At 40.7% G+C, this 265,402-nt stretch overlaps 1 protein-coding gene across 2 annotated transcripts; it reads left to right on the plus strand.

Annotated features, from left to right (window-relative positions):
• Nucleotides 1-63,494: 63,494 nt before the first annotated feature.
• RARG (retinoic acid receptor gamma) lies at nucleotides 63,495-238,330 on the plus strand. Of its 2 annotated transcripts, XM_063428479.1 has the most exons (9): nucleotides 63,495-63,634; nucleotides 120,975-121,341; nucleotides 225,467-225,615; nucleotides 228,165-228,306; nucleotides 233,203-233,366; nucleotides 233,677-233,853; nucleotides 235,279-235,483; nucleotides 235,727-235,885; nucleotides 237,226-238,330. In XM_063428479.1, the coding sequence occupies exons 2-9, from the start codon at nucleotides 121,149-121,151 to the stop codon at nucleotides 237,414-237,416; spliced, it is 1,380 nt and encodes a 459-aa protein (XP_063284549.1). In that variant the 5' UTR covers nucleotides 63,495-63,634; nucleotides 120,975-121,148; the 3' UTR covers nucleotides 237,417-238,330. The 2 variants fall into 2 exon arrangements, with proteins under 2 accessions (XP_063284549.1, XP_063284550.1); XM_063428480.1 differs by lacking the exons at nucleotides 63,495-63,634; nucleotides 120,975-121,341 and adding an exon at nucleotides 199,555-199,888.
• Nucleotides 238,331-265,402: the final 27,072 nt, after the last annotated feature.

The following is a 265,402-nucleotide window of genomic DNA, read 5'->3' on the forward strand; positions in this document are numbered from 1 at the left end:
CATATCCCCTCTCAGGCGACGTTTTTCTAAACTAAATAGGTTTAAATGTGTTAACCTTTCTTCATAGCTGATATGTTCCATTCCTTTTATTAATTTTGTAGCCCGCCTCTGCACTTTTTCTAGTGCCATAATATCCTTCTTTAGAACAGGTGCCCAAAATTGCACAGCATATTCAATATGTGGTCTTACCAGTGATTTATAAAGAGGCAAAATGATATTCTCGTCCCGAGAATGAATGACCTTTTTCATGCATGACAATACCTTACTGGCCTTGGCCACTGCTGATTGACATGTGTGAATGGGCACTTATACACCTCTATGTTGTGTGTCTTCTATGTTGTGTATCCTGAAATACTATGTGTGTCTTCTATGTTGTGTATCCTGAAATACTACACTATTGGTACTCCTTTCTATTTCTTTTATGTAGCCACGGAAATATCTCCCAGTTCATTGAAGTGGTCTGGGTGCAGTGGCACAGGTCACTTAGCCCTGCAGTGGTAAATATTACAGTTTTTAAGATTGGTGCAGCGCATGCGCAATAGGATTCCAATCCTTTGGGAAAGCATTGGATTGACTGAGCTCATCAATGCTGAAGATTTCCACCTTGGAGGTGGAGACAGCATTGTCGAGACCGGCGCTGTTTGGGAAAAAAGGTAAGTAGTTAGTTTACATGTTTGTATTGTAATATACGTTTGTATTCTTGACATTATAGTGTTCCTTTAATTACTATTTTCCAAAATTTCTAAGGCTCATATAAAAGAAGTAAAATTTAAAGGGACAGTTTAAAATAAAGAGTAAATAAGTAGAGTGAATTGAATCCCTGAATTCAGAATGTTCACCACCACCATAGCTTTAAATTCCTTTAACCCCTTAAGGACCAAACTTCTGGAATAAAAGGGAATAATGACATGTCACACACGTCATGTGTCCTTAAGGGGTTAAAAACCAAAAACAAAAAAAACCCCATAAAAAACTAGAAGTAGTGGAAACATATAAAAAAAACAAACTTGAGGAAATGATTTGTAAATAATTGGTTAAAACACATACCAATAATTGGAGCGTGTTGATTCAATGCAAAGTAAACGTATAGTTGCACTGGACCAAGAATCGTATTCGTTACTGAAATACAAAAGTAACCATATCCTAGTCAGTGCAACACTGTAAGATTTGTTTATAACAATGGGTAAATCTTTGGTCAATGTACTCACAAGTAAAGAACCAATCAGTTTTAGGCTCAATGTTTCTTGAGACCTTTTATTGATATTTATATATCAATAAATATATATTGTATTTACATATGTTGTAATTTATATGTATATAAATCTGTTCCCTTTATGTCTTCCCCGGTTTAAAACGAACTTTGGACATTTGGAGAGTATATTGAATTAATCATGCATAAAGTGAGATGACTCAAGGGTGGAACCAGGGCCGGCCTTAGGGGTGTGCGAACAGTCTTGGACCAGGGGGCGCCATGTGGCTGACACAGCTCGCAAATGGCTGGTGACAGGGGAGCAAAAACGACGCACCTGGGTGGAGGATTTTATTATTCTCCATCCGGGTCTATAAAAAAAAATTTAAAAAAAAATCGAGGCAGTGGGTGCAGGGCTAGTACCTTCCGAAAGCCCCTGGTAACTGCTGCACAGGAACTGCATCCACTCCCCCTTCCAGCCATAATGGAAAGAGGTAAGTCTCTCTCTGTGTGTGTGTGTGTGTGTGTGACTGCCTGCCTGTGTGTGACTGGCTGTCTGCCTGTGTGTGTGACTGCCTGCCTGTGTAACTATCTGTCTATGTGACTGCCTGCCTGTGTGTGTGGGACTGTCTGCCTGCCTGTGCGTGACTGTCTATCTGTGTAACTGCCTCCCTGTGTGTATGACTGCCTCCCTGTGTGTGTGTTACTGTCTGCCTGCATTTGTGTGACTTTCTGCCTGTGAGTGACAGTCTGCCTGTGTGTGTGACTGACTGACTGTGTGTGACTCCAATTGTGTGTGTCGCTGTAGCTGTGCCATTGTGTGTGTCTGTATGTGTGACTGTCTGCCTGTAACTGAGTGTGTCTGACTGTCTGCTTGCAACTGAGCGTGTCTGACTGTCTGCTTGTAACTGTTTGTGTAACTCTCTGCCTGTGCCTGTGTGTGTGACCGTATATAGACAACATGGGGGGGAGGAGGCGCCGTGAAGACTTTTCGCACAGGTCACCTAATGGCTTAAGACCGGCAATGGGAGGAACGCAGAGATGCGTTCTAACCCGAAACTGAAATACAGGAAATTCACGCGAAGATGCGTTCCAGTGAGGACACAGTGCGTCTCAACATCTACGCAACATATTTACGTCATCACAAGGAGACGGAAGACATCAAAAGCCAGCTGAATACTATTAAGGATACAAATAAAAAACGGGAAACATAAAAGATTGGATACATAGCAACCGAGGAAGCTTTAGAAGGAGTTGAAATGCGTATTGCATGACCTAATTGTAAGGACATTTAACTTAAATTTGTTTTGTTTTCTCAACTTTTTTTTAAAGATAAAGTGATACTTTGACTATACCTGGCATCCGGTGGATTCATATGGAGAAGCAAAGAAACGATCACCAGCATACAGAGAAGGGGATGGGATCCCTGTAAATATCCCAAAACGTCTAGAATTAAGCCTAAAAATCATTGGCTCTTTACTTGTGAGTACATTGACCAGAGATTTACCCATTGTTATAAACAAAACTTACAGTGTTGTACTAGGATATGGTTACGTTTGTATTTCAGTAACGAATACGATTATCTTGGTCCAGTGCAACTATACGTTGTGAGAGGAAATGTGGTTTGGTAGTTGATGGCATATATATTAGGCCTGATTTACTGAACAGCAGCCTGAGGTTTGAGAGTTAAATGTCCCAGGGAGAGATGTTAGGTTTGCAAGATGCATTACTGGTACTCTGCAAACCACGGTATGGGTCCCTGGGGCGGAGCACTTGGAGAGCAGGGTGGGCCAGTGCTCCAATAGCACCAGCTGCTATGTAACAGTCGAACCAGAACTTTTATTTTGCTTAATATTATCACTTATGTCTAATTGCACCTCACCTGTATCTGATCAATTAGCTAGCAGGCTTTTAAAAAGAAGTGATCAGCATGCTGCAGAGTGAGGAGGAAAAGCCAGAGGAATGGTGTATTGCAGATACTTTTTGTAAATTGGCAAGTGGGAAAGCCACCCAATTCCAGATAGGGATTTGCTGTGTATAGTAAGTGCTCAAGCAGGAGCAAGGAATTTTGTTTTGTTTATTTTTTCATTTTGAAACACCTGTATATATATTTCACCAAATAAATCTGAAAACAGGGCTGGATGTGTCCTGGACTTTCATTACCCTAGAAGGCTGTGGTTACAAGATCTGTGACAAAATCCTACCTGGAAGAGAGGTGGTGTGTTACGTTTACTTTACATTGAATCAACACGCTCTACCTACTGTATGTATTTTGTGTTTTATTTTCTGGTGTGGGTTTAGAGGATACCACACAGGTGTTAGAGTGTCATACCTGACACCGGGATTTTGTATATATTTTTCATTTAAAAATACCAATAATTATATATGCATTTATTCCATGAATATTTTCACAATAAATACGTCCGAAAGACGTCTTTCATAAGTGTTCAATTTTTTAAATTACTTTAAAGTTTGAAGCAAAGTAAAGTGACACTAGAGCTCACTAGTTAAGTTGCCTAGAGTGCCCCTGTTGCAATCCCTCAGTTTAAGGTCAAACCATTTACAAACAGAGTGACATATCAATGCAGTCAAGATGTCAGGGGTCCCTTGACACTGAGAATATCCTTGGTTTAAAGAAAACCATTATTTAAGGGACACGCTAAAGGCCAAAACAACTTTAGCTTAATGAAGCATTTTTTAATGTATAGATCATGACCCTCCTGTCTCACTGCTCAATTCTCTTCCATTTAGGAGTTACATCACTTGGTTTATACAGCCCAATTCACACCTCCCCTGGCTGTAATGCACACAGTCTCCATACATACTTATTGAAAAAGAGGTGCCATTTTTCTTTCTGTTCTTTTTGCACATATGTTTAATTAAAGCCTGAAATTGCCACCTGTTTGTGATTATAGTTCAATTACTACTGTTGGACAAGGATAGGCAACCTTCGGCACTCCAGATGTTGTTGACTACATCCCCCATAATGCTCTTATACCTATAATGCTGGCAAAGCATCATAGGAGGTGTAGTGCAAAACATCTGGAGTGCCGAAGGTTGCCTATGCCTGCTGTAGGAGATGATAATATTCTAAAGTAAACACACTCAGGTCATTTAGTAAAGTAATAATTTGGGGGGAATCCAAAGTGGCCCACTTCTTTTAGTGTAAATGCAGGGGCAAAAACTACTATACACTAAACTGCTTCATTGAGTAACACTTTAAACAGTTTGCTACTAACAGGAATGATGAACCAGGGCATTAGAAGCAGCATAACCACTTAATCACTATAGCAATCTGTATTTCTTGTTCTTGTTTATTATTAACACTTAAAAAAGTTTGCTTTTACTTACAAGCATTTCCCACAAACGAATTGGAAAGCACTGAATTATATGATGTTGTTATATAAATCCAAATAATAGTAATATTTCATGGAGTACACAAATATGTTTTCTATGTTGAAAGCATAGATGGCATGTCCCAAAACTGCTTGCCCTACATTGCACAGTATAATCCTGTCCCTCTATCTCTCTTGTGAAGAAAATTGACTTTATTTCGACATTTTCTTCTGTATTCGTGTTTTTTTCTCCATTTGCTGTATAAATATTGGTTATTAGTTCGGCAGTTTGAAACTACCGAACACCGACCACCCTCCTGGCTTGTTCAAAAGCACCGTCGATTAAGTGTTCCCTGGGTGGCCGCTGTTCGTATAGCCGAACGCCACGTGGAAAAGAAAACGGCGGCCATCTTGTTCGCACGAGGGGTCAGCAGGACTTGGTCGTCGAGTGTCTGGAACTAAAATCGGACACTCGACCTCACGAACCACCGCTGAAACTACCGAACACCAGCTTCTCCCACTAACCGAACAGCCAGAAGAGCGGCATTCGGTAGTTATGTTCGTGCAGACAAGGAGAACAATACGCTGCTATGAGCCAGGAGGATCTATTCGGTATTTTACTCGCTTTTCACCTTTTTCCTAATTGACCGACCACACACGCTGAATTCGTGGAACTGTTTTGGGCAGGAGCCTCGTGTGTGGTCGGTAAAACATGACTTCCATACTTTTCAAGAACCCCTGAACCGATCTGGGTAAAATTTGGATATGTTTGTCCCCAAGATCGGGGCTATCAGGGGATATGTATTTGTGGGGATACCTTGTGGGGAAAGGGGTGTTCTAACTTTTGGGGAAAATGTGTGCCCTTTGCCTGGAGATAATTGATTTATTCCTTAACTTATCTCAATATCTCCCAGGCAGAGGGAAGGCGTGTATTAGTGAAATACTGTATAATGATTGGTTAATGTATTTGTTTGCTGTGGGAGGTCCTCTTGCAGGAGGATTTCTCATAAAAGCCAGCCTGTTTTCAATAAAGATCATTCCTGTTACACCATTCATGAAGTCTAGGCTCATGTTTGGGGAATATTCTTTTTGCTGGGAAGAATCGTCTTGGAAGCTGTATTCATCTCTACTATTCCTCTACTCCCTGCTGTAGCTATAATCACTTAGGCTCAGCTGTTGGGAAAGGAATAGAAGACCGCAGTTCCATAACCACTGCAGGTCTTAACATCTCTCTACAGGATTATTCACTAAAAAGATAGGTAAATGTTTGGCCTAAATAGCTGAATTTGAAAATTCAGCTATTTTTGCGGTTTAGTTAAAGGGACACTGTAGTACACCAGTACAACTACAGCTTAATGTAGTTGTTCTGGTGAGTATAATCATTCCCAGCAGGAATTTTCACGTGATCACTGCCTTTTCACGTAAAAGGCATTGTTTACATTGCTCGTAGAGACACCTCCAGTGGCAATCACTGAGATGGCCACTAGAGGTGATTCCTGGGTCAGTGCTGCACAACGTGCAACACTAATGTTCAGCATCTCCACTGTTTGTATGGAGACGCTGAACTTTCCTCATAGGGATGCAAGGAGGTGGAAGGTGGACGGAGCCAGCACTGGCGACACGCGCAGTGCTAGAAAAAAAAGGTACGTTCTAACACTATTTAAGAGGTGTAAGGGGGCGGGGGGAGGAAACCTAAAACGTGTTCATATGAATGACACCCTTCTACCCTAGGAGAGTAGAGAGTAGGAGAGTAGAAAACCGAGGGGCACCAACCTAAACTGAGAACCTGACCAGGGTCGGCCTTAGGGGTGTGTGAGCTGTGCGGCCGCACAGGGCGCCAGGGAGCAGGGGCAGCTCACACATGGCCATCCGAGATAAAAAAAAATTGCGGCGCGGGCGGGTCTTACCGTGCGGTGGGGGAGGAGCTAAAATGCCATCTAACTGCTGCAGGGGAAGCAGGAAGGAGTCCCTGCTTCCCCCAACAACCAGAATCCTGGAGCTGCCTGCCTGTCTGCCTTCAGAAGGAACAGAGGTAACTATGTGACTGTCTCTGTGTGTGTGTGACTGTCTGTATGTGTGTGCGTTACTGCCTGTGTGTGTGACTGACTGCGTGTGTCACTGTCTGCCTGTGTGTGTGACTGTCTGCCTGTGTGTGTGACTCTGTGTGGCTGTATGCCTCTGTGTGTGACTCTGTGTGGCTGTCTGCCTCTGTGTGTGTGACTGCCTGTGTGTGTGTGACTGTCTGCCTGTGTATGTGACTGCCTGTGTGTGTGTGACTGCCTGTGTGTGTGTGAGACTGTCTGCCTCTGTGTGTGACTCTGTGTGGCTGTCTGCCAGTGTGTGTGTCACTGTCTGTGTGTTTGACTGTGTGTGTGTGACTGTCTGCCTCTGTGTGTTTGGCTGTCTGCCTCTGTGTGTGTGTGTGTGACTGCCTATGTGTGACTGACTGGGCAGACTAGATGGGCCGAATGGTTCTTATCTGCCGTCACATTCTATGTCTGTGTGTGTTTGTGTGTGGCTGCCTGCGTGTGTGTATGGCTGTCTGTGTGTGTGTGTGTGACAGGGTGTGTGGGAAGGGGGAAGGAGAAAACATCTCAGGGGGGACGGGAAACGGGGGGCAATGTGACATTTTTTTCGCACAGGGCACCCAAAGGCCTAAGGCCGGCCCTGAACCTGACACAAGCATTCTATTTTGTTTAATTGTTTCTATTTAGTTCAACTGTTCTCTATGTCTTTCCCTATATTGTATACTATACATTTATTATACAAAAAGAGGTACGACAAAAAGAGTATGTATATACACTGCTCAAAAAAATAATGGAAACACAAAAATAACACATCCTAGATCTGGATGAATTAAATATTCTTCTGAAATACTTTGTTCTTTACCTAGTTGAATGTGCCAACAACAAAATCACACAAAAATGAAAAAATGGAAATCTAATTTTTCAACCCATGGAGGTCTGGATTTTGAGTCACACTCAAAATGAAAGTGGAAAAACACACTACAGGCTGATCCAACTTTGATGTAATGTCCTTAAAACAAGTCAAAATGAGGCTCAGTAGTGTGTGTGGCCTCCACGTGGCTGTATGACCTCCCTAAAATGCCTGTGCATGCTTCTAATGAGGTGGCGGATGGTCTCCTAAGGGATCTCCTCCCAGACCTGGACTAAAGCATCTGCCAACTGCTGGACAGTCTGTGGTGCAACGTGACATTGGTGGATGGAGCGAGACATGATGTGCTCAATTGGATTCAGGTCTGGGTAACGGGCGGGCCAGTCCATAGCATCAATGCCTTCGTCTTGCAGGAACTGCTAACACACTCCAGCAACATGAGGTCTAGCATTGTCTTGCATTAGGAGGAACCCAGGGCCAACCGCACCAGCATATGGTCTCAGTGGCGGCTCTAGACTTGGCGAGGCCTTAGGCGAAATTCATACATGAGGCCCCCACTAACACCATTATTGGAAAAAATTGCAGTTGACTTGTGTGTGTATAAGAAGCTGTAGATATATTGAAGGGGAAGCTTGCAGTACTGGATATAGAGAACTAGTCTTTGTATACATTGTTGCATTGTCTACCTGTGTGTGCCTGAGAGTGTGTGTCTGGCAGTGAGTATCTTTGTATATGTATGTATGTTTCCCTGAGCATGTGTATGTTTGTGTACTGCCTGTGGCCTTTGGCATTAAGTTCATGGCAACGCTATGTTTTATGACAGTGTGTAGAATGATTGCCTTTAGGGGTTACAGGGTGAGTAAAGGAGTAACTGTGGCAGGGTGAGTGTAAAAGAGCAGGAGGGTGCCAGAGTGCGCAGAGTGGTGCCCGTGTGTTTAGAGGGAGCGATAGTGTGTATGGAGGTAGGTGACAGTGTGTATGGAGGTAGGTGACAGTGTGTATGGAGGTAGGTGACAGAGTGTGTGGAGAGAGGTGACAGTGTGTGGAGAGAGGTGACAGAGTGTGTGGGGAAAATGGCATAGTGTGAGGGGGTGACAGAGTAAGAAGGGGGTGGCATTAGTGTGAGAGTGTTACATTAGTGTAAGGGGTGTGACAGAGTAAGAGGGGGTGACATTAGTGTAAGGGGATGACATTAGTGTGAGAGGGTTACATTCGTGTAAGGGGTGTAACAGAGTAAGATGGGAGAGACAGAGGGGGGTGACAGAGTGAGAGGGAGGGTGACAGCATGAGAGGGAGGGTGACAGAGAGAGAGGGAGGGCGACAGGGTAAGAGGGGGCGACAGGGTAAGAGGGGGCGACAGGGTAAGAGGATGCGACAGGGTAAGAGGGGGCGACAGGGTAAGAGGGGGCGACCTAATGTGTGAGGGGGGGGAGACCTAGTGTGAGGGGGGAGACCTAGTGTGAGGGGGAAACCTAGGGTGAGGGGGAAACCTAGTGGGAGGGGGGGTGACAGTGTTAGAGGGGGTGACAGTGAGAGGGGGGTGACAGGGTGACTGACAGAGTGAGAGAGGGTGACAGAGTGAGAGAGGGTGACGGTGTGAGGTGGGGTGACGGTGTGTGGGGAGTGACAGGGTAAGGTGACAGAGTAAGGTGGGTGACAGTGTGGGGGTCACAGGGTGGGTGACAGAGTAAGAGGTGGGGTGACAGGTGAGGTGGCAGAGTGAGAGGGGGTGACAGGTGAGGTGGCAGGGTGAGAGGGGGTGACAGGTGGGGTGGCAGGGTGAGTGACAGGGTCAGATGTGGGGTGAGAGAGGGTAACAGTGTGAGGTGGGGTGACGGTGTGTGGGGAGTGACAGGGTAAGGTGACAGAGTAAGGTGGGTGACATAGTGTGGGGGGTCACAGGGTGGGTGACAGAGTAAGAGGTGGGGTGACAGGTGAGGTGGCAGAGTGAGAGGGGGTGACAGGTGAGGTGGCAGGGTGAGAGGGGGTGACAGGTGGGGTGGCAGGGTGAGTGACAGGGTCAGATGTGGGGTGAGAGGGGGAGGCAGGGTGAGGGGGGTGACAGGTTGAGAGGGGGCGACAGTATTAGGGGGTGACAGGTGGGGTGGCAGGGTCAGATGTGGGGTGAGAGGGGAGGAAGGGTGAGGGGGGTGACAGGTGGGGTGGCAGGGTGAGAGAGGGTGACCGGGTGAGGGGGGTGACAGTATGAGGTGGGGTGACTGTGTGGGGAGTAACAGGGTGGGGGTCACAGGGTGGGTGACAGAGTAAGAGGTGGGGTGACAGGGTGAGAGGGGGTGGCAGGGTGAGAGGTGGGGTGGCAGGGTGAGATATGGGGTGAGAGGGGGATGACAGGTGGGGTGGCAGGGACTGACAGGTGGGGTGGCAGCGTGAGAGGGGGGTGACATGGTGAAAGGGGGTGACAGGTGGGGTGGCAGGGTGAAAAGGGGTGACAGGTGGGGTGGCAGGGTGACAGGTGGGGTGGCAGCGTGAGAGGGGGTGACAGGGTGAAAGGGGGTGACAGGTGGGGTGGCAGGGTGAGATGGGGTGAGAGGTGGGGTGGCAGGGTGACGGGTGGGGTAGCAGTGTGAGAGAGGGGTGACAGGGTGAAGTGGCAGGGTGAGGGGGGTGACAGGGTGAAGTGGCAGGGTGAGGGGGTGACAGGTGGGGTGGCAGGGTGAGGGGGTGACAGGTGGGGTGGCAGGGTGAGATGGTGGTGAGAAGTGGGGTGGCAGCGTGAGATGGGGTGACAGGGTGAGATGGGGTGTGACAGGGTGAGATGGGGTGAGGGGGGACAGGGTGAGATGGGGGCGACAGGGTGAGATGGGGCGACAGGGTGAGATGGGGTGAGGGGGCGACAGGGTGAGATGGGGGGGCGACAGGGTGAGATGGGGGCGATAGGGTGAGATGGGGGGCGACAGGGTGAGATGGGGGGGCAACAGGGTGAGATGGGTGGGCGACAGGGTGAGATGGGGGGGCGACAGGGTGAGATGGGGGCGACAGGGTGAGATGGGGTGACAGGGTGAGATGGGGGCGACAAGGTGAGATGGGGGGCGACAGGGTGAGATGGGGGGCGACAGGGTGAGATGGGGCAACAGGGTGAGATGGGTGGGCGACAGGGTGAGATGGGGGGGCGACAGGGTGAGATGGGGGCGACAGGGTGAGATGGGGTGAGGGGGGGTGACAGGGTGAGATGGGGGCGACAAGGTGAGATGGGGGCGACAGGGTGAGATGGGGTGACAGGGTGAGATGGGGTGACAGGGTGAGATGGGGTGACAGGGTGAGATGGGGTGAGGGGGGTGACAGGGTGAGAGGGGGGTGACAGGGTGAGATGGGGTGAGGGTGGGTGACAGGGTGAGATGGGGTGAGGGGGTGACAGGGTGAGATGGGGTGGGGGGGTGACAGGGTGAGATGGGGTGGGGGGGTGACAGGGTGAGATGGGGTGACAGGGTGAGGGCGGGTGACAGTGTGAGATGGGGTGAGGGGGTGTGAGATGGGGTGAGGGGGGGTGACAGGGTGAGATGGGGGTGACAGGGTGAGATGGGTGAGGGGGGTGTCAAAATGTACCTTTTTCCCTGGTGGTCCGGTGGGGGTCAATCTGTCCTGGATGGCTCCCTGGTGGTCCAGTGGGCTTTCCGGTCTGCAGCTCCGCCGGATGCAGAGCTGCAGACCACATGGGCAAAATCTCGCAATCTCCATTCAGAGCGTTGCCATGGTAACCCGCGGCAACGCTCTGATTGGCTGGAGATCGCGAGACCTCAGTCTGCAGCTCACACCCGGCGGAGCCGCAGACTGAAACCTCTACATATTTCCACATATTGTAATGGACAGCTTAATTTGATTTAAGTGATTTGCTTGATTTTACTTCAATATCACGAATGATTTGTACAAATGTTTGAGCACCATGTCAGTACTTAAAAGGACACTCCAGGCACCCAGACCACTTCAGCTAATTGAAGTAGTCTGGGTGCTGTGTCCCTTTTGCACTTAGTGCTGCAATGTAAAACATTGCACTTCCAGAGAACTGCAATGTTTACATTGCAGCTCTAAGCCGGCCCTCTGTGGCTGTCTAACAGAGAGTCCTCAAAAGTGGGACACCCCAGCCGAGCAAATGCCACTGGAAAGGGGATGGCTCTGACCCTAAGAACAGCAAGGGTAAAGCTCCGGCTAGACGCCTTAAACAACTAGAGCCTAAGGTAAAGTTTATTAACCATCCTACATTGTCGGAAGAAGAGGAGGAAGCCTTTCCAGCTCCTTCTTTGGAGGTATTAGATGAATGGCAGGCGGATTACTCAGATTCTGATCAAGAGACCGGTTGGTCAAAAACAGCCTTGGGGGACACCCACTTTACTATTGACAACCCCCCATAACCTACGCAACATCAGACATCCACGATCCTCCGAATGGTCCCTACCAGATCACTTGGCTCAATATATTAATTTTTAGTTGGAGACCTCTGGACCGGGAGGTCTAAAAAAGATTATGGGCGGAATGTCTCAAACTGTTCCTTCTGAATTGGGTCGCTATGACCCCAGAATTAGATGTGACGGTGTATACGTACCTGGCCAGGACTGGCCGCGATCCCTGTAAGGGAGTTGAACGCAGTTTGTGACTTACGCAAGACAAACTATTGGATTTCTTGGGACCCCTGGCCAGAATATTAATATTAGTTCTCTCTCAGGAACTAACTTTAGACCTGTGCATGATTAGAGACTGGGCGCTACGCTCCATTTGCCTGCTGGGCAACACAAATGCGTCTTTATGTACGGAGCGAAGGAAAGCAGTGCTACTCCACATTGACAGCAAACTGTCTGATCTGGGGTCAAAAGAGCTTGGTCCTTTGGCCAAACGGCCTGTTATTTGGAGGGCCTTTTATAAAAGAGTTACACAAACATGTTAATCTCTACACTATGCTTAATACAGACCACACTTCTATGAAGAGAGTATTTAACCAACACCCTTCCAGGGTTTTTACCAGATAAAATAGAAAGGTGAACAGCGCTAAAGATCAGAAATTGTACATACGTTTAGTAGAAATACTGGCCAGCGGAGTAACTTAAAAAAAAGGAGAAACAAAGATAGAAATAATGGTACAGTATGTATGAACGATATAATTCCACAAGAACAAAGGTGGTGGGGTCCTTGCCTTCTTTGGGCAGTACCACGATGTGCGCTCTCAGGGTGTGGTGGTCGAGGGTCCCCCCTTGTCTGAGTGCATTGAGCATGTTTAGTAGATGCGGGATCAAGGAGTCGTGGTATGTTCTGTAGTATTTGATCGTGAAGCCGTCTGGGCCTGGGCTTTTCCCATTCTTGGCCATTTTTAGGGCCCGTGATATTTCTTCCGCTGTGATCGGCTCCTCCATGGCGTCGGCCGTGTCTGTGTCCAATGTGCTGGTAAGGTATTTGGTAAGGTACTCGTTTCGTATGTGGGTTTTGGTGGCGTCAGACCCCTCCCCGGTGCCTTCCTGATTGCGGAGATTGTAAAGCGCTTCGTAGTAGGTGTGGAATCCTTCCGCTATTGTTATTCGCTTCGGCGAAACGCGTCAAGTGAGGAAGAATTTTGGACTTTTATACAGGACTGGTTTTATAGCGTATTATTCACTTTTTACTTATTGTATTAAAGTATATATAATTTTTAAACCATCCAGTCATTTTTTTTGTCCTCCTTCCTATTTAATACTGCTTTGCTGCTATACCTGGGTCCACTATATCCCGAGGTAGGGATTATTCCACCTGAAATTCTCCAAACTAGAGCAGGTCGTTGCTCTAGTATATGTAAGTAGGATCATCTACTCTTACTACAATATTTTATATTTACGTACTAGACCATGTGGCGTATTTTACTCTTGTTTTTCATATAATGAATACTTACACCTATAAACTCACCAACGATCTGGAACCTCAAGAAATCCATAGACGGGGATTATTCCGTCCAAGCTCTTAACACCGAGCTGATATAGCACCTCAAAGTGTGAGTGTGAATATAACACCTTTGTTCTTGTGGAATTATATCGTTCATACATACTGTACCATTATTTGTATCTTTGTTTCTCCATTTTTTTTAAGTTACTCCGCTGGCCAGTATTTCTACTAAACGTATGTACAATTTCTGATCTTTAGCGCTGTTCACCTTTCTATTTTATCTGTCCATTTATCACAAGGTAGAGGGAATACCTTGTTGGTGAACTGCTGCTCACCCTTGAGAAGAGAGCGCTTATTACCCTTTTGCAGGGTTTTTACCAGGGCTGGCCGTCAAAGGGGTCGAACTGCCAGCCGCTTCTGGCCTACCAGCCACAGAAGATCCCACTCTCCTTCATTCTTCCCAAGTTACCACCCACGTGGCTCCTTCAGTCATATATCAGATCGTGGCAGAGGAAGTAGGGCCCGAGGGCGCATCAGTCTACCTACAGGTGAGAAATATTCCTCGGCACCTTTCTTATCTTTGTCATGCAGGCATATTGTCAAAACCCTACATCCACTTTAAAGGAACATTAGCTCCGATTGGACAAGGAGCTTCAATCCCTGCTAGCCAAAGGGGAGATACAACCTTCGGAAGACAACGGGGGATTTTTCAGTTCCCTTTTTCTGGTCCACAAGAAATCAGGGGAATTTCGCCCTGTCATAAATTTACGATGGCTGAACTTCTTCGTTGTCTACAGACAATTGAAAATGGAAGGTACCCACCTCCTTCGAGATGTCCTCCACCTTGGGGACTGGTTTACCCGCCTCAACCTAAAGGACGCATACCTGTCAATTCCTGTGGACGTGGCAAGCAGGTGCTTCCTTCATTTCCTCTGGAAAGGCTGATCTTTCTAATTCACATGCATTATTTATCTAGATGATCTTTTACTTTTCTGCAACAATGTCTCTAGACTACGTTCTCAGACACATTTTACGATCTCCTTACTAAAGTCCTTGGGTTTCATGGTCATAGAATAGAAATCTGCACTTACTCTTTCCCACGTGGTTCAGTTTCTGGGTTTCGGGATCGACGCTTCCAAGTGCATTCTCTGCCTCCCTCAATCAAAATTTTGGCAATCCGGAAGGAACTCCGCAGAACGTTACATCTAGATCAGGTTCCCCTCCGAACGCTGGCACAGATTGTAGGTCTACTCTCAGCCTCAATACAGCCCATCTACCCAGGACCTTTGCATTATCGAGCCATACAGCGCTAAAAAGTGCAGTTTCTTCAGCTTCAACCCTCATACAACCAACCAGGTTCCCTCAACAGCAGAAGTCCAAGAAGAACTTCGATGGTGGCATCTCCACATCTAAGGTTATGCTTTCCCTTCTTTTGCGATGATCTTCAGAGTCCTACTGCAGTTCCGCAGACAGCAGGTCACACTGATATTACTGACTCCATTGTGGCAGGGCCAAGCTTGGTTCCTGGATCTCCTAGACCTCTACTGCCATGACCCACTCCTTCTTCCAGAGTTCTCAGATCTTCTCTTGGACTCACAGGGTCACCCTCACCCCATGGTATTAGAAGGCCATCTTCCCTTGGTGGCTTGGACTCTTTCAAGGGTACCTGGAATGTCGGAGAACTATTGCAGACAACTAAGAACCTCCTCTGGGTCTCATGGGCCTCTGGAACTCAAGGATGCTATCTCGCTGCCTTGAAATCTTGGTGTACTTGGTGTATGGAACGGGACTCCGAACACCTTGCGGCCCCTTTTCCCTTTATACTAAATTACCTTTCTCACCTTTTTGATTAGGGACGATCTTACCGCTCTATCAACCTGGTACGTTCAGTCGATCGGGCAGGACCCCCTGGTATGCAGACTACTTAAAGGCATCAAACTGGCTCGACCTCCTGAACCTAAACATACTCACCTCTGGGATGTGATTATACTCCTCAGATTTCTACTGGATTGGCCCGAGAATGAAAATATTTTCCTTCGCCGAGTATCGGATGTTAGAACTTTCGACTGCGATAGATTCACCTTCTCCCTGGAAGGAATTTCATTCTCCATCTCCAGACGCACGAAATCGGATTCGTCCATGGTCTTTTACCCGTATTTCAGGGACTTTCCCAAAACTCTGTGTAGCTTCTGCCCTCCCAAGATACGCTGATGTTACCTCGTCTCAACGTTCCGCCCGCGGAGGTCCACTCCTCATTTCTTATGTCCGCCCTCACAGCCCCGTCTCTTCTACCACATTGGCTCGTATGCTTACTCTCCCTGGCAGTTATCGATCCCTGATGCGGAGCCCATTCGGTCAGAGGGGCTGCGGCTTTGGGAGCCTTCAGTGCAGGTGCGTCCCTTAAGACCTCCTTCATTCCGCAGATTGGTTTGGAGAACGGACCTTTCATCATTTCTATTTCTGGCTATCGTCCCATGCATCTCTCGCTTTATTGTCTGAGCATTAAAACAGCAAAATAAGAAGCCTCCTGTCATGTAATAAAATTGTGTATAATGTTAGCTTTAGTGTACCTATAATCTTAATTTTATTGATGACAGGAGGCGAATATTTTCCCACCTGGGTTCTTTTTCCCAGGCCCAGTCGTTTTCTACTCTACACGTCAGTAGACACACTTATGGATGTTCTCAATTGGTTCTTCTCCACTTGATCTTGCATTGATTTATGATCCAACTGTTTTCTTTATCTGGGGATTTTAAATTGATAATAGCATGTTAGCTTACATTTGCTTAGGAGCCACAGTCTACTATGAATTCTGGAGCAGCTCGAAAGAGGGGGAGTGGCTTGGAGAGCAGAGTCTTATACTGTATTACTCTTTTTTTTGTTTTGTTGTGGTGCATAGTGATCAATACAGACAGGCTCTGGGTGCCCCAAAGGCAGTCCCTGAGTTAGGTTCAGGCTTAACAACAGGAGCATGAGGAAAAACTGCACTTTTTTTTTAGTGTTATAGACATGTGTTGTGTGATAGAGAACATGCTGGTAAGTAACTGATCAACGATATCAACAATTTGTCAGCAGTAGGGAGATCAATAGTTAACTCGGCTGCTTGTTATGTATACTGACAACATGAGTAGTTAGGTTAATAGGGTAAAGGGAAGGGGTGAAAAAGCATAAAGTATAAACAAGTAATTACTAGACTTCCCTTTTGACCACTAAGATTAAGATTAACATAAGTTTGATCAAGATTGATGAAACCTGCTGGGTCAACTAATGAAACTTGTAAAGCTTGTCTCCACTGGGTCCTATTGAGACAAGTTTGGCATAAAACAGGGCATATGACATATGAAAGGTTGAGTATGGCAAATGGCTTCCACTATACTCAGATGGAGTACAGAGTGTGGGCCTACATACGGTGAGGAAGGCGCGATCAGCCTACTCCTCTAGTCGGCAAGCTCTGGGTGTTCACATAAAGTTCGCAAAGGCTACTTATCCCCTGCGCAATCTTGATTGGCGGTCCGATCGGTGTATGGGTAGGGATGTGCGGGCTCAAGACGACGGCTCCAGGCTTGGGTGAGGGCTTCTTCCGACCCCAGGCTTGTATAAGGGCCTGTTTTGTAGGCCCGCAGCTTCGGGCGCTCCTGGGGGTCGAGATCTTTCCCCCTCCAGGAAAGGCATGGGCTCTGAGTGATCCACCATCGGTGCTTAATCTTTTGCGCTTGTGGTTGCTTTAACGGGGCAGCGCCGCGTGAGGTTTGCTGCTCACGGAGGAAGGGAGCCATGGTGTAGGGCACTTGTGAGTCTGGTGCGCCTTGGACGGGTCCCAGTTGCTTTGACTTTGGAGCCTGAGGAGTATTCTGCCGCGGTCTCATGCTGAGGCGATGCCAGAACTCCTGGCAGAGTGCCTCGAACCTGGCATCAAATGATTCCCTCCATTGCTGTACGTCAAGGCTCGGTCTGCTGTGCAGAGTTGTCACTGCTGCGGCCACCTTGGCTTTGCCACGCAGCGTTAAAGCTCTGTTAGTGCTCATCGGATGTTAGGTCTGTATTCCCAGTGGGGACCGGGATAACCCCCACCGGTCCAAAGGGGGGGGAAACGGGGCTCCTGAGGTGAGGCACTATGTGGTAGGCACCGCCCGAGGAGATCGGCCGCCTCTCGTCCTGGTCAGCGCCCGCTCAGGTAGGCCTCAGATTAGATTGCGGGCGTTGCTCATCCCAGAGTGCAGTCCAGTTCAGACAGCTTGCTCTTGGCTTAGTAGGTAGTGAGCTTGGAGCCTATAAGCCCTATTAGCAGTAAGTGTAGCTTGAAATTGCTTGAGTTTAGCTCAATTTAGCAGCAGCTAGGGAGAAACATGTCCAGCAGGCTTGGACATCAGGCCCCGCCCCCTTTATTACTCATTTTTGATTGGTTCTCACTGTTTCTATGTTAAACTGTGCTGCTGTGGAGCTTAAGTAAAGAGAGACTCCAGTCATTAATAAAATTAAGATTATAGGTACACTAAAGATAACATAATCTACAATTTCTTTTTAATACATCCAGGGATATTTTTATATTGTTGTAATGGATAATTCTGCTCTTTGAAGAATGCTAGGCCTTGTTGCATGTTTGCCTCAGCCTGCTACCCACACCTATTATTTTATATATTTTTTGTTTAATTGAACAAACTTTGCTCATACCTAAAGTCTAAAGCCAATAGCTTATTTATCATCATAGAGATACGTACTTCACAAATTTTGGAAACTAAACTTGATTGGAGCACAAAAAGGTTCCTCCCCCCCCCCCCACCCACTAAAGTACTGCAGATTAGTAGCTTTTGAGAGGTAGGAAGTGGGGAGGTGTCATCACATTTGGTAAAATCAAAACAAGTTAAAATAGTTGTTTAATGAAAGTTTGAAAATATTCAGATATTTGGATAAAATGTAAGTGCACTGTCTTGGGATGCTCATGGAAGTCATGAGATTCACGGGAGTAAGTCCCCCCCAAACTGCAGTTTTTATAGTACAATAGTACTAGCATAGTGCGTAGTCATACAAGTGGACAGCAGTCACAGGGCTTAAAGGGACACTATAGGCACCCGGACCACTTCAGCTCATTGAAGTGGTCTGGTTGCACTGTCCCAGGTCCCTTAACCCTGTAAAGTTAATTTCTGTAGTTTTTAAAAAATAATTGCAATAATCAGTTTGGTACGTTAACCAAGCTTTGCCTTAAGCGGCACTTTCCAGGGGGTGGCAAAAACGCAGCCCCCCAAATGCCTTGTTAGTCTAGCTTTAAGGGAGCCCAAGAGATGGCCGGCTGGCCGCCTTTGCCCCTCCCCCCGGGCAGGCGGCTAGTTGATCTCCAGGTGGGCGGAGAGGGAGCCCTGATTTGTGAGCTCTTCCTGCTCAGCTCCCTCACGCACCGCAGAGTGATGTCAGGAGCCGGAGTGAAGTCATAATCCGGCTCCTGGCATTACTCTGCGGCATGCAAGGAAGATGAGCAGGGAATGCTCAGAAATCAGCGCTCCCTCGCCGCTCGCCTGGAGTCCGGTCACCAACCCCACTGGACCCCGGGTAAAAAATCCATCCATCTTTTCAAAAGGTATGGAGGCTGGGTGGAGTTAAATTAAAAAAAAATTACAATCTATGTTGGGAGTGTGTTTTTGTGTCTGAGTGATTGTGTAGGTCTGTCATTGTGTGTCTGTGAGGGAGCCTGCTTTTCTGAGTACTTGTGTATGTCTGTCAGTGTGTATGTGAGTGAGTGAGTGTGTGTGTCTGTCAGTGTGTGTCTGTGAGGGACCCTGCGTGTCTAAGTGATTGTGTGTGTCTTGTCAGTGAATGTGTTTTTTCTGAGTGATTGTGTGTCTGTGAGTGAGTCAGTGATTGTGTGTGTCTGTCATATTGTGTCAAATCAGAGAGTGTTTGTGAGTCTATCACTTTACAATATTGTAAAGAAAGCGCTTTACAATATTGTAAAGAAAGTAATGTAACGATAAATTAGACAATTACAGAAAGTTACATGAATAATAGCTTGATGAGGACGCTGCTCAAATGATCACCTAGAGATGCTTTACACTGCACGGTTAAAACTAACAGACAGAATCACAAAATATACCAACTGATTTGTTAGTAATAGGGAGTACACCACCACATCACTGTTTTCAGTCAAATGTACAGTTTTGGTTGAGAGAACCATTGGTTTTCTCTGCAGCCTTCCCTTCCCTCTAAGAGGGCCAATATCTTTAAACATCAACACAACAATTGATACACAATTAATTAGTCAGACACCCATCTACCGTAGAGTATGCCCATGCTATGACAACATGTTCATGAGACATTTTTTTTTTTTTTTTTACTAATTAAACATTCTACATTATGTCATACAAGATTATATACACTTAAAGGGACACTATAGTCACCAGTGCAACTACATGTATTCCTAAACCTATAGTGTTAACACGACCATCTAGCCCCCCTGGGGCCCTCATGCCTCCATAAATATAGTAAAAATCTTACTGTATTCAAGCCAGAAGCTGTAAATCTGCATGCTGAGACTCAGGAAAAACAAGCAGTCTGCTGACATGTGATAGCCTGATCCAATCACAGTGCTTCCCCATTGGATTGGCTGAGACTGACAAGGAGGCAGAGCCAGCATGATTGAAACACAGCCCTGGCCAATCAGCATCTCCTCATAGAGATGTTTTTTTTTTTTTATTCTTTATTTTTGTAGTGCATATGAGAGAACAACATGCATGGGGTACCCCGACAGCAATCCACATGCTTTTTCAAACATTTATAACAATCAGGAGTATGTTAGTTCTTGCACAATTTTATAGTTAGTATGCAGTTAATCAAGAGTGTTCACGAGTTAGCTACTTTTAAATGCGAAGTAACGGCTAAATGTGTGATTCATAGAAAATAGACAAAACATTAATCGTAGTAAGACTATTTAAGTGTTGTTTAAAGTTGAGTAATAAGCTAGGCAGGACACGGCTACAGTCGCTTGTGTCGTGACTAATTGGTTACAGGCTAGGTACAGCGCGGTTGGCGTTGTTTAACTATTAGTGTGTGGAGTGCATGCTGGTGAAGCAGGATTAGTGTGTTGACCTCTGGGGTTGCGCCAGCTGTAATGCTCGTAGGAGGCATGTAACATCAAGTAAGATGCAGTGTAGAATAAGACAGTAGGCAACAGCTGTGGGAAAGGACCTATGAACAAGTTGTACGTTATATATCTAAACTGACTGGACTAGGCTAGTGGCACGACACACATAGTGATACCTACGATATATCCTGCGCGCTTGAGTAAGTGTGTCCCTGTGGTATTGTGTATGCAGTAAGACTGAGAGGCTAGTATAGAAAGCTTCATGCAATGCAGTTCCAACTAGGGCTGTAGGGTAAATGCCTATCTTGCACCTGAAGCAAAAATTAATTAGTCGACTAAACATAACAAAACATAACAAAATTAGTATGGTGTATGCTGTGTCCAGAAGCTCAGGGTAGAAGGATGTCTCTTGTAACGGATCGCCTGGCACCCCGACTGGGTACCTCCGTTAAAGGATGCTCCTAGCGTTTCCTGAGGACTCCAAGCACTCTGGCAGACACCACAATCACCGAATCAGAGAAGCATATGAATCCTCTCAAGCCTCTGAATGCTGTAGACAGTTGAATAGGAACCATACGAATAGGTTTGCACTCCTAGCAGTCAAACTGGAACAGCATGCAATAAATCCTCCCCCAATAATGAGACGACACTTCACTTTGAGGGTTAAACAGGAACTCACTGTACTGGCACATACAGTCTCTTTTATTCCCAAACCACAAACATAGTACAGCCCACAGGGTTTTACAAAACAACCAATCAATCCGTACAATACACACAGGCACTCCCACGCAAAATCCTCCCCTCTGCCTGTAATATGATTACTGAACACAATGGGTAATCTCATTATCACAGGCAGAGGAATACAGTTTTATAAAACACATCACAGAGACCCCAAAACATGCAATAACCCCATATAAAGTATATCCTCAGAAACGGGGGATCTGGGTGAACCACATATCCAAAATTCACCCAGATCCGTTCAGTAGTTTGGAAGATACAGTTTAATGCAGATTCCACAGAACATATACAGATTATATAAAAAATAATTACTGTATAATGTGTCCCCTGTTGTATAGTTTAAAACTACTGCATGATGTCTTTGTGCACCAAATACCGGCGAGATGGCACCGTGTAGAAAAGTCACAACAGTGTCTGTGAGTTAAAATGGCTGCCATCCATTATTCTCACCATGTGCTTCATCCATTGTTCTCACCATGTGACTCTGATACATGAAATTGTGGCCACCCAGTAACTCCACAGTATGTCCCCAGATGGTTCTTAAAGGGCCAGAAGCAGCATAATACAATACAACATGCCCAACTATTGCATTCCAAAAGTACAAGTTTACTAGGGGCCATAGTCAGCAGGTAGGAGGCGAGCAAGCAGTCCCCTCCAGGAGACTGGGGCAGACTCTGGTGCAGGGTCCAGTCCGCTACAACTCCTTTTAAATTCCTACACCCAGTCTATGAGGAAAGTTCAGTGTCTGCATGCAGTGGGAGGAGATACTGAATCACAGGATGCTCGTGCACAGCAGATCTGAGTGGATGGATGCCTACATCGACTTAGAAGTCCCCCTGGTTCACTCTGAGGGACTGCAACTGGAGGTGTTCCTAGCTTTCAATGTAAACACTGTATTTTCTCAGAAAATACAGTGTTTACATGAGAAAGGCTGCAGGGAGCTATAGTTCTTACCTGAACAACCTCATTAAGCTGAAGTTGTCCAGGTGACTCTAGTGTCCCTTTAATAAAGGGATGTATTGATTCATGTGAAGCTTTTTTAGATGAGAGGTCCACTTGTAATTCTCTAACAAAAGGATGATTCTGATTTCCCCAGTCAATTATTTTTTCTTTATCTCCAACATCTGCATACATGCCGAGATTGCATGGCTTAATAGAAAAGAAATCTAATCTGGTTCTCTACATTACAAAAAAAATCCAGCTTACCTGAAACCAAAATATTCTTGGACATCTTTATAGCACTTCAAAAAATAATTACCCACATCATTGCGGTAACCAGGATATGTCAAGGAAGTTATGGTAAGAGGAAAATTAGCAAAGATGTTTACCTTTAGAAAACGTGGATGAGGATTGACACAATCTAAGATGGGAATAAAATGTGCCAGCACCCTCACAATCTTGGAACCCAACAATTATACAGAGAAAGCATCAAATGCCCCCTGGGTTGCTCTGCTCAGGGATACCTACTGCCAACTTGGCTTTGGCATGTTTCCCTGGCTTTAGTTGAGTTCCTGAGTTTAGTTCTTATTGAAATTAAAGGGGAATCAAATCAACACGACTTTGAAAAGCACAGAACTCCTCAGAAAATAATACGTTTTTTTGAGAACTCCTGCTCACAGGCATCCTAAATTACGAGTAGTTTTTATGAATTTTATTAATCCTGTATGAAGGAGAGGGATAGTAACCATTGTACCTTTGTATTTCCCTACTGTGTGCTATTTCTTCTCTGTCCGTGTCTTATGTTGTGACTCTGTGTGTGTGATTGACAATGTCTCTGTTTTGTGTATCCGTGCCTGTGCTTCTCTCTGATAGTATGTCTCTAGGCTTAGAGGGGAGGCTGTATGAAGAGCAATTCTTGGGCTAAGTTATAAAAATGGAGCAATTACTGTGGAAACCAATGGAATGTGCCTCCAGATTTCTCCAGTTTGAGAACTTTGGGATTTATCTTTATTCATAACTCGCATGTGTCGCTTTCTCAAAGGAGAGGGGGGAGACAGCTTAGTGTGTTTACAATATGTTCCCTATGAATTCAGAGCAGCCTTTGCCAGAATTCCTAATGGCAGTTTCTCACACCTGGGAACAATTTGCCATGATGTCATCAAAATATAGTTACTTAGACAGGATACACTGCCATGCTGTGCATAAATGGCTCATTTTCGTTCATCAACATTTTCTATGTGTAATGTGTTTTACTCTTATAGGTCCTTTGTTAGAGCAGTATTTTACCCTTTCAAACCCAGGCTAGTATTTAAGATGCCATTACTCGTATAAGGATCCCTCTATACAATCACTTGGCTTGAGAGTTTTTAAATTTCTGTACGAAATGGATCTGATGCGAGTATTTTCTATTAACCTTGAGCACCAGAAACTCTTAAATATAGAACTAGCACTGATTACACAGTAACTAATCAATTACCAGTGCAGTGCAGTGCTTACGGTGCTTGGTGTGTTCATTCAAAGAGGCTTGATTTTTGCACACATTACCGGTGTTATTCACAGAAGTGTAAATTGCTGGGTGTTGGAGCCTTTGTTGATTTGAAGAATGTTTCCTCTGGTTATTTTGGTCGTAAAATTTAAATCTACTTTAAATTCCCCCAAATTCACACTTTAGATTATGGTAATTATTACGGATTAAACTAAAAACAAATAACTCCTGTAACCCCATTTTCAGAACCCCCCCCCCAGCAATTTATGAGAGTTCAGCCTGGTTACTGCTCACTGTCCTGTAGCCCATGGAACAGCACAGCCAGGAGATGGGCATAGCAACCAGTTTTCAATTTGATTGGCATTTGGTTAGTTGGGGACGGGGCTTGCTACGGATATATATCGGCCATTTTATGTAGTGGCCATTTTAACTAACCTAAACTAACGTGTTAGATGTCCCTCCCATTTGTTTAATTGTTTGTTCTTTCCTGTTTCTTCACAGCGGCGGGGAATGGCCAGGTTCAGTTGGGGGGTAGATGGACTAGGAAGGGGGCATGGCTAGGTTTTTGTGTAGATTAGTCAGTGTTACACTTGGTTTGCAGGTTCGAGCTCGTCGGTGGCTCCGTACCAGGGGATGTAGGGGTGTTTACCTGCAATACATATTACTTTAAGAGCACTGCCACCTGTTCCAGCTGCAACTTAAACCTACACAAACATTCTATATCAGAGCAACCATACTTCACTCTGCGTGTATGTAAAACATCTGACATTCATCCTTAAAAATCACACACACATGTCCAGGTGTATCAAGAAGCTGATATTATAAAGAAAAAATGCAGGGGCAATTGTGGGTCTTAAAAACGGATAATGCATGTTTACTTTTTCTTCAAAGCACGAGGGTCTTCAATTAAATTGAATCTGTCAGCCACAAAAGGTGTGAATGACAAGGCCCCATTTGGTAGGTTTTGCAAGCAATCTACACATTGTCCTGGAGATAAAATCAGCAAAGATATAGATAACATTATATGCTTACTTGAAAAACACTTCGATCTCCTTCCAGCCATGAGGAAACTGTAGAATATCACAATTCCAAGTCGTTGGTACACTAAGGATTCTGGGTTGGCTCACTTTATTTGTGGAAGATATTTTGAACAGTGAGTTTGTGCACACAATTATAGAAAGCTCTCAAATTAGAGAGCAAAATATTGGTAAAACTTATTGTCATTCACCATAAAGTTCATGCAATTGAAAAAAATGTCCTATTTTCCTGGCTAATCATGGCAGCATTTAACATATGGGTTTAGCTCCTCCCTCTAACCCTCAGGACAGGAAACACAAACAATCAAACAATTAAGCCTACCTTCCCCTAGTATATAAGGTACCCCAGTATCCTCCACACCTCAGTCTTTTCCTGTCCTCCTAGCCCTAGGACAGTTTATTTATTTATTTATTTTCAGTTTTGTCTGGATATTTTTTTTTTGCTCACCTGACCATGTTTGATATGGTCTTGTCCCTGGGGAGGTCAGCCTCCCTCCTCAGGAAGCCCAGGCACATGTAGCCATTCTCTACGGAGTTGGGAACCCCTGGGAGCCTGGGTGGTTAGTTCCACAGGCTGTGGGAATCCTCTGGCGTCCTGTGTGTGATGCAGACCTCGATCAGACGATCAGCATGAAGGTAAGACGCTCGCGCATGCGCAATGCGTCCGACCGGACTCAGAGTGAATTTTGCCCATATCCAAAATGGCGGTTTCGCGATCTCGCGACCAAGTGCGCATGTGCGATCCTTTAAAGGGGCAGAGCGGGAAATTTGAAATGGCGGTATTTAGACTAAAAAACGCTCGTTTTCGTTCAGTGCTCTAGTAGGCTGTTATTAAAGCTCTGCAGGTAAGTGAATTATTTTTTTTTACAAAGCTTCATAATTTTGGGCAGAGAATACATTATTATTTTTTTTTTTTATGTTCTTAGCCCTACAGTCAGTATGGATCCATCATCCCCTTCTGCAAAATCAACGAGATCTGCAATAGGTCATAGGTGAGCAACATTTTTTTATTTTCTTCACGTTACTAAAAAGAGTGCATAGAGGGTACAGTCTTATGACTTCTGTATCTTACAGCCCTCGTGACCGGTCCTGTCCCAGATCCCCATCGAGGAGAAGGGAGAAACCGGCAGCCTGCCCTGGATGTGGAGCAAGGCCTATGGATAACTGCAGGCTCTGCAGAAGATGCTTAGCCATGGTCGCAGGAGAATCTGATCGCCAGAAGTCACCGCAAGCCTCTACCTCCTCAGCCAAAGATATGGCTTACTGGATTAAACAAGCGGTGGTGGAGGGAATTGCTGAATCTCACAAGAATAAGAGATCAAGAGGTGAGACCTTCGGCATTGATTCAGATCAGTCTGAAGATGAATACAGACAGCCTTCAGCTTACCTGGATTTAGAGCAAATCTCTTCCAGTGAAGAGGAGTATATGGAACAACCTTGCTCCTTGGACTCCAAAACTATGGAGCATTTGATTATGGCTGTTAGAAGAACATTGGATTTGCCGGAAGAGGCCAAAGAATGTTCAGCTTCTGACAGACACTTTGGTGATTTGCATAAGAAAAGACCTTCCTTCCCAGTTCACAGCTCTATTAAAGAACTGATGAAGAACGAGTGGAAAATTCCCAGCAAGAGGATTAATAGTCCAGGAAGGCTTTCGAAGTTATATCCGATCAAAGAGGAGGATTCTAGAATGTGGACTACGGTCCCTAAAGTTGATGCTCCTATCATTAAGGTTGCTAAAAGATCTACGCTTCCGATTGATAGCAATGCTTCCCTTAAGGAGCCCATGGATAAAAGGATTGACGCTGATTTATCTAAAGCATTTAGGACAGCAGGTTTAGGTTGCCATCCAGCTGTATCCATTTCTGCTTTGTCTAGAGCCATGCGTTCCTGGTTGCTTGACTTGGAGGATGACATCGATAAAGGTGTTAGTCGACGTCAGATGGCTGAATCCTTAAGAGATATCAAACTCGCCAGTGACTGGCTTTTGGAATCCTCCACTGACCTCATTAGAATTCTTTCTAACGTTATGGCTCATTCAGTCACCGCTAGAAGGGCGCTTTGGCTGAGGTCCTGGGGGGCAGACCTTTCCTCTAAGAATAATTTATGCTCACTTCCCTTTATGGGAGAAGTGCTTTTTGGAAAACCGCTGGATGAAGCTATTAAAAAAGCGTCCGAGGTTAAACAGGTTATGCTGCCACAAGATAGACGTCCTAAGAGACCTCATTTGGACCGCAGACCTTTTAGGGATCAAGGCTACTTTAGGGAAAGTAAGACCTACAGACCGGGCAGAGAATTCTCGAGGCATTCCAATTGGAAGAGCGGCCAGAATGTAAAATCCTCTAGGGGCAAGACGCAGACTTCTTCCTTTCGCCCCAACAAGCAGTTCTGAAGGTGGCTTACTCCAGGCTCCTCGAGTGGGAGCACGTCTTTCATTCTTTCAGAGGGCCTGGGAAATCATTCCAGATGCTTGGGTGAGATCCATTATCAGCGGAGGTTATCATCTGGAATTCGAAGAATATCCGCCTCCACCAAGGTTTATTCGCACAAGGCTTCCGGCCAACATCCAAAAAAGAGAGATTCTGAATCTTTATGTCTACAATCTGCTTATGGAAAAAGCCATCGTGCCTGTACCCATAAGAGAAAGATTCCAGGGTTATTATTCTCCCCTGTTTTTGGTCAAGAAGCCGGAAGGAAAATGGAGACCTATTCTAGACCTCCACCAGCTCAACCTTTATCTAAGAGTCAGAAGATTTCGCATGGAATCCATTCGCTCCATCATTCCTGTTGTTCATCACCAAGATTGGATGATATCTATAGATCTCAGGGATGCCTATTTTCATGTCCCAATCACGATCGCCCATCAAAAGTTTCTCAGATTTTGTGTCCGGAAAGAACACTTTCAATTTCAGGCCCTTCCGTTTGGTATAAGTACGGCCCCAAGGACCTTCTCGAAGGTTCTGGTCACCATCATTGCCTTGCTCAGAAAAGAAGGTGTAGCGGTGTTCCACTACCTGGACGACATCCTGGTAGTGGCCCCGGACCGAGGATTAATATTTCAACACAGACGACTAGTCCTCGACACTCTCTCTCATTTCGGCTGGCTCATCAATTACGAGAAGAATCACTTGCATCCTTCAAGAGAACTGATATTCCTGGGAGCAAATTTCAATACAGACACGGCGATTGTATCCCTCGCACACGACAGAAAGATCATACTGCAAGATCGGATAAGGGACTTCAGACTGAAGACTTCAGCCTCGGCAAGAGAGTTTATGAGGCTCCTGGGGACTCTTTCCTCCACAATAGAGCTTGTCAGGTGGGCTCGGTGGAACCTTCGCCCTCTTCAGCAATTTTTTCTGGAAAATTTCAGGACCAGCTCAAGAGATTGGGAGATGCTGATTCGCATTCCTTTGGTTCTGAAACAGAAGCTCCTTTGGTGGATGTCGTGGGAAAATATCTCCCGAGGGTTCCCCTTGCGGGAAATAGATTGGGTGGTCATTACGACGGATGCCAGTCTGACAGGTTGGGGGGCGCATTTAGGCAATCTATTTTTTTCAAGCAAAATGGCCTCCGAAAACTCAATGCTTACCTTCCAACATCAGAGAACTAAGAGCTACTTTCCTGGCCCTTCTTCATTTTCAACATGTCATCAGGCATTGCTGGGTCAAGTTGAGAGTGGACAACAAAGCAGCTGCTGCCTACATAAACCATCAAGGCGGAACAAGGAGTGTAGCCCTGATGAGAGAAATCGTTCCCATTATGACCTGGGCTCAGAATCATGTGGAGGGCCTGTGTGCCACCTATCTTCCAGGGAAGGAGAATGTATTAGCGGATTTCCTCAGCAGACACCTGATAGAAGCTTCAGAATGGCAACTTTCCAGGAGGATCTTCACCCAGGTGGTCCAGAAGTGGGGTCTTCCCCAAGTGGACCTCATGGCGACCATTCGGAATGCGCAGGTACCATGCTTTGTGTCGAGGAGATACCATCCAAAGGCGGTTGCTCAAGATGCTCTATCCATCAATTGGGTGTTCAATCTGGCTTATGTCTTTCCTCCGATTCCCCTCATACACGCTGTTCTGAGAAAGATCTCCAAGGAACATTGCAAGGTGATAGCTGTCCTTCCCTTCTGGCCTCGTCGCCCTTGGTTTCCCCTGTTACAGAGGTTATCGATGGACCTGCCTTGGGAACTTCCAGCCTCAGAAGACCTGCTGTTTCAGGGATCAGTGTTTCATCCGGAGCCTCACAAATTCAGGCTCCATGCATGGCTATTGAGAGGAAGTCTCTATCTCAACCCTGTTACGTTCCAGGAATCCTTCTACTTCTTCTACGTACCATAAAGTATGGGAAGCCTTTGCACTATGGGGTAATTCCACGGTTCAAGATTTAAGTTCCCCTTCCGTATCTCAGGTGTTGGGTTTCCTACAAACAGGCCTGGAGAGAGGCCTTCAACTTAACACGCTTAAAGTGCACTGCTCGGCTCTTTCAGGTGTTCGTTGGGCATTAAATCCTATGGTGATTCGATTCTTCAAAGCAGTCATTAGGATTAGACCTCCTATCAAGGGATTCTCGGCTCCTTGGAATCTGCCTCTGGTTCTGCAGGCCTTGACGGAACATCCCTTCGAACCTATTGATGAGGTCCCTATGCAGGTTCTTTCTCTGAAGACCCTGTTGTTGCTGGCCTTGGTATCTGCTAGGAGAATGTCAGATATTAGAGCTCTGTCATCTGAGGAACCGTTCACTACCTTCTTCGATGATAGAGTTGTGCTACGGCCTAGACCTGAGTTCCTTCCTAAGGTTGTTACATCCTTCCACCTGAATCAAGAGATTGTCCTGCCGGGGTATTTTCAGGAGCCATCTTCTCCTGAAGAAGAAAGATGCCATACGCTAGACCTGAGGAGATGTCTTTCCACATATATTGGTCGCTCAGCTAATTGGAGGAAGTCTCCCCAATTGTTTGTGATACCTTGGGGTTCTCGTAAAGGTGAAGCAGCCTCTGTAGCTACCCTTCGTTCCTGGACGGTTCAGGCTATTTCTAGAGCTTACAGAGCGAAACAGGTTCCAGTTCCCAAGGACATCAAGGCACATTCCACAAGGTCCATTGCTACTTCATGGGCTGCAGAGTCAGGAGTTCCTGCAGAGAGCATCTGTAAAGCTGCCAATTGGTCATCGTTGAGGACCTTTGTACGTCACTACAGAGTGGATGTCTCTTCTCATTCAGATTCAGAGTTTGGCCTGTCGGTCTTGAACTCTTTTAAGCCTTAAGTGGATATTAAACAATTTTTGTAGCATGACTTACCCTCCCTGAGTGGTTATTGCTTTGGGAATCCCATATGTTAAATGCTGCCATGATTAGCCAGGAATAGAGAAAATTTATTGATACTTACCGTAATTTTCTTTTCCTGGCTATTATTCATGGCAGCATTTGGTCTCCCACCCTATCTTGGTTTATTTGTCTTGTTACTGGACTGAGGTGTGGAGGATACTGGGGTACCTTATATACTAGGGGAAGGTAGGCTTAATTGTTTGATTGTTTGTGTTTCCTGTCCTGAGGGTTAGAGGGAGGAGCTAAACCCATATGTTAAATGCTGCCATGAATAATAGCCAGGAAAAGAAAATTACGGTAAGTATCAATAAATTTTCTCTAATATGTACAGTACTTTTTAAAAAATCCCAAGATTGCACAGTCCACACCATAAATATAGTGGCCCCCTTTGAATCATCCAGCGCTCTGGGGGTTACAATTCAAATAATGATCTAGGGATATGAGAACTAAAATGGGGTAATAACGTTAGGTGAGAAGCCTCCACCATAAACACCCTATGTGGAGCTCTCACCTTGTTAGAATGGACTTGTACTTGATCTGTGTTTGGTCCAGTGCTGTGGAGATAGATATATGTCGGTAGATATATGTTCCGACTCCGACTCCTCAGCTTTTTGTACTTCCGACTCCGACTTTCCAACTCCTCTGTATTAATACGCAAATGTATTTTATACATTCCTTGAAGGAAAGAAAGGCAACATACATGTCATTACCACAGGACTACTGGTTGGGAAGCTAACAGTCTACTGTATTGAACAGTTTAAGCAAAAGAAAAACACAATGAAAACAACAAAGTTTTATAAAAATGTTTTTATTAATCAATCAAGTGGCTTGATAGTAGCAGCAGGCATAAACATCAGGAACAGGAACTTTACCAGTTCAAAAATACAAACCACGTTATTTGGTTGTTTTAGAACAAAAACAAAGCTTATCTATATGAACCAAAAACTAAATCTGTAAAACCTAGAAATGGTTTATATTAATCTTGAAATGTAGTCATAGGCTTAGCAAATGCAAATTAATTCAATGTAGAGTTCTAAGGAAGAGAATTGCCTCTGCACGATCCTCTTTCATAGAGGCTCTTAAGTCAGACTTTATTATTTTTAGGGCTGAAAATAATCTTTCGACACTGACTTGGGTGGGTGGCATTGCAGTAACTATTCTGGCCTTAGCCTTAGCTGAATGACAGCGGTTTTTCAAATGGTTTACAGCTTCAGTCTAGAACTATTGATCCTCCATTCCCTTCACTTATACAAGTGTCTCTAGTCCTGCAAAAAACATATTTACTTAGCACATGAAAAGCATGCTTCTTCACGGTCACTAACGTGTTCGTTTTGCGGTTACGTGAGGCACTGCATGCGTTGGTCTTTATTCTTACAGTAGAGAAGTCATTAATTATAACTTTTTGTGAATTGGGACATTTAAACTTGCTTTTTTTAAATTCCAATCTAAATTTAGAATGAGTAGGAGTCGGAGAACAATGCACCGACTCCGACTCCAGGTACCCAAAATTTCCTCCGACTCCTCGACTACGACTCCAACTCCACAGCCCTGGTTTGGTCCCAATTAATATCTGAGAGACAGAATATATAATAGTGTAACACTGTATATGTGTGTGTTAGCAGTACTCTCCCTATATATCCTGCTCACCTGATTCACGGACTTGTACTGGCCTGACAGTGCATCTCGGGGTTTAAGCAGTAAGTGGATTTTCAATATTATTAATTTCAAACTTCATTTCTTTACAAGATTACAATAAACAGTAAAATCTATATAGCTATATCTACCTGGCTCACAGTTCTTGGGGTAGTTGTGATTGCTTTTACAGGTCCACCGTCCACCGATGTTGCTACTCGATCTTTCTCTCCCCTGGACAACAGGTATGTAATGTCTGCACCACGTGACTTATGCGTTTCGCCCTGGGTGGGCTTTCTCAAAGACATTCCCTCCATTACAGCCCCTGTCACATTCCCCCATTACAGCTCCAGTCACATTCCCCCCATTACAGCCCCAGTCACATTCCCCCCATTACAGCCCCAGTCACATGCCCTCCATTACAGCCCCACTCACATGCCCTCCATTACAGCCCCAGTCAAATGCCCTCCATTACAGCCCCAGTCACATTCCCATCATTACAGCCCCAGTCACATTCCCATCATTACAGCCCCAGTCACATTCCCCCCATTACAGCCCCAGTCACATTCCCTCCATTACAGCCCCAGTCACATTCCCATCATTACAGCCCCAGTCACATTCCCTCCATTACAGCCCCAGTCACACTCCCCTCCATTACAGCCCCAGTCACATTCCCCCCATTACAGCCCCAGTCACATTCCCTCCATTACAGCCCCAGTCACATTCCCCCCATTACAGCCCCAGTCACATTCCCCCCATTACAGCCCCATTCACATCCCCTCCATTACAGCCCGTCACATTCCCTCCATTACAGCCCCAGTCACATCATTACAGCCCCAGTCACATTCCCTCCATTACAGCCCCAGTCACATTCCCCCCATTACAGCCCCAGTCACACTCCCCTCCATTACAGCCCCAGTCACATTCCCTCCATTACAGCCCCAGTCACATTCCCTCCATTACAGCCCCAGTCACACTCCCCTCATTACAGCCCCAGTCACATCCCCTCCATTACAGCCCCAGTCACACTCCCCTCCATTACAGCCCCAGTCACATTCCCTCCATTACAGCCTCAGTCACATTCCCTCCATTAAACCCGCAGTAACACACCCTTCCCCTCTCCCCCCATTACAGCCCCGGTCGCATTCCCTCCATTATAGCCCCAGTCACATTCCCATCCATGTCCACTATAGTCACATTCTCTCAATTACAGCCCCAGTCACATTCCCTCCATTACAGCCCCAGTCACACTCCCCTCATTACAGCCCCAGTCACATCCCCTCCATTACAGCCCCAGTCACATTCCCTCCATTACAGCCCCAGTCACATTCCCTCCATTACAGCCCCAGTCACATCCCCTCCATTACAGCCCAGTCACATCCCCTCCATTACAGCCCCAGTCACATTCCCCCCATTACAGCCCCAGTCGCATTCCCTCCATTAAACCCGCAGTAACACACCCTTCCCCTCTCCCCCCATTACAGCCCCGGTCGCATTCCCTCCATTATAGCCCCAGTCACATTCCCATCCATGTCCACTATAGTCACATTCTCTCAAATACAGCCCCAGTTACATTCCCTCCATTACACTATTCACTTATGCTTCATATAGCTCAATTCACACTTCTCTACCCATGAGCCCATGTCATATTACCCTCTCTTACACTCAAGTTCCATTTCCCTCCATTACAGCACAGTCACACTGCCCTCCACGTGCTCACTTTGCAAGATGTGTATCTGTAACTGGTGGAATTCTAGCATCCTGGAGAAAATGGCGATCTGGAGGTTCTAAGAGCTTCTGTAATGTGCTCCAATGACTGGGGTAGGTCTCTTTAGAATCCACCTACTTTTTATTGTTCTAACTCGTTATATGACATTTACTAACTAAACTAAATGAAGATTTTTTTTTTCTTCTCGTATCTCTTACAATATGTATGGAGAAAGCATCCTACTGGGTTATTTCAAAATATTTTAAAGTTATCTCTGCATGCTGTATGAAGGGTCAGTTCAAATCACATTGAAAAAAAAAAAGCATTAAAACTATTAAGAACAGATAATATTATAAAAACACACATAGTTGCATGACTGACACTATAACAAATAACAGTATGTTAATTAGAATAATTTAATTATTTTAGATTACTGTGTGCATCACTTTCAGTCATTAATATACTGTAAATGGCTTGTGCAAGGATGTTTTATAGCCAGGATACATCCCAGTATATAAACATAGGGAAACAGTCATTAGTGGATAATATAGCTTGTAAATAACTTGAATAAAATCAGATTGAGAAAAATGCTGTAGTGGCATAGAAAGGCTTGAACTGGCTGAAAAGAAGCAGGAGATTTACATGGTACAACCTAGGTCTATGCCAGGGGTAGGCAAACTTCGGCTCTACAGATGTTTTGGACTACATCTCCCATAATGCTTTTACAGCCATATTGCTGGCAAAGCATCAAGGGAGATGTAGTCCACAACATCTGTAGAGCCGAAGGTTGCCTACCCCTGGTCTAGGCTCTATGCAGCCCTATGGCTTAGCATTGTACATTGAATGCAGTATGGAGTGAAAATTTACCAGCTTGGCCTTGTTTTCTAATGTCAGGCTAGGTGGAGTTAGCTATGAAATAGCCGTCTGTGCCCATATTAATACAACTTGGTGGTAACGACAGGTTTATATCATTTGAAAAAAATTGTATTATTAATTTTGTTTAGGATAATCAGTTATATATCATTGTTTATTAATTTATGGTGTCTTGCAATTCTCTGTCTCTTTTTTATCTCTTGCTCTTAAATGAGTGTAATAACATCTAACAGCAATCTTAACACACCTCTTTGCCATGATTGAGAATTCCTGTTCCATTCGAACTGACGTATCGCCGTGTTTAGCGTTTGGAAGAATGTTCTGGGGATAGTTATGGGGATCGTTTGGAACAGGTACAGAAGGCGCGGGAGCACATTCATCTTTACGGCATTAATACGGCCGAACCAGGAGACGTAGAGGCCCTTCCAACGTTGTAGGTCCGACTGCAAGACTGAGAGTAGGGAGAGGAAATTGAGCTGGAATAGGAGTGACAGGTCATTGGGCAGCCAGACGCCAAGATATTTGATTTTGGAGTCGCACCATGTGAAGTGGAATTGTGATTTTAGATGTGTGACTCTCTCTGTTGTGAGTGAGATCGGTAAGGCTTCCAACTTGCTCATATTCAGCTTAAGGTTGGAGACGTCGCCAAAGCTCCTGAAGGCTCGGAGGAGATTGGGGAATGAGATCGCGGGGTTGTCCAGGAAAAATAACATGTCGTCCGCGTATGCGGCAACTTTATGTACCGTGTGGTGGAGCTTATACCCCGTGATACCCCCGTCCCGTCTGACCGCCTCAAGGAAGGGCTCTAGAGTGAGGGCAAACAGGAGGGGGGACAGGGGGCAGCCTTGCCTGGTTCCGTTGCGGATGGGAAAGGGTGCGGAGAGAGCGCCGTTGATCCGAATGCGAGCAGTCATGGTAGTGTATAGGGCGAGGATCCAGGAACGAATGTGGGGTCCGAATTGCCACCCGAATTGCCACCCGGTCGAAAGCCTTTTCCGCATCTGTGGAAACCAGGACTAGGTTCCTGTTCGTCGACCGGGCGGAATGGATCATGTGCAGGGCTCGAATGGTGTTGTCTCGAGCCTCTCTTCCTGGGATGAATCCAACCTGGTCCGGGTGGACAAGGGTGGGGAGTACGCGGGAGAGTCTCATGGCTTGGGTTTTGGCGAAAAGCTTGAGGTCAGCGTTCAGGAGCGAGATCGGCCTGTAACTCCCGCAGTCCGTGGGGTCCACTGTGGCGCGTAGGGAATCCGTTGGGAACCGACCCCCCTCTAGCAGGGAGTTGAAGCCCTGCAGCAAGTGCGGGAACAATACGTCCCTGAACCTGCGCAGGTATGAGATCGGTAGACCGTTGGGGCCTGGGGCCTTGTTGGATTTAGACCTTTTGAGTGCGGCGGACAGTTCTTCCTCTGTGATCGGTTGCTCCAGTTCCTCGGCTAGATCCTCTGGGAGCGTGCGGCCTATGTGTTCCGAAAGGAAGGCGTCTATTCTACGCAGGTGTTGAGGCGTATCCGCTTGTCGCGTGGCAGTATCTAGGTTGTATAGCTCCGAATAGAAGAGCCTGAAGGCCTGGAGGATATCCGTCGGTGTCCTTTTCATTGTCCCGTCCCGCCCCATGATCTGATGGATGTGGTGTTGCCTCTGCCTCTGTTTCAGGGTGCGAGCCAGTGTCCTACCGCATTTGTTGGAGAACTCATAAAAGTGTCTATTGGACTTGCGAATGGTGTGTAGAAGATTCTGGGATAGCAGGTCCCTGAGCTGTCTACGTGTGTCTGTGAGGTGGCGGTAGGTGTCGTCTGTTTTTTTTGTGTCGTGTCTCTAGGTCGGCTATCTCATGCGTCAGTGCCTGGATCTTGGCGGTGTGTTCCTTTTTCCGTTGGGTACTAAGTTTAATCAGTTATCCCTGTATCACGCATTTATCACGAATTTATGCGCTTCCCAGATTGTAAGGGGGTCGGTGTCTGGTCTGACATTGTCCTCGAAGTATTGGGTCAGTGTTTGGGCTATTTGTGTGGTAAACTCGTTGTCTGTCAGTATGTTTTCATTGAGTCTCCAATGGAATTCACAGGGTTTGAAGAGTGGTGATTTAAGTGTGACTTGGACCGGGGCATGGTCTGAGTCGTGCTGTATCCCAATGGTGGAAGCCATCAGAAAGGGGAGGTATTCTTGGGCCAGGAAGATATAGTCTATCCTACTGTACCGAGTGTGGGCTGCGGATGCGCCACTCTCCAGCAGTCGATCAGGCCTGACCTTGCCAGAGCTTGTTTAGCCTGGCGTATACAGTGTGGGGGGATGGTACTGGTGCCCGCGGATGAGTCCATCCGGGGGTCCAGGGGGATGTTGAGATCACCGACAAGGATCAAAGTTCCTTCGCGGAATCTCTCTAGGAGCGCGAGGGTCTTTGTGAGGAAACGGTGCTGTCCCTTATTGGGGCAGTATATTGTGGCGAAAGTGTACTTGTTATCAGCGATTGTGCCTTTAACAAATAGATATCTGCCCATGGGGTCTGCCAGAGCTAAGGAATGGGACATTGTGGGAGAAGATGATGGCAACCCCCGTTCGTTTAGCTTCGGGGTTATTGGCGTAAAAACCTAAGGGGAATCGTCTGTCTTTTATCTGGGGGGCGTCCTTCCCTTTTAGGTGTGTTTCCTGAATGAATGCTACAGAGGTCCTTTGGGACCAGAGGGTGCGAAGCAGGTGTCGCCTCTTTTCGGGGGAATTAAGGCCTCGTACATTGTGTGTCTTTAGAAGTAGAGGCGAGGGCTGGAAGCTCGACGCCATGGCTGCTCAGTGGTACGGAATGAGGGGGGGGAGACGGGTCCCCGGGGCTCTGGTAAGGGGGGGGGGTAGGGGAAGGGGAGGTTAGAAGGGGAGTAGCAAGAATGGGGTGTGGATAGGATAGGGTATTTGCCTGATGAGGGGCCTAGGAGAACAGGCAACTGTGGCCCTAGGTCGTGTGAGGGTGACCTAATATACAGGTGGGTCAGTTGCTGGGGGACAAGGAAGTCAAGTGAGTGTGGTCCGTCATGGGAGACCGGGTTCCGCTCTCCCTCGGCCCACGACTTGGGTTGACTGGTACGTCTACTATGGTTTTTGAGCATGGGGCAGTGCGATGAGGATGGTCAGGACACTTGGTTTTGGCGGTCACGTTTGGGATCCACTGTGATGGCGATCATTAGGCTGTCTGTTTAGTCTGGTACGTATCAGGCAGATTGTTGGGATTGCGGGGCAGCGGGATTTGGGGGGGGGGAGCTTCGGTCCCGTCTGGTATGCCTCCAGGGGATGAGGCGTGTCCAGGGGCATCTTGGTCATGGTTAGGAGGGTGTGGCGCTATCAGTGGTCTCGCCGTTGGGGTAATGGGTTGTCTACAGGTGGGGGGTGGAGGGGGGACCACCGGGTGGTCCAGGTGTGTGGAGGCAACAAAACAGCGGCAGTACGGTGAACGTGGAGACTGGATAAACAAAGAAATGCATACAATGCGGTCAAGGGAGACGTGCCACAATATCTTACCTCACTCCCGGGCAACCACGTGGTGATGTCTGACACTACAATCACACGCCCTTTTTATGACGTGACGCATGCACATCAACGGCATAATGCAGATGATGCGGTTTTGCGCTATTTTTAACACTTCAACACATTTTGGGGTGTGGCCTTAAAGCAAAAGACACTCCCATATAAATATACATCTTTTGCCTTGTACAGTACCCTTTTGTGGTTCAAGTCTTGTTCCCTATAGTGCTTCCTTTGTCTGTATCGCTTATCTGTTTTTTTACTCTGCTTGTACTTTGACTTTCCTGCTCTCTGGTATTCTGACTCGCCTATTCCTTAATCACTCTCCCGATTTCTGGCATACTCAGATTTTTGGCCATCATCTGACTACTCTATTTCTCTACCATGTTAAGCCCGACCATTCTATGGTTTGGTAATACGTACTCTTTATTTTTGTTTTATTCGTTATCAAAAGAAGGTATTACATGCTTCGAAGATAGTACATTTGACATAATACAGCACTGTAAGTTAGAGATGCAAATGGGCCTCTTATTTTGGCCGAAAATTGTTCTGATCTGCAGAAAATTACACATGTTGTCCTGCAGTCTTTCTTGGTGCACGTGGAGACTGATGTAATGAGTGATCTAGTCCGCGGCTGCTTTCATCAGAATCAAAACAACGAGACACGCTTTCTACCCTGGCAGGGACCCGCGGGCCGCCCTGTGTGTGCTGAGCTCGTGTGTGAGGCCACTGAACCGAGCACCTGATTGCACCAAGTGAGGATCCCGCGCGCAGCAAGGATCCCGCCCGCCATGCCAAACATGAAGAACAGCAAGGGGAGGAATCACAGCAACAGGGATGAGCAGGAGAACGGGGCCGTGACGGCAGCTGCAGGAGGGACGGTGGCCGCACCGATCTGTGCAGGAGCCGCAGCCGCAAGTTCTGTAAACGGACGGTGTGCAGACACCAAGAACGGTAAGATCCGCCTCTGGGCTAGACAGGGTTAACCTGGCATGCATTGACTGAGAGCCACTGACAGCCCCGGGCAAAGCTGGATGGGGAGCACAGTCCTATGGGGGGGGGGCACATGTCTATGGGGGGCACATCTCTCTGGCTGAATGGGGAGCACAGTCCTATGGGGGCACATGTGGATGGGGGGAACAGCTCTCTGGCTGGATGGGGGGCACAGTCCGATGGCGGGCACAGCTCTCTGGCTGGATGGGGAGAACCGTCCTATGGGGGCACCTGTCTATGGGTGGATGGGGGAAACAGTCCTATGGGGGGCATAGCTCTCTGGCTGTGTGGATGGATTGGCTAACATCAGCTCAAGCAGGACTCACTGAGCTGTCAATTAATCTTGTTAGAATACTTAGTATTTTAAAATCATTTGGATAAAATAAGTCATTTTCGGTTTCAGTTTTCGGCTAAGGGCATCCTGAATTTTCGGTTGATTCTGTGGTGTTAGGCGTCTAAGTAACCATTACAGTTTACAAAGATATCCTGGCCTAAGAACATGTGTTCCCCACCCTGGTAGGCTAGTTGGGGCACTTTGACTTCGTCTGAGTGAACTTTTCCTCTATACTAAGTTTATTCTAGTGGAACATGGTGTTGTTAAGGGTAATTTTGGATGGTTGAGCGGAGAGTTATATTGTGTTATTTTTAAGGTACCTGCACCAAGGGCCCCACGTGGAGGTGTATTGGTGGTATTATTTAGACATGGAGTAACATGTTTCCTCTAAGTTTATTGTGGGTTCTACTTTCTGGATCCAGTCTCTTATTGATGGGGGGTTTGGCTTTTTCCTGAACATTGGGATTAGTTGGTTTGCTACTGTTATTAGATGTAGGAGTAAAGACACCTTTGCTTTTTGTAGGGTGCTCAGGAGAAGAAGGAATATATAAGTTTCTGGTGTGAGGGGGGTGTGCACCGCAAGGACAGTTTGGGCTATCCCAGCTATACGTAGCCAGTACTTTTCTGCGGGCATGTCCACCAGATGTGTGCTGAGTTGCCGTTCGGTTGTTGGCATCTCCAGCATTTGTTGGATGAGTGTGGGGACACTATGTTTCGGGTGTTGTGAATGAGCTTGAATATTTTAGGCCATTGTTCTGGTGTTAGGGAAATGTTCAGTTGTTTTTCCCAGCTTATAGTATAGACCAGGAGGTGTTTGGGTTGGGTGAATAAGAGCAGGGTGTACATTAGGGAAATCAATTTGCCAAGGGTCCTGTCCTTATGAAGTGCAGTAGTTGGTTGTATTGGAATTTCTGTAGGGTGGAGTGTGTACTTGTGGGGCGGAGGGAGTGCAATGGTTTTACCCCAGAGTCGTCCATCAGAGTTCCTAGAGTCAGGTAGGGGGCTGTGTGGTAATCCTTGTACGTCTTTCCGTCTTCTGGTTTGAATAAAGGATTGTGTGTAATAGGGTAGAGAGGTGACGGGTATGGTAATATCTGTTGGTGGTTTCTGACATGGGCCCACATTCTCAGGGTTATGGTTGGGTGTGCCTGATGGTTTAGGAGAGCTTGCCCAGATTCATGCCATGGAATGGTGTATATTGGGATCCTGAAGAATGAGTCTTCCAGGTGTACCCACTGTTTGGTTGAGCTGTGCTCCGACAAGTCATATACTCTGGTCAGTAGAGTGGTTTTGTGGTAGGTTTCTACGTCGAAGAGGCCCAGTCTGCCTTCCTCTTTTGGTCTTGTGAGTAAAGAATTGGATAGTCTGGGGTGTTTATGGTCCCATATTAAGGTTGTAAATGTTTTGCGTATGGTAGTGAATAGGAGTTTAGGTAGTGAAATGGGCAACACTTGTAACATGTAAAGGAGTCGAGGTAAGATATTCATATTCAGGATGTTCAATCGGCAGAACAATCCGAAGTGTGGCATATTCCATGAGGATAAATCTTTCAAAAATGGATAAGATTAATTAGGGAAAATTACTGTCATACACTTGTGTCAGTACTTTGGGGATTTGGATCCCCAGGTACTTTATAGATGCATCTGCCCATGTAAAAGTATAGGTTCTTTGAAGTAATCATTCTGTTTCCCGAGGTATGGTGAGTGGGAGAATTTCACACTTTCTAAGGTTTGCCTGGAAGTTTGAGATTCTACTGTATAGTGTAATTTATTGTATGAGATGGGGTAGGTGTGGATGGGATCTGAGACTGTGAACAACATATCGTCCGCAAAGGTGGATATTTTGTGTTCTGTGCCTCCTGCTCGGACTCCTTGAATTCCTTGGGGGTTGTCTCTTATGCCCTGGAGGAAGGGTTCCAGGACCAGGACAAATAGGAGGGGGGGGAAAGAGGGCATCCCTGCCTTGTACCATTTCAGATAGCCACTGTATCTGACAGTTGGCCATTAATTCGTAGTCTCGCCGTAGGTGTGGAGTATAATGCCCCTATCCACCGTAGCCAATTTAGGCCGAACCCTATGTGTTGCAGGGTTGCCATTATCAGGGTCCAGTCTACCCTGTCAAACGCCTTTTCAGTGTCTATTGACAGGAGTAGACGTGAAACCTCGGTGAGTTTTGAGAAGTGGATCAGGTTTAATATTTTTGTTTAATAGTTTGAGGTCTATGTTAAGAGATATGGGCCTGTAGCTTCCACAGAGGGTCGGGTCTTTTCCTGGTTTTAGAGAGTAGTAGAGTTATTGTGGCGTTTAGTGCTTGTGGCTGGAGGGCCGGTATTTTGAGGAGGGAATTAAATGAGTTAAGAAAGTGTGTGGACAGTGAAGAGGTGAATACCGTATATATTCGAGTATAAGACGAGTTTTTCGAGTCACTGTCTGTATTATGTCAACTTACATTGCCATAATACAGACCAGGGCCGCTGGGCTCATTCCTGTCAGCTCCCTTCTCCTCCGGTCCGGTCAGCTCCCTTCTCCTTCACTGTAACCGTGGCAACGCTCTGTGCGGCACTCAGACCGCGAGACTTACAGTGGAGGGGAAGGGAGCTGACAGGAGCTGCAGGAAAGGTAAGTTACAGCCAGCCCCCCTCCTGCACAGCCCATGTCACTAGACCACCAGGGAAGGAGAGCCCATCTCGCTGGCCATGTATCAAGCAGGGAGGGGGGACAAAAAAATATAAATACAAATTTCAATAATAATATAATAAAATAAATGTTTTTATAATATAAAAAAAAAAAAATGTAATATTAAAATAATAATAATAATTAAAAATAATAATAAAAATGCCCACCCCCGGCCAAGGTTACACACTCTGCATCACATACACAAACACACTCTGCATCACATACACACACTGCACTCATACACACACACACTGCATTCATACACACACACACACTGCATTTATACACACACTACACACACTGCATTCATACACATACACACACTGCATTCATACACACACACTCTGCATTATATACACACACACACACACACACTGCATTCATTATATACACAAAATAATTATTAAATTAATGTAATTTTTTGGGGATCTAATTTTATTTAGAAATGTACCAGTAGCTGCTGCATTTCCCACTCTAGTCTTATACTCGAGTCAATACGTTTTCCCAGTTATTTGGGGTAAAATTAGGGGTCTCGACTTATATTCAGGTCGACTTATACTCGAGTATATACGGTAATTTATAGTATTTGGCTGTGAGGTCATCTGGGCCTGGGCTTTTTTTCCTAGGGGTAGGTTTTTTTGTTACCGCGTGGAATTCCTAGCTTGTTATGGGATGTTCTAGGGAGTGTTGTATGTTTCTTGGTATTGTGGACTTAATTCTTTGCGTGAGGAAGTCTTGTTCCTCTGTGTGACGGGGGTTGGGGGGCAGTTCTTAAATTGTAAAGTGCTGAGTAAAAGTTGTGAAAGTCTGATATCTGTCATTAATTGGGATTTGGTGCCTTCCTTATTTTTTATGGAGGAACAAAAGGTGCTAGTAAGTGGCCTCTTTCCCCCCCTTGGGTGTAGTATAGGCTTTTTGGTGAGAGCAAGTTTGCGTTTGGTTTGCATATTCAGGAGTACGTTTAGTTAAGTCCTCTTTTCTACCAATGTTTTGTAGGTTGCTAAGTTCAAGTCCAATTTGTCTCTTATGTGTTGATGCTAGCCACTTATCGTACTCTTGTGGGCTTCCCATATGATCGGGTTTGATGAGTCTGGGTATGTGTTAAGGGAGAAATATTGGTCTAGTTCTGATCTAATTTGTGCCTGTATCTCTGTGTAGTTCAGTAGAGTATCGTTCAATTTCCACTGGGGTGGAGGGGTGTAGGGATGGAATTGTGATGGTCATGGACAGAGGTGCATGGCCTGACCATGTGATTGGCTCATATGTGCATGATGTGATTAAATTTAGGAATTTGTAGGGGAGGAAGAACATGTCAATCCTTGAGTAAGAGCCTGATGGGTGGGAATAAAAGGAGTAGTCTCTCCTCGTTGGGTGGCAAGTCCACAAACAATCGTACAGTTGGTCTGTGTCTAGAAGCTTTTATATATGATTCCTTACGGAGGAGTGGTATGATTTTGCTTGTGAAGTCGTGTCTAGGGCGCTATATAGTGAGATGTTAAAATCTCCTTCGAGGATTAGGAGTCCTTCAGTGAATTGTTCCAGGTTATTTAAGATTTTTCGGAGCATGTGAAATTGTTTCCTATTGGGTAGGTAGATGTTGGCAAATGTGGTCATGGTGTGCCCTATAAGACCCTTTACAAATAGGAATCTCATCAGCACTGTGGTCCTGGTATACAAAGGGGAGGTTCGATTTAAAAAAAAAATTGCCACGCCTTGTGATTTGGACAAGGAGTAGATGCTAAAGTACACCTTGGGGAAGTTTTTGTTTCTGAGGGAGGGTGCAGAGTCTTTGCGAAAGTGCGTTTCTTGTATAAAGACAACCTCTGCCTTAAGTTTGTGGTAGTCGGTTAGGGCCATATTTATTTTATTCCGGGGTATTTAATCCCCTCGCATTGTGTGTAATCAGGGACATAGAGGCTATTTTGTGTACCTGTAGGGGTAAGGGTGGAAGTTTACTTGTGTCTCTTGACTGTGTTCCGGGTCTACAGGGGGTACAACGTGCATACAAAAACAGTACTATAAAATTTACAATGCAATCAAAATGAAAACATAAACATAAAGTGACAATAGAGATGTCTTATCAACAATATTACAACTATATACAATGTTGCGGTTCTTAGGTTTTGAGTGTTTTAGTTTTGATGAAGGAACCGGGGCGAATAGTGTATGCTGGTGTTGGTCCTGAAGATATTCAGAATCTACAAGTAGCACTTGTTGCACCGCTTAAAGTGAAATGGGGTACGTTCTGTAGGGAGTATTTTCTGTCAGTCTGTGTAGCTTATGTGAGATGTGTGAATTGAAAGTGTCTCTTAGGCTGACTCTCAAATGTGAGTGTTCGTAGGAGATTTGTGTTGTTTTCTGAGTGTGGTTGGTAATACATGCTTTCAGGTCAAAATCAAACGTATGTGATAAAAACATATTGGAGGTATGTAGGTGTTGCCGGTGAGTATTCGCTCAAACCATCCGCCCTGAGATCCTAGATTATGTGATTGTTTTTTTGTTGTTTGTTTTTTAGTGTTTCCCTTCATGTTCATTGCTAAGGTACATATTGTTTGTATATTTTTCCTGTCTGGTATTTCTCTCAGCTGAGCTTCAGATGATGGGTGGGAGACATGCCTAATGGTGTGAGTGTTTATTTGTGTGTTCTGGTTGTCGTGAAATATTTAGAGAATGGTAGGATGTGAGAGGAGATGCATACATACATGTGTAACTAGTTTACGAGTAACAGTTTCAGAGACATGCAACCTGGCTGATATCAGTGCACCGTCGTTACTAGAACAGGTCTTCTGCAGTCCGTGAATATAGAGTCCTAGTCACGTGTCTTTGTACGCCAGGGTGGTACACGCTGCGTTGGCCTTTAGGTGATAAGCAGTCCTTTAGATGTGGATTGTCAGTCAGTCTCTCCCATTTGGAAGGTCCATTTGCAATGGTTTTATGTGCCATTAATTAAGCGTAGTATGCATCCTTGAATGGGTGTGTGCGGTGTGGGTTTCGGTTCCGAGAGGAGTGGAGGGAAAACAAGAGTAGTACATCTAGGGATCCAGTGCACGAATGTGCTGCCGACTCACTTCATGTTCATGCTTGGCGATCGTCTTTCGTCGCGACCTGAGGCATCAATGGGGTCTGTTCTTCTTTTCTTCATGGGAGTGCGCCATCTTTGTGTTTGTGGGTGATGGTTGTTTAGTTGTGACGGGTTTGGAGGGTACCAGTCCATTATGCGAGTGTCTGATACTTAGTTCCAAAGCTAAGACAGTTAGGGCGAAAGGGAAACCCCAGCGATACTTGATATTTCATGCCCTTAGTTGATCCGTTATGGGCCTGATGGCCCTTCTGGCTTGCAAAGTCAGCCGTGGGTAGACTTGAATTTTGTGCCGTGGAACAGTAGTGGGGAGTCTGTGTCCCATAGTGCTCTCAGCACTTTTTCTTTAGTCGAGAAGTAGTGCAGGCGGCATAGTATATCTCGGGGAACTTCTCCCGCTGCATTCTTAGGCCTTAGTGAGCAGTGTGCCCTGTCAAACAGTAAGGGAGCATCCGAGGAGCGACCTAGTATGAGGTTGCATAGTTCCTTAAGGGTGTTTGGTAGGTCTTCATTTGCTTCTTCAGGTATTCTTCTTATTCTAATGTTGTCTGCATCCCCGATTGTCCACATCATCTAGGGATCGTTGGAGTTGGGACAGGTACATTCCGTGGGACTCTACTTTGGAGGTAAGTAAGTACATTTCGGCCTGTATGGTCTCCCTTTCATCTTCCAAATCCTGGACACGGAGGTCTGCCTGGCGTATGTCGGAGCCGAGCCTGTCCAGTTGTGTTGGAAGGAGGTCTCCAGTTTCCCCAGCATCATGGCTAAATAAGATCTCGATGCTAGGTACTGGAGAATATCTTTTATGTCCAGGTCAGTTGAGCCCATAGAGCCATCCGATATGGCTGGGATAGGCAGGTTGAAATCAGTGTTTGTTTCCGCTGGCGCCATGTTGGAATCAGTGAGGTCCGGCATGCGTTCCTCATACTCTTTGAAGAGTTTAGTGAGAGAGCTCGTTTTCTCTGCCGGGGTCTTCTCTGAGCCTGTGTGGGAGCTTTGGGATGTTTTGGGGTTCCCCATGTTAGCGATTTACCTCCAATAATTTAGATTATTTGCCTGTATTGCCCGTAGCTGATTCAGCAAGCGGCTATTCAGCTCGGTGGTTAGCCACACCCCCAATAGTCCTCTTTTAGGTATGGAGTTACACACTGCACGTTGGGGTGTTCTTTACCGTGACATTCAGTCAGCTGTCAGGCCGCACCACTGATGCCGACGATCATAAGGCCTTCTCCAATCTGATGGACATGCCTCTTTTGGAATGGCTAGATGGTAAAATCAGTCTCCTACATAGGACTGCATTGGTGAATACTCCTTTCCTGGGCAGTAAGATCAAATGGATGTATCTTTGAAATTTTTAATGTAATTGACACCAGGTTTTAATTTTTTTCCCTCTTGGAGTTTAATAGTATCATGAAGGCGGAAAGAAATTATTTTCCTTTAGCAGTCAAAGAAACATCTACTAGGTCTGCTAGATTGCGGTTCTTCGGCTGTACAGCGCTTCACGCTGAAGGATCCCTTTGCTGCTGGTATCAAATGATCCATTTTAATAGATCCCATGGGTTCTCTCAGGGATTAACACTTCATTCTCTCAGGGCAAACCAAACTTCTGATCCTTGAAGAAATCGTTGTTCTCTTCAGACCTGGAATATTGAGCCCAATAAAAACAAAAATGAGAACAGTCATTCTAAAGCAGAAAAAAGGCCTGTTTAAATTACTTTCATACCTTGAGTCCAACGATGTTCAAAATCCCAGGGAGGCTGGAGAGAAGTCTTCTCCTCTATAGTATAATCAGTTGAACACACTGGTATTTTTCACGGTTCATTCAGTGCTGTTAGCCAGTTTTTGGCATATATGAGTGTCATCTATAATCCACGTAGCAGCAGACTGTTGAATGTAATCCAGGGAATTTGGAAAAGGCTAATGGGAACAAGCCGCTTTAATACAGGGTATACATTGTTTCCTGCCTTGAAATGCCCATTTATTGCAAGCTTTTCAGAAAGTATGCTTCTCATTTGGATGTCACACAACCCAAAAGGATCTGGAGCCACTTTTGTTAGTAAAACCATAACTATTTATTCTTGAAACTAAAAAATCCACTCTGGGCAGGCTAAACAACACAAATGGGAACAATGAGAACAAACGCGACAGACAAAACAAAAAAGTAAATTTTGAACAAATGCACACTTACTTGTCTTGGGGGGAGGGTGCAATTTATAATGTAATTTAATTTTCTGTCCAATTAGGTTAGGGAGTAAATCCACGGAGTAAATGCAGCCATGGATATTGCCGAAATAATCACAATATAATTGCCCTATTCATCATTACAGGATAGAATGATGTCTAGGAATTACTGTATATGACACTTTGTTTAGTATGTTAATTGATAGGTCATGAACTTTTTTTTATAGTTTTTTTGCAGTCAGTGGGGTCTGAAGAGTAAAGCCTCACTAGATTAGGGGTTTAGTGTGTGACAGGATAGATAATGCTCTGGCAGGATGGACAGACATTCTTTCCCCACTTGAGATGTGACTATACCTATAAGAATTTGGAGCTAGAATTAAGGTGCTAGGTGGGGCGCCCTGTGGTCTTATAAAGGCTGAACATGGGCTGTACCCCGAGGGTACACAGATGCATGTGGATAATAAATAGCAATGATTCACTTACATGTGTTCTGAAATGGGAATCCTGTGTCTCTAGAGCTGTCTGTCTCTAGGTGTGCCTGGGCTTGTCTGATCCATGTCAGAAAAGCAGACAGCTACCATTTAAAGACCTGACGATCAGAAAAAGTGTTGAAAGACGCACTGAGATATGCCTTTCCTACTGCTACCAGCACCACCCTTCTACCTCAGTGTGAGATTCCCTCTGCTACTGTGAAAGGAGACTCCTAATGCTGACCTTCATTTTGCCTTTTGAATTTAGATTTTTGCTTTCCCTTGCTGATCTTTAAATACTTTCTCTAGTACATGGCTTATATAGCTATGGTCTCTCCAGCCACTATTAGAGTGTCTTAAGATGATAGGAGTTGCAGTTAGTTTGTTTCCACTGTCACAGCAACAGAGACGTTTTATTCAAGAAAGCCTTTTGCTTGTTCAGAATTAGTGAGAAGAGGTTTATTTGAATAAAAAGCCTCGACTGTGCCAGACAAGGATGGAACAAGTGTAGCAAAGACAGGTCAATTTATATTTGTAATTCTATGTTATTCCAAGTTCCACATTGGTCCTTTTTTAATGTTGTGTACACAACCTATAACTCTTCAGATGCACTGTCTATATATGTTATCATTATCAGTTGCTGACTGAGGAAAGTATATGTAGTTTTTGTATACTTGAAATGTCTAAGGCTGCCTATTCATACGTAATTTCCATGCATTTCTATGATTTTATCTTCCTTTTACTGTTACTAATCTTCATTTACTTCCTTCCCCACCCCACAAGATTGCATCTTCCTTATATATCTCTCATGATACATATGCCATACCTTTTCTATAAACAACCATGCAGCTGGCTGAGCCTCATGGGAATCATTCACATCAGCTGCAGTGCCTCAATTTAACCACTTCTGTACTGTGCTGATGGTCTATCGGCAATAGTAAAGCTACTGATATATACTGGTGGATTATCAGTATGCAGTGTTACTAATTGCTGATCTATGAGTTTTTCTTTGTTTTTTTTTCTAAACAGTAATTGTTTTCATGCCTAAAGCATTCGTGCTCCTGACGTCAAACACTTGTGCCTCGAATCCAGATGTGCAGTGCTTGCTGTCTCTCGCTAACATGTACACATGCACATGCATGTCATGCAAGCACACTGGTAATGCTTTGCCTCGCCCTCTCTTCGTTCCTCAGCTACGCTCACCGGTTAAACCTGTTTATTGACCCGGGGCTGTTTACCTGTCTTTCTCAAGTGTTCCTGCAGCAGCTACTTCTTTTGCCCGACTTCTTCTCTGTATCTTAATGTTCTGTAAAGTCAGTCTGTCTGCTGTCTGTCTATTGAGCAATTGATCCGTCTGTCCATTAGTCTATCTATCTATCTATCTCAAATGCAGTCTTATGCTTTCAGAGCCAGGTAGCATGTGCCATGGTCCCATAGTTATATAGGAGTATCCATATCATGTATAGCTCTCGTCTGCCCGGTGGGCCGCAATGGCCATTGGCCGAGGCCGGCAGGGGAGATCACAGGATCTCCCCCGTCAGCCTATGCAGAGCCGGCGCAATCCGAGCACCGGCCCTGCTGTGTGCCTGCACGGGCTGGTGCAGAGATTAACGTTCCCCTTCATCGGCCCACAGGCACTGGCATGCGGCCGATGGCATGGGAGGGAGAGGAGGACCTGGGGGAGCTCTAGCCAGTAGCTCCGCCGGGTTCCTCTCGCGAGGTCGGAGCGTTGCCGCGCTTAACACGGCAACGCTGAGCTCTTGCAAAAGTGAACTCTAGCACCGCAGGCTAGAGGTCACTCACCACTAGGACCACCAGGGATGGCAGCACAGCCCCCCCTCCCAGTCAAAAGGTAAGAAGGGAGGTGGGATATAAAGTTTGTTTTTATTAATACATATTTATTTATAAAATACAGATTTAATATATTTAAATTAATCTGCATTCTCCCCCCCCACATACACAATCCCTCCAAACATATTCAGACACAGCATCCTCACACTCACAGCACCCTCACACACACAGCACTCACACACTCACAGCATCCTCACACACATAGCACGCTCACACACACACAGCACCCTCACACACAGGACTCTCACAGCACCCTCACCTACACAGCACCCACACACTCACAGCACACACACCTCACACTCACACACACACAGTCCCCTTTACACTCACATAAATCACACACAAACAGCATCCTCACATACACAGCACCCTCACTCACACACACACACTGCACCCTTACACTCGCAGCACCCTCAGACACACTCACAACACACACACACACACACACTCATAGCACCCTCACACTCACAGCACCCTCACACACACACAGGACATTCACAGCACCCTAACACATGCAGCATCCTCACACACACAGCCTTTACAGTCACAGAACTACACACACATACACACACACACACACACAGCACACTCACAGCACCCTCACACACACACACACACACACACTTCACACACTAGATCCCCCTACACACTCACACTGCACCACCTACACACACTACATTCCTGACATACAAACCTTGGATCCCCTATGCACACATTACATTCCTTGTTGGCCAATACATACAACATTCTCTAAACACACACTCTCTACAACCACTACACACACTACATCACTTATACACACACACACACACACACTACAGCCCGTATGCACACACTTGCTACATCCCCTATACACACTATTCCCCCTATACACACACTTATAGATATACCACAGACAAGTTACAAGCAAACACACCGCAAGCATGTTTTTAAATTTGCTTGTGCTGCGCAGAACAAATACAGGGCCTTTTTCTCATGCTAGAGCTCTTCATCAGGGCTCTGCGCATTGAACCAAAATGCTCACTTAGAGAGGGGACGTGCTTGTCATTAGTGATGACAAAACACACCCTCTCTGGCCCCGCACCATTTTCGGATGGGCACTGTGATTGAAAAATGCCCGGGCCAATTTTTTTTCCCAGTCCAACAGTCATATCCCACCCTAAAGCACCCTCATGACAGTAATGTCAATTACAGCAAACTCATGAATGCCATATCACATACTGTATGCCAGCAACGTTCTGTGCATATCCCGTATAGTAACCGGCATGCCACAGATATGACCTACTACCACCTACAAGAAGACATCGATTCTAGAGATTCTAGATAAAACACCTACACTCCAACCATAATACAGAAACACATTATTATTAAAACATGCAGAACTGCATTTACAACTGTCACACATACAGTGCCTGCATAATGCACACACCACATACAATGCCAACATTATATTAAACTATATATTAAAATAGATAAGGTCCAAGCACCCTGGATTGCTGCAGGAAGGCAGGTTTATTTGAACAAAAATTGCCCACAAAAAGTGCCCACAAAAATAAACCTGCCCTCCTGCAGCAATCCTGAGTGCCTGGACCCAATTTATTTTATCTACTAAACTGGGTTTTGCCAAACTTGCCCTGATAAGCACCTGGATTCCTAAATGTGAGTGCGGTATCACGGATTCCTCAGTTTGTGAATTACTAACATTATATTATATATCCACCTTACTTTGTGCTGGGCCTATCAACTTTTTATGACTTTAATGGTCCTCTATACCAAGTATACACTATGACTGGCACTTTTAGTAGCAATGTGTTAGACTATCAAGTGTGAAAACAAATCCACGCATGACTTTCAATACATGCCAAAACCCAGTGCACTTACACTATACCACTTTAAGAGTTCCAGGTTTTTTGTTTTATTTTGGTATTATTTAGAAAATTTTGCGAAATTAAAATGGGTCGTACATCCAAAACAACATGAGGGGGGAACTAATCATTCGCAGCAGGAGTCCAAGTAGTGAGGTTAATTAAGAAGCTAATTAGCTCCTCTCCAACGTATTTATTTGCAGTGATAAAAGGAGCAGAAAACAGCATACATAAAAGTTACACAATGCAAATAATTAGAAGATCTAAAAAAAACACTCCCCCATTGACACTATATGCACTATTAACTACTACAGCTGTCAGGATAGTCTAACACCCACCATGCAGAACTTAAAGGGCCATTCCAGACCCCTAAGCAACTTTAGCTTGCTGAAAAGCTTTGTGTGAGAAGAGTGTGTACTATTTTTTTCATTTTGCAAAAAGTGCAGATTTCAGTAGAAATTGACACTTTTATAAATTAACCTGGTTAAACCCCCTTGGCTTTCAAGCAGACAACAGGTCATGTTGGCAGCTATTGCCCAGAGTGTTTGACTTACAAAAACGTATCTTTGAGCTGTATTGAGAAGTCTGTGATTGGACAGCCGCAGAAAGTCTGGGCGGAGTGTGAAGGGGAGACCTTGCAAAGGCAGCAGACATGTGAACTGCAGGTTTTGAAAGCTGGTTTTAAATATATTCCCAATTAAAAAATACATAATTAAATTCTTGCAAGTTTTCATTTGGGGTATATCTATTAAACAGTGATTTTATTTATTTTGTATTTGGGCAGTGGAGTGTCCCTTTAAGTTAATAAATATAAATAAATAAAGAAATCCTAAAACATATTACCAGACTTTAGAATGACCGGATTTAATGTAATATAGAAAAGTGCAGGACAAGCCGAGGTCAGGGAAATAGAATGTAGGTAAACAGTAGACAAGCCAAAAGTCAAGCGGTACAGAAGTCAGAAGAGCCAAAGACCTAGCCAATGTCAAAATACACAATAATCAATAGAAATAATGCGCTTTCGGATAACCGAATTGAAAAACCATGACGGCATTGAAAATGAGCTATTTTGGGTTTATATAGCTCTGATTGGCCCACAGAGATCATGTGACATTGGAAGACCTAAGGAGCCTTAAAAGAACTTAGCTGCTGAGGTAGGAGGTAGGTACCAGGTACGAGATTGCGCTTGTCGTTGTCGCTTGTCGTTGAGGTTATGGTGTTCTTACCTTGACACCAGCAAATTGTAGTGGTTATGTTGGTGTGACTATTTGGGTGCACTGCATCTTATGTATTGATAAAACCTTTTAAAAAAAAAAACAAGGCTCTCTCAACACCCAAACCCATGGTCACTCTGCTGCTACCACAATACAAATGTATGTTTTTGATGCCATGGTGTATACACGCCTTCCAAACCTTAGCTAAGATTTATCTCTCATTATGTGAGTCAATGTCTCAATGTATCACTGGATGGGTGACTTGGTGTTCTATGGACTCATACAAACTGGGTGGGGGCTGTTTTATTGTAACTGATTGATTGATTGATTGATGGGTGATGCATATCTCTTTTGAAATATTAGACAGATGGAGGTTTTTTTTTTAAATATACTGGATGGGATTTTTGTTACTCCAGATACGAAATAATGTAATTGTGTAAACACAAGACAGTTTGACAGGTCTATACATCTGTACGTAAGTGAAGATGAAATATAAAGTACTTTATAGATCATTGTAAATAATCAGATAATGATACATTGCAATTTCATAATGATATATTACACCTACAGCAAAAGTATACCTGTGTGTGTATTTATCCTCTAATAGCCTGTATGTCTGGGGAGAAATCAATAAATATTTAATTCAAATGCACATATGCTTGTGTTTATCATCAAGGCACCATGATAATTGCATAGTATCTGCTTATAATGGGGCTTCAGATAGACCAATGACATTCCTTTGATGATTATTTTTTTGATTATTCCACAGAGAATTGAATGAATATATTTCTTCCACATCTTCTACAAAATGATTAGACTCTGAAAATATGTCTATACAAATCTTACAATGACTAGGTGAACTGTGGCAATCTGTTTTTTCTTTTCTTTTTTTGGTGACTATGACATCCACAAAGACACACTGCTGCTTCATGTAGGACACACTTTAGTGGGTATAGTGCCAGGAGTCATACTTTAGGAGAGGACCACCCACCGATATGAAGCGCAGCTGAGTAGCATTGTATTCCTTCTGTTAGAAGGGGAAAGGTTTAAAAATAATTTCAGAAAGTATTACTTTACAGAGAGGGTAGTGAACGCATGGAATAGCATTCCAGCTGAAATGGTAGAGGTTAACACAGTGAGGGAGTTTAAGCATGCGTGGGATAGGCATAAGGCTATCCTAGACTTAAGATAATGTTAGGGACTAATTAAAAGTATTTCGAAAATTGGGCAGATTAGATGGGCTGAATGGTTCTTATCTGCCGTCACATTCTATGTTTCTATGTTAAAGATCACAGAAAAGCTCTAAGCAGCTCATGCTGCAGTGAAGCAGGACACTAAGATTTGACGTCACTATGCTTTGATCGGTAATGGAAGATGAATATAAAAAAAAAGCAAACAGTAGGTACCCCCTTACCCCCCCAAAAAAAACTAAAACCAAACAGGCATTTGGGTACTAGGCATATCAGTAATTGAGAGGCCTCAAAAAGATGGGTGAAGCTGAAAAGGGCAACTTGAAGGTTGTACTATGGAGAAATTTAATTGGACTACTCCTAGGAGGTAGGGTGCACCTGTTAAAGCAGACAAGATGAATAGGCCTTAAGATTTCATTTTGACTCTTTGCAGGAAACACAACACTTTTTTTCGTACATGATCACATCATGCCCTGCTCAGCTCATCCACTGCAGATGTTGAGATGGAAAGTATGAAGACAGAAGCCTCCTGTGTGCAGGAAAACTGGTTATGAAAAGGATGAGGTAAGATACTAGGTCCACCTCATTGGAAGAACCTCTCTATTCCTTATATTTTCCCCTTTTCCTTCCACTGTAGGGAGGCTGTTGTTGTGACATCGATGAATATGCAGTGAATGCAGACTTCATACAGGTGTACTTGTATGTGGGTGTGAGGGAATGTTTTTTGACTATGTGTGCGTATCTTTGAATGTCTATGTAACTGAATTATTTCAAGGACCAAGGTGGGCATCCACATTTATATGTACATTTCCCTCCAGTTCATCTATTTTGGCCTTAAATGTAAAATTCACTATTCCTGACAATTCTCACATAAATAAGCCAGTGAATGTATTGAATGTCGGGACAATGCACACATAAAAAGGCAAAAGGGATGAGGTGTGCGAAAAGAAGGATACAAAATGGAAAAGCGTGGTAGTATATCAATAAAGGAAAGTGGGCAGATGAAACCAACTATTTTTATTTTTTTCCCTTTGGTATTAATGGTGAAATACGGATAAAGGAACAGGTCTTGCAAAGATCTGGTGAAGTACGGGCAGGGGAAAAGGTATGAGTTGAACATGGTAAAGGGCGTAATTAATTATGGTGAGTAACATTTAGTCACAGGTTACTAACTTAGAACTTGATTTCTGCCAGAATTTGTATTTGGAATGTTTCCAAATATTTTTTTTTAACACACATTATATATTCACTGTGAATTCATTGAGGTGAATCTTTCAGTCAAGTGACATTTCCTTGTTAAGACATTGTCATGTTCCTGAGTAGGTCAGAGAGGAGACGATTGCCAGGGTTATTGGTTGAAACGTTATTTGTCTTTTTCGACATAACAATTCATTTGAAAGAAATAATTAAGGCAATATGCCACAAAAAGGATACTTTGAGAGTTAAAACAGAATAAAGGCAATATGCCACAAACAGGATATCTTGAAAGCAAATGAATAAAGTCTTTTATATACAAGTAGGTTTTACGTTATTTCCAAGTAGATTAGTAATCTGTGGAATGTCACACTGCAGCCAGGTTCAGGATGATACAGGGTTGAAATGGTTAAAGCTGGTAAGTACTTTCAGTATTATATAGTACAGGTTGCTTAAAGGATTATGCAGAGTTGCAGCAGTTGAGACAGGTAAGTACTTTCAGAATAATGTAATACAGGTTGCTTACAGGACCTTGCAGATTTGCAGTAGTTGAAGATAAGAGTTTCAGGTGGATTCCGGGGACTGGACACACAGAGTCTCAATAGAGGATCAGGATGTTTTCAGGAGCCAGGATCAGAAGTTCTATGTCAGAACACTGACTTCAAAGTAAAGGCCATGAGAAGTTGGGTGTAGCCTTTTATTGCAGACTTGGAAGATCAGATGAGGCAGGTGAGAGCAACTGAGGATTGACTAGTGGTTAGATAGGCCACTAGAGGAGAGAAACAGGAATTGCAGCAATAAAATAAAACATTTCTTGGTTGTCAGGATAGGATCCTGACAGACATTCAGACATTATATCAGCCTTTTCTGGGGTAAATATAGCAGCAAAAAGAAAAACCTACTTCTGCTACGTTCCATGTTGTGGTGACTGCGTGTCTCCGGGCATCTTTTGGAGAATTGCTGTACTTGTGCATGCGCACTGGGCACTTTCTCCAGCAGTGGGATATGCAGACAGGTGCTGTTAGTACGGCATTGCAAACGTTAATCAGCTTACATATTTTGATGTAAATTAAACTAAAATAAACTATGAGCAATTTTAAAATAATTTTAGCACAACCTATGTGCCTGTAGTCTGCCGAGGCCCTCCCACAGTAAGCAGTCAAACCACTTTGAACTGGGTACTTTAGCTGACCGTGGTCCTTATGGAGATTGCTTTATAGCTAGTTATGACATACTCAGCCATAGAATTCCAACCAAACATAGACAAGTGATATGATCTATGTATCGATGTAGACCTGTGCCAAATTGTGCAGAATTAGTGGCATTGCGGCACATACCTCTGCAGAAAAGAAAATTCTGTATAATAAAATTAGAAACAAACAACAACAAAAAAAACTTCCTATAACTTCCCCACCCCCCCAATTATTTTAACAATACTTAAAACCTGAATTACTAGCAATTTCCTTTAACCCCTTAAGGACACATGACATGTGTGACATGTCATGATTCCCTTTTATTCTAGAAGTTTGGTCCTTAAGGGGTTAAAGAACTCCCTAAACAAAATAAACAAATATAATTCTAATTCTAGCCTTAATTGATTCTAATGATTCTGAATTTATATATAATCCTAACCATGCCCAGAATTGCCCAACTGCCCTGTATGTTCAATGAGATATTAACATTAAAAGGAGGCACATGGTGTTTTTATTCTCAGGAGTCAATAGCCCATTTTATACATGATAGTACTAGTATTTTAGCATTTTACACTGTAAAAATATTTACAAAAGATCAGCGCTAATATACTAGACAAGGAGGCATAGGCAACCTTCGGCACTCCAGATGTTTTGGACTACACCTCCCATGATGCTTTGCCAGCATTATGGGTGTAAGAGCATTATGGGGGCATGTACATCTGGAGTGCAGAAGGTTGCCTACCCCTGTACTAGACCTTACAGAGATAAATATAAGGCAGCACACCGGAAAAATAGGGCTCCCTCACAGGCCTTATAGTGTAGACAAAGCAAAAAAAGGTAGAGGGGGAGGCGGCGCCACAGATGGAAAAAAAAATGATTATAAACTATACAAGCACATATACAAGACACTACATAAGAGAAAATACATACAAGATAAAAAAACAAAAATAGTTTGAAATATAGATAATGAATAATAATCAGGAGTCCAAAAAGTAAGTCCAAAAGAGTCTATGCCTGATAAATACAGCAAAAAGTCCAAATAAAACCTTGTATAAGAAGTCAATCACAATCTTGTCAGGGGAAGTATTCCTCAGTAAGGTATGGGAATGGGATATTCGTGAGATCCATATGAAAAAAAAAAGGACAGCAAATAATTGTGTATATCCCAACAGGTACTAAGTACTATTTTGTAAGAGGTCTATATGGTCCTACTCACGTTTTCCAGAGCTGTAAGAATAGCTCTAGCGTGGATGGCATACAGTGGTATAATCCCCATTTATGGGATATGTGAAGTTTTGTAGTAGATGGATATCTTGTTGGGACCATATGAAATAAAAGAAACAATAATAGTGCTTATTGTATAAAAGCCAGAGGTGAAATAATAAAATACCAAGTGGTTACTCACATTTTATTGAGCAGGCAGACTGCTCAATTGATAAAGCTTTAGTGGTATAATCCCCACCAAGGATTCTTTGGAGTAAAATTCTCACTGTAACAATAAAAACTTTGATGCCAAATAAAGGCAAAAATAAATAAAAGAGTAAAATGGCTGTCTCACAAGTTAAAAGTGGGCAAAATACCTTTAATAAAATACAGCAATTAAAATACCACAACGCGTTTCTCCCCTTAGGGCTTTCTGAATGGATAAAAACATGTACCTGACAACACTGGCTTTTTATAGGCCTCAGATTAAGTGATTTTGGACCCAAAAATCACGTCATGGTCACGTGACCACTTCTTAATATTTTTTAATATTTTTTTTAAAATAACTTTATTATAGAACATGTTTCAGCCATATTAGGGAGGGCAATGAAAGAGTGGAAGTAGGGAATGAATGAATAAAACATATATGTGACAAGTAGCAAGTGCAAATATGGCTACTCAGACCAGGGTTTTTTTTAGCATACATTTTAAAATATGATAGTAGTAAATTATAATGAATATAGATATAAAAAGGTCACAGTAAATTGCAAATGTCACTGAAAAATCTATATGAAGATTTAAAAGAGCATATGTAAATATAGGGTAAGAATAAAATAAAATAACATTAGTATACTTGTATCACATTATAAACAAAACAGAATATGCAAATTTATAAAAAGTTTTAAAAAATCAACGTTTAAACCTTCATGGGCAAGCGTTTTTAACAGGAACACTCAATACATTTATTTCTGACCCAAAAGTTTTTTTAAATTACCTCCCTTCCTGTCACGATTCCAGGAACCAAACACGCTAACACACACACAGAAAAGGTGCAGTACCGGACCTTAGAGTGGCCGGGCTAAGCACACAAAGAATAGTCAGGAGACAAGCCGAGTAAGGGGAACCAGAAGACAGAATAACGAGAAACAAGCCGAGGTCAAAGGGTAGGAGAAAGTCACAAAGTCAGATAAACAAGACAGAGAGTACGTAACCAGAAACACAAGTTCAGTAGCAGTACTAGCAAGCAAAGACCACAACAGGGCAGAGAGGAACAGGAAAGGTAAGTATATAAATCATTAGGTTAATTCTGATTGGATAATTTCCAATCAGAATTAACAATCACACGTGGGAGATATCTAGACCTCCCACTGTGATTGAGGCACTGTGCCTTTAACGCCGGGTCAGGTGGCTGACCCCGGCGTTTAGTAAAATGGGCGGTCTCCCAGCGTGCAGCGTCATGCATGCTGCCGCTGGGGGACGTAGAGGAAGACGCGGGCGGCATCCGTGGCTGGGAGGATGCCGCCCGCCGAGCGCACGCCAGGGAGGGGACCGCGGACGGCTGGAGGGCCTCGAGTGCCTCGAGCGGACTGCAGCCTCCCCTCGCAGCTGCCCGCGGGATCCTGACACTTCTACAGTATTTTACATTTTTGAATTCCAATACATTTTAGATGTTTGGGGTTTTTATCATGTTTGATAAAGTGCTTTGAGACTGAGTGGTTAGGGTAACCTTTGATGATGTTCTGACAGTGCTCTGCCAGTCTAATTTTTAGGCATCTAGTGGTCATTCCTACATACTGGAGAACACAAGAGCACTCCTGTAAGTATATGACATTTTTTGTGTTACAACATATTAGGTCTTTTATGAGATATGATGTGTTAGTATTATTAGAAGTAAAGTGTGTGGTTTTTGACTTGATTTGTGGGTCCGTGGTTTTGCAAAATATGCATCTGTTACATTTAAAAAAAACCTTTAGAATTAGTTAAAAACTGCAAATTAGTGGAAGTGAGATCTTTTGTATATTTTTTGGTAAGAATAGTTCTAAAATTAGGAGCTTCTCTAAAAATCACACTGGGTTTGTCTGGGATGAGCGGTTTAAGTGTTTTCATCCTGTTTTAAGATCTGCCAGTGTTTTGTGATGATTTTTTTTTTTCACTATCTGGCCGTTGTTGTTAAAGTTACAAATGATTGGCAAAAAGGGTGGATCTTTTTTATTCTTTGTTTTATATTCTAAAAGATTCTTCCTGTTTTTCAGTATTTAGCATTTTATTCAGGTTTTCTGGTGAATAATTGTTGCTGGTGAATTGTTCTTTGAGGGTTTTAGACTGTTCTTCGAAATCTTTATTGCGGGAGCAGTTCCTGCGAAGACGCAGGAACTGACTCTTGGGGACCCCATCTAGCCAAGACTGGTAATGGCAACTAGATTTTTTAATAACTGTGTTGGTACATACTTTTTTTTAAATACGTTTTTGTGTTAATAGTACCATCATGGATAAAAATCTGAATGTCTAAAAAGTTAATCAGTTCTTTGCTGTACTCTGAAGATAAAATTATGCCACTATTATTGTTGTTAAAATAATTAAGAAATATTTTAAGAGAATCTTCAGGCCCCTTCCAAATAAATAAAACAGATCATCTATGTATCTAAAATAGGTAACTAGGTTTGCTTTCATGGGGTGGTAACCCCAAATAGCCTTTGACTCCCAACCATCCATAAAAAGATTTGCATAGCTGGGGGCAAACCTAGTTCCCATAGCAGTCTTTGTATATAAAAAGAGTCTAAAAACCAAAAATAGTTGTTGGTTAAAATGATGTTAATACCTTCTATGATAAAATTGATTTGTTTCTCTGGGATATTATTATCTACTGTTAGTCGATTGAAAACTGCTTCTCACCCTTTATCATGGGGAATAATCGTGTAATCTATAATCTATCTTTTCAAAACTGCTCCCAGTACTTCTTGCTTAATAATATTCCTAAATCATTCCTATCTAGAGAAAATTTGCAAATGTATTTCTTTTGCCAAGATTAATTACTTACTTTGAATTTGCATACATTAAATTTAAGTGTCCTCTTTCCGGCAGTTTCCCCCCGTAGACAAGTCAAATTTGCTTCACAGTGTATTCATTTGACATTATTTTATGTAATCTGCAAACATTGACACATAGCCTTTAATACCGTTTTAAAATCATTCATAATTTAACAGTGAATTGAAGCCATGTGATATGTGTTCACCTTATCACCTTTGTCGTGTTACAAACTTTTCCATTAACAACAAATCACTGCACTGGTTTTTTTTTTGTTTGTTTTTTTTAATACAAATGCAAATATTTCCCCAAATGTATCTCTCATTTGAAATAGTAGCCTTCTCTGTAGAACTATCATATGCCTTAGCAACATCTTAGCAGATCATATCTCATAACTATGGTACTTCATCACGGTTAAGCCATTTTTACATAATCTGCCCTTCATAAAACCTTATTGACTTCTACTAATGATATTTGTATTCAAGTCTATTCCCGAATATTATCCCTTTACAGCCTTTCAAATATTTTCTCAACCACATATGTCAAACTCATAGGTTTATGTCTTCACATTTGACATCTTAATCCCTTTTTAAATATGGCGGCCACTCCGTCTGATTTATGCTACCAATTCTTTGACAAAATGCCAGAAAGGAATTATTGACAATTAAATCTAACAGTCTGCTGTTAGTACAATAAGCTCCTTAAGTACTTCATGGGTGTATACCATCCAGGGCTGGAGCTTTATCTAGCAGAATTGTGTTCAATTGCTTTAACACTCTTCTGGGTATCAGCTAATAACACCTTTTCTGTGACTTTTGTTATCTTACTTTCCTTCTTTTAAATTTTTTTTGTATGGATGGGCCAGTGAGTATCTAATCTTCTGACACAATCAAATTCTCCTGATCTTAATACTGCACCCTACCCAAGAAATAAAACTACAAGGAAAATACTTGGTCTTCTGATGGACATGTCAAGTCTTAATAGATTTCCGAATCTCCACATGAATATTTTATTACAATAAATATGTGTTTACACTCATACCTCCAAATATACATGTATCCGACAATGTCCTACTTATTCATTACCTAAAATTAGAAGTATTTTAACAATACCTACCAGTGTCATCTGAGAGTTTTCCTGACATGGCATTGATTAAAATTAAAACTATTAAATGGACGCTCCAGGCATTTATAGAGTGAGATGAGATAAATAATCCTAACATGTTGGTTTCTGTAGAAGCAGTATAGTTTTTACAGAAACACTCAAAACCCTTTAAACCATAGAATACTTGTCTTCCGATCCAATAGTAAGAGAAAGATATATTAGATATATTAGCAGATGTACAAGTACTTGTATGTTTTCCGGAAAATCTCTAGGGCAGGCATCATTATTATGCTAGGCTACGGAGAAGGGTACTAGCTCTCAATCATCTGTAAGTATGAATGAACAAATGCTTGCTAAGCTGATTGGAAGCTGCTGCCTGGATATGTGTTTGGTCATAGAAATTTGAGCATATAGAACATTTAAATATAATGTTTGCTTTTTAAATATTTATATATATTAGTATGTATTGCTAATAAATGTGTGGATACACCACAGAATGTCATACAACTTTATTTGAATTTCAGTTATATATTTTTTATATAACTGAATTCTGCACAAGGTCCAGAGCAGTTTTGCATATGCAGTTTAATGGACCAGCTTGGGCACCATAAAAACCTTATCAAAATAATGTTGTTATGATGCCAGAAGGTCCCTGGTGCTGGTTCACTTTTAGAGGTTAAACCATTTGTTAAAATACTGTGTTCAAACACTTGACCATTCTACCCCCTCTCCTACCGCTATCTAAAACCCTAGATAATGGAACGGGCAGCATCAGGCAGGGGCACCACTGTCAACTGACGCTCTAAACCAATCAGTAGCTCCTCATCCATAAAAAGGTGCGGAACGTTTTTATGAATGGGGAGTTACTGATTAGCTTAAAGGGTCATCTGACCCCTCAACACGGTTATTGGCTCCCTTGCCTGATGCTGCCCGAGACGTCTATTATCTTGGATTTCCAATAGCAGAAGTACATGATTCAGAGCGATCCGGCACTGGAACACAAAATTTGGGGTAATCCCTGAAGGTGAGCCAGCGCCTGGGACCTCTAAGTCTATTTTGAATCCCAAAGGTGGATGACACTGATGGCTGAGAGTGCTGGACTAACTTGACGCTGCATTGCCAGCCAATAAATGTCGAGGTTAGAGGAATCATCATACCTTTAAGTTAGAAATAACTAAGAGAAAAAATGGACAAAGCAATTGTTACATCAAGTATAAATAGTAATCCTATGACTTCTATTCAGATGTATAAGAAACTGTTAAACTTTGAAAATTAGGACATTTTAATAATTTTTTTGCTTGCTAAGTATTAAATTAATGAAACTGGACACAATAGTTGATAACAACATGTTTTAATGTATTTATACGAAAATACGAAAATGAAAAGACTGTAGACTTTTCACTTTAGACAACTATATACAATTTCAGATTTTATTTGAATAAAATAATATAATAGGAATTGCAGTATATTTCCTTAAAAGGATTTATTTTTTTTCCGAAAAACTATGTAAATTAAATCAGAACTTTGCTAAAGCAAAACAAATGACTGGAAAATACCCACTTTCTTCGCTCATTTGCATGTGGCAAACAATGAGAATGTGAAGACTTGCGGCATCCCACAAGTGCAAATATTGCATGAATATCCCAAACATAGATATATAAAAAGAAATAACTTATAGACAGTTAAAAAAAAAAAAATAGTGAACTTAAAAATAAGCCATAAAACACAAAGAGGGTTAATCACTAAACACAGGATTGTGGTAAATAGAGAACCAAACCAAGAAAGTGTCAGGTTAGAAAAATCCTTTATTTCGACTTGTAGTAGCTTGACTAATTTTGCCATAATTTTGTAATTTATTTTTCCATTAACTACAATTCAGTGTTTAATGAATAAACCCCAAGGTTTGCAAACTGAGTAATTTGAAAATAACAAGAGACATAAAATCAGTACATAGATGTGTAATCAAGAAAGTAGTTCCTAAATTCTGCTTTCCATAAAGGTATAATTGTCATGAATGATGTTACAAGCATCTGTGTTCTTCTAAGCTTACAAACCAGAAGAGGAAAGCACAGGTGAGATACAAAGTTACGTAGCTGTATGTGCCTAAAAGCATGAGTTATTCTCTGTGGCAGGAGATTATAGTTTACATTTCCTGTAATGGCACAGGCAGACGAAGGGCAAAATACATTTTCTGTGTTTTCCACTGAAATTCATTCTGTGGTTTGTGCAGAGAGAAAAAAAATGTGCTTTATATTTTGTGAGTGGAGTCACATGACCTGGGTTATGAATAGCAGATTGTAATGAGTTGGTAGTGTAAGTAGGAGAGGAGGCGAGATCACTCATACACACACATACACACACACGCTGTCTGTGCTGTGTGACGACGGACACAGACACTCACATGCAGTCAGCCAGGTACTCTTGATGATCTTCACTGTTGGAGGCACTGCTTGTGGACAAGGTGAGTGTCCAGTCATTATCTATACAATTGGTGGGGAGGAGGGAAGGGGGGGAACTCTTTTGTTTTTTTTTTGTAAAGTTTTTTTTTAAAGGGGATTTTAGAGGGAGGAGAGAAGATTTCTCATCTCAGGAAGTTAGAGATTTTTTTTCTCTCCTTTCTTTAATTGAACTCGGCTGGTGCCCTTTCCATGTCCCTTTCCTCCCAGTTCTGTGCTCTCCTGCCCCTCTGGTCATCTGTGCCCACTCTGGTCTGGAGTGAGGGCAGACACCTCTTGACACATAGCTTTTTAGTTTGGCTGAGGAAGGGCAGAGGTCACGGCTGTCATCTCTCAGTGTATTGCTGACAGTGTTTCTTTCCCTTTTCCTTATTAACCCTTTGATTGACAGAGAAATTATACCACCAGATGAGAAGTGTTTAACTCTATCAGTGAGTTCCCAGCTGCTGTTTAGTTAGTTTAATTTATTTTTTTACTTGTTTTAATCGCTTTCTTTATTTCTCCTCTCCTTATATACTCCTTCTCCTTCTTTTTCTGTCTTCCCTTTCTCCTTCCTCCTTCCTACTCTATTAACCACTTATTATACTCTATTAACCACTTTTTCTTTTACTTTTTCTTGTTGTACGCTTTTCTTTTTCTGTCTTTTTTTCTCTTTCGTTACCCGGTTCAGCTTCTTTTTTTTTCTTTTTTAACAATTCCCTTTCCCTGCATGTAGCGCTGTCTAGGAGATGCCATGGACTTTTTCTTTACTCTTTGTTTTGAATTGCGGCTTCCTGGCGTCTTTTTAACCCCTGAATGGTGTGCTGCTGGAGTCAGACCCTTATACAGTGTGCTCCCGAGCTGGAAAACTTTACACGTCTTTATTTCAGATCTGTGCAGGCAGGCATTGCCTGCTATACCTTAGATCAGTAAGTTGGTATTAACCTCAAAAGTAGAGTCTTGGTCAGCTTTGACTTCTTGACCCCTTCACAACCTTGAACATCAGGAAATCACATTTCTTTTTCTTCTCATCACTTTCCTCTACACTATCTGGTTTTATTTTCCTTGAACACTTAAACCCGCTGTTTCGATTACATGGAAACGCCTGAAACTTTCTTTTTAACGCTTGCACTGCCAAAAATATTCCTGCACAGCATGGCTTAGTATGTTATTAATTATAGAAGTGTCTTAACTATTTTTGGGCTTTCAGAGACTTTACAGTGACATTTTCTATTATAAGTCCCTATTTCTCATCACTTTAATCCCATGCCAGTTCAAACTATTTAAAAGTCGCTATCTAACTCTTTTGCCGAGTACATTAAGGAATGAAGCTCATCTCTGCCAAACTGAAGACTTAAAATTTCATGCCAGATAAATCAAATGAGATTTGCTTAATTAATCCCCCTCTTGCCCTATCAAGGGCATTGCTTTAGTAGTTAGTTGTCTCAGAAGGCACATCCCTGTAGTTTAACTTAACTCCTTCTGCACTAAAGAGTGTGGAACAGATACCTTTAATTGTTGAAGAACTACATTCCTATAATGCTTTGCCAAACTAAAGAAAACAGTTAAGGCATCTGTTAAGCAATCCTTGAAGAAGGATCAGAAATTAGTTTAGTATAATTTGTATTGCTATATTGTTGTCATATTTTGAATAACTATTCAATGTCTGCATTTACGCAGTGGCAAACAATGACAGTAATAATATTGATAATCATGATCTTATCTCTGAATCAGTTTATGGATAAGGAATCATATTATTTCATAGTTTTTATAAAGTAATAGTACAGGGCATAATTTCAGTATCATCCAGGGGATGCAGTTCTCAAGTCTACCAACAGGAGTCACCTCTCTCATTCATCATTTTACCTCTTGCATTAATATTTTTTTTTTTATGGGGGAGGAGAAGGGAGAAAGGGCTGTTGGGGAGAACAGGAGGTGAGACGAGGTGAACTCAAAGGAGGAGTTGGCAGCAGGGTAATAAAAACAGCACCCTTTCCTGCTCCGCCCCCTTACCCCCTGGAGCGGTGTCTGACTGCGGCTATATGATTTTGTGTGTGGTACCGCGGGAGTATGATGTAGAGGGGAGGGGGATTTGGGAAGAGCGAGTGATGCTGTGATGTGGTAAAGTGACCACAGAGTTGGTTTGTGTGTTAAAGATGCTTAGATTGTAGGGAGGGCAATAGAAGTGGTATAGACCGAGATGTGCTCTCCCAGGTTAACTCATTAAAGCAACAAATATGAAAATCGCAGATGCTTTGGCTGAACATTATATAATTTATTTAAGTTCCTTTTACACTCGTCTAGTTCAAAAATAAATTCAAGGCAACAACTCTGTGCATGTTTTATAAATATTAATATACCCACCCACCCACCCACCCACCCACCCACATACCTACTTGACTATCTGTCTATTGTATCCACTGCTAATGGTCTATCTAGTTGTCTTTTCTAGAATATAGAATGTATATGGACACATATATATGTTGTTTTAGAATTTTGTTATTTGCAATGGTAACCTAACTGTGGATTATAATGTTAGGACCAGTTTTAATTATGTGTGAGTGCTTTTCTAACTCCTCTTTTGGATAGTGTATTTGCTTACTGAAATTTATAAATCCATTTCCTCATGCATTCACTTTTATTAGGACATTGTTTGATGCTTCAACAATTAAGTTGAATGGAGTCAGTCTTGTATTTATATATGTTCTGTTATTATAAAATACTAAGGTGAAAAGGATTCTGATATGATCCTCTGCTGTCCTTTGATATTTTAAGTGATAGTGCCGCACAATACAGTATGGGACAATCCTAATAAAGTCATAACCGGAACCATTTTGGAATCTTGTTTGTATTTATTGTGATTTATATTTTACTAGTATTTATAGCTCACTTTGATGGAAAGTAACTTGAACTTTCAGAGTTTTCTTTACAAATGTATTTATTTCCTTTTGAAGGAAACTGACTTAAGTATCCAGGTTGTTGAACTTAAATAGTAGATGGTAAATCTACTACGTGTCTCAAGGAGAAGATATTTTATTCCTCAAGCATTAATAAATAGTAATGTCTCCGCAAAAATAAAAAATTAGAATACATACAATTAACAGCTTTTGTTAGATATGCTATTTAAAAAGTTGTATAACTACTGCTTGCAGAGTGCTGTAAACTAGGACATTGGCAGCACAGTGAATGCCTGTCTCAGAACTCAATAATTTAATTTGTGTGTCTGAGCCACACTAAGATAAAAAAAATATATATTTGGATGAATATACTACTGCGGTGATTTTAGCAGAACATTTAAAAAGGGATGGTGAAACAGTAACCCTAAGGCATTTGAGCTACTACTCACATCAGCCTTTATTGCTACTGCAAGCTCTAAAAATAAGATCTGGGATTTCATTGGTGGTCGAGCGATAGCAACCAATGAAAGTCCAGCGAAGCCTACTGAAGGTTGTTACCCTGACCTAATTTGAAGTGTGCATTCTTAACATGGTAAAACCTCATTTTGTGCTACATATATCCTGGGGGTTTATATACTAAACAGCAACCTGTAGTGAGAGTCAAAAACAACTAAGTTGCAAAAAACTAATTTAGCTTAGTTTAGTTGGAGATTTTTCCAGCTTTTCCAGTTTTGTGCAAACGTTTACAGCTAGTTTTTGTTGTCGCATTTTAAAATATGTAATTGCCTCAGTGGCTTGGTATGGCTTCCCATGTATGCTCATACTACATTTCCCATAAGGCACATCCAGCGTTAAGGCTGTCTTAGCATCATGGGTAATGTAGCTCAAGAAACACTTGGGTTGACTGAGTCAATAATTTAGTAATTAAACCACCAGATACATTTTCAGGAACTAACTGAGACAAGCCCATAGAGTCCCTAGCAGGTAGGATTTGTTAGACTTTATGTCCTGCTGCATAGACTTCATTGTGCCATTGGACCATGTCCTATATTCAGGGGAGAAAGACTAACAGTTTTTTTTTATGAAATAGCTGACATGATTGTTTTATTTCTTCATCACACAAATATATATGTAACCTCATCCTTAGCCCCATCAAGAACAAATATAAATAATGGTAAAATGGATTTACCAAAGTTTGGTTGGTTATGAAGAGGTTAACTGGCTCTTAAAGTGACAAGAAAACTACTCGCTATTTCTTGGCGTCCAAAAATGTTTTGGCCATCTTGCAAAGGTACGAGAAAGAATCAAGAACAGCACAATATCCATCATAAAAATTGTAAAAGATCTGTGTGAATGATTTGGGATGATCATGTATTACACAATATGTGTTGTATGACGCCATTTATGCTTTATTCATTCACATCAGTTCAAAAAGGACACAGTTTTAAAGTGATTGATTTCTGGGTTTGACAAGTTTAGTCTGGTGCTTGTATCAAAATGCCATAACCAGACATCATGTCCCACATGACACTTACACAGCACCTATTATTCACAGCGTCCATGTCGGAATGTTGTAATACATCCATGGCAACCACACATCTTCTGCTAGCATTACGTACAACAATTATCCTCCAATTCTCTCTGACAATCACCTCCAATTCCCCCTGATACCTCTTGTAACAACAGACCATTTCGAACTTTAGATTGTCAGCTCACATGCTTTCTAACTAAATAGTATAAAAAGCTTCTTCAATGGCTACATTTTAGCTCATGGACAGAGCCATCTTTACCTTTTGTATTGGTCTGTGAATATTGTACTGCTTTTTTCCCGTTTGTACAGCACTACGGAATCTGTGGATGCTTTATAAATGTCAGTAATAATAATAATAACCTGTTACACAACACTCACATAAAATCCGTAACATAGCATCCATGTTTAAAATCCACAACAACACAAACATACAGCCACTTCAGATACTATTCAGATGCCAGCCATAACATGTATATTGTTCTCATAATAGCCATTTCACATCCAAATCCCACATAACACCTGTAAGACACAGAACATACAACCAGTACTGACAAAATCAACACATACTTTATACACACCAGATTTCCTTGTAATGTATCCTTTCACCTCTCTTCATTTTCTATTATTTCCTTACATATTAATCAACAATGTCTATAAATTGTGTATGCCTTTTTGGAAAAGAAGGCTGGGGAGCAAGAGGAATGATCGTGGTTATGCATAAGAAATACTTGCATCACTCTGTGTGTGTGTCATAAAATGGATACAATTCATCATTTTTCTAGGTGGATTACTATGTAGTTTTGTGCAGATTTTTGCATTTGTTTGTTATCTACTTTCTCCACATGCAAACCTGGGTTCTAGCTGTGAATTTATGTTATGACATCTACCATTTTTGTAATTAAATGAACTCTAAAGCGTTAGCAATACAAACTTGTATTCCAAACCCTAAAGCTTTAGTGTCCCTATCTCAGTAATATAGCATTCCTTCCTGTGTGCCACAAAAGTAATAAGAAAAATGTTTTTAATTAGCTTTTTCCTCTCATCCTCTTGCCATTGTTGGTCCAATCAAACCTACTTGTAAAGGAGTAGTGAGGACCTAATGCTCGTGAATGCGTGCACATACAATCCTACCTATAGGAAAACATCAGTGCTTTCCCAGGAGGGCTTTTGTAATCATTACAGTTACTACTGTAATTTTACCTTGAAGGTCTGACTTCAGGATTTTTATATCCCCAATAACAGTTACTGATAACTAATAATAACAGTAGTAATAATACTAAGGCACTCTGCAGAGCTTGTTATGTCAGAAGTCATTCACAAGTATGGTTGAAGAGACACTACAGTCACCAGAACCACTACAGCTTAATGTAGTGGTTCTGTTGTCTATAACCTGTCCCTGAAGGCGTAACATTGTAAACACTGCTTTTTCAGAGACAAGTCAGTGTTTACATTGCTTCGTAGTAACAACTTTAGCGGCTGTCACTCAGACAGCAAATAGAGGGACTTTCTATGCACGGTAACACTAAACGATTCCCATAGGGATGCATTGATTCAATGCATCTCTTTGAGGAGATTCTGATAAGTGCAGCGTCTTGCTGTGTATGCGCAATAGCTTCCCAATGCTTTCCTATGGAAAATAATTGAATTGGTTGAGATTATCAAAATTGATGATCTCAGCCATGGAGGCAGGGCCAGCCACGGCGAGTGCAGCACGGCGTGGGAGAAAAGGTAAGTTAAATACCTTTTAATGCCATTCAGAGGAGGCAGGCCACCTAAATAGGTAGTCCAGCACTATAGTGTTAGAAATACATGTTTCAGAGATATTGCTGCAACCAGAAAAATCATAGATCAGGTGCCTAAAAAGTTCCCTTAAAACAGTAATGCCCCTTCCCAATTTTTCATAAATATAGAATTTCTGTAAAAAAAAAAAAAGGTATATATTTTATTTTATAGAAATTTCAGTGCAACAAAGGGAACTATAAGGCTAAATGAGGACTGATTTGTGCAGTAGATACATATGTTATCTCATGGCATGTGTGTGAAATCATCTATGAAGGATCCTGCATTCCCACAGGATCTTCCATGGATTTTCATTTTAAACTACTACACATGCGCATTATGAGTTATCTTTTAATCCAGTTCCTCACCGCAGCACTTCCATGCCTCTGGGACATCTTCACTACTGATAATCCCCCAGCCTGTCTCATAGAGAAGCATTCTAACCCAGTGCTTCCCTAGGAGAAGCCTTTACATATGATTTGTGCTATAGCACAAAACATTGAGACAGAGCAACTTTCTGGTTTTCTGAATGGCAAGGAAAGTGCAACCTAGGGGGTGCATATATCAGCACTGAAGGTAAAGGAGACATTGTTTGGAGTGTTCCTTTAATCGTTGTTCTAGTGGCAAAGACAGAACAGAGCTTATTTGCTTCCATCTTTTATTCTGTCATTCTTCCTAAATTCTGAACTATTTTTTTTAAAACCAGTACAAATACTTAGACCTATACAAGATGGGAAAAGTCAGATGTGTGCCAGTAACTGGGATACTTCTTAATAATATTTCAAGAAAACAAAACAGATATACATTATTATGTTAAATTGATTGTCTATCTTTTGTGTTATGAGACATGCCAATGTTAAGACAGTGTAATTAGGGGGTATTATATTATGAGTGTGTATGCTCTTGTGGTTAACTGTGACGTAAGGAAAGATGCTGCAGGGTAGGATTAAAAACTAAGGTAGAATTTTGTTTGGGGTGTGGCAATGCTGAAAAAAGCAAGAAGTGTTTTAGGGCAGGATTAAATCATTGGAACTATGTGTGGACTATGCATGTCGGTAGTCAGCCCTTAAAATATAGGATGCTAAATATTAAAGGGACTCTGCAGTGCCAGGAAATCAGTTTTAGCACAATCCTGCAGTGCCCCCATCCCATCCCATCCCAGAATCCTGCAGTGCCCCCATCCCATGTTGCTGAAGGGGTTAAACCCCTTCAGCAACCTGAATCCAGCGCGGATGTCTCTCGGCGCTGGGTCAGGCTCCACCCATGCTCCTGATGTTGGCGGGGGAGACCTAATGCGCATGCACATTAGACCTCCCATAAGAAAGCATTATTCAATACTTTCCTTTTGGGATTCCTGCGACGTTGGAGAACCTCATTCATAACTTTTTATGAACCCGGAAGTCCCTCTAGTGGCTGTCTGATAGACAGCCATTAGAGGAGGACTTAACACTGCAAGGTAATTATTGCAGTTTATAAAAACTGCAATAATTACACTTGCAGGGTTATGGTTGATGGGAGTTTGCACCCAGACCACTCCAATGGGCAGAAGTGGTCTGGGTGCCTGGAGTGTCCCTTTAATTGTGTTCCACTGGTTTACTTCTCTGTGTGATATTTGATAGAGATTAATGTGCACAGACCCCTAAAGTACGTTAGCTTGCTGAACAGCTTTGTGTGTGAAGAGTGTGTCCTTTTTTTTTCATTTGCAAAAAGTGCAGATTTCAAAAGAAATTGACACTTTTATAAATTAACCTGATTACATCCCCTCGGTTTTCAAGCTCACAACGAGTCCTGTTACTTCCTTGTTTAGTTAGCTCAGTGGAGCTAAACTCAAGAGGCAGCAATTGCTCAGAACACCTGCCTTGCATAGACTTTTCATTGAGCTGCCTTGTTTGTGCGAGCAATCCTACCAAACAGCGCTCTCCTGGCTTGTCGTGGAAAGAAGCAGGTGTTCGTATGAAATCGCCAGTGTCCGCAAGGTTGAGTGCCTGGCTTGTAGTTCCAGACACTCAACAACCAAGTCCCGCTGCTTGCTTTCGTGCGACAAGATGAGAGAGAGTTTTTGTCACAGTGATCTTTATTTATTTTGTATTTCAGCAATGGAGTGTCCTTTTAAGTTTTTGTTTTTTTAAATAAATTTACATTCCAGCACACTGGATATAAAATCTAAATAAGACCATGGTAATAGATTGTACACTCTCACTTCTAATTTGAATGTATTTGCAAACTGTGAACTATGTGCCAATTAAGCAGTCATTGTCTAATTTCAAATCCAGTTATGCTGGTGAGTTTAGCCAAAGCAACAAAACACTGTAACAGAGATATATTGAGACTTATATCATTGTCTAAATACTTACCAACACCACTAAATAGGACAGATCACTGCTTGTGTTGCTGTCACAGAACTTTTATTGCTGTCTAAATATTTATTGACTATACTATGTCACGGAATGTGTGTGAATGTTTAAAATGCTTATTGAATGTTCTGTATGAGACAGAACATACTACACTGTCTATATATTTATCAAATTCACTGTATGTGACCGAGATTATGCCACTATCTAAAAATGTACTTACTGCACTGTATGTGACAAATAGTCACTGTCTCAACATATGTTCAACGCATGATATATGATAGAATGTATGTCAATGTCTAAATAGTTATTGACTGGTCTATACATGTCAGTATTTAAATACCTGCCTACACTATATGCAACAGAATGTGCGTCACTGTTTAAAAACATTAACTGCAGTGTATGTGTTAGATTGTTGCTTGAGGTTGTATGCACATCTGGTCCAATACAAATCTGCTGTCATATAATAATTAGGTTAATAATCCTCTAGATTTTAAGTTTGTTTTAGCAGGATCCCCATTAAAGAAACACTAAAAAAGCACCATAACAACTACAGCTCCCTAGTTGTTATGGTGCCTGGAGTACCATAGCACCTTTAGAGTAATTTGTCAAACTCTTTAAGAACAGTTTGACAACTTGTCTGGTATAGCCCTGAGCACCCTGTTTCCACACAGCCTGCTTCTGAATTCAACAGTTGTGATTTTCCTATAAATATTAATAGTTGTATTTTCTCTTGTGCATAGACAATTCTCTACTTTACAGTACTGCAGAGTTCTAATTAGACTTCTTAGCTATACACACTGTTGTTGGTATATAAATAGAAATGTACATACATACTTGTGAGTCACACTTTTTTGTTCCTTTTAGCCTGCCCGTAACTGCCAGACAGAGGTCAGGGAGTGAAATTCAGGTTAATGAACGAGGTACTGTTTTTATCGTAATAGGTTATAATTATAATCTATGAGGGCAGGAAAACATCCCCCACCCTCCCTGTCCATGAATGCAGGATGTCTAGCTGCGTGTTTGTAAGTGCAGGACATCCCATATCTAAAACTCTCCTGTCAAATGAAAAGTTCCCTAACAAGCAATCAGTAATATCGCACTTCTTTACAGCTGATTCCTGGGCTCCAAAGCCATTGACTGACTGTAAATAAATACAAATTATCAAAATAAAAACTTATCTGGCTTTGCTTATAGAATTCAGAATTTAAATTGTTTAAAGGGCTGCTATCACAGGTGGAAAGAGGGGGGAGAACCAGGGTAATTCTGAGTAATGTAGTTTTGTATGTAATTTTTTTTTTTGCCTTGTTATTGTTTATATTGTACTAATTTTGCTTGATAAATTGGCATGTGACCTGAATCCTGTATGTCAGTGTTAAAAAAATATAGCTGGATTTTTTTTTATAGCTATACTCCTGCTGATCTGTCATACAGAGATCACTGTTTACAATACATTGTTACTCTAGTGTTACTCTACACATTTATAGTTGATTGGGTATAGACTTCATGTTTACTTAAATGAATGAATATAACCCTGCAAGGTAAATAAAGATGATCAGATATAAACCACAGCAATCTGTAAACAAAACAAAATTCAGAGAGTTACCGTTTTACAAAATTTGACATGCGTACTGATTATAATTTATGCTATGCTTTAGGTTAGCTATGTTAGAAAAACAATGTCATAAACGTGGGTGATAAGTAGGCAAAATGTATAGTTTAGATGGAATTTTCAGTCTTCTTTAGTTTCAGGTATACATATAGAAAAGATGAACAAAGAAGGAACATAGTGAAGTACTGTAAATAAGATTAAAAACGCTTTATTTGTTGCACTCACAAGATAAAAGTGAAAAAACAAACTGTCACTAGGTCCTTCTTTCGCCCTACGCGTTTCGTCCGTCCTTGGACTTCGTCATGGGCTTTCCAGCGTCTGTATACCAGAAGGAGAGTCCCTCTATCTTTAAAAACCCCAAAACCCGTTTTGGCGCTATTTCAAATTGCTGTAAACCAATCCAAAGCATCCGTTGCTTGGACTTACGTGTTTAAGATTTCTTTAAACACTTACAGGTTCGGAGCGTTTCAAGCCTCATTTCATGCGCGACTCTCGTGCGTTCCAAGCTGCGTTCCACTGAAGTCCTTTTTGTAAAGGCCTCATTATAAAAAAAGCAAGCAAAGTCCGCAAAATAGTCTTTAGAAAAGGGGGAGATATAAAGGATATAGAGAAAAAAACAAAAAAGGCAGAAAACATTAAGAATACTTAGCCATGGAGATAATTTCCCTTATATTATTAAGAATGTATTTCAAACAGAAAAAAGGTGGAAATATAAAAAAACACAATGTGCTAAGGGCAATATAATGTCTTATTTGGATGAATAGATGTGTACATCTTTATCATATACTTCAATATATATGATATAGGACAATTTAAATATCCATAAATAACATATCAAAAAAATTATAAAAATAAATGTTAATTAATAAATATAAAAATAACTAAGATTAAAAAAGGACCACCTAGACGACCAATAAAACAGGAAAAGGGGGGTGAGGAAAGGAAAAAAATGCACCATGGGAAATCTTAGAAAATAATGTGTATATATATATATATATATTCATGAGACAGAGGGTTAAGGGTCACAAAAAACAAATCATATCAAAATGTACATTCAGACCCTCCGGTTGCATGGTCTTTAAAGTATAAATCCAGAAACCCTCTCTCTGTCTCAATCTCATCACCTCCCCGTTCATCCAGTGATACTTGTTCTATGCCTACACATGAAAAATTATTAAAATCAAGATTTGGACATTGGTTGCAATGAACAGGCACTGAATGGGTATTACGTTTTTTCTTAATGTTGTTGTGATGTTCCAAAAATCTCCTTTTCAGTGGTCTGCCTGTCCTACCCACATATTGCACACCACAAAAACAGGTCAGTAGATAGACTACATGGGTGGAGTTACAGGAGATGTGCTGTTTAATATCAAAATATTTCCCTGTTTGGTTACTTTTAAAATTAAAACCTTTTTATATTTATATTTACAACTTTTACATTTGCCACGTGTATAGAAATCTTCACTTTTATTAGTTTCAACTTTACAATGATTTTAAATGTACTTGGAGCTATGTATTCCTGACCCTATAGTGTTAAAACCACCATCTAAGCCCCCCTTATGCCTCCATAAATATAGCAAAATCTTACTGTATTCAAGCCTGAAGCTGTAGATCTGCATGTTGTTTGCCTCAGAAAAACAAGCTGTCTGCAGACATCATCAAAAGTGGTGGCCTGATCCAATCACAATGTTTACCCATAGGATTGGCTGAGACTGACAAAGAGGCAGATCAGGGGCAGAGCCAGCATGATTCAAACACAGCCCTGGCCAATCAGCATCTCCTCAAAGAGATGAATTGAATCAATGAATCTCTATGAGGAAAGTTCAGTGTCTGCATGCAGAGGGAGGAGATACTGAATGTTTTGATGCATTTTAGGCAGCCATGACCCAGGAAGGATCTCTAACAGCCATCTGAGGAGTGGCCAGTGAAGTTATCACTAGGCTGTAATGTAAACACTGCATTTTCTCTGAAAAGACAGTGTTTACAGCAAAAAGCCTGAAGGGAGCTATTCTACTCACCAGAACAAATTCAATAAGCTGTATGGTGACTATAGTGTCCCTTTAAAATTCGTACCCTTTCTGAAAATAACTTTTGGTAATTCTTCTTTTAAGAGATCGTCTTCAAGTAAAAGTGGGCAGTGTCTCTCTATAATTTTTTTTTAATTTTAAACGCATGAGCATTAAATTGCGTGTTAAAAGAAAACCCTTAGTTATTTTGTTTGTTAAAGGTTTGTCGAACAAAAATGTCTTTCTTTCTAGAGAATTAACTTGTCAGGAAACTTAATTTCATGGTCTAAAAAAATCACTATAATAATAATAATAATAATTTTTAAAGATTGTGCTTGATCTAGAAAACAATTTTGGTCACTACAATTAAGTTTTAGTCTTGTAAATTGACTATGGGGGAAAATTTTTAAGCCAATTTGGATGATGGCTACTTTTTGTATTAATGAAACTATTCGCATCTGTCGCTTTAAACAATGTTTTGGTCTTTATATGGGAGTTTTTTACATTGATCATAAGGTCTAAGAAATTAATTTATTTGGAGTTAAACTGTGGGCTAAAAATTAATGACATCTCGGTCCTTCTCGAAAAAATATTTATGACCCAGTATCACCAGGGAGCATATACGTGACTACATTTGTGTAGGTCATTTCCAGTTCCTTTCCAAATCATTAAAACATCATTTATGTACCTCCTTCAGAGCACCAAGTCTGCGCCAAATGAATTATTGGACCAAATATACCTTGTTTCCCAATAATCCAAAAAAAACATTTACATAACTTGGCGCAAACTTGGTGCCCATGGCTGTCCCCTTTATCTGTCAAACTAATTCATTATTGAACATAAAAAAAAATAGTGAGATAAAATAAATGTAATTGCTTCTAATAAAAATTGACTACATATTGAGGAAATCTCATCTTGCTCCAAGTTCCATCTTACTGCCTTGGGGCCCAAATTGTGTTCAATGATAGTGTATATTGATGTAACATCAAAGGTGGCCCATATGTACCCTTCCCTCCATTCAATGCACTCTAATTCTTGAATAAGACTCTTTGTGCCCTTCAAGTAAGATTTTGAATTTTTTGCATATTTTTGGAGAAAATAGTCATTGTACTCCGACAACCTTGATGTTAATGAATTGATTCCACTAACAATGGGCCTCTCAGGGGGTTTGGTTATGGACTTATGAATTTTGGGGATCCTTGGGAATTCTAAAAATAAAAACGAAAAATCTTATTGTCTATTGCACCTAGCTCTTTAAAATTTGTAAGTAGAATATTTAATTCTTTATTAAATAAATTGTTGGGATTTCCTTGTAACCTTTGGTACGTTAAATGGTCACTTAAAAGTCTCTCTACTTCACCTAAATAGTATTCGGTGGGCATGACGAAAATACCACCACCTTTGTCTGCACTTTTGATTAGAGTTTTCCTAATTTATAAGGTGTCTAAGATTTCATATTCTTTTTTGTTTAAATTAAACTCTTTATGATTCAGATCCAATTTATTGATATCTCTATTCACCATTTTATAAAAGGCTTCAATTTGGCTCCCTTTTTCAGTTGGAAAAAAAATAGATTTTGGTTTAAAATTAGTTATGTTTTTTCCCTTTTTTCCCCTGATATATTATATATCAGTCTTTCTCTTTTCTTAAAGAATTTTTTTAGTGCCTTTTACGGACAAATATATTAACATCAATAAAAAGATAATTTTTTGTATGATTCTCACTTTTATTATTATGATCCTGATTGGAGCTATACATTTTATTACTTTCAAAGGACTTATATTTGCTTTCGTTCCTATCCGCTGTTTTTGGTGCTGCATTACTCCTTGGAGATAAATGTTTATTACTACGGGGCCTTTGAATATCCCCTTTATTCCATTTACTGTTTGTATTAAATCTCTGTGTGAAACCACTACTTCTCTTTTGATTTATCCTCATTGATTTATTTGAAATTGAATGAAAATTAATTTCTTTACCTTTTTTTATCTCTGTTATACTTCTTATTTTTAGTTTCTGCTATATTTCATCTACTTTAGTGACTCTGTCTAGAAGTACAAGTTCTTTTTCTTTATATTCTTTTGTTTCTTTATCTATGACTAAATCTTTATCTAATTTTTCTAGATCTTTTGATAAATTGCTTAGGTTCTCTTTTTCAAATTTAATGATTATTTCCATCAGGATAAAAGAGCATTTCTCTAATGCTACATCCCATTTTTGGGCATGCGCAGAGAGTTCTAATCTATTTGCTGGATCTTTGTTTGGGATAAGGTTTTCTTTCAGATAAGCCTCTAAAAAGGATATCTCCCATCACTTTCTTGTTTCTTTTATTGCAAATTTTTCTAATTTTAAAAAAATAATCATATAAAGTTTTGTTTATTATAAAATCTTGAGAGTCTATATTTTCGTGGGTGGAAAATAAGGAATTAAACCTTGCTTCTCTTAATTGTTTTAAATCGGAGAACATGCTCTTTTTTTTGTGCCATCACAATTTGCACCTGTAAAATCGAGGAAATTTATAATACACTAAAAATATATCTAGAAAACCCAGTTAAAATTAACACCAGTGGTTACAGGTCTGAATTATCTAATAATATTCAGAATTATAAAGAAAATTCTTCGAAGACTTCTCAAACCATAAAATATATCATAAATAATCTTAAGCATTTTGTTTTTTATTTTATTGTTTTTAAATTCTTTATTTTTCTGTGCATGAGGAGTTACAAGCATATGTCAAGTGCCACAACAGCATGCATGGGTTAAATACTAGCTTAACCCCTTAAGGACACATGACATGTGTGACATGTCATGATTCCCTTTTATTCCAGAAGTTTGGTCCTTAAGGGGTTAAAGGACCACTCTAGGCACCCAGACCACTTCAGCTTAATAAAGTGGTCTGGGTGCCAGGTACAGCTAGGATTATCCCTTTCTTCTATAAACATAGCAGTTTCAGAGAAACTGCTATGTTTATAATAGGGTTAATCCAGCCTCTAAATCACAGTGAGAAGCGCGGAAGCGCCTGTTAATGAGACAGCCGTCTCATTAACAGGCGCTTCCGCGCTTCTCACTGTGATTTTCACAGTAAGAAGACGCCAGCGTCCATAGGAAAGCATTGAGTAATGATTTCCTACGGACTGGCTGCGCGTGCGGCTCATGCCGCGCATGCGCATTCAGCCGATGACGACGAGAAGGAGGAGGAGAGAGGGTGGGTGGGACCTAGAGTCCCTATATAGCCAGGAAAATGAGTATGTTTTCCTGGCACTATAGTGGTCCTTTAAGCGGTTTTAATCTTATTTACAGTACTTCACTATGTTCCTTGTTTGTTCATCTTTTCTATATGTATACCTAGAACTAAAGAAGACTATAATTTCATCTAAACATTACGTTTTGCCTACTTATCATCCACGTTTGTGAGTGCAACTTATGGTTCCTTTTTATCTGGTGTTTATATTTACCACACCATTGTAGTTCTTTTTGTATTTTATTGCAGATTATTTATAAAATATATTTTATGGTTTGAGAAGTCTTCCAGGAATCTTCTTTATAATTCTGCATATTATTAGGTAATTTACCAGGAACCACTGGTGTTAATTTTAACTAGGTTTTAAAGATATATTTTAAAAAACAATGTCATGACAACTTCCCTTCAACTAAAGGGATTGTATATTGCCATTCGACAGGGATTCTTATAAAAAATATTCAATCTGTATTGAAGTCATCACTGAGCAACGACATGTCTACATTGCTTTATGTTCTTACATAGGAGTGTGGAATTCCTTTACTGCACACTATCACATGACACATTGTGGTTATCCACTAATCTGTGAATTGTACTGATTTGAAAGAAAAAAATAGCTAAGTTAAGGCCAGAATAGTAAAAATTGGAAATATTATTTAACATATCTGCGTTCCCAATTTGGCTATTTTGGTCAACATGGTACAAATCCAATTTTAAATGTCACTTCAGTTCCATGTCTACTGAATAAAGCCCACGGTCTTTCTTTGATAGTCTGGGACACTGCCTGTGCAAAGTATTTCTGGCTCTATGCATGAAAAGTTACATATGAATTTAGGAATAAGGGGAATTGTTGTGAAAGTGCTAACGCTGAAACAATCACCATGGAAACCCAGGGCCGGATTAACATAGGGGCTGATGGAGCTGCAGCTCCAGGCCCAGGCCCATGGAATAGGCCCATTTAAAAAAAAAAAAAAAAAATTTTTTTTTTTTTACACACACTACTCTTAGGTTTGCCACCTCCACCTGACTGGTATTTTACTGGTTTGCCACCTGACTGGTATTTGAGGCTGCCTGGCCGTGCCAGTATTGCAGTAATACCTGCAATACAAATGCAGGTATTTTTCTCAGAATAAATGGAGATTACTCTGCAATACCAGCACCGGCCAGTAGGGGTCACTGTGTGTGGAGAGAGGCAGGAATAGGAAGTTACAGCATATCCCTGCCTCTCTCTACTACTTACTGATCTGTGAGGGAGCAGCAACACAGCAGAGTCCAGACAGCAGCTCTACAGCTCAGGTAAGTGAGGGATGGGGGGAAAGGCAGCAGGAACACATGGGGACACTGAGACACTATGGGACACTAAGACACTAGGGGACATATATGGACACTGAGACACAGACACTAGGGGACAAATGGGGACACTGACACTAGGGGACAAATGGGGACACAGACACTAGGGGACACTGACACTAGGACACATGGGGACACAGACACTGGGAGACCTGGAAACACTGAGACACTTGGGGACACTGGAAAACATGGGGACTCTGAGACACTAGGGGACACATGGGGATGCATAGGGACATTGGGAGACACTGACACATTGGGACACGGAGACACTATGTCCCCATTTCTCCCAGTGTCCCCATGTCTCCCATCCAGTGTCCCATGTCTCTCAGTGTGCCTAGTGTCCCCATGTGTCCCAGTGTCCCTTTATGTCTCAGTGTCACTGGGAGACATGGGGACAGTTGTGGACATAGACATGGGGTCTATGTCCACAACTGTCCCCATGTCTCCCAGTGTCCCCAAGTGTCTGTCTCCCAGCCAGTGTCCCCCTAGTCTCCCAGTGTCCCATAGTCTCCCAGTGTCCCTATGTCACTTTGTCCCTAGTGTCTTAGTGTCCCTAAATGTTTCAGTGTCCCCATGTCTCCCAGTGTCTGTGTTCCTAGTGTCTCAATGTGCCCAGTGTCCCCATGTCTCCCAGTGTCCCCTAGTCTCCCAGTGTCTGTGTTCCCATGTCTCTGTGTCCCTAGTATCTTAGTGTCCCCAATTGTTTCAGTGTCCCCATGTCTCCCAGTGTCTGTGTCCCTAGTGTCTCAGTGTCCCCATTTCTCCCAGTTTCCCTAAATGTTTCAGTGTCCCCATGTATCTGTGTCCCCGGGTCTCTCAGTGTCCCCATGTCTCTCAGTGTCCCCAGTATCCTAGTGACATGGGGACACACTGAGACATTGGGACACTGGGAGAAATGGGGACACTGAGACACTAGGGGACTGGGCGACATGGGGACACTGACACTGTTATACATAGGGACACTGAGACACTGGGTGACTTGCGAGACTGAGACACTGGGAGCAATCCATCTATACAGCAGAATCAAACTGTGAGTAGTTTGTTGGTGATTTTACAGAATTTTCTCTGATGTCACTCCTTGTGATTAAACAAATGATTAAGACTGGTATTTTTTTCCAAGAAAGGTGGCAACCCTAACTACTCTTCACATACTCTTGCTTAAAGGAGCACTATAGGGTCAGGAACACAATCATGTATTTCTGACCCTATTATGTTAAAACCACCACGTTGGTCCCTTCTTGCCTCCCTAAGTATAGTAAAATATAACTTGTATTTAAGTCTGCAGCTGCTGGCTCTGCCTCTGAACTGACTGTCTGCTGACATCATCAGAAGTGGTGGTCTGAGCAAATTACAATACTTCCCGATAGGATTGGCTGAGACTGTCAACTAGGCAGATCAGGGGCAGAGCATCTCCTCATAAAGATAAATTGAATCAATGCATCTGTATGAGGAAAGTTCAGTGTCTGTATGCAGAGGGTGGAGACACTGAATGGCAGTGCTGCACACTAGGCAGTACTGCCCCAGGAAGCACCTTTAGCAGCCATCTAAGGAGTGGCCAGTGGAGTTATTTTCTCTGAAAATACAGTGTTTACTGCAAAAGGCCTGAATGGAATGATTCTATTTACCAGAACAAATACAATAAGCTGTACTTGTTATGGTGACTATAGTGTTCCTTTAAGTTTGAAAGCTTAAGAGGGATGTATGGGAACAAAACTGACAATACTGGCTGACAATAAAATTGGTTTAGGTACTGCAGACGTTAGTCTCTCTAACACTGTGGCATGTCCCCTTTCTTCTACACTCACTACATACACCTTTTCTCTGTCTCAGACTATATACCAGGGACTTCTGCCTGCTAATAACACAATAATGAGAAAAGTGGACATGTGAGTGCTAGGGGACAGTCCTTAGAAAGCATGGAGTGAGCGCAACATTAGACGCATTTATGTCAAGCTTAGGGTGCTGCCTGTATAGTATGCCCTTAGTTGGACAGCCTGCAGGATTGGCGGGCAGCCTGACATGCATTCATGCCAGGCTGTCCTTCAAATTCTTTGGACAGACATGCCCCCTTTTTGGGCATGTTCTCCCCTTTTGGCAGGTCTGGTCACGTGATTCGCACCAGTGGCCCACCTTTTACCCCGCCCATTGACTGCTTCACTGGACACTGCTGTTAGGGGTTATGGATTTACTTGAAAGATGAAAGCAAAAAGAGAGAGATTAGAATAGAGTATGTGTTTTCTTATAGCCGCATCCTATGAGTTTCCCTCCAGCGCCATCTCTATCAGATACATGACGCTTGGGAGGAATGACTGTTTTAGTGTTTTTGGTCAATATGATTCCGTAATTAGGCCCATCATAATTGTCAGCACCAGGCCCAGTGTGCTCTTAATCCGGCCCTGTGGAAACCAATGGAATGTTCCTATATATTATTCCACTTTAGGAACTTTGCACCAGGAATTTCTTTGGGTTATAATAATATCTTCATTTAAATATTCAAACCCTAAACAGGGATTGTCAATAACCAGCCTCAGCCCAAGGTAATATAGAAAAATGAAATGTAACTGTTATTGATCTCTTATTACTATGTACATCAATTGGAGAAAACAAATAAGGTAAGAGGAAACAGAACCACAGCCTCATATGTTTCATGTCCAGGTCTTTGACGAAGTGCTGGTGGGCACAAAATGCATCAAATGATGATCTTTTTTTTTTCTTTTGCACTTCCCCCCTCCACCGCCTATTCTCTTCAGTAAGTGTATTCAACCATAATTTATTTATTTATTATTGCTATTTATAAAGCGCCAACAGATTCCGCAGCGCTGTACAATTAGTGGAGAAACGTACAATATACACAGACAAATACAAGAGGTAGGAGAGCCCTGCCCGAAGGTACATATTTTTTCTGTATTGCCTCAACTTGATGCCACTTTACGGCGTTCCCTTATTGGAGTCTGGCTATTTTACTTGACAGTTTATATAAATGAGGAGGAAGCCTCGCGTCTCAACCTCCCCAGGATTGTGAATTTGTTACAGTAAAGATAGGGGTTTATCCTTCGAAATCATTTTGCTCTATGTATTCTTGTTATAATGTAGTAATATAATACCCCATAGTCCCTGCAAGTCTGGGGTAAATTTTAAATGGGTGTGTGAGCAGGGCTACTAAAATCAAAATGAGAAAATCAAAACAAACATGAGAATATGTTTATTTGTTCTTAATTTTTTTTTTTATAAATACTTAGCTGTCCAGGCATAGACAGAGCACACCATGAAAATAAATGTAACCTTTGCGGTGTTATACGCTCAGGCACATGCATGTTCTGGCAACCCTTCCTTTGTGGTATATGTGCTAGGATCATTATTGGGTCATGACATTACTTGGATTCTAAAGTGCTACAGTAACAACTATATTAGTGTTTAATGCGGTGAGATAAAGAGGAACTTGCGCTTCAAAGAAAGTGACAGTATTGCTTTAAGGATAACTTTTAGGATAACCATGACATTGAGCTCGGACTTGTATTTGCTTGCTCTTTCAACATCCAGCTGTCACAATCCAATTCTGTGAGTGAAAGCCTCATACAATCCCTGCCAGTGAGAGAATAATGTGTTCCTTTAAATGCAGTTATTCCATAGTTCATTTCAACTAGATTCAGGTCTATTCTTTATATTTGATTTAAACCTTTTGAGTACCACATGAGCATTGCTAAACAAAGTACTAAAGTGCAGGGCTCTCATTCCCATGCCTGTAAGGGTAGAATGTTTTTCTTATCCCAAACTTTAAGTTCTCCTTTTCTGTGGGTGCCTCTAACTGCCAACCCATCCCCCTACTAATAACCCTTCTGGAAATCAGGATACATAACCTCCCTCTCCAAAGCCAGACATGAGCCACTAATGAGCAGCGGGTCTGGACTCGCCTGGAAGAGAGGAATAAGAAGCATATATCACTTTATTTTATTTGAAATAAGCCAAACATAAGAGGGATTGAGAACGGAGGGTTTGAGTGAATGGGAGCCTTGTTCATTCAAGCCCCTGCGTTTATTTAAAGGGGGATCTTGGACACTAAACCAGAGAAAGTTAAAGAAACAGCTTTACAAGTGTACCTGTACATGTGTATGTGCATTAATGTTTGCACAACACTATATTGTTATCCGTGTTTTTATATGCTTTGTAAATCTGAACTGTAAAATGCACTCTGTCAGAGCTGAGCGGTTTTATGGAAATTCTGAAGTTTATTACCTACATTAAATTAAATGAAAGGTAATACAGAAAAAAATATATATAGTTAAATTTATGGAAAACCTTGCATTTTCTATTTATCATTTTCTGTTTGTACAATGACTGTCTTTACATTATGAGGGTATTTTGAAGAAAAGGCTCATGAGAATGTGCCTCACTGTTGAATAAGGAAATGCTTAATAAGAATAATAATTACTTTTATATTTCTTCCCAAGGGGATTGAAACTAAAGTAAGAATTCAACGTGAATTTTTAATTTAAAGCCAGAGTTGCTGAATTAAAAGGATAACTGACTTACAGGGACACAGCAGGCACCAAAACAACTTCATCTAAATAAAGTTGTTATGGTGCCAGGAGATTCCTGCAGGCACTCTTATGTCAAGGGGTTAAACCGTTTTTAAAAGGATTAACCCCAAAGTTGCCCCTACCTGGCGCTTCCTGTCAGACTCAGCTGGGCAGAAGTTGAGACTGGCGCTGGGGGCACCTTAAGGGTTAAACAGTTTGAAAAGTTTAACCCCTTGAGTTAAGAGTGCCTTTCCAGTTTAAAGGACCACTATAGTGCCAGGAAAACATACTCGTTTTCCTGGCACTATAGTGCCCTGAGGGTGCCCCCACCTTCTCGCGGGCTGCTCCCTTCCTTTGGAATAGCCTGCCTACCGCCATCAGACTCTCCCCTAGTATTGCATCTTGTTGTTCTAAAATAAGTAGCAATTACTGCTTAAAATAATGATCTTTCAACAACCCATCTCACTTAAAGGACCACTATAGTGCCAGGAAAACATTCTCGTTTTCCTGGCACCATAGTGCCCTGAGGGTGCCCCCACCCTCAGGGACCCCATCCCGCCAAGCTCTGGGGAGAGGAAAGGGGTTAAAACTTACCTTTCTCCAGCGCTGGGCGGGGAGCTCTCCTCCTCCGATCCTCCTCCTCTCCTCCCTTTCGGCTGAATGCGCATGCGCGGCAAGAGCTGCTTGCGCATTCAGCCGGTCTCATAGGAAAGCATTATAAATGCTTTCCTATGGACGCTTGCGTGCTCTCACGCAAGCGCCTCTAGCAGCTGTCAGTGAGACAGCCACTAGAGGATTTGAGGGCTGGATTAACCCATTTATAAACATAGCAGTTTCTCTGAAACTGCTATGTTTATAAAAAAATGGGTTAACCCTAGCTGGACCTGGCACCCAGACCACTTCATTAAGCAGAAGTGGTCTGGGTACCTAGAGTGGTCCTTTAACTATTTAATTTTAAATTCACTTTGAATTTTTAATTTGGTGAATAAATTGAGTATTGAAAGCTATAAATTTGTCTGGTCACCTTCGGGAATTCAAAGTGATTTTAAATTGAATTTCAAATTGTATTACTGAAACTATAGTGCTGGTGTAACCCTTTAGATATCCGGCCCCCCTGTCTGTGCAGTGAAAGGTGAGTTTACTTACTTTTTTTCTCACGCGGTGCCGGTCTTGCTGCAACTGTCCCTGCCTCCATAGCTGAGATCATTAGTTAGGACGATCTCAACTAATCCAATGCCTTCCCGTTGGGAGGCTATTGCGCATGCACGGCAAAATGCCGCGCTGTGCCAATCTGCATCTCCCTAATAGAGATGTATTGAATCAATGCATTGAATCTCTTTAGGGATCGTTCAGCATCTACATGCAGAGCGTGAAGACACTGAACATAGGTGCTGCAAACTGCAGCACTAGACTAAGAAATACCTCTACTCTACGACAAAGTAGCGTAACTGCACAAAATGGCCAAGTTATCCATGTTTCCAGTTTGGCTTCTTTGGCCTTGAATTTGGAATAACTTTAAAGGGACACTCCAGGCACCCAGACCACGTCTGCCCATTGGAGTGGTCTGGGTGCCAACTCCCATTACTCTTAACCCTGCAAGTGTAATTATTGTAGTTTTTTATAAACTGCAATAATTACCTTGCAGGGTTAACTCCACCTCTAGTGGCTGTCTACTAGACAGCCACTGTCTACTAGACAGCCACTAGAGGGCACTTCCTGCATCATAGCACTGAAAACCTGTGTTAGAGCGTCGCTAGACATCCAGCGTCGCTCAATTCCCCGTAGGAAAGCATTGAAAAGCATTTTCAATGCTTTCCTATGGGGAGCTCTAATGCGCATGTGCGGCATTGCCGCGTATGCGCATTAGGTCTCACCGACCGGTGGGTGGGATCAGTCTCGCCCACCGGCCAACGTAATACAGAGGAGGAGCGGTGGCGGAGGAAGAAGCAGCGACGTGGGACATGTCGCTGCCTCTGGTAAGTTATTGAAGGGGTTTTCACCCCTTCAGCAACCAGGGATTAAGGGGAGGAGGGAGAGGGGACCTGCATTGCCAGGAAAACGGATTGTTTTCCTGGCACTGGAGTTTCCCTTTAACCCCTTAAGGACATATCATGATTCCCTTTTATTCCAGAAGTTTGGTCCTTAAGGGGTTAAGGGACACTATTGTCACCAGAACAACTACGGCTTATTGAATTTGTTCTGGTGAGTAGAATCATTACTTTCAGGCTTTTTGCTGTTAACACCTTCTTTTCAGAGAAAATGCAGTGTTTACATTACAGCCTAGTGATAACTTCACTGGCCACTCCTCAGATGGCTGTTAGAGATCCTTCCTGGGTCATGGCTGCCTAAAAGGCATCCAGATATTCAATGTCCCCTCCCTCTGCATGCAGACACTGAACTTTCCTCATAGAGATTCATTCATTCAATTCATCTCTATGAGGAGATGCTGATTGGCCAGGGCTGTGTTTGAATTGTGCTGGCTCTGCCGCTGATCTTCCTCTTTGTCAGTCTCAGCCAATCCTATGGGGAAGCATTGTGATTGGATCAGGCTACCACTTCTGATGATGTCAGCAGACTGCTTGTTTTTTTTTTTTTTAGGCAAACAGCATGCAGAGTTACACCTTCTGGCTTGAATACAGTAAGATTTTGCTATATTTATGGAGGCATGAGTGGCCCATGGTAGTTAGATGGTGGTGTTAACAGGAATACATGTTTGTGTTCCTGACCCAATAGTGATCCTTTAGTGAATATTAAGGTTCACTTTAGTTAATAACCCTGTATGCCTTTTTCCCCATTTTATTTGTAAATAGCAGCATATTATTTAGATTGTAAGCTCACATAAGCTGTAGCCTCCTTACTACTTGTTCATGTAAGTAAAACTTGTACAGTTCAATTTTCGTACATGTGGTGTTCACCAGTTGTACTACTCTGCATAAAATGTTATTTTATAAACGATAATTGATATTGATAGCACCACAGTAAATACTGTAAAATGTAAGATGCTCTAAATATATCTTTCCTGGTAAGCACATACAAGTATAATAGCTAAACTCAATTTTGTAAATTAAAACTGAATTGCTAAAATAGCTAACTTGGAAAAGCTCATCAATTGAACTATAGTCCCAGCTTGATTATTTTAGCCTCAATTTTGCTATTTAGAATTTAATGGAACACTCTATGTAGCATACCACTACAGCGCGTAAGCACCATTATAAGTAGTAAAACTGTTTTAAAATAGTTTGACTTTTTACCTGGGGTCTGCCAGGAACTGCCCCCCGCCTTAAAGGGACACTGTAGGCACCCAGACCACTTCAGCTCATTGAAGTGGTCTGGGTGCAGACTCTCATCACCCTTAACCCTGAGCATGTACCTGCTAGGGTTAACTCCTCCTCTAGTGGCTGTCTACAAGACAGCCACTAGAAGTACTTCTGGGTGGATAGACAACTTTTGGTCGCCTAAACAACGCTGGATGTGCTATGTTTGATGACTTCCAGCGTCACCAGAATCCCCATAGGAATGCATTGAATTATGTTTTCCTATGGGGAAATCCTAATGTGAGCGCGGCCATTGCTGAGCATTAGGTCTCCCCCGCCAGCTGACTTCGACTGGGAGGAGCGTGGGCAGACATCAGTGCTGGACCTAGGTAAGTGACAGAAGGGTTTATTAACCCCATCTGCAGCACTGGGGAGGAGGTGCCTTGACAGAGGGGGGTAGCTATAGTGCCAGGAAAACGAGTTTGTTTTTCTGGCACTGTAGTTTCCCTTTAACTACACCCTTAAAAGAGCTGCAAGTATGTCTCCTACATTGAAGGATTAGTATATTGACTGAGAGTGTCGACTGATCGCTCTCAGACAATTAGCTGATTCCTGCACTGCTGAGAGGTTCTGACTCTCTGAAGACTACATTGGAGGAACCAGGTGCGCAGGACACCCCAGGTAAGAAGTCAAAACATTCTAAAACGGTTTGACGCTGTATAATGGGATGTGCGATGGCACTCCGCTGGGATCCATAGCCACTACAGTGTGCTGTAGGGATTTTGGCGCTTGGATTGTTCTGTTCTTTTAATTTATAATTTGCAGTAGTGAATATGGCCAAAAACAAAGTGGGTCAAAACTGCTGAAATTCACTAAACATAGCGAGCCAAGCACTCCTTGACTAAGGTTATCCAATGTATTGTCAAAAGGCCATCCAGACTAGTGCAGCGAACACCACCCTCTGTCATCGAAAAGGTTAACAGAGATTTACAATTATGTGATCATGATCCTTTAATGGTTTCACTAATATGGAGTTATAAAGTTGCTAGGCTAGATTTGCGACACTTTATATGATCGCTTGAAATATGGCAATCCACATGTGTATTATCTGCAGACACCACTTATTTTTTTGATGTGCATTGATTTTCTATGGAATGGGGCCGCTCTCCTTGCTGCAATTTGTGTCATTACACATGGGACTGTCTCTGATTATATGTCCAGATTCATGGCATTAATTCCACTTGTGGATTTCTGAATATGTTGCAGATCTGTGTGATATATGGATTATTTTCTGTAGTCGTATAATGTTGACAAGAAACATGTCCCAGTACATGTGGATGCTAAATAATGAAGCATTGCAGTTTCATATAATTTAAAAGCATTTATATTGGACTAACAGGTTTCTGTTAGTCCAATATAAAGGTATTACAAAAAACTGCAAAACTTCATTATTTAATAATTACATTACAGAAATAGGGCAACTCACATATAGTCATATCTTTAGATGATATAAAACGGTTCATAGTATCTATAAGTGTGAATGAACATCCTCTATCTTATATTGTATGTTCTATATTGAGGGAAATTATGATTTGGTTCTAAACACAAGGGGGAGCCTATGTGCATTAGTTTGTGCGCATGGCTATTTATATGTATATATGTATATATATATATATATATATATATATATATATTTGTGCTTGGAATTTATCTAATACGTAATGGAATGTAGAAGGAGAAGCAAAGTTGGTTGAGGTGTGCCGAAACCAACATACGAGTAGGCCTGTAAAAGAGGGCCCACAAAGGTGAATTGTTAATATAGATGGGTGTAGGTGGGTGGGGACAAACAGCTTGCACAACAAAAGGTAAGTAGGGGGCGTAGGGTTTATATAGGATCATAACTCCTCCCACAAATTCAGGCCAAATGGCCTTCCAACTTGTGCTCGGAATTTATCTAATACCTAATGGAATGTAGAAGGAGAAGCAAAGTTGGTTGAGGTTAGCCGAAACCAACATACGAGTAGGCCTGTAAAAGAGGGCAAAAAGAGGATTCAAAGAAAACACACTTTCTTGCAAGTTTATACAGCTTGTGTACTGAAAGCTAGTAAGGAGCTTTTACTCTGATTGAGGTATATATGTAACTAAGCTGAGGATTACCTGTGGCCCCATCACCTAGTGATGTGGACTGGGGTGTAAGAGCTTGGAACCGCTGATGCAGCGCTTCTGCGAAAAAGAGAGACCAGCGAAGGAAGCCATGATGTAGCTTACCTTAATTGAATGTTTAGACGTGAAGTAATGGCTTAGTACTGATAATGTGTGGCTGACCTTGGATACGTAAAACGGAGTGACAGCATAGGAGGTATAAATAAGATGCTTGATATGTAGGTTTAGAGGAAAGGGCAAAAGGTACAATAGTTTAAAAATAGTTTAAAAAAGTCTTGAATCAAGCAAACTTGATGACATGTGACTTGTGACATGGAACAATATACAAAGCCCTGGCGTGAGTGATAGAGTAGTGGTGAAACTGTGTGAAGCGTGCGTATCTGTATGAGGTGTAACTGTGTGCTTAGTCCAAGATTATCTCATGAAAAGGTTGTATCCTGGATGGTATGTAGTAGGTCGTAGGATTTATATACACATCATCATATATAAATTACATAATACTCATCCATGTGTCCAACGGTTTCGACAATCCAGTATTTAAAAATACAAACGATCTCTAGATTATACCATTCAACTGAGTATTCAGCATTATGGATAGAACACGCGCATCTCAATAGGGGCATGATTTTGATGGAATGGAAGCCAGCACCATCTTGCGTTATAATAGTCCACAGACATTCCCTCTTGGCATTACTCATCATTACAGTGTGTGCCACACAAGGAAGCTCTCCAAACAGGACACAAAGATAGAGAAATCAGATGGCACCAATAACTTAAAATACTAGATAATACTGTATAAAATACAGAAAGGGTTAGGGGGATTAGTAAGGTACAGGCTTGTGGTACAATGATGGAGTAGGCTAGTGACAAGTTCAGGGAGCTTGGTGTTTGGCGTGGAGAGAGGAGTAGTGATAGTTGAAGGGCGATATCTAGTGCCATTGAAATTACATGAGGTGATAATAATGGTGCAAATACACCTTTGCATTTGCACAGATTGTCTATAAACACAAACACACTGCTAGTATTTAACACTTTGACAGTGCACAAAAATATAGTCCTCCCTGTATCCACACATACCAATCTTGTGCATGAATATACTCTTACCTTCATAAACATGCTGATGCTACAAATGAAACAACACTGTATTCTTAACCACTAACTCTACACACTTCATTCATAACCTTTGATCCTGAACACAAATACTCTCACAGTGACCAAATGAATATCCATTCACGCACATTTGACACTCCATTTACTCACTCTGCACATTACGTTATACACACACACTAGCATTATATATGCACCTCTGCAATTGCACAAACTTACTCTCCAACCTGTTCACTTCAGGCAAACTCTGGGCATATAATGCAAATGAGGAATAGAATACAAACATGGTTTCTGTTTATCTCCTTCCACAATGCTCAGTGCCAGAAAAAAGGATACATTTTATATCAGTGATTGACTATGAGCCAAGATGGAGGCACACAGTTATAGGAAAGGTGTGTATTTCTTCATTTAAATGTATTTTTCAGACCTCACCAAACATATTTGCTAAATATAGTAGATAAGTAAACATAATATTACAACTCCTGGGAAGTGTCAGTTCCCTTTTAACATATGGAACTTTACTGGTGGTGAAAAGTAGTTTCCAAACACCTGTGCAGTACAGTTTGTATATTGAGAAGTAGATTTTGAGTTTTACTATGTAATCTCTTTGTGCAGCCTTTGCTAAATAGATTGTACTTTATTGTGTCTTGCTTAATGTGTTCTTATATAACAAACAGCAAATTGCATTTTCAGTAATGAATTGTCAATGCATTATTAGTGACCAAAATAATTAAATATCAGTTCTTAGAGAATAGAATAAAAATGTAATTCAGTCACTCATCCTAGCCATTACAGCATCGTTCAGTGGTTAAAGTGCTTAGAGTGTCCATTTAACTAGAATTTTCCGAAAGCTCTCTGCCTATCAATTCCTGCTGTTTAGAGATTCATAAATAAAGCCAGTACTTTATAGAATAGAATAGAAATATATTGGAACATTCTAATTGGCTAAGCATTTCCTTGCCTGGGTACTGATAATGCTTGAAATGTAAATATTGCATGTTTATTTCAAATGCAGCTACTTCAAATGTATTTATATTTTTGTATTAGTATTTTGGATGATTTGTTGTTTACTAAAACTTCTTATATACCTGAACTATATGAGGCATGCACTTTACGTAAATAACAGCAGGACTGTAAGCTTATAATAATAGGACTCTACTATATCGTTTTTAAAATGCAATAATAAATTACTATGAGCACAAATGGTTGTGTCCCGGTATGTTTCACGTCGATCTTCAAAGAGGCTCTTCGAGTTATCTCTTGCGGGATGTCTACAGGGATTTAGAGTGTATTGATGCATTTATAGAATGGATTTGCCTTAAATAGGATTATCTCATTGAAGTCATTTGGGATGTTGAATATAGAGCAAAGAGTTTTACTATGCCCAGTGATGGATCATAATGTGTGTGTGTATGTACACGCTGTGTGTGACATGAAAATGACAGCCTGAACAATACGTGCAAGTTGAATTGTATTATTATAGGTCATACCACGTGATTATATCTAGGCATATATAATTGATCAGCAAATAGTCCGTTGGGAGTTTTTTAAAAGGAAAGTCATAACTTTGATTAAGAATGTCTCCATTGGAGAATACGTCAACTTTACAACCCCAGGCTGCTCAGCTTTTTATGTTAGTAAAATGTTGTTTTACAAGTATTATCATGTCTTTTTTTTTTCCTTCAGTCATATGCAAGATCTGTATCTGTGCCCATTTCATATACACAGGCTATCATTTTACCACGGGTATATAGGCAACATAGGAGGCAGCATTGAGGTGGGAATGAAATATGTTGATGTAATTAACCTTTGCCCAACATATCTTAATCAAAATATGCCTTTTAATGTGTCCATTTTAATGTTGAATATTACTTGTTTCAGTGTACATATGCTTTTGTTTTTTTAATTGTTGGCGTGAGAACATAAAAAAAAAAAAGAACCTACTGGAGACGGGGGCAGAAAATAATGACTGTCTGCAAAGCCCACTTCTAATGGACTAATTTTTGTTTATTTATTTTTTACTTATTACTGGTATTTATAAAGCGTCAACAGATTCCCCAGCACTGTACAATTAGTGGAGAACATACAATATACACAGACAAATACAAAAGGTAGAGAGGGTCCTGCCCATAAGCTGATATCTAGCCATTTAAGCTATTTTATACAAAGTGCATAGCTAGATAGCCTGTGAGCTTACAATTTAAAGGATACCGTGGGGATTTGATACAAGAGGTAGCAGGGGAAATTTGGAAGTGATGGAGCTATTGGGAGAATATAAAGGAATGAAGAGGTAAATGAGTGAGAATTTTAAACAGCTGGAGGAGCATGCTATAAATTTAGGGGGAACCTGGGTGGTGGGTGGGCAGGAGGAGGGGTGGGTGGGTGGGCGGGTTGAGCCGAGTATAATTGTAGAGGCTTGTAGCAAAGATGATATTGGAAAAGGCCTAGGGAGGGAGTAGATATAAACAGTTATATCAAGGTATTTACAGCTAGGAGTGGCAAGCATGGGGGAAGGAGTGGGAGGGGACAAGAAACAGTTGTGATTTAGAATGTTGCCAATCAAATCCTAACAGCCAGATTATTAATTCATACATGTAGCTGCAAGTACAGGATACTACAGTAGTACACTATAGATAACAATGAAAACATTATTATACGTAAGTAATCTAGTGGCAAAGGTGAATTTCAATTTGTACCTTAAATATGTAGCGTTCAAATGAAGAGGCTTGCAGCATAGATGGTATGGGAAATGGTCCTTAAAGATGTAGTGTTCAAATGAAGAGGCTTGCAGCATAGATGTTCTTGGAACATAGTCCTGTTTTTTGTATATCTGCACCTAAAATGTCTGGGTCTTGTATCCTTTAGTGTAAGTTGGATTTTTTACAACTGGCCCCATCTAATTGATGAGTCAGTCTCTCCCGAGCTGGATTTCTGGTTTAAAATATTCCACTTGGTTATTAAGACCTTCTCTACATATGTTGGCTTGGTTTGATATCCACTGGCTGTGGTGATTGAGTGTTTGTCATCTTCTTGAGGGTGTGACCCTCTTTGCTACATCGCACGTAACTCTATACTATCAGTTCCTGCTACCTCCACCCACACATTGCCCCTATCTCATGAGCTGTACAGGGTTATTCACTAAACTGAGGATTCAAGGTGAATTTCAAACATTAAAGGCCAAAGTAACCAAACTGGAAGCATAGTTGACTAAGATATTTTTTCCAGTTCAGTTATTCTTTTGAATTTCACAACTTGTTATCCCGCAGATGAAGCCTCAGTCTGGTGGGATCCAGCAATTGTACACCATGGGGACTTCTCAGCTATTCTCATTACCTTGTTTTGTTCTGGATTAGGGATCGACCGATTATCGGTTTTACCGATATTATCGGCCGATATTCATTATTTTCGGCAATATCAGTATCGGCCAATATAGAAGGGAGCTGCTGGGAGGTAAGTAACAGCTTGCTGCCAGCCCCCCCTCCACTGCACAGCACATGCCACTGGATCACCAGGGAATGCCATAGCCCCCTCCCTGGCCAGGTAACAAGCAGGGAGGCTGGACAAAAAATAAAAACATATAAATATTAAAATAAAAAAAACCAATGCAGATAAAAAAAATAAAACATATAAATATTAAAAATACACTACACAAACACACACTCTGCATTCATTATATACACAGACTACACAAACACACTGCATTCACTTTACGCACACTGCATTCACTATACACACACTGCATTCACTTTACGCACACTACACACACTGCATTCACTTTACGCACACTACATTCACTATACACCCACTACACACTACAATCACTATACACACACTACACAAACACACACTCTGCATTCACTATATATACACACTACACAAACACTGCATTCACTATACACATTCACTGCATTCACTATACACACTACACAAACACACCCTGCATTCATTATATACACACTACACAAACACACACTGCATCCACTACACACACACACACACAGCTCCCCTGTCTAAACACACTGCATCCACTACATGTGACATGTACATTTTTTGAATTTACCTTTAGAAATAGTTCATTTTTTCAAAATGGTAAATGTACAGAATATCGGCAAGTTATCGGCTATCGGCCTGAAAGTTCACAGATTATCGGTATCACTTTATAAAAAAACAATATCGGTCGATCCCTATTCTGGATCTGCAGTTGGCATACCTACCTACCTTTATTCTACACCTTGCAACCTTACATAGATTGGAGTAATAAGGTAACTAATAGAGCTGGGTGAGAAGTTTTCCCCAGGATAAAAAGTAATGTTTTTGCAGAGCCCTACACATATACCTTGTTTTTCTAAAGTTATGACACCTTTTGTTTAAGATTTCCCCATTTCATTTTCAGATGAAATGAAATCTAAAATGTTTCTGTTCTTTTTTTAGATTTTCATTAAAAAAAATCCCATAGCTATGAAAAGATATATGTGTATGAAACAAAGTAGAAAACTGACAATCTACACAAAAAGTTGCCGCCACCATTTTATCAGCCATTGGTCATAGCGGCTGATGGGAACAGGCATTGTCTTATGTGAATCTGCAACTCTAAATGAATAGTATGAAAAGTTAAACAAAATTGTATTCTGCGACCATCAATGTTATTCACTAAAGTGAGAATTCAAAGTGAAATTTTAATTAAGGACAGAATAGCTGTACTAGACAAATTATCTTATTCACGATGCTTCCAGGTTGGCTATTCTGACCTTAAAAGGAGAGTTTAGTCACCAAAACAACTTTAGCTTAATGAAGCAGTTTTGGTGTATAAATCATACCTCTGCAGTCTCCTTGCTCAATTCTCTGTCATTTAGGAGTTGAATCACTTTGTGTAGGCAGCCCTAGTCACACCTTCCTGCATGTGACTTGCACAGCTTTCCAAAACACTTCCTGTAAAGTGAGATTTAATGTTTAAACTACCTTTATTGCACAGTCTGAGGAATTTTAGCTCCTGGAGGCTTACATTAGATTACTTTGTCATTAAGGCACATCTGCGCATCTTGGAAAATTGTAAAAACGTTGTGAGTAAACAACAATAAACTTGTATAAAAATCTGCACGCCAATTGGATGGTATTTATGCTGGAGCCAATTTGCATATGTGATACCAAAACAAAATTGTAATATCTGCCTTGCATTCCTGCTGCATATGTAGATTTCATTCCTAAATATAAAAAAAACACCCAGTACAAGTTGGTTCCTTGAGCCAGACAGATCCTATTCCAGATTTTCTGGAGCTAATTAGCAGTTCGTGAGTAAGGGTTTAATTTGCACCTTCTTTTACAGTAAATCAACCCATATGTTGTATTTGGCTTTTAAAAAAAACAGAAATGAACAGCTCAAGTCACTTTTTAATCTGACAATGAATTCAGTATTAAGTTGCTCTTTTGTTTTCTATGTTTCCATAATTTTTTGTATGCAATCCTGTAGAAAGATTTGGACAGTGTGTCATACTTAAAAAATGTATATGTTGTTAATAAAATTAGACTTTTTAATAATTTATGCTCTGTACGTTTGCACGGACTTTGCCATGTCATGTGTTTTGACTTGGCACTGCTGTGAGATAGATGGATTTACTTAGCACACACGTAACATTCAATTGTATCATATTGTTTGTCTGTGGTCATTTTTATTCGTGCATGCCAGGAACCAGTGAAAAAATGCTGAATCTATAGAGACATTCCAGACCCTTAAAGCATCTCAGTTTGCTAAGGTTTATGTATGAATGAACAGTGTGTCCTCTTTTTTCCTTTTACAAAAGGTGCAGATTTCAATATAAATCGGCCATGATATGAATTAATCTTGGTATTTCCACTGGCTGTCAACAATCAGACAACCGGTCCTGTTACTTCCTGTTTTTTTTTAGCTCAGTGGAGCTAAACGCAAAAGGCAGGCTATTGACCAGAGCACCTGCCTTGCTGCATTGGTAAGTCTGTGATTGGACACACACAGAAAGTGTGGGCGGGGTTAGAAGGAGAGTGCCTGCAAAGGTTTCAGACAAGAAATCTGCAGCTTTGAAAGCCGTTTTTTTTATATACACGCATAATTGAAGATTATATTAGCTTTAGTGTACTAATAATCTTAATTTTAGTAATGACAGGAGGCGAATATTTGCATATCTTTCTTTACTGAAAACTCCAGCAGCATAGAAACATCCAACAACCAATCAGAAAAAAGTTATGGTGCCCATAAAAGGCCCTGTCTATGACATCACTTCCTCTTTCTTTGAAGCGAAACAATAAATAACAACAAGAGACATAATCATATTACGTCAACAGTTCAACAACATATTAGAATATCCAACTCCAGTAGTTCCGCGATGCAGAGATATGGAAGGTGAATCTTTGTCCCGATGAGAAGACGCTCACGCTGCAAGAAAAAGGTGAAAGGTCTCTGGCGTGATAACTTGTCCGCATACAATAAGCATTAAGCATCTGATATACCAACGAACATTAGAATGTGAAACATATCAATATATATTTATTCTAAAGCGATGATATTTAAGAATCTATAAACACAACATAATTAAAGGTTCCTGTCTAATATTCAACCTATACAAGACCCACAAGATACAGGTCTAACTAGCAAACATACAAACCATACGTACTTACCTTCCTGAACATAAAGGACATATTCTGTTCAACACGAGAAACATGGGAGGGATCCTATAGGGTGGGAAATATTCGCCTCCTGTCATTACTAAAATTAAGATTATTAGTACACTAAAGCTAATATAATCTTCAATTTTACCACATTACAGGAGGCTTCATATTTGCATTTTTAAAGCTTTTAATCGACCAATGTGAAGGAAGCACGAGATGTTTGCCGAAATAGAACGTTCTAAACGTACTCTCTCGCGCTCAGTCCGCGCAGCGTATAATGACGGCTAGGGAAGTTTGCCGAAAAAGCTTGTGAGGCCGCCGCTCCCCTGACCGAGTGGGCTCCGAAACAAGGTTTGACGCCCGCTAAAGACAATAGCCAGCGGACCCATCTGGCCAGTGTTTTTCAGTGACAAACAAGGATTGTCCGGCCATTCCCTAAGGAATCTCAGCACCACATCCACCTGCCAGAGGCGTGAATACTTGGGTGCCGGGGTCTCGACAATTCGGCACCCCGTAGTAGTCGACAAACCAGTGTATCTTGACCTACTGCTCTGCCCTGTACCGGAACGTGCGCCGCCGATATGGCGGATCTGATCATGTTGAGGGGTCGATATGACCGACCCAACGAGACCAGGTGTGACAGATAGTTGAGTATCAGTGGGACAGGTGCGGTAAAGGGATCGGAATCGCTTTCCACAAACCAATCATTCCAGGCTGACCAGGCAGAAATATAGCCTTTCCTGGTGCCGGGAGCCTATGAGTCCCATAGGAGGTCTTAGTTGATGCAATAGGTCGTGAACTGACCAGGAGCCCCTGAAATCGTCCAGGCAACTAGTGCCAGTTGTCCTTCCATGACAAGGGAGTGGGCTTCCCCTTGAGGTCCCGTCGGAAGTAGAGGGAAGGCAGGGAGTAGTAGAGGGTCTTCGCGAGACATCTCCAGGCGATCCGGGAAACCACGGTTGGCCCTGCCCAAGGGGTGTCATGAGCAGGAGCGATATCTTGTGCGTGCGTGTGTATCGAAGCACCCTTGCTTTTTTTGCGAACGGCTGGGTCACGTTTGTAGGTGTTCATCCATCACCTCGCATCCGTAGGAAGAGTCAAAGATCGTTTTGCCAATCCAAGTTTGTATGTGAAGTAATCACCATCGAAATTCCGTCCTCACTTCTGCTGACAGTGGGATCCAGTGGTCGTATGAGTGACCGGTACGTACGTATCTCGTCATCAGTTATTGCATGGCCCTGTAGTGTAGTGGGCCAGGGAATATCGCTTGTATGGAGGAGGAGAGGAGGAGAGGAATCCCACAATCTGGCGAGTATCCTGAGAGGAATCGCATCCAACCTTAGAGCGTGTCCGACAGCTATCCTTATAGAGGCGCTCTTTGCCGTAGACCGACGCGGAACGTAGTTCTCAAAGCCGATGTCGAAACCGAGGAACTGGCCCGATTCAGATGGAGAAGCGATCTTTGTTTGTGTACTACAAAAAACCCGTGGAGTCCCGAAAGTGAACGACAAATTGTCTGCAAACGTAGCCTGGCTTCGTAAAGAATCAGCAAGTCTTCTAGGTATACGAGGCATCGCATGCGCAAATTTACGGATGTGTGCCCCCACTGGTTTTAGTAGCTTCGCAAGCACCACGGAGTCGTAAACTGCCATGTTTGTCCTCACCATTGGAATCAGAGGAAACTTCGGCAGTCCAGGGCAACGGGTACTGACAAGCGTGCGTCCTTGAGGTCCAGATGTGTAAACCAGTCGTTACCACTTAGGAGGTCCTGTAGAAGACGAATTTCATCCAACTTGAAGCGTTTGTATACCATGTAGGAGTTCTATAGATGTAATCTCCTGGCTTCTTCTTGGCCAGGAAAAATTTGCTGAGGAAGCCTTCCCCTCTGGTGCATGTTGAATTGCGCCCTTCTTGAAGAGGGTGCGGATTTCCTTGTCCACGAGGTGTTCCTGTTTCGCCAGCGTGCGCAATGGAGGTGAAGGGGCGACCTGAACGGCTGTGATAAAAACTCTATAACATAGCCTTGTACTGTCTGGAGAACCCAGGTGACCTTGGTAGTCGTCTCCCAATTCTGTAAAATAGAGACAGGTTGCCGGTCATAAAATTGGAAACAGTTAGTTATGTAGGTTGACTCACTAGTAGATGAAGCGGATGGGGTCCTTTGTGTAGTAGATGGGATAAAAATGAGGACTCTGTATACGATCTGGAACCTGACGCCCAGAAGCGGCTGGTGGCTCGGTTCCGTTACCGACCAGCGCTCCCCAAAACACCTTTACCCGTAGGGGTGTGGAAGACTTGTTTTAGCGAGGTCTGGGTTTAATTTAGTGTGGTGAATAAATACACGTGTTTCTTGAGTACTGCAATGAACACTACGTCGAATAGTAGGCCTTGTGCTTTTGGGCCAAATTCTTGTCGTTGTTAAGTCCAATAGTGTGTTGTCGATGCGGACCAGTACAGATTTGCGTCTGTCGGCGCATAGTGCGTCATTTGCGTTGCCCAGGAGGCATATCGAGCATCGAGCCCATTCTCTGAAGGTGGTAGGGTTGAGTAGCGTACCCTGGTTGAGTGCCAGATCCGCAAAATAGAGTATCTTGCAATCAAGCCTGGTAAATCAAGTACTTTATCGCGTGTCGACCTCAGGCCATACTCCCCACCATTGCGGGGTTTCGTCCCGAGCGTGCAATGAAGACTACCACAGTGTTGTTGAGCTCGGGCGCAACTGCCACTTTGTCTGGTAGCAGTGGTCTGGGGTATTCGGTCTTGAGGCGTGCGCATACTTCCATCCCCAGAGGGTTGCGCAGCCAATAGTGTTCGTCCAGGAACGTTCCGTCTTCGGCTACTCTGGTTTAGTACCGTTACTGCTAACTCTGCCTCACCCGCCGTAACAGAGTAAGGTTTCCCTAACGTACTTCAAAGAAGTGTGGGGTAGGTCTTGCCGTTCCACTTCCTCAGACGGTGAGCTGTCTTCATGTCGCTCATCTACCATGTCCAAAGTACGTGGTGGGTAATAGCCTTCTTTATCAGAAGATTGTGGCGTACGGGGTTTGGATTCTCGGTGTTCCGCCTATTTGGTCTGTTCGATGGGCGTCTTGCCCTTGACCTTAGTGGCAGGGGGACTGGAGCCTTTCCCTTGCCGTTTGGACTTCAAGGCTTGTGGGCCTGAGGTCTCCATCAAGCGGTGTGGGGCAGAGCTCATAACAGAACCTTCTCCACTGAGGCCGTTACCTTAGGAAGGTTGAGAGTGTCCATCATGACTCGTTCCCGTCCTGATGGGAGACAGTGGTAGTCAGTGTGAGTAGTGTGTGAGGGTCAGCACGTAGGGGTGCAAGACTCCTGGTAGAACTGGGGATCACCCAGGTAAAACGGTTTGAATTGCCTGCTTTAGTTTGTCTGAGTACTCGTGCCAAGTGTAGAGGGTTCACCTCTATTAGTTTAATCTGGCTACTGAGAGCCGCGGTGCAGGCGCAATTGACTGGTAGTGATGTAGGTCTGGCTAGCCGGGTTCACCACAAATGTACGCCAGACCTGTATGCACGGTATTTAACTATACAGGCCTATTATATAGGTGCGTGGAGCCTGTCTCCATAAGGTCTACAGCCGCAGGACCCATGTCTATTTGGCTGGGTTCATCCCAGGTGGTGTGCCATGGTAACCCAGAGGACACCCATATTATAATTATTGGCACCTTACAAGCATTGCATGCATATCTGGGGGTCACCCCAGGTGGTGTGCCATGAAAAATTACCCAGAGGATACCTACATTCAATATGTACACTAGGCACAGTAAATATACATATTTGTATCCCTGTGAAAGGTACACCGTAATACCCTCAGTTTCCTTAGTGATCCTGCCGTCAAATCGTATCCGGCATGGTACTGTTGCTTTAATGTAAAACTGACAGGCAGTGTTTAAACATCCATATATATCTGTAGTAATCAGTGGTAAAGTTGAGGCGTAGGCCTCCGTGCATATGATCGGGGTTCACCCCGGGTGGTGTGCCGTGGTAACTCAGAGGACACCCACATCAAAGGTAATGGTCTGTCAGTGACCTTGCATGCATACCTGGGGGGTCACCCCAGGTGGTGTGCCATGAAAAAATACCCAGAGGACACCCACAGAAATTTGCACCGTCAGGTACCGTAATATAATATGACCCTCTGTAGGGTACAATAATGTAATATAATATGCCCTGTGTAGGGTACAGTAACGCAATATGCCCTTGGAAGGGTACAGTGATATAGTTGATTCTGTATATGTCACAGTAATTGTTTGTATAGTAATAGTGGTATTGTATGGACTGAACCATAATACATTTAAATTGTTTGCATGCTCAACATAATCATCCAGTGTAAGGCATTAAGGGAGAGTTAAATCCATGTGGAAGTCACAGTAGAGAAGAAAATGTTTTATTTCAACCAAGAACGAAAGTGCCTAGAGAGGGGGACCCCTGAAGGGGTTAATGCAGATGCAGGGAGCGGTGATCGGGTGATTCCCGAACCGCCGTGTGAGCACGGAAGGCGGCCGTCGTGGGTTTCTCGCGAGCCGCGAGATCCAAGATGGCTGCCGGCCGCGTGTAGCAGTGCTTACTCGCTCGCGGCCGCGAGTGAGCAGAAAAACGCGGCGCAAGAATGCAAAACCGCCCCGGCCACCCTCCACCCGTCCCCACACAGTCCCCTGAGTGTCAGTGTCCCCTGAGTGTCAGCCGTGACGCCCACGGACCGCCCGACCAAAATTAGATAAAGTGGTAGTAACACACTGAATATGGGGAGACAGGGGGACAGGGAAAGGGAGCAAGGAGCAGTAGATGGATAAATATTAGTTACAAAGTGAAGGTAGAGTAAAAATATATAAATACATCAGAGAGGTAATAATACTCTGACCTGTTGTAGGCTGGAGCAGCAAAGAAAGAGGAAGTGATGTCATAGACAGGGCCTTTTATGGGCATCATAACTTTTTTCTGATTGGTTGTTATGTTTGTTATGTTTCTATGCTGAGTTTTCAGTAAAGAAAGATATGCAAATATGAAGCCTCCTGTCATGTGGTAAAATTAAATGTTTTTATTGGGTGTATATATATACTAAACTAGTTTTTTTGTTTTTTGGGGGGCAGTGGCGTGTTCCTTTAAGAAGCATATTATTATAACTGCAGTTTTACTTGAGCTGATTACTACTTTAGACTACACAGTCCACAAAAAATGAAAATAAAAAATGTAGTTCTGTTGCCTCTCTTGTTGAATGTTTGCACATTATATTGCTAAACTACTAAAAAAAAAAACCAGTACAAGTTTGTTAAAAAAAAAAAAATGGTAAGGTTTTTTTCTCAATTTTTTGCAGTTCTTGGAATTTGTCTTTCTTGGAGAAAACGTATTGAGTAACAGTAATTGCCCTTTTTAGCGCAGCACCCTTCGTGAATGCAGGGGTGGATCCTTTTGGTGCCTTATTAATTTGTAACGAGTAGGAGGTGGCAACTAGATGTGAATTGAGACAAAAAGCTCCATTATAAAGTACGCTCCAACTATTTTTATTAGAGGGTTTGTTTTTGTTTGACACAATACCAGTTTACAAGAAGTAATACCATTTGCAAACAGGGCCTCAGTCACCATTGTACCTTACATCTAAGGCTTGCATTCAGTTCATACAATGTGCCAGCGTTTCATAAGATTTAGAAAACTCTGGGCAGGACTGTGAGCAAGAAGGCTATTTTTATGCTGCAACATCTTAAAAATAATAATTAGTTTCTCAAAGCAGTTGGTTCTTTCTACATAAAGGCACTGTGCCCGCTACTGTAATTTTGAGAACATTGTGTAACTTTTTCTTGGGCAGAAGGAACAGCCAGCTCAGTCGGGTTCCGAGTTGCTGCACACACTTCTATAAAAGAATACAGTAAGGTTCTCTCTCTCCTCTCTCACCTTGATGCACTTTTAGTATATATTGGACTATCGGATTTCTGATTCAGGCAAAGGCTGCCTGTGTCATCTGTTCAATGTGCATTTCTTGTTCAAAGTGAAATAAACTTGTGTATTTTTATTTTATTCAGCACAGCTATGTGGTGAGCGCATACCACAGTTACTTTGTATCAAGTTTAAAGACTCCGCTGTAGTGGTTATGCTGCTAGGAGTGCCTTGGCGCCCTCCCACAGTAACTACTCAAAATGTTTAAAAATGGTTTGACAACCGATGCCACATCTCCTACAGGCGATTCCGGATGTCTCCCCTGAGCTAAGTGTGGCTCGATACAGGGCCAGGCACGTTGACAGAGAAAGCACAGCTGATGCTGTCGGCCAATGAAAGCGATCTACCAGGAAGGCCCAGGTAAGTTGTGAACTATCTCTGGGAGGGTGCCAGGGCACTCCTATAACCATAACCACTACAGCTTGTGGTAGTGGTTATGGTGCTTGGAATGATCCTTAAAAAAGATTTCAAGTTGTTTTGAGCAGCTAGACTTGAAGCTTCTACATTTTCTGCCAAGTCCATAAGGAATCAACTCTTCTAGGGAAGTCTCTGTGGAGTCCGTTCTAGCAACTTAAACAGTACATTTGCTAGACAGCTGACATTAAATGTTTCTTAAATATAATGCTTCGTTTTGGTACTGTTTGGTGATACTACTTGCCGCATTGACGCCACACTGTCCTTTTCTGTCATTGAACATAAAAGGAAGAGGAAAAAAACTGAATTTCTGTTTCGCTTCTTCCAATGGAGTGTGTCTCCTGGCTGTGCCAGGACAGAAATATACTGTGATGATTGTTCAATATTTTTTCAGTAGTGTAATTTAAGCAGAGAATTTAAGGTTCTTCTTTAATTGCACTGATTTATGAGTGCTAAGGCATATTTCATGTCCATTGATAATAACTGGGTGTGTATATATTTTTTTTTGCTCCTGGAAAATGAGCGTTTAAAATTATTAAAAATGCACACTTTGATGAAAATGTTTATGTCTACTTAAGTGGTTCTTAAAAAAAAAAAAAAAAAAAAAAAAAAAAAGTTTTTTATATATATATATATATATCTATCTATATATATATATATATATATATATATCAGAGATTGACACAGGCTGTCATGGCAACACAAACTTGCTTCTGGCAGCTAAATGTGAAACGTCTGCTGCTCTGCTCTGTCTTGTCCCACATAGTTTGCTATTTGTCTGTTTAACAGATGCGCCGGTGTGCTGTACTTGAGTACACCAAATACCCTGTAATGGGAGAGATTTTTTTTAAAAACAAGGTCAGCATGGTGGGCTACAATATACCACATGATTCTGCCTGTTTGATCATGTACTTTGTACTGATTCCTTGATTCCCGTGTCTTCCCAAAGCAGCCCTAGCATCACCTACATTCCCTAACGTTTAGCACTATCAGAACTCTCAATTATTTTTTTCTCCAACCCTTTGTCATGAATGGTGATTAATATGTCTCTGTAACATATTATTTATTTATAAAATATTTTACCATATGACTTGAAAGATCCCCATTTTAGCTTATCAATATGTTTATCCATACATTGTGCTGGCTGGATGGTTAGTAAATATACCGAAAAACTGATATTGTAAAAATTGTTTTAGCCAATTCTGGTTCTAGACTAATAGAGGTCATGTGCCTTCTGTGTACCTTACCCAGTATCCTTTGCAAGCCCTTCTGGAATGTATTATTATCTATACAATTAGGTTTATTCATCTGTGTCCATAGAATAACATATTTATTTCACACTTGACTAAACTTTTGCCAGTAATTGGACTAGGACATTTCTTAGCTAAAATTATTGCCCATAACTTCGAGGGAAGTGCAGATTAGTAGATTGGGGACATATAGTTTACAAATCTGCACTAGTTATAGGCTTAAGCAGGGCCGGATTAACATAGGGGCTGATGGAGCTGCAGCTCCAGGCCCAGGCCCATGGAATAGGCCCATTTAAAAAAAAAAAAAAAAAAAAATTTTTTTTTTTACTTTTTTTTTTTTTCTTACACACTACTCTTAGGTTTGCCACCTGGCTGGTATTTTAATGGCACAGTCGGTATTTGAGGCTGCCTGGCACAGCCGGTATTGCAGTAATACCGGCAATACAAATGCAGATCATTTTCTTAGTATAAATGGACATTACTCTGCAATACCAGCACCGGCCAGTATGGGTCACTGTGTGTGGAGAGAGGCAGGGATAGGAAGTTACAGCATATCCCTGCCTCTCACTACTACTCACTGATCCGTGGGGGAGCAGCTACACAGCACAGAGAGTCCAGACAGCAGCTCTACAGCTCAGGTAAGTGAGGGATAGGGTGAAAGGCTGCAGGGAGACATGGGGACACTAAGACACTAGAGGACACATGGGGACACATACACTAGGGGACACTGGGAGACCTGGGGACACTGAGATACTTGGGGACACTGGAAAACATGGTGACACTGAGACACTAGGGGGCACTGTGAGACATGGGGACGCTGAAACACATGGGGACAATGAGACATAGGGACATTGGGAGAAGCTGAGACATTGGGACACGGAGATTCTAGGGACACAGTGTCCCCATGTCCCCCAGCCAGTGTCCCCATGGCTCTCAGTTTCCCCTAGTCTCCCAGTCTCTGTGTCCCCATATCTCTGTGTCCCTATTGACTCAGAGTCCCTATGTCTCCCAGTGTCCCCATGTCTCCCAGCCAGTGTCCTCAGTGTCCCCATGTCTCCCAGTGTCCACAAGTCTCCCAGTGTCTGTGTCCACATGTCTTCCAGTGTCCCCATGTCTCCCATGTCTATGTCCACAAGTGTCCCCATGTCTCCGAGTGTCCCCAAGTGTCTGTCTCCCAGTCATAGTGTCCATAGTGTCCCAGTATCCCCTAGTCTCCCAGTGTCCCCTAGTCTCCCACTGTCTGTGTTCCCATGTCTCTCAGTGTCCCTAGTGTCTTAATTTCCCCAAATGTTTCAGTGTCCCCATGTCTCTGTGTCCCCATGTCTCTGCCCCCATGTCTGTATTCACATGTGCCCCCATGTGTCCCCAGGTCTCTGTGTCCCCAGGTGACTGTGTCCCCATGTCTCACTGTGTCCCCTAGTATCCTAGTGACACACTGAGACATGGGGACAATGGGAGAAATGGGGACACAGACACTGGGAGACTAGGGGACTGGGCTACATGGGGACACTGACACTGTGATACATAGGGACACTGAGACACTGGGTGACTTGCGAGACTGGGAGACAGGGAGACACTGGGAGCAATTCCTCTATACAGCAGAATCAAACTGTGAGTAGTTTGTTAGTGATTTTACAGAATTTTCTCTTATGTCACTCCTTGTGATTTACATCATGTGATGTCACGCATAACTAATTAATTATACAAATGATTAAGGCTGGTATTTTTTTTCCAAGAAAGGTGGAAACCCTAACTACTCTTCACATACTCTTGCTTAAAGGAACACTATAGGGTCAGGAACACAATCATGTATTTCTGACCCTATAATGTAAAAACCACCATCTAGCCCCCCTGGCCCCTTCTTGCCTCCCTAAATATAGTAAAATCTTACTTGTATTCTGTAGTCTGCAGCTGCTGGCTCTGCCTCTGAACTGACTCTGTCTGCTGACAACATCAGAAGTGGTGGTCTGAGCAAATTGCAATGCTTCTCTGTAGGATTGGCTGAGACTGTCAACTAGGCAGATCAGGGGCAGAGCCAGCACAAGTTAAACATAGCCCTGGCCAATCAGCATCTCCTCATAAAGATAAATTGAATCAATGCATCTCTATGAGGAAAGTTCAGTGTCTGAATGCAGAGGGTGGAGACACTGAATGGCAGTGCTGCACACTAGGCAGTACTGCCCCAGGAAGCACCTCTACCCGCCATCTAAGGAGTGGCCAGTGGAGTTATTTTCTCTGAAAAGACATTGTTTACTGCAAAAAGCCTAAAGGGAATGATTCTACTTACCAGAACAAATACAATAATCTGTAGTTGTTCTGGTGACTATAGTGTCCCTTTAAGTTTGTTTAAGAGGGATGTATGGCAACAAAACTTGTATGACAATAAAATTAGGTAATTAGGTAATGCAGACTTTGGTTTCTCTAGCACTGTGACATATCCTCTTTCTTCTACACTCACTACACTCACCTTTACTCTGTCCCAGACTATATACCAGGAACGTCTGCCTGCTAATAAGATGATAAGGAGACAAGTGCACATGTGAGTGCTAGGGGACAGTCCTTAGAAAGCGTGGGGTAGGCGCATCATTTGATGCATTTATGTCAAGCTCTGGGTGCTGCCTGCATAGTATGCCCTTAGTTGGACAGCATTCATGCCAGGCTGGCCTTCCAATTCTTTGGACAGACATGCCCCCTTTTTGGGCATGTTCACCCCTTTTGGCAGGTCTGGTCACGTGATTTGCGTCAGTGGCACACCCTTTTACCCTTCCCTTTGACTTCCTGCTTCACTGGACACTGCTGTTAGGGGTTCTGGATTTACTTGAAAGATGAAAGCATAAATTAGAGAGATATTGGCATAGAGTATGTGTTTTCATATAGCTGCATCCTTTGAGTTTCCCTCCAACGCCATCTCCATCAGATACATGACGCTTGGGAGGTATGTTTTAGTGTTTTTGGTCGATAAGATTCTGTAATTAGGCCCATCATAATTGTCAGCTCCAGGCCCTCTGGGCTCTTAATCTGGCCCTGGGCTTAAGCTTCACTGAGCTCATGCAGTGAGTGACCTCCTAATTCAGCAACCAGCTCTGCATTCCCAGAACTTTATTTTAAGATTAAAACATAATGGAGATTTAATAAAGCAGAAACAGGTGCTATTCTAGGGCCAAGTGCTAAATAACAAGTAATCACCATTGAAACCCAACACATTTTTCTCACCTTTTTGTACACACAGGTAGATTAGAATCTGATTTGCCTTGATAAATCTCCCCCCTAAGATTGACTGCACTTTGACTAGGGTTGCCACCTTTTTTGGAAAACAATACCGGCCATGCTAATTTGCATAATTAATTATATGTGTGTGACATCACAGCACATGACGTGCATAAAAGAACGAGAACATTTGGAAGCAGAAAATTCCCTAAATCACTAATAAAATACAATGTTTGTACTTTTTCTGGCTGTGTGTATAGTATTGTGTATGTGAGGCAGTGTGTATATATACTGTCTGGATGAGTGTATGTGTGTGTATAGCAGTGTGTCGTTGTCTAAATATGGATATACAAACACACGCAGACTGCTGAATACACATACACAGGCAGACTGTTGAGTACACACACACACACAGACTGCTGAGTACACACACATACTGCTAAATATGCAGAGACTGCTGAATACACAGACAGACAGACTGTTGAGTACACACACACACACTGCGGAGTACACACACACGGAGAATAGAATAATAACTAATTTTGGGACTTCTGACTAGGGTTCCAGGTACCTGCGATCTTTGTGTAGGTAAGGGATCTTTGCTAAGACTTTCTATAGATTGTATTACCTATTCCTCCTATTATCCTTAAGGTTTGGTAAATTTCACTATTGGATGCCACAGTGCTTTATTTCCTATGCTGGTAGAGGTTTTTCTGCTGATTACTTTTTTGTGATACTTTTTATTGAGCTTTTACATAGCAACAGCTACTTGCTTTTATTGAACTTTTTATTACACTATCCAATTTGCAAAACTTACAAATACAGGGAATATTTTTCACTGCTATATACTTGTGAATACACACAGACTGCTGACTACACACACACACACACAGAGACTGTGTGTATGTATTCAACAGTCTGTATGTGTGTGTTTTCTTAGCAGTCGGTGTGTGTACTCAACAGCCTGTGTGTATGTATTCAGAAGTCTGTGTGTGTGTGTGTGTGTGTGTATGTATTCAGCAGTCTGTGTGTGTGTGTGTGTGTATGTATTCAGCAGACTGCTGAATACATTCACACAGGCTGTTGAGTACACACACAGACTGCTGAATACACACACAGACTAGAATAATTTGAATGGTAACTAATTTTGGGACTTGTGTTCCATGTACTTGGGACTAGGGTTCCAGGTACCTGCGATCTTTGTTTAGGTAAGGGATCTTTGTTAAGACTTTCTGTAGATTGTTTTATCTTTTCCTCCTATTATCCTTAAGGTTTGGTAAATTTCACTATTGGATGCGACTGTGCTTTTTTCCTATGCTGGTAGCGGTTATTCTGCTTATTACTTTTTTTGTGATACTTTTTTTTGAGCTTTTACATAGCAACAGCTACTTGCTTTTATTAAACTTTTTGTTACACTATCCGATTTGCAAAACTTACAAATACAGGGAATATTTTTCACTGCTATTTAATTGTGAATACACACACAGACTGCTGAGTACACACACACACACACACACAAACTGCTGAATACATACAGACTGCTGAATACATAAATACAGACACACAGACTGCTGAATACATACACACAGACTGCTGAATACACTCACACAGACTGCTGAGTACATACACACAGACTGCTGAATACACACAGACTGCTGTATACACATTCACACAGACTGCTGAATACATACTCACATAGACTGTTGAATACATACACACAGACTGCTGAGTAAACACACAGACTGCTGAATACACTCACACAGACTGCTGAGTACATACACACAGACTGCTGAATACACACAGACTACTGTATACATATTCACACAGACTGCTGAATACATACTCACATAGACTGCTGTATACACACACACTGCTGAACACACACACACACACCTGCTCTCAGCACTCAGGTCCTGCTGCCAATCTTCTATCTGCTTGTCCTGCAGTTCCTGTTCCTCCCACTCCTCCCATGCGGTCTCTATTAGTGGAGAGGGCAGGGAAATCCAGGACATCCCATCTCAGCCCTCTCTACACAGCTCTAGCACCAACAAGTTTTCCTAGCATGGCCTTAGAGCACTGCACACCCTGGTGGCAGGTGCCGATATTGCAGCACAATGTCTTTAAAAAAAAAAAAAATATCGGCAATTGTATTGTGGGTATTTTTGCAATACCGGCACCGTCCACACAGCTTCAAATACCGACTATGCCGGTAAAATACCAGCCAGGTAGCAACCCTAAGTCTTTGGCTCATATTTTTTTTTTTTTTTTATTCTGTATTTTTATTGTGCAAAGATTAACATACAAATTCGGTATGCCATGACGGCAGCAATAATCATTCCTTGAACATACATCGAGATGTTGTGTCATAGCGTTTGAGGATTGTGCACATTTTTAGATTTTTAAGAAAACAAGCTAAACTGCAGATCTGAATGGTAGATCTGACTAAGTTACATATGTTAACATGTTGGGTTTACACACCACATATATTTGCCGCCCCCATCACCCCTCACACAACCTTGGTTAATTGTGATGATGTGAAAACACGATTCCCTATGGTCAGCAAAATAAGTAAGTTGAAACAAGTAAGTTAAAACAGGTATATGGAACAATATGGAACATTGGGCATAATAACGGTACAGGGTGTCTGTTGAGCCATAGGTGTTAATTATCAAGCTATGGTGATGCCAGTTAGGGTGGGAGGCCTGTGGCAGGATATGGCCCTGCGTTTACAGCTACCCAATGCCCCTCAGTGGGTATTTACAGTCCCAACCAGTGGAGTGTCCAGTAAGGCAGGGTAGGTACAGGACCTTATCCGTCCCTGGTGAGCTCAGGTAGGTGCAGGCTTGGGGAGTAGCGTCAATCATCACCTGGGACAGCGACCCTCTTCCTTGTTGCCTCTCTTTGTGATGGGCAGGATCTCTCAAAGGGTGCGAGGTGTGCCGTTGGCGGTAGGGCTCAGCCATAGCGAGTCGGTGGCATCCAGCCGGCCTCCTCACTTTCTGCGTTGCAGCGGTGATTCGTCTGGTGGTCTGTAGCTTGAGAAGGCATTGCCTGTGAGTTGGCTTCGATGGGACAGCACTCCTTCTGCGGTCTGTCCTCCTCTTCTTAGTGCGAGCGTATGCATGGGTAGCTGGAGAGGAGCGGCAGCCCCACGTGGCGTGTGGTCCTCGAGTGGAGGCTTTCTGTCTGTGGGCCTCCGGTGCTTTAGGTGTGGGCTGGTGTCTGCTCTTTAGGTCAGCAGCCGGAGGTGAAAGGTCTAGCTTACTGGCACTCCGTTGCCTCTCTTCGAGCTTGCGCCAAAATTCTGTGAGTAGTGCGTCCAGCTTAGCGAGAGTTGTGTCCCTCGGGCCTTGTGGCAAGTTGTGGGGTCTTGCGCCCGCCATCTTGGCTTCTGCCGATTCTTCCAGCAGGGACATGTGCTGTGTAGCAGGGCCACCGAGTGGTCGTGGTTGCGGTGTGAGTGCTGGTGCCGGGATAACCCCCACCGGCAAGGGGGGGGGACGGGAGCCCCTGTCGCGTCCACCTTTAGCAGCCGGGTAGCCAGCAGGAAGATCGGCCGCTTCTTCCACGCCAGCACCCCCAGGTAGGCCGCAGTTGTGTGCCGAGAACAGGCTTGCCATTTTGTGTCCAGAAGTCTTTCAGGTGTTGCAGAGGTAAAGTCTGCTTTTGCCTGCTTTCAGGTAGTCGAGTTTGCTGGTGTAAGGGTTCTGAATTAGGGCTCTGCTGGAGTGTTTTACCCGGAGCACACTCTGCATGCGGCCATCTCGGTTGGCAGCCAGGCCCCGCCCCCCTTTGGCTCATATTTTAAACATTATTTTGCCATATTAGTGTGATTAAAATATTTCACGAAAACATCAGTTTAAATGTTACAAACCATGTCATTGAAGTAAAAAGGCTAGGTGTTATCATGACTTAAAGTAAGAGCATTAAATATACTGCAAACGGCATTTTAACTCTTTGTGTAACATAGTGCTGGAAGTTAAAAATATTTAATGCTAGTTTCAAGAGTACGTGTCAATTAGTTTTTGGTGAGTGAATTATTTTTACTAGTCTGCCAATGGGGTGGAATCACCCTGACAGCACAAAAGGACTTATTAACCCTTTCCAAATTTAAAGAAAAACAAACCAAAACAAAAAAACACTACAATATAAGTATTTTTTTCAGGTGGGAAGTTTTTGGGTGATAGAGAACATTAGTCATGTTGCGTCTAATATTCAACTGTCTATTTTCCTTTATAACAAGGAACTCGTTGACACAACTCAAAATACAAAGAGTATAATAAGTCAACATTAGGAAGAGCTAAATAGAGGAGGTGGCTTATTCAGACAAAACCGGATAGTCGAGGCAACAGGACCAACATTTTTGGTGGTTGCTGTCACTAAAACATTCAGCAATAAGAACTTTTGCTACAAATTCCAGAAATGCCTTGTCACACTGGTTTGCAACCAAAATGATTGCTGAGAGAGAGACTTTACATTTCTTTGGAGATCCGTATGAATGCAACAGAGTGTACATTTAATAAATTGCTTATTTTCAAATTTATTTATTTTTTTCTTTCATTCAACAAAATGTGGGCATGGGTTGCAGTTTATTTTATGACAAATCACTGGACTTTGCACATTTGCTCACTTTTCTAATTGTGCTACGATAGTAAGAAGGTTTGTAATTTATAGAGAATGTTACAACCATTGGCATATATAAAACATTTTTTTGAAAGTGGCATTTTTGAGAAGCACAGTGGTCATATGGAACTCTTGTTGAGTTATGTCATGTATAATCTTTGGCATGAAGAGTGGAGGAAGTGACACAGTGATGCCCGTTGTGATCATCTGATATGCAAAGGGATTCACTATGCTATTCTGTAGTAATGCAAGTGCTGGTACAAGTTGTTTTGCCATCAGCAGGGTTAATTTATTTAGTAAAACATTCAAATTTAAGGTTAAAAAAGCCAAGCTGGAAAAATTTGCTGGAAAATGCAATGCTCTATTGGGCAATTCTGACTTGCGCATGCATATGTTCTGAGCCGACAAGTAAGAAGGGGTTTTAAAATAAGGAAAAAGGAAAAGAACGAGAACATTTGGAAGCAGAAAATTCCCTAAACCACTAATAAAATACAATGTTTGTACTTTTTGCAGGGAGGCGTGAAAAAGTGCATGAAGAAACTCTGCACATACAGGCTCCTACTACCATACCCACTACAAATCACTGTAGTAGTCATGGTGGTTGGAGCAACCCTTTAAATGTGAAATTCAGTTTGAATTCTCACTTTAGTAAATAGCCAGTTTTATCTAGATTGGCTCGTCATCATACATTATAAGTCTATTGTTCCTAGTTTTCCCCACAACTTATCTTTCTTTTCCGTATCTCTCTCAGTATGTTTTTCATTGTCCAACCTTAGTCCAATCCATCGGACTGGTTTCCCATCTTTTCACCACTTCCAATTTCTTGCATCTTTTAGCACCCATACACTTACACGGAAATGCAATGAACCATAAGAACCAACTGCACACATATAAACTGAAATAAAAAAAAATGTAAAACTTTATTTTGTATTACAAAAGAAAAATTGTACATTTGGTTTGGGAAATGACCTAAGAATTTCAAATGTTAGCCAAGAGTAGTCAAGTTAGAAAAATAGTTGCAATGTGAAAGTTCCTGGTGTTCACCTGTTTCTTCCAGTTCCATGTTATCATTTACCCATCTCTTCTTCTATTACTTCTTTCACCTATACTGCTTCTCACTCTCTTATATAATGACTATGTCTCCCTCTCTTGTCTACTCTCATCATCTCTTCATCTTTGTTTCCGTCAGTTTCTTGTTTTCCTACCACCCAGTAAGTCTCCTTTCTCCTCATACTATTTCCCTCTATATTTATGTACCCCACTCCTTCAGGGTCTATGTCAGTCTTGTGTGTCTTTCTCTTCAGTTGTCCATACTCTACTCTTTTTCAACCATGGGTGATACCTCTTCATCTGGAGTTACTCCTGCTTCTTCTTTAACCTTTGCACTTTCTGAGATTCTCTAATTTGCAATTTTCTTGCAGTTCTGTGTTGTAAAGGTATACTGAAAAAGGTAAATGCGAACATTACACAAGTAAGACAGCATTACACAGGCTTATTTGTCTCAAGCTTCTACTTTCCTTTCTGTTTCCTCAGGTCATGGAGTTACCTCAAGACGGCCTTTGACAATCATGTATCTACAAATATCCTAGGATAAATTTTCCGTCATGTTAGCCTATTCCATAGTCTTCCAGCTGTACCAAAAAATCTACTTATAATTTCTCCTCTTTTACTCTTTGGAGACCAAATGACCTTACGGTACTAGAATCTTTTCAACCAATGAATTCTCTCATTGTGAAGTTCCTGTCTCGTTTTGGAACTTAATTTGCATGGCTTTTATCCAAGCTGTCTACCCTATCTTGTACATTGTTAATCAGAGGGTAAGACTGCTTAGTGTACATTGTGCTCATTCTTTTGCTAAGGTAGTCTAGGCTACCTTTATCAATCAGGAGCTCTAGGCTACCTTTATCAATCAGGAGTCTTAACTAACATCCCAGTGTCATTTTGGTTTGAGGTCTCAAGCATTATATATATTTATCATCAGGAACATACTTGAGAATATATATATATATATATATATATATATATATAAAAATCTTTTTAACAGAATAATTGTCACGTGTTCTCACTGGTGAATTTGGCTGATTAGGTAAAGTCCATCAGTTGATATGATTATTTTGTTGTTAGTAAATATGCTGTCATCTTTGAGAATTACTCTTCTCAGCTGACCTGCATTTCCTAGGAATAGAAGGCATAAAGGGATAAATTATGCATCTCCCAAAGAGGTGGGTTTGATACCGTATTAGAGAATTTTTCATGAGCCATCACCATACAGAATAAATACATTCATAGGTTAGCATCCATCTTGGTTTTAAATAAAAAATATATATATATTGTCCTGTTTCTTTCTGTATAAACCTACACCTTCCACCTTTGTGTATACATTTAGTCTTGTTTTAAATGCAAAAGGGTTCAGTGGTATTGTCAAGCAGAGGCAGTCTGTTTTTCAAGGATTTCTTTGACTACAGAATGCTGGATCTATGACACTTGTTTCCGTGTACAGCTCGGAAAAATGGGATTTTGCCCATGTGTTTAAGGTGAACTACCGTATATACTCGAGTATAAAATGCGTTTTTCAGCACATTTTTTGTGCTGAAAAACCCCCACTCGTTTTATACTCGAGTCAATGTCTGTATTATGGCAACTTACATTGCCATAATACAGACCAGGACCGCCGGGCTCATTACAAGCCCGTCGGTCCTGTTGGGGGCTGGCAGTGAGCTGTTACTTACCTTTACAGCAGCTCCTGTCAGCTCCCTTCTCCTCGGTGCCGTTCAGCTTCAGTAAAATCTCGCAAGAGACGCGGCCACGGACCGCGAGACTTACAGTGGAGCAGAACGGCACGGATGAGAAGGGAACTGACAGGAGCTGCTATAAAGGTAACAGCTCGCTGCCAGCCCCCCTCCTGCACAGCCCATCCACTGGACCACCAGGGAATGAGAGCCCCCCTCCCTGGCCATGTATCAAGCAGGGAGGGGGGACGAAAAAAATAACTTAAACATTTTAATAATATTAAAATAAAATAAAAATGTAATAATAGTAAAAATAAAACTTAATATTAAAATAATAATAATACAAAAATAATAATAATAAAAATGCCCACCCCCCCACCAAGGTTACACACTCTGCATCACATACACACACACACACACACACACACACTCTGCATCACATACACACACACACACACTGGACCACATACACACACACACACACTGCATCACATACAGATATATACACACACACACACACACACTGCATCACATACACACACACTGCATCACACACACACACACTCTGCATCACATACACACACACTCTTTGCATCACATACACACACACTCTGCATCACATACACACACACACACACACACACACACACACTGCATTCAATACACAAACACTGCATTCAATACACACACACACACTGCATTCACACACACACACACTGCATTATATACACACACACACTGCATTAATAATATACACACACTGCATTCATTATATACACACTACACAAACATACACACACTCTGCATTCATTATATACACGCACTGTAAATAAATATTCAATTAATATAATTTGTTGGGGATCTAATTCTATTTAGAAATTTACCATCAGCTGCTGCATTTCCCACCCTAGTCTTATACTCGCGTCAATACGTTTTCCCAGTTTTTGGGGGTAAAATTAGGGGCCTCGACTTATATTCGGGTCGACATACTCGAGTATATACGGTATACCCAAAGAATTACTGGGTGTGGGTCCTTTTTGCACGGTATGCATAAACACACATATTGGTTCTCACTTTTTCTGTAATTTAGTAGTGCCACTGTACTCTAATGTAGAATTTACTTGTCATGAAGATTTACAATAATTTTTTTTTAATCCTATGCCATCGTAGCTGATGTCAGCAAACTGTTGATGATCCTATTTATACAGTAACGCTTATTATTTTTTTGGTAAAAGGACGACGGCATATTGCTATTGTGCAAGTTACAAGTTTGCATTAGTGTTATCAATTTTGTCCAAATTTGGTTGGCTGAACCTGTCAGCTGAAGTGGTTATGGCGCTTAGATTGCCTGTTTAACCCCTTAAGGACACATGACATGTGTGACATGTCATGATTCCCTTTTATTCCAGAAGTTTGGTCCTTAAGGGGTTAAGAGTTATATATCAAAAATGCGGTCTAGTAACTAAACAGTGTCTTGTATATTGAAAACAAATTTTGGGGTTAAAGTTAAACAAGCTGCGTTTCAGCAAGGGTTTTTTTTCTGACAAGTCTGCCAGTATTGGTTTTTTTTTTATTAAACTGTTTAGTGAATACAAACAAAACACTATTGTGTAATATGAAAATAAGTTGTGTTTATAAATTAACAGATTTTCACTTTTAGTAAAGTGCCACTCAATAAAGTGCATATAACCAAAATACAGTATTAAATAGTACAGTTGTGCCACTGTGTATTAGTGTAAAAAACAAATATCAATCTTCTTTTAAACCGCACTTTAACACACCTTTTGCATTTTGAACTTTTCACAAAATCTTACATTTGTGATTTTGTTTTTGTTTTAGCTATATATTGTTAATTAAGGAAACACTTTTTTATTACATAGTACTTTCTCTTAACATAATTATTTAATTTTAAAGTAAGCTGTATATTGACTGCTTTACATGAAGCGCTCCACTATTAAATTCACATACATCATCTTGTAAGGGTATTAAAGGATACACCTTTAGTGTTGTTTGAACAGCTAACTAAATTTAAAATAGAAAAAGAAATCAATTATACAGATTTTTTAAGCGCTTTTGCATGTATAACCCTATCCCTTTTTAGAGAATAGATCATAAAACGTGAGTGAGAATACAGGGTGGACTAGTAAAAGAAACAGGGTTATTCACTAAACTGTGAGTTGTTGGAAATTGCCCAGTAAATGTAAAATTATAAGCCAAAATAGCTGAATTGGAAGCATAGCTGAGTTAGAATGTTGGATACCATTACCAATGCATCTAATGCATTTATTTTTTCACTAGTCAATTTACAATTCCCGTCAATTTACTGTGAATAACCAAGAGGAATTGGTGTGAAGGTTCCAAGAACAAAAATAAACATCATGAAGAGGGAAAGAAGAGAGCCCATTAGACTGAAATAAACACATTACACAAATATGGAATTGAAAACAAGGGAAAAAAGTGTCACCCAAAACAAACATTTCATAAAATGGTGAGTGAATGAAAGAGACAGGTTGGGTGCTAGCTGAGAGAATGACATGAAACAAGAGACATATGGTAAAAAGTATAGTGAGGCACTGCTTGTTGTGAGTGTTGAACAGAATAGTCATAGATTGAAAAGGAGTGAGAGAGAGAGAGAGAGAAAAGGAGGGATATGGAAAAAAAATAAAGAGCCAGGGAAGGAAATAGCAGGGAGGGGGTGCGGGTGACAGACAGGGTAGGGGGAGAGTAAGGACGGCACAGGGACAGAGTGAGCCTGTTGTGAGTTAGGAGTGCGGTTTTGAGTTCCATGTGGAATATTTGAGCTCAGTTTCTGCCCTCGGGGTGGTACAGCCAAGGCTTCAGCTCAATGGGAGCCAAGCCTGCCCCAGCCCTGGCAGTGAGAACATAAGCGCTATTTATCTCACAGCCCAGAAAGACTCCTGATTTAAATCATATGGTGTGTGCGGCACACATTTCCACCGCGTCTGGACGCGACTCAAAAAGGGGGGGGCATACACACACACACACATACACACAGAAAGCAGATCCACACCCTGTTCTCTCATTCAGCTGCCGCCACTGCCGGGACTTAACCCTTTCTGAAATGTCTGTAAGGGAGAGGTTTAATAGCAAACATTTAAAGGGAAGCTTTTTGGAGCCAGTATAGAACTTCCCAATTCTTCTGCAGGTAAAGATTTAGAACTTCGGCAGTTATTTGGGAAGAATAACAGATCTGCTTGATACATTTGCCTGGAAGTGGCTTACCTTGCATTGTTCTGTACAATGCCACATGGTTAATGAAAAATAAAATAAATAATCCTAATATCAAAAATATCAAAGTTCTCCCCAGGCAGGAGGAGGTTAATAGTGAAAATGAGAAAAGAGTGTAGTCATTAGTGGGCTGCGATGTTAGTTTAAGTTTAGTAGCAGATGAACAAAGTTTCTCTCCCTTCTTCCCTTCTTTCTGTTTTTTTTGTGTTGTTGCTCCAGCAGTTTCAAATAAAAGCTACACATGTGTATAAATCTGTGTTGCACTTCGCACAAACAGGGCTCTATGTAGCACATGCGGCTAACTTAGTACAGTGAGCTCAGATGATGTAAGTGGGTTCAGAAGGGCTTAATGGGCAGAGCCTTGAATTGCTCAGCTCTGGGCCCCCGTAATGCGCTTAGTTTTAGGCAACAATAAGTCTCCAATATTTAAAGGTTAGAATATATGCCCTTTGCCCCCCAGATCCATACCCTGACTTACTACCAATTATAAAGGCTCACAAATTTTCTTAGTATTGATGTCTGCAGTTACTGATGTACCAGTATCTAGGGGAAAATGGTTTATAAAATTCTGACACAAAGGAGTATAAGATTATAATTCATCAAAGGATTCACATCACAGAATCAATGCAAGACCAGAGAAGTTTAGCATTTAGTATTCGACTCACTGAACTGCACTGGAAAATGTAGGCTAATATACAACAATTAGAAAACATTTTCAATCTCAGCTATTTTTACAATGTGGCGATTGTGGCTTAAATTTTCACCTGTCAATTCATCTATAAACAAAATGGATTACTGCCAAGAATTTCTGTCTTTCTGCCTGTCTGTCATTATTCACTATAATACTTAAGCCAATAATGCTTCTGTTGAACTGCAACTCTCTTAGGTTTCTCGATATATCATCTAGTTTGCCATTATCCTCTAGTCTAGATCTTGAGTCTATTTTATTACAATTACCTGGATAGGCTTTTGGTTTCTGTGTACTGTGCCGCTATTAGAGGATTTATTCGCTAAGGCCAGAGTTTATCTGAGTTCACGTTTAAGCTTTTAATTATCACATGAACATGCAATAATTACTAATTTGGTTGTGGTGCAACTCTGTAGACTTGGGGAAGTAAGTCTCCCCATACCAACCTCGTTTTTGAATTCAACATGCATTTTACGTGTGGCTGCGTGATTAGGAAGGACTTCGTATTAACTTATCTCTTCTGAGTTTGCAGCAGAGGTGAAATAAATAGTTTGAAACTCATTTCATCAGGGCTCTGAAGCATTTTGAATAGTAAGTTGAATTTGCTGAAACATTCCTGAGTCAAGATGGGCTGTGGCTGAGTTGCCTAGTTTTATCTCCCTTAATTTGTGGCTTAGTTAGCCCTAAATTATGTTTTTACTTATTTAATTACAAATAAGATACAGCACTTAGAATGAAGGAACAGGATGTGTAAAAGAAATGGTTCAGTAAAATTAAATCTCTAATGTAACTTTTTGTTGTTGTAATTCTACAGGAAGAAATGTGAAAGACAACAATAAGCTACCTTGACGCCTTGCAATGTTTGTCTGGCTCTGACAAACGTGCATTATGGATTTTTTCCTAAAACACTAAAGAAGACAGTAAAGTTGCCCGAAGAAGATTCAGTAGGAGGGAAATAAATTAATAGTGCATTACAGATCGTAGGACCATGGCAAACAGCAGCAAGGAACGTCTTTGTGGATCTGGGGCACCACTTGGTCATGTCAATGGCTATCCCTCAACAGTCTACCCGTATGCTTTCAGTGGGGGCATTCGGAGCTCCCCCCCATTTGAAGTGCTTGCTAATGGTGGCTTCTTCAGAAACTTCTCCACAGACCTTCCCAAAGAGATGGCTTCTCTGTGTAAGTATAAAGCCAGAATAATAATAATTCCATTTCCAGCATTGCTGCAATGCACAGCTTGATACTGGCAGCAGGAAAAGGCTCGAAAAACATCTTTAAAACAGACCTCTTACATTGGAACAACTGCTTGCAATAATTGATAGATCTTAAAAAAACAAAAACATTTATATCTTGTGTTTTCCAAAAATGTTTAGAAGCACCGTTACAGATTCATTTTTGTTTAGAACACAAAATTTACCTGCATGCAGTTGACCTCCATATGATCCAGTGGTCAAAGTGTAACATGTTTTATAGCGTGCAAGCCAGGAAAGAATATAGGATTAGTTGTGTGTGCTAAATTCTCACAACCCAAGAGCAGGCAACAGCCCCTTTTTGAATCACTACTCCTAAGGAAGGCCTGGAGATGGAGGCCAGTGTGCGGTAACAAATAATTGAAGAGTAGTTTTAGAGTAAACTCACCAGATCGTCAGAGCCGTAAGGGGGTGAGCCAGAGCCAGAATATGTCCAAACCCAAAGGTCGTTGGTCTAACATAGAGTTGTAGATCAAGTAGTTAAGAGGGTAAACTTTAACAAGTTGTTGTGGGTTTTTTTTGTTTTTTTTTGTTCCAAATTTACTTAAAAGTAACTAACAAAAAACACACGAAATTCACTATAATCTTAGTAAAAGGTCTAAAAAAATGAGAGCTGAAATACTGTCACAAATTTTTTTTTAAATGAGATACTATTTCTATACTCATGTAGAGCTCTACCAGCTAAACCAGGTGTGTAAAATATATGGTCCATGGGTTGGATTTGACCCACTGGGCTCATGTATCCTGCCCATGTGTCTTGTGCTTTTCAAGTGAGAGAATGGAGCACTGCATCGCAATGTATCACTGTGATACAATTATACAAATAGCATATAGAAATGATTACTGTGAGTTTTATTGCTGTGGAGCTATGTGGAGCTGTGATACACTCCTACACATTGCACATTGCTGTGGAGCTCTATAATTTACTCACACAACACAAAATACTGTTATATTTCTCTGCTGTCCTGTGATATTCCCTTTTACTTTTCACTTTAATGTGGCACTCTGTCTAACACATGTAAACAGTGCACAATGCTGTTGGGTTCTGTGATACTTGACAGATACATATATGCGTACATAAGTTTAAATATATGTTATATTCTGACCTACATTTGCTCTGTTGAACCTCAAAGCAATTGAGATTGACACCCTTGATGTAAAGTATGCAGCACCTCTTTTAAAAGCATATTGATTAAAGTATTGTTTTCTAGGTAAATTGATGGGAAATATATAAGGAGTAATTTATTTGCTAAACATTGAGTTGTGTGATTTAAAAACTAAATTCTAAATGTTAGAGCATAAGTAGGCAACCATCAGCAAGAGACGAGCTACACAATTGATAAAAGGAATGGAGCATTTTAGTTACGAAGAAAGGTTGCTGTAAAATAGGTGCAGAGGCGAACGTAGTAATTTATTTGCTAAACATAAGAAATTAAGAAATTCAAAAGCCTGAAGTGCCTCGGGAGACCAGACACGAGCATTGCCATCCTTTTTTTGTCATACGAGTGATAGGCGCTACAATAGAGGAAAAACCTTTAATGAAACGTCTATAATAATTAGAGAAACCAAGAAAATGCTGAATGGCTTTCAAACCTTGTGGTAAAGGCCATTCTATGACAGCAGAAAGCTTCTGGGGATCCATACTGGGGATCCATACGAAAACCTTTAGCGGAAATCAAGTACCCCAAAAACTGGACTTCGGATTTGTCAAATAGACATTTTTCCAGTTTACAATAAAGGCCATTAGCAAGAAGGGTCTTCAGAACTGTTGTAACATGTCTATGATGAGTGTGTAAATCTGTAGAATATATTAATATTTCATCCAAGTACACAATTACACGTGTGAATAAAGTCTCTTAAGACGTCATTAATAAATTCTTGAAAAACTGCTGGAGAATTACATAGACCAAATGGCATAACGGTATACTCGTAATGACCGGATCTAGTGTTGAATGCCGACTTCCATTCGTGGTCTTTCTTAATACGTATTAAATTGTATGCACCTCTAAGATCCAATTTAGTAAATACAGTCGCATGTTTGAGCCTGTCGAACAATTCCGTGATTAAAGGTATAGGGTATGCATTTTTGATAGTGATTTTATTTAGACCTCTATAATCAATACACGGTCTTAAATCACCTTCTTTCTTTGATACAAAAAAGAACCCCGCTCCAGCCGGAGAAGAGGATCTCCTAATAACCCCTTTTCTAGTGATTCCTTAATATACTCCTCCATTACACGGTTTTCTTGAACAGATAGAGGGTACACCCTGCCCTTTGGAGGTATAGTGCCAGGCAATAAATCGATAGCACAATCGTAGGGTCTGTGAGGCGGTAATTTGTCAGCCTCCCTTTTATCGAAGACAGTCTTGAGAAATAAGTACTGAGGGGGTATAACCGTAATCAAAGGAGTGGTAGTAGGAACATTAATAGAATTCAAAGGGGTTACTTCAATAGTACAAGATTCGTGGCAGGCTTCGCTCCATGATTTTATTTGCCCTGACTCCCAGTCGAAAATGGGATCGTGAGCACGTAACCATGGGTACCCTAACACTAGGTGTGAAGAGGGAGAGGTGATGACCTGGAACCGAATGGTTTCAAAGTGTAAAACCCCTGTATACATGTGTAACGGTACAGTTTCATGAGTAACAACTGGAGAACTTAATGGTCTACCATCTATGGCTTCAACGGCCAAGGGTGTCTCCTTCTCTCTGATGAGAATGTTGTTTTTCTTAACAAAACCAGAGTCTACGAAATTTTCAGCTGCCCCGGAGTCAACCAGAGCGTATATGTGCTCAGCTATACAACTCTCTCCCATATGTAAAGAAACAGGAAGAAGCAAACGTTTAGGAGGCAATTTAGGAGACTTAGATATCACACCCAAGGCCAGTCCCCTATAAGGTCTTAGGTGCGAGAGTTTTCCGGAAGCAAAGGACATTCCTTTACCATATGGTCTCTCCTACCACAGTATAGGCAGAGTCCGTCCGTTCTCCTATGTAACTTTTCAGTATCAGAGAGTTTGGCAACCCCTAATTGCATGGGTTCCTCCTCAGATACTTTAACACTCTCAGGTTTATCAACTCTGGGGTTAATAGGTGTAACAAAACGTCTATTCCTGTTCTTAGTATAGAGCCTGTCACGAATCCTATTATCTATATCAATGAGGTAGTCAATAAGGTCCTCTAATGCAATAGGAAGCTCCTTAGCTGCTACCTCATCCAGTATAGTGTCAGATAAACCTTCCATGAACGCAGTAGTTAACCCATTATTGGTCCAATCTACCTGTGAAGCAAGGGTACGGAACTGAATAGCATAGTCAGCCACAGACCTAGAACCCTGTTTAATTCTCATTAATGCTCTTGCTGCATTTTTTGACCTTTTCGTTGTGTCAAAAGTTCTACGAAAAAGCCGTAAGAAAACTGTTGAAATCATGCACCATAGGTCCATTAGCCTCCCAAATAGGGTTTGCCCACTCAAGTGCTTTATCGTTAAGTTGGTGCATAAAGAACCCCACCTTAGACCTTTCTGTGGGAAATGAACATGGAAACCTCTGCATGTCTTAGAGTCCCCTCCATACCTAGGAGGAGGTGTTAAATGGGCCGAAGTATTGGGCAAAGTAGATACTTCAGGAAGAAGAGGTGTAGGAGGTTTAGGTGTGGTTGCTGGAATAGTTCTAGATAAGAGCGTCTGGAGAGCCTGGGCTATCTGATCCATACGGTGATCCTGCTCTACAAATCTAGCCATTTGCTGAGCTAAATCTGCGGGGTCCATGGCCCTATCGTAAAGTAATGAAAATATACCCCAACACGCAGGATTCAGTAAAACAGAAGACAACACAGAGGTGAGATACGTCTACCGGACCTTAGAGTGGCCGGACTCAACGTATATAAGAGAAGTACAGAGTCAGGAACGATCCGAGGTCAAGGGCACAAAGAGACAGCGTAAACTAGGACTGGCCGGGGTCTGGTACACAGTAAACAGCAAGCCGGCAAACAGAACAGATAAGGATAAAGAGATAACGTAGTCAGAAAACAAAGCCATGGTCAAGTACGAAGGAACACAACTGAATACCACAAGCGCTAAAGGGAACTGAAACAGAAACCACGATAGGGCAAGGAACCAAGGGAAAAAGGTGAGTATAAATAGCTAAACAACTATTTTGATTGGTCCCTGTCATCTCCACGCCCCCAAAAGGTAAGTGTATGGGGAGTGTGGCATGACAGGGACCAATGGGAGGCCTTTTCCAATTTAGGCTCCTACTGTCCCTTTAAGAGCGCGCCCGAGACCCGCAGCGCGCTCTTAGAGTCAGGCTTCTCGCGGTCGCTGCCCGCCCTCCTGTTCCTGCCTACGGATGAGCCACGCGCTGCTCGTGCAGCAGCAAGACCACGCGCGGCTCAAAGAGAGGACCCCGGCCGGCCCCTGGAAAGGGTAAGTACCGCTACATTTACACAGCTAGCAGACGATCTCAGAACAATTAATAATGCAGGTCTATTCACTTTTAGTTCAGTATAGCAGATAAAGATATGTAGCAGGGGGTTTCCCTCCTAAAAAGGGAGTGTTGTCTTACGTGCATTTTGGGCCAAATAGTCCACATAGTTCCTCACATTGTGGCAATACTGGCTGGGTCGTAGCATGTTTGTGCAAACTCTAGCTCGCAACTGAATGAGAGTTAAGGAGAGACAACCTTGTTAAAACACTGTAATCGAACAGTTACAACATTGGCTTTGCATGCAGAGGAGCCCTGTACCAAATGTAAATTTCTTATGCAATTAAGAAACATAACCATTAAAAATTACGTAAATGATGTGCAAAAAAAATAATAAAATGAAATCTAGAGGAACTTTGATTGGCTTTAGAGTTTTATGCTTCAATGTAAAGGGACTTCACAATCCTGAATATTAGTGACTGATGCTCACTGGGAAAGTCTTTCTTGAGTCATGCGGCAGACTGTGTGCCGGAGGTCACATATAGTGCCAGTGCTAGCACAGGTAGGTCACTCCAGGAAACAAGAAGTTTAGATGCTTAATAGAGGACGAGAGAGACTGTTCCCTTAGGAGAACCGCACCCATGGGTGCAGTAGCTTTGAGATGTGTGCCTCAACGTATAATTATCTTTGTAATAATAATAAAAAATACATTCTCCGAAGGGAGAGGTTCAGTGTTACTGTCCCATTGTGTGTTTATAAATATAGCATTTTGTAGCCTTTGTCACTATCCTTTCTACCTTACTTGCTACAGTTAATAACTATAAATGCTCTGCAAGGTTTCCAGTTATTATTATAACCATGTTACCAGTGTAAGCAAACAAATGTATCTATGTCACTAGTCTCAGACTCCAATTAAGATTTTTTTTACATGAAGTGCCATCACACCATGTATCACTTAGCAATGAGCAAAAATACTATACATAATATATTACTATGTATGGCCTACAAATAGAAAAAAAAATCTAGATATTCTTGAACTATTCGTTCCGTAGAATATACAGGCAAATGTGACGCACCCTTGACTTTGACTACACAATTCTGCTATCATTCATTACATCAGTCCTCATTGCTGTGAGATTGTGATATAGGCATCTTAATTACTGTGAGATAGGTCATGGGGAGGTAGCGTCATATTTGTCTAGCAGGCTCAGAAGCTTTCGCTCTGAGTTGCTACAGGTAGCCAGGATACACCTACACAGGTTTGAATAGATCATGAAATACCGAGATGAGAAGTGTTTCAATTCACAGAGGTGGTAAATCCTGTTTGGTCTTGGCATGTACATGTGAAGCACAGAAGGATTTTTTAAATTGAATTAGTCAACAGCCATTCATAATCTCAAGCTGGGGGAAGCTATGTTTACCAATGTTAACCTCAGCACAGCACCCCAGATATTTGCAAACTACAATTCCTATGATGCATAGTCAGCCTGGCTCACTAAATATCAAGAAAATTGTAAGTTGGGGTTCCAAGGTTAACCAGAAATAGTATTGTCAATAAGATTTTTTGCAACAAGTAGCGCAAAAACCTTTGAACATTTTGGGCCAGCGATAGGACATCTCATGTGGGCTCGTACGTGTTAAGTTGTATATAGACAATTTGCTTAACTTCTGTTTCTATTTTAGCTCCAGCCAATGAAATTTATATTTTCTACTTCTCATTTCTGACTTTTCCTTCTTTGCAGAGTTCTTTTCCATTATTCTTCCTATATGTTGTAGCTCCCCCCATCGCACCCGGAGCATAGCTTTTTAATTTAATTTTGTTTTGTGTGCCTCCTCTCTGCTTTACCTCTCATGCATACTATCACTCCGTGTACCTTTCCTCCTCCCACAGTTGCTCTGCCTCTGGCACCCCACCCTGTTAATACTTTTTCTGCGTCTTCCCCCCAGCTGGCTGAGTGCCATATTGACATGTCCTCGGGTGTGAGTTACGTGCCATAACAGGCCTTCAGAGGTGTTGACTGGCACTTTGCCCACTTCAACATACAGATCCGGACACGTACAGGAAGCTGCCGAGATGAAAACCTGTCACTCACTCCCAGCTGAATCTTCGCTCTCTGTCCTCCTCACATAATCTAAATCCAATACACAATTCTACGCATCACTTTGTTTGTATTGATACATATTGGAATACACTGCATTTGGTTTTGCAATACAAACCAGAAGTTTAGTATTCCTTCCTGGACACGTTTTACATAACGTCTGTTGATCAGCAGTCTGTGTTTTCTCCATAACTATAAAAAGTGCATTATTTTCCCCTAGGATGTAGGTGCCTATTTTGCATATTTCATATTACTTAGTTTGACTATACCTATCACGTTTGTTACGATAATCTATTCACAGTTACCTACAGCTACACATGCCCCGACATGAATACACAGTTATTGATACACATGGCTAATGGGGGACTTTCATCAAGGATGACACTTCTTTCACCACTGTCATGATAAAGTCATAATAAAGGAGAGAGAGAGAGAGAGAGTTAAATGAGCAGACACATTCTGCTCTTCCTCCATCTGGTTGAATTAAGCTTCCATGAACAGTAGAAGCAGTTTATTAGATATGTAATTTAAAAATTGCAAGAAGTTTCATTCATGAAAAATCATGATGAATCTTCTTCTACTATTACTACTGCATGATTTATGTTAGCTGTCTGAGTAGCTTCATTGATCTGTTTTTACAAATCCAGCAGTTTCTGTAAAGGTTCATAAGCCATACAGCTTGCTTCACTGAAATAAACAAGGCCACACTCTTTGGCTCAAAGTGTTAGCTGAGCAATTTTTAACACTGAGTGCTGCCCCGTGTCTGACTTGCTTAGCTCAGTGAAGCCTGGATGTGTTGTGGGTGTGTAGTGTACTGCTTATTGTGTGTAGAAATTTCCTTTAAGTGCTTTAGAACTGTACTCCACTTCATCTAACAGTAAGCAACAAAAATATGTTCTTGAGTGAGCACGCTAGTTTTTGAATTTTAGCGGATTATATTCCACTCTTGCGGGTTTATATAAAAAAAAAAAAAAAAAAAGACACAATTGTAGTGAATTGAAATCTTATTGGCACAAGTGAGGCTAAGATAATTGAAGTGGAAAAAATTGATACTTCAGCACAATGTGGCTTTGCGATTTTAATTTAACAAAATGTTGAATTTATCGAATAGCCCCCATAGTCTCTGGATCTTTTATATTTATTTATTTATTTTGTTAAACCAATACTGGTGAATAATCGACAGAGGAATGGTAAATTGTATGCTACAGAAGCCAAGCTGGAAAAGTAGCTTAGTTGGAGAGTTTATGAAGAAAAACCACAGTTTATAATTTCCAGGTGACTAAATATGGGCTGTAATGAATACTGTTGTACATTCTTAATAATTTCTATGCACTCTTTGTGCAAATGCCTACTAAACTTACAATGTAATAAACAGTGAAACTGATTTTGTGAAGCAAGGTTATTTAACAAAGCATCTCAACAGATTTAATCTAAACTCCCATGTCCAGATTAATTTCTTAACGACACCTTTACCCTTAGGAGCCCTACCTTAGCTCACCACTAGGTGTCACTATAACAGTGTATCTAGGTGCCAACAATCTACGGACATGCACTTCTGCAACACAAGTGAACATCAGACCATTATATTTTGAAATAATAAAAGGGGATTGCGAAAGTCTGAAATGTAATTTTGTTAGTTGGGAAAAGCTGAAATTTTGGCAATTTAATAAAGACGTAACAACATTTAAGAGAATTAAAATAAAAATAAATTAAGAATTATAACAGTGTGACTTGGTTGCTTTAAGTGGGAAAACGTTTTGCTTTTCGTTTATAATTGTATCCCACTAGATCAGGGGTAGGCAACCTTTTAGCAGCACTGTGCCGATATAGGATTATGATGTCCCGTAGCGTGCCGGTCCTATTTTTTTAAATTGAGGTGTGTATGCTGCCGTATTCTGCTTGTGTTATTTGTACTGTAATTGCCTTGTATCGTTGTATTTGTAGTAGTTTGTGGTATCGTGTATGATACATATGAATGTGGGCTGTGTATGGGGGCTGCTTGTGGAATTGCGTGTGGGTGGAAATGTCACATAGTGTGTTTGATGGTGTGTGTATGTTTGGGGGCTGTTTAGGGTATTGCATGTGAGAGGCTGCATGCAGTGGTGTATCCTGGTTTTGGGCTGCCCTAGGCAGGAAAAAACTCAGGCGCTCCCCTCACCCAACCCTTCCCCCCGCCTTCTAAATACACACACACACACACACACATACACTGACAGATACGCATCCATTAGCTAACAGACACACACACACACTAACAGACACACACACACACACACACACACTGACACACTAACAGACACTCACTAACACACACACTGACACACACACACACTGACACACACACTGACACACACACACTGACACACACGCTAACAGACACACACACTAACAGACACACACACTAACAGACACACTCACACTCACTAACAGACACACTCACACTCACTAACAGACACACTCGCACTCACTAACAGACACACTCACTCACACTCACTAACAGACACTCACTAACAGACACACTCACACACACTAACAGACACACTCACACACACACACTAACAGACACACACACACTAACAGACACACTCACACTCACTAACAGACACACACTAACACACTCACACACACTCTAACAGACACACTCACACACACTCACATTAACTCATTTTTTTTTATTTACCCCCCAGCCTCCTTACCTTTGGTAATGCTGGGGGGGGGGGGGGTCTAGTGGGGCTGCCGGTCGGGCTGCTGGGCAGCTGGCTGGTGAGGGAGCACTTCCTCTGAGCTGTCTGCTCAGCTCCCTTGCGCGCCGCAGAGTGAGGCTGGGAGGCGGAGCTGGAATATGACGTCATATTCCGGCTCCCAGCCTCACTCTGCGGCGCGCGAGGGAGCTGAGCAGACAGCTCAGAGGAAGTGCTCCCTCGCCAGCGCCGCCCGACCGCCCAGCATGTCTGTTAGCCGTGAGGCTAACAAGGCATTTGCCCGGGGCGTTTGAGGGCGGCTTTTTTTGCCGCCCCCTGGAAAATGCCGCCCAAGGCAGATGCCTTGTTTGCCTCGTGGCTAATACGTCCCTGGCTGCATGCGGGGTTGTGTGCATGTATGTCGATTGTTAGCGGGTTACGTTTGTGCGGATTGTGTGTATGTTTGTTTGTGGGCTGTTCGTATTATTTGTATGAGGAGAGGGTTATTGTGCATTTCTGTGTATATCTAGCAGTCTGGGTGGCTTCCCTGGGTTCCAGTGGAGACCAGGCTGGCCAGGTACAGGTACAGGACAGGAGTTGCAACAGCAGCTGCAGGCTGCTCTACTTCAGTGTTGATTCCCATTCACAAGTGCTGGGAGGAAGTGATCTGAGATCACTCACTATATGCTGCACTGCATAAATAGAGGATTGTCCTTCACCACCTTTTCGTATTAGCAGATATCTGAAGTTTCACTGGGACTCCTGATAGGACAGAGCCTGTTTGGCTCTAGCAGCCTTGAGTGCCGTGCAAAGACACCTTGAGTGCCGTGCATGGCACTAGTGCCGGAGGTTGCCTACCCCTGCACTAGATGTTCTTTTAATTGCAGAACATTCTAGTTCATTCACCTACATGTTTAAAATGTCAGCATCAAATTGGTGAGCTTTATTTTTTTTTTTTCAAGCCAAGCTACTGAAAGAAATGTTGCTGAGACCATGAAAATGCATTAGCATTGCGAGCTGCCTTTTGATACCACAAGGGTAAGGTTAGGATGATAAATTAAGGTTACGTTAGATTGAGTACCAACTCTAAGCCTACCAATTCATAAACCTCTAAATCTTACTTTGGTACCCTACGTCATTATGGCACTAAGCACTTTCCATTATGTGTGACAATTTAACCCCGTAAGAACCAAACTTCTGGAATAAAAGGGAATCATGACATGTCACACATGTCATGTGTCCTTAAGGGGTTAAAGGTGCACTATAGGGTCAGGAACACAAACATGTATTCCTGCCCCTATAGGGTTAAAACTACCATCTAGCCACCCTGTCCCCCTCATGCCTCCCTAAAAATAGTAAAATCTTACTTTTATTCAAGCCTGAAGCTGTAACTCTGCATGCTGTTTGCCTCAGACAAACAAGCTGTCTGCTGACATCATCAGAAGTGGTGGCCTGATCCAATCACAATGCTTTCCCATAGGATTGGTTGAGACTAACAAAGAGGCAGACCAGGGGCAGAGCCAGCACAATTCAAACACAGCCCTGGTGTAACGAAAATATACCCCAACACGCAGGATTCAACTCAACAGAAGACAACACAAAGGGGAGATACGTCTACCGGACCTTAGAATGGCCGGACTCGACGTATATGAGAGGATATGAGAGGAAACAGAACAGATAAGGATAAAGAGATAACGTAGTCAGAAACAAAGCCAAGGTCAAGTACGAAGGAACAGAACTGAACACAACAAGCGCTAAAGGGAACTGAAACAGAAACCACGATAGGGCAAGGAACTAAGGGAAAAAGGTGAGTATATATACCTTAACATCTAGTTTGATTGGCCCCTGTCATATCCACGCCCCCAAAAGGTAAGTGTATGGGGAGTGTGGCATGACAGGGACCAATGGGAGGCCTTTGCCAATTTAGGCTCCCACTGTCCCTTTAAGAGCACGCCCGATACCCGCGGCGCGCTCTTAGAGTCAGGCGGGACACGTGACCGCTTCTCGCGGTCACTGCCCGCCTTCCTGTCACAGACGGCGGATGAGCTGCGCGCGGCTCGTGCAGCAGCAGGACCGCGCGCGGCTTGAACCGAGGACCCCGGCCGGCCCCTGGAAAGGGTAAGTACCGCTACACCTGGCCAATCAGCATCTCCTCATAGAGATGAATTAAATCAATGAATCTCTATGAGGAAAGTTCAGTGTCTGCATGCAGAGGGAGGAGATACTAAATGTTTGGATGCATTTTAGGCAGCCATGACCCAGGAAGGATCTCTAACCGCCATCTGAGGAGTGGCCAGTGAAGTTATCACTAGGCTGTGATGTAAACACTGCATTTTCTCTGAAAAGACAGTGTTTACAGAAAAAGCCTGAAGGTAATGAATCTACTCACCAGACCAAATTCAATACATTGTAGTTGTTCTGGTGACTATAGTGTCCCTTTAATTCTGCCAGAGATTTTTAAAGCAGTGGTATTATATCAGTGCTATAGTAATGACAGCTTTTTTTTGCAGTAGATCGCCTGTGTATGGCTCTCCTTAAGTCAGTATGTAGAGTTTCATAGTGTTTGATTGTACCATATAAGGATACAAATCATTGTCTCATGTACACTTTTACATGTTTACTTTTACAGTGTAATTCAGATCATTTCTGTATTGCAATGTGTGTTTCTTCATTAGCTTCAGATGTTCATACACATATTTTTATCTTTTTTATTATCTGATTATCCTTCCATATCCCCTATTGCCTAGATCCACTGTACTTTGTGAACACATTTTTGTAAGACACTGACCTGCTGTTTGTCTGCCTGATCTGCTGTAAGGTGTCATCCAGAGTATAATTGTATGCGTCTGCAAACACAGATTACTTTTATACCTGTTAGGCAGCATATTTATGCTAATGTTGCCTCTGCTAAAGTAGCAAAAGTTTAAAATATAGTTCAGACTCCAGTGTCATTTTAAGTTCGAAAAGTTGTACCTTACCTTATCAGACCATTAACATAATTTCTCACCTGGCTTTGGGAGATGAATTGTGCCTTTCTGCAGAATCTATTTAGATTTATATTGTTGACTGTAAGACATGGCCATATACTTCCAGCACTACTCTAGTGCGTCAACTTGTGTAGAATATGCAAAATGGTTGTAATATGTGATGATTAATAATAAATCACTATGCTTCCACTGTAACCTCCCAATCCCTTCCTACAATCTTTCTCATTTCCTTTTTTTCACAAGTAGCATGTCTCCATGTTATGTTGTCAGGTTTAGCTGTGTAGCTGTATTAAAGCTTTGCAGTACAAATACTTTAAACCACTTAAGGGGTTTAATTTTTTTGTATACATCTCCTATAGAAACCCATGTAATGACAGGAATGGAGAATTGTACGCACTGTGGATGGATGCTTTTTAAGATACTTCTCTGCTTGGTGAAAGCTTATTTTAGGCATTGCAATTTTTGTAATCTTTTAGATTTTCAGGAAACAAACCTCAAAGGGAAGTGTGCATATATATGTATTCCAAAAACATGCACTCCTGGTTATAACCAATAAAGCCCGGTGCAGGTTTGTCAAAAATTGTACAAAAAAACAAGGAATAACTGCACTCCATGGACTTAATATTACAAAATATAAAACTTTGTTTTTATTTACATGATCCAATAAAATGTTGACGTTTCAGCTCCCAACAAGCTCCTGATGAAAGCTCTCAGTTTGGAGCTAAAACGTTGACATTTTATTGGATCATGAAAATAAAAGCTACGTTTTATATTTTGTAATATTAAGTCCCTGGAGTGCGTTTTTTCATTGTGTGTGTACATATATATATATATAATGAAACCAAGAGGGCTGCACTCACCTGAACATGAATACTTGTAAGAGTGCTGCTAGGGCCAATTCATACAGCCAGTCACTCGCTCATTCACTAAACAGCAATTTCAAGTCTCACAGAATGTAATAATTTTGATTTAAAAACACCTCATCTAGGCAAAAGTAATAGGGGGTTTAGTTACAGTATATGATCATACATTGCATAAGCCTGCAACAATGTCAATGTACCCCATTCTTGGCAGGTCCTACTGCAACACCTAATGCTCCTTTGAGATTAATACACTTACTTGGGAAATGCTTCCTCCTGGAACTCTCTGCAGGTCAAGGCGAAATAGGGACCCGGAATGAGGCACCTGTGGGGTACAAAACCAAGGAATTGACCTGGACTACCAAAGATATAAATTAAACCAAGAGGGCTGCACTCACCTGAACCTGCATACTGGTAAGGGTGCTGCTGGGGCCAATTCATACAACATACAAAATCCAGCACACTCATTCACTAAGCAATGTGACTGTAACATATTCTTCCTCACCTTGCGACATCAATAACGATTGCCTTGCCAACAAGTGCGGTACTGAAATTCAGAGGCCATGTATTGATATGTCTGACCCCTGCAGCATGTTAATGGATGCTGGCCGCTGCGGATCTACATCAATTAGTAGCCCCACGTCCGCCCACAGCATGGATGACGTCGGCGTGTGTGTGACGTCACACAAAGGACGCGCACGCATTTTCTGGGGTCAAAGGCCGGTTATGGCCAATCGGATCCACAGGAGGGGTATTTAAGCTCATCTAATTCTTTATCTCATTGCCCTGTCGTGGTTTCCTTTAGTGGTTGCCCGAGAGTGCGTTCCTGATTGTTTGTTTCAGGTTTTTGGCTTTGGCTTCGTTTGACTTCCCTGTATTCTGGTATCCATGACTTTTGGCTTTCCCTCATCGTTGTGTCCCTTTCTGTGTTCCTGACCTCGGCAAGTATTCTGACTATTTTCTGGTACGTTAAGTCCGGCCATTCTAAGACCCGCTAAGACGTTACCTATTAGTCGTAGGTGTGACACAGTTCTACGTGCTGGATCAACTAGTAATCCTGACAGTGACGAGGCTCCCGTACTCCGACTGAGTACCTCTGTCCAGTCCACTTTTCAGCAGCTTTCTGGGACTATGGAAGGCATAACACTAAACTTGATGTGACAAACTCAATATAATACAAATAACCAAATATTATCGGGAAAACATACAGGAACCTATAATAACATCATAACATATTTATAGAGGGGTGGGGGAAGACTATAACTAACAAAAAATATCTCCCCTGCATGCAGAAATCAGAATATGCAAATCTACCAGAATATGCAAATTAACAAGCTGTGCTATTCAGGTAGTGAACATAGCTGTTTTAGATCTTCTCAACCCACAGAAGGCGCTCTACAGGCTCCACAGCCAAATCCACCAAATTGGCTGAGAGAATCAAAAGGACAGGAGAACACACAAAACATTTGACAATAAACAGTTAGATTATGCACACCTCTCACCTATAATAGACATGGTGACTTTAAAGGGGGACTGAATTCTAGTCTGGAGTGTACATCTAAAGTTCAAAACAAAACAGTGCAGACTATGAGGGGAAACAAACAGTCATACTATTTAAGCACAATACACTAATAGTACCTCTGCTTCAACCAGGAAAATGATGCACACACTAGGACAGGTAGAAATGAGATTGAGTCCAACTATGTTAAAACAAACAAACATAACCTACAAAAAAGGAACTTAATATAAACAAATATGTTTCAGATCAACAGCTTTATTGTTAGATGGACTCACAGTAAGTAAATGGCTGGCATTCAGTGGTAGAGTAGCCTGAGGGCATTTTTTAACACTAATTGGTCAATTCATGCCAGTAAGTAATTAATGCCAATTAACTCATTACTGCTAACTGTTTAAAGCTTCTCATAGGAAGCCCAATGGCAATTATAGTGGAGTCCATTTCCAGAAAGGTTTGCTTTCTCTGAACTGTTTGAAATATATGTAAGTAACAGACATTCAAAGTTTGGTAGGTCTGATGCACAGAGCAAGGACACTATTTGAGTGTGTCTGCGATGGAAATTGCATCAGTGTCAGTGTATACGTCCCTATAGGCGGTGTATCTTGACAAAATATACGTGTGCCAGTATGATAGGCTCTATTTTAATTCGTGCACTTAGCTCCACTGTAGCACTCACATTTGAGTCCATGCCCTGAAACTTAATCCGAGTGCAGGAGAAGTCTTGTTAATCTTGTGCTTGCTATACACTTTCCCTCAGAACTCCTGACACCAAGTGACAGAGCTGATCTATCACCTGATCGGGGGGGGACTGACGTAGAACCGTGGCCCGCACATAGGTATTGTGTGACTTGGGAGAGCTGAAATGATCTGGCCTTTTATTAGTGCTGATCATTAGTTTTATCATTATTAGTTAAGACATTTTCTCTAGTGAAGTAAAGTGATTGTTTTACTATCCTTTACCAGTATTGATAACGAGAATAAGACAATTTTTTTAAAATAACGCTAATACAACATTACACAAAAATATCAAACCAGTGCAACAAAATCCTATACACTCGATGAAGCCATGAAAAGTTTACGATATGTATCGCTTTTATAATCAATATTACAATACACTTGTTTTGTCAATTGTATACTGTGTTGATAAGGTCAAAACCCCTCTCACCCTAGCCCTGATCCTGATGGCTTCCAGTATGTGAAAAATAAAACTTGCCCTAAGGATACTGGCTGGATACATTTCCTGACACCCTCAGGTATATAGTCCTGTCCGGTCCCTTGTGACCTTGTAACCTCATCATCAGTGAGGTCAGTCAAAGAGTAAACCTTCAGACAGCAGTCAGAATTCCTATCCTTCAGCATTATAGCATGGGGACCATGTGTCTGTCCGTGCACGTATGTAAACACGCAATCGTAATACACAAATGTTATACTGTTGAGAGGTTTTTTTTTTTGTTTTTTTTTTAATAAATATAATTTGTCAATAAAGCTACCTTTAAATACCTTATTTGTTTGCCAAAATGTGTTTTAATCACTGAACTGTAGTAAATTGAATACCGGATTGACAAAAATAGGTAATTTGGAATAATTTTCCAACGCCGCTGTCCTAACAGCTTGGTAATTTTTGACAAAATTTAGCAATTCAATTTTCAATGCACTGTAACTTGATGTTCAGTAAATTAACCCTTGAGTTTAGTAAAATATTTAAGCCCATATGCCCGCATGATTATTTACTAAACGTGAGTTGTTGTATATGCAAGTTGTAGGCCAAGTCAAGCCTACAATTTTTTCCTTGTTGAGTTATCATCAGTTCATGGTTTATTGATTAGCTTTGCAGAGGGAGTAATTTAAGGTACACATTGCACTAGTTTCGTTTGCTAATACATGAACAGAGCATAAGATATCCCTTAAAAAAAAAAATAAGACACAGAGTTGTTATCCTACTACGGTTTCAGGAGATTATAGTTGCTTCTTAACTGATGACCATCATAATTGAAATCATTTTTAAAGGCCTAACTGTTTTTTGGGGGGATGGGGAATTGATAGAGTGGAGAAATCAAAGTGAACTCCTGCTATATTGGCACATGGGGTAAGAGGAGCCCTTACTAAATTCCATTGTACAGCTGATTAGGCCTGCGAGCATGAGAGTACGCTGCAGCCAAACAGCAAGGGAAAGCATGATGTCAGGAGTTATTGGCGGCCGAGAGTCCCTGTGCTAATCCAGTAGCCCTCATTTTTACATGTATTCGGCAGAGGAGACGTGATTAGGGTCCTATCAACTGATTATACATAAGGGAATCAATGCATGGCTATAGAACCAAGGCTGTCTAAATGCTCTAGTATGAAGGATGGAAGTCTGGAGATAAAATCTTACATATCTTCTAAATTACATATAATTAAGTTTAGTCTTTTTTTATGTGTATAAGAGGCTAGATTCTTAATTTGATGTGTATATTGTAATGTTGCTACATTCAAAACTACCACACTGATCAGAGATATGAAACTTAGTCTTTCATTTCTTCCCTTAACCCCTTAAGGACCAAACTTCTGGAATAAAAGGGAATCATGACATGTCACACACGTCATGTGTCCTTAAGGGGTTAAAAAGCCATTTCCATGATTATAGAATAGCAAATTGAAGGTCAGTTCTGGATGGTGGGGGACAACTAGGGACCACGTTGTACTCCAAATCTATTGCATTTCTTATTCCTTAAGCCCTTAACCATACACCATGGGTTGTTAATTTGAGAATTATTATTTCTTGTTCCTATATGTTTAACATGCTTTGTACCAATTATTTATATATTGTGCTTATTCCTGGTACAGCATTAGGAACCAGTTTGGTGCTTTATAAGTAAACATAGTAAAAAATTCTCCAAATCTTTGTAAAGCATTGCTCTAAGGTCTTGGGAAGGAACATCAGATGACTGCTGCCCGTAACTGATTGTGGTTTTGCTCCTTGTGATGCATGATGTGGTACACAAGGTTCCAAAAAATAACAGGGAATAGAAAAATCTTCAGACACTGGATTTAACTGGCAAGCAGAGATCTCTGAAAAAGTATCTGTGTCTGTCGAGAGTGTTGGCGTTCTATACAGACATCTTCATTTTTATTAATATCTTTGCAACATTTTCCATTTGTAGAACCTTAGCCCAAATATGTAAATTTAATATTACATTATTGAATTAGAGTAAAGGTTTAAAAAAAAAAAAGCCGTAATTCTCTGCAGGATAATTTACCATAAACAAACTTATAAAGTCAAAGCAAGTGATATTAAGCTTGAATTTTGTATATATCATTTTGAAGAACTCTTACATATTGACAAAAATCTTAAATCAACACAAACAGTAAATAATTCTGAGACTGGAATATGGACTTCACTTGTATTCCAACTTGTAAGTAACAAAGGAGTCACACCATGTCTTTTTTGTTTATTTTTATTTATTTTTGTAAACATTTTTTATTGCAAATTTGATACAGCATACATGGCCAAGTATAATATCAGCAACAGCGGATTTGTCATAGAATAGAATAGGTCCAATGTCTGAAGTGCTTTGTACCCTAAGCAATAACACTCACTTTTTTAAATTTAACAATACAAAATAAGTAAAACTAAACAAAGCATAAATGTTGTTAATTATAACACAGCTATGAAGACATTTTCAGACAGTACAGTTGTAACGGTTGGCAGGATCCCCCAGAAACATGTATTTATCTATAGCAAAAGCAATATCTGCATCCAACCTTGGTCATGTTAAAAGACGTATGTGATGGCCAGGTCAACAATAAAAATAAGTAAGTGAATAAAAAAAAATAAAACTGTTCAGAAGGAACGATTAGGTCTCATCCCCCAAGAGTTTTATTCCAAGCTGGTAGAAGATTTGATAAGGAAGATGGGGAGGATAACTCAATTGCCTTGGACAGTGGGTATGAGTTGCCAGCCATTAGTTCAGCTGAGCATATTCTAAGGTGTTTCTCAATTTGGTAAAGATGCGTCTAAGGCATGGACACTGCACTCCAGAGGTGCCACAAATGCCATGTCCCTGCCCTCCCATCTGTCTTCCAAATACATATATGTTATTGCAAGCAATGGCAGATGTTAGAAAATATACCAAAGACAAGTACAGTTGACCATGTCATTTTTAAATTAGTTAGCGTTTTTCACGTTGTTGGCAGGTTGTGACAATTTTTAAAATATAACATTCCAGGCCAAAATAGCCGAGCTAAAAGAATTCTTCAAGTCAGCTTTGTTTTCAACTTAAAGGGACACTAAAGTCACCAGCTTAATGTAGTTATTCTGGTGAGTATAATCATTATATGCAGGCATTTTCATGCCCCTAGGGACACCTCCAAAACAGTAGGCAGCAGTGTCATTCAGCGTCCCCACGCTCTGCATGGGGACGCTGAATTTTCCTCATAGAGATGCATTAGTTCAATGCATCTCTATGAGGAGGTGCTGATTGGCCAAAACAGTGTTTGGCCCGCCCCTTGGCTGATTTTAGCCTTGGATTGGCTAAAAATCGACAATTCTGATGATGTTACCAATGGGGCGGGGGTCAGTGCCGGTAGACCCGTACAGCGCTGGAAATTAGGTAAGTTTTTCAAGCCACCTTGTGTTCCTGAACCTATAGTGTTCCTTTAACTATTTTGGCCTTAGGTTTTCAATTCACTTTGAATCAATTTCAAATTCATGTCAATTCAGACTTCAGTGAGTAGCTGTAAGTGATAGAGCTTATCCATATTTATCAAAATACAGCCTTACAGCTGTTATTGATAATGTGGATGGAATGATGCTCTAGAATACATTCCTAGTAAAAATGATAAACATAAGACTGTAGAAGGATAAAAACAAATGGCATTGTGTCCTTAATATTCTACTATATTATTAACATTCATAAAGTGCCAACAGATTCTGTAGTGCAGTACAATGGGTACACAGTACATACTAGTAAATGTGACACAGGAAGTTTGGCGTACAGGAACAAGAAGTGATTAATACCCTGCTCAGGGATGTGTATAGTGTACAGGAAGTATTGTATTTGAATAATATTGCACAAGAGGTAACATGCAAAGTAGCAGTAGGTAAGATGTATTTTATTTTTATGATTTTTTTATATTTATAAAGCGCTAACATTTGATAGTGCTGAATATTTTGGGGGGCCCCCATATTTTTTTTTATTTTTTTTTTTTGAAAGATCACAAATGAAATATACAGTCTACATGGACTTGACCAAATGTTGGCAACTAATTTGCTGCTTGAAACTATGGTCACAATGGGATTTTATGTGTGCTTAGTTTTTTGCCTGTTTGAATCCAAAAAAGCTGAAATGAGCCTCCATTTCAGCAATTTTCCAGCTTTGGTTTTATTGGCCAATAACTTGCAAATTGGTTTTCACAATTAACTATTCAGCAACCAAACTTTGTCTGCACCAATCAAATGCTATCTGATTGTTCTATATACTATACACATATACTATACACCATACACAGAAGTGGGGAACATGATAGAAATGATAAGAGAATCACCTAAATCACAGAGGCCCTCCAAGTAGATAAGAGCAGGCCTGGAGAGAGACCTACTGGAGAAAGCATGAGGGGAGAAGGACACGAGAATCTTTGCCAGTTCTGCGCTGCCAAAAGAGTTAACAGTAATAAATCACAGACAGATCCTCCTAACAATTGCAAATATTATTTGCTGGATAATGAGGAAGTGCTGTTGGCATAGGGATGGGGTTTTGGTGCCATTAGACCACAGTTATTTATATCAACTTTCTTAAAAAGGGTTCAGCAAACCAGAGGGATTGCACCCACTGTCTCTGTGCTCATTAATCACTGCATTAGACTTCAGTGGTTATGGTGCTCGGTGTTTAAAGCCAATCTTTCATGCTCTTGACATATCTTGCACTTTCATCGTATACTGGTGTTGCACACTTTGCAAATGTACATTCAAATACTCCCTTACATGCATGCATATACACATTAGCTCATATATATATATATATATATATATATGTACACACACATCTAAATCTCCAGACATACACACATAGCATAGTTATACACACAGAGCTGGCGTCTTCTGAGCTGGTGTATTTAATTGTTTGTCTTTGAGCTTGTTGTCTAAGTTACCCTAATTAAATAGCCTTTGGCAGTTTAATTTCGTTGGCTCACTTATTGTCCTTTGTAGAACCTTCCCACTGTTTGACACCAAGATCTTTTTTTTTTTATATGGAACATTTTGTATTTTTCCAACAGCCAGATTTTTATTTTTGTTTTGGAGCCGTTCTATGTTAAAAACCACTGTTAATAATAAAAAAAATCAAAAACATATTATTCCACTCAATGCTAATTAAGTTGTTGTGCATGTGAGAACCAAAGGCTGCCTAGTGTTTTGTACCCTATGAGTGGCCCACATGCCAAGAAAGTTAATTTGGTCCAGAATGGAAACTACATTAAATGTGGCAGGTGTGCAGACATTTGAACGTATAATAGCATATGTTGGCAGCCACTGACATAAATGGATTAGAACGCTGGGGAGTTAAAGAGTTTTTCCAAACCTTTTTTGTATGATACAGAATAATGTCCTATTGGCAATATTATATCAGTTTCCATTAAAGTAAATGCTCAAATAGCATTTTAAAGGAAGACTTACTCTTGTTTAACCAGTGCCGGACGAAGTTTCCCGGCACACCTCGTGAGTTGCGCTGAGGTCCAATAAAAGGCTACTCATAGAGAAGCCTTTGATAGGATGATTTAAAGGCCTCAATGTGCAAGCTCTGGAGGGAGGGAATGGAGCAGGAGGGAGAGTGGACAGTTGAAAAAAACAGATGGGATTGGGAGGCTGGAGGGCTTCCCTCAGTGTCGGTGGAAGGGAACACAAGAGCTTCTCCCTTGCCGGCTCAGCCACGGCAGAGTGCAGTGCGTGCTGATGACAGACGTATTTTATGCACAGAATTGACATTAGGTAGCCCTGGGTTCCACATGTGCTGGGGATGCAACTAGCCTCCGACACACAATTAAAAAATACTCTGGGGGGGGGCCTGTCTGACTTCCGGCTTGATCAGAAGCATGGAGTGAAAACTCCGTTCCACAGAGAGCCAAAAACGCTACGAAATAGCACAAATCGCACAAATTTAGAAACCGCAACGAGTGGTATACTCTAAAAGGACACCAAAATGTCTCCATCGAAGCAAATGAAGCTCACGGACCCATACTGGGATAATAAGAAAGAGAGGCATAAACAAGCACAATATGCTGCCGATTCTGGAGCCCGCTCCCCGACCTCAGAAGGCCCAATGGAACAAGATCTCTCCCAAGATACTACAGCTATGATCATATCACGAAAGAATATTTAAAACAAATGCTCCAGGACCTGAGAGCTACTATTAAAGAGTACTTTGCCAAAATCACATCCAGTATACACAAAGAGTTGGCAGAGCTAGGTTACTGCACAGATCATTTAGAAAAAAATCGGAAGTACTATGCACAGCCCACAATGAGGTTGTCGACCAGCTCCATAAACTAGAGGAAGAAAATGCAAAATTGTGGCACAAAATTGCGTACCTAAAGGATAGGTCACGCCGAAACAACGTTATATTTCGTGGCATCGCTGACTCGATAACAAACGAACAGATTTCAACCTACATTACGACCCTGTGCTCAACTTTGGTCCCTACTCTAGGTGTCAATGCTTGGACGCTGGATAGAGCTTACCGATTACCGAGGCCTCCTCGATTCAAAGCAGACACACTGCATGACATATTAGTTCGCTTTCATTATTATCAATCCAAAGAGGCACTCCTTACTGTGGCCAACCCCTTATGAAGGGCTATCTATTTTTGCAGACCTCTCGGCCCTCTCAATGGCCAGACGATGAAAACTCTCTACTGTCACAAAAAATACCCTGTAACCACAAAATACCTTATCGCTGGGGATACCCCACAAAACTAATGATATGGCATCCTGGCAAGATGAATATCATCGTTGATGCGGACAGTGGACTCCCCAAACTTAAAGAACGAGGCCTCTGGAATACATCAGACTCCAACTCTGCGACATCAACTACACCAAAAAAGATTCAACCCGAATGGAAGATGGCGGGTTCAACCTCGCATTAAGGTTACACTACATCTTGCTTCTGGACTCAGCGAACTATCACCTGGCAAAATATTCCATGGCCGGTCAAGGCTTGGCCTACACTGTCAACAACTCTAGAACATCTACGATCCACAGGGAATATAATTCCATGCAAGCTGCCGAAAAATCCAGTTTCTGTACAGCTATCTCCGAGTCAGAATCCTACTTCCCGTATACAGATGGACACCCTCTTCAACGAATCAACAAGTCATCTCTTGCATGCTTGATAGAAGTCTACAGGACTGGTATCTTATAAATAATACAAATGTTTATTCTGACGAGCTTAGGCATTCATACAAAATGCAAAATTGTTTATAGCATTTTACTATGCCCACCATAGGTTTTTAAAATAACTCACCCCCTCCCCTCATGCTCCCAATCTTTCTTTGAAGTTTACTTTCTTTATATTTTTATGTTCAAGAGGAATCCTTATCACATATTAGCATAGGACTAACAAATGGTACAGACAAGATGAGATCAAACATGTCCATTAAAAATAACACCCTTAGAGTGAACAATTCACTCGAAAAACATTGAAATTGATATCGGTCACTCTACTGACATGCATTAGCAAGCTTTCCCACGAAAAAAACCCCAATACTAACCCGGTCAGGGATGGATGTTCAGGAAGGTTACCCTAGATGCACGCAGAATTTCCACCTTCTTCTGGGTATAATGGCTATAATGCATGTACAAAGCATGCCAATTGTTCATAGTTATCTTATTTCTTAGATTGTTTAACACGTTGAAACTGAAGATATGACGAACTGTAATGTGGTGTTGAACTTACATACTGCATTGTAATGATTGTGATTGACACCTAGGTTAGTTATGCTAACTTATGCTCTTGCACACAACACTGTACTGATTGAAACTGTTAACATGTGTTAGTTTTGTTAACTTACGTTCCTGTACCATGTATAATCTATACCCTACATAATCATTGAATAAAAATCATACATGGGAAAAAAAATAACTCTGGATGCGCAGTGTCTCAAGCTGAAATACTGCACACCCGGACTCCTACCACCATGAACACTTCAAAAAGCGGACGGATGGGATTGGTGGTTGGAGTAACCCTTTAACACAAGAATGATAATCACGTAACTAATAACATTAATAGCTGTCCAACATCAGGAAGCTGGAGTCTTGTACCAAGTTAGCTAATCATGGTTGTGGAATGATTTAAAAAGTGCTCGTTTTCAGGCAGCCAAATATTACATATTATATCGAGGAGGAAGAAATGAGCACACATGTTCTCATTTAAATGAAGCCAGCTACGCATCTGGTTTTTGCTTTATTGACCTGCACTGAATTGGGCTTCTAGGTATGATGATCAAGCCCACTCCTCTAATTAGCCATGCTTGTATTTAAAATATAGCATCTGCTATTTCCCAAAGCCATATATAGTCTTCTCAGTCAGTAATACTCCAGTTGATTGTAGAGCATAGGATAATCTAACAACATCCAAGTTTCAGCTCTAAATAAAGAGCTACATTGTTTTCTCTTAAGAGGGCGCAGTGCAGGAGTTAAAGAGTAATGCCCTGCAGCAATGGGAGTGTATTTGAAGGGGGCAGGCAGACTTCAGCTGTGAATGGAGTGTGACAACTTTGATTTCAGTGTGTGTTGGCTCAGCACCTGGAAAGAATTACACCATCCTGCTTCAGACAGAACTATTGCCTGATGCAGGGGCTTTCTTCTTTTGTTTTACATCTTCAGCATTTAATCTTGTGGGGTTCCCAATATTTTCCTCCCCTCCTCTAAATTCATTCCCTGCCAAGCAGTGAGTGTCTGTTAATCCCATGCTATTCTTCGGAATCTCTTGAGTTTAAAAAAAAAAAAAAATTGGGTTTGACACTTGAAATCACCATTGAATACTTGTGAGGTCAGACTGGTGGTGTATACATAGCTCAGTAATAACACCTGCAGATTGCACCGTCACACCTGGGGACCTGGCACGTCTCCAAAACGTCATTGCCCAATAGCATGCCTAATGCATGAGCCACGTAGGCAACACAGTGCAAGTTTCTGGTCCTGATCTGTAATTTCAGAATATGAAACATAGTATCTCTGGTTCAGACCAGTAACGTTTTTGATTACTGCATTTTTGTGATTTATAGTCTGTATTTTATTTGCTTATTAAATATTTAATTAATATGAATTAATATGAATGTATCCAGAAAAATATGGTGGATTTGGTAACCTTGTTACATGAGTCTAGCATATATGTAGGACACACTTCATATAAACATACACAAATATTCATTTAGATAATGTCCAATGATAATTTAAAATTAAATTTTAGCTAACCAACTTAGCTCCCAGAAACCCTTGCAAGAGTCTAGTAGTGAACTATCGGCAAGGTAGTCTAGCTACAACTGGGGTGTGGAGCCAAGGTTGGACACCCCTGCTTTTTAGTAGAATGTGTTTGTTTAACCTTTCACAAGTAGATTCCGTCACAGCCCTGGCATGTTATAATTACAACCACAAAAATTTGCCTTAATGTTCTTACCTTCAGGGACCTTTGTTCTCAAAGTACTTGTGAAACTCTCCTTTGCATGATGGTAAATGTCTTACTTACAAATTTAGTTTTAAAAGTAAAACCTCATAACCAGATGTATCCAGTTAGGGAAGTCAGGCTGTTGCTGTACTACATTTCCCATAATCCTCCCCCTCCCCCAGTAAGATGGGGGAGGGGGGGAAATTTGCAACATTTAGCATGTTTATAATCCCCACACATTTTCATATTCCTTATAGATATGTAAGTATTTTAGTTTGGGAAGACAGCAGTGGGTTACTTATCATATAGCTATTTCAAGCAAACATTTATAAGATTGGTAACAGCTAAACATTATGCAGAGTTCTTTTTGGAATAAAAACCTTTCATACAAGAAAGAAAGAAAAAGAGAAGCAGTGGGATTTCATGCATTTTTTAAGCCATACTAGACATTTTTTACACTTAAATACGTGTTTGATATATACCCTTAAAGGAACAGTAATATTCAATTTCACGTTTGTTTTACAACAAAAAAATGTTCAGTGGAGTTCAAAAATATATATGTGATAGTTTTGGAACATTAGAAGTACGTTGATTGTGAAATAAAGTCTGCATTTTAGAGCAAACTGAGTTTATCCTCATCAATGGTTTTTCTGGTCACTGACCATGATTTAAATTCCAGCTAAATGCTGAGAACAGCAAGCAACCAAACAGAAGACAGCTTTGATTTCACATGAGGGATTTATGATTCTGCCTTTCTTTTATCTGCATCCCTAATGCAGGGTTCTTTGGAGAAGTAGAAATCAAGTTTGTACATGCATATTTGAACTTCTCTCAGTGTGCTGTTTCTTATAAAGGCTATTTATATTCAGAAAGTACTGGTCCTTTAAAGGGACACTATAGACACCCAGACCACTTCATCTCACTGAAGTGATCTGTGTGCCATGTCCCTGTTCCATTAACCCTGCAATGTAAAAGTTTTTTATAAACTGCAATGTTTATATTCCAGTGTTAAGACTGCCTCTAGTGGCTGTCTCCAAGACAGCCACTAGAGGGGCTTCCTTCTGTTTCACAGAGTTTGACTCCGTGAAACAACGCTTGACGGACATCCTCAAGCTGTGCACGAGGATGTCCGGCGTCTAGAAAATCCTATAGGAAGGCATTGAGGCAGTGCTTTCCTATTGGGAAGGCTTGCCATGCATGCGCATTAGGTTCTCCTTGGCGCGACCCAACGCCAAGGGACATTTGTGGTGGAATCCGGTAAGTGAAAAAAGGGTGTGTTTTTTTAAAATACCTTTATTTTACATGGCGGTGGGGGAGGAACAGAGGGCATTAAAGTGTAGGAATACAGCATTGTATTTGTAACACTATAGTTTTCCTTTAAATGCCCCTTTGACATGGCAGAGAAGCGATATTTTGATGTAGCAGTCACTAAACAGCCCAATCATTTCCATTAAAACATAACCGTAACATCTTCATTAGAAAACCTTAATGCTGAGGATCATATAGACACAATAACTGGCAGTATACGTTTTTCATAAAAATATTTTTTAAGGTAGTAAACACAATTAAGAAAAATAGTGGTAAACCGCGCCCAAACAGTACAAGTAATAACAAAATCGTATACATACAAATAGTCCTATAACAAGGAATGTATGGAACCTTCAATAAAAGATACAAAATAGTAATAGTGCAGTATATCAGGCAAGTGAAAGTGGTTAAAACTTTATATTTAGTTTATTTAGTGAGCGCCTATTCCTCTTGTTTTTTACAGTAAACACAATTACCTTTTATGATGTTATCACATTCTGTGATGCAGAATAACTGAGCACTGAAATAATGGCATTTAAAAAATATATATATATATTAAAATAAATCTTTAAACAACAAGCTTTTGAGAGATGCTCAAAATCTGTAAGTCTTGAGCCATTTAACTTTGTATAAAAGGGCTGCATATGCTAGACCTCAGCTCACGGGTAGGATACTCTATGACTTTCTGGTTTGTCTATACTGTACTGATTGTACAGGGCTGTAGAATGTTGGTGCTTTATAAATATATGCAATAATACTAAATATGTTGCATATGAAATGCATATATACAGTATCTGTGTTTATGTATAAATACAAATACACATGCATACAGAGACTGGTATATGCAGATAGAGTAAATGAGCAAACACTCCTGATTTTTGAACAGAAGTCTGTGTTTGTTTTCCTAGGGGAAGCTTGGTGACAGGTAATGGGGGTTGATGACTTACTATGTGTGTGTGTGCTGTGTGGGATTGACACTAGCTGCTGATTGTATCTGACAGATTAGCCTTCCTAATTGTATTAGAAGATGAATCTCTCTCTCCTTTTCTTTCTCTCTCTCTCTCTCTCTCTCTCTCTCTCTCCCTGGAGGGGGCTTTTTTTCAATTAACTTTAATTATTTAACCCCAACATAGGCTGTGCAATCCTAAACATGGTAAAGTCTCTAGAATGGAGCTATCTCTTGCAGTGATGCTGTTAACCCATTAAAAGGAAGGCCACAGTATAAAAAAAAAAGTCTCCCCGTAGTCTTGGTTAATTCCCTGCCATGTGTTTCTGGCTTGATGTTTATTAGAAGGAACAAGAGAAGTATGCAACCTCTAAATGAACGTAATGAGAGGAAAGGTTTCAGTTACATGTACTTACAAAGATTTAAGGAGCCAGCATTTGGAAGCCCAAAAAGCTGGCTCCGTTAACTCCTTCACTACCAGTGAATTATTCAGCAGAATGTTCTAAGTTAAAGGAATTGATCTCCAATTCTTTGTAAAGCAGGGGTGGTAAACGTATAGATCCCCAGCTTTTATAGAACTACAACTTCCATGATGCTTTGCCAGTTGTACCTTTCGGGGCACCCCAGATGAAAAGTAATGCAGTGAAAGTAATGCGCTATGCATGGTAAGGTGGCCATTTTGAACACTACATAAAGAAGTGCGAGATAACAGTGTGTGTACATAACTAATGATGTTATTGTGAATTTTATGACGTTTTCTTAGGGGTTCATGCTCATGTTGCACATTTACACCTGAGACACCATCCACTGTATTTGCGGTGCTAAATTAATTCAAAAGGTTTTTATTGGCAATGCATCCACAGGATTGTCAGGAAAATACGGGTTGGGCATCACTTCTAAGGACAAGTCCTTGACTCCTGTTCCTTGCCACGTTTTGGAATTTTTACTAAATGTTATTTACTAAAATGACAATTCAAAGTGAATTTAACCTTTAAGGTCAAAATAGCTGTACCAGAAAGCTGTGCTTTCTGTTTTGTTGCTTTGGCCTTAAATTTGAAATTCTCACTTCAGTAAATAACCCAATCTGTCTTGCCTTTAACCCCTTTAATTCCTTACCTCAACCCCCCACCTCCCCCTTTAAAGTGTGCATTAATGTACCCCTTTATATTGTGGAAGTATTGGCATGCTTCCTGTTATGAATGGGTTAAACTCTAACTAGTTGGATCCCCCAAAAAATGTTTATGAAGCTTAAGGTTCATTATTTGTAATATTTTGCAATGCAATCGTAATCACAGTTCTTATTAATCTCCAACAGGTTACACACCATTATTCCAGTGGGGTACAATAAATAATAAGTATTACTATGTAACATATTAAAGTACTATAGACAGTACCGAACAGTGACTAGATCTGTGACTTTGTGCCAGAAAAACTTCCGGAGCACATTAGTGTTATCTCAGAGCCTGGGCTGACTCGGAGCCAGAGGTCTAGAACAGACTGAGTTGGAATTTCCAAAGCCGGTACACAATCAGCAGCAGTAGATATATCAAGCAGTGGACTGTCCTGGCTTCTTATGGAATTTTAATACTATAAATCTGGTGCTGTTTTCTACACCTGGGGGGCCATAAATCAAAAATAACCTGCCATATATTAGATTTTCTGTTATTGCTTTTCCATGTTTGCTCATCTCTTTCCCCTCCACACGACACTCTAACTTTCTGCCCCCTCATGCAGATCATTTTCTGAAATATCCCCCTCCCGGCCTGTACACCCACCTCCCCTCTTATCCTCACAAGCACACTGACATTTAATCCCAGGAGTTCCCTCTCTGTCCATTAGTGCTGTTTATTCTGAGGATAAAGACAGTTTGGTTTTGGGATTAGGTCCATCTTTATCCCGACTGAGCTATTCTACTTTTCTCCATACCTTTTGCTTTTCAATTAGTAAGAAAAATAGTCTTAGAGTACCATCATCCCTAAGAAGGGATGTATACACATCTGTCTTAAGCACCGCCTGGAGCCAATATCTTCTTACCATAGTCACAATCACTCAGCCTCTGACCGACTGTCTATATATATGTGTTTACCATGACACATTGTTGTATTATTGCTTCTAGGTATCAGTCCTACAGATCTATACTCAGCGCTGAGGATCTTCTTCTTTTGTACAATTACCTATTAACATTTGATCCCTGTGTCTGATAAATAGTAGCCGATACTGTCGCTGTTTTTTTTGGCAGATATTATTGTCACAGCTTCCATAACATTTATTAAAAAAAAAATGAATGACAAAATAGTCAAGTAGGAAAAATTCTCCATCTCGGTCTAAATTGGCTGTTTTGGCCAAAATATGGAGGCAAGATTGTCAAATCAACTCACAAAGTAATGTTTAGTGAATAAACACTTTGTTTACTTTTCCATATTTAACTTTATCTTGAGCAGTTCCCTGCTCTCTGTTACCAGCTGTGCACCACTGCAATGGCACTGGGTGAATTTATTAATAGGGGGGATGAAAATGAAAACAACACCCATGGAATTCATTCAACAAAATAACTGACATGTATTAATTATTCTAAAACAACAGTGAACGCAAAGTTAATTTCAAAATTTAGGCCGAAAATCGCCTAATTGTAAAATTACTCACGTCAACTATGTATTCAGGTTGGTTATTTCATCCTAAAATTTGCAATTCCCTTTGGATACCCAGCAATTTAGACTTTAGTGATAACTTTGTGAAGCTTACAACATCATAGGGATTGTTTTCACTTTAGGAACTTCGGCCCCGAATTTGAAATTCCCTTTGTCAGTTTTCCACAATTCCCAGTTTAGTGTGGTGTTCTTCTCTCCATGCAAAATAACACGTACATTAAATAAAAGTAAAAATGCAGGTCTTCACTTGGCACTTTTAAAGTGTGCCTGTCATCTATGAAGGTGTGAATGACAAGAATAGCCTTGAATTGGTAACATGATTTAATATATGCATTGTGCTAGGGAAAACCAGCAAATGTATAGATTAAAAAGTTATATGTAGGTTCTAGTAAATGCAATTGGTTTTGCCGCAGTATGAGTGTATTTGTCTGCAGCGATCGCTACAATCTCTTTCAAACTTGGACCAAAAATTAGGTCCTCTTTGAGATTAATGTAAAATCAACTTTGGGACATTTGTGAAAATGAATATCACGTGTTTATAGACATTGCATCAGAGGATGAAGGGGAAAAAATGCCTGGTTTGGTTTTTTTCGGAAGGCAGCTACAGTACACCAGTGCAGTTTTATTAGAACCAAAAATAAATAAATCTTCGATTGTGAGCTCGCTTATGCAGAGCCCCCGATACCTACTGTTCCCTTATGTCATACATGTTTTGTTACAATTAAATATTTGTATTGTTTCCTTTTGTACAGCGCTGTGGAATATGTTGGCGCTATCTTAATAATTTTGTGTGTGTGTGTGTGTATATATAGGTAGATAGATCAGGCAATACTATAAAAATTAGTAATAGCCACTCTGTCTTGTAGGTGTTATTTCACATCATGTAGTAGTTCCTCTTTAGCAATTCTTGATACCAGTCAGTATTGGACACATACTAATTTCATGCAATATGTCACAGTCAAAATGATCAATAAAGAATGCCTTCCCAGCATTATTAAATACCTGGGCACAATCAGTAAGTGTTATTGTGGTTTGCCACGTTGGTATAAATGAGTCACCCACGTCACATAAATGTTTCACTGTGTAGAAAAAAATACATTTATGCAAATAGCTACTTACACGAAACTTCAATTTGTACCACCACATTTTCACCTAACACAGCAAAGGTGTATACTGAAACATGGACTCTGGAAAATACCTCAATAATACATCAGTAATGCCCTATCTCTTACCAATATATGACACTAGTCGTCCCATTTTAAAAGAATCTTGTAGCAATTGTAATTTGCAACAGCAGGATCTTGCAGACTTTAACTCAAGGATGTCCAAAAAAGTAAGAACTACAGATTCTTTGATTCATTACTAGCCTTAAATCTGACAAATCACCATGGGAGTTATAGCTCCACAACAACTGAGGGGCCACTTTTTTGGATCCCCATCCCTAAGTGTGACGGCAGAATAGTTTAGAACGTTGGGAATAATTAAAATGTTGTTCTCTCTTGTTGCCATTAGGTGGAGCAAATCGTCTGCTGAGATCCAGTTTTAACTCATTTACTGCTGTCAGCGCAAGCATTTTCAGTGTGTTGGTCGCATCAACAGGGGAGGGGTTTGGAGCATAGTGTCCTTCCATTGAACCTAGGCGGAGCAGGATGGGAGGGGCGCCATGGATAGAATTTGCCAGGGAGGTGGGGGTAAAAATTCAAGTCAAGAATAAGCTGTAATACCAGCTTCCCCCCTTTCAACATACATAGCAGCTGTTCCAAAACTTACTGTTTTCTTTAGCTGAGGCTTCAGATGAGGGAACTCTTACAGGATTCCTATGGAGTATGCTAAGCCCCTAATATTCCTTTACTGATCCCACCAAACACTGCTCTTAGCTTTTTACCTGAGTGCCTGGCCTGAAAAACATCCACATCTCTTAGCATCCTACTGCCTTTAAATAACTATGTTTAACAGCAGCTACTTTGTGCATGTTCTCTTCTGACATAGGGAGAACAGACCTGTCACTCAAAAGGTAGATTCTCCCAGCTGTTGCAGATCTCCTTAGATGTACTGCAGCCTTAAGGCTGGCTGAGCCTCATAAGAGTTGTAGTTATACATCATCCAAGCATCTTCCACTCCAGGCTGCTACATCTTGTGTAAAATGACCCTCAACACACTCAGCACCATCTCCAGACTTTTGTTACGGGGAATGGCAAAATATGAACTATAATTATAGCTTACAGTTAAATGACTGCATTGTAATAATCAGATATGTGTGCATATATATCACTTACACTCAAGACATATAAGACTGTGCCGCTTACCTACCCCCATGCTTCCTTGTACTGCTCTCACACTGACCCCACTACGCACACTGTTCTGCCAGAACCAGCCATTCCAAAGAATACATTTTTGCAAAAACACAGGAAATTGAAACAATCTTAAGCATATTCAACTTTCTGTTTTGTCGTCCAAGTTCTCTTTAGAGACCTTAATGAGCATCTTATCAGAACAAGGCTGTAAAGCCAGCGTTGAAAGTATGAAACCAAGCAGCCATTTTCTGCCATTGCAAAATACAGCGAAAAAAGGTAGCAGTCTGTGGCACAAGGCAAAATAAATAATAATTAACTATTCCACTTCCAGAGGTCTCATATCTCTGACAAGCAACAAAGCGGGTTATTAAACTTGACTAAATAAATACTGTTGATATTTCATTAAAAAAGTCGAAAATTGGTGATTTTTGCTTCTCCACGTTGACAACACTGGGTATCGGTGTCGTATTTTATTTATTGGGTGGTTTACATTTGGAAAAGTTACACATTTTCGCAATTTGTCATGCATTTGTAGAATCGTGATTTCAGCATATTATGTCCTGTTTTTACATGAAAACACACAACGGACTTTGGAGAAAGTTGCTGAATGTGACAGGCAAAGTTAGGAGCTATCTTCTTTTTATTTGTAAATAATGTAAACGTATATATAAAGTACTCAGAGTCAGCACTCTCTTAAAGGAACATAAATATTTAATTCCTTTCTGACAAGGCACTTTGTGCTAAGCCATTTATGATGGGTCATCACCAATGAAGGGGTTAAACTGAAAACAGTTTTTATTCACTAAATGGTAAATGTTGATTAACAGAAAATAGCCAGTTGGAAAAACAAATTGTGTTTAACCATATATATTGCAAATGCAATAAATATAAAAAAATAACCGTCGTCAACTTACTAGAACTCACTAAAGGTTCCTTCACTGATAGTGAGTTGTGGCGAATTTACAAGTGACTTGCAAAATTCAGCAAGAATTTCCCAGCTGGAAAAAAAGAAATCACAATTGTACAGGGTTATTCAGTTAATAGTCCAAATGGACACTTTAGGTCATAATACTCACTTGAAGAATTTTTTTCAGTTTGACTATTTCGGCCTAAGATTTGCCAATCCCTGATAAATTCTGGTAATTCATGGTTAAGTGAATAAAAAGGCTTTTTTGCACCTTGCTCTTTCGGGCTACATTTTCCGTTTAGAATGCAGAGTCATCTCTTCTGTATTTTTTAGTGAATAGACCATGATGTGTGTGGAATAAATCCCTTTGAAGCTAAGTAGTTTAGCAATATGCTTGGCTATCTGAATTTCACTAGGCTAGGTAAGCAAATTTGTGAAGGGTTTCTCCAGCCCAAGTGCTTTTTTATTTTACAATGCCTTATAGGGCATTACTTACAGGTAGCCGTCTCCCCTCATAAAACCTGTAAAAATAAGTTTTACTTACCTGGAATCTTCCACACCCCGTCCAGCGTCACAGGGGCCTCGCAACGATCCAATCACAGGATTCTCATAGAGCCTCTGCTTTTTTGGATGGGTATATAACCTGTTTTATAGCACGTTGTATTGCTATCTTCAGGACACCCTTACATGTTAAACTAACTGGAAGTCAATTTTTTTTTTAATCCCCTAGTAATAAGATAATGGTTACAACTACATAAACTGAAAGGAATATAACCCCTCAAACAAATAAAAAGTAGACTGTTCTAAACATATTTGTCCGTTTCTCCATCTTCCTGTATATATGTTGACCCGTAGTGGCAAAATATCTTATATTATCATCACTGTACAATCATTTCACTTTATTTCCCCATTTATTTATATCCCAGTATTTCAATGTAACATATAATTCACTGGGTTTTCACGGGTTAAGCATTGAAAATATGCTCTAATTTGACAGGTTATGCGAAAGTTACATTTTCCTGAAATGTTAAAATGTGGCTACTCTTCTACATAAGAAAAGTGGCAGAAGTGAAGAAATAAGAAAGATTGCCCTTAACGTGTTTTTCTTTACATGTATATCAGTGCAAGTTCAGTGTGAAGATAAATTGCTAGCAATTCCTCTCACTCAGCTCTCTACCACAGGGAGTGCCATGAATGGCTCTCAGCCCTCACCCTTCTTGACCCCAGACCTCAATAAATTACAAGGCAGTTGCTACACAATGACAGTGAAGCCCACTTTCTTTCTTTCTTTTTTTTTTTTTCTTCTTATTTAAAGGGACACTATAGTCACCAGAACAACTACAGGTTAATGTAGTTGTTCTGGTGAGTATAATCATAACATGTAGGCATTTCCATGCAAACACTGCCTTTTTAGAGAAAAGGCAGTGTTTTCATGGCCCTTAGGGACACCTCCAAGTGGTCACTCCTCAGATAGCCACTGGAGGTACTTCCTGGGGCAGTGCTGCACAGTAGGCAGCTCTGCCGTTCAACGTCTCCGCGCTCTGCATGGGGATGCTGGATCTTCCTCACAGAGATGCATTGATTCAATACATCTCTATGAAGAGGTGCTGATTGGGATGGGAAAGCATTGGATTGGCAAAAAATCGTCAATTCTGATTATGTTATCAAGGGGGCGGGGCCAGTGCCAGCGGACTTGCACGGCGCTGGAAATAAGGTGAGTTTTTTTTGCTTTTAAGGGGGGTAAGATGGGGGCAAGCCACCTTATTCTGGGTTTTGCACTAGAGGGCCAGGAATTCATGTTTGTGTTCCTGACCTTATAGTGTTCCTTTAATATTTTCCTGGTGGCAAACAATACATTACAAGGTTATGAAACAATATAAGTCAAGGAATTAATATTTGTCTTGAAAATACACCCATTTTATAGTTAAATAACACAAATTCTTATACCACCATAATAAAGATGTATGCATGCTAAAATATATGTGCATGTGAGAGGATTTAGTAATAACTATATAAAAAAAAAAACACTTTGACAGCAACTGGGGTTCTCCACTCCACCCATAGAGCATCCCCCATCCCATTCAGCAGCACTGATAATGCAGAATTTACATTTCTAAATGACCAATATACTTTCTGTCCAACCTGAAAAGCAGTGGTAGCCGGGAGTGCAGAGCCCAAGAGAGACAGAACTAATGGTGGTTGTCACAAAACGAGGCTTCAGCCCAAAATTGTAACTCCCATCCTTCACAGGCAGCCAGTCACACTTTATCTTGATCTTGTACTGGCAGCCCCATGATTCACACACAAATGCCAGGTAATATGTGACTGTAAAGTCCTCACTGGGAGATAGACTTTTTCTCAATGAAGTGTGAATAGTTGGTAATCGAGTGAATTTTAAATTTTAGGGGAGAAAAAGCAGAATCAGAACCATATATCATAAAACAGCAACGCCTCAGTGTATAAATATTACACAGTTACATAGTTACATAGCTGAAAAGAGACTTGCGTCCATCAAGTTCAGCCTTCCTCACATTTGTTTTTTGCTGTTGATCCAAAAGAAGACAAAAACCAAAACAGTTTGAAGCACTTCCAATTTTGCAACAAACTAGGAAAAAAATTCCTTCTTGACACCAGAATGGCAGTCAGATTAATCTTTGGATCAAGAAGCTCTTATCCTACATTGAAAAATTCTATCCTTGAATATTCTGTTTTTGCAATTATGCATCTAGTTGCTGTTTGAACATCTATATGGACTCTGATAAAACCACTTCTTCAGACAGAGAATTCCACATCCTTATTGTTCTTACAGTAAAAAAAAAAACCTTTTCTTTGCCTTAGACGAAATCTTCTTTCTTCCAGTCTAAACGCATGACCTATGTAAAGTCCGGTTTGTGAATAGATTTCAACACAATGATTTGTATTGGCCCCGGATATATTTGTATAATGTTATCACATCCCCTCTGAGGCAATGTTTTTCTAAACTAAAGAGGTTTAAATGTGTTAACCTTTCTTCATAGCTGATATGTTCCATTCCTTTTATTAATTTTGTACCCTGCCTCTGCACCTTTTTTAGTGCCATAATATCCTTCTTTAGAACAGGTGCCCAAAATTGCACAGCATATTCAAGATGTGGTCTAACCAGTGATTTATATAGAGGCAAAATGATATTCTCATCCCGAGAATGAATGCCCTTTTTCATGCATGACAATACCTTACTGGCCTTGGGCACTGCGGATTGACATTGCACATTGTTGCATAGTTTGTTGTCTATAACAATTCCCAAGTCCTGTTCGTGTGTTGTTATCCCTAATTCGCTTCCATTAAGGGTATGCGTTGCTTGTGCATTCTTTACGACGAAGTGCATAACTTTGCATTTTTCAACATTAAATTTCATCTGCCATTTGAGTGCCCAGTCCCCCAGTCTATCTAAATCCCACTGCAGCAAAGTAATATCTTGCTCACATTGTATTACTTTATAGAGTTTTGTGTCATCTGCAAACACTTAAAACATGACTTTCAATGCTTTTTTAAATAAAAGGGGTCCTTGCTTGAACATGCTCTGTAAATTGTGGGCCAAAGCACCAAAGAACCAAAAAATGGTGATGCAAGAAAAAACAGAGCATACGTGGAACAAATTGACTTTGTAGACACCTTTCTTATCACTCGCCGTTTGTAAAGTCTGGAGAGTTTTCCCTGAGGTGCACACTTTTAATTTAAGCTATTATAATGTCACTCATTTATAGGGAATCTTTCAAATACCTCAAAGATGCAATAGCTGCAGCTCCAGACTAAATAAAGCCAGTGTAAACGTAGTACTATCAACAATATTAATGCTGTAATAATGTTAGAAAAGTGGAAAGTGTCAATGAGAAAACAAAAGAAAATGTTTTTCTGTTATACTGTATAACTAGAAAACTCATGTCAGTGTACATATTATGTGGCAATTACACAGTGTTGTTACACTTGGGTTATTCACTAAATGCATAACACATACAGGTGTCTTCAGTAAAGTGAAAATTCTAAGTGAATTTCAAATTTAAGGTCGAAATAGCCAAACTGGACAAATTCTCTAAGTCAGCTATGTTTCAATTTCAGCTAGTTTCCCCTAAATTTGAAATTTACTTTGAATTCTGACTTTAGTAAGTAACCCGGACAATGTCCATGTCTTTTGGTAGAGCACCTAGCCAAACATGGTGCACACTTAAACAACATTTGCCTTCTCTTTGAGGTGGTGTAAACGTTTCCTTTTTTATATCCACAGTGGTCAAGTTTCTTCCTCATTTTAGTCCCAACATTTGAAGTTCACTTGCAGCTGCCACAACTAAACATTCATCAGCGTAGTAAATAAAGAACAGTTGTTTCCCTGCCTATTTTAAACCTTTATCTCCGGAAGGTAAATTGTCCTCTTCCTCCCCATAATAAAATAGGATGGCATTAATGTAATGTATGTTCAGATGTAAATTAAGGGGACACTACAGTGACCAGAACCACTACAGCTTTATGTAACAGTTACGGTGTCTGTAGCATGTCCCTGCAGGCTTTTCAGTATAAACGCTGCCTTTTCAGTGTTTATGTTGCTGCCTAGTAACACCTTCAGTAGCAGTCACTCAGATGGCCACTAGTGGTGCTTCCTGTTTCTGTGCTGCGCTGTGTGCAGCACCTACGTTCAGCGTCTCCATGCTCTATGAAGAGATGCTGATTGGTGCAGCTTGGCGTTTTGCCGCACATGCGCAATAGTCTACTAATGCTTTTCTATGGGAAAGCATTGGATTAACTGAGATCATCAAGGTTGATGATTTCAGCCATTTAGGCATGGCCAGACGCAGCAAGACCAGCATGGTGATGGAGAAAGGGTAAGTTTAAAACCTTTTTACTCCATTCTAGGGGGGACAATCATCTAAACTGTTACTTCAGCACTATAGTGTTAAGAATACATACTTGAATGCCTAACGCTTTTAATGTTCCTTTAATGTACGTATGCTGACACATGGAATTTCAATATTGACATTGGTATAAAATGATTTAAAATTATACAGAATCCCCTTATAGCAGTTTGTGAATAATTAGCAGATAAATTGTTAAACATTGCAGGTCTGGAAGGTAAAATATATATTTTTTAAAATGCTCAGATGCCCTACTTTTAGCTAGTTGTAAGTAATCTTGTCTGTTTGGAAATGCATATTAAAATAATTCCAGCTAAATATTAAAATATATATTTAGGAAATATGCTAATTACAGTGATTTCCATGTATATGAATTTCAAAGAACAATTCGGGTTACTAATATGCCCTCATTATAACCTTAACCTGGCAGAGATATGCAACCTCCGACACTCCAGATGTTGTCGACTACATCTCCCATAATGCTCTCACTACCATAATGCTGGCAAAGCATCAGGGGAGATGTAGTACACATCATTTGAAGGGCCAAAGGTTGCTTATCTCTGCAGCCTGAACCTTCACTTCCTTGCCTCCACCTCTGCTTATGGCTGTACCATAGCAATTAACTTTGCAGAATTCTGTATGGGGAGATTGGTTAGGATAGTGAAACAGAATTCTGTACCGTACGTAGTTCTGCTCAAACCAGATGGACTCATTAAAGCACTCTTGACAAATGTGTTTCTTAGCTGAAAATTGGCATGGATCATTGGGAACTGTTTTTAAGTATTTATGTATTTTTATTGTCCTTGATTTATCATTATTATTACTATTTATTTATTTTCTTGTGCAAAACAAAATCTGGTGCATTCAAGTGTAAAGGAAGTGGCAGGCAAGAGGTTAATATTGAGCACACATTTGGCTAACAGAGCTGCACAACATTTCTTAGAAGGAAACAAAAAGAAGCATGCTAATTTAAGGTTATAAAATCAGGAATGTAAGTTCCTTCGGGATGTTCCTTTCTCTTTATGTAGTCATGCATAGTGTGGTTACTGTAGTATAGCTTATAATCCCTGTTACTGGATTATATTGTCCATGTATCACAGTTTTGTGAATTTCTGCTATCCATAAACACTAAACATGTGGGGGTGAAGTGACCCCATTAACAGCACCCTGTGACCTTGGACAAGTCAGTTTATGTCCTTGTGCCTCTGGCCGTTTTACTATAGAGACTTGTAATGGTGCCTACTGTGTTAGCTCAGAGGCTGCTTCCATCAGTGGACAGTGATTAATGTTTACTTTATTCTGTATCTCTTGCTCAGTCTTGTCAATATCTCTCCCCTTGAACCTCACATCTGACCTGGTGTGTTTTTTCCCTTGCCTTCTTTTGGTCAGCTGGCAATTCTCTCTGAACTTCCCAGCCCCCCCAACCTTTGCTCCCACCTTGTAAAAGCACAGGATGGAGCCGAGGGGGGACAACAGCTCCCCTCCTACTTCAGACATCTTTATGACCCCAATTCAGGCCACTTTACTGCCTCCTCCTTAGAAAGCAGAACTTCCTGTATTTATGGCTGTCTGGGACATAAGGGTCTATTCCAGCACAGGTGTCCAGAACTGTAACCTTTTCTCACTGTATTGATAGAGAGAATAGCATAAACTCTTAACAACTTCAGGTTCCAGGCTATCAGGTATGAAGAAAGCTTTCTCTGGGGCACTTAGCTACTGTTTCATCTCCTGTTTGACTCTAATTGCAGCTTAATTTATGTCTTTCATAGGTGGTGTAAAAAATGTAAGTGCAATTATACAAAATTATAGATTTGCACTTTTGAAAAAGCTGTTTTGACATTCTGCTTGCACCCTGAAATATAGGGTTATTCACTGAACCATGAATTTTGGAGGGTTGACAAGGGATAGACAATTTAAAGGAACACAATAGTTTATACAAACGTGTATTCCTAACACTATAGTGCAGGACTACATGTTTAGATGACTGGCCCCCTCAGAATGTAGTTAACATACCTATTCTCCTTTACCGCGCTTGTCTCACCACAGCTGACCCACCCCCATGGCCGAGATCATCAATTTTGATGATCTCAGCCAATCAAATGCTTTCCCATACAAAAACACTGTGCTGCACCAATCAGCATCTCTTCATAGAGATGCATGTAATCAATGCATCTCTTTGAGGAGCGATCAGCATCTGAACATAGGTCATGCACACAATGCAGCACTAAAATAGAAAGCACCTCTAGTGGCTGTTGGAGTGACTGCACTCAGAGGTGTTACTAGGCAGCAATGTAAGTACTGCCTTACATTGATAAACCTGCAGGGACAGGCTTTAGGCACCAGAACCACTACATTAAGCTATAGTGGTTCTGATAACTATAGTGTTTGAAACCCAATTTTTATTAATGTACAATACACAAGTATAAAAATGAACGTCAAGTCTAATCTAACTTTGGTTAAGGACATTGCATCTAGTAAAAGTAGGATTTTCCTCAGTTCTGCAAGAAACGTTAAAGGACCACTCTAGGCACCCAGACCACTTCAGCTTAATGAAGTGGTCTGGGTGCCAGGTCCAGCTAGGGTTAACTAATTGTTTTATAAACATAGCAGTTTCAGAGAAACTGCTATGTTTATCAATTAGTTAAGCCTTCCCCTATTTCCTCTAGTGGCTGTCTCACTGACAGCCGCTAGAGGCGCTTGCGTGATTCTCACTGTGAAAATCACAGTGAGAGCATGCAAGCGTCCATAGGAAAGCATTATGAATGCTTTCCTATGTGACCGGCTGAATGCGCGCGCAGCTCTTGCCGCGCATGCGCATTCAGCCGACGGGGAGGAACGGAGGCGGAGAGGAGGAGGAGAGCTCCCCGCCCAGCGCTGGAAAAAGGTAAGTTTTTACCCCTTTCTAGAGCCGGGCAGGAGGGGGTCCCTGAGGGTGGGGGCACCCTCAGGGCACTCTAGTGCCAGGAAAACGAGTATGCTTTCCTGGCACTAGAGTGGTCCTTTAATGGAATGATAATCGTATTACATTCTCTGCATATATTTACCTTTTTATATAAAATATTTATTAAGGTACACCTGAAAAACTACTTATTTGGGTACTTCAATACTGTTTTATCTATAGTTTGCTTTACTGTTCACGAGCCAGTATTTGCATGCTTTAGTTGTTATGCTACCTGAAGACTCCTGGTGCCACCGCGCTATAGTAAGGAGTGAAACCTTCTCAAACTATTTGACATTTACCGGAGCACCCTAGCCCTACCTGCATTTCCCCTATGCATTGATATTGCTAAAGTTCCACTTCCATATTAGTAACAACAATTCTTGACTTGTTTGGGTAGAAGTCATTGGCTGAGAGTATCACCTTGGGGCATCAGGAACGTTTGGCACCATAACTACTAAAGAATGGTTATGTCACTAGAGTGCCTCATTAATGTTGCTAGAATACCATGTCTTGTAGAATCATCAGAATGCTGCTGCTCCCTTAGAAGACCAATCCTGAATGCTGACACAAGTTTAAATTTGTTATTTGTTAAATTTCAACAGGTTAGTGACTATGTGTGAAGAACAAGAAAGGCTAAATATATTACCCTGTCCCAATCCGGTATGTCCAGATTTCCTTTCACAATCTTAGCTTGACTTTATTGCTGTATTTTCAAAACGTCATGCTTGCTGAGAAAACACAGCTTTGTCATGACCATAAGTGCAAGAGCTGTCACGTAACTATGTATCATTGCTAGAAAATCTTCTGAAACTGTTGAGTGATGCAAGTTTTGTTTTTTTCCTTATGCTACTTTAGTTAAATACTTTTAGGCATAAAGGACAGACATTTTTTCGGCGTACCTGTCACTATAGTAGTGACTTACAGAACATGGATATTATCTTCTAACCAATGCAGAACAACTGTTATTACAACAATTGCTAAATACACCTAATGTTTCTTCATAAATAAAGTAGACCCACAAAGGATTATTCACCAAAGTAATTGTGGAGAACAAGTAAAGGAAATGCATATTGTAGTATAAAGTAACCAAACTAATTATTCAATTCAAGTCTTTTTACATTTTGGCTATGTAGGTAAAATTGTTCCACAATTCACAGTTGAGTGATCAACCCAAGCAGATACATATTACCTAATACCTAATTGAGGACTCCACACACCATAACCACTAGAGCCCACTGTAAAGGTTATAATGTCAGGAGTGTCCTGATCCCAGGATAACTTGACAAACTGTTTGTGAATGGTTTGACAACTTGCTTGACGACCCCTAGGCTCCCGCTACCACCGCCTCCTCTGCATCCAGAAGCCCTTTGACTAAGCTTATACTAACAGTGCAGGGGCACTTAGCCAATCACGAGCTATCTAGGAACAGGCACGATGTCAGGTTTGACTACATACTGTGAGAGGGCGCCAGGGGACACATACCACCAAGAGGCTGCAGCAGTTATGGTGCTTGGAGCCTTCCTCTAATGTTATAAAATATAGATATATTTGTCTCCAGTTGTTTGTTTTCTTTTTTTTTTTTTTTTTACATTCGGGTGTCATGCTTTAAACGAACGTGATCATTTAGTGCAAAGCTAGGATAGTAGAGTTTTGTTTTGCAAGTCTTGAAAGCGTTCCGCAAGTAGAAGTCCGAATGTGGAAGAGTTAAAGCTGTTTCTTACGCCGATTTCCATAACATGACAGAGACCCCATCAACAATCATTCCTAGTTTGGTAAAATGAAAAATGGGCCTCAGTCCCAGCTGTGAGATTTGCACAGTAGCGGAATCATGGCTGGTCTGGCTTTGTCATTCATGATCGTTAAAGTTTGGGGTCTCCGGGTCTTTGGAGCCAGTGATGTTACTGTTCTGTTGGTAATGATCTTGCCATAGATTGGCTGTGGGAAAAAACAAAAAACAAAGCACTTTTGCAAGGGAGGTTTGAATCGTATACCTGCAAGACTAGATGTTTGCAAGACTTTATTAACACAAACATCTGGGATGCTATCCTCGGATCTGTGAATGTATGAAAGGGACGGCAGCTGTCATTAAACTATTAGGGCAGTAAAACTAGGGTTGATTTAACTGCCAGGAAACTGGGAGAGTCATAAATATGATTACTTCTAAGGATTACATCTCTTACTGTCCCTTCCTGCTGTTCTAAGATACACTTTGACAAAAAGTGCAGTAAAAATGGTTACAGTAAAAACAAATTAGCATAATATAAAAAATAAGCTATAAGGTTGATTAGTGATAAGAAGAAGAATTTTGCATCGCTTGGTTATATCACCAAATCAGTGTCAAATAATTAAGAAAAGTTTCGCCAATATGTGTTTCTCTATTCAAGTACTCTGTGGTATACTTTTACACAAAATTGAAACTCTCTTTACGTGTAAGATGTAGTGTGTCTTTAGCACATAAGATAACAACCACTAGTTTCCACATATACAGTTCCGATTGTTACCATTTAACTGGACAGATTTGTATTTTGTGTACCCTTCATAACATTTGCATTGCCTCTTTATGTGTATGTTCTCGCTTAGATTTCTGCTGAGTTGGAAACATTTTTATGTAGATTCACGTTACCTTCTCATGAACTTCTGTTGTTGGAGATTTCTCTTAAAGGTGCAATAAGCACCACTAAAGCTTATTATAATAGTTATGGTGCAAGGAATCTTTGGCCCTTTTTTTCAACCACCAAATTGTTTGGAATTGTTGGACAAGAAGAGGACTCTTTGCTGTTTCTAAGGTAATATGGAAGTTCTTAGCCCTCTAAGTGGCCTTCCAGATTTGTCCAGAATTGCAAGAATGATGAGAACCTTAATTAGTACATTATTTTTTCTTTTTAACCTCTCTGCTTCTTTTTCAATAAGCTGACTTTCAACTAGGAAGAGAACATTTAGCACCATTAGTCCTGTGTTTGTTCATCTGATACATTGTGTTTCTGATTTCGAAAGTATATACATTTATTGTATAAATAGATGCATGTGAAGAAGTTATTATTCCAATCACAGTGCCTTATTGCTGTACAGGTTTCCTTTGCATACTGCCATACTCTATTTCAAATAATTCTGTAGTCAGATTTGGCTAAATGTATTGCTCTAACTTTTCAGTACTCTCTGTTAATTTCCTCAGGTCATCACTTCCAAATTCCCCCTGTTACTTCTTGTCTCAGATCCCCATGGTATCCTTTAGATTGTAAGCTTACAGGTTGTCCACCTAAGCACTTTGTATAAAAGAGCCTCAATGGCTAGTTCTTAGATCTCACAAGCAGGGCCTTGTTTACCTTTTGTATTGGTCTGTGCATGTTGTACCCAAATTGTACAGCGCTGTGGAATATGTTGGCGCCTTACAAATGCCAGTAATAAATAAATATTAGCTGACAGAGTGAAACCTGACAGTTTTTGCAGTATTAATTTTGTTCCGTCAGTAATGTCTACTACGTTTTCGTTATTGAACCAATATCTTAATAGATTTTTATTTTTTATTTTTTTTTTACACATTTTCCTTAGTTAAAGATAATTGTCGAAACCTCAGAATGGAGATGGAACTCTATAAAACACATTGGAGATTGTTCCCAAATTTGTGAATTGTGAATTTAAAATGGAATTTGAAAACCTAGTTAAACAAAAAAAATAATTTGATAAATTGCTAATTTGGAAACTTTTTCCAGATTATTTTTGTTTAACTTTTGCAGTTTGGTATTCATTTTTTTTTTTTTTTTTTTTTAACAATTCACTTTTCAGGAAATAAACACCATTGGGTTATTCAGTAAACCAGAAATTTGTGAATAATTGACAAGAGATTTTACAATATTCAGCCACAACAGCTGAACTAGTAGAATTCTCCACCTTTTCAGCTGGGGTGGCCTAAAATGTCTAATCCCCTTTTCAGTTCTGCTCATTTTCGTATTTAGTGAATATATAAGCATGGAAAATTAATGTATTAATTACCATATTTAAACAAATAAAAACCACAGGAATAAGAACACATAACACACCGCAAACCCAAACCACAACTCCTACAATGATATTATCAATTATATATAGCAAGCTTAAAGGCTAAGCCTTCACCTACAACTGGTCAAAACCTACCAAATCACATCATCACTTTTTCTTCAATTAAAATAATCCTGGTCATTTTAACATTAATTTCCCCCCCCACACATATCCACAAATATCTGCTTTGATCTTTGATGAGAGAATAAAAAGAATGAGAACAAAAGAATTCAAAAACTCTCCTCTCTTGATCATTCTCCCACCATCCATAACCGCTCAAAAACCTCCAAAAATTTAACTATAAATACACTTGAAAGGGTCAGTAATAGCTTATGAAATAGTACACTGAGCCAAGTTCAGATATGTAAGGACTGCAGGGAGAAACATGAGAATTTGATAACTATTCAGCCAATTTGATATTAAAGCTGTATTTTGATTATGCTATATAAGCCTTGGAATACCTCTGGAACTGACCTTGTCTTGGTCATTGACCAGAAAATGCACAGATTCAAATAAACAAACAACCTCACTCATCTAGTGCAGAATTCCTGGAACAATATACATTTTGTGTGTTTTTTTTTTTTTTACTTCTTTAGATTTTCTCTTTAATATAAACTAGACTAAGGTGTGGGCAATCTTTTAGAAACACTTTGCCAGAAGAAGACTGAACCCTTGACGTGTCTGTTCTACTTTTGTGTTTTGACTAACTTGTGTTTGTGTTGCTGTATGAAGCTTGTGTTATGTATGGGTGATGCGGCTGCATTGTATTTGGGCTGTATTATAATGTGTATGTGCCTGAGCAGTTTGTGATATTGTATGTTACATATATTCATGAGATGTGTATTGTGCTTTGTGTGTTTATAGGGGGCTGCCTGTAAGATTGTGTGTGTGGGTGGGGGTTATATGTTGTATGGTGTGGATTAGACATGTGCATTCTGTTTCGTACGAATACGATTTCATCTGAAAATTCAGGTTTTTCGTATTCGTTTACTAAAACGTAAAACGAAAACCCTACAAACGAAATATAAACGAAAGGGCGAATGCATTACCGTTTCGTCCGTTTAATAGACTCCGTGCTGCAGGGGAATTAACCCCCACAGCACGGAGAAAATAACACTGCGGATGCGCAAAAAACAAACAAAACAAAAAAACAGGAGGGAGCCGGCAGCGCTACCAGCTCCCTCCTTGTAACATTATTCATTCCTATTCCTCCCCCCCCCTCCATTAAAACCTATGGGGGTCATTATGACCCCCATATTGATAAAAGGGAGGTTAAATCCTCCCGCATGCCCCTATGGTGGGGAACACAAATAACTAAAATGGGGAAGACATAGTTCCGTCCCGCTCCCCCACCTGTGACTCGCATGTGAAGGTTGTTAAGACAAACGGGGGGACCTAATGTCCCCATCCATAAGCGGCGGGTGGGGACCCTAATTAAATAAATAATGGGGTGGATCCAATGTCCCCCCCAGGTCCCCACCCTTAAGATGCCTAGTCACTAGTAGTTTTAAATGACAGCAAGCATTAGGTCCCTTCCCCTCCCCCCCCCCCCCCCATTGTTTATTTATTTAAGGTCCCCATATTCAGTTTATTGAATTACCATGTATGCTTGTCATACTGTTCCTTTGAACTGAAAGTTATTATTATTGAAAAAAAGTCTCAATAAGGGAACCCAGGTCTAATTTAGTGTTCTTTCAAAGAGGACATTAGACTGCCTAAACTCCTCTGGTTAGATTTACTATTTCTGCCAAGTCTGCTGGGAGGCTCTTCAACACTGTTCTTTCTCGGAAAAAAAAACATTATTTTGTACACTTCCTGTTCATCAAGTGTGGAGTTTTGCCCTTGTCATCTGACATTTTTGTGAAAAACGCTTTTGTCTTTCTCTAAATTCCTTGTGCGTTTGAGAATCCATAATACTAACATGCAGAAACACGCAGATAAGTTAGGCTCTTCAATGATTGAAGCAGAGTGTGTCTGTCCACTTTGATTACCAGCTGCCCATTTTCTGAATGATTAGCAACTAGTTTGAGTCATGCTAAGATTAAAGGGTGTATGTATCTGATCAGAGAAACACTGGGGTCAGTTCAAAATAGCAAGTTGTGGTAAAGCTAACAAGGTTTTAGGTCAGAGTAACCAGGGTTGAAAAATTGTTTCCAGCTCTTAAACCTACTTTAGTCCTAATTTTACCAGGCAACTTAACTATGGTTTAAAGGGACACTATAGTCACCCAGACCACTTCAGCTCAATGAAGTGGTCTGGGAGCCAGGTCCCTCAGGTTTTAACCCTTCAGATGCAAACATAGCAGTTTCAGAGAAACTGCTATGTTTACATTTGGGGTTAATCCAGCCTCTAGGGGTTGTCTTCCGGACAGCCACTAGAGGCGCATCTGCGACGCTGGAGGCACATTTCGCCTCCATCGCGCAGAGCGTCCATATGCTTTCCTATGTACACTTTAAATGCGCGCACGGCACTTGCCGCGCATGCGCATTCGACTCCGCTGACGTCAGACGGCGAGGAGAGGTCACCAGCACCGAGGGAGCCCTGCGCTGGAATAAGGTGGGGGCACCCTCAGGGCACTATAATGTCAGGAAAACCGCTTTGTTTTCCTGACACTATGGTGATCCTTTAACATGGACTAGCTTTGTTGAAATTTGTTGTTATGATGCCTGGAGTCCCTCAGCACCGTCTAGGACAGTATAGGCACCAAGACTACTTCAGCTCACTTCAAATTACTGCTCACTGCCCAAATTAATAAAATATCTATCTCACTGTTTGGTAGATATACCCCCAAAGAAAACATGAATGCATTTAATTATTCATTTTCTCATTAGAATGCATCACACCTCCCCTTTTCATTTAGCTCCACTGAGCTCACCAAACCAGGAAGTAACAGGACCGGTTGTCTGATTTACAGCCAGGGGGTGTAACAAGAATCATTTATAAAAGTGCCAATTTCTCTTGAAATCTGCGTGTTTTGTCAATTGAAATAGAGGACTTACTCTTTACAGTGAACTAAAGTGCTTAAGGGGTCTGGAGTATTCCTTTAAGTGTTAAAGTATATAGGAGTTAAGCTTTATTTTTAGCAAAGAAGCCCTTCTTCCTGCTACTATAAATTGCGTACTAAGCACTGGGCAGTACATGCTTTTAACCCCCCAGTGCAGATCTATGTACAAATATTTATTACTTTCCTGGTGCACGAAGCCCATTCCTTGTGTTGGAGACTTCTTAATGAGGATAAACGCTATTCATTGTCTATTCAAATTATATGAAGTGAGCACAGGCAGTGTCTGAGAGGTTAAAGGGTGTCTTTAGATTTTGTTGAAAATCAATTCTGTTTACACCTGTTGACCCATTTTATACACTAGATTTATTCAAAGGTTAAAGTGTTGCATGTGCCTGAAAGCTACATGTTAATCTTTAGAATGCGTCACTATCCAAAGAGGAAGTTGCTATACGTCGGTCTTTAAGTCAATGATCTCAAAGACGTTTACACAATACACACTATGCAATTTCAGAGAAAAGCTAGATGGAGCAATTAAATTAGTATTGAAGCTAATGAGGAAATGTATTAATTAATATCTGTTTCTAAAAAGTGTAGTAACCTGCTCACCCCAAAGATAATTCTTGGTGACTGAGATAGCTGAAACCATACTACATTTTGATGAAGTAGTATAAAACAAATTATTCTCTTGGGTAAAAAGTGAAAGCCACAACCACAGAGTTAGTTAAAGGAACACTAGTGTTTCTGACACTAAAGTCCTGAAATGGCTGTTTAGGTGAACAGCCACCTTCGCTCTCAATAAAACATGTGATTCTACTCCCCCGCCGGAACGCCTCCATGGCTGACATCATCAAACTTGATTATCTCAGCAAATCCAATTATTTCCCATAGGAAAGCATTGGGAGGCTATTGCAAATGCTCGGAAAAACACAGTGCTGCACCAATCAGCAGTGAACTAGTGCATCTGTATGGGGAGTATTCAGCATGCAGAGCATGGAAACGCTGGATGCCAGTGCTGCACTACAGGAAGCTTCCTGTGACTACCACAAGAAATGTTGCTAGACAACAATGTAAACACTGCCTTTTCTGTCAAAAGGCAGCATTTACATTGAAAAGTCTGCAGGGACATACTATACACACCAGAACAACTACATTAAGCTGTAGTGGTTCTGGTGACTATAAATCTTGAAATCTTTTAGAAATGTCGAGTAGTAGAGCCTATTAGTTAAAGTGACACTAGTCACCAAAACAACTAAGCTTAATGTATTTTTTTCTAGTGTCTATATCCTGTCCCAGAAGTGTTTTTATTGTAAATACTGCCTTTTCAGAGTATTAACATGACTACCTTGTAACAGCGTCTCCACGCTGAGCGTTCCTCATAGAGATGTGTTGATTTAATACATCTCTATGAGGCGATGCTGATTGGTGCAGCATGGCATTTTGCCGAGCTTGCACAATAGCCACCCAATGCTTTCCTGTGGGAAAGCATGGGATTGGCTGAGATCATTGAGTGAAATGATCCAGTCGCAAGGAGACCCATACGGCAGTGGAAAAGCGGAGTAAAACCACTTTTTTAAACAGAGGACAAGGGGGCCTAAAGGCTATTTAGACTAATAGTGTCAAGAATACATGTTTGTATTCTCGAAACTGTAGTGTTTAAGTATAGTGTTCCTAGTGACTTTACGTCAGTTACAACTGTTCACCAGTGTAATTAATTAGTAAAGTTACAATTGCCATCTGGTGTGATAAGTCAGATAAACTGGTTACAGTTGCCTAGTTTAGTTAGTTATGTAATTTAGGCTTGAGTGTATTAAGTCAATTAATGTTAGTTTAATCACTTAGTTAAGTCAGAGTTTAGTATGTTCATGCAGTTGAAGTTTGCAGATGGTTAAGTCCATAAAGCGAGTCATACTTGCAAGCTAGTAAAGTTAGGAGCTAGTTAGGTATGTGGCGTGCAATCTATTCACCCCCTTTCCAGCTTTTAGAGACAACTTGAGCAAACAGCTACGTGCATGTGCTATGGGGTGACTAGTCTGACCTCCATGTGCAGCATCATTGAAAAAAACTATATACTGGAACTATTTTTCGGGGCTGAACTTCATTTCCCGCAGAACTTTGTGGAACAGTAGAGGTAGAGTCTTGCATGACATGCTGTGTGCAAAAGTTATTTAAATATAAATGGCCAAAGATACATTCCTGACGTCAGAAGAAAAAGCATCAGGCTTCTAACTGCAATTGCTAGTTTCTGCAGTTATAAGCAAATGTGTGCAAGCGAACGGGGGACCTCATTGACCCATAATCTATGCAACGCATAAGAACCTTTGTACCAAACACTGCCAACTATGAAATTAGCCATTCTGCCAGGCACCTCTTTCAATCTATTTTCCCAAATCTCTCTATCTAGCTGACCTGCTATACAATGTTTCCTAAAACACAGCATTTTTAAAATCTAATTTCTATAACTGCGCTCTTAGGGTGTAGTTCAGGCTCCTTCCTGATTGTTAGGGGACTCTAGGGAAATCCTGCGTGGTTTTTTAATTTCGTTATTTATGTTTAAATTTTAATCATCACTTTGCCCTCCAGCTACATGTTTGTTTATGTTTTTCGGGAGATAGTTTAGAAATGAATTCACAAGGAAATCCTTACTTATTCGCCTCCAATTAGAGGGTCATGCAGGTCATTTGGGAGATATTCAGATCAATTCAAAGAGGCTTGTGAATTGGAATGGGGTTTACGAAGCATAGTTTGGTCCATGTTGTCACTTCACCACAATTCACTGTTTAGTGTGGCGACTTCCAGATATAGCATGCAACAATGATTTTGTCATTGAATTCATAGCACTACAGTACTTTCTTCTTTGATTCTTGTCTTATTTTAGCCCTCATAGGCAGGTAAGGAAACACACTGTGAACATGGTATCAGAAGGATTTGGGTACATTGTGTTAAGTGGCAGACACAGATAAATGTTGTTATACATTTTGGAAAAAGGAACCCACAAGCCACAGGTGTTTTACAGGTTTTTTTATATTCTTTGTTTTTGTGGTGCTTTTGTTACATAACAAGCTGTAAATGACAGTGCAATGGTTACAAGATGGTCATCAGCATGTATCAAGTGTTGAGGGTCCAGCACCTTTTATAAGATAAATGGAACAGAACAGCAGATAATGCCATAGTGTAAACAAACTACAAAGCAAAATATTCAGCAAAAATACAGTATTTGGCAAGATTAGATTGTTACTCAAGAAGTTGAAAATAAGAACAGTCAGTCATGTCCAACTTATATGCAGTATAAATGTCATCTAGCCAAAGAGAGACATCAGGTAAAGAGTCATAAGTGTGGCTCATATGTGTGTGAGGTCTGTTAGACATCGTGAGTAAGGTCAGTGGTATCTTCTAGGAGGCCTTCCCCTCACCCCCCAGTTGACAATTATTATGGGTTGTGAGCATGGTCAGTGGGTTAATGGGAGTACAGCTGCGGTGAGTCTAAGAAAAAAAAAAGTGAAATTATGCTTCTCAAAGACAAAAGGAGAAATAATAAAGCGAAGAACATGAGGCTTTGAGTCCCATAGAGTTCCACTACCCCTCCCTTCTCAGCTGATGCCCGCCACGGGCAGAGCACAGTCCAGCAGCATGGAGAGGTGCTTCATGCCCCACAAGGTGATTACTTGCTGGCAATGTAGGATCAGTTCCGTCGTCCATGTTGACCACGATAAGTGCTCTGGAGTCGGGTGTAAGGGCCTAGACGGCCTCAGTAGCAGCAGTGCGGAGTGCGGAGGTGAGCAAAGTTGTGACCCCAAAGGCCTCTTCAGTGAATCAGTCCCTCGGTGTAGGGCTGGAGAGGCCCACTGCACTAGCAGACCTGTAGGTGAGTTGTGCTTGGCTTCTCCTGTGTTGCAGTGTTTTAGACGCCTCCATGATGTGCGGGCTCTCCTCTGTCATGGCGCCAAAATCCCTTGGGCGCAGTGGGCGTTTCTGGAATAGCTGGAGCTGAAGCCTCTGAGCTACATTGCTCCACTGGCTCCCACCAATCACGCTTTTCAGGCGCCTCAAGAAGGTGTCAACGATTATAGTAAGCCGGTACTCTAGTGTGGCGGTAGTTACCTCATCAATCTTCCCTTCTGAGGGGGCCTTGCAGAGGTTCTAATTGACTACCTCATCGATATAGACAATAGACCAGGAATAGAAATAGACACCTTACAGTATCCGTTACACCTCAGGTTGAAGTTCCTGAGATTTCCAAGGTACCAGAGGTAGAACCTATGCAATTAGGGGTTACCACGCTCACTGATGCTGAAAAATTGTATAGGAGGACAGATGGACTCTGTCTTTACGGGCCACATGCGAAGAGAGTGTCCCGTTCGCCCGGAAAACTCTCGCACCAAAGACCGCAAAAGGGACTGGCCTTGGGTGTGACATCAGAGTCCCCACTTCACCTCTAAATAGACTGCTTCTCCCTGTTTCCCTGCCTTTAAATAGTATAATATATATATAGGGAATGTTCTAGCCCTAGTTGACTCCGGTGAGGCTGAGAACTTCATCGAATTCAACTTTGTAAAATCATACAAGATACCCCTAAGAGAGAAGGAAGCACCCCTGGCCGCTGAGGCCATAGATAGTAGACCATTATGTTCCCCAGTGATAACTCATGAAACGGAACCCCTACACGAAACGGAACCTCTGCATAAAGAAACGATTCAGTTCCAGGTAATTTCTTCTCCCTCTTCCCAAATTGTATTAGGGTATCCTTGGTTGCGTTTACACAATCTCACTTTTAATTGGGAGTCAGGTCAACTAGAATTATGGAGTACCAAATGTCATGAGTCTTGTATCATCAGTCCCTTGAATTCGATTAACGTACCAACAGCTCCTCCTTTGTCTACTGTTATACCTCCTCAGTACATGTCTTTAAGATCGGTATTTGACAAAAGAGAATCTGAGAAGTTACCACCCCATAGACCGTACGATTCTACGATCAATCTACTACCTGGTTCTACACCTCCCAAGGGAAGGTGTAGAACCAGGTAGTAGATTGATCGTAGAATCCCCGAGTCAAGAGAGCTGCTGCCTCTCCCGCCTGGTTCATGCTAGGCCTCATGTGTCACAGTGAGATAAGCGACCTCCCAATAAGTCGTTAACCATTGCTTAGTGTGTCAGGTAGGTCGGGAAACTACCACTTCTCCCGGGTTACCTTTGGTGAGCCAGATTATAGTGCTAACAGCATTAATTTGCAAGCTAGTAGAGGAGCTATTTCCAAACTAATCTTTCCACCATGATAGTCGGGACCCGGCCCTGCTTTACAGTTTTGCTTGCTTTTGGGGGATATATAAAATACTGATAATGGGAAAACGGGACAATGTTCTGAAAATGGATCCATCAGCACTGGATATTTCTCATGGTATTTGCTAAAGAGGCAGTACATTGCCAGATTTTCCTGTTAGCAAAACTGCTATAAAGTTCCCATTTATTGAGCACGTGAGCAAGCGCTCTATCTATAGAGTACAATCAAGCTATGCGGTATGGGCTCGTTGTGCATCCAAATTTAAGGTATCAAGCAACAAAAGCATGGCTTCACTTATGCAAAACGTAAAGGAAAACTATAGTGTTAGGAAAACAAGCAAATTAGTTGGTCAGACACCCTCCAATAAATAGTAAAAACATTGGTTTACTTCTCTTTCAGCCCTTGCCACTCTGCTTCCCATGCTGCCACCTTTCCTGGTTTCCCATAGCCTACTCCCTGCGCCAATCAAATTATCTTTGTCAGAGACTGTCTGATTTCAATGGCGACTTTTACTCGGCTATTTCGGAGGTAGCGCCTCTAATGACTACCATTAAAAGCATTTTAACCCTGTAAACATTGCTGTTCCTGCAGACTGGCAATGTTTTCAGTTGCTGGGTAAAATTGTCAGGGACATGGCACCCAGACCACTTCATTGAGATGGAGTGGTCTGGATGCCAACAGTGTCCCTTTAACCTTGAAATACCCCATATCTGCTGTTGTCTGAAAAGATGCAGGATCAGTGTGTGGCTTAAGATATACCGGTAATTGTTAGAGATTTATCACACATTAGACTGCATAGTTCTCCCACAAAACATTGTGGTGAAAGCCCAGAACATGGCAACTGTTAGAGGGGAAGACGCAGTCAGAGAATTCAGTGAATTTCGGCAATTTGACTGTGACCACTGACCAATATGAATTTGTATAGAACAGGAAACCTGTATTTTCTTTCTCACTCTGTCTTGGGTGTGTCAGGAGACAGCATGTTCACATTCTCTACTGAACCAATCGGTTTGCGGGGACTTCACAAACCCCTTCTGTTATTCCATAGAGTAGAGAAACATTCTATTTCTTGTGGAAAGACATAGATTTAGTGGCTTCTCTTGCTGCTAGCAGTGCCCTGTTTTGTATCTTTTTTTTGCGCTAGAGGGAATGCCACAGAATGCTATTTACACAGCAGGCCTTAATAAACTCCACAGTAATCTAATATCTTACCAGGAGATTTCAATAAGTTGCTATTAGACTTAATGTGATTTTCAGTCGCTCTTATAACAGTTCGTTTTATGGCCCTGATCTGAGTTTGTCTGGCAGCTCCAGGCGGCAGAGCTTTGGGGTATTTTTTAGCTGTGTCTGGGTCTCACTGAAGGGATGTGACGTCTTCGCAGATGTTGGACATGGGAGTGAGGGAATGTCTAGATGTGGTCATAAAGGCAGAATGAAACAGAGCGGCACTCTTACCTTCACACACACACACACACTGCCTGCCCAAATCCTTCTGCTTCCAATTACTAAGCTCAGCTGCTGCAGGGTACCCATGACCTTTTGGCATCTCAGACAGATCTTTAACCCCTTCATTTCTGACAGCTACTTTACAGAAGTAATTAGGGATAATTTTCAATGACTGCTTGTTCTCTTCTGGGTAGTTCCCATGAATATACATCAATCTATCTGCTGTCTACCTATGATTTTATCAGTCTGAATGTCTATCTAGGCAACCACAATTTCTAGTGGAATTGCCAGGCTTCAAAAATCAAGCGCAAAAAAAGGCAAGTTTCTAAAATTAAAACTATTCACTTAAAATCAGAGTAGCAAAATGTAGGCTAAAATAGCCAAGTTTTGACTAAAACGAAGTTGAAGAATTTTAATCTATTTATTTGTATGTATTTATTTTCAAATAAACTATTTTAGAGTCAAGTTTGCAGTGTCGATCATGTTTCCTGGTAACATATTACTTTGTATTGATTGGCAGCATATGAAAAAGCGCTGCCCTGCTGTATGTAGCCTTCATATGCTACCAAAGTAAAAATCAATCAATTAATCAAGGCAGCTCTTTTGGAATTCCTCATTGATTAATGAATGCAAACAGAACTTCCAGTCTGTTACAGCAGTGCCGTGGATGCTTTGTACAAGGCACAGTGTAGGGCTGCAGTTATCATCATTCACCATCTGTCAAATTCAAGTCCAGCTTGTGTCAGTTTGATCATACGAATAACCTTGCGCTGTGTAGCTTAGTATATTTTTTCTTCTTGAATTCAAAGCCATACATTGATCTCACAAAGCACCAATAACCCTTATGCCATACTCATTATGTCATGACCACTCTTCATTTTTCAAACATTCTTACCTCCCATACTGTCACAATATATCAAATCCAAAACACCTTCCAGACACTAATGACTTTTTTTTTCTTTCTTTTTTTCATTATTATTTTTTTAAGCTTTTACCGCAATGTGCAAGGCAGTCCTACAGACTATAACTGAATCCATGTGTGTGACAGCAAACGCTGACTGGAACTAAGGCGAGGCAAAACATGGGTGTACATCCACTCAGGATAAATATCAACTTCTGCTTTTGTGGGTGTTTACTCAGCGTGTTATAATATGAATAATCTTAATATTAGTCAATCATTCGGCCCTGTGCTATTCACCCTGTTTTTTGCCACTTTGTACTTGCAATGATAGTCTTTCAGTGTAATCCCCCATATGGTGTTCAGATGTAGAAACTTGTAAAATTCCCAAGAGTTTCTTAATCTCATTATTTGCAAAAGCTGGTCATGATTTGATTTAGGGATTCTTGTGAAAATGCATACGGCAAGGCTGCATTACTTAAAATACAACCCTGAAGTATGCATTTTTTTAAATAGATGCCTCTAAATCATCTGATGATCTGGCAACCCAGCACAGATTCATCTTGTAGTCAGACCCCAGATCAGTCATAGCCAAAAGGTAGTTTCATCTTTCGTCACAAAGCTTCATATTAGTTGTAGTTCTTCAACAGTAGAATGACCACCAGCTGGCTACCCCTGCCACATCTGTTTACCCCTTTAAGACCAATTGCATTGTAATCTGTCATCATAATCTGTGGTTTAATTCCCTATGCTTGCATGGCATATCCTCCTGATTTGGCAATCTACAGAGAACCTCCTTTGCTAAACAAGTAGGATGTTACACCGGTAACAGGATCACTTAAAGGAACACTCTTAGCACCATAACAACTTAATTGAAAATAAGTTGCTTTGGTGACAGGAAGTCCCTGGCGATGGTTCACCTTTAGGGGTTAAACTGTTCTCAGATGGTTTAACCCCAAAGTTTGTGTTCCAGCACTGGGCCTCTCTCCCCTCTGTTGCTCTCAACTTGTTACAAGTCCATGAAAAAGTATTTTATTTTAATTACACGCTTTGTTATCAATTCTATTTATCTTCAGGGTTGTTTTGACAATAAGTGATCAGGTAAGAAGTCAATTGCTGTAGTGGTAATGGTGCTGGGAGTGTTACTTTAATGAAAATATGTTCAGATGTAGTTTGGCTGCAAACACAACTGAATGAGAGGAATTATCACAAAACACCGATTTCACTTTAAATGCATTATCTAATATCAAATAATTTAAAACTAGAAATGACAAATCCATTGTAGTTTCATGGGTATATCTCTTCTACATGCTGGTAGTCAGTAAATGCTGTGGAATTTGTTTTCTGCCGGAAGGAAACTGGTTTATAAATTAAGGAGGAACTCCAGTACGTGAATGCTACCTACTGCATGGCAGTTTGTCTCACCTACTGCATGTATTAGAGAAATTATAGTGGATCTGGCAAAACTAGTTAAAAGATTGTCCTCTGAATTATATTTCAGCTGATAATACAGGTGGACCATGGAGAATTGATTAAACAATGCTCTCCCATGCATTCATCCTCAATATGTAAACAAAGAGAGGGAATGCAGAACTCAAATATTTCCAGCGAACCTGTTAAGACAGGTTCACTTTAAGCAACATCTCCTTGTTTAGTACAATACATTGTATACCACATGGATACATTATATACTCTAAGTGATATTAGTTAAATACTTTACTCTTCTCCAATGCTGTCAGTGCTACCATCAAACATGTTTCATGGGTGTTACATGATGGCCTACTGGGTTCATTACGTGCTAGAGGAATAATCAAATCAATTACAGTGCTTGTGTTGTAGATGCTGTTACAGAGAATCTCCCCTGCCAATAATTCATTGCCTGATAAAAGACAGGAGCACATCATTATAATGTTTCATTGCAAATCTATATGTTTGCTAGCAAGTCTTGTAGCACAATGTATAGAGGCTATATTGACCTCTTTAGTGTTAATGTGTGTGTACCGTGACACGTACGCATCAAACTGTGAAAATGCCAATGGTCAGGTTTTGAGATCAGTCTTACTGTTTAGAAGCTGAGGGATATGATGACCGTTACAGAATCCCTAGGCGTTCAGTAACTCTACAATAGAAATTGTCTGTTTCCAATTGAATGTGAATAATTAAAAATGGGAATTATCTCAAGAACTTTCCTTTAAATAGAATGGAAATATTTGATCCAAGAACAATTTCACAGCTTGAAATAATTTTAAGTACATTTTTGTTGTTGGCTTTTATCTTCCTCACTTTTATGTTTTGATACATTTTCTCTTAGAGAGTCACAAACACTTTAACTCAACTCAAAGAATCGTTTTTATTTTACTATAACCCTATGTGACTGCATGTTTTATAGCCTGGCTATTGTGAAATTATACTTCATGATTCATATGCTTTTAAAGAACTCTAAGTGTTTTAAGTGTATCACATGAATACTGAGCAGCTACAAGTGAATAATAAATATTATGATATGTGGAAGGCATTGGCGTACACACGATCCATGGGGCCCCCTCACCAGCGGCTACACCGTGGGGGCCTAGGCCGCAACACATGGAGGTGGGTACCCGGTCGCAGGGGTCTGCAGGGCGGCCTAGCCCCCTGGAGTGACGGGCCCGGGCGCAGCTGCGACCCCTGCATGTACGCCACTGTACGTACACACACACATACATACGCACATACATACATACAAACACACACACACGCAAACACATATATACAGACACATACATACATACATACATACAAACACACTTACATACAGACACATACATACAAACACACACAAACACAGAGACACATATATACAGACACACACATACATACAAACACACACACACAGACAGACATACACACACACATACAGAGAAACATTCATACAGTGACACACATACATCCAAACAAACACACACTTATACAAAATATTTTTATCAACCTCCTGTTTCCTACCTTTTAGATGCAGAAGGGTGACTTCCCTGGGGTCCAGTGGTGGTTCAGCGGCAGTCACTTCCTCCCAGCTGTGATGTCATCAAAAGGGGCCCAGTCGCACTGTTAAAGCGCCGCAGCGCTGACTGGGCCCCCTGGAAGTCCATAGCCATCGGGTGGCCTCAACAGCAGGGACCACCCGATGAGCCCCTTAACGTGCGGCCCCGGGGGTTATACCTCATGGTGGCAGCCACCCGGTCGCAGGGGTCTGCTGGGCGGCCGGGCCCCCTGGTGTGACGGGCCCGGTCGCCGCTGCGAACCCTGCGACCGCGGTATGCCACTGGTGGAAGGGAACATTAGTTAAATGTGATTATCAGTGAAGACCTGCGACTAAGGAAAATCTTTGATTTAAAAAAAAAAAAGCTTACATATATGCAAGATATGAATGTTGAAAAAGCTTGTGTATATAGACAAGGCTGAATAAAGCATAAAAACAATGTTTTGGATTTAAGTAGCCCTTTAATAACCAACAGTAATTCAGGTGTTTCACTCTTTTTAAATGGGGATACTGACAAAACCTGGGCAGAAGACATGTCATACCTGGAATTTTATTATATCATCAATACTTATAATTCCCATTAATAATTGATCCTTTCTTAACCTCACATCACTTAAAGGACCACTTCCACTCCCCTCTGTCCTACTCCCAAAAAGCCAGTATTAAACTAAATAAAAGACTTGGGAGCATGGCTTCCACCGTAACATACAGTGATGTCAAGCGCATGCACAGTGCCATCACAGTCGGCCATAGAGAATCATTGAATACAATGATTCTCTATGGAGAAATCGAGCGCATCACATGTACCTATGTTCTATATGGAGCATTGGATTGGCCTGTTATCCTGGAGCCATGCCTCCAAAATAACATAGCTCGAGGAGGTGGGGAGTTATTTGTCGTCCCCCCTTTTGTCTCCCCTGCTCATTTTTGTGACACATGGGGGGTGACATAATTGACAAAGGGCATCAGTGTTACAAATACAGATATGTATGTATTCCTAATGCTACAGTCTTCCTATAAAATAAGCAGATGTGTGTCATGATGTAACACAACTAAACAACAATTTTCTGGAAATAAATGGTGGTGTATATGCAAGTCAAAGGGGAACAAAGAAAGAAGAGAAAAAAGTACTGGTGATTGTATGTGAGAAGAACAAAAGTTTTGTCCTTTTTTTCTGAGGAAAAGAAAATAACTATACTGCATTCTTTTATTCATGATGAGTGGTATAGGTAGTGATCGGTGAGGGAAGTGGTGTGAAGGAAGACACTGTAACTACTTCATCTCATTAATGTGATTACAGTGTCCGGAGTTCCTTGGTGCCGTCCCTCCATTCAACATAAAAAAATATTCAATGTTTTAGTTTTAATGCTAAACAAGCCTCCCCAGCAGCCCCATCCCATTTGTGATGCTTGAGCTAATGAGGATACAATAGCCTGAACAGCAATGGGCAGCTGTGATTGGCTGAGAGTATCAGCTGACCACTTTCAACCTATCACAGTGCCTGCCCAATGCTCTTATGAATTTGTATGGCTAGAACAAAGCGTGTACCCATACCTCCAGTAGGGGCGAGGCTATGGGTGTCCAGGGACCCTTATATAGTGTTAAAGTACATGTAAATGGTTAAACACTAAATTAAGGGGCAATGCCAGGTGACTTAGGTACCATTTTATTATAATGAAGCGGTTATAGTGCCTGTGGTGTCCCTTTAAGGGAAGCATACAGGATACAAAACTCCCAGATATTTTTTTTACTTACCGTAATCAGTCTTCCAAATGTTGCAAGATCACACTAATATAGACCTAGAGACGTTCTTGGCTTGTCAACCAATGAGTTTGGCAAGTAAATTTGTTCTAAAAGCTAGGTGTCTGAGCTATATGAGAATAATAACTTAATAACATGTTTGGAGTCTTCCTTCAAAAAGAATGCTCACTACTGGAGGTATCTGGACAGTCTACAACAGGGGTCCTCAAACTACGGCCTGCGGGCCGAATCCGGCCCACCAGTATCCTAAACCCGGCCCCAACTTTTAGGGCCACCCGATGGGCCCTATATCTTCAGGGGCCCGGTCAGCGCTGCAGCCGTGCAATAGCGCAACCAGGCCCCTTAAAAAATTGCAGCCGCAAAGTAGTGCTGGGAGGAAGTGACGGTCAATCACTTCCTCCCAATTCCCTCCGCGCGGGAGGGAAGAAAGACAAGCCGTGAGGACAAAAGAGCCACGCCGACTCCCATCAGCCACCCTCCTGTAAAAAAAAGTAAGAAAAATTAGCTGTGTGTATGTATGTCAGTGTGTGTATGTATGTATCTGTATGTATGTCAGTATGTGTGTATGTATGTCTGTCTGTGTATATGTATTTCAGTATGTATGTATGTCTGTGTGTGTGTGTGTGTGTGTGTGTATGTATGTATGTGTTTGTATGTATGTCTGTCTGTGTGTATGTATTTCAGTATGTTTGTATGTCAGTATGTGTCTGTCTGTCTGTGTGTCTGTCTGTATGTATGTATGTCTGTGTGTATGTATTTCAGTATGTATGTATGTGTATGTATTTCAGTATGTATGATTGTGTGTGTATGTATGTGTGTGTATGTGTATGTATGTCAATATGTTTGTGTGTATGTATTTCAGTATGTATGTCAGTATGTGTCTATCTGTGTATATGTATGTATGTGTGTCAGTATATATGTGTTTGTTTGTATGTATATATGTGTCTGTCTGTCTGTATGTATTTCAGTATGTATGTATGTATGTTTGTGTATGTATGTCAGTATGTATGCATGTATGTATGTATGTCCTTATGCGTTTTTGTGTCTGTATGTATGTTAGTATGTGTCTGTGTGTCTGTATATGTCTATGTGTCTGTTTCAGTATGTATAGGAATTCGTTCAAATTTTTTTCAAACTAAAGTCCGGCCCCCAACAGTGTCTGAGAGACAGTGAACTGGTCCCCTGTTTAAAAAGTTTGAGGACCCCTCGTCTACATTAATAGTTGTAAACTTAGTGAATATCAAACTTCCTAGTTCTAGTAGTTAAAAGGAAGGCATAGTAATGACGTCAGTTAAAGTGTTCCTTTAGACCCCCTCAAAAATACAAAAAAAGTACCGGTATTTGTTTAAGAACCATTTCTTTTGCAAACTTTCAGTTTCTCCATTACCCTTGCTAATTTAATCCAAAGCATTATAAGTCATTACTAATACATGTTATCCACTGAGTTGTCACTGTTATAATTCAGTATAATTTGTAGTCTAAAAGAGGATGCCAATTAAAACTTTCATTGTATAAGTGTGTATGACTAATGCTATCTTCCCAATTGCCTATTACAAAGAATAGCTAAATGTCACCAGGAAGAGACGCTACAATGACGACGTGACGATGAAATTGTGATGTAAAGCTGTCTGTACCCCTTTGGCTCCCACTGATATAACTGTTTTGACATAGGCAGCCATATTGCAGTAGTGGGAATATGGTTTCAGATAAGCACTACTTAGTTCATTGTTAAGTGAATCAAGTATTATGAATAGTTTAATGCCTGCTTGGCTTAAATGCTCTCACTTCTTTCATAGTTTTCACAAATCAAGTTCTATTATATTTGTACGTTCGTGAATTATGAAGGCAAAACTCTAGCTAATACACCATTAAGACCCCTGAGGTCACCACCAGAACAAGCGTCTCTTTCTCTGTATTTCTGTAACTTTCGCATACCGTTTTGATATATTTTGCCTTGTAAATCATTCCAACGAGGCTGCCAAATGTCTCATGTATCACGTTAATTCATATCGAAGAAAGTGCACACTTACTTTTGTGTGTTTATGTGCACCATTGTGTGGTAATGTGTTTATTGTTGAATTCAAGGGCATTTTTAGGGGGTTTATAGTTGTTGCAGTCAACGGGTTACATGCGCTATCACACTTTTTTTTTCTCAATCACTGCTGTTACTAGGACATGCAGAATAAAATTGAGCTGGGAAAGATGAGAAACATATGGAATGAGAAGGAAAAGGTGAGAAAAGGGAGATTATTTAACATGCCTAGAAACCACAGGGAAAGCAAGTAATGGAAATGAAATGACAAATAAAAAAGATTTAGGGGTATTTTCACTAAATAGTAAAATGTGCAGATTTTCGAGTCTGATTTCAAGGCTAAAATAAAAAAAACTAGAAAAAAATATCCTGTTTCATCCAGTGGGATTCTTCTTGACCATGTTTGGCCTAAATTACGCAATTTAATTCTTAATTTGCTTCACTTCGCTGTTTAGTGAATACACTCATAGTGGTTTATTTACTAAACAGTGAATTGTATAATTGCTTTACATACAATCAATGGAGAAAAAAACAGAATAGACTGGAAAACTAATTAAAATTCAATTGCCAGCTTACTGTTTAGTAAATAAACCCCTCTAAAAATGAAACAAGGGCTATATTGGTACAATAGATTTTGCAACAAACATGTACAAGGAAAACAAAAGTGAAACAGTAAACAGAGTAGCAAAACTGGTTAATGTATAAACTATAAAAATGCTGAATTTTAAAAAAAAGATTTAAAAAAAAAAGTAGAGAAGAATCGCATAAAAGAAATTGATGAAATAGAGAAAGAAGGAAGCAAAGCTAGTGGAGGAAAATTTTTCATGGGAAAGAGGAAAGCAAGACCAATAAAAGTGGAGGAATGCCGAGATGGAAAAATATAGAGAAGGCACCAAAAGAAATAAAACCATAGAATGGAGGAGGGTAGAAAAAAGGGGGAGAAGGAATAAAGGAATGGTGAACGAGAGGAAAACGTAGAGCGAGGGAGAGGGCAGGCCTGTAATAGTATCAATGCCTTGGAAAATTGTGTAGAAGGAAGGACTAACACAGGGCTGGGTCACATGAAGGTTACTGCACCCAAAGGGGGTTCTGGCAGGGTTCATAGAGAGCTGGCTGCTTGCATCTTACTGACAGGGAGGGGAGAAAATAGAGAGGAAAGGGGGGATATAAGGGAGGGAGCTGGAATCCCTCTCACAGGCAACTCGGATTGAAAGGAAAATGCAAAGTTTCACGCCACAGGAATGTACCACTGCATCCTGACCTGAGGGGAGAGAGGAGCCAGAGAATTAGAAAAAATAAGAATTGGAGAGACTGAGAGAGGGAAATAAATGGGAGAGGGAGGTGTGAGTGTGCAGAGTAGAGGATTAAGGAAGGAGGAATTGTAGGGAACACTGCTAAAAGAAAAAACAAAAATGGCAAAATTATAAATTGCTAATATATGTAAATACCAGTTGACTGTCTATGTCTGATTGCTAGCCTTGGCTGTCCCAAATGTGTTTGAACTACATTTCCCATAATGCTCAGCCAGTCGGGCAAATGTTGTTCAGAAGGATCTATCGTGCCAAAATTAGTCACTGGTCCAGATAATATAGCATGTGCCACTCATACCAGAATATCAGTGGTTTTAATAATTTGCCTTATTCCTGATATGCCAGAGGGTGTATAGAGAGGTATATTATTTATAAAATATTTTACCAGGAAAGATACATCGAGATTTCTCTCGTTTTCAAGTATGTCCTGGGTCCACAAATCATTGCATTGTTACATTACGGTACAATAAAATACAAAACCAATATTAATACGCGATATATACAAAATTTATGTATCCACGAGTACATATACAAATTACAATAGCTATATACATAAAAACACAAATACTATAATGAAGAGGGTCTTCAGCACACCAAATCACTTTATCTTTTCTCAAACAGATTGCATTATTTACGCCAAAATAATCAAGTTAAGAAAATATTTGAATTTGAGAATGTCTCCATTTCGACTACTTTTGCCTATGTTTTGTAATTTGATTTTTTTTTTAGTTTTTTATTTATGAAATATTTTACCAAGGAGGGTACATTGAAATTTATCTTGTTTTCAAGTATGTCCTGGGTCCACAAAACATTGCATTGTTACAATAGGATACAATATTACTAAATAAAAAATACAATATATATATATATATATATACAGATAGCTACACACATTATGAGCCTACGCCAATTCACTGTGTAGGGAATAAAGGTTAGCTGGCTGCTAGATACAAATCAAGTTGATGCAATCTGTAACATATATCATCAGTACCAAAAAAAAAGACACCAACTGTCTGTTGTGCAAAGACTGCCCAGACAGTCTCTTTGCCCCAGAACCATTACATTAAGGTGTAGTGGCTCTGGGACTTATAGTGTCCCTTTAAGGGGCAGTACTAGATAAATAGGCAGACAGACATGCAGATAAGTCTGTGAACCCACTATGCATCTTTCACTGATTCCACTTGTTCAATAAATGAACCTTCTGTCAGGGAGACATCTATCTACCCAATAGCACACTCCTAATGCAATTTCGATGATGAATGATTATAACATTGACCCAAGCTAGAACCCATATGATAGCCTGAACTATGTTTTGATTCATGTAACTACTGGGATTTTCTAGGGATTCTTCTTCTTTTAGAGGTGTGTCCTTTTAGTACTGTAGTCTCTGAAAATGTCCACAAAAAGAAGAAAAGGCTTTCATTCAGTCTGTAGGTTGAATATATGTCTCCTGAAACATCTTGCAATTCAACACTGACATAAAAGTTTTAAATATTTTTTTTAAACCAAAGTCCATGCTATACATTACCTGGAGTGAAAGAGTTCACTGGGCTAATGAAGGCGAGACTCATCTAATTCATAGATATTCTTTGCTCTGAGACTGTTCTCTACTCTGGCCTTGGTGTAGTCTGATTGCATATACTAATGCAATCTATTTTTATTACACTAGGTTGTGCGTCCTCGCCTTTACTGTTTATATGGGAAATCCTGTTAATAGTTTAACAGTGTAATTCACCTTTTAGTTTTTGACAGGGACCGTGACCCATATTATGTAAATGGTAATGGCTTGGCGAGCCATTTTTCTATTAACAATTTAGCTCACAATCTATTCTTCCATTGTAATACAGTCTATAACAATGAAGTTCTACAAAACAACTTAATAAATATTATGTGTGTTTTGCTGTATTATCTACTCAGGACCCACTTCAGTGTTAAGGGGAGCCAGTTTCGGGTCCTAGCCCAGGGGCTAAGGACCACTTGTTATATGTAACCTATAAGATTCTGTTTACTCCACATTCTAATCACATGTTGTGCACATGAGGTTTTGCGTAAAAAAAAATATGCCCCTTGTACATTTAAAAGCTACCTGTGTTGGTCTCTATCACTATCCCTTTGTATAAGAAAATAAAGAATTGGATGGATTTTATGGTTTTTTTTTGTTTGTTTTTTTCTGTTGACCCCCCTTTTGCGCCTCTTATCCATTCTTTTTCCCCATTAATGTATATTACTCCATTTTTGTGTTTTTCCAATGGTGGATGTCAACATTGAACTGAGCATGTTGGATACAGGACACACTCATTGTATGAGAATGCTCAGCTAATGCTTTCAGCCAATGAGACCTGTGGGCTGTAGGTGCTTAGAATGTTCCCTAAAATGGAGCATATTCAAGCTAGTAGTCACTATTCTAACTGTACAATTTTCTTTTTCTTTTTCTCCTGAAAAGTGGTTCACTGTATTTGATATACTCGTGAAATTTTGTGTGTCAATCAAAATATAATGCAGTCAGTCTATATATTAAATTTCCGATCAACTGCAATAATTAAATTGCAGGATTAACTGCCTCTAGTGGCTGTCAATCAGGCAGCCACTAAAGGCACTACCTGCTTGCTAGGCAACTTTTGTTGATGACTTTTGGATGACGACATTCAGCTTCAGTAATTACCCATAGGTAAGCATTTCAGCACTGCTTTCCTAATGGGAGGACCTAATGACGATCTAGCGTCGGAGTGGGCGGAACGCTGACCCAGCGCCCAAGAGCATCGGCACTGGAAACTGGTATGTACAGTAAGCGTTCATGAACCGTTAAACTGCTGAGGGGGAGGGGGACACGAGGGAGGGGGCAGAAAGAAGCATATTGCTAGGAATGCAGATTTGTATTCCTAACACTATATCCCTTTAAATAAAAGCAGAGATGTTGGTGTGCATTACAATTAACCTTACTGTTTCTATTCATAGTAGTATATGTGTAAATAGCACAGGACACAGACGCTATCCACATGCCGAACAGAAACCACGTTGTGGTGTAGTGAGAGAAAATTACAAGAAAAAAATTACCAAAGAGGCACACGCTATCAAAACTTGGGTGTACCAAATGTTAGCATAAAGGCTTTTAGAAGAACATTCCTACTCATTGTCAGTTTCAACTACACATATTGCAGACAGGTGCATAAAATCAAGCACACAGCCATAGAATTTCCAAAGACAAGCATTGGCAGCCGAATGGCTTTTACTAAAGAGCGCAGAGCCTTTCAATGTATCACCTTTCAAAAAATCTGTTTCATCATATTTCTGCCTTGATTGAGCTGCCACGGACACTTGTAAGAGCTCTTACTGCAAAGTGGAAACATTACGCCGCAGCACCAACTCCTCTGCAAAGTACAAGGCCACACAGGCTTGCAGAATGGGACTACCAAATGCTGAATTGCGTCACACATAAATCTTTGTACTCCGCTGCAGAATTCACTACCTTGTTTAACATTGCTAGTACCAAAACTGTGGTGTTGGGAGCTTCATGACATGAACTTCCATAGGTGGGCTGTGTGTCTGCTGGAGTGTTATAAAGTACAATGTCATTGGACTCTGGAGCAGTCATAATGCATTCCCTGAAATGAAGTGTCATACTACACTTCCTGGCATGACAACGGGGATGGTACTGGTATTGTAGATATTAATAAAATTCTACCTGATTTCTGTCAGAGAACATTGTCGTTCTAAAAATGACAATTTTGTGTTTCTCATTTATGAAGTCGGCACTGGTGTTTGCGCCCTATCTTGTCCATGTCTTGATATGTACACAGAGAGTAATGTAGAAGAAAGGAATATACATTTATAATTAGATTAATTTTTTTTTTTTTTTTTTTACATTCTTTATTTGTTGCATTTTTCCAAACAGGGTGGGATACAAAAAAGAGAGGGGTGGTGGTGGTGGGGGGGGTTATCAGGCATCAAGTTACAATTTGTGACATATACAATATCAGAGCGTTAGGCCTAGCAACAGGCCGGAGTTGTGAACAGTGTTTTACTCGTAACCCATGCGCCGTCACCTCTCTATGCGTCTACAAGAGCGGGTATTAATCGGAGGCTTGATGGGTGGCCCATGTCTGTCATTTGTAATATAGGTATGCCTGTGATATGCAGGTGGTTGTGGTTTTATGTTGTTTCTTGTTAGAAGGTTATCGTCTAGCATAGAGGGAAGGGGTGAGAGCACAGTGGACCTGGAGGCCTGTCGGAGATCAAACATGATATGTCACAGACAAGAGGGAAGGGGGGGGGAATGTCATGGTCGGGGAGTCAAACCTTGGTAAGGGCTTGGGGGTGGCGGGTGTGTCTACAAGGAGACGTCCAGGGGTACCATAGAAGGGCACATTTGTCCGAGCGCTCCTGCAGGGAGGCAGTTAACATTTCCATATTATGGATTTCCTCAAGCGCCAGTACGGAACTATGCGGGGGCAAGACCACCAGATGTGGAGGTTGGTGCCCAGGTCAGAGTTACATCTCCAGCATTCTCCAGAGGCTGTGTCGTGCATGTGCATCTGGGGTCCTATACCATTGTGTGAGTAGTTTATAGCTCATCTCTTGGTATATGGAGCTAATGGTGCATTTGTGAGTTAAGAGAAATATTTTATCCCACTCCTGGATAGTCAAGTGCGTACCCGTCTCTCGTTCCAATTTTTCCGTGAACCCTAGTGGGCGTTCATTGCCCAGTGACTGTAGACTTGTGTAGAGGTAGGATACTGCGTGTTCTCTGTCCGTGCATAGTCGTTCGAAGTCAGTCAGTTGTCTGTGAATGTGGTCTTTACCTTGAAAGTTCATGTAGTAAGTTTTCACCTGGTGGTAGTGGAACATGTCAAGTGGGGTCGGTCGCTGAGTTGTTGTGACGTCGGGTAGCGGTTAGAGGGCCCTATCAACAGTCCATTGGTGCAAGTAAATCCAGTCCGTCTGTTGGAAGTTCCGAAAGGTCGCGGGGGGAGGTCTGGGTTATACGTTATCGGAGTGAGCAGGTTAGGTGAAGTGGTGAGTCGGTGTGTAAAGCGCAGCTTGCACCAGACCCCGAGGGTGGCGTCGATGAGTGGGTTTTGGGTTCGGAGTTCCGTGTAGGGGAGCGAGCCAAGCCAAAGTCTGGATGGGACTGCACCATGCGCCTGCTGGACTTCCATGGACACCCACCTTTTAGTGCTTGGGCGTGCGTGCCAGTCCACCACCCTCTGCAGGTGTGCGGCCTGGTAGTATTGCTGCACGGAGGGCAGCCCAGATCCTCCAGCAGTCTTTGGTCATTCCAGTGTGGTCCTGCGTATGCGGGACGCGGAGCGGTTCCATATAAAGCTGCGGATTTCTCGTGTCAGGCTGCGGAAAAATGATTGTGGGATTGCGACGGGTAGTGTCGCGAATAGGTACAATAATCTGGGGAGGACATTCATCTTTATCGCTTGAATGCGGCCAAACCAGGTGAGATATTGTGGTGACCAGCGGAGGAGATCTTTTTGGATGCTCGCGAGGAGGGGGGGAATTCAATTGATAAAGTTGCGTGAGATCCCATGGTAACCATATGCCCAGGTACCTCAGCTTGACCGGCCGCCAAGAGAAGGCAAACTTAGCGCTCAGGCGGTCGGCCAGCTCACCGTTCTCTAGCAGTGGCATGGCTTCGGATTTGTCCAAATTTAGTTTCAGATTGGAAACTAGGTGGTATTTGCGAAATGCCTTGAGGAGGTTGGGGATCGAGATTAGGAGTTGTTTTAGAAAAAACAACATATCGTCCGCGTAAGCTGCAAGTTTGTGCTCCCCCGCGTCCAGTGACACCCCGGTGATGCCCCCGTCCTGTCTGACCACCTCTAGAAATGGTTCCAGGGAGAGGGCAAACAGGAGGGGGGACAGGGGACAGCCTTGGCGCGTACCGTTGCTGATGGGAAAAGTTTGTGTCAAGGTTCCGTTGATGCGGATCCGCGCTGTCGGAGTCGTATACAATGCCGACACCCAGGTGCATAGCTGAGGCCGAATAAGAAGTGGCGGAGAGTAGTTGTGAGATACGTCCAGTCTACCCGATCGATCGCCTTTTCGGCGTCCGTCGATAGCAGTACAGCCTCACGTTTCTTGGTTTTCGCCGTATGAATGATGTTGAGTGCCCTTATCGTGTCGTCTCTGGCTTCTCTACCTGGGATGAACCCGACTTGGTCAGGGTGGATAAGGTCCAGGAGGATCGGAGAGATCCTGCGGGCCAGAGCCTTGGCAAAGAGCTTGAGGTCCGAATTCAGAAGAGAAATCGGGCGGTAGCTCGAGCAATTAGTCGGGTCCTTGCCGTCTTTGGGAATTATTGTGATTGTAGCGGCCAGGGTGTCTGTTGGGAACCGACCGCCCTCGCGAATCAAGTTCAGTCCCGTCAGGAGCTTGGGCAGTAGGGTGTCGCTAAAGGCGCGAAGGTATGAGAGTGGCAGACCGTCAGGTCAGGCCGGGTGCCCGATGGGGTTTCATACTTTTCAGAGCTCCCTTGAGTTCTTCCAGGGTTAAGGGTTGCTCCAGGTCCTCTGTTTGTTCCTGAGAGAGCGTTTTGGTTACATGTTGGGAGAGGTAATCCGTGATCTTCCGTTGATGTGTCTGTAGGGCTGTAGGTCTTTGTAATAAGCCTGAAAAGCTTCAAGTATATCTTCCGGGTGTCTAGTGCTACGTTGGTCCCGTGTGTTTATTTTATGGATATGTTGTGCCCTCCTCTTTGCCTGGAGCATTTTTGCTAGGAGCCGACCACTTTTGTTGGAGTGTTCATAGAAGTACCCGCCCGATTTTGTCAGGGTGTGTAGCAGCCTCTGAGAGAGGTGGTCTCTAAGTTCTCTCCGGGCTTCGGTCAGTTGCAGATAGGTATTATAGTCTAGTGTTTGTTTGTGTGTGGTTTCCAGGGCGGATACCTTGGACGTGAGGTCGGTGATGCGCCTGTGTCTATCTTTTTTGCGCTGTGTACAGACAGGCCTCTCATGACACATTTATGTGCTTCCCAGATCGTCAAGGGGGGTGTGTCTGGGTTGTCATTAGTGTCAAAATATTGTGTGATCGTCTGAAGCGCGGATGCGCGGGAGACCGGGTCGTTCAGCAGGGTTACGTTACGTTTCCACTGTCTGTCTCTGGGTTTATAGAGGGGTGAGCTTGTACGTACTTTAATTGGAGCGTGGTCGGAGTGGGTCGTGAGTCCAATGTGTGCGTCGTGGAGTAGGGAAAGATATTCCTGGGGCATAAATATGTAGTCAATGCAGTTATAGTGCTGCTGGACATGAGAGAAGTGCGTATAGTCCCTATCGTCTGGGTGTGCGGTTCTCCAGCAGTCTACAAGACCCATTCCGTTCAATGCCCTGGTGGCGGATCGTAGACAGTGTGGTGGTAGTGTACTAGTTCCGCGGGACGTATCCAGGAGGGGGTCTAGTGACATGTTCAAGCCCCCTGCTAGTATTAGGAGATCCTCTCTAAATTTGTTAAAGGACCACTGTAGGCACCCAGACCACTTCAGCTTAATGAAGTGGTCTGGGTGCCAGGTCCAGCTAGGGTTAACCCATTTTTTTTATGAACATAGCAGTTTCAGAGAAACTGCTATGTTTATAAATGGGTTAATCCAGCCCTCAAATCCTCTAGTGGCTGTCTCACTGACAGCAGCTAGAGGTGCTTGCGTGATTCTCACTGTGAAAATCACAGTGAGAGCATGCAAGCGTCCATAGGAAAGCATTGATAATGCTTTCCTATATGAGTCCGGCTGAATGCTCGCGCAGCTCTTGCCGCGCGTGCGCATTCAGCCGAATGGGAGGAGAGGAGGAGGATCGGAGGAGGAGAGCTCCCTGCCCGGCGCTGGAGAAAGGTAAGTTTTAACCCCTTTCCTCTCCCCAGAGCCCGGCGGGAGGGGGTCCCTGAGGGTGGGGGCACCCTCAGGGCACTATAGTGCCAGGAAAACGAGTATGGGAGCACAACAGTGGTATAACGTGGGCGTCCTGAACATTTTTAACAGTTTGAAAGAGCACAACGTGTATGCAGTCGGCCTCAAATACCGTACCCCATGCGAATGCTGTATAACTAAATGGGAATATGACTATGTGCCTGCGCTTTTCTCAGATATGCGCCCCAGTCCCCCCTCCCAAACAGTCCATCGCTTCATGACCAACCCCGGAGAGAAGGAGCTTGCGAGTGGTCGGCCGCCCCCGTCTCATGGACTCTCCTCATGGCTGGTTTTCCCCAAACACCCCACCCGTGGTGTCACACCAAGTCCCGGGGTACTGCAATGGTGAGGTATGGGTCCCTGTCTTGCCACCCAGCGGCCTAACTCCAAAGTTCTCATCACGCCCAGTTCCAGGGGCAAGTAATTAAGCACCATAATTCGCTTGAAGCGGTTACTAGGTGTCCCCCTAGGGGGATAGGGCAGCCTAGAGGGTGGCCCTTGGTACCTGATATAGAGGGTCGGCTTCGGTGTCCCAGGTCGCTACTCCTCCGGGCCGTCGGGGCCGCCGCGGTGGTGGTGCAGCGTGTCCTCCCATCTGGTTATCGGCTGCTGGGTGGGGTCCGAGCGAGCAGGCAGGTTTTCGAGATCCAGTTCTGTATGTGGACATGTGGTAGGCCCGCTGACTGGAGGAATCGGGGAACATCATTGGGCCAGCGTAGTGTGTGCCAGCGGTTTTCAATCTTGGCCTGCAGGCTGAACGGAAAACCCCACTTATAGGGGATCCTTCTTTCCAACAGCATATTAGTTAGGGGCTTCAGCGCCCGTCGGGCATCGAGCGTGAGGGACGACAGGTCTTGAACAGCGTAACCTGGGAGTCCATGGAAGCAATTGAGCGCTGGGTCCTGGCTGCTCTCATAATGGCGTCTTTCTGTTGGAATGATGTGAGGCAGCAAATCATGTCCCTCGGTTGGCCATCTCTTCTGGGGGCACGTAGTGCTCTGTGTGCGCGTTCCATAGGTATTTCAGGGGGGGGCATCTTCCCCAAGGAGTTGAGTAAAGAGGCCCGCCAGCAGTTCCAGTTCTCCTACCTCCCATAGTGTGCCTCCTCACAAACAGCATTCAGAATTGACCAATATTAATTTGTTTCAGCCTGGATGGTAGTGATTGGCTGAGAGCACTGAGGGAGTGATTTTCTTCTGAAAATATACACTAGAATGTAGGGTATTGTTTGCAAAAGGATGCATGTGATCTATACCAATCCTTAAATATGCAGTGCTAAATTGGTATGTGACTTTATGTGCATGAAGAAAACATTGCACTGCCGCCCTGCGGCCTGTACCGGATTCAAGTGGTTTACCCTAAATTCTATTCTCAATGTCTATGTATTGTGACAAAAATTTCTATTTGTTCTTCTACAAAGTATGTTGGTGATTATATATACACTTTAATCTCATCTTCCCTTTATCAGCTGACAGGAGTGGGACCTGGCATTGTGCCTTCAAAGATGCCCACCTGCCTATCATTGTTATATAGAGTGCTTATTTGTGTATTGTGAGTCATTCTTCCCTGACCTTACCCAAATAACACATTGTTTCATCCACAGAAATGACACCCACTGGATATTTTTTTTTGTCTGCCACTCTGAGGTTCTATACAAACTCTAGAGAGTGTAGGGTAAACTTTATCAGAGCTATTGTAATCACTGTGATCAATTGGCAACAGTAATCATACCTCTACTACTTATTCCAATATTTGGTCAAATAGTTGCTGAACCTTTGTTTTTGTTTTTTAAAACAATCTTTATGATTATATTTTGTAATACAAACACATATAAGTAAATTACAGCTAAAGAAATTCGGTACATAAAGGCTGTGAATAAATCAGAAATAATATTTAACACGCGACAGAGTATTTTGCATTATGTCCTGACACTAAGAACACTAAGGTATGCCCCAAAGTCCAGCCATGGGGCCCAAGTTCTGGAGATAGCTTTTGTTCTGTCATATAGTGCTGCTGTAAGTTATTCCATACTGTAAATGCTTTTTGCACTGGACAACCATTGCTGAAGAGCCAGTCCCCAAAGGGCAGGAATCAACGTTTGCAGTATTAAGTGCTGAGTAAGCGATTTCTTGTAGTTGTCTCAGGGGGACTGGGTGAAATGAAGAAGCATTGTGACAGGATGTAGTGGTTACTGTGTGCTTACAATAATAGGAAACACCTAGGAAACATTACAGATTTTCCTAGGCATGGCCAGGTGATGCTTCCGTATCTGTTTAATGCCATGTTACTGATGCATTGCAAGTATCAATTACAAAAGGGGTGCTTTTTAGAAATAGATTCTTATGGTGGGTGATTGGAAAAATAAAGGCTGAGAAAACTCTGTCTAGAATATAAGATTCTAAAAAAAAAATCTGAAAATCTTGCGTTGGATCTAAGTATCCAGGCATCTCCATTTTGTTCTCTTTTGTTCATGATGACTGCAGTTTGCCCTTCTGCAGGATTCTTTTGACTGACGTATTATGTATCAACTAAGATGGAACTTTGTTAGAGGACAACTGTCACCTCAAAAATGTTTATATTATAATCCTTTCATCAATGTTTATATTATAATCCTTTCATTGAAAGAAAATGGAATGCTTTTAAATGAAGAATATGTAACAAAATGAGAAAAATCCATCCCTAGCTTTAGTATATGAAAGGATCCTTTGGCCATATATATGAAGTTTTAATGGTCTGTTAAATTTGTAATCGAATTTTAAAACAAAATTACCATAGTAAATAAAGGGATTGACAGTGCCTGAATTTAGACTTGTCACATTTCTAAATCTTCACCTAACCAGTGACATCCATCTTGATGTGATTAATTCTTTCTACTCGATTTGTGGAAGCTGATATGTCCTGGTCGACCCTTAGAGAGAAATGAGGAGAAACATGGGAGGTAAATAATAACTCTACAAACTATTTCCAAGAAAAGGCACAGGAAGTTAAGGTTTCACAGAGGTAACTTTTCTCAATTTCTAAAAGCAGACTGTGTGAATGAAATCTTAAGTTTCAACGTCTAACATCTTTTAGTCAATGTCCAGCATGGAATATACTGTTTAATAAAAAGAAATATGGATTTCCTCCCTCTTTTTTTAACATCTAAAAATATATTTTCACAGTCTCTGGTGTTCACCGCTCTTACCTTGCTGTCTTGCGTGCTAATACCTATAGTTTGCTTATGGGCATAACAGAAAGGAGCGAGACTCCATTTGTCTTATAGTATAGGCGTGATGGGTGGTTTTAGAGCACAGTGCCTTGTGATACTGCAGGGGATTAGGCTCCAATGTACTATAGGCTGAATATGCCAATGGTTTAATTCATGTCAAGCTTTCTTGTCTCTCTCTCTATAGTACAAAACAGTTAGAGGGGAAGCAGGAAAATAATACTTTGCCTTTGATGATACAGAGCTCATACAGAACACTTTCATGATTATTTACTAAATCAGGAATTGTGGAGAATTGACAAGAAAATTGCAGATAACAGACAAAACTTACCAATTGTAAAAAACAAACAAACCTGCAACTCTGCTGTTTTTCCAAATGAGCTATAAGGCCAACAGTTAGCAATTCTCTTGCAACTTCTCATGAATTCCCAGTTTGAAGAATACACCCCCATACGTGAAGAAAAGGGAGAGTTGCTGTGCTCCAGGAAGCCTCAGCACGCTAAGGCAGGATTGCTGAAGTGACCGCCATGTAACAAAACCCTTTTTATTCTCAAATTGTACTTGCAAACCCTGCTCTGTACCTGACATGCTTATTACTAATATTTGTAGTTATTATATTATTAGGGAGAGCAGAATAAGTAAAATACAGATTTTTATTTACTTTCAAGAATGCAGGATAATATTTCAGTTAGCACTGAATGTAGCCGCACAAATGTAGCATATATATATATATATATATATTTATTTATTTTTTGAGGGGCGGGGGAGGGAGAAGATATTCTATGAGCATCAGATATCAAGAGGCCCATCTTATATTAACTTCAAAAGCTGACCAAGACAAGGGCTGTAGTTTACCAACATTTTGAGATGCACAGCCTGGCTCGATAAACTCGATTTCTGTCTGGTAAAATGATATCAATCCCTGAGCTCTCCGGTATAACAATCAGTGTACTAGTCAGGGTGTGAAGTGACTGAACTGCTTCCTACTCACTGTGTTCACAAATGTGCTAGGTGTCACTTCCTACTGTCAGAACTTTTATCCTGGTAGATCACTGCTAAATAAAGATCAGTGGCTTGCCACAATAATGTGCACTTTTCAAGGTGGATGACTTAATTATTGAGCAAGTAGCCAAGTAATACTCTACTGGCCATATCATGAAAGGGATGAATTTCATGCCCACAGCAGGCATTGGCAAAATACTGCTCTCTACTGCAACACCGAAAACATAATAGAGGTATATTAGACTAGGAAGATCATAGCCCACCAATGAAACAATCAGGGGATACCCACTCTCCTACCACTAATTTGCAAGAGGTTCCACAACTTCATGACTCATATGCTGTGAAACATACTCATTAGAAGATCAGACATTCAGTCTAATGATCTAGCAAGGTTACCTGTGTATTGTTGTTTCACAAACAGGCTATAGACAGGTTGACGTCTGAAATACATTACATAACGTTTAGCATAACATATACCCACCTACATACTGGTACAAGAATAGAGTGTGTAGATTTTGTGATCTTACACTCTAGCAAGAGGGGGGGATCACAGATACAATAAATGCATTCTCCATCTAACTCTGACCCTGGATTAAAACATTCATTCCGTAGACGTAGGCCGGCAAAATAAAATCTCACCAAAATATGTGATCACAACTCTTGAGTTTTCCTGCTTTTTAGCTATTTGTTCTCAATGCCTCTGAAAATATATTGGGAAAGCTGCTGATTGCCCGTATGTAAATCTAAGGTGTTGATTTATTTTTTAAATCTTTTTACGTTAGCCGGTTAGAACATTTTTTTGGTAGTTTTATAAGGATATATATTGAACATAGGATTTGCGTTATTTACATGATAGGTTGAAGGGTGAAAATTATATTTTTCATTATTATTATTATTATTATTTTATATTATGTAATAATATTTTACTTATCATCATGCTGCCTTTGGGTGTTTTTTTGTTTTTTTTTATATATATTATTTATTTGTGTTTCTTTTTTCTATTCATTTTATGGGCCTATAACCAAATATTGTAACAAATAAATCTTGAAGATAATGGAAGACCTCCACCCCATTACATTCCCTATACTTTATTATAGGTGTAATTTGTTTGTAGGTGGGGATAGAGTCTTATGGAATCATTTGGAATGATTATGGAATCTACTGGTGGCCAGTAGCATTGGAAAACCTGGCAACTGAGGCTATGTATGATGAATAAATTATTTAAAGTAGTTAATCTACTGACTATTGATGGTGGACTGCTGCTTCAAATCACAAGAAAACTAAAAACCTTAGTTCCAGTTACAGCATGGAGACAATTAATATAGGTGATTGTCTAAATGTGGTATTACAAAGGTACTCAAACGTAGCCTCAATGCATTACTCTTTCAGTACTAGTAATATGAAAGAGCTTATACAGGCATAATATCTCTGGATTTGCCAGGGGAGAGATACTAACATAAAAAGTAAAGATTAAATAAAATATAAATTGTGTATTTTAAAATCTGTAAAATCTGTACAACGTAACAGTTTATTTACATATTCATATATATATATATATATATATATATGTGTGTGTGTGTGTGTGTGTGTGTGTGTATTTTCTTTTAATCATTTGCTTACATATAATCACTATACATACAAACGTGTGTGTGTGTGTGTGTGTGTGTGTAGTAATTATATATAATATGTAAGCAAATTATGAATTAAAAGAAAGTAAATCACAGTACAATGATGAATACTACCTTTCCAGTGCAAAAAAAAGGAAAATCAATACATTTCAAAACAATGATATAACGTTCTGGCACTTCATGGGTAAACCCTTCTTCAGCTATAAATGTAATTTCAGCATCGGTGAGATATGGCCCTGCTAAACTCATTCTGTGTAGTTAGATTGAGTGTACATGTTGTTGTCTGTGCCCCAAACTCAGTTAAAACCAGTTTCAGATCTTAGTGAAAAGACATCTCGGTAGGGTGTAGGTATTGGGATAAAGCAGGAGACGAAGCATTGTATTGTAGCAGATTTTTGGATAGGTGGAGAGTTAAGGGGGTAAGCTTTGAGCTGGTGTGTGTGTGTATGTATGTAGTGGCCCGTCCCATCTAAATCCTCAAGTCACTCCCACAGCCCCAAGGCAGTTTGGCTATTTGCAAAAGGTATGCCACAAAGCAGGCTGTGCTAGAGGAGGGAGGGAGAGCAAGCAAGCTGGGGAAAGGAATCACGGCTCAGGGGTTGCCAAGCTATTGGTGATATCAGTGCCCACTGTGCCAGTCTCTCTCCCTCCCCTACTGCACGTCCAGTGCCCGGTTGGAACGCTACGTTGCTACAATGTATGACTGTGTGGAAGCTTTCCCTTTGATGTCGCGGCCGCTGTATGACATGGGTCCCCAGGGTGGATGCATGCTACGGAAAAACGGCTGCTTTGGGGGGCTGGACCCCTTTGGATGGATGCAGAGCCACAGTTTACAATGTAAGTGACAATAATGACTTTTATTCCCCCCCCCCCCCCTTTTGTTTTTACTTTAGGATGGGAAAATAACCCACTGTAATGCACTCTCATGTACTTTGCAGGATTGGCTGTATTTACTATACCTGTTTAATACGTGGATACCATGAAGGTGCCTCTGTGAATTCGGCTGGGGGGAGCAGGGCATTGGGACCCATTGTTGTTAACCCCTAAGTTTCTATGTAAATAATTTGGATGCTTATATTTTCTCTTGGGCTGAAAATGGCATTTGGTTTCACTTTAACCCTTTGAGTGCTAGGGGTGTGTCCATTGCATTGTTTTTACAATGTATTGGGCACACCCCTGGCACTCAAAAGGTTAACCCATGAGTGCCACGAGAGATGGGGGGGGGGGGGGGGGGGGTGCAAGACATGATCCCTGCTGCTGGCACTCTAAGTTAATAAGATCCTTGAATTTGTGTTTGTTGTTATTAGTAAGGAGCTTTCTGTGCTCCTTCTGTTTGCATTGGTGCCTGTGGGATGCTGACACTCTGCCTGCATTCCATATTGGAGATACACAGAGAGGGAGAAGGCTGGATGCATTATTATTATTGTATATCAGTACCATATGTGCAGTAAAACCATTGTTACTGTGTCAAGAGGAAAAACAGGCACTTAAAAACTCTGAAGTTCCTTTGCTCTCCTACCTTTCTGTAGACAGATTTTTTTTTTGCATGTTTAGCTTTTCAGTATGTGTTGTCTAGTAACAAATTGAATGTTAAGTCCAAGGGTCACATGTCACATCATCATCTTTATATACTGCTAGTGTTTAGGATACTTTGCTGGGTGTCTGAGATAATTACCAATTAGATTTACTGGAGTTTCCTGGTCTACATCACTTGGGCTAGAAGCAAATTCAGTCTTGCAACTCTTGTCACCCTCAGCCAACCATAGGATTTAAGGGTTTCTAGTCCATTAAAATAACTTGTGGTGGACAGGTATAGTCCTTTCAGTCAATCAGTATACTACCTACATGAGTATTCCAGGCCTTTCATATGCCTAAGGGTTAAAATGTACTTTATGGCCAGACTTCTCTGGAACTGAACACAATACTGTGGGCTTTCCCAGGGGATGTAGTGTGTGGGATAAGAAGTTACTGTAGAACATTGAGTCAAGTTCTGTGATTGTCCTCTTGCATGAACAGTGATGGCAGACTGTCAGTTCTGTGGGTGTGAATGTTGCTCTAGGTAGGATTGTGTATTTATTGTTTTGACTGTGTCAGATTGTGAGAGTTTTCAGTGTGTTGAAGGGAGGAGTACCAGTCGGAATGTAGATATTATTTCACACTTGTTGGACTCTTTTTTTTTTTTTTTTTTTCAATAATGGAAATTTGGCCAAATGCCACTATATAGACAAACAGGATAAGAATCGGAGAAGGTTAAACAGCCCAATGAGCACTCTTCTGTGATTGAAGGGACATGTCTGAGTGTCACATTGTATTGGTTATTAGTGCCTGTCTGTTTCCAAAGATGAATGTGTCAATGCAAGCTATGTCTCTGTGTCTGTTAATTTGTCCCTTTGGCAGTATAGTAGTATGTACAAAGACACAATTTTGTTTGACTGCATTGGTTTATATTAAATAGTATCTATTGACTCCCTAGTTTCCAGTCCCTTTAACTGAGTTATTCGCCAAATTCTGAATTTTAGCCAGTTATATCTGGCCTGTAGATTTCAAGGTAAAAAAGCCAAGCTGTGATTAAAGCAGAGTTGAAGAATGTTTCCCGAGTGGCAATTTTCTAACCAACATTTAGCAATTCAGATTTAATTTGCTAAACTAAAAGAGTTTAATGAGAAAAAAAACCCAAACTCTGTTAGAATTTCCCATAAGTGGAAAAACCTTGGCAACCCACATGTTTTAGAACTACTTTTCGCATTTAGCTAACCATCCATTAGGCTGCTTGTGCATCCTGGGAAATGTTGCTTATAAACTTGAGTGGTAATGAGGGTACCCGCCGTTGCCACATTTGCTTTGAATTCTCATTGTGTCTGCTTACATATGTTTAATCACATTTGTGAAACACACAGAAAGAGCAGGCAGTGGGAACAGAAATCTGGCCCTATAGAGAGACAAGCACTCTAGTTGCTGTGAACGACCACTGCTATTATGTCCAGACAGCTTTTGGCCTTTCTTTGCTCTTCTGTATTGTGAGAGGACCAGAGTTTGCCAAAGGATTCTAAACCACAAAATATTTGCAAGCCACAGATATTTTTTTCTCTTTTAAAATTATTAAATATTTTATTAAGTAAAACATAGCATGCTGTTAGCAAGTTGTATCATGTTACCCCCAAGCTTTGTTTTTCTGTAAAAAATAAATATTTGCATTAGGTAAATCAAACTATGCTCTTGATCATGATGCCCCAAGCAAAAAAAAAAAAAAAAAAACACTTTATGCAGACGTGGGGTTTTTACATAAAAAAAATCTCAGAATTCTATGCTATAAGTTACCCTACAGTGAAAAACCACATCCTTTGGCATATACCCGTCACCACCACTCTCTTTACTTAGTTGCTGTGAAAACTAAATTTTACTATTTCTGAGAAAGGCTTTACCACAAGATGTAAAATAAAGGAGTCAGACTAAATCTAATCTATTCATTCTGTCACACACCAAATTGTTTATTTCAACCTAAATATCACGCTATTTAAAATACTCATCTGTCTCTTGAAATGAGAAATCAAGAATAACTTTAAAGAACCCTGAATAACACCAACCCTAAAAAAGCATTTACTTAGATTCTAAAAATATCCTAGATGGGTTTACATGTTTATTGTGCTTTTGTTAAGGATTTGTAGAAGACTGGTACTCTCTATTGAAATTGGAAAATTACCTACCTGCATGTAAAATTAGTTAAGTTCGGTGTTGTAGGTAGAGTGTGTCATATTTGTTTCAGAGTTCTGGAGAAATTCAGAAACAAAAAGTACAAACGCCTTATGCCAAATGGGGAATGTTTAAAATAAAACCCACGAGTTGGTTGTTTTCTCAGTATATTAAAGTATTTGGGTTCTTGTATTGTACCTTGATGGATACAGTTGAATGGCTATTCCTGTCTTGGGAGGCTGCGTTTTTGACTTTTTTTTTAGGTTTTTGACATATTGACCCAAATGAACATTGTATATCTCAAATGGCAATATTATATTAGTATGGGACTCTTTCTCCTAGCAAATAATTTAATGGATTACATTATGAATTTTCCTTTTACCCTGATTATCTTACATAGTATATTCTTCCGTATTCTTCTGAATGATTTAGGGCAGGGCTTGCCAGATATTTGTAGAGGTTAAGGGCCAGGTTTTACATATACAGGAACCAACTTGAATTTGTCACAGGACAGAAAGTGATAATCTTCAGAATTATATGTAAGACACATTAAATAAACACGGAAGTCACCAGTAGCCTGTTTAAGAGCCAGCCCAAGCTCCTATTTTGTTTTTCAGGCTCATCTTTAGAGGACCATTTAGGAAATGGTTGGATTTTAGCTAGAGTAAAAGTATGGTGGAACTTAAATAAACTTGAACTCCCCCAAGTGTGAGTGCTTCAACCCTTGTGGGATAACCCTCACTTTGTTGCTTGGTCCACAAGTTACTGCATTGTAAGGGGTTAATAGACTGTTGAACGGAAGTGTACTAGCTAAGAATGTTAAAGAATTTGTGATTCTACAACAGCCCTTAAACCTGCCTCCCATATGATGTCCTGACAAAAGCCTCCATATAATAGCTTCTTCACAAGTTGCTGGGATTCCTGTATTAGGGACAAATGGCTGTTAATGGTCTGACTGGGCTGTAAACATTTTATGGCCATTATAAATGTTTTTCTTTGAAGTTCAACCCATGGAAAAGGAATTTCCTCAATATTTGAAATTTGGGGTGGACAACAGTGTATATATTTTTTTCTTGTCTCCTGTCAGCGTTTTTTAGTCTTTTATTTTTATGATGGCAGAGGTGGGAGCTGGGTGAGTAGGCCTACTAACTACCTCATTTCTGTCTCTCCCTTGATCCGTTGATACCAGTCTGAAGCCCTCGTAAAAGTTTCTTTAAACTTCTTAAATGCATTCCCCTTTCCTTTCACAACTATAATCCTTTTGTATGTGTGATATCCATCCTTTACCTCGCACATAAGCAAAGGCTTGATAACTTTATTAGCTGTGTAGTATATAATAGCTTCTCAGTCACACTAATATTAGGGATCAAAGCGAACTTAACATGTTTCTGTTAAACTTCTTTTGTTATAATTGTTTTTAGTGACAGCAATTTCTGTAGCACTTTGTAGTAAAACAGGGGCACAAACTGTGAAATATTACATGAGATATGATGTACACTTAAAGGGACATTAAAATTGTCTCGGTGCAGTGTCCCAGTCCCCATTTGCCCTGAAATGTAAGAGAAATGTTTAGAGAAACTGCAGTGTTTACATTGCAGTACTAAGACAGCCTCCAGTGGCTGTCAATCAGACAGCCACTAGAGGCACTTCCTGATGGTTAAGCAACTCTGCATGATGACATCCAGCTTCCTATGGGGAGAGCTTAATGTGCTTGCGGCGCATGCACATTAGCTCCCTCCTTCCGCCAGCCATCTTGAATCGGGTAAGTTTTATAAGGGTTTTTTAAACCCTTTATGAGTATAGAGGTGGGTACCAGAGGGCACAATAGTGTGATATTGTTTTAACAAGTCTCGCATAGACAGATGAGTAGAGGGTCTTTCTTATGTTTGTGTACGGTGCAGTTGTGCATCACTGAACCATTTTAAATCTATTTACATAAAACATGACAGACAAGAATAACTAGACGCATTTGACCCACAATATTTTGCTCTAAACAAGTTGTCAGATGTACCAAGAATTATTACAACATACACCGTAGCACCTCCACTTGTCATATTATCTGCTGTGCACACCAGCTGGTGCAGAAATAATAAGTTATTAGATCTGAGTTCATCACATTCGTAATAATATACCAAAAATACCCCAGTGAGATATTTATGGGTACTGTGTTTCATGGGAAAATCTGAAGGCTGCAATTGACTTCCTTCTACTCACTTACAACCAAGGTGCCCTCAGAAGTTTCTATTCAGATTATTTGTCATAAATGGGTTCCCCTAGTTTTCCACATCTTAATTTCACACCGTCTTGCAGTCTTGTGCCCTTTTCTATGCTGCTGCATCTCGTCTGCAAAGCTTCCTCACACTTTTCACTTCCTCTCTGTCATGTCTTGTGTTGGCATAGCTGAGTCACAGTAGGGCGTTTTGTCAGCGTGTAGCAATGACGTTTTGCGTGTGTAAATGGGTAGAGTATTGCAATAGTTAATGCCAGGCACGGGAAGGAAGTGAGGCACAGCAGTGTAGTCCTCTGACATCACAGGGCTTGCTTGGGTATTTAACTGTCGTAAGACGTATGTCTGTCTGTCTGTCTTTTTTTTTTTTTTTTTTTTTAAACATTAAAGAAAAACCTAAAAGGCATGAATATTTTAAATGTAGTGTAAAAGACAAACAGCAACTCTTCAAACTGAGTAGATTCTAGAAAAAAAAATGCAAGGACATAACATAAACTAAGTATAGGTCAAATAAGAATGTCTCAAATATGTTTGAAATCAACTAAAAAAATGTAGCAAAGATAAGCTGTCAGACAAGCTCCCTTCTCCACGCCTACATCGCATTTGAACCCTTTTTGTGTCAGGCACACCTTTGGCGTTGAATGGGTTAAAGTACTTACATTTTATAATTGTTTCACTTATCTGTTTTAGGGAGATTTGTTTTGCATTTCCTTTGGTACCACCACCATGCAAGCTATGTCTGCTTCACAACTATGATCATGTGGACTAAATCTATTTCACTTGGCTGAGTAGGTAATTGAACTATACACCCTCAAGACCATTGTAGAGCTGCCTAAATAAAAGGATGAGAAGAATTTTAAAAGGACACTTAACCGATTCTTAATGCTAAACTACTTTTCTCTGAGTTTTATTTTTGTTTGTCGGTTGGCCCCATTTCAACAGAGAGAGGTTCATTTTTCGGCAGTGGATAGAAAGAGGGCCCAGTGTGTTACCCTGAGCCTTACACATTCCACAGGTGTGTGCAGTCTTTATCACCAACCATAGTATCAAATTAAAGAGAAGCTCCCCTCCTCCCCTGAAGGGCTGATTGTTTGTTGTGTTGTTTTCAGAAGCTATTAAGGAGGATTAAGCCATGGACTGTAAAGGGATCTCCTCAGGAAATGGCAAAAGAGATAACCAGCTTTTCTAAAAGATTCTTAGGAGTCTTATGGAAATTTAGCAAGAGGCTTCAGAAGCCGTAACCAGGCCCTTCGCTGGCACTGTTTGCTGCAGTTGTTGTCTTGGCTTATTCTAATTGCACAAAAGATTAGGCTGTATTCAGAAAAGGGTTTATTTGTTCCCTGATAACTACAGATCATTCCTTCCTCATACACTGCACTTCCTACAGCAGTATATTAAAAAACAGTACAAGGCAGTGATACCTGAGCACCGCACCTATATCAAGACAAACCCTTGTGACAGCCTTCTGAGAGGTGCACCCCTTCACGTCACTTTCTACAGAGCTGTTTTCATCTCTCATTGCAGAGTTCCAGGAAAACTCTGTGCAAGTCAAGCCAGACACCACCACACCCCTACCACTGGGAGACGCATAGCATCACTGCATGAACTGATTTTTGCTAGCACTCCATAGAATCCCTCCATTGTATCCATCCATAAATCACAACATTGTTCTAATCAGCCAGAGTAATGATTCTCATTCCTGGTGCTTTTCACACACACACATCCATATGTTCATTTTCAGATTAAGATTGTTACATGCATTGATTCTCACGAGGCATTCTATGGTAGAAGTTGAACTACTCTCATGTCACAATGCCCTTAAATATTCTATTTCAAGTAAAAGCAAGCACATGTCGTTTAAACAGCCTTTTGTCAATCATTGAGACAGGGGGTGAGTGGGATTGGGGGCAAAACGAGGGCAGACAGACAGAAGGGCAGTGCTGTACGGAGAGAATTGGAGTTAAAAGGATGAATATGAAAGTGCAAGGGTAAAGTCCAGGAGTGAGATTTGAAAGAGATGGGTGCTAAAAGATGATATAGAGGTGACAGAGAAAAGGGAAACGGAGCATTGAAATTGAGAGGGGTGACACAGAGGCTAAGATAGGAATAGGCTGAAAAAGGTAGGCAAACAAGTTACCAGTCACACAAAATAAACACAGTATCAGAAAACTTTCCAGCCAGTGTAGGAATAGTAGGTAACTCTGTAACTCTTAGAGAATATGATCTGTTACTGTCAGTCTACAGGTGATCTATCATGGTTTGGTTTTATTAAAAAATTACTTTAAAAAAAAAAAAGGCATCTGTTCCCCCTCCAGATGCGAAATACAAAGGAGCCATATGGATGTGCAGTGTGTTTCTGCATCCTGTGGTAAGCAAAAAAGTTAATAAACCCAGGCTATTGTGTCTATGTTTTTGGATTTCTAGGTAAGTGGACTCCTGACTGATGAGACACTTAGAAATACAAACTCTGCTAAAACCACACAGCATGCTGGAGAGGGGAAAGGCAGTCTTTTGTAATGGACCCCTCATTGTCATGGGAAAAGGATTATTGTGACAACTTAGGGACTTTTTTGTGTGACCCAGTTAAACTTTAATGATATCAAGTGCGTGTCTGTATAAAGAGGTTTGTCGAGTCAGGCGTTATCTAAAGAATTTGCTGAAAATGCTCCTTCCTTTATACATCTAAAATTTGGAACAACAAAATGAGGAAAAAGACTCCATGTGGCTCTATTATCAATGTATGAGAGATCACTAATGGAATATCCTGACTGCGATTCCTATTAACTCTGCTTTAACATTATACAGTTTCCCAGAAACCTATGCCTTTGTATTAACACCATTGTTTTGCTGTTTTCTTTATTTTGCATGATACCTGCAAAGCTTTGCTACTTATTAATTAACCTGCCTGAAACATTTGCAACTCTGGCTTGCATACACACAGTGGCCCCTTCACTAAGCACAAAATTGCAGTGAATTGAAAACAGAATTGCAAAATATAGCCAACAATAACTAGTCCGACAAAAATATCTAGCTTGGCTATAGTTACAGATAAGCTTTTTTCACTACTATTCATTGTTTAGTAAAAACAGGCTTTCCTCAAAAATGAAAATTAGCGAGTCAATTTCTTGTAACATGATTTCTTCTGCTTCATGAATTGATTTAAACTTTGCTTGCTCACTGGATATCTGCTTCGGTGTCTTACACCGTGTACAGTGACATGAAATTAGGAAGAGCGAAAAATGAGAAGTGCAGAGGAGAACTTATGAAATTAAAACGTGCATGAGTGGGTGGATAATTTGGATGAAAATCAAGGGTTTGGTCAGAAGTGGTAAATGCCTCTGTTGCTAAAACGGTATTGCGTCATCAAGGATTCACTTCTAACAATGTACGCTAGTGAGGCTATAGTCAAAGCTTGGATGCACTATAATTCAATCTTTATCAGAAAAAAAAAACCCAAAACAAAAACATGTCATGAGTCTTTAAAGGAACACTAATTAAAAAATATATATTATTATTTTTTTTTTTTAAATAAAATATGTTCCTTTAGATGACAGCTTTGTTTATATTAAAATTACTTTAATAAAGGACAGTAAACTGATCTGTAATTTAGCAGCTGGACAGATATGTGCACAGTCAGAAGCATTGATAACATGCAAAGCAGTCGCCACAATCAGCCAGTGAAGGACCACTCTATGAGATGAAGTGATTTTGGCGCTTAGACTTTTCCTTTAAAACAAATTGAGCAAAGTGAAACAAACAACATAAAACTCCATGCACGTTTTCCTATACTGTGTAGGCTAAGTCAAAAGTTAGGAACCTGCAAATACTTGTAAGAGGCTTAATGTTAAATTAGTCTTGTCATTATCTATCTGTCTCCTTTCTATCAATCTCTGATTGTAAAGGTTAGATTAATCTGACATTAGCCATTTTACATTTATTGAGGTGGTCCCTAACTTTTGATTACTTTAGTAGAATAACTCATTTGCATATGGTGTTATTTGATGACACAATAGGTTGAGGACAGAAGCAAAAAGTTAAATGCTTAGTTTTCAGTGTTGCTTTTTGTAGAAGCTAATTAAGATTTCCCCCATTTCAAGACAGTAAGTAATAGATTCTTACAGTTAGGCTCCAAACTTAAAGGGTTTTCCTGACACTATAGTACCCTGAGGGTGCCCCACCCACAGGGTCCCCCTCCCGCGGCGCTGAAGGGGTTAAGCCCCTTCAGTTACTCACACTTTTCCCCCTCCGGGCTCCCTTACCTCTCCTCCCCCGTCGACGTCAGCATCCTTGTCTGACGTCACCGATGCCGAATGCGCTTGCGCGGCAGTGCCGCACGCACATTCAAAGTGTCCGTAGGAAAGCATTTTTCAATGCTTTCCTATGGACGCTCTGCGTGATTGAGGCATAATATGCCTCAATCATTGCCTATGCCCCTCTAGTGGCTTAACCCGATGCCCCTCTAGTGGCTTAACCCCAGATGTAAACATAGCAGTTTCTCAGAAACCGCTATGTTTATATCAGGCAGGGTTAACCCTAGAGGGACCTGACACCCAGGCCACTTCATTGAGATGACTATAGTGTCCCTTTAACAACTTTAAGAATAATAATTTCTGGAATTTTTCCAGTCACAGTTTTTGCTTTATACCCTCATAACTCAAGGTCTATCTATGTACTGCTACCAAAGCACTGTTTAAAACACTAAGGGCAAGAATTATTAAAGTAAATGAGGAAATTCTGGTTGTAGAACATTCTATTGGTCTCCATGGTGATTGCTTCTTGCATCTAGGTTTCTGCAGAATTGGACCTTTTCCCCTGTGGTTAATATATTCATTAATGATGGATTTTTTCCTTCTGTTTATATATTTTTTTTAAATTGATTTCCTTAGTACTTTGGGTCAAATTATTAATTCAACTTCTACAGCCTGCTAGGAGCACCCTAACCCAGTTCCCCTATAATGGAGTAAGCCATTTAATAACAGTTTGCCGCCCTTACATGGGTCCCAGCCAGGCTCTGTGGTGTCCTTTGACATGCTTTCAGCGTCTGCCGAGTCGCTGAAGCCGCAACCGTTGCCATTCATTGGCTGAGAGTGCCAGCAGACCACTCTTGGCCAATGAATGCAAAGTGTGTAAGATGCACAGAACGCTAGTTCCAGGCTGGCTGATGACACCCCAATGACGCTGCCGAAGGTGGAGTCACATGTACGGCAGCAGAGGGGTTAAGCTCCGTATGTGCAGTGTGTCATAGTAAAACATTGCACATACAAACTTCAGACACCATGACCATTTCAAATCACTGAAGTGACCATGGTGTTTGGAGTGGCCCTTTAAGGGTGTATTTCTGCAGAAAACAGAATAGGAAGGCTTACATTAAACTTTTCTTGATTGTGACTCACACACAAACCTCATGTAGTTTTCACAAAATCTAGGTTGTGTTTTCATGTATAGACTTGCGTATTAACATGTGGATATGCCTGCCTAAACATGTATAAACTGAATATAGAGCACAGGTGTAGTGTGCTATCGTTTACACATCATTATACTTATTTGACTGTCTAAAGCATCTTGGTATTCTTATATTTAGATGGTTCCAATATGTATGAGTAGCAGGATTCTTGTGAATATGCTCATATAATATGTTCCATAATTTATATTGGCTACATAAAATATGTGTAACTGTAAAGTGTCATTGGTCTTGCAGGAGTCAAGTCTTGCAGCTGGTTGATATCTGACAGAAGTTGAATGCTAGTGATGTGTCCCAGATACTTACTTTCAGCTCAAGTCATCAGCACCTTCAGTGCTGGCATATTTCATCAATATAATACTACACTTCATTCTTAGCTAACGAGTGCATAGTGTGATTGGAAGGCTAGCTTAGTGTGTGCCTCACATTCCAGAAATAATTTGACATGTTTGATGCTGTTATAACAACATACACAAGAGCCCCCCTCCCCATGCGGTCCCAAGTGTTTCAAAAGATACCATGTAGTATTTCAAGGTTTCGGTCTGTAGAAGGCTTACATATTTGTTTACACGCTCGAAAAGTATAGTTTAACCCATTGCTTCACAAGTGCAGTGTGTGCATGAAAAGCATCGATCATCCTTCTGTCTAAAGGTTAATGGACTAAAAAAAAGAATAATTATTCATGTCTAGCAGTCTCACCATTGCACATCAGGTATAGTGACATGCAGAATCAGAGCAGTTAATTAATTCCGCAAGTTGTCATTGACCCGAGCTGACCTCACAAGTGTCACATCAAAGTAGAGCCACTCGTGTTTTACTCAAGGTCACTGCCAATGAATGTAATTAGGTTGTTTATACAGCGCAGTCTCACATTGGATATTTTATGTAATAAGTCTGTTCAGGAAGTTGCTTTTTAAAATGCTTTATTATTATTTTTTTTATTTTTTTTGCACTCCTAAAACGCCTGTCTAGCTCGAGTTCCCATTTATTGTTGTTGGAGGTCGCATTCACCATTGGGAATAGTTGCATACCGACGTGTCTCAGTTTCAATATGAAACTATATAAACGTGAAACAGCTTATGCGTAGTGCTTATTATCATATAAATATACATAGAAAATAAATAAAACTGAATCAATAACCTAAACAATCATAAATATTGCTGGCGTGCGGTCGATAGCAGTGGCAGGTTAAGCATGACATATCCATGTAAATTGTCTAAACCTTCATTTTTATTTTAATAAAATGTGTGTAGATAGACGTGTGTTGTCTTTTTGAATATTGTGCCCTTATACGTGGCAGGTAGGGACATATCTACTAAACAGTGAACAGTTGCTGCATCACATAAGAAAGGCTTTTAAAAAAATATATTTTGATATAGTTTAATGTGGTGATTGGATAGAAAGCCCTGTCCATCTAGCACATGGTTAATCCTTGCAGCGTTGTGTTTTTTTTTTTTTTTTACTTTTTTTTCCATTGGCATTTTTAAAATCCAAGCCCAGATTTCAGCCATCCAGCGGCGTTTGGTCCAGTTGAAATCCGGGAGCTAGTTGAATGAGCCTACAAAATATTAAATCATTGCCATGCAGTCCAAATGACGCCATGCGCAGCCAGATGGGTTTGCCCCATTTGGTACACGACAAGTCGGCTTTACGGAATAACCCTTAAACTATAACCTTGTGTTACCCTTTTCTCAATAGATGCTCTGTTTTTATTTAAATAAGTGATAAGTAAACAAGACAGTTCATATATGAAGGGATATTCTAAACACCAAAAGCTAATTAAGTGCGTTTGGGTCATACATGTTGCCCCTGCAGCAGCCACTTATTCCCCCCAAAATTGCTAATGTAGTCCAGAGGGTTGCTTGTTACTGGTGGTGTTGGTTGAATTTTTTATTTATATTATATTGTGTACACTTGAAGGAAGGGTACTGAACATGATAGCTACTATTCTTGATGAGGTGTGAAGTCGAATATCCCCTAACGACCTACCTAACTAGATCTTTCATGTACCCAAACGTATCAAGATTGAACTGCTGTTTATAATTCTCTTAATCTGAGATAACTATTTAATTGGTGTCATTACCATTGCCTTTAATAGAACATTTAATAAAATTGAGATCACTGTTTGTCAAGCGAAAGAACTATTGTGGGCGGTAGAAAGAAGCAGATATTATCTACCAAAGGATTCATAGACCAATAGTTTGAGAACCCAATGTCCCTCAAACATTCTGCTGTCTGCTATTATGGAAACTTGTAACTTTTGAATGTCCCAGTTCATTTTAAGCATACAGTGGTCCCCCCCTCCTCCCTGTTTCATCATGATCATCATCAAATTGAAAATGGTATGCGCAATAATGAGGAAATACCTGGCTGGATGGGCAAAAACGGCTTATCCTGCTCTTAAAAAAATGTTTTGAGTGCTCTACTGATATAAAACTCTTTGTGCATGCAAGTTTAAAAAGTCAAGTGCCATTATAGAAAAGCTGTCCTATTGCTGTATTAAAAATAGCCTAACCTTAACCCCACCCTAACCTTACCTTGGCAGCAAATTACTTCTTTGAGAGGCATACATTTGAAACAGAGTTTTAATGAAACTTCAGTCATATGAACTCGGCAACATTTCGCTCAAAAGGCATTCAACAGCTAAACAACACAGCAACATTTTAAATGCATACTTTATTTTATAAAACGGAAAACAATGTAAACTGTATTCAGCCAAAATTCTAGTATACATTTCACACACACATGCGGTTTTATATTAGTAAGTCTGTGTGTGCTTGTTTGTGTCGGCTCTGAGTGTGTGTGTTTATATGTGTGTGCTTGCTTGTGTATTTTGGTGTGCGATTTTGGAATGCTATAGCGCTTGTTCCTCTCAGTGACAATAGGTGAAATGCTTCAGCAAGACTAAGCTGAAAAGCTTTTCAACACCTGGGGCAGAGATTCTCCCCCACTAATGCAAACACCCCTTGCCTGCCAAATTAAGAACTGACATAACCAGTCCCTCAGGTATGAGATGCTTTTAACCAATTTCTGTCTGTCGATATGGAATCTGTTGACTCTGTGTCTGTGAAACGTTTTTTGTTCAGGGGAACATTGCTGGATGTCCTAGGTGACAGGTCAAGGGGTCACTTTAAGATGCTCCATCAACAAGCAAACCATTAGGACCAAACTTGTGACCGCGGGGATGCAAAACACCTTGAAGCATGCATAGCACTGTCTATCAATGTAAATTCACACCTACGACTTAAGATAAATGATTAGAGCACACAATGAATTACTTTTTTATTATTATTGTTATTATTTTAGTATTTATATAGCGCCAGCAAATTTTGTAGCGCTGTACAATGGGCTAAAGTACGTCCTGGTGCAATGGGCATCAGAATAGTACAGAGGCCTATATGAAGCTATATCACAGAGGAGAAAAGTCTCACCCGAGGTACAAATGCTTTTGATAGGGGCTAACAAAGAAAATACCTCTTTCTGAATTAAATAGGAGGTTACACACAAACACACTTCCCTCTGACTGTCTAAAATCATCTTGTCTCTTGGTGAAATATTAAGATGCATGGCTTAATTGTGAAATAGTTTGTTCTTTTCACTAAAATATATGTGACAAAATAGACAGTAAACAGAATTTTATTTTATATTTATATCTTTTTAACTCATGTCCAAATCCTTTTAAAATGTAAAAAAAAATTATGTTTAGCACACCACGTTCCATTGTTTTAAAATGTTCGTTCATTTATTTTTATGACTGGGTCTACATAAATTAGATTGACAAAATAAATGTTTAGCCTTTTCCAGCTGTCTACGGTTTTAGTCACGACGTGCAAAACCTGTTGGAATTTAAGAAGTAAAATGGAGAGAGGAGCTTAGATCTGATGGGGCTCACCTTAAGCAAACACACTACTGAAATGAAGATTGCAATCAGCAATTATGTCTCCAAGTCTTTGTATGTATAGAATGGATTGAAGAATGCAAGGGGTCTTCCCTCCCTGCTGAGCCATTTAAATGAAGAAACAGTATTTGTGAAGGGGGAAGGGATAGTATTAGAATATGATGCATTGTCTTATCTTAAAGAGGTGAAAATCACTCTGCTTTCAGTCTATTGTGTGGTCAATCTGTGAAGTTTTGCATAGTAATTGCATGGTAATGTATATGGGGGAAGGTAATTCCTCTGTAGAAAAGACCATTAGAAAGTGATACCTATATGATACCTATAATTGATCCGAGTAGATAGAAATTGGGGGAGTTACAGTTACTGACTAATCCTCACCCTGCCGGTGGGATCATACATTGGTATGCAATGGGCTCTGCATCCCATAATACGCCTCTTAAAGGGCGAAATACTCAGGTGGTTAGTGTATGCATATGCCTTGAAGGCTTTCGGGGTGACTTCAATACCAGCTGGCATCCTCTTTAAAATAAAAAAGTTTAAATTATTTTTAATTGACGCTCTGCCAAACTGTTGATGGAGATGTGCAGCATTATTTTCTCCATGCTCCAAATTACAATATTTTTTTTGGTAGGTTTGTTTTTGGTTTTTTTATGTATTAATTAATAAATGTTTATAATATATAAGCACTTGCTCCATTCCCCATGAGGTTAATGGTATGGATGGAACTACTAGTTCGCTAAACAGCACCGTTTTGGTGACTTGACATCCAGGTTACAAACTTTTGGCCAACATAGTAAACACAGCGTGCTGCCGACAGACGTAAGGATATTCTCCCCTTTCAGGCAGAGCCTGCAATGGTAAGCTTTGCTCATCCTCCCTGTATGCTATCCCTCCGCCTCCTTCTATTACAACCAATATATATTTTTGTCACAAATCAATCCCTCTGTCCTCCCCGCAGTGGCTCAGATTGCGGAGTTTACATGTTCCAATGGCAGGACCGCGCAGGGCCCCCTGTGATGTCGGATGAAGGAGGGAGGTTCCTCCTGGCGCTAGATGTTAGGTAAGTTTAAAGAAAAAAACAACATTTAAGAAGGGGCACTACCTAGATTTGTCTAATAGGGCACTATGAGGTAAATACACGGAATTAGTTGTTCGGGTCTCCCTGACAGCCACTAGAGGCCGCTTCCGCGATTTACATGGAGTCCAGCGTCAAAAAAGATCCCCATAGGAAAGCATTGAGTTATGCTTTCCTATGGGCAGGTTTGAATGCACGCGCACTCGGAAGCTGGCGTCTGTGGAGGAGGAGAGGTCACCAATGCCGAGGGAGCCCGGCACTGGATTAAGGTAAGCAAATAAATGGTGACTAGGGCTCTATAGCGTTAGGAATACATATTTGTATTCCTAACGCTATAACGTTCCTTTAACCCCTTCTCGACCAAAGACAGAAATTTTCCGTCAAGCTTGTCCTTGCGTTAAGGACCCTTGACGGAAAATTTCCGTCATTTACTAACATCAACACCAGATCGCGGTGATTGGAGGGTTAACGCTGTTGCTGGGTGCCTCGATGTCACAGGCAGACCAGCAACCGCCAATAGCGCTGTCCCAGCACATGTGATCGCTGTGACAGCCAGTCACAGCAATCACAGTGCTGCTGGGATTTTTGATCCTCCTCCCTCCACCTCTGTGTGTGTAGAGAAGTGGAGAGAAATGGATCGGTGCTGCAACATTGTGTTCCATTTTAGTTTAAACTGTAGCTGTTTAAAAAAAAAAGTAATTTTATTACTTTTAAAAATAGTTTAAACCCTTCTGATCACAGTATTTAAATGTAAACTTTTTTTTTTTACCCTCAATGGTTAATTTTTATATATATATTTTTTTAACCCTTAGTGGTTAATTTTATTTAATTTGTTGTTTTATTAATTTGATGTTGATTCTTTAGTTAGCTGGAGTGGGTGGACTAGTGGGAAATTGGGAAATTGAGCTAGTTAGGGACTAAAAGTTTGAAAAAGTATAAAAAAAGAAAAAAGTTTTTACAAAGTTAGAAAAACTAAGTACAAGTTACAGCTTCACAGTGTCTAGAAGGTACACTGCTGAGGAGGCCTATGATATTTTAGCAGCCGACTCTGATGCCACAGACACTGCCTCTGAGAGTGGTGATGACTCTTTGCCAGATACTACAGGGCCCTCTGTTGTAAGCGTCACCCAGACCAACATTTATGCTGCGCAGTACCTGACACTTAATGATCAGGGTCTCATCGCCAGGAAATGGAGTTGGTACCCCATCAGTGTGCCAGAATTAAAAAGAATTGGGGCACTGACTCATTTATATATAGATAACTACTACAACAGCATCCCACTTCTTAGGATGCTTTATTGCTTTGAAACTGTGGCCTGCGGCACTATCCAAAAAACACGTGTCGGTTTCTCAAAAGCCCTGGCACAAAAAAAAGCTCAAGAGGGGGGGAACAGCTGCTCTTTGACTGGACAAACTGCTGGCTCTCAAATTTTAAGATAAAAAGGAGGTGTTCATGCTAACATCCATGCATACTGAGCACACTCGAAGACTCGCAGTTCGTGTCAGACAAGAAACGGGTGCCAGTCTGCATTAGGAGGTACAACAAGCATATGGGGGGAGTTGACCTGTCCGACCAACTGCTGCAACCCTATTTAATACTGAGGAAGACCAGGGCATGGTACAAAAAGCTTGGCATTTACCTAATGCAAATGGCAACACACACTGCCTTTATTCTTTACAAGAAGGCAAATGCTGAAATTAAATCCACAATTCTGGATTTTCAGTTTCAGCTGATTTCTGGGCTGCTCACTTAGTGCCGCAGTGAGGAACCATCAGCCGGTCTAGCAGCAGAAGGGTTGAGACAGGTCACTTCTGTTTCCACATACCAGCAAGCCCCAACAAGAAAACAGTGCAGGTTGTGCTACTAGAGGGGCATAAGGACGGAAACCAGCTTTTACTGCCCTGGTTGCCTCTCTCAGCCCGGCCTTTGTATTGGCAACTGTTTTAAAGTTTTTCACACCCAGGGCGAATAAGTTGCAAATTGTTTATATATATATATATATATATATATATATATATATATATATATATATATATATATATATGGAACATGGGGGGGGGGGGGGGGTTGCACTCACCTGAACATGCTTAAATGGGGTGCTGCTGGGGGCCATATTATACAATAAACAATACACAAGATCCAGCGCACTCTCCTATCTACTAAACAGCAACTTCAATGTTGACAGATTTTATTAGTTTTTAAAAGTTTTTTTTTTTAAAAACACCTTATCTAGGCAAAAAATAATAGGGATTTAGTTACATTATATGATCATACATTGCATAAGCCTGCCACAACGTCAATGTACCCCATCTTTGGCAGGTCCTACTCTCACAGTCTAATGTCTGCTCTTATGAGATTAACCCACTTACTTGGGGAAAAAAATTCCATCTGAGGCTCTCTGCAGTACAAGACTAAATAGGGACTTGAGATGAGGCACCTGTGACAAGGAGGGGTGCAAAACCAAGGAGCTGGCTAGACTCCCAAATATATATATGGAACATGGGGGGGGGGGGGGGGGGTTGCACTCACCTGAACATGCTTAAATGGGGTGCTGCTGGGGGCCATATTATACAATAAACAATACACAAGATCCAGCGCACTCTCCTATCTACTAAACAGCAACTTCAATGTTGACAGATTTTATTAGTTTTTAAAAGGTTTTGCACCCCTCCCTGTCACAGGTGCCTCATCTCAGGTCCCTATTTAGTCTTGTACTGCAGAGAGCCTCAGATGGAATTTTTTTCCCCAAGAAAGTGGGTTAATCTCATAAGAGCAGACATTAGACTGTGAGAGTAGGACCTGCCAAAGATGGGGTACATTGACGTTGTGGCAGGCTTATGCAATGTATGATCATATAATGTAACTAAATCCCCATTATTTTTTGCCTAGATAAGGTGTTTTTAAAAAAAAAAACCTTTTAAAAACTAATAAAATCTGTCAACATTGAAGTTGCTGTTTAGTAGATAGGAGAGTGCGCTGGATCTTGTGTATTGTTTATTATATATATATATATATTTTTATTTTTTTATTTTTTTTTAATTGTATTTATTTTTTATTATTTAGTTCTTCCATTTTAAAGTTGCTGACGACGTTTAGGGCCAAGAAGGCTGCTGCAATTCTGACCTCTTACTGATTATTTTATTATTTTTATTTTTCTAGTTTCATTTAGTTAATTAGGGTGCGTGGTAATTCATGGGAAATTTGGAAGTTTAGTGTTACGTTAGGGGTGAAAAGATTTAAAAAAATTACAAATAGAAATAAAAATAATTTATAAGATTATTTAATTCAAGTTCTTGTGTAAAAAGTTAAAAATGCTTAGGAAGTTCAGTGCCGAGGAGGATTCTGAATTCTGTCAGCAAACAGAGTTGATAGACAATGCCTCAGAGTTTGATTCAGGTTAATACAGTGATTAATACCTTCTTTAATAAATGGTAAGCCTTTGTGGGGTAGTTTAAATTATCAGCTTGCTAAGATGCTCTAAAGTTGCACATGGACCCAGCATAAAAAATTCAAAGTTTGAAAGAAACTGATATGGCTTGGTCTCCAATGTGCCCCTTCAACATCCACATATCCCTGAAAAAGGTACACATGGGGGTATTGTTATACTAAGACGTCATAGCTGAGCAACATATTATCTGTTATACTGCTGTAGCACGCATAAGGATTGCAAAATATACAGTAACATCTCCAAGTGTGTGTCAAAAAGGCAGAAATTGCTACTAGACTTGGTACAAACTAGCAAAAAAATGATCATGTGCTAAGGTTTAAAATATGCCATTTGAAATACCCTGTGGTGTCTACTTTTACAAATGCTAGGCTTTTGTGGGGTTTCTTTGAACAGTCAAACTGCCATAATGCCCCAAATTGAAACATAGGCCCATCAAATCCGTCTCTCAAAATTCTACTGTAAATACTGAAATGGACAAGTCTCCTATATGACACTGTAGCTTAAATAGTGCCAAAGACATTCATTGGGGGTATAGTTTTACTCAGAAGACTTAGCTGGGCATAATTTGGGGGCTTTGATCATAGTGGCACATATCAAATATACAAAATGCCCAGCAAAAATGTAATATGTATGTAAAAAATGCCCAAAATAATTTTTTACCACAAACTTTGACATACATAGGTGAAAAAATGGGGACATGTTAAGGCACAATATGCACCACATGAGATACTTTGGAGGGTCTACTTTTACCAGTGGTAGGCCTTTGTGTTTTTTTTTCGACCAGTCAAACTGCTATAATGCCACAAATTGAAACATAGGCCCATCAAATCCGTCTCTCAAAATTCTACTGTAAATACTGAAATGGACAGTTCTCCTATATGACATTGTAGCTTCACGAAATAGTACCAAAGACCTACAATGGGGGTATCGTTGTAGTAAGCAGATATAGCTGAACACAAAATGAGGTTTTGTACAGGAATAGCACACACCAACTTTACAAAATACACATGAGAATTCTTTGTTATAAGTTTGTGTGTCAAAAACCAAAACAAACTAAATTTTACTCCAATATTTAGCAGAGATTGGTGGTGAAATGGCTACGTAAAAAGTGTCAAAATAACCTAAGGTAAATAGCCTGTGATGTCTACTTTATATAAATATATACTTTTGATTGGCAATTTTGTTTTCTCTGATGGCTATTGAGCTTACACGACAAACATACCAAATTCTAAAATCGTTCCACATTAAAAATTTATTTTACTCCTTGTGTTTTGTGATCTTTAACTACCAAAAAAAAAAACGTAAAATCCCAGACACATTATATATTCTGTAAATCAAGACTAAATTAATTTATTTTTAATTACTTTCCTTAACCTGCACTAATTATGCACACATTATTACTGCAAAAACTGTAAAAAAAAAAATAAAATAAAAAATAAACAATATTTTTCTTTTTTTTTTTTTTGGCCTTTGTTTGTATTTATTTTATAATAAATAAGCATTTATATATGTATATGTTACATCAAATTAAAGCCCTTTTTTGTGCCAGATCCATCATGTTTAACTGGAAACATATATCTTCATTCTGATGGCTAGTACATGATGAGTACAGTTCTGCCATGCTACATGATGGAAATCCATAATGTGATTAACGAAGGCAGTACTTAGACCCTTACTTGATGAATTGAGTTCTTTCGCAACATACCTCATTTACAAAAAAATTGTATATCGGCAATCCTAGCAGCACTGTTGTATAGTTATCATGCAGACGATGATAGTTATATTATGTTTTATCTATTTAAGTGATTTACTTTTTTTTTTTTTTTAAATGTATTCAGAGTTCACTGCTTACAAAGCAATGGACCAGTGACATTGTAACATCAGAGAGAAGGCTGAGATGTGTGCTGTTAAATTTGTATTCGGTTTATTCTCCAGGTGGTGGACCATACTGCTTGCAAAGCAAATTATCCCATTTTAAGTTCTGCAAACACTGCCCCATAACACCATTATGTTACACAATGATCAATTGCATTATACACAAATGCACCTGCTAACCAAATCCATCAACACATGTCGCCCTAATTGAATAACCTGAATAATTTGCTTCTTTCACATGAGATAGGGAAATTTAGTCTGCCTTCATTTCATGGTTTGTCTTTTTTTTCTCCCTGATTTTTTCCCCTGAAAACGTATTTATATTTACCTTTAGTATTTATTCATTTCTGCAAGGAAAAAATTCTGTTCCGCATCCCTTACCAATGGAGAATAAAAAGGTTCATATTATTTTAAGATGAACGGAAAGCCACAGGCTACTGTAACATGTTTTCGCAAGTCAGATTTCTTAAGGAAAAAGTCTTCTTTATCAAGAGGGCAGTAATTTGTCCTAATTGTCCCATTGTTCACTAGATAGGGGATTTTCACAGAACCATGAACAAAAACTGCAACTAGTATTAAAAATAACTCTCTTTAGCATAGTACAAGAACATAACAGACACTTGTATGTAAAATACATGTGACTGGGCTAGAATGTAATTTAACATCAGACACGATGAGGGATGTGGAACCAGGTGGCCCTTGGGCCACATGCCTGACATGCCTGATCTGGAAGATAAGAACATTGCTGCAGTATCTTTTCGTGAGCACCATCAATATAATTTATTGTAAAAGACAGAAATTCATAAACATAATAGCACGTGTGTAAATGTATTTTTATGTACGTTGTAGATCAACTTGAAGTAGACAGGTGCACTCTACTTGATGCGCATTCCCTGTTTCCAGAGCAGGAATTTAGAGCTTTAAGATCCCTGGTGATATGAATTGGTGTTTTAAAACACAGTAAAGTGATTGGGTTCTAAGAACATGAGAGCAAACTGGGAATTCACTTTGTGCGCTTGTGTGAGCTGAGTAAGTGGTACTAACTATTGGGAAAATCTAAACTAAATCAAGATGTCCTTACCTAGCTGCTTCAGCACTACAAATGCCATAAAGCTCAAGACAAAAAGACTCTATGGCTGTGCTTGCTCCTGTAAAAACTACCTCGCCTTCCTAAGTAACCAAATCAGTACTGATAAACACCGCTCTAACCATTGGTAGTAATGCTCCCCAGGACCCAAATAAAACCACATTATTGTATACAGTATGTTTAATTCAGAATTTCTTATCCTCTGCTCAGTTAACTGCCTGCTATAGTCTGCAGAAACCTTCTGTTTGTGCAAGTAAATTTCAATTAAAGGGACACTGTAGTCATCAGAACCACTAAAGCTTAATGTAGTGGTTCTAGTATCTATAGCCTGTCCCGGCAAGCTTTTCGTTGTAAACGCTGTCTTTTCAGATAAGATACAGTGTTTACACTGCTGCCTAGTAACACCTCTGGTGCCAGTCACTCAGATTGACACTATAGGTGCTTCCTGTTTCAGTGCGGCACTGAGTGCAGCACCTATGTTTAGTATGGAGACGCTGAACGCTCCCCATAGAGATGCATTGATTCAGATGATTGGCGCAGTGCTGCGTTTTGCCGTGTCTAGGGCTGCATAAAAGGAAACAAAGTAAATTGCAGAGAATTAAGCAGTGAGGTGGCAGGGGCATGATCTATACACCAAAAATGCTTCATTAAGCCAGAGTTGTTTTAGTGCTTAGCGTATCCCTTTAATGTAGCTGTATGTTAAAAGCTTTTAGCCCTGGTGAATTCCTGCCATGTAGTCACCTTAAATCTGAAATGCTGTATGATTACGCAGTTCAGAATTTCATCAATACTGCCATTTGTACCAGTCAACCCACACGACACCACTGGTTTAATTAATTTGGATGAGATCACACAGCCAGGTGTGCAATGCTAAGTAGAAAAAAAAAGAAAACAATTATAATAGAGCAGCATTTAGTTAGAAATCAGGTTGTCAGATAAAAACCCACCAGCTAATGAGTTTTTTATTTTGTTTTTATCACCGTTCAGCCCCTCTTTGTGCTTTCTGGCAGAAAGCTTGCGTCCTCCCGCTATTGGACAATCTCATTCTTTGTCCCATTCTTTCCTTCCCCCTTCTTCTGAAATGTACACCTTTCTTTGGTTTTCCACCACTTTGTCTTTGTCAGACAGTTTTATGTGGATGAAAGATTCTTGACTGTAGACAGGAGGACAGGAGCGAGAAAGAGCTCAATATGCTCTTGATGGATTAGTTCCTGAGTGGCGCTTGCATTCTGGATGAAGTCATGTTATTTGAATTGGAGATGGATGTCAGACATGCTGGACTCAGTACCTCAAACAGAATATTTTTTAACGGGGCGTTATTGATTAATAAAAGTATAATATACCGTAATTGAATAATCTAATGGAGATAAGTTCCACTGTGTGAACAAGACACTTGGGGGGAAAAAAGTTGGAATTAAGTGAATTATAGCGAATGAGACTCATTTACAGCGCTATGGAATTTGCTGGGGCTATATAAATAATCACAATAATAATTTAGTGTGTCAACAAATCTATTCTTCTGTGAATGAAGGTGAAAGACACTCATCAGGCTAAACCACTAATGATAACACTGAAAGGCAGTGAGGATGGCTCACTACAAAATTGTTTCAAATTAACACAGAGGAGGGATGATTAATAGACAAAACCCAGTTTATGTAAAGGTACAACCCCCAATGAGGCTGAGTGTCACAGAAGTTGTGTTTCTCTTAACACCTGGGAGCTATCTTTTGACCATGCCAGGTATAGACGCTGAAATAATGTGCTGTAGACAAAATGCTGAGTGAAAGATAAAATAAATCTTTGAAAAAACAGAGGCAAATCATTAAAAAAAAAAAAAAAAAAAGAATCCAGCAGTGGAAGAAATCAAAGATAAAACAGAAAATCAGTGTGTGTGGTAGTACGGTCTCCCTGGGTTGCAGCTGTAGGAGAGGGGGCCTTTTTGCCCGCTGCTCTCTGGGGTATGCTGTTGCCGGAGCACCCGCTGCTCTAACCTGTAGATGCTGGAATGTGCTTTTCAGGGCATTGTAGCAGGAAATTCTGTGTGTGTTGAAAGCTATGATAGAAAGCATCTGCAGAGCTGCCCCTAGGGGATGTTCTCAGCCTGAGGGGGCTTGCAAGGGCCAGGTTACATTGGGGTTAAGGCTGCTTCTTTCCCCCTCTCCTGGTTATTTTGGGCTGTACTAAATTAGTAGCACATGTCTTTTGTGGATATTCACATTTCAACTTCCTTTAGTCAAAGACATTGCTTAATAGTAGACAGGGAGGAATAATGAAATCCCTCTGTATTAAAGAGTCTCAGGTTTGGGAATTCATTGCCAGATATTTAATGCAATTGCCTACCTGATGCCAGTTAGGATTTGAGAAGCATCTCCAGACGGAACACTTAGTATCTCTGCACAAGGACAGATTTTAAAGTATTTTGCGTGCAGTTTTCTGTCTGTTTCGTCCTTAACTTTAAATTAAAGGTGACCAAGAGTGACCAAAAAGCAGATCCCCAGCTGTTGAAGAATTATAACTCCCATTGCTGAAGAAGACGTAAAACGCGTATTTTCTTGTTTAGTGGTGTGTCCCGTCCCTGTCCCCCCCGTTATTTGTTTTTCTTGTATTTGAATTATCATCCTTATTTTGTTTACTTCCTGGTGTATTTTTATTATTTTTTCGGCAATAAATAAGCAACTACAAGAATTATCCCTGTTCAATACTTTGGAGATTCTCTAGAGTGCAATACATTCCTCATTTTTTATTCGTCTATGACTCCTATGATGCTTTGCGACAACAGTTGCGGATTTACTATTTAGTCGCTCTTGGTAATGAATAACCTTAGACTCTCCAGAATTTTTACATTTTTCCATGATGCTCGGCTGGCTGTTTGGCTTTCAGGAATCATGGAAAAATTTTATAAAGTGTTTCTGTAAAAACAACTAGGTAAATAAGAAGGTGAAAACAGATATAAATGAGAATGCTGGTCATAGGCATACACCCTGCAAACTCTAGACCCTGTAGGGAAAATATTCATATTTCATAGCATGTTAAATGCAAAGGTGGGTTGTGTACGTAAAGGACCACTGTATTGATCCTGTTATTTTAACCCTGCAATGTAAAACATTGCTGTTTTATAGAAACTGGTATGTTTACATTGCAGGGTTAAACACACCCCTAGTGGCTGTTATACTGACTGCCACTGGAGGCGCCTCTGCTGCACTGACTGAGAAATCCTTGGTCACGTGACGTTGCAGCTATTAAGAAAGCTTTGAATGAATTGGAGGCATGTGCGAGCATCATTGCTCCTCCCTGGGAAATATTGGATTGGACCATTGCTGGAGGAGGCCATGTCTCCTCAGTGACATCGAGGGAGGCGGAGAGGAAAAATGTAAGCAAGACTTCTTTTCATCAATGCCAGAGGTTTAATAAATATTCTCACAATATAGGAGCCTTGCAGATCTTGTTGTGCCTGAAAAAAATAGAAACTGAGCATGCATTTTTTACGAGCCATTGCTATATTGTCTTTGATAATCTACCAGATCTTTTTTAACTGATACAAAAATACATGATACCGGCCTCAAACTAAAGGCATGCGCCACCCATTCCTGATATATCACTGTGGTTTATGCATAATACTAATTCTACATTATGTCTCTTTTGTATATTCTCAGCTGTGGAAACACAAAGTACCAGCTCTGAGGAGATGGTCCCAAGTTCCCCCTCACCTCCGCCACCTCCTCGTGTTTACAAGCCTTGCTTTGTGTGCAATGACAAGTCGTCTGGATATCATTATGGAGTCAGCTCATGTGAGGGATGCAAGGTGAGACACCATAGTTGTTTCATACTCCTTTATGATATCTCTTTCAAACCCAGTTCTTAAATGCATTGTGCCATAGACACATAATGAAAGACCAGGTTAATATACAGCTCTGAAAGATCGCCTAATTCTCCCAGCATGCTATACTTCAGGCTCAACATTTCAACAATACCAAGCTGAACAGTTTTCATTTAAGAGATCTGGCAGAGATGATCTCAAAAGCGATATTGACAAGAAGTACATTTGTATTTATCCCCATCCAGCAGGTCAATCATATTTTAGAGGTGCTTTTCACCTAACTGCATAGCGATCAGAATTGGTGCAATTGTGAAAGCTGTGTAAAATGTAACAATTCTTGATTTATCACGTTCTACCAATGAAATAAAGATTACATTTCAGCACAGTAAAAACCCCTAACATTCTAATGCAAATTACGTTGTGTAGAATTACTTCAAAAAGGAAAAAGTCAATACGTAGCCAAATCCAAAAGGAGTTATGGCAAATAATGTATGATACTAGCAAACATTTATCACAAACAAAAGACAAAAAAAATAAAGGAATGTTATAAGGATTACAACACAAATTATAGGCCTGTTAAATAAGTCTATAGGTTTTATGTTGTTTTACATTGCAACCCCAGTTTTTATTATCTGTTCAATATTATGTTTCAAATAATCACAGGTGCACACATTTATGCATCTGTGTAACTAGGAAATTATCACCTTGTCAGTCAGTACTTAGTCACTTTAAATGAAGAGAAAAGGTTACTATCCCATTCATTGCCTTGCTCCAAGTAGACATTTTTATTTGTATGGCAGATTTTCTGGCTTGTTACAAGCCTGGAAACTTGTGGAAATTTCTTTTTTGTGTTCATAATCCCTTGTTTCATGGTGTGGCTATGCACAATTAATGTTTTTCCATTTTTTTTTTTTTTATATTTTCTCACTTCCACCCCTTTTCTGACCTCACTCAAGGATCTAAAGCTGCATCCTTAAACAAAATATGTAGGTGTCCCAACTATTGTAAAAAAAATACTAAAACTTTTCAGTATCCTATAGCATAGGATATGAGTGGCCATGCCTTACAAAATATAGTGAACATCGATTTGTGTAATTTAACAATAGCTAAATATATTGAAATAATTTGCCATAATAGTACTAACATGCAGAGTTGGCCTAACACATATTGTGCTGTGTCTATATTCTGGGAATGTCCTAAACTACTAAATGTGTAGATCTGACTGTAGTAAGATTGTCTCTGTGCTGTGAAATGCCTTTATCTCACCATTATTTCTGTTGTATCTGCCGTCTTTTCTTCCTTTGTCTTTATTATGCCACCTTTCTTTAAATGTTTTTTTTTCATACTTGTTGTTTGTTTATCTTCATCAGTACATAAACCCTTCTACACCCTCTCACATTTGACTTAATATATGTAATGTGCCAGATTCTCCAGTAGATTTTCATTGTAACTGTCTGTCCTCTCCCAAACCATTCCTCCCTGTCACATCACAAAATAAAACACTCCACTGGTCTGTCAGATGCCTTTTTATAATACTTCTTGTTTTTTATTCTTCTTAGCAATTTAAGTATCACGTTCCTCTAACATGTTTATTAAGAAGTCACTATTAATGTTCCAACACAACATTTCCAGTAAAACTTTAATTATTCCCCTGGAAACAAAAGTGAGTAAGCTTCTAATATTAACCCTGATGCAATTCTAATCATACATAAATACATTTTATGAAGATATAATAGATAAATATATCAAAGGAAATATTGTACTTGGAAATGGAAATAGTTAGAAAAAATACCAAAGCCACGCACACATAGCATAATCGGAGAACATTTGAAAAGTGACTGTATGTTAGAGATTGACTAATTATCAGTGTGGCCGATATAATCGTCCGATATTCTGCATTTTGGCAGTTATACGTATCGGCTTATAATGATACCAATATTGCCAGTAAGGTGGGCAGATGCCCAGTGCACGCTATCTTCATCTCCTCTCTCCAATTCTTACGAGCCCCTGCCGTCAAAGCAACGCTCTGCGTGGCATACCAGGCTTGTGAGAGTTGGAGAGATGAGCTGCCGAAAACAGAACATAGTGTGTGCTGGATCCCAGCCGTCCCTCTCTAAAATGTAGGGAGGACCCTTCCATTCTCCAGGTTAGTTCACCACTGGCAGATTATCGGTGCCAGAAAGGCCATCGATAATCTGTTTCGGCCCTTGAAAAGTGATATTGGTCAATCCCTCCTGTATGAGTTATTTACTAAGCTCCAAATTTGCAAAAAATTAAACTTAAGGATCCAGAACAAGTTTCTCATGAAGTAGTTTATTCCTCTTTCTAACAATGAAAAAATCGATTGTGAATACTCCCTGTTTTCCATCCTTCACGCCTTAAAAATCATGTATGCATTACAGTATACTGTATGAGAGCTGTCAGTCTCCAGTTCTGTCCCTCATTTTTAGTTTGCTTTTACATCAGCCTGTCCTAGCCCTTTGTTTTGCACCAACTCCATCCATTCATCTCATACCCTTCCATCTCTCTGGCAGGGCTTCTTTCGCCGCAGTATACAGAAGAACATGGTATACACATGTCACCGTGACAAGAACTGCCAGATCAATAAGGTGACACGCAATCGATGCCAGTTTTGCCGACTTCAGAAATGTTTCCAGGTCGGAATGTCAAAAGAAGGTAAATTAATTTGGGGGGAAAATAAATGTTACTCCTGAGTATGCAAAATTTGGTTCATGGATTAGAGTACACTAATCTCAGGTCTTGCACATCAGTGTCCGAGATGGTTAAGACATTGGACTCTACATTCCTTGTAATTCCACCACCTCATTTTGTCCCTTGGGTGCTCAAGTAAATAGATTCTTTACACTTCGAGGCTCCTTGGTTATAAATTCCAGAAGGATAAACAGACGCTCAAGTAACAATCATACCCTACTCTTGTCTTCAAAGTGAGCGGCTCTTTATTTCTACATTCCATATGGGGCTAAAAAAGAAAGAAAAGACTGCTTTATTTGAGCTACATCAGCAGGATTACGCCTTATGAGTCACAGACCAGAATATTTATAAGATTATTCCATTAAAAGCATGCCGTTCCCTAGACAGCTAGCATGATCATGTGTAAATATCAGTGAGTTAAACCCGACTAACATAAACAAAAATATAGTATTTCATTTTGAAGGATATTATATCTCAGAGACCACAAAACTCTTTCATCATAATTTGATTGCTTATGTATGGGTAGATTGTGTGAACATAATACATGTATGTTTAAAAAGGGGTCTGGTGTGTGGACAGAGTTTGTATTTTAATATATTTGAAATCACAATAGTTTTCTGATGTGAGCATTCATATTTCTAAGCAGATCACAATAAATAACGCTCCTAATAGCGCTATTAACACACATTCAAGTACAATCCCACACATTCAAGTACAATTCTGTGCGTCATACGTGTCTGTTAGTCCACCTACGGAATTTGTTGGCGCTTTAGAAATAATAATAATAATAATATATGCCTGTATATCAAAAACTAATATTGACCCTGACTTTAATATTTTTGGATAAGCTGTTAAAATTATTTAATAGTTTAGGATAAACATTTAAAATGATTTCATATTATCAAATATATTTAAATTTTTTAATATTTTTTTTTTCATATGTGATTATATTTTTTTGAAAAATCATTAGGTTCATCCAAAAATATTAAATCATTTGAAAAGCTTATCAATATATTAATTAGAGGCCATTGTGCTTAGAGACTGAGATATAGTTTAATCAATTGTTGGCTTTCTTCTGTAACTCAACTGTAATCTGTTGTAAAACAGAATTGTGCAAGTTGGGTGTGGAATTAATGGTTAGCTTATGGAGTAAACATAATTCATATTTTAGAATTAAAACTAAAGAAGACAAAAATACATCAAGCACATAACTAACTAATCTACATATTTGGTGCATGGAGTGCCCCATCAAATTCACGTGTTACCTCCTAGCGTGTGATTCATGGAGGGATTACCCAAATCTGTATGTAAGTAAACAGAAGGGTATTTCTTCTCTTCACACTTGATGACTCCTCTGTTGACACATCTTTCTTAAATAATGGGGAAATAAGTTTTAGTATCAGTAGGATATGAAACTAGGATATCAGACTTATTGTCAAGAGCATTTCTGAGACCCAGTACCTCTAATTAACACTGGGTTCACTAAAGCTATATAGAAAAAACAATTACTATATTAAAAATAAAGTCTCAACAAAGCTTACCATGTGATACATAAACGCCAGGCATTCCATTTCTTGAAACACGTATGTAATGAACTCAGAATTCTGTATCTTTCTAAAACATATTTGTTGAAAATATTTGTATCTGCATTTTTCTGTGCTAAAATTTATTGTGTGTGCAAAGTAAATGAATCACTACTTCCGCTGGATAGTTAATTTGTTTTGTTTGGATGTTATTGAGATGTACCGATATGTAAGTTACAGGCTGTGTTACTACCCAACATAGTTCACTACTTTAACGTATACATCTGGACCTGCATGTCCGTAACATGCTTGAAACTCTTTTCATATGCATATTTACTTTGCTTCTCCTCAATAAAAGCTTTGATTTCAAAACAAATCTATAAAAAAAGTAATGTTGCTGTTTAATCTTGCAGATGTTTTTTTCTAACTGTAAAACAACATATAAAAAAATAGGCATACTAGCTGTGCAATAGAAGGATATACAATCACCTTGATGAAGTCCTTAAAAGTGGACATATAAAACACAACTTGTATAGTATGAATTCCAATAACTTTATTTTATTGGTAACAAAAGTAGAGATTCAAACTCCTAATTGGATTAGACAAGGCACATATCAATAGGGATGCATAAATCCAGTCTGTATATATATATATATATATATATATATATATATATATATACACACACATAACCGTTTTTATTAAGTCTGCACCTTTTGCAAAATTAGGAAAAGAGGAGTGCTTTAGGTTTTTGGAGTGTTCGTTTAACGTCTTACTTTAAAATACCTGTTGAGGAGGAGTGTTAGTTATTTTTTCATTATGTCAGCTTCTGTCCCCTCTCCCTTCGTATCTCAGGGCTATGCACTAAAGTAAGAGTTTAAAGCGAATTTCAAATTCAAGTTAAATCTAGCAGAACGAGAAACATTCTCTAAGTGAGCTATGCTTCCAGATCATCTACTGTCTCTAATTAGAGAATTAATTTTGAACTCTTACTTTACTGAATAACCCTGTTAGTCCCTTTTCCTTTTTCTGCATAGGCACCAGGCCGTTCTCACGCAAGCATTACATTCCTTTTGTTCTGTATCTCTTTCTCACTATGTGCCCGTCCTTCTGTCTCTTTCTCTCATTCCTTCTCCCTCGCTCTCTCTGCTCAGTCTCTGTGCCCTTCTCGTGCTATAAGTGGGTTTCCGGCGCCTGGTTTCCTGTTGTTAGGGTCCCGCACACTTTATCCCGAGGTGAAAAGGAAGTTCACAAGGAAATGTGTGAGGAAAGTCGGGACACAAGGGAGGTGGGTGAGAGAGAGAGCGCAGAGCTGTGAGCCATACATGCAGGATAAACCCAGTGTGTGCTCACAAAATTCACACTTTATGGAACACTATGGCAGATATATCATTCCTATGTTTCGTGTGTTTTGTTGCTGCACCAAAGTATTTCTTTATTGGTTTCAAAGAGAATCAGGCCATGTCATTTTTTTATCCCAGCCCTGGCAGATCTGAGTCATCTATTCCACTTAAATATCCAGTTCCAAATATTTGCAAACATCGAGCCTCGGAGGTAATAATTGTAAGAGCTATGATTCATGGGGGCCTTGTGAAGTTTTCTTACTTTGTATATCATTTTTCTATAACATGAATCGAATAGTATCAGTTGCGGAGCATTGAAACATAGAAACTGACAGATTATGGGAGATTAAATACAACTGGCTGCACTCCCCCGTTCTCCTCCCTATTTTTCTGTTTTGCACTGTCTATATTTGGATTCAGTATTCTGACACTCTCGAAAAGTGATTTAAAAGAAGAAAAAGCAGATAAATAATCCATCTCTCTGTCCCCAGCAGTGCTCCTATCCTACCACCTGCAGGCAATGACAAAGGTCACAGTGGAGGGTTAAAGTTCAGGTCAGAAAGCATTTTGTAATGAGCCTTAGACAGCAGACACAAGACTGGTAATCCATTCGGAGTAGAACACTCCTCCCTCTCACAGCAGCTTATCACTACTGATACTTGACTTTCTTTGTAGCATCAGAATCACATATAGCCCTGGCTCGGCCAAGACTGTCACTATTACTAAGGAATTTAGACTCTAAACTTAATTCATAATCAACTTGCAAATACATGTACCTATTTCTCACACTTTCTTTGGCTTAGATTTTGAAACTTGGTTGTCTAATCACCTAAACTTCTTGTCAAACTAATTAACCCTTGATTTTATGGTCCTCAATTTAGTACAAGTATTTATTTCTACAAATTTGCTCTATCACCTAGATACAAAAAGTGATTGATATGAGTTCAATAATGCTTACTGATTAAAGATCACATAGGTAATAGCAATATGTCTGCCTCAAAAAACTCTCAATAGACAAGTCAGTAGCCGTCCGCTCCTGTGAGAAAAGGTTCCAAACAAATGACTGGGCATACTGAACGTTGCTGTGATTGATTACATGTAATAGTTTTTTGTTAACATGTGAATTTAGTTTCATTACAGCACCTCATAAATAAATAAGTTAGAGAAATACAGGTTTATTTACTAGAGTGAGAATTTCAAATTTAAGGCAACACTAGCTGAAATGAAAGTATAGCTGGCTTTGAGGACTATTTTTTTTTTTCACTTTGAATTTTCACTTTAGCGAATAAGCCTTAGAGAGTGTGTGAGTCCTTTTATAATACCATTTCAGCATATACCCCCATCTCTTTACTGACACCCACTATTGTTGGGCACAGAATGTAATCCAGGGCTATGTAAACTCTGCACGTCCAGGGCTATTTACTGAAGTGAGAATTGTCAGGTATTCAAAATGGCCAAAATTTAGCTATGCTTCTAGTTCGACTATTTTGATCAAACATTTGAAATTCACTTTGAATTACCTAAAAAAAATCTCACTTTAGTGAATATCCCTTATAGTATTGCAATGTATTATTTTATTGAAGTGCTAATCATATGTTTTGTGTTTCTATTTCATTAAAGTACAGATCGATACATTTTTAAAATCTGTGTTCTTTTGCATTATGTAAAAGTGTTCCATTGACTAACTACATTGATATCAAAGCACTCTGCATCAGAACATATACTGCTTCCTTACTTACAGAATAGTCTGAAATGATCAGGAATTTACAAATATTAGGGTAGTTGAATATTACCTGAATTGTAAAATGTTTCCATTATGGCTATGTAAGCCTAAAAACTGTAGTTTTCTTGACAATTCATGGTTTCCCAAATAACTCTGTAGCAGTGTCATTATGCCAGATCTGTCTTTTTTTGCTTATTACCTGAAATGGACAACAAACAGATTTGCTGACTTTTTTTTTTTTCTTACTCTACTTGTTTTATGTTCCCCTCAGCCGTGAGAAATGACAGGAACAAAAAGAAGAAAGAGGTGAAGGAGGAGGTAGTGGTAACAGACAGCTACGAGATGCCCCCTGAAATGGAAGAGCTAATTCAAAAAGTCAGCAAAGCTCATCAGGAAACCTTCCCTTCTCTCTGCCAGCTGGGCAAATACACCACGGTAAGTGCCACGAGGAGAGCAATGTAGTTCCCAGGCAGTAGAACTCCCATCCAGTACAATGTGTTAGCTGAAATATAGCAGACAGGACCTGACAAATCTACATGATGCTCTAAAAGTCTCCGTGTTTAGGTCAGAGGTGTGGATGCAGAGAGAGCTCCACAGTGTGATTTTGTGCCATATATAGTTTGAAATAGTAGGAATTGTGAGTATTGAGGAGTATCTGCTTTAATCTCAGAAGGTAGGGTATTTTTGGGGGTGTTTTCTTTACCCTTCTGTGATTATAATGAAGTGCTCTCTTGTCTCCTTACAGAACTCTAGCGCTGACCATAGAGTACAGCTGGATTTAGGTTTATGGGACAAGTTCAGTGAACTGGCCACAAAATGCATTATCAAAATAGTTGAATTTGCCAAACGTTTACCTGGATTCACCACCTTGACCATTGCTGATCAAATCACCCTCTTGAAAGCCGCTTGCCTTGACATCCTGGTAAGTAGAAAAATGAGTCCCGGGTTATTTGACCACAGGTCCTGTTATTTATTTTTTTTTAACAAAGGGAAAAAAATTTTCTTCAGTCTAATTTATGCGTTTCAATTAATTGGCCCAAGCTCAGATGGCCTTTCTTGGAAAAAGAATATCGAATGTCACTCATACATATTAATAAAAAATCACTGATTTAAGTATTCATCAGCGAACATATCAACAACATCTGTAGATTAGCTTGAGTAGGAATGGCAGTGGCTCCATAATTCTGCAATAAATGGAAAATCAACTGCAATATATTTTGGTGAGAGTATTACCTGTTAAACCACGACAAATTTAACCCCTTCATTACTGAGAAATTTTGATAAAAAAAATATTAGCATAACATTTATTTGAAGCAAGACATTGTTAGCATATAAACATATCATTAACAGCGGTTTTGTGGATAGATTGATTTGTAAACAAAATTTTCATTTTTTACTTATTTGTTTATCCTTTATAAAAATGAAGGAAAATCTTAAGACATCGTATGGTGTTCTTTATCGTGCAATAACTCACAGTGTCTAAATGTTAGTATACAAGCAAAAAATGCAGTTTTTCTCCCATACAGTAGGTATTGTAAAAATACATACAAATACGATGCTGAGGCATTGACTGACAAGGGAGAGCAGAGAGAACCTCCCACAGGAGGTCCTTCTGCTCTCCTAAGCATAGCCAACACAGAGCATGCGCTGTGGTTGCTAAAGAAACTCGCTAGTTGGCACTTCTAGCTTCCGCTAGAGAGTAAAAGAAGAGAGTGACGTGACATCAGTCCTTCCATAGCATGCCCACGTCACTGAAGAGGTTTATCCTGCATGGGGATGTGTCCCAAGCAGGGCAAATCAAAAAAGACCGGAGGTGGAGCAGAGGCTTGCCCGGAGGTGGGTGTTACATAAAGAGCCACAAAGTGGCACTGGAACCGAGGAAATGTAAATAAATATATTTTACATTGAATAGTGATATTTGGTGTATTCAATGTATATAGGAGAGATTTCGGGTAAGTTATTTATTTCACAACAGGTTCACTTTAAACCTGTATATATGACGACAATATGTACATTTGAGTGACGTTTGAAGCACAAAGCACTTATCAAATGCTAAGTTAGTGTCATATTCCAACTACCTTGGACTTAGAGCAGTTGGGTTTTGTAGCAGTGTATCATGAATTGTCATATGTGATATACTGGTACATTACGTGTCCTCAAGGTGTTATTATTTTTAATATACCAGGACGTCACTGGGCACCAAAGAATTAATTTGCACTAGAGACCACAGCTTTGTAAACCTTTTCTATAAGCACTAACAATAAAGTGTGGTAATGTGTTACTTAAACAATACTAACATAATCTCAAATATATACAGTTTCCCAACCACAAACCTCCTTAATTTCAGATGCTGCGGATTTGCACACGCTATACTCCAGAACAAGACACCATGACTTTTTCAGATGGCTTGACCCTAAACCGAACTCAGATGCACAATGCTGGTTTTGGGCCTCTCACAGACTTGGTTTTTGCATTTGCTGGTCAACTGCTCCCATTGGAAATGGATGATACGGAAACTGGACTCCTGAGCGCCATCTGCCTAATTTGTGGAGGTATGACATCATAATATTCTCTTGAAATTCTGCTGTAGTTAGAAAGTTTAGAAGCCACTTCTGTGGAGACAAACTCAGTGGCTTATTAACATGCTTTTTATGTTGAATTGTGTGGCTGTGAAAATAAGATTTTAGGAGCTTCACATACATTTAACAAGAATGTTGGGATAAAATTGTTATATGTGATTATGATTATTATGAACAGTAATTAATTTCTATATCCTCATTATTATTACTTTTTAGATCGGATGGATTTGGAAGAACCAGAAAAGGTGGAGAAACTGCAAGAACCGCTCTTAGAGGCATTAAAATTTTATGCCCGGCGACGAAGACCAAATAAACCTTATATGTTCCCTCGTATGCTTATGAAAATTACTGACCTGCGGGGCATAAGCACCAAAGGTAATTCCTTCTCACTGACTTTTGAGACATATATTGAAAATGCTTGCAGTTCTTAAAGTATCTACAGGCACTGACAGTGCAAGACTGTAACCATTGCAAAAAGCCTAGAAAATTAAAACTGCTGATTTTTAGACATGTGACTGTGATAGAGAAAATGTAATAATGCTGGGCAGCATGTAAGCAATCTTACTATTAGCACGTCAGCATTGTTGAGGTTCTAGAAGAAACAAAAAAGAATAGAACCATTATTTGCGTGTTAGAAGCTTTAACTAGACAGTCACCATCAAGTTGATATATACATAATCTATACACTGCACTGGAATAGATTGCCTGCAAATGCATGGATTAAAACCTAATCTAATTATCAATTAACTCTCCATCCAGATGGTCACTGGAAATGGATGCTAGTGACTGAGCTCAGCTGTCCGTCCTAAAATTGCCAATGTGAGGTCAAAATATAGAAAAAGGAGACATTCTTGCTGGTTTGGCCTATTTGCAATTCTCTGGTCAATTTTCAACAAATCCTTCTTTAGGGGATAACACCTGTAAATGTTAAATAGAAATAGAATGTGCATTTACTAGCCATTTGTTCTGTAAAACCTACACAATGTTATTTAATAAAGTCTGCATTATTGGGTATTTAAAGTGAATTTAGAATTTCAGATGAAATGGTTTCAGTTTGGCTTTTTGGGCCAAAAATGTAAAATTAACTATGAATGCGAGCTTTAACCGAGAAGTATAGTAAATAAACATGATTTGACTTCATGTGAAAACTGTAAAAGCTTAAACTTACTCTAAGCACTATGACTATTTCAGCGTTTTTAAGTGGTCATGGTACCTGTAGTCTCTATGTGAAGTGTACGTGAATCACTGCACGTGCTGAGTGTAACCTCTTGGCTACCAGAGGTGTAACTCGGTCCGCATCATTGGGTTGGCATTAGCCAGCCTGGAACTCTAATGTCAGTTCTGACTGAGGGCATTCATTGGCACTCTTAGCCAATGAACAAGCAGGACGTTTGGCATCTGACTTCTATGGCTCTAAAGAAGCCAGATATGTTAAGTCTGCTGCAGAGCATGCCTAGTGGGACCAGGTAAGAGGGGAAACAATTGGATAATGGTTTGCGGCATTACCGTGAAACAGCCACCATAACCACTACAGCGGGCTGTGATGGTTGGAGTCAGCCATTAAACAATATTCTTAAAGGGGAAAGGTCAATTAGTGGTGAATAGAGCTCTCTAATAATTCGGATGTAAACTCTGTTCCTGTATTATCTCCAACTGCTAGACCATGCTGTTTACCATCTAAAAGTAAGTTTAACCACTGATATTCTTACTGACAGGTGCAGAACGAGCAATTTCACTAAAGATGGAAATTCCTGGACCAATGCCCCCACTGATCCGTGAAATGCTGGAGAATCCAGAAGCCTTTGAGGATGGTTCAGACACCCCCAAAGCCAGCGAGACCTCCTCCTGTGAGAGCAGCGATGGCAGCCCAACAGAGGAAGATAGCAATGGTCCTAAAACTCCCTAGCTATCCTAACCTTGCGGGAAGAAAATGGCCCGCAGCCTGAACACTTTGTGTGAGCCACATTGGCTTAACCCCTTTATATGAGGCATTCAGGGGTGAGCCAGATCAGCAGGGTCATCATAAACCCTTCTGGAGGCCAAATAATGCTCTTATTTACTGATACAAATAGGCCTCCTTGCTGAAAGAAAGAGGTGGCCGAGACTGGACTCTTGTAATAAAGACATCTGCCAAGGAAACTTTGATGGATTAATGTTTATGTGATTCCAAATTCACATAAGGGCACAAAACACCTCTCGAATTATTAAACATGCCTGCAAGCCTCTGCAACAACAAAGTGACCTGGATAATCTGTAAAGGGCGTTCTTGCTATTTCCTCAACATATTGCCAAAGATTGTGATGTCCTTTGACCCTTCATTTAAGGGTGTCATAGTGCCAAGGGACATTAAGAAATCTTAACACCAGCACCATTTCTGGAGAGGTCTGAAGCACATTGCTCTGTGTGTACATATGCATATACATATATATAAATATATATATACAAGCACATACATAATACACATGTGTATGTGCATCATTAAATATATTTGCTATTGCCATGTTTTTAAGCTTTTTTTTTCCATGAATGGCTGAAACGAGGTCATATGACTATAAATAAAGCCTATTATTCCTTTACAATGACATCATGGGATGTACATTGAAATGTAAAATATATTGCATATGCCAACCTCATATACACAAAGCAGTTTGATATAGACATTGTGATACCCAGTATTGAAACAATACTTTTTCTTGTTTAAACCAATATTACAAGTGTTAAATACTGGTGTAACTTCAAATGTTCATTCCATAGCAGGTAAAGAAACTTGTTTATGCAACTGGTCGTTGGAATAAATATTTTTTTATTGGTTTCATGTAATTATCTGAGTTGGTTGTAATAGCACTTTTTCTAGGGTATTCTCATTCTTTTCTCTCCTGAGCAAAAACAGACAAACAAATTAGCCGCGAGTGACCGTTTGCTTGCAATAATTACAAATTATAAACTGTCCTACCTTTGTTAATGGCAAGTCCTTTACATCTGAATACTTGAAATACACAGTGCATCATTTACTCAGAAAAAAAAACTGTATGCTTTAAGGGACACACCAGGGTGTAATTATTCAACATTCTTAATGCATTATAGAGATAATGCAATAAATAAATTCATATGCAAATAAAAGAAATTTAAGAAAAATACAAAAAAAATCAGAAAATACTTATTTTGTTGTAAATCCCCCGGCTTTTATTCTTCTGCAGTGCTTATGACGTTATCCAGGAGATTGTTCAGCTGTATCCCTCTTTTTTTTCTACATATCATCCAGGAGATATCTTAGATATTTCAGCTTTCTATGTGAAATTTGCCGCCACTAGGCACATAACCACGTAACTGCATCCTCAAACAAGGGCATGATTATTCAATTGTTTTTCAAGGAAAGAGGAAGAAGAATAGCTACAAGAAGCTTTTCATTCTCTTTAGCAATAAAAAGAAATACTGTGCCAAGTTACCAGAAGACGTTTGAGGCATATCACCTAGAATTATAATTACATTTAACTTTATAGTGTCAGTATATTCCACACCACTGTACAATATGAAACAAGACAAACATTTCTAACCACACATGTATGACATGGGAACTGTAGGTGAAGAGGGCCCTGCCCAAACAAGCTTGAGAAGCACTGCAACAGGTCTTATTAATTTTTCATAACTGGAGTGAGTTTAAGACTTATTCTCAGTGACGGTTAATAAGCTCACAGATAGAATGTGATGGTCAATGCAGATGGTGATGGTGAGACATGTTGTGTCATCAGCTCAACATCTCCAATGCTTCTTGTGCACCGTTTGCAAAAACATATGGGGAAACACAATGAATGTCACTGTTACACCAGCGTCGCTCTACAGATTGCTTGTAAATATCATAGATTTTATTTTCCTTTTTGAGGAGTGTAACTCATTATATAAGATAACGGATTATTTTTGTAAACAAGTAAAACAACCAGAAAGTCAGATTTTGCCTTGTTTCCTTCACTTCCTTCACATAAGCTTTCTACCTGACCGTGGAGCCCTACACAGCTTTTGATACTAAAAGTACTTTTGTAACCAGCAAAGCTTCTTTCTCTGTATGCCTGCAACGCTTTCATAGGGTCAACTGGAATTACAGGTCAATGACTTGTCGACATTTGGATTTCCGTTTCCTCTCAGGTAACTTCCAGTGCTGTAATTACAATGATGATTATCAAACTAAGTGCCTTCTAATTATGGGACTAGAGAGGAATACCTACTGCTCTAATTATTGTGTATCCAATGTATTGAGCCATTAACTTAATGTAACAGATGCAAATCAATTATGTTTATTAAGAAGAAAATTGAGTAAATTCTGTTTTCACTAACTGGAAATGTCAAGTGTTTTTGTATTCATGGGCTGTATGTAGACAGTTGAGTCAGATTCTACCTGTGCTGCAAGATTGTTGGAAAAATCCCGAAAACATTAAATCATCTACTATATTTACGATGAAAAGCTTTAACGTGGAGGGGGCGTGGCTAGGTTTGCTGCTGAACAGACGCTTGTATGCAGAGTTCCGATTCCCTATACTGATTAACAAGCTTTTAGGCCATGAACATAGCCTGTTGAACCTACATTTTACCCCTCAAAAGAGAGTTAGGACAAAAGCACCAAAAATCAGCTCACACAGAGGGCTCCCATCTACCTGATATCTAACTGACCTTCAACAAGTTGAAACTGCAGGCCCAGTGTTTTTAGAACTATAGTGTCAGGATACATGTTTGTATTCCTGACACTATAGTGTTCCTTTAATTTTTATTGAGATGATTATGGGAAGAAAAATGCAGACAATACACAGTCCTACCAGGGACAAAGAAACAGAAGACAATGAGCAAAACCATGACCATGGTCCCCGAAGACATAAAGCAATCAGAAAAAAACCCAAATGTAAAACATTAGAATATTATAAAATGAAATAAAGATTAGAAATCAAAATATATGGAGTTGTGTTGTCATCATTAGTTGTTACAATGTTGAGTAATCACACAAATCAAGAAAAGGACGGAAGGGGAGAGGAAATTGGGTGATGCAGATAATGGACGGTAGGATTATTATTTCTTACACTTTTCAGTCATTACTTGTCATTAAGATTGTAGAAAAACAGATTAGATTATAGATAAAATGATTCTGTATATTTTTTTTTTGACAATCTTTATTTTTTCGTTTTAGAAATTATACAGAAAAAAAACAGGTAAAAGTACATGCCTCTTACATATGAGTAACAACAAAGCAGTGAGGAACACATGTGGTTAACATCTGTTCGCAACCGGACGCACAAGGATCGGTGTTCAGGCACATTGTTCAATCAGGCATCCGATTTTGTAACAAGGGGACTATATCAAAGTAACCATTTAACAGTGTATATGTGTTTCACCTTTGAGTGACACATACTTTGTGTATTAATTGGAGCAAAGATCGAGGTACTTACAACATTTAAAACCAGGCAGTCTTGTGTTTTGGTGCCAGCTCTCGTTCTCAGACAACTAGTAGAGTTGTGTATCTCAGCAGTAGGTGCCCATGCAGCAATCCCGAACAAATCGTTAATAACCTGCTCTCTGTAGTGCTTTGTATGTGGGACCCTCAGACCTAGGCTTCACCAAGTGACCCTATCTAGGCTTGTGTGCATATGACTCATTGAGTGTATTTGGTTATAGAAGCGGGACGTATAGGTGCCGGCCTTGTGGCAATGAATGTACGATAAAGCATACTGTCAATTAAGTTACAGGTTCTGCTATAGCATTCCGCTGGGCCTTGTCTCGTTGTGTTTGGACCTGATTGACAGTGTGTTGTTGAAGTAGGAGGGATAGGAAACCATGTTGTCTGTATGTCAACTGGTACCCTAGGGCAGTCTGCGTTACTAGTGCCACCTTGGGCTATTACCTATGTTCATCATATCAGCTGGATATCATATCATATCAGGGGAGTCTGAGGGTCACAGCTTAGTGCTTCGTCATTGCGTCAGGTGTTTTTGTGGTCCGTTGGTCAGTAGGTAGTGCCGGGGGCAAGGAATGGCTGCATGGTATCTTGGTTGTTTTAGAGGTCAAGATGCGTGTCTGTCGTCGTTTGTGTTGGGGTTAGTATTAGGTTGTTAGAGGGGAGGGGAAAGGTATTGAGGGGACTCAGCCTCCCACCTCACCCGCCGAGAGATACTGCAGCCACGGTGCACAGGTTCGTGTACATTTCTCCACTCTCCCTTGTAGGGTTTGATTCTGAATTTTATCTCTATATTCACCTTGTTAGTCCCAGGTAGTTTGTTTCCTATTGTAGCGTGTAGTAACGGAACTCAGTCAGTTGGAGAGCTCTCTGTCCTAATACTGGTATTACCTGTGTGAAGCTTAGTACTCAATGCACTTCCTTTTGATGTTGCAGTTACTTTTTGACTAGAACATGTCTGTGTCTTCTAGGAATACCTCAGGATATTCAGTTAAGCATACACCAAAAAAACTAAATGATGCAGTCCAGGTATATACAGTTCAGCCCAGCCGATGTGCCCTTTGAATCTGTCTCACATGACTGCATTAAGGAAATCCTGTATAGCCTTAGTGGCATCTATGCTTGCGAATTCCAAAAATGTGACAACTGTGCACTTAATTGTTGACTTCATACAGTAAATAAATTAAGTTTGGCAGCAAAATGAGTTCCAGTAGTCACCTCTCTCTGTGACTTTTCTCTCTTTATCTCTTTCTGGAACTTCAGAACATATTGATATATCCAAAATAGTCAGTTTATTCGCTGATGTTGTTGGGCAGTTAATAAAAAATAATTCTCACTCTTGGAGTTAGTTTTCTCTTGGTTGGAAGAATTAAAAAAAAGTGACAAAATTCACTTGGTCGCCAATAACACAAATATAAGGGTAGTCTGGAGGTTACTGACCACTTCCATTTCTGTAAGGAAGCCATGGAAGACCAGTGGTCAATAAGGGTCATCATTAGCAACCATTAGTCTGTCTGCTCCTATTTGCATTATCATCTTATTTTTAAAGAGGATAAAAAATAGACCATGTGGAATTTTGGGCACCCAGTCATTATCTTAAGGTTTCTGATATAGTGAGGAAAGAGTTTTTTTTTTTTTTTTTCTCACCATTGATACGATGACACTGCCCCCAATTGTAATCTTTCAATCTTCTGGTTTCCCTTGACAATAAAATAATATAACACTGTGGGAGGTGGTGAACACATGTATTCTCATCTTTACTATAAGACCAATTGGATATTCAAATAACTGTGTGGGTTTTAGGAAAATGTTTCAGGTCTTTAGATCTTAAAAGTGTTTATCTGCCTACATAAGTACTTAAAAACCTGTGTTGCAGGACTAGTCACATGATTACTGTTCTATATAATGAGATTAATGTATTTGGTTTGAAACTCACCTGCTCTCATTACGAAATCACTATAGAATCATTAAAAGGTAAACATATGTCTGTGACATGTTTTCCTCAACTTTGTTCCCTCTTAAATCTCTTCCCTTATTACTTGGTAAATACCCCTTGATTTGTCCACTTTGCCTTCCTTAATCTTTGCTTCTCTAAGTAAGCCCACTTTCTCTCACTTACAGGACTATTACTCAGGCTGCCACATATTTGTTAGATTAACCATATGATCTGCCAACTGGTCATGCTTCACTATCTATAACTTTCCCTTACACGCCATAACCACTTCAGTTTATTACAGTGATTATGCTGAAATGAGTCTGGGTGTAGTCTCTTTTCCACTTTTGTCCCATTTTACTGACAGTTTCACAGAAAACCAGGGTCTCAAAGCACCCAATGCCAATGCAACGCGTCAAGTATCTTAGCAACTACAGCTTCTTGTAATAATGTGCAAAGAACATAGTACAGGCCCTCATGCTTCACCACCATCGAATCCCACCCCCAGTGCTTGTGTGAATGCAGTGTTGTGTGTAGGATCTGTGCATGAATGCGTGGGGTGCAAATGTGTTTGATGTATTTTAATGCTGAGGGTGTATCAATATGATGTGTCAGTGTGGGAATTCAGAAGTGTATTTCAGCAGAGTATCAGCAATGTTTGTGAATGTAGCAATGTTGCTGTTTGTCAAAGGTGCCTGTGTGTGTGTTAATGAAAAAGTATATTTGTGTGTGGTTTCAGTGTATGAAAATTGAAGGGACTGTTTGTGTGTGTTAATGCAGGTATAAATAGCCCAAAATCGCATATCTTGAAGTACTAGCCAGGCGTGAACATTTACTTGCCACCCCAAATGCTATTTTGTTATACAAGTATTTCTATGACTTCAGTGTGTGAATGCAGGGCAGTGCTTGAATTGAGCATATCTATGTGTAAATATGGGGCCTTATTTGTATACAGTGTGTTTGAACACAGAGACATACGTGGAGTGGTTCAGTGTGCATGAATACATGAGTGTATATGTGTATCACGTGTCATTTATATATATGACATATATATTTGAATACTTGTACATTTTTTACAGAAGAGGCTGAGTGATTGCAATATCAAAAATGGCTGAAATGAACACATTGTGGTCCTAAGCTGATAAAAAAAAAGCCATCAGGGAATAGGGTGCTAAATTAAGGTTTTAATGCGCTGAGTTGATGAAAGCATACAGAGATTGGATTTTGAGGCAAGTGGAATAAAATTTGAGACAAGGGATATGAATTCTGATAGCTGGAGCCTGGAGTAATGGCGTTATAAGTCGGGAGTATGAGATATGAGTGAGGTATAAGATAAAAAATGGCGTAGAGTAGAAGTATGAAGATGGAGGAAGGGGGAATAGGAGGAAAACATGCTAGCAGAGTTATTTAATGAAGTGAGAATTCAAAGTGAATTTCAGATTTAAGATCAAAGTAGCTGAACTGGAGATAGTCACCTATATTTATCATTCAGCTACTCTGGCCTTAACCGTAAAATTATTTTTGAATTAACTTTGAATAACCTTGTACGATGGAGACTCTATTGAGATGGAGAAGAAGGGGGGCAGTTACTAAGTTGGAGTTATTGCAGGGGGGCTTAGGACGAGTAGTTGTTTATAGGTTGCAGAGAAGAATAGCACAGTTTTAGACTGTGTTTGAAAAGTAAATCTTTCTTACCATCTCTAAGCAGTGACACACATTAAATCTCATTAATGAAAAAAATACCTGTTAACAAACAGGTAGCTGACAAACCGGTTGGATGTTTCTCTTGCTAGGAATCTAGTCACCAGGTAACCAAAATCCCTTAACTAGGCGTTGACAAATGTTAGAAGTTAGAAGCCAGACGATAAATATGAGTCAGACAAGGTACAGTGAAATCAGCCTCAGTACACCTGTCTAAAATCAGGTACACACTGAATGGGGAATTGTAAAATTTAGGCAAAAGTGCTGCTTATAATAACATAAATATACTCATAGCTTTGCTATTTTAGCTTACATTTTGCAATTGTATCTTCCTCTATGTTATGCACAAATATATAAACTTGGAAGCAAACTGCATTAAAAAATTTAACCAATTAACCAAAAACAATGAGTTAAAATAAAGTGGTTGCAGTAGCAAGAGCATTTCAGTCTTGAAACCAGTTAAGTAAACGTTTGAAATGCTCTTTAGCCAAGCTGCCAATATCTAGGGTGTCTAACAGGTAGATCCCCAGATGTCGGAGAACTACAACTCCCATGATGCTTTGCATGCCTTTAGAATGCACTAGAATGACAAGGCATCATGGAAGCTGTAGTTTTAAATCTTCTAGGGATCTACCTTTTGGACACCCCCTTGATCTAGGGTCTCTTACAATAGTAGAATGGATTGCTGGAGTCGAGGAGACATGACAGATAGAGGAATTGTACATGATGGGTGATACATTTTAAGTCATTAGCTTTTATCGTAGCCTTGACCTTCCCACAGTCTTGCCCAAAAGATAGATGCCCAGATGTTGGAGAACTACCACTCCCATGATGCCTTGCCAGCATTGAGAATGGCAAAACATCATGGACGTTGTAGTCCTAAAACATCTGGGTACCCCTGCCTTTCTGGATTGCTTTCCGATACACTGCATTTGTCATTACTTCTGACATTGTCACCTGTAACTCAATGTTCCCTTTTTCTGGATATCCCTTTTCTTAACCACTACCTTGGTCATTATAAAGGTTGTTTTTTTAATGTAAGATTGTATGATCATATACTGTAAATAAACCCCTATTATTTTTGCATAGATTAGGTGTTTTTAAAAAAAAGAATAAAATATGTGAGCTTTGAAGTTGCTGTTTAGTGGATGAGTGATTGCGCTGGATCTTGTGTATTGTATAAATTGGCCCCAGCAGCACCCCATTTATGCATGTTCAAAAAAAAAGATGATTTATCAATACATTTTTCAATAAATACATCAGTCATCTTTAACCTAAGACCTCCAAGCACGTCCTATTTTTCCTTTTATGCTATATATAGATATATATATGTATTAAAAAACTCACTTTTACTACATAAAGCATTCTATATTACATTTTTGCGTGCATTTTATATTACAATTTAGCACTTACATGTAGTGTTACTATATTTAAAGGGACACTATAGGCACCCATACCTCTTTATTCAATTGAAGTGGTCTGGGTGCAGTGTCGCTGTCCCCTTTAGCCCTGCAATGTAAAACATTGCCTATCAGACAGTCACTAGATAGGTTTCCTGTATTTACACTAAGTTTAACTCCATGAAAGGATGGTGATGTCCTCACACTTTGCATGAGGACATTCAAAAACTAATAAGGAAAGCATCGAATCAATGCCACGCATACGCATTAGGTTCCAGGATTGCCATAACACCACAGGAGGAGGAACCCAATCAGCTCATGAAGGTCGGGGAGTGGAGGGGGGAGGGTGAGGGAGGGCATGTCAACCATTACTTATAATAACAGAAATTTGTCTCAAAAGTTTTTGTGTTGGAAGATCCTTGTTGATGATCAGTTATTCTTGTTAGTGTTAAGTATTGACAAATATTGATTAACATCATCTGTGCTACTTTATTCGTTTACTCATCCATCTAGTCCTTTAACTAACATCCCCAGGCTATGAATTTAATGTGTCTCTTAGTGTCTATTGTGTCTGTTTGGCTACATTTGCATTCTTAGCTGTGTGGTTATTATATTTCTCGTACAGAGGCTTTATCTTTCTTGTTAGATTGTTACCATTAAAACTGTGGTTTATGTTTGCGTATGGGATAACACTTTGGTTGGCATGTGTTATGAGTATGGATGGCTGGCAGTATTTCACTATATTGGTTACTATCACAGCACTTTTTTAAATGATATTGCAGACACTGGTGGTGAGTGGGACTGTGTCTATGTCCAAGCCTCTCACTCACTCACTCACTCACTCACTCACTCACAAATGCAATTAGTGAAGGTGAGCCTTCAACGACAGGCACAACCTTTAGTATAGCAGTCTGATTGATGAATATTCCCTCTTGTGTAATTGGGTATAACAGATCACATGCAGGGAAATGAGTATAGGGGAGTTGAAGGATGGATAGGGCATGGATATCAATCCATGAGCAGCCTGATCATCATTTACCCAGAGCACACAGCCCACTTACCATTTATTGCCCATGACATACTGTGCGTTATATGTAATTGGTTGTAAAGAGCTTAACCTGTCTGTATCATAATGTACTCACCTTTGCTATGAACGATAGAGGGACAATTGTTATTAATACTGTGTCCTGAGATTTTAATTTACCTGTTCAGGGATGTAATTATTAAAAAAACCTTTGCTGGGGTATGATTTGTGTGGTGACTGATTGTGAGATTTATGTGTGAAGTTAACTGAGTGTGATTTTGTGCCTCTCAGGGCTGGCTGGCCTAATGTGATTGTGCGTGGGTTTTGTCCAAGTGTGACTGAGTGTAATTAAATAGGGTTTGGCTCAGTGTGATTGAGTGTGAACCCATTTATCCGCTCAACTTTTATCAGTAAAGCAGAACAAAGTTAATCCGATGCTGACCCCTCGTAACTTGCACTGTAAATCACACTCATTTCAGCATAGTGCAACAAATAATTAATGTGCAAAGGGGGGCACCTGGCCTGCCCCCCTTCCCTTGACAGGGCCTGGTAGTTCAGCCACTGCGCCTGTTAATTGAGTCAATGGCAAAGACTTCTATGCCATTGATATAGAGGTCTGTGCCGAAGACTGAGTGAGAGAACCTACTTCATGTGGCGCTCCCACCTTCCATCTCAGTGCTGTAGTTGCTATGATTCTCTCCAAGTATATGTGTCTTGCTATAGGAGTAAAGGGACAGAGTGACACCTGGTGTCAGCATTTTGGAAGAGGAATGCTCCACTTCCAGAAGCATTCCCAAAGCAGGTCGAACTTCATACAAATGTGGAGAAGAAGGGTCCAGGAGCCCTCTATCACGGAGGAACTGACATACCAGAGAAGTGCTTTATGATACATTGTATAGTCATTGCTTCGGGAGCTGTTTGCCATTAAATTGTACCTGCCATGTTGGGTTCACTTTCATGTTTTGAACTTTCAACTTTATTGCCACTGCAGCTGCAAAATAATAACAATAAATATCCATCCACATGTTTCATCGCTATTCGCTAACATGAGTTACCATCAGATCTAATTTACTAATGTACAAGAAATTCTTTGCAAAGCACTCTGGGTAACAGTATGAAGTCCACTCCACTAACAATTCAATTATTAGCATCTTCTATCTTTTATGAGACATATGGAGGCTTCAGGGATAGCCAGCTCCTACATTATGCAATAGAGTATTTTAGAATTACCTCTCAGGTTCCTGAAGCATGCACCCGTTTCTTTAAGGCATGTTGCTCTCTCCTGTAGAAATTAATACATTTGACACAGTGACTGTTATTCAGTAAACAAGGGATTTGGGAGCATTGGCCAAAGGATCACAATCTTAAGGACAAAATGACTAAATTGACCAATTTCCTCAAGTTGGATGTTTTCCCACATTGAATTGCAATTCCCTCTTCCTCCTGCTTGATACTGAACAATAAGTTATATACATAAATTTAAATAATGTTTCATGTAATATACACAGTGAGGGGGGAAGTATTTGATCCCCTTCTGATTTTGTTTTAAATATGTTTATTAGAGTCGCCATAGAGCGTGGGCAGGCATGTTATGAATCGGTTAAAGTAACATAATGGTGCCTGCGCAGAGGCATATAAGTCAGAGCATACAAGTAATATAGAAAACTGAACATACATAGATTAGCTAGATTTGGTACATCAACGGCATTCAATCGGTATATTAACGCATTTTGCAGGCTGTGTAGTCGTCCGAGCCATACTTAAAGTAAATTAAGTGTACATGTACTTTGCGTATTCTAAATTTAAATGAATTAGATCAAGGGCTCGTTCAACAGGTATATTAACGCATTGTGCAGGCTGTTTAGGCATCCAAGCCGTACTCGTGTCTAACCCTAAATAATCGTTGTGTATTAACTGGTGCGTGCAAGTTTTGCGTGTTTGTTGGTTACGTGGGTGCTTTGTGTTAGCCGTTTCGAGCCATTATCCCATGTCAGGAGTTGTATGCCTGTTGTCTGTGTCAGCAGGCTGTGTGCAAGAGTGTCGTGACCGCTGGCTTGTGTCAGTGCTTTGGGTTAGGTACGATGCGAGAGTTCTGGGACGTTGGAATGTACAGTGCAGTTGTTGTGCTGTATTAATTTAGTGATTTTAAATCTAACTTGAAGCGGCGTTTAAGCGCTGCGTTCCAACAGGTATATCAAAATGAGAGCTATTAATAACATTTATGAAAATTATATAGGTAATTGCATTTGTAAAACCGGGCCATGCCCAAATCAAAACATTTGCTCGAATTCTGGAAGTAATTTCCTGCAGGCTTCATATTGGGGTGCAGGTTAACAAAATAACGTGCCAACCACCCTTATTAGGGAAACATTAGGGTTTTAAAACTTTTGGGGCAGGAGCGGTGCATTTGTCTTGCAACTTGAAGCCATAGCAAATCATAGCCATCAGCATTATTATTGATCGCACAACAGACATGCTGGGAAATAGCTGTACACATTTTAAAGAGTCACTCATAAACCATTGTAGGTATTTGTACGTGTCTCTCAACACGGTTTCTCGGTGTCGCCTTGAGATTTGCGTCTAGGGAGCGCCCCATGGGTATAGCTCAAGTTCCAGGTTTGGTGTCTGATATGTTCCATCAGAAGATTGCTTAGTCTGGCTGACTGTGTGGGATTGAGGGCGTGCAAGGCCCTTGTGAACATGCAAAGCGGTCGGGTCTCCCATGCAGGTCAGGGAGCATCATGCGCCCCCCCTGCCACCCCGGCTGCCAGGTCCCGGCCGGCCCCCAGCCCGGCCCAGGCCGCCCCCCGCGAGCACCGCGGCTCGGTGGGCACTCGGGGGCAACATGGGCTGTTGCGGTCCCCCCACCCAAAGAGTCCACACTCCCAGTGTCCCCTGCACCTCCCCCGTACCTCCAGTGCCCCGGTGGGTCCAAATCCCGTTCCAAATGTCTCTCCCACCTCCGGCCACTTCTGCAGAGCAGGGGCTGCACGGCCTCTCAGCCACCGGTCCGCCGGAGGCGCGCACCGCCCGGCTCCGCCGGGCTCACAGCGGTGGGGACAGATTCCTCCAGGGGCCCTCTTCACCCGGAGGTAGAGCGGTCATGGTATCGGCTCCTGGGCCGCCCGGGTAGCCAGTCCGCGGCCCAGGCCTCCACAGGTCAGGCGGCAGGCGCCGAGGTCTCCCCCCCGCACGGGTTCGCCGTCTTCCGTTTCACACTGCTGGCGGGTCCCAGTATGACAGCCTCTGCCAGTGTAGGAGAGCGGCACAGGTTCCGGCTGGAGGCTCCAGCCTCGGCGTGTGCGGTCTCCACGTGGCCGGGATTACCCCCACCAGCCGGGGGGGGACGGGGCCGTGCCCCGAGCCGGTGCAGCATTCCATGGCAGTGTGTGTCTCCGGCATGTGTGCCTCTTGATGCGGTCCTCCGTTGCCAGGTCTCATTTTTGCCATGTCGTTGCTTGTGGAGGTTGGTAGGCCGGGTGCATCGGTTTCATCGCTCCCGGTGCGTTAAAGACATGTGCGGTATCAATCCGGAGCTGTGGTAGTTCTCTAGTTGATCCTGTGCTGGTGTCCGGCTCTAAGGGCCGTTTTTAGTCGGTATTAATGCCTTTTTTTGTGTCTAGGACCCGGAGCCCTGTTAGTTTGCTGCCATGCGGCTCGGCGGCCCGGCCCCGCCCCCCCCCCTTCTGATTTTGAACGTTTGCTCACTGACAAAGAAATGTCTATAATTTTAATGGTAGGTGTATTTTAACAGTAAGAGACAGAATAAAAAAAAATCCATAAAAACGCATGTCAAAAAAGTTATAAATTGATTTGCATGTCAATGAGTGAAATAAGTGTTTGATCTCCTATTAATCAGCAAAATGTCTGGCTCTCAGGTGTCTTTTATACGGGTAACGAGCTGAGATTAGGAGCACTGTCTTGAAAGGGAGTGCTCCTAATCTCAGCTCGTTACCTGTATAAAGGACACCTGTCCAGAGAAGCAATCAATTAATCAGATTCCAAACTCTCCACCATGGCCAAGATCAAAGAGCTGTCCAAGGATGTCAGGGACAAGATGTAGACCTACACAAGGCTGGAATGGGCTACAAGTCCATCGCCAAGCAGCTTGGTGAGAAGGTGACAACAGTTGGTGTGATTATTCATAAATCGAAATAGAAAATCTGTGGAGGGAGCTGAAGGTTCGAGTTGCCAAATGTCAGCCTCGAAACCTTAATGACTTGGAGAGGATTAGCAAAGAGGAGTTGGCCAAAATCCCTCCTGAGATGTGTGCAAATCTGGTGGCCAACTACAAGAAACATCTGACCTCGGCGATTGCCAACAAGGGTTCTGCCACCAAGTACTAAGTCGAACGGGGTCAAATACTTATTTCACTCATTGACACGCAAATCAATTTATAACTTTTTTGACATGCGTTTTTCTGGACTTTTTTGTTTTTGTTATTCTGTCTCTCACTGTTAAAATACACATACCATTAAGATTATAGACTGATCCTTTCTTTGTCAGTTTACAAACGTTCAAAATCAGCAGGGGATTAAATACTTTTTCCCCTCACTGTATATATATATATACATATTTTGTCAAAATGATGTACGTTGCCACAACAGCAGACATAATCACAGTAAGTTCACAGGTTTATACATATGCGGCATTGAGGTAAAAGCACCTTTTTTTTTTTAACTTTGTTAAACATAGTATACATATTTTGTCACATGAATCATTGTAAGAGAAGAGACTGACATCTTTCTTCATTGTCGTGACATTATTAATTGGCACAAAGTGTGGGCTGATTTATACAGAGGTTTCAGCTGCTACCAAGACAAGCCCACAGCATGTTTTAAAATTTGGACAGCAGTAAATTAAGTTTGTGTGACAGCATATTGATTGGCCCTAGTTAATTACCCCTATCTGGTAGTAAAATAAGAGCTGTAAGAGAATATGATGGACCACAATGCCCTGTAGTTAGTTAGCTACACATACATCATAAATAATATTACATCATTTAACTTAAAGGGACACTATAGTCACCAGAACAACTACAGCTTATTGAATTTGTTCTGGTGAGTAGAATCATTACCTTCAGGCTTTTTGCTGTAAACCCTGTCTTTTCAGAGAAAATGCAGTGTTTACATTACAGCCTAGTGATCACTTTACTGGCCACTCCTCAGATAGCTGTTAGAGATCCTTCCTGGGTCATGGCTGCCTAAAATGCATCCAAACATTCAGTATTTCCTCCCTCTGCATGCTAACACTGAACATTCCTCATAGAGATTTGTTGATTCAGTTCATCTCTATGAGGAGATGCTGATTGGCCAGGGCTGTGTTTGAATTGTGCTGGCTCTGCTCCTGATCTGCCTCTTTGTCAGTCTCAGCCAATCCTATGAGGAAGCACTGTGATTGGATCAGGCCACCACTTCTGATGATGTCAACAAGCTGCTCGTTTTTCTGAGGCAAACAGCATGCAGAGCTACAGCTTCAGGCTTGAATACAGTAAAATTTTGCTATATTTATAGAGGCATGAGGTCAGGGGGGCTAGATGGTGGTTTTAACCCTATAGGGTCAGGAATACATGTTTGTGGACCTAGGAATTTTTAGGTAAGCTGGCAAATGTTTCCAAATGATCTATTTTTACCAAACAAATTGCAGTTCTCTATATCACCCACAGATTCTGCAGCGCTGTATAAAAAAAAATCATGTTTGTCACATATTGACCTTGAGGAGATTAATGACGCGGAAAGCCCTACTCTCTAGCATACACAGATTGCTTGGAAAATTCATATACAAAGATTTTTTCCTAATTAAATCGTGCAAAATTTTGTTAATTTTGACCCTGTGTGCAAACATCGATTGTCCATTGACACGCTAGCTGCAACAAAGGGAATTAAAATAGCTTCCAGCACTAAGATGCACGCAAACAATACGGACATGACAGGTTTACGACCATGGGAAAGGAATCGCAGCAATGTTGTTGTTAGCAACGCATTTTAACATAACGTAAGCAACTGAGACCCAACCAGGATGCTCAAAGATAACAGTTCACAGAATTTATTTTTTTTATGAATGAAACTGCTTAGGACTGCTGAACTGCATGCTATGTCTGTGTTTATTAGACATGATCAATGGGAGAGCCAGAACTGGGTGAGAGAATACTAAGGAAATTTAGACGAGAGCAATTTTAATTATATTTATTTCATTTGTTTCTATATGGGCAAATGTTTAAAACATAATTTCAGGAAGTATTACTTTACTGAAAGGGTAGTGGACGCAAGGAATAGCCTTCCAGCTGAAGTGGTAGAGGTTAACACAGTGAGGGAGTTTATACATGCGTGGGATAGGCATAAGGCTATCCTAAACTTAAGATAAGGCCAGGGACTAATACAAGTTTTTAGAAAATTGGGCAGACTAGATGGGCCCAATGGGTATTAGTATGTATGATTAGTAGAAATACAAATATGTAGATTGTAACAATTAGTGCTGAAGGAATACTCAAAACACCATAACCACTACAGACCACTAAAGTAGTTATAGTGTCAGTACTCGCCTGGTGCATTCTATGGTGGTAAGATGTTAATCAGGACTCAGATAAGTATTTCTTATCTTCAGTGGTTTCCAAAATATTATAATATGGTCATTTTTTAATTATATTGTTCCGTGAAACCTTAACCTTAACAGAAAAGGCTTTGAGTTCCCTATTGACCCACCTATTTCAGATTCACAGACACGGAACATCTGCATGTTGGTATTTTATTGATCAGTATCTTGATGCACCTCTTGTGTCTGCTACAGGCCCAGACTGGCCATTGGGCAAACCGGGCAAATGCTAAGTGGAGCACGATGGCCATTGGCCAAGGCCAACAGGGGAGAGCCAAGCATACAATTAAATCCACTTGCTCTGCGCCTTTTTCTCACGCAAGAGCACTTCAGCAGGACTCTGCACATGGGCTGCCCTGGAAGAGTTTTGAACCAATATGTTCACTTTGAGTTGGGCATGCTCATCTTTGGTGATCACACAACATCCACCATCATCTGACCCCACCCCCTTCCCACTGGGCCTCTGTGATTAAAATATGCCGGGGCCTATTTTTTTTCCAGTACGTCCCATCCCTTTTTGAGCAATACTTTGTGTCAACATCTCTGCCTATATCTTCCCAAAACAGAGCCACACAGTATATATGAATAGTTTGGCAATGAAAAAATATACCCTAGATTTACAAGGATTTTATTGTAAAATATATAGGCATACATTAGGCTGCTAGAGTAGGACCTGCCAAGAATGGGGTACATTGACGTTTGTGGCAGGCTTATGCAATGTATGATCATATAATGTAACTAAACCCCCATTATTTTTTGCCTTGGTGAGGTGTTTTAAATAAAACTATTACAATCTCTAAGATTTGAAATCATTGTTCAGTGAATAAGCTTGTGTGCTGGATTTTGTATATATATATAATCTCCATCCCTCAAAAATATAAATCAGTCAGTCAATAATGGTAAAAAGGTCACCAGATGAGAGGACAGAGTATTGGGTGAAGACACCCTGATGTACTTGTGTCTCGGTGTCTAGAATGCATGTAAGAAAATAATATAGAATGCATGAAACGATTTATTTTGCAAAGTATCCCAGAAGCATAAAAGGGGTGGGGGGTGACTGCAGCCCTTCCATGAAAAAACTTGCATCCTAAATAAAAAAAATACACACATACAATTTTTTTATTTAAGACAAAAAAAAATCACATAAATTAGATTTCAAATGTACAATCCTGATGACCCAAACCCACTTTTTATAACACTCTTAGAGGACCACTCTAGGCACCCAGACCACTTCAGCTTAATGAAGTGGTCTGGGTGCCAGGTCCCTCTAGGATTAACCTTTTTTTTATATAAACATAGCAGTTTCAGAGAAACTGCTATGTTTATAATAGGGTTAATACAGCCTCCAAATCCTCTAGTGGCTGTCTCACTGACAGCCGCTAGAGGCGCTTGCGTGATTCTCACTGTGAAAATCACAGTGAGAGCACGCAAGCGTCCATAGGAAAGCATTGTAAATGCTTTCCTATGAGACCGGCTGAATGCGCGCACAGCTCTTGCCGCGCGTGCGCATTCAGCCGACGGGGCGGAACGGAGGAGGATCGGAGGCAGAGATCTCCCCGCCCAGCGCTGGAATAAAGGTAAGTTTTAACCCTTTACTCTCCCCAGAGCCCGACGGGAGGGGGTCCCTGAGGGTGGGGGCACCCTCAGGGCACTATGGTGCCAGGAAAATTAGTATGTTTTCCTGGCACTATAGTGGTCCTTTAAGTGAGATGGGTTGTTGAAAGATCATTATTTTAAGCAGTAATTGCTACTTCTTTTAGAACATCCTAAAATATGTATATGGAATAAATAAATGCTCATCATCTAAACTAATCATTTTCATCCTGTACAGGACAGGACAGCATTTGTTATTTCCTGGGATTAGTATAAATTATTTGCCCAGACCCACACGGGCAATACATGCGCTATACTTTTGTACAGTGGAAATATTTGGTTCCTACTGATGGATTTTATGGCATTTCAGTTTTCCTCCATGTGATGCTTTGGTTGAGATAAAATTTGTCCATAAGATCGTTTCGGGAAAAACGTTTTGGACAAACCAAAATGGAGTGAAAATGCGGCAGTCAGTGTACTGCGAAAGAGACTGATGAAGGGCCAGTGAGGCACAAAACACATTAGTGATTGAAATTGTCTTTCCTCAGCTACTATTACATGTTGCTAAAAGGAGTTATGTAATCTATGTATTCTCACAGATGAGTCAAATACATAACAGAGTTCTCCATAGATCTCTCACTCATATCCAGAGATTGATATGTTAATCCATCAACTGCACGTCAGATTTTAAGATGTTTTTACCACCACCAAGTAAGCACTCTTTTTTTAAATGTTAAACCAGAGCCCAAAACATCAGGTGCTTTCCTTTCTAAAACAAATGCAATTCTTCTGCATGCCTGTTTCATGTTTGTATAGTTTTGTCCTTCAACAGTCACCCCAATGTCATGACTACACAAAGCTAAGAGCTGGGCCTATGACTAAGTAATACAATCATACTTTCACCGTAGCTCTTTAAATGTCTTCCATCTTCCATAATTTGGACATCAGAATTCACAGAGCATAAAATATCTAAATATTGTATCAATCTCTCTTTATGTACAGTCTGTCCTGTCCTAGGATATGGTGTTTGAGTCATATATTTACACAGTGATCTTACATTAAATACATGCATTTGGATGTATTTTTCCCAAAACAGTAAACACACCTTATAAAATACTATGTGGAGCAGGAATGTAGCTCTGAACGTATTTAAGTTGAAAAAAAATATATAAAAAATATGTGTTTAAAAAATTAGAACTCTGACTCTAGTGTACATCCTTTTTACCATTGACATCACAAACTCCTCTAAGAGTCATTGTAAAATGTTGACAGTCAAACAGAAATGCTAATATACTAGTTGATGCTTTGTTGCTTTCTCTGATGCTGCGGTAATACTGTAAGTGGCCTTTTTGTTACTCAATGATGCCATTATGTTGCTGGTTAGATGTCCTTGCTTTTTTGTCGGAAGAGGAAAGATAGACATGTTACGCCGTTGAGGTCCACTATATAGGGTTTACCTGCTTACTGTGCTTTTGTGGTCCTATTGAAACACTTTAGGTAAGAGCCCAACTGTATTTTTTTTTACTAATAAAGCATGCTGGTACTCAAGGTTCTTACAAATGCCACCAGAATTAAAAATATTAAGATTCCCCCACAGGTTTACTATTTCCATTCCAGTCCAGTCTGTTTGTTATAAGGGTTTGTTATCAAGTCATTCCATACCGGGTCCTTGCCAACATTACAAGTTGTGTCAAACTAAACAGAAAGCTAGGAAGGTGTAGAGTGTATATGTGTTGGTCCCCAAGGCGGTGATAGCTGTCACGTGTACTGGGCAGAGTGGCATATGGGCCTCTCACCTGATTTTGTTTAGCACAAACTAAAATCATGGACACAGTTTTGTTACTCTAATGGAAGTTAATGTATTACCCGCATGGGAGTTGTTTTGTAACTATGCATGGAAATTGTGTTGTTACTTTGTAGGGAAGTGGTTTTGTTACTTAGCATTGAAGTGGTCTTGTTACTTTGTATGGAAGTAGGTTTGTTACTCTGCCATACAACAGCCCATACTAAGCAACAATGGTTGCTCCCATAATAATAAGTATGGTATAAAGTGTTCATTTCAGGGCCGAGGAAAGGATCATATTTTTTTCATTTTAACAACAGCTACCTACCAGTTGTTGAGACTACATTGTAACATTGAATGGAAATCTGAAAGCTCAATGAAAAACAACTGTGAACATTCTATTGCTTCATAAAGTGAACTGTACAGGCCGCAGCCTTGGTGTAAGCCAGTTGCGTACTTATATAACTATTATTCGGTAACACTCAGGAAAGAATTCTGGAAGACATTGGTGTTTATAAAAGCTAAATACAGTTAGGAACCAGACATGTTCGAACATGATTTCCACATAATGTGCTTTGCACCTCTTGTCATCCGACTATATGGGTGGTTGTATCCCATCCAAAATAAACCACATCTATTGCTGCTGATATACTGACCTCCCAAGGGGTGCCAGGGAGGAAATTCCGATGCTCCTTGGCAGTTCCCTGACGGAATTTGTGATGTGTATTATTATGTTTTGGTACATTGCCTACTTCGACACACAATGAGCGCCGTACAGTTTTTGTCTGCATACATTTTATTTAACTTAAGCACAAGTGGGCATCTCATCTCCTTGGAATTGCAAAAAAAAAAAAAGAGAATAGTAGGTGTGTAAGCAGGTTTAACAGGCTCAGTTGTTATTCTGTAGCAAGAGAAACATTTACCATTCCTATTACAAAGATTAAAGACACCGTAGGTTGAAAATATTGCTGAACCTTTTGAATGCCTGAAAATGCAAGCACTGCACCAACATTTTTTAACCCCTTTAGAAGAATGGGTTAGGCAAAACCTGTGATATAATGGCAGTCCTGGTATGTAAACAGTTTTGAAGTGACAAATAATATCAAAATAACCAGCACATGTTACTGCATTGCACTGGGGGTATTAAAGTCATATTCATTTCACACTAAAACAGATCTATTTCAAATAGTATAAAGTAAGACTTTAACCCCTTAAGGACCAAACTTCTGGAATAAAAGGGAATCATGACATGTCACACATGTCATGTGTCCTTAAGGGGTTAAAGTGATGTGTCTTGTTTCTCCTCTTCTCTATTCCTGGGTAGATGGATTGATGGAAGATGTGTACACTCCATGCTTTGGTATTATAGCCTAAGAAGCAATAAATTATATAAATGATCATTAAGAGGGGCAAAGCCTAGCACAGATGCTGACAGGACACCATTTGGATCAGTTTCATTGAATTCTCCAAAAACATATTCTTTGAGGAGACAAACAGCCCTAATCTGAAAGGACACGACTACCACCAACCAAAAATCGCAGAAGATCTGAATCCTTCCTCACCACCAAGCTTAGGGGTACTGTGTGGTCTGCAAGCAGAGATCTTGGTGGAGGAAAATATCAGCGGTATGACCAGTGCCTCCGGATGCAGAGAAAAAAGCCACACACTAATTCCCAGGCAGATAATGAGGGTATCGGCACACTTTTTCAACACTACCCTACTATTAAAATGGTGGACATGAAAGGGCGGGAGGCCTACTCCACCAGACAGAGCAAATATGTCTGCTTCTCCAGTGGCCAGGGCAGCGACAACCCCTGCCACAAAGCAGGTTATTCAAAACCTACTCATGGATATCCAGAAATTGTTCCAGGAGGACCTGGGATTAATAAAAGCAGATATGCAGGTGGTGAAAGGCAGGCTGAAGGCCACAGAGAACATCATGTACCTACACCAGGGCAAGTGCTCAGTCAAAGAGGACCATACAGCGATTACAGTCTACACAGATAATGTTTCAAGTAGACATGATGGGGAAATGCAGTAGAAGTCAGAACATCAAACTTAGGGGTATTCCAGATGCTGTTGATACAGAAGAGCTCCTGTACTACATAAGGGGCCTCATAGCTATCAATCTAGCCCAAAACATTGTTCTGGATGGGTTATATCGCATTAGTAAATCCTCAGAAGTATCTACCACAGTGGCTCTAGATGTCATACTCCGGTGTCAAACATTTCACGACAAGCGACAAATTATGATGCCAGTTCAGGGTTAGACACGACATGTCTTTAAAGACAGTGACCCCACCTTCTGTCATGACCTACCAAATTTGACTGTTTAGTAGAGAAGATCCCTAGGGTATAGACCAAGCGGTATAGTCTACTACTGGAGCGCTCCCCAGTCTTTATTAGTGACCAAGGATGGGACTGTTCAATCCATTACATCTCCTGAGAAGGCATAGGCCTTTTTCGCACCTTCTAGAGTGTGGGCTGCAACAAATTTATGGGACTTGGGCAGAGTCATATAATTTGTTCCACATTCAGGTAAAGGCTCCAGTTCTACAACTTGATCTGGGTGTCCTGCATAAAGTTTTTTCTCCCTTATCAGTTAACTTTCAGTTGTATACCCCAACCACCCCCCTCCCCAATGTATAATGTAAAAAATGTGTGGCTGGCTGGCAGGCCTCTTTCTTCTCCAGCACCATTGTGCATTTGTCCCCCCCCCCCCCAACCCATGTGTTTGTCTATTTTCTCCCTTCCCCTCTGTGTGTCTCTTCCACCCCAGCCCTTCTCTGTGTCTGTTTGTCCCCCTAACCCGCTTGAGTGTCTCTTTCTTCCTCCATCCCCTTTGTGCATCTGTTTTTCAATAACCCTTTTCAGTGTCTCTTTTTCCCCTTCCCCAGCCCTTCTGTGTGCCTCTTTGCCTTCCGTGAGTATTTGTTCCACCCAGCCCCTCTGTTTGTCCCTTTGCCCTCCCAGCCCCTCTGTGTCTATTTGTCCCTCCCAGATCCCCTGTGTATTTGTCCCTAGCTGCCCCTCAGTGTGTCTTTTCCCCTCAGCACCTCAATGTGTCTCATTCACACACCTCAGCCACATCTAAAAAAATTTAATGAAACATTGATATTTATATCCCCTTTTAATATTATATATATGTTGTTGTATCACTGGATTTAAACATCTTGATGCTCTGCCCACGTATTGATAACCACATGGGCATATAAGAATATATATCACATCCTTTCTGCAGATGTGATTCAGAATTCATGTGTATCATTTCTCAACTTCAGGAAGGTATTTCACAGTGTGTTTTGGTGGTATTCATAGCGCTTCCCATTTCTTTGTATGTTTTATCGCTCTATCACTGTGCCCGTTTTTGAGTGATTTAAGGCAATGGGTTCAGCTGCACACTCCATATTCACCGTGTGGTGTTTATTTATCTTTAATGCAATTTGAATTCACAATAATTCTTTCTTTGGTAAATAACCCTGTGAATGCTGCGATGCTTGGAGTGTCCCTTTAAAGATGCCAAATTTGTGAGCTCCCTCTTTGTGTAACATCATCCCCCAATTATTTGGCTCATCTCCCAGAATAATATAGCAATGTTGTTGCAAAACATACAATAATATTCAATTTTAGACTGTGAGTAAACATGGTTGCAAGTTACAGCATATCTCCGACCGCTTTCAAATGCTGCTCACCTCAGAGATTGCACCTTTTTCAAGGTCTTCACCATGGTTAACCACTATTTAAAAAAAAAAAATAACTTATTTAATTGCTACCATACTTGAGGAGTTTTGTTTTGTTTGTTTCATAGCATTTTATCTGTCTCCAGTATAATTGTATTCCCCTACATAGAAATGTATCAAAGAGGGTTATTTAACCCCTTAGTGACCAGACCGTTTTTCAATTTTCTTACCGTTTGGGACCAGGGCTGTTTTTACATTTCTGCAGTGTTTGTGTTTAGCTCTAATTTTCCTCTTACTCATTTACTGTACCCACACATGTTATATACCGTTTTTCTTGCCATTAAATGATCTTTCTAAACATACCAATATTTTCATCATATCATATAATTTAGTATAAATTTTTTTTTTATAAAATATGATGAAAAGAATGTAAAAAAACACACCTTTTCAAACTTTGACCCCCAAAATCTGTTACGCCTCTACAACCGCCAAAACAAACCTGCGCTAAATAGTTTCTAAATTTTGTCCTGAGTTTAGAAATACCCTATGTTAGTGTGCTCTTAGCTTTTTTTTGCAAGTTATAGAGCAAAAAGTACAAGTAGCACTTTTCTATTTCCAAACCATTTTTTTTTCAAAGTTACATTGTAACCCTGATATCTGTCAGGAATCCCTGAATAACCCTTCACATGTATATATTTTTTGAAAGAAGACAACCTAAGGTATTAAACCTGTGATATTTTGACTCTTTTCATGCAACCATTTTACCACCAATCTATGCCAAATAAAAAAATAATAATAATAATTGGTGATTTTTTTGATACACATAGCAATTTAAGAATACATGTACTGAGAACTTTAAAGGATCACTATAGGGTCAGGAATACAAACATGTATTCCTGACCCTATAGTGTTAAAAACACCATCTAGCCGTCCTGGACCCCTCATGCTGCCATAAATATAGCAAAATCTTACTATATTCAAGCCAGAAGCTGTAACTCTGCATGCTGTCACATGGCCCCTGGAGGTCCTGGAGGGCCTAGGCTAGTGCCCTCTCAGAAGAAGACCGATCGCCAGCTGGGCAACGGAGGCAATCGGTAAGTACATGGGAGAGGGAGAGGGAGGAAGGGTAGGGGTTAGTTTGTTTTAAAAAATATATATATATTTTTTTAAATTAAAATCTTTACTGAGTGCCTCGACTCCTCGAGGCACTCAGCACAGGCAGAGCATCGGAAGCCCGCCTGATGGCATCCAATGCTCTGCACTACACTGCCGGGTGCCACATGGAGAAACCCAGAAGTGATTGCTCCAGGGGGAGAGATTACTTGGGTTCCCGGCAGTAAGGGGAGGTATTGCACGATGCCTCGATGTCGAGGTATCGTGCAATACCATCAGAGCGGCTGGAAGCGATCAGGTACATCCGCGTTCCTTACGGACTGTTTTTTGTCGGACCTACCTGATACGTCCGAGGTTGGGAAGGGGTTAATACAGCTAGAATGATTTGGGAGTTCAAAGTGACCTTACAATTTTAAGAAAAGTATCTGAAATGGAAACATTCTCAAAGCAGCTAATCTTCCAGTTTGGTTATTTTGCCCTAAATTTGAAATTCACTCAAAAAATTCTCACGTTAATAAATAACCCTGTTAGTAATGATTTATTTTCAATATTAAGTTATTGTTACGCCATTACCATCATAAGGTGCATATTGAAAGGAAATCCGTATCCCGGTGGTTATTTTGTCTACAGCCACATCATGGCTATGACATCTGGTGACCCAGATTGCACTCATTGACCCGAAGGAAGGCTATGCTTTATTTACACTTTCAAGACCCATTAAATCATTTTATAAATAGATCTTGAAAAATAAATGTGTATATATAGAAGAGCGGTATTACTAGGAAACCCAAACTATTCTGATATCTAAATAATACTATTTCACATACAAACAAAAGAAAATATAACATAATATAATACTTGAAAATCATTATACAAAAGGGACAACAACATTTAGAATTATAAGAGACTCCGTAACCAAAATATTTATCATAAAGGACTTTCTTCCTCTTGTACTCAGGATAAGTATATTTTATACACAACACACAATAATAGCAGAGAATACAGCCAGGAATGGCACATCTAGTTTGTTGCTATTTTCCAAGTTCATTCTGGGGGTTTAGAGAGAGAGCAGCATTAACCAACCTAGAAGTACTCAGTATGTATCAAAAAGACTATTCCTATGTAGTAGGTTAAGTCCTAAGCATTGAGCTATCTAACTGACCCAAAATGTTTCTTAAAGTGAACCTATCATATTTTTTTAATTTATTTTTTATTTAAGCTAATCCTTTTTGTTTCCCTCCATAGTGTAAAACTGTTTTTACCCATCTTCAATGTGCCTTTGTAATTTTTTGCCCCATACTCCCGTATTGCTCAATGGATCCAATGTCACCATCACCTCTCCTTCATGGGTAACAATTTCTTGTCTTTTACTGTCCCTCCTTGGGAAGTATCAGAACACTTCTGTGTAACCCTCCAATACAGTGTTTAGGTGGAAAGTATACCACACCGGTGTAACAATTCCACATGAAAATTAGCCCAATTGACACCTGCTGGCACTACTGTGGGGAAAAAGGACACTATATACAGATGTGTTGGTCATGCCCCTCCATCCAAACATACTGGACTAGGGTAGTAAAACTCAGCTCTAAAATATTGCAAAGACGGTTAGAACTAGCCTCCTGGGCCTGTCTTCTCTCTAAGCCAGCATTCGCCTGTCCCACGGTTTCTATAATATTGTAAGGGCCTTCCGAATTAACTTCACATGGTACATTTTTCCTCTAGGTTTTTATCGTGATCATGCTCCCCTTTACTTTGAAAAATCAGGCGATGTTATTTTGCACATCGAAGATGATGATTGAGGAATAATTTGTTCTAAAGTTTCCTGAAACATCTGTAGCCATTTTGTTTTGGTAATGGCGTCTTTTTGTGGGGTGGACAAAAACTGTTCATTAGGAAAATTAAGCTGCATTTTCCTGTCTGCCATGCGCTCAAAAAGTATAAATTGTGTTGTTGATGATTCTGTATCTCTAATAACCATAGAGGGCTTGTACCCATGTATTTTTCTTTGTCCAATAACATTTTTTGTAAACCTTGATTTCAAAGTCAGATTCATACGTTCTACAATGCTGACAGTCTGTGGATGATATGAAACATGATCTTTGCTCCTTTCCTAGAAACATACCCATATAATGTGAAATATTCTACAGTTGGAATCATGCCAACTTTATGAATTTAAAATACATTTAAAATAAACCTAACTTTTAATTGATGCTGGTATGTAAGCGTTTTCAGTGTAACCAGTAGATATCTCATTCTTTGTCACTTCTGCTCATCAGCAGTCCTAGTTTACTCCCCCCCAGCACTAGGAGAAAGCCACTCACTGGTTTCCTTACATGTGACAGTTGTGATGCACACAATTTCCTTTTTATTTTTTTAAATAAGGTAATCCTATAGAGAGATCTTCATTCTCATTATCTTAACAGTTTTTTTTGGGTTTTTTTTAAGCTTTAACGTTCCTGAACTTTTTAATATGTGTTTGGGCTGAATCACCCTGCAGGGTCCTGATGTCTTGGGGCAAACAAAGCAATAAACATGAACGTCTACACCAGTCTGATACACAGACAGACACACTCATAACTCTGTTTTGCAAGACAGCAAGGAAGTGGTTAACCAGATATCTTTCCCGTCATCTCATCATTTGCGCACATTTCCCGAGAGCATTTTTTTTTAAGTCTCTCGGGTGGGGGGATATTCCCTAATCAGTAACAGCCACAGGAAGAGACTTGATTTGTCGCCTTTACTTCTGGTTAACCCTTTTCCTTTTAGAGAGCAGAACATCTACACGAGAATCTTCCCTTATTATTCTTGCACTGAGCAAAATCCTTGGGGAACAGAAAAAACAAAACAAAAAAAAAACACGTAACTACAGTGTTTAAATCCATAGTTAAGGTTCTGAGCCCCTAGCTTCTGCGGCTCACAGCTCCCATCATTCCCCACAGTTTAAAGATTATTAAAGGCCTGCATGGTAATAGTTGAGTTATTATTTATGGTGACTTTGTAAACTTGGCCAAATAATGTTTTCAATTTTTCATGTTGGCCTAAACTTGTAATTGCTTTGCCAATTAATCATAAGTTGTTTAGTGAGTAAACCTTGAGTATTTTCCTGTTCAGGGTACATTCTCTGGATTACTACCTCTGATTCCTAATAAAAGTTTCTATCCCTCCCTAGGTAAATCCGAATCTGCTACACAACAAAGATTACTTTTGTACTGAATCAATTTGCCTTCCCTCTCATTCCACTTACCCCTGCTTTGCTTTATTTTCCACCTAAGTGATATCCCCCCAAATTAGCTGATAACCATCATACCAACCAACCAAGTTGCTGACGTCTAAAATGGATGATACCCCTCACATGTAGTTGTCAACTGCATTCTTTTCCTTGCTACTGTCTCTATATGTAGAGTCTCTGCTTAAACGTGCTTTAAATGTTAGATTAAATGGACACTCTAAGTAAACCAAAACCACTACATCGTTATGTTATAGTTTTGGTACATATAGGTTGTCCTTTTTCTCTGACAATGTAAAACATTGCAGTTCAGGCACTCCAGGATCAATTCAGGATTTCTCAAGCTGAGAAAGATCCCTTTGTGGGATCGAAACGTTGCACTATGTTCCAATAAACCTGCTGAATTGATCATTG

The sequence above is a fragment of the Pelobates fuscus genome, chromosome 1 (genome assembly GCF_036172605.1).
Source record: "Pelobates fuscus isolate aPelFus1 chromosome 1, aPelFus1.pri, whole genome shotgun sequence".
Taxonomy (NCBI): domain Eukaryota; kingdom Metazoa; phylum Chordata; class Amphibia; order Anura; family Pelobatidae; genus Pelobates; species Pelobates fuscus.

What these genes read in the sequence shown, in the direction of transcription:
- RARG (XM_063428479.1), top strand. Translation starts at nt 121,149, where the DNA reads ATGGCAAACAGCAGCAAGGAACGTCTTTGTGGATCTGGGGCACCACTT. An exon ending in AGCTGGGCAAATACACCACG is followed by an intron (nt 233,367 to 233,676) that starts GTAAGTGCCACG and finishes GTCTCCTTACAG; the next exon opens with AACTCTAGCGCTGACCATAG. An exon ending in CATCTGCCTAATTTGTGGAG is followed by an intron (nt 235,484 to 235,726) that starts GTATGACATCAT and finishes ATTACTTTTTAG; the next exon opens with ATCGGATGGATTTGGAAGAA.